Here is a 224941-nt window from a genome sequence, read left to right as displayed (position 1 = left end):
AAAATTTCATCTTGATAAATTGACATGAGATTTTTTTTTTTTTTTTTTCAAGAAATTACTTAATTATCTCTCACTGTAATCTTTGGACCAAGATTTGAGGTTGAGCAAAATTGCTGAGTTTTAGCTCAAAAGCAAAGCTAGTTAAAAATCTAACCACTTTGTCAGGAAAATTGGAAAGCACCTAAAGTCTAAGAAGCATCAAACCTCTAAAATCCATGTCAGAGAACATAGTGTGGCAAGCAACAGGCAAGATTCATTGACCATGCTGAGCCAATTAACACGCAAGGGCACATCCCGAATGAATTAAAAACACCCTAATCCGATCAGTGTGAAAAGCAAGGCCATTTCCTTCACAGGCCTGGACCAGATGGCACTCACACTCAGAAGCTGCATTGAAACAGGCCAGGCCCAGTCACATAGTGTGAAATTGGGTTAGCGCCTGACTCTGACATCGGCCCTGGGCAAGTGTGAGCTCCAAAAGCCATTCTCCCCTGGCCTAAAGGTACAGGGCTGCCTCGCCAGTTTTTGACCCCAAATTTAATTATTGTTTTCAATGCACCTCACTAAGTCAGTGATTTTAGACAAAGACAACTTCTTACAGTCATAAGTCTCTTTAAAACAATCTGCCTTTTACAGTTCACTCTGAAATACTAAGTTTTAACATGTTCTCTGTTTTGCAGACCCATAGTAAACTATGACGTAATTCTGATCCTAGAAAAAGACAGAGGAAATCCTGAACATAAAAAATTTGTGTTATCTCACTGAAAAAGGCCTCAAAAAGCTCAGGATCCCAGACCGTGCTAAAAGTATATGTTTCAACAGGACAACGTTTTATTTCAATTCTTCATTTGTATCACTTTTAAAAACTTTTTTCAAGCTGGGTGATGTTAGAAGGCCAAAGATTTTGCTTTTGTTGGAATGAGAGCATGTTGGGAACATGAACTTTAAATGTTTGCAGGAAATACATAGTACACATGTTGGGTGATTCATTTAAACAATTATTACAAAAACAATTGTGTTCTGTGTCAGCTTGAGCCTTGTCTTACATATAAAAATGAACATTTCCACTCTGACACCTCCACACAGCATCCAAATCCAAACTTCTGTGCAGAGCATCCTACCTCCAATATTAAAAAGTGACCTTTCACTAAAGCTAACTGAACATTGGTATCATTCACTATGAGGAAGAATTGGATAAGAGAGTGAAGAGGACGGGGACCACAAACCAAGTGTTGCCACTCATAGGTTACTCCTACACTAGCTCTTATTTTTATTTTTATTTTTTTGTTATTGCTTTCATATATTTATTTTCATTGTGGGTAAACTTCTCCAAACAGCACTGACGAATCAAACTGAAGGGTGTCAACAGCAAATACTGTGGGTATACTGAACATACTTGGGATTAAGCCTATAAAAGACCTAGCTAAGCTGAGATGCTTTGCACATGAGCAGCTTGCACTGCCACTGTCAAGGGTTAACCCCTGACAGACAGTCTGGAGAAATAACAAAGTTGACCGTGGAGAACAGGAATTTCACTGTCAAGCCTGAAAGCTACATAGCCTTCATACACCAACAGCTCTTTCCCATTTTCCACCCTCACATATACCTCTTTGCCATGCCACATTGTCTTCTTCCGCTATCAATGTCAAAGGAAAATTATGCTGCAGCCTTGAGGACAGGTCAAACTAATTCAATATAATCTGGCAGATAAAATGATGGTTGAGAGAAGATCAAAGACAAATTGAATGGGATAACAAAAACTTAAAAGTAGATCTGTTTAGTTTGAATTATGGCCTGAAGTTCCCAGATTCAAACACTGCTGATAGATCTTCACATCACATTGCATATTCAGGAAAAAAAAAGACAATGTGAAAATGATTGCACTGCAACTGTGATAGTTAAATCAGTCATCTAAAACTCCTCTTTCTGTGGGATTCATGCTGAGGAAGGTGTCTTGGCAAACTCTGGGCCTTACCAAAGCTTTCTCATCTCCTGAACATGAGATCAGGTGTCACCATTTTTACAGCACCTTCTGGTTCTGTTTAATAGGAAATGAAGTCCATCAGAAGAATTCTGACCAAAACTGGGCCAAAATGGGCCCTGACAGGCAGGAATATTAGCCTGTGACGGGCAGTCAGTAATTGAATGATCACCCCCCCCCCACCCTCCCTTACTTGTAATGAAGAGAATATGTGCTGGGAATGTGTTTGTCCTTCCCTATCCTTCAGCTGCCCTTTGCCTTTCCTCATCCACCCCCCTTCTTCTTTTTTACCCTTTAATAAATCATTTGTGGGGCAGAAATAAGATATTATTTTACTTCACTTCAAAGTACTCCTCGTAGTGTAATTTCTGTAACCTCAAAGTGATGATGCATTAAACAAAGGCTTTGGGTGAGCTCTGCCAATGTTATTTTGCCTTGAAACAAAGCTGAGCTGATAGTATCGTGAGAGTGAGCTAAAGTACATGAGAGATCAATTATCACACCTCATTTTGTTCTCATATGCAAAATGATAATGGTGGACCATGTCAGTCCTTAGCCATCAGGTAGTGTATCCTTCTCCATAAATGTGTTTCACAGATTGTCTGAAGGGGTCTGTAAAATCCCTTCAACAGTTAAAAAGCTGACGGGAAGGAATTTGGCTCCTCCTTGATCTGTCTTCAAATGGCCCTCTGTGGACAAGATTGAAGAGTAATAAACCAACAGGATAAATGTAACACTCAGCATGATATCACCACACACTTGTAAACACCATTTTCATATTGGAAGGTTTGTAAAATGAAAATAATGTTGTTGTCCTCATTTTTGATAGTAAACAGTAGAACAACTTTGTATTTATGCATGAGACACAAGAGTGTATGTGCCACAAAAGAGGTTTGTATTTAAGGCTGATGCTGCAGAGGAAGCATGGGGCACAGCTTTGAGATGTAGCTTCATATTTCGCATAGCTCTAGGGAGAATGTCAACTCTGAGAAGGATTCTTAATCAAGTAATTGCTTTGAGACTTGTTCTTATTAATATTTCTCTGACTTTGGTTTAGTATTTTTAAACCTTAACCAAAATCAGTTGGAGTGTATTGCTGCTGGAATGCCTTGACAGACTGGGCCCTGACCCTGGGCTGCTATAATGATGGGAAGATGAAAGAGCCAGGCCCATTCCCAGGCTGCCCTGTTAGGGGGTGCAAGCCTGTGAAATGGAGAGATAATGGGGACCAGGTGTGCTGTGGATGCCTGAGACGCTCTTCAGTCAGTCTGAGAGCTCCTCTCAGTGAGAGGGAGGGTACACTACCATTGCTGAAAACTCACTGGACCAAGGCCCAGCTCTTTATCCAGCAACATACACACAGATGAATAGATTGGACATTACATTTGAAAATTCACATCCATCTGAGAGGCTAACTGGAGATCAAACTTTTGCTTGAATTTTGTAGCATATATGTGTCTATGCATAAACATAATAGTTTGGCCACTCAGTGCAACTATTTTTTAGCTTTTACCCCTTGAATCTGTGGTTAATTGGAAGTATTGAGGTCTTTAAACAACATATCAGGCAGATTGGTCACAAAGTGTTTCTAATTGGACCAGACATGCTTGCAAAGCTCTGCTGTAATTACAAGCTAATTAGCAAGCAGCTTGCAGAAGCCAACATGCCATTTAACATCAACAGTTTAACCCTTCACAAGAACCCCTCAGAACCAAATTTAAAAGATTATAGCAGATCCTGTGGGAGAAGCAGTCTGCCCCACTTCTGTCCTCTACAGGAGGTCAGAAAATGTTAATTTGCGAGAGAGTTGAAAATGCTGAAGAGCAGCTTGAGTTAAGATGCGTCCTTATTAATGCCTTCAACATAAGAGCTAGTTAAATGTTATAAATGTGATAAATGTTGTACATTGATTACATACAAATCGGAACAACTCTCTTTATCATCAGTGTGTATTGTCTTCCTGAGATTAGCCTATAATTAAATCCAAAAGGGCCCTACAGAGACCTCTTTTCAAATTAGTGAATCAGGTTTTATTCACACATGAATAAGGGGCATTGACAGTCCCTATATGAGCAAGCATGCAAAGTCAATCTATAAGAATATGATATTGTAGAAAGGCAGATTTCTATTTGATACCCTCTTTGTCTATTAAAACGACTGTCACTCAGGATGGCTCATCTTGTCTTGTGGGCTAAGCTGTAGTTTCACATTTTTAGTTTAATTCTTCATGTTGTGTAAGATCAGCTGAAAAAGTCCAAATTGTGTCCAAATGTTTTGGAACTTCAAAGGAAGCCGATCCAAGCTGTGTTCTTGTGCTGTTTTACTGTATTTCACAGCTGATACATGGCTTTAAAGATTGCACATGAAATAATGAAATAATCCTTTGTTTAGATTGAAGAAATGTTGCTGGGCTTGGAATCACAGCTTTTAACTTTAGTCTTGAGGCCTCTATTGTAAACTTTCTGAAATTAGTATTTTTGTACGCATAAACACAGGTATTTTGATAACATCAGATTTTCTTTGTGTTCACCCCTGTGAGATACGTGCAAGTGCAGTTTTTGGGCACTGAAACTAAACGTTTTACAACACCTGTGAAGATTTTCATTGATGCTCAATGTAATGATGATGTATGGACTGGAAAAGCAGCAGTTTTGGCTTTGTGTGCTGCTATCTCCTTGTTAATGCCACATATGTTTGCCATTTTCCCTTTGTTCCCCCAGCAAAGGCAGACATAGCCAAGATAGTTCTAGTGGTGACCTTGTTAACAGTACCATGTATATGCTTTTACACAAATGTAAGCTAACTATATTGAGGAAGAGAGGTGTCAGAACCTATTATGAAGTACACTGCTCTATGAAACAGTCACCTAGAAACCAAGATGATGGTTTTAAGTCAGACACAACTGGACGCCCAGTTGGTAGGTTTTGCTTAGGATTTGCATCATCCCTGCTGCACTTGTCTGAGGTGCTTTTCCTGTACAAGAATGAAAAGGAAACTGTAATGAAATCACATCAGTCACTACAATATGTTCACGTGCATCAGACAAGATTTTGTGTACTTATATAATTTTTACAATATCATTTAAGACATCTTATTAAGTAAAAATGAATTACTTAAGTGGCAGCAAAATTTACTTGTTTCAAGTAAAACAATGGCATTTCTAAGAATATATAGGTTTATGGAAAAGGGTGTTTGTTTAGAGTACTACCCTTATTCTGTCTAATGTTGCTGAAAAGACAAAAAAAAAAAAAAAAAAGTTTAATGAGGAGCACATTCAGCATTGTTTTCTTTGTTTCCCCTCTTCCTTCTCTGTTTCAAACTGGTTATTTCACATAACACCACCTACACAGTAACAGGAGTCAGTTAAATATTGTCTGAGCAGTTTGTTGCACTTTAATACTTACAATTGTGAATCACAGCCAATTAATCTGCAGCATACTTTACTGCCTGAAGCCCATCCTTGCCCCCAACACAAACTCACTCACACTAATGCAAACACAGCCTATCATTTGGTTTGCCTCTTAGTTTATCCATCTAGCCATCTTCCTCAAAGAGACATGACACCCTCAACGTATCAAGCCAAGGTCACTGAACAGCCATTTCAAACTCCTGCCTACTGCTGCAGAGTGAAAGTAATGAAAGTAAGACTGCCATTTAAATGCTACAGTTAGAAAACTCATAACAAATGCTGGGCAATCTTCCCACAATGCACTCTTTCCTTCTCCCCTTCCCTTGATATATTAATTTTTGACCAAACGTTCCCGCTTGATGACTGTAATGAGGTATGATGTATTGAGCCTTAGCTGTTGCTATGGAGACAGCAGTCCCTTCTTACGTGTCATTAGAGCACAAACAAGCACTGGCATCTAATGTCATTCCAGTCAACATGAGGAAGAGCGATGAGAAAGGGAGAGACTGTTGGATCCCTTACTCCCTGTCCACAGTTTGAATATGTTTTGTGTGGATTATTTGGATTGTACTGGATGTTATAGGCCAATATACTCTGTGCAGGATCATTGTTAGGCCATACACCTGGGGAGAGGAACATTCACTGCTGTCTTTGTGTTTCTCAAATCCACATGCTTTGATGGTGACCAGCAAATGGAAATAGGTGTACGAATGTCACCCAGTAATTACCTGTGTAAAGTACTCCCCCTGCTTGCTCTGTCCTATAGCTAGGCTTGCATATAATTGGAATTTTTCTTTCTAAAGAAATGCCCCCTTTTATGAGATACTTATATCAAATATCCTTCTCAAAAGACGTCAGTTAGGATAGTGTTGATGAAAAAGATAACATCCTCGCTATCTCATTTTTTTGTACAGCCATGATGAAATTACAGGCTGATTGGGTTTGAAGCAAAGAAAGCAGACAAACACACAACATCTTCAATACACAGTAGAGAAAAAGGAAAAAACAAATGAGTTTCATCACAACTGGGCCATTGCTATGCTTTCTCTCTGTACAGATCATTGTAAGCTGTGCTAAGATAATGACATTGTAACTGAATAATAGTGCTGCAGCAGCTCTAGAATATTATAGTCCATTTTATTTCCATTTGAGATAAAGCTTGTTGTCTCAGCCTAAAAGTGTACTTCATTTATAGATGTTCCTTCTCCCCTCATTTCAGTTTTAATCAGTGGCTGCTTTCTAGTCCCGTTGTTCGAGGTGAAAGCGTAGCCGCATGCCTCCCTGTCTTTTCTCTGAACATAATCTCTTCCTCACACAGAACAATAATCCTACCTTATTTTCTCTCTCAGTGTTGGTCTTTTATTACTTCCAGGTGTTAAGGCCTGGCTTCCCTTGCAAGCAGATGTGCTGGAGGGGGGGGTTACAAAAAAAAAATCTTTGTTTGGAGTTGTGCTATTCTAAACTGAATATTCAGCTGGCAATGCTCTCTGACAGAAGACATAAAAAAAAGAACCAAAATAAAAACTAGGTGAATGAGTATTTGCTTTAAAGAAAAGCAGCGAGAGACTGGGGAGATTGAGAACAACAAATGGAATACAGCAAACCTGTATGGTACTGTGCACACAAAAATGTCACAAAAAAAAGCTGTAACTCAGAACAAAAACGACAGAAACTGGGGTGAAGAAAAATCCACAGCAAAACTATCTTTGTTCAAGTTGCACTAGATTCAGTGATTAATGGGAACTGCTGGCCTACACATCTGTTAGTGAGCTGTCTGTCGACTGTTCAGTTTACTGATATATGACTTTCATCTGGTATGATCACTGCCCTTTAGGAATTTTTTTCTCTTTTACCCTCATTTTAACAATGTAGGTTTTCATAAAGCCAATTCTGAGTAGACGATAATATTCTGCTTAATACCTATTTTTTCTTGATATATTCCTGCAGGAGTAATATTTGATTTTTTGTACAAGAAATGCAGGACCTTTTGCAGTTTTGTCACAGCCTCTAAAACATCTGTTTTGAACTTTCTCCATTTTCCTACAAGCAGCTTAACTGAGATCACAAGTACTTGCAATGAAAAGTGACAGGAAATTGACTAAAGCATTGGAAATCAATTGAAAGTAAATGCGCTCCCTAAGTACAAGTGAACAGCTGATCGCTGCTTTCTGTCTGCCTCTCCATGTGTGTTTCTCTTTATTTGCTTTTACTTTATACCTTCTTTCTCCTCTTTTATTCACAATCACATGCTCCTCATCTCTGTCTAACGTTTAAATATATGAATGAGCTAATCGTCTTTTCAAGGGCTTGTCTATCGAAATGAAAGAGTAGAAGAAAATACAGAAAACGTGGAATCAATTAAGAGACTGACACATAGTTTAATTTCTCCTCTTTTATTTTCTTAAACATCATGTTGTCACTGAAAATGTCATGGAAAAAAGTGTATAATACTGTAGACAATCCCATTAAAATTTGTGTCCTTGTTTCAATAGCGTTAAATGTGACTTTAATATTTATTCTGAGGGCTCTACTAAAATTATTGCACTGATAGAGTGGGATTTTAACTGTAAACATTATCACTGTAGTTATTTTATCATCATATTTGTGTGCCTTATATGATCCATATCTTATAATTATCATGTGGAATTCACCAAGTAAATCTGATAAATTTGTGTGTGATCCCTAAAGAAATCAACCATAAAGAAAAATACTAAATATATAACTCATTGAAGGTAAGTACAAAATGCTGACAGATGTTTGCGCCTGTATTTATTTATTAAAAAAAAAAAAAAAAAAAAAAATGGGAAAAGCCAAGTCTGCTCTGACTGGTCAGCTACAGAGGTCAACCAATCAGAGCAAAGTTATTGGACTTAAAATTTAGGACATGAATTTTTTTTGTTTTTTTTTAAGTATTTTATTGCATGCTAAATTAGTAGGTCATACAAAACTGATGCAGAATGATTCACTGGTTATAACTTTAAAAAAAAAATGATAAAATACCATTAAGACTCCTAAATATCATTGAGAACACTGACACAATGAATTTGATTGTATGAATGCTTTTATGTCAAATTGTTATTTTACATAGTGCCCACCTCATTTCAAGTTAAATATATAAAATAAGCCAAACTATGTGTCATGAGGTAGTCTTTTTAACTTCTTCAAACCTGATGCAACAAATGTGTGATTTTACCTTTCCTGCCTCAGGCAACATGAGGGGCTGCCGCATTATTTAAGAGACATGAACACTGTTTTTTTATATTGATAAAATTTAAAACAAAATCAATCATAAGCCAAAGGTTTAGCCTTGCAAATGTGTTTTATTTCACACTGAATATTTCTTTAGAGCAAGAGAAAGAGGTTTTTAGTTTTAGGTTTTTTGTTTTTGTTTTTTTTCCCCCAGGTTTTAAAATGTATTTTTACACAGCACCTTCTGTCTGATTATTCACTGGCCTTTCATATGGTCAGACCCTAAACAGGTTTATTGGACTCTAATCTTAAACTAGAGCTTTAGTTCAAATAACGGAAGTCTGTTTTTTATTTTCCAGTAAACTGCACTAGCTAACAATGTTCTTTTTAATACCATTAAATATATTCACAACATCAAGTGTTTAAAATAAAGCTACCAGTCAACACTTACATATTGAGCCAATAGGGAGTTTAAAAAAAATAAAACATTGCTCTAAGATATATCTACACATTTCACTGAGGGAAAAAAAACTCACAAAGAACACCACAGTCCATATGGAAATACTAGTTTTTATGCATGGGAGCATTTACTGTGGTGTATAAAATATGAATGAAGAGGAGTTACTTGTCTAAATATGTGGATTGCATAAAGGGAGCAAGGGGATTATGGGTAAAACAGCCCTGTGGAATTCTTTTTATAGTTTTGTTGGTGAGGTTCCTGGCTGATCTACATGCATGCCCTCAGAAGAATTTTTTTTCTTTTCTCTTTTTTAAGCAGAGAAAATCAAGGTTAAAATCAAACCAAATTCATTTAAAAAAAAAAAAAAAGTGAACGTAAAAACTCAACAACAACCATAATGGATTACCTGTCTCTTTCTTTCCACCAACAAACACTTCCCCACCTACTCTCTGGCTGCACAGACTGGTGTGAGTGTGACCAGAATGGGTTAAATCCATTGCACCATAAAAAGGAGCTGTTCATAAAATGGAGGAATAAGAAGCAGAAATAATATTTCAAGTATGATTAGTTCATCCGCAGGGCACCTTGTGCGATTGAGAAAGGGGGTGAGGGTGGGAGGGGGGTATTGTGCACGGCAAGCAGTAAATTATATCTAGCCTTTGAATGATTCCTGCAGATCCTATTACGACAGTGAGGGGAACCAGGGAGCGGTGGGTGGGGGGAATGGGGCAGTTGGGAGAGAGAAAAGCAGCAGAACAAATCGGATGAATTCTGTTTTCAGCTGTCTGAATGACGGGGCAGATGGGGGGTTGCAGGGGTGGGGATGTAAAAAAAAAAAAAGGACAGTAAGACAATTAATCATTTTACAGTTAAAACACTGCCATGTACACATGCAAACATACACACAATTTTTTTCACTTTTATTCAAACCATCCTTCTCAGCAAATTTTACACCAGGTACCTCTTCCCAATTGAGAAAAACACTGTCTCTCACCCCAAACCCCCCCCTCCTCACTTCACCAACCGCCCTGAATATTTGAGAGGCGCTTGTCTGCCATTTGTCACTTTGACTGCTGATATAGTAGCTGATAGTGGCATTAATGTGCTGCTGCTGAAGATAGTGCTCACAGGGAAACAGAGACACTGAATTTATTCACCCAGCACCTCTATTTTGCCAAATATCGTCAATCAGGTCTTTATCCATTTTTAGCACAGAGACCAAATCAGATCTGCTTGTCAAAAACCTTTTATTTTATTAATGTAGAATATTGTAAATTTATTTTTCAACATTTGCTTAAAGCTAGAATCTGTGTGCATTTATCTATGTTTCATTCAGTCTTGCTCAAAATTAAATCCCGGTTTGAATCTGTTATACAAATATAATGTCATTTGGAAGGTTTTCTAATGATTCTGAAACTTTAGATACTCCGCAGTTCTAAAGTTATTTAGTGTTACTCAATCAGGTTTGGTTTAAAAATATTTTAAAATACTTTTAATACATGTTTTACTAATAGTAGTTTGATTTCTCAGAGGTATTGAAAAGTGCTGCCAGTCATAACTAGATTATCAGATTGGCAGGTGAAGGTTTCACTGTGAAATTGCACTGATACATGTGTTGCCTTATGTCACCTAAAGCTCAAATTCCTTGGTTATGAGCAAGGACAACAGGTGAAGTGAAGAAATGTTATCACCAGCAGTCAACTGCTTGTTGAAATTACACTGCAGTGACTGTCCTTCACCAGTAAATTAAATCTTTTGAAAGGAAGTTCACTCAGAGCACAAGCCAAAAATTACAAGGTATAACTTGAAGATAAACACCACTTTTCAAGTTGTCAGTGGAGGAAAGTATGATGCAATAGTCTGTGAAATAAACATAAATCTGAATTCAGATAGACAGAAGATTGAATATGGTTTCAAGTCGTTGTCTTAGCTTGCTTATGTTTTTCATTTTTCACTTATTTTTCTCAATTATTTAATGAAATTTCCATATAGTTTGGCATCTTTAATCAGCAAAAACATGTTTGATTGACTGTATGTATGAGTTCATTAATTAAGCCTTATTTGGGCAAACTGTGTTATAGAGTGGGCCAGTGCCAAAGGAGAGAACAGAGATTGTGGACATGTGGAACATTAATAATAGCAGAGGAGGAGGCAACAGGGAATTAAATGAATGAATTCTGGACCCAACTACCCACTTTAATTGCAAATTTGAATATCCTGTAATGGATTCTGACATCGCAAGTCACCAAAATCCATCATTCTGAAGGGTATTATTCCTCAATTAACCCGTCACCCCCACCACCCTGTGTCTTTCTGCAGGGCTTCAAAAAGAAAGAATTCTAATTACTTGTAAGCATAATACAGATTGATAATCCACCCTTCACTTATGGATTCACTTTCCACAAACTGTAAGTTCTCACCAACTTTAAGCAGACACAGAAGTCTACATGAGTCACAATGCATTTATTTAGCACATGGAATTCAGACAAGTATGTGTGAATGACCTTTCAAGAAATTCAACAAAGGTCAAAAAGAATGCTGACACATATCCCAAGCTTCCAGCAAAATGCTGCTTACTCAGTGGCATTGTGATAGATGGTAACATAGCATCTATGTGTCAGGAGGCAGATTTTTATTTTTTAAAAAAAAAGAGATTTTTTTTACAGCATAAATTCATGACTGTATATATCTAGATAGATTAGACAGGATAGATAGTTAGATAGAATACCATTTGGTGGGTAGCAGGTTCGCAAATCTCCCCCTTTAAGACAACTGCACATAGCATCTAGACATCTGGGATGGAATTTTTAGAAAAAAATGTAATTAAAATTAGAAACAAAATTAGAAACAAAAAGACAGACAGACAGACAAACGATTATATATATATATATATATATATATATATATATATATATATATATATATAGCATTGCCTGGACTGATTACCAGAAATGACCCTATGATTTAATGCCACATACATGGATTCTGAAATACCTGAAGCTATACAAGCTAAACAACACTCTACGATTCTTCATTGCAAACTCAGTGAGGCTGTGGCAGACCACCCTTGAGACCAGCTTTGAGCCAATTGTGCAAGTCTCCATCAAATGTGGCATATACCAAGGAGATGCTCTGTTCCCACTGCTGTTATGCATAGGCCTAAACTCCTTCAACCAATTAATGACCAAAACTGGCTATGGATACCAACTCAGGAATGGGGCCACCATTAGTCACCTCCTTTACATGGATGACATCAAGCTGTATACTAAGACCAAGCTGTGCGCTATGAATTTCTTTTTAGTATATAAAGACCTTAGAAAACTGATCCAACCCACTTGAACCCTTGAGGATAATGCTCTAAGTTCTTGCCAATTCCTGTAAACAGAAAAAAAAGGTCAAATCAACATTTGGTGGGATCCGTCCTAAAGTCCTGTGTACAACATAAAGTTTACTTGTAATGTTAATTTGCTCTCTCTTTTCAGTTTTACACATACAAACCCATACAAAGTATGCTGTAAATCCCACCCCAAACACCCAGCTTAAATGGAACGACAGCTGCATCTACATTCACACTTGTGACAACTGTAGCCACATCTAAACTGCTACTCATGTTACTCTTCAGCTGTGACATGCCATTTCTAGTGCAGCCTGATCTTCCTTATGAGCAACAAGTAGCTTTCTTGTTATGGCTTTCTTCTCAGACAAAGCAGTGGTCGTCACAGCTGAGAACTTAAGCCGGAGCTTAAGTACCCTAAGAAACAGTTCCTCTACAGCCAGCTCTACTAGTTCTTAAAACAAACTTTAGTTTAAGTTCAAGTGCAAGTTTATTTATATAGCACATTTACTGCAGTTGCCCAATGTGCTGAACAATGAAACAGCTACAAAATGAAACACTACACAGTACAATGATAAACAATAAAAATCAATAAAAACAAATATGATCAAATTTGGACTTAAAAATAAACGCAAGCAAATCTCTAACTCAATTGTGTTCAAAAGCCAGTACAAAGAAGTGGGTCTTGAGCAAGGACTTAAAACCAGAGACAGACTGGGCAGCTCTGATGTGAAGTGGCAAGCTGTTCCACAGCTTTGGAGCAGCAACCAAAAAAGCTCCTGGATCTGAGTTTAGAAGACGGGACCTTAAGAAGGAGCTGTGAAAAGGACCTCAGAGCCCTGGCGGTAGCATGCTGGTGCAGCAACAGATACAGGGGAGCTAAACCATTTAAAGCTTTAAAAACAAGTAGTAAAATCTTGTACAGAGTCCTAAAACTAACGGGAAGACAATGCAAAGTAGCAAGCACAGGGGTAATGTGATCACGCCGCCTCCTCCCTGTAAGCAACCGAGCAGCAGCGTTTTGAGTGAGCTGCAATCTGTGCAAAGATGACTGATCAAGGCCAAAATACAGGGAGTTGCAGTAATCTAAGCGGGACATGATGAGCAGGTGAATGACTTTTTCTAGGTCATGCTTAGGCAGGTAGGGCTTTATCTTGCCAAGCAGCCTCAAATGAAAGAAAACGCTTTTTACTACAGAACTGACCTGCCGGTGGAAGTTAAAAGAGCTATCAATGATCACACCAAGAGTTTTTACATGTTCAACATTAAACGTCAGTGTCAAGGCTATCAGTATTATTTTTTCCTAAAGAGATTAGATTCCAGAAATTTTTAACTGACTCTTTCTGTCCTGTATATCTGTTAAATATCTGAGTGTCAATGCTCTATTCTAACAATTTGTAGAATTTAACAGATACTTTGGTGTGTTTTTGCTTGATACGCAGATGTTTGTGATGCTAATTAGTGGACACACCTTGGATTAACATGTCCCTTTGTTCATATTATTTTCAGTCTTTTCTAGGGGTACCATCATTTTTGTCCAGGCTTGTTTCATGAATTCATTTTTTTAAATAATTCTGTTGAAGCATGGTTGAAAAGCAATGTCTGACTTTCACTGGTTATATTTCATAGAATTTTTATTTATTATTACTTTTGTCAGATTCAAGTTATTTCTTTGACCATTGTGAGTTTTTCTTTCATTAACCGAAGGGTACCAACAATTTTGTCCACATCTGTAACACAGAGAAATCTATAAAATAAAAAAACTGGATGGCCTACACTACAGTGTATGTGGCAGTGCTACATGTGGGCTTCCATATCTTTAACCTCACAGAACAAGAGATGCAACCATACTCATCCTACAATTACTACAAACAAGGTAATAAGGTTGTTCTTGCCAGTAAACTGTGTTAAAATATGTTTAAAACATGCTGCAAAGAAATGTCCTTAAAACTCACAAGAAAAGTGAAGCATCGTTATGATGCAGAAACACTAATTATTATTAACTTAGATCATTACAATCTGCTGAACAATGAACGAAGTTTCTACACCCGTCAGGAATTCAAAAACTACCGGTCATTATATGTTCATGCAGCCATTTCACAAACGGATAGATTAAAACCTGGATGGATCTACAAACTGTGGGCTGCAACTACACCATCCTACAGAAAATGTATTTGTTAATTAAACATTTATTGTTCTTTTATTTTGATTCCAGAATCAAATATATTGTCTGTTCATTGTTGTGGATTGTGTGGGAGTCTAGCTTTAGATTTGAAAAATAAACAAGCAAGGGATAAAAATTTAATTATGGGAATAGCATAAAATGACATGAGAGAAATAATGCCAAAATGTTGCGTGTGATAGGATTTTGATGACTTGAGAGCACAAATTGTGAGCGTTGTCTTCAAGTGCTCGGACAGTCAGACTTTGTTGACTACAAAGATGGAAGATCTTTCGGCATTTGCCTTCATCATTGCGGATGCAATCAATGCAGAGGAGATACCTATTTTTCTTCAGGATGATGTGATTGTGCAGCAAGGGTATAATTCCTTCAATATTGTTTCAATGTCACCGCTTAACTTTGTTTAAGTAGGCTAGCCTTTGTAGTTACTGACCACTGGTGCTGTGTAGACTAGTCTGAATCTTGTTTTTGAAGTGGGCAATTCAAAACCATCCCAGTCCCTAACCTATTAACCTATTAAAGATGCAATGACCTGAAAAATTCATACACTAAACACCGAGCTAAAACAGTTCTGTCCAGAAGAATGGGCTAAAAGTTATGCAGATCTGATCAAGTGCCTACTGTAACAAGAAGTTTTTTCCTGGCCCTTGTTGCAACAACAATGTTGAGACAACAACATTGAGACAACATTGTTGTTGATGTTAATTACATGAACTTGTACTGTACAATTAGGAGCATTATATGTAAGTCCTGTCAGAAAATCAGAGTTTGCGGTAGCGAGAGGTTGAACCAATCAGGACCAAGTTCTGTATTTAACGGAGGCAGGTCCACAAGCTATGGTTCGTGAGCTCTAGCTGCACACTCCATTCGGTTGGCTCCCACAATGTTTTATGGTCATGTGGTATGGTCACATTTTCTGGTGCAGTCCATGCGAGGTCTGAAGTCAGACAAAATTTCTAACCGGCATGCAATACTCCAGGACCACAATCCTGTGCCTCCAGACTGGTTGGGTTGAATGAAGCTGAAGTTGAACGAGCCCAATGACTCCTTATCAGGCCTCTGAAGAGCTGAATGCCTAACGGCTGAGGGAATTCATCTATTTGATTCAGGTGCGTTGGAGAAGGCATGCATCTAAAAGTTGCAGGATAGTAATTCTCTAGAACACCCCTGAACTAAAGACAGCATGTTGGTGGTAGAAAAAAAACAGTCATGCAATCCTGGTTCTAATATATCCCAGGCTTCCACTTGCAGAGAAAATCAAATAAAGTCTGATTATTTTGGCCATCTGACTTGAAACCCCTTGAGCAAAATCTTTGAGTGTACTCCATTTTGACTACTCTTACAATACGTTCATTAACAAGATATTGCGTGACTACATTTTATATCACATACTCTATATTGTAGTGTAGTGTAAGGTTTGTTTAATTTCAGTTTCCCAGAAGCATAAAAACAATTTAAAAGTCACACTGACATTACTTACTTTTAGCATAACTTACTATCTAACCCACAATGCAGTTTCTGAACGTTTTAGCACAGAGACCAATTAAAAGAATGGTGACATTCCTGTCCTTATTAAGGGAGTTGAGATAAAAGTTGATTTCTTTTCTAATTAGACTTACAGTAAAGTTTTATGTGTTAATAAATCATCATAATTGCACACAATGAACACACTGAAAGCAGGCCTGGTTTTAATGTATGTCAGGAATGGTCCTGATTTATTAATCTGTACTGTTTGCCAAATCTTGTTTTTCAAAAGCCTTCTACCCTCATAAATGTCACCCAAAAGTATTTTGGGGGAACTGACTTATTAATCTATCCTAAAGACAGAGAAGACCAGAGGAACACGTAAACATAGATAGTAATAAATGTCAAATATGTAAAGACCAACAAGCATGCCAAGGAGCTGTGAGCATGTATAAAAAACATTTTAAAAACCATAATAAGTCATCTGCCCACAGGCATAATGCAGTTGTAGCTGGAAGTCATGTAGCTGTTGACTGTTCTGTACTTTTGTAATCATTCAAATTTAATTAAACGCTTGAGGAGAAAATGGCCTGAGCTGATGGTATAATGAGATGCCAAGGGACATCTTTTTAATAATCTTAGTTTGTAACAAAGATGTTGCCAAGTCATAGTTGCATTATGAGGCTTACATAGCCACTTTTACTGGCCAGATAATTCACACCAGCCCCAAGGAGAACATTTCTTTCTGCAAAATATTCTGACTAAACTGATGATTTCATTTTGCCCTTCATTATTAATTAACATCAACAAATATGATGATATGATCAAAATGTTATCATTGCTGTATTCCACACTACATCTTTTTTTCTAGAAGTAGATCTAGGTCTATTCTTAAAACTTCTACGGTAACTATCCTTAAATCATAGCTGGTCCTATTGCTGGAACATTATGATGTTGTGTCACGTCAGGTTTGTTAGACTGCTGGTCACATGTGTTTACTGTTTTGTTTTGTAAGTCCTAATTTTTCTCTCGTTTCATGTCCCTTTACTTCCTGCCATTGTGTCTCCTGTCAGTAATTGTCTGTCCCGCCCCGATTGATTCCACCTGTCACCCATTACCTTCTGTGTATATATTGTCTGCGTTTCCCATTGTCTCCTGCCAGATCGTCTTTTCCTGATTAATGTCCAGTTCATGAGCAAGAGTAAACCAGTAAGTGATAATAAAATCTGTTAAATCTTCACCTTCTGTTTGGAGTCCTGCATGTGGGTCCTCTGCCTAAGCACCGCTTAACATACGATCAGTATCTTTCATCAAGACAAGACACCAAGGAGGATTTGCTAACTAGCATCAGCACTTCCAGTCCAAAAACAGACATTTAAATTTGATTCTTTCAAATTTTATTTATAGCATGCAACACAAAGTGCTTTATGTAATAAAAACAAATTATGCATGTTAGAAACAAAATTTAAAAGCTTTCACACACTGGCGTATATAACAAAAATGAAAACACACCTCATAGTAGTCTCTTTCACACACACAAAAACTGACTGTTGATGAATGAATTCACTGATGATGTGCTTCATTTTTGTCTGTTGGTCCTTCCTTATTTACACTTTGATGTTGAAATTGAACTTAGGACAAATGCACCTTAACTTGCTTTTCTAAAACCTGATATGTTATAGTTGTCCGATCATTTATTGCATTATACTGCTAACTGCATGATGCCAGGCCAAAGGTCAAAATGAATTACTACCAAACAGACACAAGCAAAGCACCATCTGTTCCAAAAAGTGTCCTCTTACTCATGACTACAGTCCATCCAGACCTTAAACAGGCTGTCAGCTCAACCAAAATCCTCCCATTAACTTTCCCACCCTCTGCCACTAAAGCTGTCACTAATATCCCTGTACTCTGTAGCTACTGATTAGCTGTTAAACAGTATTACAAAACGAAAAACAACAAAAATATCTAATTGTAAATGTTAAAAGCTAACGTCAGCTTTATATCCAATTTTTTATTCTTAGCAAATACACTCAATCACAAATGGGGCAATGTGAAAGGCAGTTAATAGTCATGAAGGATCTTGATATGATCAGAACAGTACGCTCTCAGAATGCATAACCTTTAAGAAAACATCATGGATTTTTTTCCATCCAGGAACCAAAGAAGGAAAAAAACTGCATCACTTCAAAGGTCTAATTTCTCTTTTAAAAGTTAAATATTTCAACAGATGTTTTACCAAAATAAATATTTTATTAGGATTTGCTCAGTTTTGTTGAAGTAACAAACTATAGCATATGCCAAAAAAACAGTAGTAAACAGAGAGAGGCAGATGGATACAAATTGCACAATATGCTTAGTTTTTAGTACACATGAGCATGTTTGATGTTTTCAGGGGTTGTAGAGAGTTGGTAATACTGCTTGTTAATCTGGAAGGATTAAGGAGAAACAATTTGGTGGGAAAATGTCAAAGAATTTAAGTGGCCTAAAAAACAATAACCACAGCTGGAGCTTCAAGTTACTTCTTCGGTTTTTTTTGTTTTTTTTTAAAGTTTTTACAGCTACAAGTAACAGCTAATAAACGCTAATATAAACTGGATATGGCAGCTGAGAACTATTCTGATACCCATGAACTTGTAATTTAGTATCAGAGCTGTAAGAGAGGCCACAAGTTCAGGGGCAACTCTCTGCATCCTCAACACTCCTTCTAATCTCAGTCAGATACAGATACCTGCAGATGACCGATGGGAGCTGACCTGAAGCAGGTTGAATCTGTATGAACAACATTTAGTCACACACAGGACAGATTGTAGTGCAACTGTCTGTAAGTCAGTTAAAACATGTAAAAATTGATTTTATGTTAATGATTGATGCTAAGCTACATCTTTTATACAGGCCTTGCTGAGCTAAAATTCACACAATGGCAAAAAAAACTGAATATACATAGTTCTAAATCATAATGCAATTCTATCAACAGTCTTCTCTTTCTTTCCCTCTTTTCTCTGCTAAATGAACCATGTTTTCTGTTGAAAACCTACCACAAAGAGATGTGCCAGGACTCCTTTGGGCCCTTTTGGTTGTGAGGTGGGTTTTGTGTATTAGGCTTGATGCCATCAAATCTAATCAGATTTGAACATTTGAAGTTGAAAGACTGGTGAACACTTAACTGTTGAAGTCAAAGTATATGGAAATGCCAAGATGCAAGTTTTCCCTGCAAGACATTGTAACAAGATTATTGTAACTCATTTTACCTATCAGTGGTTTTAATGTTATGCCTAGTTGGTGTATGAACTTCATGATGGCCTTAGGTTTTAACCACATGACTGAACTTTGGCAGTCATGTGATTAGATTTTCACACTTTGGCACCCACTTATGAAGACTAATTTGGCATCCATCTAGCATTCTGTTCCTACTCTGAGCTCTTTCTAGCCAACAAAAACCTGACTCATGTTGAGTCTTGTTTTTTCTCTTGCTCTTTTCTGACTTCTTCCAATAATATCCACTTATGTTTCCCTTCTGAATTAGCCATGGTGTGTGTTCAAAATGGCCAATGTGTTGATATACAGTTGTTGGTGTGTAAAGCAAAACACAGCTGTCACTTGATGCCTTGGGATGAAAAAAAAAAAAAAAATTGTGGTTTGGCAGCTTTGGGTTGCGGCAGGGCACAGACGCTGCCAGTAAAGAGCATAATGAATGGAATTAAATGAAAAACATTTTATTCAACCCCAGGGGAATATTGTCATAATAGTAATAATAAAGATATAATAGAATAACTATTAATAATAAATGTGAGAGTGTCGTTGAAACCAGTCTGAGACACTGACTTTTAAGGTCAGTATTTGACGGAACTTCCTGTGACAGCAGCTATGCTCCATGTCGTCGCCCTTGGTCACGTGGCCAACAGGTATTTGCTGCATGGGTCAAGTTTAGCAACTACTTTCCCGCACGTGACCAAGATAGATACTCCAAACAAAATTTCTTTAAACTCATAGATGTTTTGTTTGTTTAAAGAAGGCTTAAGGTGGATACAAACAAACAGTGTTGTTACATAACATGTACAATCTGTGAACTGAAAGCACTGCTAATAGTTTGGTACTAGCACGCTAAGCTAGTTTCGCAAAGCTAAGGTACGAAGCAGAGAGCGAGAGGCTGCTACTCCCTCTAATCATTTCGCATGCCCAGGCACTGGAACATGCAACGAACAAATATCAACAACTAAAAAGGTATTTACACTTGCTTATTTTTTAAATAGTTGTTTTGGATGTGTTGAAAGTGTGACCATGTCGAGAAACAGTTTTCATGGTACTCTTAATGCATAGGAAACGTTATCCGTCAGACAGTATTTTACAACGTTGCACTGACCTATCAGAATATGAATAATAGTATAATTATGTGTCAGTTTCTATTTGAGAAAGTTTTTTTTGTAAGTCTTTCATATTATAAGTGGCTTTTAAATTAGACGTGGACTGTATTTGGCTAGTTTTCGTAAAAAAAAAAAGTTTATTTTTATTTTCACCTGTGTTTTTTTTCCCCCCAACACACGTCAGGCCATCAAATTGCATGAATGTGAATTATTTGTTTTACTTTGTCAAAGTTAAAGGCTTCCCTATAATGGTTTTAAACTTTTCAAGGTTAAGAGCTGATGTTTTTCTTGGTAACATCAATTCTGTCAGTCTTTGCTTCTCTCTGTGTCTCTCTCTCACACACACAGTTCGATCTAAGCCAATCCCAAATATATTACTGGGTCCTGACTGAGATAAGGCAAACTGGGGGATGTTGGTGTATCCATATGAATTAAATAGACAGGAGCTCTATCAAGATCATCCAGCAGGTCAAGGTAACTCTGCAAGGAGATATGATGAAGCCAAACTGATTTCTTATACAGCCTCACCCTTATACCGTATACCCCTCATACAGCTTTATACATATATATACATACAGCTCTTTGTTTGTTTTTATCTTATGTACAGTTGGAATTATCTAAACTTTACGCTCTTTAATCAAAGATTTTTTCAAACATTTGTCTATTGAGATTGAGCTCCCGGATCAATGCTAACGTGTTAGTTATGATACACAGATATTTAATTTTATTTAATGCACTTCTGTCTAGATTTGAAATTTAATTGTATATTCAAAAAAAGTTTTTTTTTTTTTTTTTTTTTTGTCCATCACAGTGACCAGCTTTGGCTAAGTCCAGGCAAACACTATCTTAATGTATGGAGACAGCCTGTCACCTGTATATCTAGAAATGCTAATAAGCAGACCTAAATCAAGTATATGAATAGGTTTATTAGTTTGGTGTATGGACATTTAAGAAAAGTTCTGTCATACCATTTGGAATACACTGCTCTTGGTAGTGCCCCACCACATAGTTACAAACAAAGACATGTGTTGAGTAAGAACTAATGAGGATTCAAACTTGTTATCAAAGCCATTTATTGCAGAGATTCGGCTTCTGTAGACATATAAGTGCTCCACAGAGACATGCATTAGCATTACATGTGTAAAGTCATTGTATTTTTGCTTTTGACATGAATAGGATGTTTTTATGATTTAATGATAAAATGATATAACTTTGCATTGACAGAACTGCGGTGATACCCTGATAACTGGTGACTGGAGGGTATGCTGAATATATTGAAAGACCACATAGATACATCAAAGGCAATCACACTGTACCATTTTGCACCTGATTGTTTGCAAAAATCAATACAAAAAAAGTATACTGCACAGTACACTTACACAGAATCTATGTTGTCAGAGTCTAGTGGGGAAAATGTATGCCTTTACAGTTAGTAAACAGCAAATAAAAGTTTTTGGTTAAAAAAAAAAGAAGAATAGGAGTTGATGTTATTATTGTTTCATGATTTTATTCATAAGGAAAATTTAACCGAATTTAGTTAACTGGACGCTGACAGATATTGGATTAATCCATGTGACATTATTCCATTTTTTTTCCATTTTTATTCCAAGTTTATTTGATCAAATAATTCATAGATGGATTTGTGGTTTTCAAAAAAACTGTATCAAGCATGTGTTAATACACTTTTACTCAAAGGTAGGCAAGGCTATGAAACAGTGGGAAATTCTCTTCTCAAGAGCCAAAATATATATTATCCTCAGTTACTGACACTAAGAGGACTTATTTTATTTAGTAGAATGAAGAAATTAGCTCTATTTTAGACTCCTGATGTGTTATGTCCACAGTATAGAGTCAATGCTTCAAGGGAATATATCTCTCTGTGTAGTAACTGATGTAGTGGATTGGACCTGACCCCAAACCAGATGCAAACTAACAGGTGTCCTTTGATTTTTTTAAGACAGGCTTGTCAGATGTCCACTTCAGTTTAATTAAATTTCTATGCCTCTAAAAGATACTCGTAGGTAAATAGTCCTGTTCCCTCTTGGATGACTTATTATTGTTTCCCAATTCACAACTACTTTAAAATTTTAACTCTTTTCAAAGTTTACTGAAAAAAAATAGCTTGAAATGTGTGTGTTGATACAGATGTTTGTAGTGTTTTAGCAAAAACATAATGAGGAAACATCATATTGTGTATTAGGGTATACTAACTATAGTACAGCATAAAACCATAATACTTTCATGAAAACATGAGAAAATGATAAAAAAAAAATATGGTTATAGCTTTTTTTTTTTTTTTTTTTTTTGTCAAAATGACCATTTTAGAGAATGGGAAGATACTGCCTGTGGCACCACTTGTCATGTAAATAATGTAAATCTAAAGGTGAAGTGATGAATAGAGAAGCAGCAAAAGAAGCTGTGAGAACCTTTATATTTTAATAGGGATGCAGTTGCCAAAGTTCCTTTGTAAGACAGCGTAGTACTGTTTCTGATGTTGATTTATTTATTTATTTATTTCCTTTCTTACTTGCTTTGTGGCTACATTAGCTATGAATTTGCCTCTGGGAATTTGTGACCTACACACAAAGTGACACGAGCATTGAATCTTTCAGAAGTGAAACTCTTTTAACCCAGCACATGGCTACTAAAAGGTAGTGTGTCCTAAAAGCCTGACAGGTTCATCAGTGTTGTTTTATGAATTAGCGCTGCTACATCAAAAAGCTTTTTGCCACTGAGGAAAATTCATTAAATATTTTCAACTGTGAGGAAAATGTCCATTTTATAAAATGCTTATTTGAGAAAACCAGAAATATGAAATATTAGTGCTCTTAGTCAATGCAAGTTTATTACTTATTCATTTTTCTCCCCTGCCTTTCGCAATATAATGTTTTATCATAATCATCTTCCATAGAGGATAATGAACATTACAAGGTTGAGCAGAACACTAGTCCTTCTACGTCTGCATATTGTGTCAGTGGCCTTGAGATTAGAGATTGCTTTCACTGTGACCTCAAGCACAGTTTTTATAATATTACAGTGAAAAGGGATTTTCAGTAAACTTGCCACACAGTTTCTCGATAAATATATTAATTCTTGTGCTGAATCTTTGGAGGAAAAACAAAGCGACAAAAGAAAAAGCTTGGCAGCATTCCTGATAGTCAGGTTAAATCTAAAAACACTTGTCATATCTGGATTTCTTGTTACTTATGTTGTTTTGCATAATAAAGATGTCTGATTAGTGCCACAAGGCGGGGTGGAGGGTGTAGGTAAATGTTATAGGAAAGTAAACTCAACAGTTGACGTTAGAAACATAGAAATACGGTGAAACAAATTGTACAGACTTAGCTGTTTTTCCTATTTTGAATTTGTTTAGGACATAGAATAAGAGCTCTGAAAGTTAATAGTTAAGCTCCACTAGTACTTTGAGCCAGTATAGTGAATGCTAATTTACACGTTCTCTTAAAATCCTATGTGCATCATATGACAATTTGATAGTTTTGCTTTTGAGTTTGAGTTGTATATCTAATATTTTTATAGCTGCATCAATTACTCAGTGGAAAAATATACATAAATATTGATTTGAGACCATATCGTATTTCTTGACGTTCTACATGGCAGTCTATACACTTACTCAAGCCAAAACATTGCTGAATTGTACATGAGTAAAATGTCACAACTTTGCTTCATCATATGAACATTTGTATTTTTTTTTTTATTTATAGAGTCACCTATGTGGCTGCCTTGCACTTTTTATTTTCTTGAAGACATAAATGCACATGAATGTGGATAACATGACTCATATTCCTAGTTTTGTACTGATCTGGTGGTGGCAATAATGTGCCATTTAAAACAATGATGCATTCACAAAAGACAGGGAGTAAGACGGCAGCCATCCAAATGTAAGTCATGAAATATTGTAGAATGTGTATTTCGTTTGTAAGAAGGAAAAGGCATTAAGGAGGTTTACTAGACCCCAAGGATTCATATAATTGATTGAATGAACCAAAAAAATATATATTTATGTTTATAAACACCAAGTAAACACTTAGTGGATTTTGTAGACCTATTATACAACATATTAAGCTATGCTAGTTTATTATAAAATGCTAAATAGCACTCCTTTCTTAAAAGATATTAAGTAAATTAACATTTGTATAAATCTAGCTTGAACCACTCTTTTCCTCAGATGTTTTAAATCTTAAAGCAGCATGTCAGAAATCCAAGTAATAAATAAGTGGCACTTAGATTTTGTCTGTGCATCTGGTTTGTGGGTATGTGTGTGTGTGTGTCTGTGTGTGAGTGAGAAGAGTCGGTTGGTGGAGATGGGATGGATGAGGCTAAGAGATGGCAAAGATGAGAAGCTGTCTGTTTGTGGTCAGGATCTGGCATACTGCTTGTGTTGTGTGATACTTGATCTGATGTTAATGTGCTGCTGTGTGTGTGGGAGGGAGTGAGTTGAAAGAGGCAGAGGGGAAGATGGGCAGATAATCCCGTCTGCCTGATGAGATTGAATGCTGGGATTGATTGATCGCCTAATCATAGGAGGAAATGGGCCTGAAAATGAATGGGACTCTGCCCCTGGCTTGCTGTGGGGCTGGGTAGTTGGGTTGGAGGGGATGTTAGCTGCAGAAAGACATGGCCTTAATGTGCATGAGACCTGATTTCATTTGTGTCTGATATACAGTTATATGATCCTGGCTAAATGATCAAATAAAAAAAGGAAGAGGAAGAACAGTGAAGGGGATGTAAATCAAGGTTTATTGCTGGAATATTACTTTTTCATCTCATCTGAAATGGATGCTGTGCGAAAAGAGCAAGGATAAAAATCCATCATCGTTGTAGATTTGATGGAACTGTGTGTAGGTACAGAAACCTTTTGTCCTGAATTTAGTTGACTGGCTTGAGTGGGCTGTACTATTACATGTGACATTATTTGGTTTGCTGTATATTGTTTGTCTTGGTTTGGAAAATGCATTTGGTTATATTGTTAACATGGTGGATTTGGGGTTTTAAACATTAACATATAACATGCTTCTGCTGTTACTTTGTCTCTTCATATGCAGTTCAACATACTACATACTCAAATAAAGAGGACCAAAAGAATTTGAACATTTAATCCTCAAGAGTCTTTAAAGGGATTTGGCAATACAAAGATTTCTTTATACAAATATGAAGAGGTTGGTCTTTTATTGGTATTTTCTACAATACAAACAGGGAAAACATAGCTCTTTCTTAATGAGGCTTCTTAAAAGCCTCTGTTACCTGTTTTTCATAAAAACTGAAGTTTTTACAAGAAACAAGTAAATATTGAGCAAATGGCTGTTTCTTTTTCATTAAACTATACATCATTTATAATCAGAAAACTTTAACATGAAAAGAAGTGACAGTGATGACTGACCTGGGTCAAGGTAATTATGAATTTTACTTGGGACCCTCCCTTTGTCTCCCTCTAGTGTGCATGTTGCAGCCAATGGTGACCAAATCGTAGGTTGTAATCGTTGTGATCCAGACCTTGAAGTCTAAGAATGGAATGACAGAAGGGAAAGAAGTGGAAGTACTGTGGGTCAAGTGATCAATGGCATTGATCAGCCACTCAATCCTGAAGTCTATATAATTCTCTGTTTACACTCTCCCACTGCTGCTGAGTTTAACTGAGCGTGCTCTGAGCATCCACCTTAGGGATGCTCTAAAAGCTGGCTTCACACCCATCATTGATTGACATGTCGACTATCTGGGGAGCTGTTGACAGCACAGTTGTAAGCCATCTCAAACATTAATGATGATGTGGAGCTGCTGTTGCTCCAAGATACACTCCATGTTAGGGAGAGGTATTTATCATTTTTAAGTTTAATATCATTGTTAATGAAAGACATTATTCAAAACTTTAAAACAAATTAAACTAGATGCCTCTCTCTGATGTACAGGTACTACTGCTTTATGATGTTCTTATCTAGAATTACAATAGAGTTTCATGATATATACAGGTATTTATGAATGAATTCTGCTAAATCTTTAGTTTGAAACTCATTACCACACATACAGTGTCAAAAGAACTTTAAATCCAGTTATTCTAAATAGACTGTATAGATTATGTAAAGACTGTAATCAAATTAAAACTCTTCCAGGACTTTCTTGGTACATTGGCATGAGCTTTTTGTCTTAAATTTAGCCTAATTATTTTTGTATTAGAATTGATAGAATGCCTTAATTTTTCACTCTCTAAGGACACATGAACACCAGGATAGTCCACGGGACTCAGTTTGATTGGGCAGAAAATGGCGAGAAATTTGGCACCTTCCTTTGGTTTGTTTTACACTGAACTGCACTAAAGCAGACTCAACCTCCTGGACAATGTCCCACAGTTATAGCAACTGCTTGCTAGGGGTAATATTCCTCGAAATGACCACTGACCAAGAAAAAAAGGCAGGAAGAAGACACCCTGGTTCATTTATTGGCCAGGACTGAAAACAGCTCATTCACTGTACATAAATAATGGAGCAACTGTTAGTGCGAATGCATCCCATTTCACATTTAGCTTTTGTGCTGCAACTCTTAAATTCACTGAATTTCAAACAAGGTGGGCGGGACATTTCCGGTTTGTTTTAAAAGTAAAATTTTTTGGTAGGGTAAAAGATTTAGAAAAGGTGTCAAAGGCTCCATTTCAACCAAAGACAAACCGGTGCTGGTTTGATGTTTGGTTTTCCACCAGATGAAGCCAAGTCAGTGCTATGTCATTACGTCATCTAACGTATTTCCGCAACCGGATACGCCTGCCTACAGATGAACAAAGGAGAGTCTCTTAGATTGTAAACATGGAGGAGTTTGTTGTTTCCCTGGAACTATTACTCTTGGCCTTCCATATTTGTCTCCATCTTCACTGATTGAGGAGTTATCTGTTAATGGCTGTCGCTCAACGGTTAATAAACAGAGAACAGCAACAACGTTTAAGGAGAAAGGTAATTATTTAAAGTCAGTTTATAATGTCCTAGCCATTGTTAGCTACAGCATGTAGCCTAAATTAGCATTGAATTTGCGTATATTAATTACATATGAGATATACAAACTTAATGACATTTGTGTCCCTTTTCCGAGATGTTATTAAGACAAACTGGGATTTGGAGGTCTCCTGTTATCTCGGCACATCCTCGGTCAAGATACTGGTGGGACTCCATTGTTCCGGATTTTACTGTGCAGCATTTTGTACAGAACTTCCGTGTGTTGCCGGAATTGTTCCAGTACATCTGTGATCAGACCAAACCCTTCATTTCTAAAGCAGACATGAACTATTGATTGTGTATCCCGGTCCAAAAGCAGGCAGCAATTGCCATCTGGAAGCTGTCTACTGGTGGTGAATACAGGACCATTAGCCATCTTTTTGGCGTTGGTCTGAGCACAGTGTTCAACTGTGTCCAGGATTTTTGCAATGCTGCCATTAAGGTGCTTCTTCCTGTGCATATCCAGACTCCTGATCTCTCAAAGGAATTGGAGATGGCCACGTATTTTAAAAATCGCTGGAGACCCCCACAGTGTGTGGGTGCTATAAATGTCAGCCATATTCATATTGCACCAGAAAAATATCCCGGAGACTACGACAGCCGCAAAGATGGTAAAGGACTATGTGATGTGTGTTGGCTTTCCAGCAAGTGTGCATGATGCTAGAATCCTGCGTCAGTCTGATTTGTGGGGACTTCTCAGCACTGGAAAGTTACTGGAGCAAAACAAGCTCACGGGTTCCGTGAAGTTGGGCATTCAGCTTACTCCATGCTACAGTGGCTGATGAAACCCTTCTCAGAAACAGGTAGACTCACCCGTGAACAGCGAACCTACAACTACCAGATAAGCCGTGCACATTCAGTTGTGGAAATGGCTTTTGGGAGGTTAAAAGGACGATGGAGGTCGCTTCCGAAAACTTGAGCTGTGCAAGAAAATGGCTATGACCTGCTGTATTCTCCACAATATTTGTGAGAAACATGGCGATAAGTTTGAGCTCCCAGACTTAGACGTTCACAAGTCAGCCTCCAGTACAAGCAATACCTTATCATGCCAATGTTGAAGGGTCTGACATAAGGTCAGCTTTAATTGAGTATTTTAGCCTTGAGGAGGAATAACAGTCTAGCATCTCATTATTGTTCACACATCATTGCATTCTATCAAAAGGTGTTAATTTCTCAATAAAGATAAAGCTATTTAACTTTTTACCTTGGCTTTGGTTTCCGTTTTTTATGAGTATGCCATTATTTAAAACAAATACATATGGACTGTTTGAGTTAAGAAAGTTTTTATTGAAAAACAAAGTTACACTAAAGAGAGGGCAAGATTATTTTTTGCAGAGTCACTTCATTATGGACACCATGTGCCCCATCAGTCCTATCATGGCGCTGCTTTTCTCCTCCATATTTTACATGCTGTGCAGCAAAGCAGAGGTAACCTGCTGATCTCTCTCTCTGTCCTCCTGCACTTTCTCCTTGGACCTCTCCAGATATTGAAGCAGCTCTCCATTGGAGTTCTGCTTCCGTTTACCTGTTCACCAAAAAAAAAAAAAAAAAAAAAAAAACCAAGTATCAATTACTAAACCCTTAGTCAGGCACTCATTGAAATTCTTGGAAATCTGAATAGTCAACCATATGATGGAGAATTACATCATTGCAGGATATTGCACCAATTTAAAACTCAGATGCTGCTTTCTAAAATAAGGAAAGTTATACAGTAAGTGGTCAGTACTATCAGTTTTTAAAATATTTATGGTGAAGTAGCTGGGTTACAGACAGATCTTTGATGGTGTGAAGAAATTAGTATAACAAGACGTTAAAGCTCTTTTTTAGTGGATTTGTCATGTTATCAACATTTCCTACCTGGTCTGCTCCTCTGCTGAGGAGAGGAGGAGGAGGAGTGGAATCCTGGGGAAGGCCTGAGTGTTTCCTCTCTTTCCTCGGTATCCAGTGACATCAACTCTGTTGTAAACAAACAAACAAATAAAAAAAGCCTCTTAGTTTGTTGTCACCCCAGAGTATATAACGTAAGAGGGACAGTTAGATTGGTGAAAGGCAGGGCATAGTACACTAGTTAGCGGAAAACACATGTCACGTGACATTGGTGTTTGGCTATTGTTAGCAACATTAGCGTGTTAGCATGAACCACACTAACTACAGTCTGTAACATTTCCTAAGTCACAGATGCAGGTAATTTCTGTTGGTACATAGTAGAAGTAGTAGTAACACTATAAAACCTCTACACTTACCGTGTTCGGTAAAGCGCTGAAATGTCCACCATGGGCAGGAGGATGGACTCAGCTGCGGTACAGTTTAAGGCCCTGGTTGTTTGGTTAGCTGGCCGTTAACCAAGAACAGAATTTAAAATATTGAAGTATGAATTGTTTTTGGGTTGCCCGTTGCGTCCCAGCTGCCTTTTCTGGTACCGGAAATCTTTTTAAGCTTTTTCATTTTATTAACTATCTGGTTGATGGTATGTTCGTACCCAGCAGCAGACATCTCCCTCTGAAGCTCCACAAAGACAGGCTTTATCCGATTGCCGCCATACAATTTATTTTGGATTTCTGCAGACAACCACAATACCAGGAAAAACTTTGTTCCTCCTTGGACCTGTTTTGTTTGTTCTTGTAATCCATTGCTTCGCCCGTTTGAAGATGTCGCTCACTTCACAAGCTCTTGTGCCTGCCAGGAAGCCCCGCCCTGACCGCTGACACAACCTATGTGAAGCGGATTTTAGATCTGGCCCAGCAAAGAGTTGGAGCCAGCTTCGAACCAGTTTTGAGAGCCAGGAGCTGGTGCCTGGGCAGTGGAAAGTCAAAGAACCAGTGCTTAGACAGGCTCTGGCTCCGAACTAGCCTTGGAACCAGCTCGGACGAAACCCCCCAAAGTCAAGCAATCCTCCCATAATCAGTTTCCCACCTAGCCCTGGTGTCTAGTTGACATTTCTGTGTGTGGTCTTCTCTGATAATCATCATTCCAAATGACATATAGTCTTGAGTTGGAAATAAATAGTTTAAATCAGCTTTTTACTTCTTGTTTTATCTTGTTGGTCTTAAACATGTTCATTTCTGTTAATTGCTCACTGCTCCACACCTACTTTGTGTTTAGTTACTGAAACGTGCTGTTCCCACTTTAACAACCTGTCTGTGTTTTCCCCCCAAAAAATTACACGTTAAAAAAAATTAACACATTTAATTACAGTTCGAGTTCCAAAGCAAGGCATGTTTATTTGTATAGCACAATTCAACGACAGGGTGTGCTTTACAGAAACATTGAAACATCAGAAAATAAGAAACATAATTTAAAATAAAATAAAGGAGAAAGGAAAAAGAACATTACATAAAAACAGTATTAGAAACATGATCAATGTTGAAAATGCAAGCTTAAAAGAAAGAAACTGCAGATTTGGACTTCTAAAAAGAAGCTATTAATGCAGCAGAGAAAAGTGGGTGTTTAACCTGGATATAAAAAAGTACACACACACACACACACACACACACACACATATATATATATATATATATATATATATGTTCATGTACTTGGATCTATTGTGGTTGAAAATTGTGCTGTCTCTTTACAAGATTGTTTTTAATCTTTCGCCTTCCATGTCACCTCGAAATGTGTGGAGACTGATATGATAATGATGTAGACCTGTCCAGGGTATTAGAGTTAAGCTGGCTGATTAGGCAGCACATCGATTACTCTATCATTCAGCTTTGGACATGCCAGGGTGGGAGGATGGTGAGTTGTTTGCTGGGGCAACTGAAGATGGACAGCCATACTGACTTCACCTTGAAAGGTTCACAAACTATTCTTAAGTAACCGCCAACAGTTTGCTATTTGGTTCTTAAGAACTACCTTGTGTAGTTTTACATTTGCCTTGTTTTATTGAAGCAGGAGTCAGCAGGTGAAGAATCTGACATAGTTGTTCTGAGCAGGTTTTCAGAAACCTGGGGCTGACACCGTCTGGACCTGCAGCCTTGTTCCAGTTCAGACTCTCCAGTTGTTCCTTCATCTGACTGCAAGAGATAGACAGGTTAGAGGTGGCGGCAGAGGAGGTCTCAGTATGTTCTGATGTGGAAGGAGATGAGGCTGAGTTAAGGTCCATGACTGAGCTACAGAGTAACAGAGTGGAGGTGTGACAGGAAAGCTGTGGGCTTGTGGAGGGTGTGTGGTCTGTTGTGCTAGAGGCAGGGGGTGAACTGAACCTACTGAAGCTTATTAGCTCTGTCCAGACGTCCATCAGTCTGATCCCCCACATACATCTCTCATGTTGTTCTGCTGGAGCTGACTTTCTTTTTCCTGCAGTGCTCCTTGCACTTAATCTTTGTTTTAAGTTGTGTTAGTGCTGTCTTCAATAATTCCTCGTCTCCATCCCTGAACGCTTTCTTTTTACTCTAATTAGCTGCTAAATCAATCCATGTGGGGTTTAGCAGCTTTTTTAGGTCACCAGTGACCTAAAATAAGGGTGGGGGGGTGGGGGGGGGGGGGGGGGGGGGGGGGGGGGGTGGGGGGGTTATATACAATGAACAATTGATGTGTTGATTCCATTCAATTTGAGATGTACTCATATTTTTAATAGCAAAGAAATATGTGTGCTGTAGACTTTCATTATGTATTATGTTCTCTTATAGTTAAAATATTAATAGATTTTCAAATCATTTTATTCTATTTTTAATTACATTTTACAAAGCATCAATGTTTGTGGAATTGGGGATTGTAGTTTTCCAGACTTACATAATTACAGACTGCACAGAAATTCCTCAGAAAGCTCCATTTTACTCTAATTAGCTGCTAAATCAATCTGTGTGGTGATTTAATGCAGGGATTGCATAAAGGCCAAAGGCTTAAACTTAACTTCCTTGTATAAAGAAATAGTTGATATTATCAAATTCTTGGTAATTTATGGGCTTACAAACATATTCCTCTGCTCAGCAGCTTTGCTTGAACGTAAAGCTAAAGAATCATACTAAGAATACCCATGGGGTCATTTAATTGATTTGTTTAGCTAGACTCACAGAGAAAGGGATGGATAAAATATCCCTTTAACTTCCGTAGTTCCTTAAAGCAGTAGTATATATTAATTTGCCCTACTTTTGTGAAATTTGCACATTGCAATTATCCAATACTTCTTCCATTCAGAAGGTGCTGTCACTGCACTTGATCATGGAGTACATTTTTCCATCTAAATTCAAAAATTTAACCATGCGCAGAGAGCTTGAAAACAGCTCAGCCTTAATAGCTCCAAAATCTTATTGTTGTAATTTTTCAACACATTTTAGTAGGTTAAAGAATTTTAGGACCAGCTGGATTCAGTTAATAAAAATCTAGTATTAAGAAATTACTCAACCTTGTACTACTCGGGCATAGTTAGTTAACTGCATAAGTTTCATTGGTTAGATAAAAAATCTGCAATCTACTGAAGAAATGTTCAGTGGAAGATCCTTCACTATTAGTTCAACTTACAGTTTTAAAAAGTTTCATGAGTGTTTCATGTGTATAGAATGTAATTTGGGGTTAATTTTTGTTTTGGGAGAACAAAAGTTAAATTTGTTTGGATTATATTGTGCTACTGGTGTGGTGGAGAGGAGACAAAGTGATATGGTTAAGACTTAAGAATACACTTTTATTGTTTGAGTAGAAGAAGAGTGTACCACGTTCTGTTGTGACCAGGTGCAAGCTAACAATTAAGCAGCGTCTTATATTTAGCTAGAAGTTGTCCCCCAATAATTTCTGGAATCCACAACCTGAGATCTGTTAATACTAATTAACACTGAGGACACTTCAAGTGTTTCGGTATGATTAGAGCTGTAGAGATGATCTCTGAGAAGTTTTACCATAGCTAGTAGGGCTGTCCATCTGCACTGGTCTCACGATTCAATTAGATTATGATGATCATGCCAAGGATTCGATTTTGTTCGATTTAGCGATGCATCATGATACATCACTATGTGTTGCGTCCTCAGTTTTTTTCATCGCTGCACATTGCTACTTTCTTCATCAATAAATACAAGCACACAGATAATTATCAACTACCTGTTTATTTTTAATTATTTCAGAAATCAGTCTGAATGTCCTGATATTGATAAACATCCTAAACATGTAAACAATGATGCTATACAAGAACAAATCAAGAAACATTACTATGATGCAGTGGTTCCCAACCTTTTTTGCAGAGCCCCCTTTTCATCAACAACGATAATGTCAAGGCCCCCCTGATCCCACTACCACATGCACCCTGATGCTTACAAAGAAACATATGAAGACATGTGCCACCAGATAGTCTTTAGTTTATTGGCTGCTTCTTTGTTAACTATAGTTAAAACCACGTCAGTGGCAGAAGGAATTATCAATTCCTCTGCTACAGTGTGAGGAGTTTTACACCAGGAAGTTCTGCAAACTACTTCAGGTTAGCTGAGCTTTCGAAGAGACAGATGCTGCTTTAGTAAAATCACTCACTCTGCTATATATGATGGTTGAGTAGTTTATTTCTAAAGTAATCAACAGGCTTGTCTTTGTGCTCAGGATTAGATGTTCCCAAGCAGAGTTGTAACTTGGTTGGCTTCCCACTGTTAGATACTGATATTTTTAGACATACAACACACTGTTTGTCCATGTTTTGTGCAAAAGCTATACATTTTATTTAGCCTTGCTATGCCCCCTCTGTCATAACTTTGGGAACCTATGCTATAATGTGACATTGTTATCAAAATTTCTTGCAGTAAAGCAGTGTGTTTTGTCCCTTCAGTCTTTCTGTCAGTTCATGTCTTTTAGTCCGTCTATACATGCTAACCGCTAACTTGACAATGGAATTTTCCATAGATGTTATCCTTAAGCTAACTTACTGGTTTTTGTACATTTTCATTTGTAATTTTACGTTATTACTCTGAGACAATTAATGTATTTCCAGTGAGGTACTGAGGTATTTTCTCTATATTTACTTAGTTTTACAGTTCTCTAAGTAAAGGTTTCAAAACAGATTCAGCCTTGGATCTGCAGAGCTGTTGCATCAGACTAGATAACGTCACACACGCAAGCAGCAGCAGAATATATACATTACATTATTATAATCGATTATGTTCTGTTGCTGCATCGACGTAGAATCGTACACGTCTGCATCACAAAGAATCATAGAAACTATTAAATTCAACACCCCTAATAGCCACACTTGTGGCATGGCATGCAAGCTTTTCTTTTTCTGTCGTTGTTGTACTGTTTGTTGTGGGATGTTAACATTTTAGTTTTAGTTTAGCTTGGTATCTCTCTGACATTTCATTGAATTTGTGCAGTTCAGCATAGTAGAAAAAAGAAAATTACAAAATAATTTACATGAGAACTATAGAGTGATATACTGTTTTATGTTTTTACTTAATGTCAGTATATTGCCGGTACCCATATTACTACATTAAGTCTGCATATCTAGGTGTCTTCCTTTCTGTCTTTCGTCATTTGCAATGCTGACTGATAGAGCTTTGTCTCACCCCTCTCCGTCCCACACTGCAGCTGTGATTTTCTACCTCTTTATTTATGTCTCTTTTTGCTTCCTTCTCCTTTTCTGCTCAGCTTGTATCGCTTTCTTTGTGTCTCTCTGTAGACTGTGAGCTGATATCATCCTTTGAAAAGGTAATGATCCCACTGTGTTGAGATTATGCATGTGCGCTGCACAGTGTAATAGCCTTGCTTTTTATTGCCTGCTGCATACTAATCTCGCAACTGAAGGAATGAGATGACACCTGCAGGGAGCTGTGTGTGAGTGGCAGCCTCACATGAAAGAGTGGCCATTAAAAATGATCAAAGAAATTACTGCACTTGGCTGCACAACGCTGCTCTCACGCCTGGCTAGGTGTACATCCCTCTGCTCCTAACATGCACAAGCATGCACACACATATATATATACCCCCATGCATACATAGACTCAGTCTAATTAGTATCTCTCTGTGATGGCTATTTTCCAAATGATCCTCTGTGGAAATGTCCTGCGCATAGTTGCCTGAGGCTCTCTGCAGTTGATGCACCCATGATTGCAGATAGGAAATGGAGAACATGCACAAGTTCAAAATGATGGTCTGTTCTCCATACCCCTATGACAAATTATTCATGGACACACTACCCCAATTGGACTGTTGGGGTAGATAAGATATTTTCATTGTAGTTTTTATTTACATAAAATAACTTTAGGCATGGAGTATTTAAATATGCAGTTAGTAATTTAGTCAATTTTAGTCAGTAAATTTCAATTTTTATTGGAATCCCTTTTTAGTCAGTTTTGTGTGAGTTTACTTTCTGATACATCCTTTTTTTTTACTTTCTGATACATCCTTTTTTTTACTTTCTGATACATCCTCTTTTTTTACTTTCTGATACATCCTTTTTTACACTGCAACACTGGAACTTTTTTGTGTTGCTATTGTGTCAGACTTTTGTCTAAAAAGTTGTCTTAGGTGTTTTTTTTGTGAGGGGGTGGGTGGGCATTGAATAGTTTGAGTTGGATCTAGCAGCAAAAGTAGCAAATACACCCACCATTATTCAATGAAATGTAAATAAATTACAAAATGTTTGACAACCGAATGCTGATATGGTTTACAATGTCACATCTAAAGTCTACACATCAGTGGAATTCATAAGGAGCAATGAACGCTTGACAAAACTCTAGAGAGTGAAGCACAAATCTGAGCAATCGTGAGATGTCATGGTCAGTCCCTGAATGCTCATACAGCTGTCACAAGAAAAAAAAAAATGAACACAAAATACTGAAGATTTTACCAACCATGGCTTGGGACAGAAGGGAAAAAAAACATTTATCACCTTCTTTATTCCTAAAGATTTATAATGTGGTTGAGAGCAGCAGCTTTTGTGACATGATGCATACATTAAAGTGGTCAAATGTCTATCTATCTATCTATCTATCTATCTATCTATCTGTCTATCTGTCTGTCTGTCTGTATATATATATATATATATATATATATATAATATATTTCTAATTTTAATTACATTTTTTTTCTAAAAATTCTATTTTTTTCATCCCAGATGTCTAGATGCCATGTGCAGTTGTCTTAAAGGGGGAGTGTTACGACCTATATCAGGGGTATGGAAGGGCGCAACATAAAAGCACGTTGAGGACAGGTGTAAAAGTCAACCAACACAGTTTATTGACCTGTCCACGCCGTGTTTCTTTGTTACGCCCGTCCCTACCCCTTAAGTCGGGTCGTAACAGGGAGATTTGCATACCTGCTACCCACCAAATGTATAATAATTAATTGAATATTTGGATTCTGTTCATTTATATCACAGGCAGAACAGCAATTAGTAAAAGATCCCTTGAAGACATTCAGAGAGAGCCCAGTTGATTATAAATTATTATTGTGGCATATTTAGTTTTTTTCCAGCATTAAACATGCAACATGCACAGTGCAGAGAGATAGTGGTTATCACAGGATACCACTTTACTAAGAGATTCCTTTCCTCAGTTCTCCCCATCTCTCCCTATTAGGCCTCCTTTTCTCTCCCTCAGCGGTCCATTTTAGAACCATGCGGCTGAATGGTTTGGTGGGTAATTTCACTGCCTTTTCATGTGTCTGAGGGCGAGGAATCCTCCATTAGGTAGTGCCATCTTGTGATGTATGATGTATGCACAGAAAGGCAATCCAATGTTTATTCATGACTTTCAAGGCAATGTCTCAGCAAAGCTCTCTGATTTCCTTTTAAAGAACAAAACTAAGTGAGATTGAGACTTCAGTTTAAAGGCACACAGACCATCCTGCAGCATTTTCTCGTCCCCCCCCCCCTCGCTCTCACTCTCCTTCCTTGACACACTCACATACTCTCTTTCTCTTATCGCTCACCCACATCTCCCTTTTTTATCTATTTCAATTTCTCCTGATATTTTTTTCAGTTAGATTTTATTTACTTGACCCCTAGAAGAAAGAGTTAACATGCAGCTATTTTCTTCTGATTTTACCAGACTGTAAACTAGACTAGACTAAAAACTTTTATAAAGAAATTAGTTTAGATCATTTTTAGATCTGGCTTGCATGTTAATAAAACTAAAAGGCTGTCTGATCACACATGGCACACATGCACAAACACACACCTTATGCCTAAATATATTGTTTATATGAACAGTAAAAACCATATTGGCTTTTGCCTGCATTTTATGGAGGACTGAAACTGCCAAAATAAAAAATAAATACAGAAATAAAAAAAATGATTTTATAAACAAACTGATATGCTAATAAATTATACCAAAAAAATTTAAAATAGTTTTTTGCCATTAAGAAACTTGCAAAAAAATTACATGTATTTATATTTCTTTTGTAATTTTCAACTTTTAATTAAACTTTGTGTTAATATTCCTATTTATTTACTTTTCCATGTCATTTCCAGTTCATTTATTTATTTATTTGGTGATTTATTATTATTATTATTATTATTATTATTATTATTATTATTATTGTTATCCTATTACATTTTATTAATCCCCCCAATTTTTTTTCTGTAATTTATTTTCATCTAATATTTTATTTATTTAAACTTTAATCTTTTTCACAGTCATATTTATGTCATTTTTTTCCAGTCTCTTTTCTCCGTTTACATTTCTGTATGCATTTCTGCTTTATTATGTAAATGAAGGGATGGCCTTTCAAGGCTTGTTCTTGGGGCAGATCCTCACCTATTGGTCAATCAACAATGAAGAGTTCACTGGCTGTTAGTATAGGGAGAACTGTGTAGCCAAGCTCTCCTGCCTGGCTCTGCCAAGTGTGGCTTTGGGAGGGAAATAAAGGTTTTAAGTCGGTAGAACCCCGGCAGAAATGGCAGACTTTCAACAGAAGGCTGTACAGGATCTTTGGCACTTGTACTTTTAGCTGAAAAATCACAATCACTGATGACTGTTTGGTGCGGAGGCAGTAACTGAGAGGCTGTTCCAGCTGCAGGTGTACACAACTAACAGCCTGAAGGTTTTGGTTAAGTTTGCTGTGATGCTCAGAAAACATTGCCTGGATCGTCCACTGAACTTCACAACTAAATTTCGAAGAACCTTCCCCGAACCACTGTTTCCCTTCCTCCTTTCCCAGTCCACTGCAGCCATTGCTCCCGGAGAAAAACACGCTCCCCTCAGATTGTAGAGCATATCCGAGCCTTCTTTTTTAATATTATATAGTCATTATACAACTTTTTCTCACTTGGGACAACTATACAGAAAAAATAAATAAATTCAACTACTTGGTGGTTATTTTATTTGAATAATCAATACAGCTCTCATTGTCAAGGACCAGTGGTCAGGACAGGGCTGACTGACCGAATGTAGTCCCACTTTCCCAGCTGCATCTCTTAGTTCTTCCCTGGTCAGTTTGGAGCATCGTCTTCTGCCCTGTCTATTTCAGCTGTACATCACTCATCAGCAGCGTTATTCATCCACTAGTTAGTTGTACTTATCTACTTTTAAAACTAAAATAGGAAATAAGAAAATATAGGATTCTATATTTAATTTGTGTGATCAATAAGCCAGAAATGAGAGTATTATTATTTCATATTTTAGGCATGTTTTATAAAGTCAGGGAATTCAAATTCTAAATGCAATACCTTTGCATCAAATCTACAAATGATTATTATTATTATTTTTTTATATATTATAAAACAACTGAATGAACATCCTCCATGAGTATTTATTCCGTCATTTTTGCCAAGGGTTGTGGCATGAATGAGGCAAATGACTACATTTTGCATTTAGCATTTGTTTTATTGCACTAATAACCATACACTCTTGCCTTGAGTAATGCATATTCTAACCTTATATGATAAATAATGCAAATGTAGCAACCTCTGCAAATGCCAGGGAAAATTAGGTAGAGAGGAGAAAGAGGGCAGGGGAGTGAAAGAGCACAGTGGAGAATGAGAGAGCAGGAGCTAGCATAACTAACTGATTGTTGTGCTGTCAAATTGATTTGCATGAAAAAGGCTGCCCTAATTGCAACACTTAGCTGCGACATACTGATAATACAGAGCAGCATTACAAAAGGACATGGAAAAAGCTTCTATTAAGAAGGATTTCCCGGGTACCTTTCAGAGATGCACCACCACCATCTTCTGTTTCTGTAGGGGGCCATTCAAAACAGCATGTCCTTAACCTTGTCCTGCCTGTCATGACACATCTGTTATGTAGATCCGTACACATTGCTGTCTCAGCAACTATTGCTAGGAGTATCATTTGTATGTTATTGATACATATATGGATACTGACCTTCCTTAACAATGCTAAAATCTAGAAATAGTCCTGATCATGGTGCCCTTAAAATTTCGTAAACATAAGACATGAGAAGTAGTGAAAATTAAGTTGTCCTTAATTATGCTCCCTTTGTCATTCTTTAAATAGTTAGCATTATATCTGCACCCAACCAGGATGAATAATACTACTGAAGCACATTTTATAGTGTATATACTTTCAAACATATTTGCATAAACTAAACAGCTGGATTCTGTGCTGCACAGACACACTGCTCTCAATCATACAAAGAAAAATAAGTGTTCAAGAGTTTGGTAACACCACTGGATGTAATGCTTGTGGTCTGAAGTACAACAAACATTTTAGATCAGGGGTGCCCAAGTCTGGACCTTGAAATCTACTATACTGCAACTTTTAGATGGACCCTTCTCCAACACACCTGAATGAAATTGCTGAATTCCCTCATTCACATGTCATTCACTTCTGCCGAGGCCTGGTAACAAGCCAATTATTTGATTACGACGTGTTGGAGAATGGATGCATCTCAAAGTTGCAGGATAGTAGATCTCAAGGAGACCTCATGACTAGTCTGTGGAGATGTAGTAATATAGTGATTTAGTAACTTGAAAAACCATCTTGCTTAGCAATAGCTTGAAGTAAATGTTTTCTATATCAAGTTATCAGTCAGAAAATTGGTGTCCTCTTTTGTACAATGTTCCAAAAGTTCTTTTTTTTATATGTTGTGGGTTGTTGTCTATGCACATCTCTAACAGTGCTGCAACAAGATTTGTAATTAGGTTGAACTCTAGACCTTGCAGTACCTTGATCCTTTTTATTTTCAGCCATTCTTTTGTAGATTAATGTTGTGTTTGGGATAATTTTCCTGTTGCATGATTCAGTTTTAGCCAGTCTTTAGCTGTCAGTCAGAAGGCTTCACATTTTACTCCAAAATACTTTGGTATACAAAAATTTCATGGTCGACTCAGTGACTGCAAGCTTCCCCAAGCCTAATGGCAGAAAGCTAGCCCAAATTATTACTCCTCCATCATTAGGCTTGATAGCTGATATGATGTGTTTGTGCTGATATGCTCAAGATAAAAAACAAATTAAGAAAAATGAAAAACTTCTTACTTATCTACAATGTTTGAAAATCTGTCATAAAAATAAATGTATGTGCAATTCCATTTAGCCAGAATGCGTGACCAATATTAAAAAAAATTAAACAAAACAAACCTCTAACACTAGAATAGGCCAGAGTTTTAGGCCTATGCGTTATTTACCGCCATGTCTGTGGCATGATATCAAAAAATTGATGAATTGTAATAATTAAAAAAAATTAAAAGTTATAGAAGGATTGATGACCTAACATTTTTTTAAACCATTTTTGCAACAATAATAGATGACTCATAGTAAGAATATTTGTAATCAGTCTTATTTAAATTTCCTCCCATTCAGTATGCAGCTTACTCAGACTAGATCTCACACCAGGAAAGGTCACTAAACTTGGTTCGATTGGGGAGAGGGCGACTGCGTTCATGCTGCACTACTCAAATGAATCGGACCTTTTAAATAACGTGTTCTGCTCTCCTCCAGATTCAGTGCTGCACCAGGAATAAATAAATAAATAAAGAAGACGAGGCACAACGAAGAAGAAAACCAGTTCATCTATTGGTTAATGCAGAACAGCTTTGGTTTCTAGGACATAGCAGATAAATGCACCTCTGCATCAGATTCTAGTGGTCCTGTGTTGATCATATTCCTATAAAAACTTTTCCCAAATTCTTCCATGTCTGACAGCGAGCCATTTCTCCCATCTAGAGCCGCCTAGCTCCCCACCTGTGAATATGTTTCGGTTGTTTACCCATGATGCTGTGCCCTGAACCCACAATGTACTTTGTTTTGTAGTCCACTTCCAATATTTGGTCTGCTTGACATGGACTGAGGTGGACCAAGTCCGCTTCTTTAAATTGGATTAGAATTTGTTTGTGCATTACTTTAAATGAAGCAGGCTTTCTGAGCAAACAGACTTGGATTTGAATAAAAAAGGTTGGTGTGACTGAGCCCTTAGACAGGTGTTATCAATGGAAACCAGTGTTGCTGTGTCAGCCTTAAGCAGGGATTTCTAATTCCAGTCCTTAAGTACCTCTCTCCTGCAGGTTTTAGGTCTCCTCCTGCTCTAACACAATTGATTAAAATGAAAATGATCTCCCCAAAAGCTTATTACCAAGTTGTGTACAAATCCATTAAAGACCCATTAATATAAGTAAATTGTGTTCAAACAGAGAAACATCTAAAACCTGCAGGACAGTGGCCCTTGAGGACAGGAACTTGTCCGCTGGCATTAAGAACACTACAATGTCCACCTCAATGACTGATGTACCAGGAAAGAAATCTTTCTCTTGCTTTTGGCCAGAAAACTAATAGATTAAACTTTGTGGAAGACCATGAGAAGAACCTTAGTGGATATAGGGAGTCCTTCCTTGGTCAGATAAGCAAAAAGCTTATTAGATGGGGACTAGCACACTTGGCATACACCTGGCAGAGATTATCACAGTGAAAGTATAGTTGTGACAGTGAAGCTCAGTGGTGTCAACATGGTGATGATGAGCTGAATGAATACAAAATAAATATTGTGGTCATGAAATTCATGATGTAATGAATGCCTGTGGACATACCAAAATACTGGCTAGCCAAATACACCTGCAGGTTGTCAGAGGGTGAATATTTCAGGAGGATAAAGGTCCAAATTATACCACCGATATCACACAGGAAAATGAGAAAAGTGGTCAAGTACATCAGGTGATTTAAACAGTACTTTATGGACAAGAAGGACAAACTTGTACCTAATTAATGGAAAGCTATTTAACTTCTGTTACACCTGTTTTTAACAGAATTTACAATTAGGTAAATCTGAACTGTTGTTATTTTGCATACAGAGATATACACGACCTAACAAATTGGAAGAGCAAATACTCTCAGATGTCACCCATTTAAATCATATATTTAAGTGATAAGTGGTGTACTCAGATCAGTGGGATTCTTTGCAATAACAGAACATTCCTCAGTTTTCTGACTCTTCCAGGTACAGCACAACAGTCAATCTCACAGTCATTAATCACTTAGTTAAAAACTATATGTAAATAAAAACTGCTTATCTTTGAACCTGTGACTCCACTGTGACCTATTTATATTGGTAATTTTATCAGTAAGTGAAATGCTACGACCATTACTAGACAGCTAGTAGTAGTAGTAGTAGATGCTCAATAATCCATTTTAGCTTATACGTAGCTTGGCGAGGTATTGTAATGGTGATAGTAGTCAAAGGCCTTGCAAAAAATTCTTTAATCATTGAATTATTTTCAATCACATCCTCGCCACTCTGCCCTTTATGTTTAGATTTTTAGATTGTGTTGTATATGTCTGCCTCTCCTGTACTTTTAATGTTTTATTATTTGTTTGTACAGCGTCCTTGGGTGCCCTGAAAGGCGCTTTAAATAAAATGTATTATTATTATTATTATTATTAAAGTTTGCACTTAGCAAGCGACTATGGAAAGACTAGACAGAGACGGCCGGGCTTCACTATTATATTTTTTTCAAATGTTATCTTGAGATAGCAAACTAATTTAGACCCCGTGCAGCTGGGGAGGGAAGTCATGGCCAATATGTGTATTTCTGTTAATGATTGATGGTAAAACTTAATTGTCAGGCACGTCGCAATTTTTTGCCTTTGTCAGACTTGATAGAAGTCAAATCCGATGCATTGATTAGTAATAGATATTCCTCAATTTTAGGTCACCTTGCATCTGTTGATGGCCTGCATTCCAAAGCTGTACTGGGAGAGTGGTGGTGTTAACTTTATGCTGGCGTAAAGAGAGTGAGCTGTCAGAGACATGCGTGTAATGGCTCCCTTGCCAGCTGCCCAGTTCAGGCCCTGTGGGACCAGCACAGACAAACCATTTTTTCCACACAGTCTCATCTTCTGCACTCACACTACTTCTCTCCTCCTTTCTTTCTGTTCATCTCCCTGCCACCATCTCTGTCTTGTCTTTCCTCTTTGCTCACTTCCTGTGTTAAACTCTGACCTGGACAGGGACCATGTCAAGTCTCTTGTATCTTTTGTGTCTTTGAAATGCACAGGCAGTAAATTGTACACTTGCCAGCAATCAAATAGACACACAGATGAACACATACAGAATCTCAGAGCATGCAGGACTCTTGAGGGCCATTTAGTGACTATATCTCATTGGATGGCCTGCTCTGCTCAGCATACAGTGGATTTCTCATGGGCAACCAAGTTTGCCCTCACTGAAACAGGTCCCTTCTCACCAAACCAAGCAGAATAGTCACACTCTGATGAAACATCTTTATCTCTCTGACAGCCATAGCATGCTTTAAGGACTTTTCTATCAGTGCAGCGAGTCAACTGTCAACTTCCAACTGGACATGTCCATCAAAAGCAAGTTTGTTTTACTTTGTAGTTTCACTGGAGAAAGAATGAATGGTAACTCTGACAATAAATTGTTGTATTTGTAAAGATGTAAAACAAAGTCACTAGATATTTAAAGCTAAGTATATAGCAATACATGTGCTGATGAAGTGCAGTCCCACCATCACATCTGTTGTCACAAATACACATTCTCTCTGGCTGAGCTTCCTCTTTTTTCTCTACATATAGTCAGGCTTTGATTATTCAACCTTGGAGGCTAGCAGTTATAACAGTTCTTTCATCAGCCATTACTGCTGATGTTAATGGCATCTTCGCTGTGACTTTAAAGACTGATTATCATATTGTGTAGGCTGATTGACAGTTGACCTTCACAACACTTTATGAAGAGCCAGCCAGATACTGGGGGTCACTGTGATTGCCTCCATGACAGCACGTTATTAATAATCTGGTAGACTTACCAGGAACCAATTAATGTGCAGGCCCCAGACAAGAAAATAGTTAAAAGAGAAAGTTCTACTTTTCAGCTTGGCTGAGACAGTCGACACATATGGGTACTTGGATTTTATTCTGTACATTCTGCAAGTGGTGAATTCTTAACAAACATGAAGCGTTGTGACATTATGAGGCGTTACTTTGACCCAGTGAATTTTACAGCAGATTTTGTAATGCAGCAATGAGATTTGGTAGAACAAACAGTCTGAGCACATATTATTACTTTGACCTGAATGTGCTGCATGATAAACCATCAAATATTTTGATTTTTTAAAATAATTTTTAAGTTGTTGAATCTGTTTTAGTACTTTTGTAATAATTCTGTAGTAATTCTGAGTAACTGACATGATAACTCACAAGAACAATTACCTTTTTTTTTTTTTTTAAATGACTAAGCGCAACAGCAATAATTGCCCTAATTTGAACTTTGATTAGTTGTAAGTATAACAGATAGAGCATGTGATATTGTCATAAAGTGCAAATATTTTCTCAAGTTTTCATCAATGTTAATGTTAAAAGTAGCCATAAAATTACATATTGTATGGACCATGTAATAATGCTGACATTTATATTTCTCATTTTTTCTCTGCTCATTAATGATGGCGCTTGTCACATGAGCTTCTGTCTTTCCATTTCATATTGACCTCTGGAAATGATTTGTAATTAAACATTTAGACAGGAGAATGAGGAAATGAAAGCGGTGTTTGTTCAGAGAGATAACATTCTCACAGAGTAACAAAGCATGGCAGAACAGCCCAGCAATATTACCTCACGCAGAGCTGCATAATAAAGTGGGCCTGCATGCATATTAATATCAACACTCTGCATAATGTCTCTGTCTTGTGACAGACTCCAAAATACACCTACACCTCACTGGTATCGCCTAACCTCTCCTTCTACATTATTTGCATCCACATTCTCTCAAACTGGGAGGGATCTCCCATAAGTATGGTCTCTCCCATGTCAACTCCTCTGGCCCTGTCTGCCAGCCTTTTTCCCACACTCCACCAGTTTTCACTCATTAGAAACGCATGGTGGAGGTATGTGATGCCAAGCGAGTTCCTCGTTACCCCCCTCCCACTCAGTTAACAAGCGCTTTTGGAAGAACTACAGCGACATCTGCATGTGCCATGATTACAAAGCGCCATGCTCTTACCCACCCCATTCATGGGGCTTCCCTTGCCAACCTGCTACCCATCTCTACAACTCCTCCCCCTCGCCCCTGCGGCACTCCTTTCTCAAATTACCAAACATGGCTAATTGTGTGAGGCATGAAGTGCAATTCATTTACATATGGCTTGGGGGAAGATTTCTCTTGCATAGTGGAAGAATTAAGCAACGGTGTCTGGAAAAGAAAAGATTCGCAATTACAACCACTGGTCTCTATGGAGTAAAATTATGCCAGTGGTTGTTTTTATAGTGTTAATGTTGTGTGTCACTGGGGTATTGTTTCAAAAGAGTTCTGATTTCACTCTGTGGAAAGCTGAAATAAATTTAGTTACATCCTTTATACATATATATATATATATATATATATATATATATATATATATATATAAAGAAAAAGTTACAATCATTAGCATTTCATTTTTAAAGCATTTTGAGTTTTGTGTGTGTGATTGGGGGGGGGGGGGGGGGGGGGGGGGGGGGGGGGTATTTTTGCATGTCCTGCATGCATGGGTGTTGGATCAGTTTGTAACAAATTAATCTACATCTAACTGGCCTGTTTCCAAAAGGAGAATTTAGTATGGGTTTAGGTATGGGGTATTTTTTGTGGGTAGCAGCTTTGAAAAAAAAAAGTTTGAAGCAATAAACTTTTGTGTTGTAATGATCATGGGAAAAACATGCAACAGTTAAGCCCTAGTTACTCCCTTTGAGTAAGAAGTTTTTTATTCTTTATTTATCACTCTCTTTATCTGTATTAAACTTGCACCATCCGTCACCTACAGTGCTTTAAAAGCATTTGTATAAGATATGAAATCTTTGCAGGTTCTCTCATGAAATGGATGGTAAATTGTTAATTTTTTTTCTCATTTAGCTGGTCAAAAGACAAATTGCCGTAATAATTTAATTTCTGTTGCATTTACAAATCTGTAAACATCCATTAGTTTTACATTTACATCTTTATATCCACAATAGCTTCTTGCACAGATTGTGTACCAATTGATGCTCAATTAATCCGGGATGGAAACGATGACGGCTCTAGTTATTTTTTTTTTTTGTTGTTGTTTTTTAAATTAATGTTGAAATAAACAAATTGGCAGGTTGCCTGAATCAGGCGCACAGCTTTGAAAGATTGTCATCGCATAATGAATCGCTTTTTTTTCCCCTTAACATTTTATGCTTTTCTGTTTCCACTCCCTCGCTCTCCGCTCCCATTTGCTCGTATGCCTTAGCGGTTTAATGATATGCAAATGAAATATGCATAAAAACCATTCTGCTGTAGGATGATTAAGCACAGGAGACATTAGCCAGTGCCAACCACAGTGTCTGTTGCCTCTTCTGCATCCCGTTTCGACCAGGCACTAACACCACTCTTTCACATTAATGCCGCTAATGCACAGATCATTAGAATACCACAAATGATATCCAATTAGGCAAATTAAATCCCAGGAAGGTGTCTTCTCACCGCAGTTTTGTAAGATCCAGAACCAGAAAAGGCAGATGTCTTCATATGTCAGAATGGTTGCTCTAGAGAACAAGCACAGAGCAAAGAGACCAGCTTTTCCAGGAGTACTTGAAAATTACTTGCATTGCAGGAGCTTTTCTCTCCTTGTTTGTGGGAACTGTGGCATTATTTGAATACTGGCATATAGTATTCATACGAAGGAAGAAAAATATCCCCGTTCTTGCCTTCTCTCTCTCTCTCTCCCTCTCTGACTCTCTCAAACACACGCACACATACACCACCCTCCATTCTATCCTGCTCTCTTGTGCAAGCCTTCTTTTTTGTAATCCATTTGTGTAATGAAGACACTCCACAATTGACATCCCCCGTGGAATCAAATAAAAGGGTGATTATCCAAAGTTGATTAGTTCCGAAAGATTAGAATATCCACGTGCTTCCCCTTGATGAATATTAAAGAAATGCGGCAATTACTAATTAGATTGTTAATCGTGTTTGTTGCGATTACGATTATTGTGTTTGAAATGCCCGAAAAGATGCCAGCTTTCAAACGCTTTTTCCTCAGTGCAGGAACCACCACAGTTCAGACATCTTGGTAGCACCAATGTAGTGTAGTAAGCTTAAAGATGTTATAATCCCTCCCTTTGGATGACTTCCTTAATTATTCATATTGTACAGCCATGCTTCTTGTCCAAAGAAATCCAGGGAAAAAAAAAAAAAAAATTGGTATAATCATTGGATGCCAGTGGATGTATATCCATGCGTTGCTAATTACTGTATTAATTCCGGATGTGCATATTAATAGCGAACTTAATGAAATCCTCCGTTGTGTCTTTGCAGCGATGCCCATCCTTGGCTCCGTGCCCGATGCCAGTAGACGTCGCTGGAACCACAGAAAGATTCCTCACGACCCAGAGAGTACCCCAAACTGTGATACAAACCAGCTGGTAAGTCTGTGTTGCATCTGTTTATGATAGTTTAGCGCAGGAGGGAAAAACCTCTAAGGGTGGAGTTTGTTCAGTTCTTTGGGTGGTTGGCAAGAAGGGGGCATAAAAAGTCGTGGAGATGTGGGATGTGGGTGTGGAGGACGTAATGAGTTCCCACGGCCTCACTACCCTCAGTGTGGTCGCAAGCAGGCCAGCACCTCCCCCTTGTTGACTCTTGAATTCAGGTTTTCTCCTCGTTCCTATGCCTTCTGTGCCCATTCTTCCAAGTTCCAGGAGTCTCTGTGCCAACTTTCTCACTGGCTGTAATGCTGCTGATACTATAAGCCCATGTTAAGCCAATAGGAAATGAGTTTGATAATGATTGCTTAGATGAATAACAGAAATGGCTGCATTCCTTTTTGCCATTGATTGTTTTGCCAAAGACAGAGAAATTCCTCATTTCTTCATGCACAAAAAAATTTCTTGTCTCTAAAGTTGACTTTGTCGTAAAAAAACACAATTCTTTAGAGGAAATCTGTATGCATAATTGGTTTTGATAAGCGCAGTTTTATAAGAAGGGGGGGGGGGGGGGGTGGGGGGGGGGGGGGGAGGTTTATTCCTTTCTGTCCACTGATTCTAATTAGTTTTGGCAGTTCATTAGTATGCATCCTCTTGTTTGCATTTTTGCCTCTCTGTTGTGTCTGAGACATTGTAAACAGCTGCTATTGAGCTTCAGGCACAGTCCCTCAGGTCCATTCCTCACCCCCTCCTCTTCTAGGCATGCACACAAGCAATTGGCAGATTGGCAGCGTCTGTTGCAATGGTAGACATTCAGTGTGTCTGCCAACCAGTGCAATATGGAATGGCCGTTTACACGGGGGAAAATGTTGAAAAAAGGGGGAAGGGAGTTGGCACACAAAAAAGCCACTCACTTAACACCCTTTACTAATAGTTGAACATATCTCCGCTTTTGTCTTGCTTCTCTTTTTTGTTGTTCTTCGATCCTCATTGTGGATTCTTTTGTTGATAATTCAAATTGTTCCTTTGTTTGAGTGACGCTGTCTAATTAACGAAGCAAGATTTGCTTAATTAGTCATATCTATTCTGCAAGGACTCTCTGTTTGTTCTCTTCTCTTTTGTTTTTAGCAGCCGACACGCGAAGGGTATCCGATCATGTCGATTTCGTTTAATCGTGGTATATCTCCCATGTCCTTAACCAGTTTTCATGCCAGATGCCATCACATTCCCGCTGGCATATCACTTGAGGCTCGCAATCGCCAAACTATTGTTCCTTGGCCATCCTCCAAACCAGTGATGTTTGCACAAGTCTATTAATGCCAACTTGTCAGATTGGTTTATCATTTTCCAAGGTTGCATCCTTTACTACTAACGAGTCGATTGGCATGGCGTCTCCTGCCCAGATGGCTGGCTGCCTGGCACAGAGCACTGTGCCACAGACGGGTGGTGAGAGAGTGAGAAGGAGTGAGTGGGAGGAGCTTTTACTTGTGCCGCCATCACATCACCACTTGTCCAGATGACAACAAAACAGCTTCAAGTTTCTGTTGTTTTTGTTCTTGAATTGCCATCTTCATCTTTAATCCTACAACACACTGCCTCTATTTCCCACTCTTGTGCACTTAGCATCCATCAACGAGGGTGCACTTGTGTCACATCTTCTGTAATTAACTGTGTAGCTGTACTCAAGAGTTTTGAATATCCACCCATTTACCAGTCTTATGGTGCCAAGCAGCAACAGCTAGTATCATCTAAATTCATGATCCCAAAATGTGTTCAGGCTGAGGTCATATCTTCACGTCTTCATTCTCAGATGTTGCTTGTCCTCCACTGAAGATCCATGTCTTTGTTTATAAGGTAGCACAAAACTCTAAAAAAAAATGTAAAAAGGTAAGAAAAGCAAAAAACAAACAAACAAAAAAAAAGAAAGCTTCGAAAAATAAAATAATAAGAAAACTTAAACCCCGTGAAGCGCCCAAAATGATGGCTGTAGCCTTCTGTCTCCCGGGCTACATCTAACTACCTACCCTAGAGACCGAACAGAAGTACGCCTTCATTTTACCACTGAATGGATGGCACTGTGCCAACTTCTCCCTGCCATCAACTGCATTCGCTCCTTGTTTCCCTTATTTGCCCATCCCCTTTCTATCTCAGTCCCTCTCTTACTCGCCCTCCTCCTCTCCCCTTGCTTTTCTTTTACATGCCAAGTACACCCACCTTCGCTCGCCCTCTTTTCTTCATGAGCTTGACATTAATTAACGTTACTGCTAATTGATTTTAAAAGGTGGTCGTTTTTTTTTTTATTTCAGTTTTGTATGTGGGTTTGTCGAGCTGGTCAGTGCCCAGCTGTGTATCCTTGATTACTGGCATCTACTTGTCTTTCCTCTGCATTGTTCCTCAACCCATAACCAGCTTCCCTAGTGTTGTGCAGTGAAACCAGGTTGAGCTGTCTATTTGTGCCAAAATACACTTGAATTACTCTCAAACTGTATCTCAAGCTATGTGACTACAGCTGCTATTAGATGGCTATTTCTGACTGATCCCACTGTACTGTATTATCCCAACATTCTATACTTAGTCCTTCATCTGCAGCTTTTTTTCTGTATTTTTACTGCTTTATTTTGCCAGTTTAGTCTCTTATCCTACATCTCTTATTGCGCTACATGCTCCTTTTCTATGCCTTTCATTGCCTGTTTTTCTAATACTCTCCACATTTCTCAATATTTTCACTATGTGCTTTGTCAGTACTTTCCAATTGTAAATGCATGTATGGTGGTATTTTTTTCACGAAACCCACATGCAGAAATCCTTTTTTTTATGTCAACGCATGTGTTTTTATCTGCACTGAATTTTTTATTTATATATTTTAATGAATATATTTGATTTCTCTTTGGTATTTTTTATTTCTCGTCATTTACAACCAAGCTGATGACGATGAAAGCAGGAGGCAGAAATGGTTAAATTATTTAAAATAATGACCTTTTCTCCTAAAAGGGTTTCCTACTGCTGTTAATTAGCGATGTAGTGGCTTGCTTTAAGAATGAGGATAGAACTGGCTAATTAAGTGAGATTTGTATGAACGCCTGTGATTACCATGCGACTAAATGCAGTTTCAGTTCTTGTTACCCCCCCACATCATAAATGTATCTGTATGCAGTTTATGTGTACTTAAAGATCTGAGCAAAGTAATGTTCAACCTTTCCAAAATGTAAGCGGCTAAGGGTTTCATGGGGTTCAAACATGCTTTTCTTTATTGTTTTACACTCTTTTTCTCTTTATTATTAAATAAAAAGCAGCAACTGGGCAATTGAGGCAACAAGAGGAATTCATTATGCAGATTAGCCACGATTTGCATAATGTCTTATGCCCAGAATATGCAAATGAACCGTATAATTTATGAGTGCTTGCGTCTGCCTCAGTGTTCCCATAACTTACAAAGAGTTTTTTTTTTTTTTTCCACCTTGTCTCCCCTCCTATCCAAGCTGGCACGACATGCACCACACTCACAGACCAGACCTTCACTAAACAAGCACACCCACAAAAGAGATTGCTGGCTGGGTACTTTGAGTGGGAAAACTTGTCTAGCAGACTGATGGGGGATAAGAAGGCAAGGGGAGGAGATGGGTGGTATGGGAGAAATGTGTAGGAGGGCACGTAAATCCCTCTATAAAGGCTCAGTAGCAGATGCTAATTCTCTAAAACAACTGCGAAACTAAGTAAAATGACAGACGCAAAACAAAGGCAGAAGATTTCGACTGGGCGGAGCGACAGATATTTCTGACTTCTCTTTTTTGTCCTAATGGTGATAACATTTGTGTGCCCTTGTCTTTTCTTTGATGCCTGCTTTTGAGTGATTTCTTTTTTTTCTTATTTTTTACTGCAATTGGACCTAGCAGCTTTTTCTTCTTGTGGAGGATTTCCTTTTGAGTCAGTTGGATGAGGGTGGCTAACTGTTGGCTGCGATTGAGAGAAGAGAGAAATACAGAAAGAGAGAGAGGCTTTATCTCAAGGCATGTGTGGGCTCCAGTCTGTCTCCACTAGTGCCCTGGGATGCCACCACTCAGCCCTGCCAAACCCAGCACAGTATCCAGACTGTATCCAGGGAGACTGCGACCAGACATCCTCATGTGTGATATTAATTGCACGTCAGTTGTTTGGGCTTCTCTTACCGAGCAGGATCCTATTTGCTGCAATTATTCCATTACGAGTCGTTTGCAATGATTGGCCTGCTTTGCATATTTAATATCAGGATAATGGCAAAGAGACCATTCTACTTTGCTCTGGAGAAAAAAACAACAAGGGACAGCGCTGGAAAAATGCTTTCACCATTGTACCAAGGACATAAATAGTAAAAACAAAAAAAAAAAATTTCCTCCAGGCCTTCAACAACAGAAATTTCCAGATTATGTTGTCATGTTTTTGCCTCTATTGTCTCTGTGCTGGAAGATCTTTTTTCTTTCCTTAATACTGGGACACTTCCATGATTCTGACTGTAGAAAAGTGTGTGTGGCAAGACCGCCTCATTGCACACAAACACAGTGAGTGTGCCCACTTCTCCGTGAGTATGAAGGGCCATCTGTTTCTTCCTTGCTGGACAGGGATTGTGTAGCAGCACACGTCTGTGTCTTAAGAAGTAAATGGTAAAAAGAGACAAAGGAAAGTGCATTATTTAAGTCGTACAAAGACACATGTATATACTTAAAAGGGGTAAAATGTTACCCTCTGTGTTGCTCTGTGATGATGCTGAATATGAAGAAGGTAAAACCATCTTATAATTTTTTGTAATTTGCTGTAAAATTTCACCTTTTTGCTTTCCTTATTGCTGTTCATCTTTCTTATTCCAGCTGGAACTTCTCTTAATTAAATGTACAGGTCATTGTCTCGTCTGTTTTGTTGTTGGGGTTCTTGTTTTGCATTTTTTTATTAAGTCATAGTTTTAAGGCAAGTTATGCCAAGAATATGTCAAGACTAATTTTATTATTGCACTGTATTTATGCGAGTAATTATGTTTTGAATTAGCATATGACTAGCAGGTTTTTGTGTCCCACTGGACTTTCTATGTCTCTAATTAAACAGTCATTTACATGTGTAATATTTTTATTTGAATGCTGTATCTGAATATGCATTGTTCTTATGATTATTTAAAAAAACTGCTGTTGTGCAGTGAATATGTACAAATGCAAACACAAGACAATGTCCTACTTATGATGATTGTAACTAGTTCTAACTAGTTGCAGGGTTAAACAAGGTGAAAGGAAGATGACATTTGCTAGAAATGATTACAAACTGCTGTCAAAGTCAAACTAGTGAAGTAAAATGTGGAACACCAAATGTAAAAGGAGAAAAATGCCATAACTTATTTTAACAGGGTTAAGAAGTGGTTAACATGTTCATTATTTTCTCTTTTTGGGACATTAGAGGTTAAATTTTACTTCATTTTTGGAAATTATAAGTTGGATTTAACTTGTGTGACTGTTGTTCTAAAAGTGTTTGATATATTCTTTTACTATGTTTGTCTAAATCTCTCTCCAAACCAAGGTCAAGTTAAGTAACCAAAAGCTTTTTTAAACATATGTTAGCATATGTACACATACACATGTTGGCTTTTCAAACAAATATTTGAACTTGACAGTAAGGGAAACAATATCTTTTATGTGTCGTGGTCAGTTATGGAGGGTTCATCATCTACAATGATTAATAGATTCAGAGATCAACGATCCAATAGCATTGATCCAAAGAGGAAACATTGATCAAACATCAATAGAATAAGCCTTTGTAAGATGAATTTAAGAATGAACATGTGGAATTGTATACATTTGCTTATTTTACACAGCTAAAATTTCTTATTGTAATTTGATAAGTAAAATGCTGATATGCAAAGGTGCATGGTATAATTTTAGAAAAGTCTGACTGTACTTCCCTCGTTATTATGACTAAGTTCTAAAAATACTTTGAGACTCCAGATACTCCAGAGGTTTTACACTATGTTGTGATTTATTGTGAACAAATAAAATTGTATTCTTTCAGTTTTCTTTTACACAATCTGAACACTTTACAGCTCAAAATACAGAATGTGGTAGAGTCTGTGCTTGTTAAAAGTTTATTGTTTATTTAACGTCTGATTGAGCTCTGGAGTCAAATTATATTTGATATTTTTGTTGCTTTTTGTGATTTGATATGTATGGCAGTAATTGTGCTAAAGCAGGAAGTGATATTGTCTAATATCAATCACTGGTTTCTGATTCGAATCAAATTGAAACTGTATCATGGCAGAATTTGTGATATTAGCAAACATCAAATAGTTATCCACTGAATCATTATATTATTATTGTGGTAGTATTGTGATCAAACTTGTGATTTACACCTCTAGTCAGTATGTGTACATATGTGTATGTTTGCTCTTTGATGACTTTTTTTTTTACCTTGATTAAAGTAGTAATGAAAAATATTTGGCAGTAAAAATTGCCTGTAACAGCAACTTCCCAAAGAAACTATAGACCTAAGCAATTGAAACAATTTTCCTGGTCAATATTATATTTAACAGTAATAACAGTAATTTTGCTAAAACATCAAACACATCAATAGTTTTAAGTAAGATCCAAGTTTCTCAGGACAAGATGAAACAGATTTCTTTGAACATGGTAAACAGTCGTACCTGTTTTTTGTGTCTGTAAACCAATAATTATGTCAGAAGTGGAAAAGAGTGGTTTCTCCCTACTATCCAAAGCATCACTTTGCTCTCAAATATATCTTCCTTCCACTTGTGTGCAAGATATAAAGATACACAGAGGGTGTTTGTTTTTTAAGGTGTGCATGGAAATTACATATCTTCATTACTTGTTATTATTATCTTGGTGAGATGGTTATTATACAGATTAAATGGTATCCAAACAAACAAGGATTGTTGTGGAGGGCTTACAACCCATTTTATTAAATGTTAATGATTTATTGTGATTCAAAGCTCACTGTATGTTTCATTAAGTCATACATCAATCTCACTGCACTGTGATGTTTACTGTGACTTTTATCCACATCAGCCTCTAAAGATATTTGTGGCCTGTTGGCTGAGCCAAAGAACAACATATATTGACTGTACCATACCTGTTAAGAAGACGTAGTTTGTGGGACCAGTGCCCTTTGCTGTCACCTGACCCCATAAAGTTGTTTCTAAAGCCTCTTTTCTTTATGGTAAAAACGTGTAGCTTAAAATGGGAACAACAGTAAGAAAAATGTTGATCTTGTATGAAATTGATGTTTTTTTTATATGATAGTCATTTGTTAAATAAAATATAAATGATTCATTTACTGAATATGTTTAATGCTGTTTTTTTCCCTCTTTTTAAAGTTTTCTTCAGGCAGTGAATTTACAACAAAGCTGTTACGAAAGTGAATTTTGTACTTTTAGTATCACGTCAAAGGATCGTGTGATTTTAACAATAACAAATAAGGACATGACCGGGCGTTTTGGACATTTTTAATGTATTTTCCATACTGATAACTTGCATGTTCAATATAATCACTGATGTGATTACATTATAAAAAATATATAGACTGTTTTTTTCAGTTGTACTAAAGTTTGACTAAAGCCCCTTTATAAGTGGGCAAATGAATTTTTGACATCTACAAATTTCAGCAGAACATTTTCCTTTTGAAGTGTCAGCTTTTGTTTTGCATTTTGTTTAACATCTAAAATCAGGCAGAAATTAATCACTCTTTATTTACAGTGGAGCACGCCAGTAAATACCAGTTTTATATATATGTATATATATATATATATATATATATATGAAGATATGATATGAAAGATATGAAAATCTGTATAGGCATATGTATAATGTATAAAGTTTTGAAATAGTACATTTCATGTGGAGACACAGTGTGAGGACAGAGCAGAATTTAGTATTATAGTAGTAATTCTTGGGGATGTTACAATTCCAATTTTTTTCTGTCCGATACAGATTCAGGTACCTGGGCTTTAGTTATCTGCCGATACCGAGTACTGATCAGATACCTGTGCTACTTTTATTAAGAAATCTATTAAATTTACAATTTATAATATATTTATCATAGACTTTGATGTCTATAATAGCTGGCATATAATATTGTTGTTGATATCATTCAATGGCCTAGCATAGGTTAAACTACAAAACAAATTAACACATAAAAACAATGATTTCCACAGAACTTTTTAAAATATTGAGCAGATAAAATCAAATCAAAGAATTTCTATTAAAAAATCTTGAAATTGGACTTATATTGAGTGTTTTCCGCAGTGGACAGTGGATGGTCATCCAGGACAATAAATTCTAAAACTTTCGACAGCATTTGGCAGCGTTCGTTGCTTTCTCTGAAAACTTCAGAGCAGCTATATATACTCAACTCAAATATCACTATATAATATGCAGTAATGATAATTACTTTAAGCATAATCATATATCTCTGAGATGGATATGTACTTGATTCCCAGCTACAGAAACAGACACTGTATACCATCAAAGAGAAAAACAAGAGATCAGAATAGGTCTGCCAGTTTGTCTGGCTGCCAAAGTGCTTTGGTGACAAGAGGTTGATAGACTGATAGAATGTGCAGTATAGTGACAGAGCCTTTTGTAACTGGTCCACATTTTTCCACAATCAGTTCTGCTTAAGTTCTCATGATTACAGAAACTCAAGCTGTGACACTGTACAATATATGTCTTGATTTCTATTTTTAAGTCAACAAGACTCAATACCATCCAGGTAAAGTAACTTCTAAACTTGTATTTAACACAAAACTAAAAGCAGGTTCAAAAAATCCAAAATTGGGTAAAAGTAGAAAACAAGACTGGTCTGACATGGAAGAGGAAACATAGCAGTGCAGGGAACAGGCTGTTTATCTGTCAGAATAAAAGGAAAAGTTTTGCCCTGACATCTTGTTAATCTGTTCATGTAAACAGCCACTAATGAGAACTTTTAAACAAGCCAGATGGTAAATTTAACCTTTAACTACAAGTTCAACACTCAAATTCCACCATGACCATATTGAAAGTTTCCAGCTATACATTTTATGCAGGAGATCTGAGGACACTATGCACATGCAACCAGATCCTTCTGTTGGAGGACTTAACTATCTGTCTAAAATAAACATATTACAGTTACAAAGAACAGAGGCCACAACTCTGAGCATGTTGCATTGTTTGCATCATGTAAAGGGTATGTTAGGCCACTTTTCCATGGGGCTTTTGAAGTAATATGAAGGTGTGCAAAACAAAGGAAGAAAGAAGCTCATGTTCTCTGTCTGCAACAGAGGGCATTGTCTATCACTGGCTGAGTCTTGTCAGGGAGTGCAGTAGAGACACATGGATTGCAGGTCAGATAAATATGTATCTTGTCAGTAGATCTGGATGCCAGAGGAATAGAAGAGGCAAGGATGAACACTAAGCCAGAATTCCTTTACTATCCACACCACCTAGTTCATGCAGAAGGTGACCTTGAGCTCTACTCCTCATCACAAGGCCAGAGCGTTGCATGCATTCTTAGGTTTTGAAAAATGATTTTACTCATCTGCTGCTATAGGACATATACACATTTACAGACCCAAAATTATGGCCATGAGGTGTTGAACAGTTAAGGATAGCTATCTGAAAATTTTGAGTCTTGTAGTTTTTTTGGTAAGCTGGTAATTTGCTAGATAAGATAACTGCCTGCCTGCAACTGAATCAGCAGCTCTGAAAGGCTGCTTTGTAAACATTGTGTTTATACTTTATGCACGTTGTCTCGTGCCTATCACTGCAGAGCGGATATGCTGTCCCTGCATCCTAATTACATTGTGACTCTTATTACACATGCAGGTATTTGCATATGCCTGTGCACATCTTTCCATGTAGTTGTGTGTTTATCTTCTGCCTCACCGCACTCTTCTCTTGCCAACAGATGCTTCCAAAGCCCCCTGCCCTCGTGGTCTATGAACCAGAGACAAGTGCCAGAGGGTAAACATGTCCACTACCACACTTCTCTTTCCTGAATGGCCACATTTAGCATGCCATGTCAGTGAAAGCATAGACATCTGTGTGTTCACACATGCATACATACCTCTGATGTGTCTAATCATGAAATACACACCAGTTCAAAAGGGCCCAAGGCTGTGTTTAGCAGATATGTAAACTACTACATGCTAAGTGTTCTAACATGGTAGTAAACAAAATCCTGCATTATTCAGACTGGATGTAGGGAGTAATTAAGACTCATGTAGTCACTTCATAATTCATCTGCATTAAAGCTCCAAGTAGTTTTGCTGGGATAAAATGAGCTGGCATAGGACAGGGTGTGAGATGAGACAACATGGCTATTGTGCACAGCATTGCATCTTTTCTTAATTAGTCTACAACTACCAGAGTTGGACAATGAACATCAGTTGCAAAGGATTTAGTTTTTGATTTAATGAAACAGCGTCTGTCTTCAAATTCAGTGTCAAAGTTGCTCACATTCACAAACGTATACAAAACATCTGTACTATTTACTCAGCGCCAGTACTTAACATATAATTAAAGACAAATACTAGGATGTAGTCGTTTGTACTACATAGATTTTTTGTGTCATAGTTATTTTTAAGTCTGTACTTTTTAATGATAATAGAATTCCACTGGTTTGACAGGGTTTTCTGTTTGTTCTTGACACTCTTAGAGAAATATTTTTATTATTTAGCTTTCAACTTGTACATTACAGTGGTGAGGTAATGTTTGGTGATTCAAGTATAACAAATGTGCAAATGGGTGGAAGTATTGGAATATCTTATGGTAAGTTTGTCTAATATCCTCTGATAATTCCAGTTCCATACTTGACTTAAAAATATGCTAAGCTGAAGTCATTCAGCTAGAAAAACATAATTTAAGTTCATAACTTTGACATGATAGCAATAGATTATTGCTTTGGAGTATTGATCATACTGGTTTAATCCATCCGTCCGTCCGTCTGTCTGTCCATCCATCCATCCACGCACCCACCTAATTATTATCTTGCCAATAAGAGACACATATTCTTAGGGACAGTTGTAGAGCAATGCTGCTAGTAAGAAAAGGATAGTATGCCCTTGTGAACACATTAGGTAATGTCATATTTAGAAGGCTTTATGATGCTTTATGTTTCCATTGTTCCCATGACCTTTAGCTTTTGACCACTGTATGCTGTATACAGCTAATCAATGGATTGTGTAACATGGCAGTTGTCTTTTTGGAGGACAAAAAAACATACAGTGGACAAAAACAATGAGGACATTTTCTAGTAAGTCTACCTTTGTAGAAATAATTGTATAGGTACTTATACAGGTGTGTAACCATATATTAAAAGTCCAACCATTTTCAGCCATATCTTAGTACTTCGTATGTCATTAGATATTAGAATGTTAGAATAATAAAAACAAAAAACAAACAAAAATAAAATCTACAAGAGAGAATGATAAGAAACAATCTTAAAGGTGTAGTTGGTTATTTAATAAACAGCAGCACATCATCCTTGAATATTAGGAACTATCTGACCTTTTCTAGCATAATTTTGCATACTTGGCTATAAGAAGATTTTTGTGTGATTGTATGTGCACGCATACGTCCTCCACAAGCTGCTGCGTTGACATATCATAGCTCTCTGAAACACAGGAAGAATGATCCCTGAGCTTTTTAAAAGGTCAGGAAAGCTCTTTTTTTTCTGCCATGACATTTGATTGGCAAAGGTAAAAATGTGTGTGTGTGTGTGTGTGTGTTGGGGGATGTGCATGTGTGTATATGTAGGTATGTATCTTTGGGATGAGTCTAAGCCTCTTTGCATGCTTGAAAAAAGTAGTCTGAATGTCCCAAGGCAGGCACCTACTTTAAACAGTGCTGTCTGCAGTTCATCATTTGACTGTCTTTTGTCCATTGTATGTCAGTCTGTTGGAATTCTTTTTTTGTTAATGTGATTGTATTTCACTTAGAATACAATAAGGTATCAATAAAATTTATTGTTATCTAAGATTAAATGTATATAAGTCGACTTCTGGTATAAGCTGCATTTGGATCTCACTGATGGCTCATGTTGGATTATCAGACCATGCATTCACATTTCTAGTCTCTCCTCCATTAGCCCTTAACCCACCTATTCTGCCTTCAGTCTTGTGTGCAGCGTGCTCTGGTGGCTAAAGGTGCTCGTTAAAGTCAATAACTTATCTCACATTTGAAGCTAATGGGAAGAATACTGGCTGCAGTGAAAAATAAATTAGCCCCCCGCCCCCATCTCTCTTTCTGCCCTCCTAACCTGTCCCATAATATAAAAGTGTTGAGTGTATGCATTACACATCTTAAGCATCAGAATTTATCTGTGCTTCATGACGCTGACTGACGCATTTGGGAATAATGTACTGGTGCTGGGCATTACAGGAATGCTGGCAACTAATGGACAGCTCTCGCCTGTGGCTGACGATGTATATCATCGAACTGGACAAGCTTATCAACTCCAACAGTTCTTTACAGTGTTTCTGTGACAGACCAGTGACTCAGACTTTTTATTAAAGACTCCTATATGAACTTAATGTATTTCTCTATCAATACATTTATTTTGCTATCAGATCATATTTAAGTAAATTTCAGCCTCTTTTAGATGGTTGTTTTGCATAATCCTGCATACTAGCGTAACATAATAACTTTAGGTAAACGAGAGAAAATGAGAGAATTCAAAATTGAGGTGAACTTGACAGTGTGGCAAAATTGAAGTGACAAAAGAAATCAGGAGCAAATGCCCTAACATCTACTAGTTAGACCTGAAATGATGGGAAAGATCTTCCCTACTGAACATACGCATAAGCTTAATTGAAGTCTCAAGTAAAAACTCAAACAAGTCTTCCTTCAAACCAAGCTGATACAAGCTGAGCACAAAGCAATTAGAGTCGAGGCTTTGAGGAGAAAGCCCATAAAGGGCTTTGATAGGCTTTCTCCCATCTTTCTTTCTCTTTCTTTAAAGGGCTCAAAAATCTGCTATGATGCTGATTTTTGGGTGTCTGCTACATGTACAAATATTCAGTCATGCTATTGAACTTTACATCAACCATTTAGACACAAACACCAGAGATTTTCTGGAGAATGTGTAAACATATTGCTCAGGACACAGCAGTTGCTGTTCAGACATCCGCCTCACAGTAGGAGATTCTGTACTGCTGGGAGATGTTCTCTCACAGCTGGATGGCTGGATGGGAAGCAGGACATGATGCAAAACATGAACTGTGGAAATCAATATGTTTTGTTTACTACTCGTTGGGAATGGTTATTGAGATTTTTGAGACAGTTTCTACAGCTCACTTCTTCCAGCTTGTCTCACACCGATGCAAGGTCAGGTGTCCTTCATAGGGTCATATATAGACATGAAGGGTATTTTCATGGTTGTCGATCTGTCAGGCGAAGCATCAGAGGTCTAGAGCAAATGAATGAGAAGAAAGGAAGTAAAAAGCAATGTTAAAAATTAAAAGAAGTAAGTCGAAAATAGCAGACCTGAAGCTGGTCTTAAAGTCAAGACCCATGTTTATGTAACAAGATGGTCTGTGTGAGTGGAATCCAGTACAAAAATGATTTTATTAGTTAGATAAATACTGGACCAGGGGACTCACACTGTACTATTGTGGAACAGCCCAGCCTCCACCAGCAGCAGCCTCTACAACTCATTCTAAAATCTCACTATATGGACTCTGCAAATATCCACAACCTACCTACTCAAAGAATTATATAAACACACATAATAAGCTGAGCCTAAAAAAAATCTCTAACAGTTAAAACCCAAGTACGAATAATCTCACCCCCATTTACCTATCTCACGGCCTCTCCCGGAACCTTTAAAGAGTGTTCAGGCCCTCGGGCAGCATTTGCCCGAACACGCTGGAGAGGAATTATAAACTACATCCTGCACGCACATTTACTGTCTTCCATCATGAAAAACTTTACTAAAGCCTTTCTCTTTTACAGGTATCCGGAAGACAGAATCAGATATATCATTATTACATTGTTCAATACATACCAATAAATAATCAAACATTTGTGTGCAGCTATGCATATTTAAAGTGTGAAATGTGAATTAAAGTGCAAATGTGCCTGAACAAACAACCTACACAGTTATAGAGTTATTTAAGTTACAGATTTCATGTAAGGAACTTCTGCTTCGTTACAGTTTGCATGTCCTGTAGTTATCCTCTGGCCTGCTTCCAACTTCCTTATCAGTGCACATGATACTTGTTAATATGGCACTGTAGATTGACAGTCTTTGTCTCTGTTTACTTTATTGCAGCCAGTTTGTCAGTATTGGACCATTCAAAGTCTTAACAAGGTACAGCTGTAGCACAGTTCCATATGCAATGAAATATGGAGGTAAAGGGGCACCCAGTTTTATTAAAACTGTCACAAAGGACTCCTAATCAACTGTCATTATGTTAGGAGTTTAGACTGAGAATATATACAATTATTTAATTTGTGTTTATATCAGTATTTAGATGTATTAAAAATACCACTGAGTAAGTGGGAAAGAATGTACAAAAACTGTGGGAAAAAAACTGGAAAACTGTGAGCTACATTCATGCATTGTTTCTCTTAGCAAGATTCTAGAAATATTTTTAGGGAGTTGACTGGAACATCCTCCAGAAGAAGTCCAGAGCATATGTTACATACATTTGAAAAAAATGTGAAAATAAGTACACAGGTAGTAGGTATACAGAGTATTGACATTCACGCTAAAACCTAATGTGTTCACATAAATCTTTTTTTTTTTTGTACATTTTACCCAGTCTCAAAGTTCTGACATCACTTTATGCTTATTTAGATGCTTTTTAGGGAAAGCCCTTAAACATTAGTCAAATAAATGTGTGTCTGTACGATTCATCCTTGAAAGTCAACCTGAAAAAATATCCGTTATAAGAGATATTTATGTAAACACAGTCGTTAAAAGCTATTTTTGAACCCTTTTGTCAGGATTATATTTTTTCAGCGTAATTAGTGGGTACTGCTGCTGTAGTAATTGGTCATGCTTATTATACTGTAAGTTAACACAAGTTAAAATTCCACATAAAGTTCCATAGTTTCAGTAATGCAGCCCCTTATATAGTTTGTGTCATGTATATGTCTTTCCATATATTTGTATTCAGTATTTATGTTATAAGGGGTTATGACTGCTCTATCTAAACTTATCTTTGAAAAATGTGTATTTCATTTTAAATAAGTTATATTGGATCGAAAGCTTAGTAGAAAGTCTTTTTTTCTGCTTTTCTCTGACTCTTCACACATGCCTCACTCCTGCACATTTTTATTTAATGGTGTTTATGTTTTAATAGCTGCACCAGACAGTCACTGCCTGTCTCCAAAGTAATGTAAAGAACAAGGGATAGGCCAGATTAATTCCATCCACATGGAGGTCAGAGATACAGAAAATGAATAGCAATGCGAATCCCCCAGCAGGCAGCAGGAGAGACAGACTAATAAGAGCATAACAGAAGAAGAGAAAGGGCCCCCTGGGAACGAGCATAAAGGTTTTCAGTACATTTTTAAAAGAAAGTGGTCTGAAAATATAATGATGTCTTGCTTTGAAATGCATCAGTAATCAGGGAAGGAATTTGTTCTAGGATATGAAATAGGATTGAAATTCCCTAGTTGTGTTGAAGAATGGGGTCTGAAGGTGGAAGGTTAGGTTAGTAAGGGTGAGAGGAGAGAAGATGGAATGAAAAAGTGGGAAAATTGGAGGATTCTTTTTTTTCTTGCTCCTTTTTTTTGCAGGTGCACAGTGCAAGGGATAAAGAAAAAAAGCTCTCATTATTTCGGTTTTATTAGTTCTTGCAGGTGTATATATATATATATATATATATATATATATATATATATATATATACCTTCAAACCAATTGAAAAGAACTCATATAAAAGTTCTGTAATGTCAAATGACATATTGTTCCCAGACTGACCAAACATGTGTTCTCAGGTTATTCTCTTGTTAAGCATAACATACCTGTCGGTGGACTTATAATAATAACAATAAACAATAATAGTATAAATAGTAATTATTTCAGCTAGACATCTCTGCAGAATGGATGCAGATCCTAACTGGTTTCAATCAAATCAGACCAGTACCTTGTATCACATGTAATGTTGCCCCCAGCTGTTAAGGACAACCCCCCCCCCCCTTTTGCATACAGTAATAAGGAAGAAGTTGATTAACATTAGGGCTGGGTATCATCACTGATTTCCTGAATCGATTCGATTCAATTCAATAGCCTATTTCGATTAAATTCGATTCATTAACAGCTCATTACGTAACACCACCTATTTTTCTTGACTATGAAAGACATTCTCAGATAATTTTTATTTTTTATTTTTTATAAAACAGTGCATTTACTTGACAAACAAAATCAGTTATCTGGGAGTAATCAGATTACTGTAATATTCTGATCTGACACATCTATATTAATTTCTGAAGTACCATAACAATACAGTGTTTCCCCAGATTCAGAGCCAGAAATGCTGTGATGGGGAAAAATAAATAAATAAAAAATCAACAAATACAAAAAACCCACAGGACAGAAAAAAGTTAAACTTTTTAAATGTCCTGATGAAACTGCTTCATTCAGTGGAGTCACTCTAAATATTCTTTAAGTTCTGATCTCAGAATACGTGTTGATGTTAATAAAACCTACAAAGAATATTGGATCCATTTAAACCCGTAATACGACTCAGAAATTCCTGACGTAGATTCGGCTTGTTGAGCTGTGCTCGCTGCCGTGACAACAGTGATGCTATCGGCTTAACACCGGAGCAGGAGAAATACTTGAGCTGCTCCTCAATGTAGCGTAATGCTTCCATCTTCAGCTCTCTGAGAGAATTTGAAAAACCCATATTTTTATCTGATTTTCAGCTGGTTGACGTGTTGCACTCTGTCCTCTGATGGAAACCTGTGTGTGTTTGTGTGTGTGCACGTGTCTGTGTGTGCTCGCTGTCGTGGACACAGAGCAGGTGCAGCTATGATATGCCATCATGTAAATCATATAAATAGCATCAGACTGTTTACTGTTTGATAAAAGGACGAAGTGTAAACCTGTTCTTGAGGAAATGTGACTTTAAATGACCATATCAGATTTATTTGAAACTACTGGTGGTGACATTACTAAGTGTTGTTGAACTTGATGGCGCCCATTAGCATTAGCTGCTAATATGAGTGCTGCCGTCTTAGCGTTTGTTGCTAATGTGAGCGGTAATATGCTGTAAAAGACTTTATAGATGATCCACACTGGTGAATGAAAACATCTGAACTTGACATCATCTCGGCAAGAGAAGCTGATTTTGGACAGAGAAAACACAGAGGAAACCAGTTTTGTGAATATCTGCTAAGATCTCACCGCCTCGGTAAGTCACGCGAGAGTAGAGTCACGTTACAAGAAATGAGGAAATTTTTAAAAATCGATCTCCAAGTTTTATGAATCAATATTGGATTTATTTCATTTGAATCAATTAAAATCAATTAATCAATTTTTTAAACCCAGCTCTAATTATCATACATGTAAATGTAGACAAATCACTGTAAAAGTTTTGTTTTACCTGAAGGAAATAATAGTTTTGTCAGATGGTGCTGTATTCATAAGTTATATCAGCATTTTATTAGCAGAGCTGAAGCTTTGCAAGACACTCACAGTGACTGTGGTTTAGCATTTTTTTTCTTTTATTTGTATTGTCTGGTATGAGAATTGGAAGAATATATGAATAAGAACAGCTTTTATTGCAATTTTGGCTGCATTAAAGTTTAAAGTGATTTTATCTACATTCCAATGGAAGTTGGAGGGTTGTCTGTTCTGCTTCTGTGTTGGGCAAAAACTGTTTGAAATTCTGTATGATAATGTATAAGTTTGCCTTAAGTACCACAAAAAAAATTACAGAATGCTTTCTCCATATTGTTTTGTAGTCTCTGTATTAGGAAAAACTTTTCTTCACAGTCTGTAAGTACTAACCTCTCTACAGCAAAGTTATTATGTACTAAAGGCCGGTTGTTCAAAAAAAATTTAATCCGGATAAAAGTTATCCGGATTTGGTAGTCCCTTTTTTTGGCATGGCGGATCACGTAATCCGGCTTTTTTTTTTTTTTTTTTTTACCCCAGTTGTTCAAAGCAAAATAGGACTGGATCACCCTGATCCCAAATCCCGTTTTTCAGGATCACAAAATCCGGATTTCCAGCATGCAGATCAGTGTGCGCTGCCGGCCAAGTGAAGAACAACAACAGGTAACAACACGAAATCCCTCTTACTATTTTATTGATTTTATTGTGATTCTTGCTATTTGTTGCTGCCTTTTACTACTCTTAACATCTGTAATGCTTTTGTTTTATGTGAAGCACTTTGAATTGTCCTGTACATGAAATATGTTATACATATAAACTGCCTTGCCTTAATGACGCACCTGAGCCCCGTGTGGAGGTAGCAGCGGGGACATGATGTCATTTTTTTTATTTATGCTTTTTTAATTAATTAATTTATTTATCTTTTAATCGTTTTATTTTACTGTGCTGACAGTCATAATAGGAGCATGTCCCTACCTCTTTATCACTGTAACGGTTAAACAAGTCAGGTGTAAAATACAAATATAAGCATATGCACCGAATAAAAAGTTTTATTATTTGATCAGCTGTTAGGTTTTACCGCAGTTTCTTTCTAAAGTCCGGCTTGTAATCCTGCCCTCTGTTGGGATCAGGATAATCCTGTTTTTTTGTATCAAAGTTATCGGGATTCTGCTCAAAAGTTTTGAACAACCCAAACTGAGGGTTTTATCTGGATAACAACCAGGAGTGGATTATGTGATCCAAGCGGATTTTGGAACCCATTTTCAAGATTTGATCCTATCCGAACAACCGAACCGAAGCCTTTTGATCAGATTTAAATTTTAATGAAGAATGCATGTTTATAGTGTGTTCAGTACCATCTTACAGTATATATGATGTGTCACTGTATTATTTAGAAATAATACAGAAATAAGAAATAATAAATAGTATGTTCGAAAATCAAGTCAGTGGTTCTGCTGCCAAGTTGAGTGAGCAACTCTAGGGATTATTCTGAAGATTTAGCATTATCACTTGTCAGTTTTCAAAAATATAATTTAATATATATATATATATATATATATATATATATATATATATATATATATATGCATATATATATATATGCATATATATGTATACACTCACACACGTACACATATGCATATACACATATGTAAACACAAACTGTACATACATATATTGTATAAACATATACCTATAATAGGGCTGGGCGATATATTGAGTACACTCGATGTATCCCAAGACGTTTTAAAAAGAAACATAAAATAGCCATATTGCAAACATTAAGTAAAAACTATCACAGCAGCATTTTAAGCAGTTTAATTGGGATTTCTTCGTAGTGGTCGGAGTGAAGTTCACCACACACAGCACGGCTTCTCTCACTCACAGCGCAGACAACTCACTCCCTCACCCATCCAGAAATTATAATGCGCACATGCGTGTTGTTGTTTCAGGAGAGACAGGAAAAAGCACAGAAACAAGGAGTATGCAGCTAGCTATCTAGCTAGTTTATGCGCATTAAGAGATAGAAGCTAAATGTGAGACGTCTATTTTAAGTAGTAATATGCCTCAGAAATGACTACAATGAGGAGGAGACTGATAGTTCAGCTGTGCATGTTTCCCGATAGACATGAAGTTCTTAGTACTTTGGAGCAGGAAACTCCTCCAGGGGCTTCTCCTACAGCTGCTCTTATTATTGAATAAGAGCAGACATTTTTAAAGAAGATAATTATGTTTATGAGTGTAGGTCCTTGATTTAAAAAGCTCAATACGTTGCCAGCGATTTGATACATTAATGATACAGCGAAGCCCCCAGCCGATAACAATGCAATACTTTTCACACCTGTTCATAATGTGATGTGATTCGATTCATTAATGATTTGAAAACGATTTGACTTAATACAGTGTGATTCAGTTCGATATGATTCATGGTGCAGTTCAACACAATGCAATGAATTTACAAGCCCACATCTGGTTTCTAAATAACATTACAGTTTTTCTGCGCTCTTCTTTCCCTGTAAAGGATGTATTTGATACTTGATTGTTTTCTATAAAGCAAACCAATAAATTTTACTTAAAAAGAAGATCCAATTAAATATGGTAGAGGTTTTTTTTTATTCCTGTTAAACAATAAATTATAAACAATGTTTTTAAATAACATTTGTTTTTAAATCTCATTCTCTACTTATACGTGTCTTTAGGCTATTTCTTTTTGGCCATTAAAAAAAACAAAAAACAAAAAAACACATGGACCATTCACACAGTCCTTTTTTCCAGGGCCTTGGTTTGTTGGCAACATAACTTAATGGATGGATTTTCAGAAATGAAATAAGGAACAAGTGATTAGATTTTTGGGGGTGATCCGGATCCCCTCCTGGATCCAGGAATCTTTTAAAGAATTCTTTACTATGGAGCTCTAATGGAAAATTATACCTAACTAAAAATAATGCCAGTAATCATTGGCAAAAAAAAAACAACAACAAAAAAAACAATTATAATGGATTGGCAGGGGTTTGCACTCTCTTAGTTCTTCTAGTTTTACAGTGTTTTACAAAACACATACAAAACGTACATACAGCTCCTCTTCACCTGATGTCTCGCTTCCCTCCATTTTTGCCATTTACTAACTGAAGCCTTCTCCAGTGTATAGAATATCTGTATCGTCTGCAAATAGAATATTATTTATGTATAAAATTAAGAGTTTTGGCCCCAACGCTGACCCCTGGGGGACACCACAAACAATGTCCAAATAATCTGACTTGTGTTCACCAATCATCACAGATTGTTGCCTGTTTGTTAAGTAGCTCTGAATCCATTTCAGGCCAACTCCTTTTAACCCATATCCCTCAAATTTATCAATCAATATGTCATGATCAATGATTTATAAAGCTTTTTTGAGGTCAATAAATACTCCTACTGCAAATAGTTTCTGATCTAATTAGAATATTCTTATTAATTTGTCATACACGCTACTAACATCTCCTTCTCCAAATATAGTTTCCCAGTTACCTGTTAGCAGCTCATTTTTAAATACATTATTTTGTCTTTTCTGTTCTAACTAGTTTGTACTTCAGTGTATTATCCCTCTTGTCCTTGTAATTATTATAAACAATAAAAACTGGCAAATCTTCAGATATCACTGATCAGTAACAAACTGATGGTTTTGTTATGCATTTCATTTGTGAATATATGATCAATTAACTTAACACTTTGTGATGTAATTCTGCTCGTCTTGTTATTTCGAGATAAAGACCCTTGCAATACTGCTTATGATGCTTATTTGGATTGAGCAAATCTATGTTAAAGTCATCACAGATAAACAACATTTTTGCATGAATATTTAAAGTTTTCATCTGTCTACTCTTTAAGAATCTCAGTATGGAACCTGGTGTTCTGCATATACAATAAATTTTTTCCTGTTCTGCAGGCAGATTTCTATTGTTATAACTTCCAATATATTATCATTAACTCTTTTAATTCTTACTACCAGCTTATAGACATATTTTTTGTCAACGTATAGGGCCACTCCCCCTCCTTGCCTGATTTTTGCTGTTTATAACTTAGGAAGATTTTGTCTCCTCAAATTTGGTCAAAGCTACATTTCTTGTTGAAATTTGTCTGGTACAGGCAACTTGACTTCCTGGTGTTTCTGGACTTGGTGATAACAGGTTGCTTTTGGGCAGCCATTCTGTACAGTGAGTGAACTCAAACTGGAGGCCAACAGACAGAGGGTTATTATCTAACCGCCTGCCATTAAAAGGTTGATTGTGTCTGTGCCAGAATAGAAATGCTGCCTAGCCAGCCCAATTTCACATAATTGACATTGTCTGATTGTTTACTGAAGTGCACATTTCCAGTGTACGTTCATCACAGCTCCACTAGATGTTTTATTTTATTATTTCCTTTATGCCATTTCACTGTGTGGCTATCATTTATAAACTACTTATCAGCACTGGCATTCCCTTAACTAGACTCATCAACCTAAAAATGTGGGGGGGTTTTTTGTTGTTTTTTTTTTTTTTCCTTTTTGGTAATGGTTACCTATAATACATTCCAATTTCAGAGCAATGGATTATCCCAATTGTATAATTTCTGTCTCCCTGTATTTATTTTTGCTGTACATGTTACAGTCCTGGGTCCCCAATGGTTGTCCTCACTAAGCCTCTGCTTTGATGTGAATTATCACTGAGCCCCATCATTGCCCCCAGTCACCATGTCAAGACCTTTTGATGTTTCCTGTGTGTATTTCCAGATAGAATTTCTAATAGGGAGTCATTATCACTTTGATTCCTTGCAGAATGAGAATAGTGACCTCTGGCAATCAGCCTGGAGAGTCAGTGTGGAAAGGGAATGACTGAAGGTTTGGCAATTTTGGTTGAAATTTGCCTGCCGGGTGAAAAGTGCAAAGTATACAATCTTGTAATGTAAGGTTGAATTAATCCACTATTAAGAGAAATGTGTAACCCACCCTTTCTGCTTTAAGTTATTCCAACCACCTCTAGCTGGTTTTTGCAATATTTTCCAGGGCATTAACAAAATGCATCTTTCTTGATTACTTTAACATAACTATTATTTCATGACCGATAACATCCATTTGTTTTTTATACAGTCTCAGCCACAAAGCATCATATGTTGAGTTTTTGTTAGAACCTCCTGGCATGACTTATAAGCACAGAAGGTGTTGCATCAGATTTGAACACATTAGGTAAGGGATTAGTTTACATCAAGTTTACATCTCTATCTTTATTTAACAGGGTAAAACATTTTTAGACAATATATTTTTAATCTGTTTTTCCCCCCATTTCTCAGAGTGTAATGTTGGTGCCCAAGCTAATGTGTTTGCATTCCCTAAACCAAACAAAGAAGTTCTGTAGCATAAATAGAAGCAATTTGTGAGACATTTTGTGAAGGTGAATAATTAAAAAAAAAAAAGTAAAAAATGCCTGTCCTATGAAGACCCTGATCTCAAATTTCAAGTGTGCCACCTGTATAACTTATTGTCACCATTTGTCATAACACTCTGTGTTCGCTGTTGGCATATTATGTTGCTGCAACAGATGTTGCAGTATCTTAAGCAAAACCCAGGGACATTAGGGGCATGCAGTAGTTGGTGCAATGAATGGTATTCCATTTGCTCTAAAATTGGGAATGAGAAGAAGATGGTAATGTCTGCTTTATCCTGTAAATCATAATGGAGTGGCTGCAGCCCTCCTTAGCTGACAATACACAAGTTGTAGTATATTTTTGAACACACCATCAGTCCATTGCAGAATGAGTTATGACTCATCTTCTTTTTTTTCTTCTAGATTTAACTGATCAACTTACATGTTTACATACATACATTTTTGCTGTTTATTTTCATTATGTTGCATTGATTTGATCTTAAAATAATGCTACATTCATTTGAAAGTTGATTTTAAAATGATACCTCTTGACTGGAATCACATGAAAAGGTCCTCTAAGGTCTTAAGTCTTGAATATATCTTGGATACAAAAAGGAAGGACAACTCAATGTCTGTAAATGGAGTGCTTGTTATTAGGTGCCTGTAATCAAATATTCACAAAACAAGCCTTTGGGCTTGGATCTGTTGTCTCAAGAGAACACCTGCAGTACCTCGGGATGCTTTTTGTGGGCTTTACTTGGATTATGTATTGTAATCTACTTCAAAAAGCTTTTTTGTAGTAATGTAGATGGCTTTCAGGACCTTGGGACGACAAAGAATCTTCTTTTGCTTCATCTTTGTTCTACGTCTTGAAAATCATCCGCCATTAGCCTGCTAATGATTACCACTGAAACCTATGAAGATCAAGACAATTGAAGTATTCTTGGTGCCCGAAGATACCAAATAACCTTTAACAAATGAAATGTTCTACTTCTATTAAGTAAACTAATTTGGAGAGCAATTTACTTAAAATACAGGCAGTAGGCTTTTCTTTAATGTTTCTGGAGTCACGCATCTGCCTCCAGCTCTTTGTAGTTAATTCAACTCAGGACCCTTTGTTCTGATCTTTTCTATGTGTGTGTGGTTTTTTGTTTGTGTGTGTGTGTGTGTGTGTGTTGTTAGAGGATCAGCATATTTTCTCCTGAGCCCTACTTGATGTTGTTGCCTGCTGCTTGAGTTCTGTGTGGTTCATTTAGGAGGCCTGGTGCTGCTGCATTGTCACAGTGGAGAGAGATCAAAGAGGCTACTTAATGCCTAGATTTAGGGGAAGCTAGAACAGTTCAAGCAGTGTGCTGGGCCTGCTGCTACTAGTATCAGGTCAGAGCTAATGAGCACTGTATAATAGCCCTTTAGAAACACAAAAGTCCCTAAATATGGATATTATGTAGTGGAAACACCTCTTTGCTAATTCATCCTCAGGGAAAGAAGATATTAAGAGAAGCACAGGTATACATGAGGACAGGTCATACAGCTGCATAAGTCAACATTGAACAAATAAAAAGTGTTGATGAGAAGCCTTGGCAGGGGGCAGGCCCAGATACTGAGTAGATAGAAGATATATATATATATATATATATAAAGATGAGATCGATATACTTTACTAAACAGTCATTGTAACAGTTTACAATGAATGGAGGGATATTTGTGCCCGTGTAAGTCAAAGTATATGATTGTAATTTTTAGAATTAGAAAATAATTTTCCTCTATTAGAAGACCATATGTTTAATCTTGTTACCTATTACATTTTACCTCTTTGCCATTTTTGCAAAAGCATAATTTGAACAGACAAATAAACATGCCAGACTCTAGTAGACTGTGACCCACTGTGAGGAAAAACTGGCCTTAGTAGTTATTAGAGGAGTCCCAGTATTCACAGACGATACCCAGCAGCGAGCACACCGGCTCATCTCTCTCCATGCAGTGCCCCAAGCCACAGGCTCCAGACAACTCCTGCCTTGTTACACCCCCCTCTTCTACCTCTCATTTGATCTCTGTTTGTATTTCTCTTTGTCCTTCTAAATTACCCCCCCCCCCCCCCCCCCCCCACACACACACACACACACACATATAAACACACATTTATAAAGCATGTTCTGACATGTTACATGGCTAAATACTGTAGATCTTCATAAAACACTAAAAGAGGCTGTAATACTCTCTGTGTGTGTAGACATGTTCAAATTGGACAGCAGTGCATAGTGGACAGTTCAATATTGTTGAGTAATGCCAGTAAAGAGCTATTTGTTAAGTTCTTCTAAACAGAAAGAAACGTAAAAGTGTCATGGCTTGGTTTGTAAACAATAACTATAGTTGTCATGTATGTAAGATGTTGTGGAGCCACTGAGGTTCTGAAATTCAAAAACACAGACAGACAACATATTCATTTTAGAAATAACTTGTGATATTGAAACAAGGTTAAACGTTGATGTGTATTGGAAACTGCTTCTGTAATATTAAAGATGTAAAGTTCACTTTTCTGCCATTTGACATGGGAAAGCATCTTGTTGCTGAATCCTGTTATCCAAAATCAAACTGCCAAGATGTTGCTTATGATGGTAAAATAGTTTTGAGGATATATTAACTGTTGCATCCTTCATAATGATTGCAGCCTACGAGCCAAGCAACTATGACCTTTCTTTATTTCATTTTTGTCTTTATGTTTATACATAAAGACAAAGAGTGTGGGCACTGATGCCCTTTGTGAACATTATGATGTACATATTATGAATTTTGATCGACAAAATATGTCTCACCTGCATTAATATAAACAGATGTTAAAATTTTTAACTCCTAACAACTTTGTGTTCATTCATTTTGTTTGTGAGAAGCACTGAAATTCTCTTGATTCTTATCTTAAAGGATAAGAATGTGTTTTTGTGTTTGATGTAGAATGTCCCTTTAATTGTCTTTTTTTTTCACGCTTGATAAATGGATGATATTTAAAGCAGTGCTCTCTTTTCTTACTATACAAATATTATTTGTAGTTGTTGCTTTGGTATCTTTGCCATGTGTGTTGACTGATAACCAATGCCCAAAGAAACACATGCAAACGCATGAACTGTATTTATTTAACTAACACTTAAACTTTAGTGCTTCATTGAACCAGGGTTGTTGTGCACAAGATCTTTAAGCTATGAATATGATTTCCATACTTTCATGTTGTTACTGGCCAGAGATGTAATTACTGTGGCTCAGTGCTGGGGCTCTTTTTAAAGGCTGTTTGTTAAATGTGTTTCTAATAGTGGTGCATTTTAGACTCATTGTGGGAACTAAGGCCAAACTGAATAGCAGTCTGTCTCTCTCTCAAAAGAAAAAAAAAAAAGAAAAGAAAAAAAAAAAACAACAGCCCTTAGGCTTCACAGAAGATCCACTATCTCTTGACATCACCACACATCTGGCAGCCAGCCCAAAGACCATGGCATTTAATTAGCTTTAATTAATCATAATATTTTAATTATTCTGTAATTCTGCATAATTAGTACAATTTTTTCATTGGTTCGAATGCAATTATGTGTATAACTAAGAGAAGGGTAAGTATTCAACCAGAGAGGTATGCAGATGTGTAAATATAGTTAATTCATTTTCTTCTATTCATTTCAATCTGGGAACTGTGCAAAAATGATGATACAATTTTTTTTTTTTATACTTTGCTTGTTACATTTGCAAGGTCACACACAATGAACAAGGCTTAATAGCTGCTGAGACAGTAGATTGCTCAATTAGATGAGGCCCTTTCAGTGATAAGCTGTTCTCTCTGGGTACTGAAGCACTGTGCCCTTGAAATCATTGTAAAGATTAGTTAGAGCTGCCCAGACTAAGAGAAAGGTTTCTGCTTCCTGGTAAGAAAATAGTTGAAATGGCGTCCTGTTTAGCAGTTGCACAAATATATTTTGATTACAGAAGCATCCCTTACTTTGGATTTGCAGTGATGTAATGTTAACTCTGTAGGGATTTTGTTTTTCTTCATGTAGACTTAATGTTTCTCTTACATTCTTCAGTTTGGCTGTCATCTTCCCATCTTCTTCCTCTCGATGGTGGTAATACATTGGAGAGGAGAACCAAAGTCACACTACATTAGTTTGGTGGTGGCTGTTGCTGCAGAGAGCCATTACTCTTCCTTGACAGTATCAAAGAGAGCAACAGAGCCAGGCTGTGGCTAACCCTCCACTCGCTCTCTCACCATGCGCCACTCGCAGGAAATTGCCTCATACTTCAGCAGGCAGGAGGTGAAACGGCAGCGACACCCATGCATGTGTCACTTTCTGAACTTAGGGCTTGGGTGGGAGTAGGTTTTGGTGTCACACAAAAATACTGCCTGGGGAGCAATAGAAAAGCTCTGCCCAGGGGAAAATAAGCCAGGCAGTACTGCAAAAACCAAAATCAGGTTGAATACGATGACAAAGATTCTGGAGCTGTAGAGGCTGTGTAGACTAAACTGAACATGTAGGAAACATGTCTTGTAGTATGTACATGGGTCAGCCAGTTTTTTTACTTTTCTAATAATGTGGATGTGGATTATTTAGTCTCTTATGCCAATCATTTTTACATAGTCTGCATAATCGAAATAATTTCAAATCCAAATTTCGTCCTGTTTAGTTTGATGATCACTTAAATTAATTAAAATTTTAAGTTATAGCGAAGACATTAATGAGATTTAGGATGCCAATATGAAAAATCCCCATTTAAATTTGGTATCAAAATCATTCAAGTATTCAAGATGAGTAAGAAGTGAGATCCAGTTGTTTTGGGCACGTCATAGTGGATTTTATGCAGCCTCTTTTTCATATTCATTAGCCGGTTTTAAGAGATGCTGGCAATACTTGAGCTGTGCTTGTTTAAAAATATTTTGTTCCTTTGTTCTAATCTTTGGAACCAAATTTCTGACCTTACCTGATTAACATTTTCAGCTTTGGGGAAGAGAATGTTATGAATTCAACAGTAGCATGGTCAGCACTTCAGCTTCTCTGAAACAAATGTAAATTAGATTTATTCTCATAAGACCCAAACAAATGTATGATTTAATGCATGGTGGAGTATTGGATTCTTTGTTGTTTGTTGCCACACTTTTAGATATAGGGAAACCTTTTTCAGGGTTTGGTGGGGGGTAAAATTTTGTTGATGCCCTTCCAGCTTCTTTCATATCTTACCACACTGCACCCATCATTCTGTGCAGATGTCTCGAGAGGACAAGTGTTTATTGCTATTATAAAGCAGCCTTTGTTGTGATCGTGTGCGCTCACTGTCCCCTTCTCCTTGTTTCTTCTCTCCCTTTCATTTTGTGCCGGGCTGCTGGTGGGGTTGGTGGGGGGGGGTGCAGCCAGCCGCCTCTGCGGCTGTGTGATTAGAATGGGAGGGAGGGAGAGTGCTTCTCAGCAGGACTCTCTGTTTTATATTCATCAAAAGAGCTGCCTTTGATTTGCTCCCTCTTTGACGTGTGACAGCATGGACTGCAGCACCATACTGCTGCTAAGGAAATCGTGCACTTACTACCCCCTCTTCCACACCACCGTCACAAAACCCCACCCTTTCTCCCTTCTCTTCTTTCTGTGACCCCCCCAACACACACACACCCACACATACACACACAGGCACACACATCTCGCCTGACTATTAAAGCTTGTCAATGCCCCCCCCACCACCACCTCTTTTAGTTTACCCCTTAGGCCAATGCACCAGCTTATTAATTTCTTCATTATTATTGATATTGCTGGTCTCTGCAAATCATCAGACTTGCCAAGGTCATCTTTGCTCAGAGTGTGCCCCTGCTTGTTTCTTGCTCCTCTTGAGAATCAGACAGGCTAAAAAAAATGGTAAGCTAACCGGCAATGTGTCAGCCTGTAAGAAAGTAACAAAGAGAATAAAGACAGATACAGTGCAGCCAAACTGAGGCAGTGAATATAGCAGAATGATGACGATGATATGATGTTGATAACAATGACAATGATGAGATTCATTAAATCACCTTGTCATTAGACCTGTAGTTGTTTAGATGCTTTCTTATAGATTGTCACTGATTGCACCATCTGAGTGCATATAATCAATGCTCCAACTATTTAGTGCTTGGGAGGACAGTTCAGGATGTGACCTTCAGCTCCTTCATTGTTGGAAGGAATCTGTGATTTCCCCCATGTTGACACAGGAGCCCACCCTATAACCACTGTGAACTATCGCATCAGTCAATTCTGCCTAGTCTGTGATAGCTCATACTGCAATCACATACAGATTCATTCGTACACCTTCACCTCACTGTTCAAACACTGTTCCATTTTCACTTTGCTGTGCAGACACAAGTGCACAGTTAGACACACATGCATAGCTATATTTGAACAGGACTGCTCTGTGCCATGGAGACTGAGCTGGTTATTAACAGCATAAATTATTTAAGAAATTTCCAACTTAGCAAACACTGGTAGGAAGAGACAAGGAGCAGTAGGGAGAAACAGTGAGAGGGAGTGTGTGCATGCGTGTGCAGTTGTGCATGTTTAATCTTTGATGTATAAACTGAGTCCATATCCTGTCTGATTCTTTATCCTTAAACTTGTGTTGTTAAACATACCCAATGTTAGCTTCTAGGCAAGAGATCATGCTTGTGCAGTATTTCATGTCATTCTTGTTTATTCCAGAGGTTACAAACAAGTAAATATAGTAAACTTGTTATTAAAATGATGTGCAGCACCATCTGTATTTTAGTTGTGTTTTAGTGGTGTAAAAAATGGAAAAGTGAAGCAAAGTTTTGTCACTTTTCTATGTTTGAATGATTCATGCAGTGCTCTTTAGTGATGTGACATATACATTCAATAATACACACCTTTCAATAATGTAATTCCTGAGGAAAGTATGTTATTTAATACCCAAAACTTTGAGATATACAACTGCAGCACTTGTGTACCATATATGTTTATTTAGTAAACTTTTAGACATGTACATGCATATTTTTTCTTAATATGGATTTCACTGTTTCACATTTGTAATATGTCGCTTAAAAGAAAAAAAGTTTCCCAAATGTATAAAAATCAGTGTTGCTCTGACTCCCCAGTTTGATGAGTATCTGAGCTGTGAAGGTATGATGTGCATTGCCTCATCTCAATATGCCACCTTTCTCACACTTTGCCTTCACCTTAAATGTCTTCTTTTGACAAGTAGTCTTCAGTTTATCAGTGTTACGGTGTCTCTTGAAAGCTTTTTGCTAAGCTGCTAAACACTGGATTGCCAACCAAAGTGAGCAAGCAGCACAGTAATAGACAGTCACTGTGCATGAATAATAACGGGTTGTGGGGGTCACAGCATCTTTTGACATGTGTGTACATCAGTTTGATCTTGCTGTCAGCTTTGATGGCGTTTGATTGGGGTTTGATGCTATGCTTTCACCGTGTAATAGCTCTCCTCTGCAGACGACACCAGACTGTTCAAGGTGAACATTCTCTAGCCCTGTCTGCATGCATGCATCTTATCACTGTCTTCCCAATGGTCCTTCACTTAGCTCTGAGGCATCTTCTCCAGCACTCAAGCCAGCGTCACCCTTTGTCACTTCAAATGTTCACTTGCCCCAATAAGCAGACACAGGCATTTGGCTCTTTCTCTTCTGTGCCACTTGACTGAAAGGGGCTGCAAAAGAGACAAGAGTAGATGAGAGGACAAGAAATGAAGAGAAAGAGTGGTGTTAAAGTATGCAGTACTGCACTTTGTGTCAGAAATAGCACATCTACCCTCCTGTAATCTCTGAAACCATGGCGTGGTGTGTCAGTGTTAAGTTGATACCAAGCTTTGGGGCTCTGTTGTGGACGTATCTGAAGCTCCACTGTTGCACCTAAACCCCATAATCCTTCTCAAAAGGACAGCTAAGTGTCTATGTGCTCAAAATTCACTGCTCTTTTTTTCTGAACAAAGTATTCTTGCTTCTTTTCTTGTTCCTCTCCTTCTCTTGTGTTGCCAGCCTGCTCTCTGCTCCCCCCTGACCCCTGAAGCCTCTGGGTGATTTCCAGCGTTTATCCTTTTCTTCATAGTGACTCTCTCAGAGAAGATATAGAGCTCATGCTCTTAGTTTGGCAGACTGCCTGTTTCAGACTACAAGTGGCATACTAAACACAAATTTAGAACTGTTCATTAAAAACATACTTTTAGTCAACCATTAAATGCCTGTTAGAGACTAAGTTTATGAATAGGCCGATTCTCTATACCATACCTTGAACGCTGTTGTTTGTGACAAAGATTCAACTGTTGAGACATTTCATGTGTTATCTTATGTCTCATTGATATGTAATCTATCTGCAGCAGTGCCAAATGTCTAACACCCTACATAAACCTCCTACAAGATGTCTGTGTTTTTGTAACTGTTGACTTGACTTTACTATCTGACAGATCCACTTATCATTATAACTACAGCAAAGCAAATCATGTCAAGAGGAAGAGGCAAAGGGTGCATCTATTTGCTTTCTTGTTTTAAAGGTGCTTTCTGGTTCATTTATGGTGTTTCTGCATTTTAAAGTCTTTTTTTTTTTTTTTTTTTTGCACTATCGTGTCATTGGTTTATCTTCAGTATGCCTCTCCATTGTCTGCTCTCCTGCAGCTGAAGTCAAGAGTATTTGATAGGGCTCTTGACACAGCTGAGCCTTGGCAACTCATCTCCTTTGTTCTCTCAGGAAAGGATGCCAAATTCAATGGAAGGTGGTAAATAGGAAAATGCTTCAAAGTCTACGCTTCTCACCCACTAGAGCAACAGACATATTTGTGCACTTTGCACAGTAGGATTCTTTTGCTCCCGGATAGGGTAAATAAATAAACATTCAGTATTTTTGTTAAAGCAGGAGCATTATTACAGTTTCTGCAAAACATGACAGATCTAATCTATTCAGTAGCTAGGAAATCTCTTAAGCAGAACCCATCAAATAACATAGAATAAAAAAAGGCCTTTTTTTTTCTTCTTATTTTACATTCAGACACCTGTTCTCATATTAGAGTGACTTTGGCAAAGCCAACTCCAAGCAATTACTTGCTAGTGGTCAGCATTTGGCCTATCTGTGTGGATTAACTGTGAGAATGCTGACTAGCAAAGTGGCCAACCGTGATGTTGTCACACCTGAGCGAGTGTACTCTGGGCTTGACTGTTGCAGCATATAGACTTGCCTTTAGGGACAGGGAATTAGGAGGGAAGGTTAAATTCAGTTGGAAAAGCATTTGGGCTGATCCCTGTTTGCAAGTACAGTACCTGCCTGTGTCTTCCATACCAATAACCCCCACCAGAGGTGAAGCTTTTGAAATGAACCATTGCATAATAGAGATAAACTCTAGTCACAGCGAGCAATGAGCACCTGTCTTTAACAGGGCAGTTTCATACATCATCTGTCCACCTTCAGGCAGTGGAGAGTATGAAATAACCCAAAGTGTGATTGCTTGACAGAATGTGTTTGCCCGTGTGTGACTGCAAGTTAATGCTTTTCTGTGAGTGTGTGCATGATCATGTGTACATTTGTTTAAAAGTGTTTGTGTATGAAAGAGAGAGGGAGTGTTTAGGCGTTGCTTGGGTATAAAAGTGAGTGGAGAAAATAAATGCCACAGATGCAAGCCTTACCCTGTGTGTCTGCTCTGGCACTGAATGTGATTGTGTTTTGATTAGGTCTTAGTGATGTGCCAAGTCCAGGCCTTGTTGAGATTCTTGCCACTCCCACATCGCCATTGCTTTCCCAATTTGACAGCTGATGGGATCTGAGATGGAATGGGTATGTGTGAATTGCCAGCAATATACATAACAGCCTAATTTTTCTTCTCCATCTCTCACTGCTTCTCCCTCTTTCTTGCTTTCATTCCACTCGTCCACCTCTTCTTTATTTATCTCCAGTCATTGCTCTGTCTCTTATTTTCTGCCTTTCCACACACCTCTCACACAATTCAAGGTTCGGGAGCAGTGCCAATTCCTGCCTTTTGACATGTAGTTATTCATCCTGGTGGTTCTACACTGTCTCTGTGCTAAGACCCAGGATTGTTTAAGGAAATTGTGCTGCAAGGCCATCAAAGTCCTGAAATGACTTTAACCTATGATTAGGAATTGCTTGCACAATTATTGGGCTGATTGTGTTTCTCAAGGTTAGTGTTGTTGTTGGGAAAAATACAGTGACCTTGGTCAATCCAAAATCTTATTGAATCCTGTTCCTGAATATTTATCAAAAGAAAACAAAAAGTCTTTCTCAGGAAGTTCATAAGTTTTTAGCCAATATTGATAAGCTGAATTATTAGACAAAATTACTAAACCGCAAAAATAATAGTTTCCCATTTCACTTTATTTTCAAATTTCGGTAGAAACAGAAAAAAAAAAACACTAAATGAAAATTTTGTGTTACAGTTTTGACCTTTCGAAAATGAAGTGGAAGTGGTGGTGCTTAGGGATACTGGGTTCCAGGTATATTTATATTCTTGATGTTTTAAGGTTTTTATTGTTTGTTTTTTGTCTTTGTAAGTAAAATTTTTGTCCCCTATTTTGGGGTTAATTCAACGTTGCACACCTTGTACTTAGACCTGCTGGTCAGTTCAGAAACTATTCCTGCAAAACTCAAAATGTAGTGGTTTTTAGTTCAAGCTGAATCTGCCCAGTTATGTTATGATGGGAAAAAACTGCTGAATGGAGAGATTATAGAGGAAAAAAGCCTGATATTTCTGCAGAATTGCTGGACTACTTTTCTCATTTCAGGCCATTAACAGTTAGATTATAGGATTAATTCTATTCTTATGCTGCAGAGTAACTTTCTATGAAAAGCAGCCTAACTTTTGGAAGTACCTTTACATTACTCAATATAAACACTCCAATGCATTTCTTTGTGCACTTTAGTCATCAAGTGAGCCAACATTTAAATGTATTGGCTCTACCTCATTACCAGCCACTAGTCCATTCAGTAATTTATAAATCGGTACTGTGCAGAATAATAAATGTAATGACAGATTCAATAATTCCCTTTACATTATTTTGTTAATTATTGATGCTACAAAAATGGTTTGGAGCATTTCTTTCACTACTAACACTCCTGACAGGCAACTCTAAGCTTGAATGTGAAGGCATGAAAATTAAAGGCCTCCATCAAATGCTACCAGCTCAGTTTACAGTGGCGGCTCGCCTGTTCCAGAAGGTCACCTGCTTGTCAGCAGGATCTGCCCTGCCTAACAATGCAAACTATTTTCAATTCAGTTTAATGGAGAAGACAGCTGTTCTGTCAGTCCATATTATTAATAACCCCCCTGTTGATAGCTTGACCAAGATGAAGAAAGACATGACCCCTTGATCTGATACTGTGCTTTGGAAAGAAGTTTGCATCAATACCAATTTGGGATGTGCGCGACTAATCGACTAGTTAAACTGGCATACAAAGACGACTGCTATTTTTTAACTGTTGGTTATTTTTGTTTGTTGGAGTTTTGTCTCATTTGACAGAGATGTGGAACTGTTTACAGAACTGTTAAAAGAACAGTGACTTCTTTAAAAATGAGCTACACAGAACGAGAGAGAGATGCTTAGCATGTCAGCTGGTCTTCCACTTTCCTCATGGGGATAAAGTATTATTGGTTTCATTACTGATGGCATCACAATGACATCATGTCTAATCGACTAATCGATTTTAATTGGCCTGACTAGTCAACATCAAAAATCATCTAAAAGGCCCTGCATCCCTTTACAGAATGGTGATCTAGGTATTTGGTTGTACCACACAGCACTCTTAGCCATGAGAAAGGAAGACTTCTTCAACACATCTGTAAACTTCCAGAGTTTCTTTGGTGTTGCTGTATTCACCATGCAAAACAGGTGAGAGGAGAAGAAAAGGGATGACAAATTATTAATGTTACACTGTTCCAGATGAGTACCACCACCACCCACCACAGTGCCAAAAGTGTGTGGCACACCTGTTTCCCAATTTCAGAATCTCAAGGTTGTCAAAGATGGTGGGAGTCACCAAGGTGGCACTCATCATCAAAGAAAAGAGAGACAATTTTAAGGCAACATGAATATAGCCAGAATGGCTTCTGGAAATAAGAATTCAGGATGCTGACACACCTCTGCATTGCTCCCTTTATCCAGGCAACTGTTTTGCATCAGTAAACCTCAAGTATGCTTGCTTTCATATCCCGATATACCCACCACATCGGAAATATTTCAGATTTGCATTTCAAAGGAGTATTATGAGGGTCTTGCCCTCCCTTTGGGCCTCTATGTGAGCCCAAGTGTTTGTGAAATACACCAAAGCAGTTGTAGAACTGCTCAGGAAACAGGATGTCTGAGTAACAGTATGTATAGATGACTGGTTGAAGTGTCCTTTCACCAGGAAGAAGCACATCACATGTTGTTATCACTTGGTGGACCCAATAAATGTAAAGAGTATTTTTCAAGATTTGTTCAAGTCAGACTTAAACTGTCAAGGAAAAGAGTGAATGCCCAAGTAGACTGCTAGACTTTGTTTCACTAAGGAATCTAGTCTTGCCCATAATCTGTTGAAGGTTGTTAATGCAGATGGCTTCAGCATTGGTGGGTAGTCCTGTTGAGTTACCTGGACATTGGTGGCCTCTTGGATTTAGAGGCTGTGCTGCTCAAGTGATCTCTCCTCATATATTCAACTCTTGTCAAGATCGGTTATGAGGAGTATCCATGGCAACAGAATAGTGTTTTACTAGTGATGAGCAAAATAACACTCTAAATCCTACACAAATTAAAGAGAAAATAAAAAAAAAAGGATGGAGGGCAGGAGCAAGGCAGAGAGAAAAGCAGATGGAATTCAAACCATTTCTTCCAGCTGTTCTAAAGGGAAATGTGAGTTTGGTAGATAACAAAATGTTCAAGCTTGAAGAGCTAACAAAGACACACAAGGGATTCAGAGAAAGCAGTATTATGCATTTCACTACGACATGGCTAGAGCACCATATCCTGGACTATGTTGTGTCTATACGCCCCTTTAAGACTTTATGAGCAAACTGAGACAAGACCGTGAGCTGAAAGTTAGAAAGGTGGAGTTATTTCAGTTCTCTTTAACAGCAGATTGTATTTAATCTTTGACATGCCATTTTAAACAGCACCTGCACACAGAACAACAAACATTTACCTGATTTTTCATCCATGTCGTCTATCCAGAGAGTAGACTAGTTTATGTACATGGTACCGCTACAGATGCAGCCATTGATGTCATCAGCTCAGTCACTGCAAATCTACAAACACAATATACAAAGACCTTCATAGTGATCTCTGGAAATTTCAACAGTTTATCACTCTCCACTACACTTCCAACAATTTGTCAGCTGCTCCACTAGAGAAAATATGTTGGACTTTTTTTATGCTAATGTAAATAACACATACAGCTCCTCTGTTCTGATTTCATTGGACGATCAAACCACCTGGTTCTTCATACCTCCACTCTGCACACCCGCTGTTTAGCAAAAAACAGTTATCAAACGGACTATTAAAACCTGATCTAATGATGCTATAGGTATTAATTATTAATCATTAAATTATTAAAGATATGAATCCGATTATTGAGTATGTGACAGATTACATCAACTTCTGTGTGGGCAGCATTAGCTCCACAAGACCATTTATGGCTCTCAGAGGGCCTGCCATGACTGCCCTTCACTGTCTGTTTGCACTGGTTTTGGCAAGATGTGCACTGGAACCTGGATATGTAGAGGAACCTTTTGTTCACCAATGAGGCCAGAATCTGCCTACAGCAGGGTCAAAGACACACAGAAGGCAGTAGGCAGTTGATAGTGGGGGGCAGCATTTACCGCACTGAAAAAACAAGACTTGTTATCATTGGAGACTATTTCATTGCGGAGAGATATCAAGATGAGATTTTTGCCACTAATGTCTTCACAGTCTGGAACCCAAACAGAGCAGGGTTTATCAAAGACTACTTCCAGAATTTGGGAATAGAGAGCATGGAATGACCTGCCTACAGTCTTGCCCTGAACCCCGTTGAACAATTGTTGAATCAACTTGGGCATGTTGTTTGTACCAGAGAGATCAACAAAATCGCATTAGTTGACTAGCAACAAATGCTGGTTGAAGAATGGGATGCCATCTCACAGCAGTGCGTGACTGAGCTGATGACCAGCATGAGAAGGAGGTGCCAGTTGCTGTGGCTGTGTATGGTTCTTCCACATGCTGCTGAAGCCACTGTTCATTTTCAATGCTTTATGTCTTGTTTCTTCAGACTTCTTTTATCCAATCCAACAAATGACACCAACTCGAGTCAATAGAATAATAAGTAATTTGGCATTAGCAGAGAAGATGTGGCAAGTTGTTGGTAGGCATAACCCATATATTCAACTCCACCACTATTTTATGTTTACTGACAGGCTTGATTAAAGCCATTTTTGCAGACAAGGTGCAATAGGATCTTAAGATGAGGTCAAAGTCATTCACTGATGCCACTCACAAAGCTAGGATTGCAAAAGTAAGTTGGAAGTTGCTATTTTGAAAACTGATTAAAAAACTCAGTAATGGTTCCAAAAGCCTTGTACAAGCACTGTCAGAGGCACGTTACTGGTGCTGATTATTATTGTGATTTTAACATAACCTGTATAAACTGTGGCTTAACAAATAGCACTTAACAAACTCTCATGATTGTGTTGGTGCACTTTTGGTCCAGAAATTTGCAGCTCATTTTCTTGCTTTAAATTGATAAATAAAAAATATTAATAGCATATCAAAAGAAGACTTTCATGAATATAGAACTGTTTAAAAGTTGGACAAAGTTAAGTAATTTATGTAAGTTTACTGAATGGAAAATTCCACATTATAACTTCAATTACTTGCATAATGTCCACGCAAAGTTGCCTGATTTAGATTCTGCGTATCATGTTTCCTATGTGATGGTCTTGTCTGTTTATGACTGTTGTCTCAGTTTTCTATGGAAATCTGAAATTGACCCTAATATGCTTGCACAAACTCTTGTTATGGCAGCCCTTTTGATGCAAATATAGATTGGTTTTGATTTATCTTGGGGCCATTATCTCTAGCTATTATTGGTTGGTTATCTGGTTGTTGTTGGCTCAGCATGTGTGTTAATTCTGTGTGCATCTTTCTAGGATTTTCTTCCTCCATCTACATTGATCACTGTCAGCAGAAAGAGGAATGCACTTCAGGGTTATTCTGCTGTTTTAAAGCATCTCTGCACCTCTTTATATTTGCTCTTGCTGTATGAACATATGTGTGAGACCCTGCAGACCCATTAACGTGAATAGCAGGTACCCTGCACTCTATAAAAATGATAAAACACTTTCCTTGATAAAAGCAATTTCCTTTCAGTGTTTTCTGATATACTGAAGAAAGGCATGAGGATTGTGCTTTTTATATAATATATATATATATATATATATATATATATATATATAAAACATATGATGATGTTGGTCTTTTCTGGTTCTTAAGCAACAGCAAAAAAGGAAGAAATGCAGAAAAAAATCATTTTTAATATCATTATCATAATTTCACTGATTTATCACATTGAATGGGCTTCTGATTCAGACCTTCTCACTCGACTGAATTAACATTATCAGTGGTTCCATTCATTTATTGACCATGAGACAGTGGGCCATTATCATCTATCCATATAATCCCCTCTGGTGGGGATCCAGTCCGCTGGCAGACCTCAAATCTTTAGCATTACGGTGCATTTTCAGTAAAAACATTCCTTGATCAGTATTTTCCTTCTCTACATGTATCTTGATGCATGTGGACCAGCTTGATTCTCTCTCATCAACATTCTTAGTTCTTATTCAAATCACATCTCCTCTCTAACTTTTTGTTTTAGTTTTGAAAGGGCAGAGCCACTCCCCCAAGGACGCCTCCTTGCAGCATGGCAGAGGATCAAACTCTTGATCTGCATCAGGAGTAATTTTACTGTTACAAACATTTATTCAATCTCTTGCTGAAGAGTATCAGATTTAAATATTGTGAATACATATAAGTTCTACATTGTTCAACCATTAAGTGATGCATATGCAAAACATTTATCAGTCATTCAAACAAGATTAAAAAAATAGCAACCACAAAAAAGTAATTATAAAAAACAAAACCCAATAATTATGAATTATGAAGTCCATCAGCAAACACACTTCAGCAAACACACTTCAGCAAACACACTTTAGCAAACACAGTTTAGGAAACAGACTTCCGTCAACAAACAGAGAGCGCTCGTCGACCAGCTGAAAATCAGATAAAAAATATCTGAGTTATTTCAAACTCTCCCACAGAGGTGACGAGAAACACTCAAGGTCCAGCAAGAAGCAGCCAGAGTATTTCTCCTGCTCCGGTGTTACACTGAGAACATCATTCCATCACGGGAACACACACAGCTTAACAAACAGAATAAACCGTCATTGTAGGAATTTCTGAGTCGTATTACGGCTTATAAATTGATCCCATATTCTTTGTTGGTTTTATTGACATCAACACATTATCTATATTCTAGAGCTGTGTAGCTTTCGATTTCATCAATTTTTTAGCCACAGCCAAACGTCTGGGAGCGACTTCAGCTGGGTCAGTATAGGTGACAACACACAGACAGGAGCTGAAGCATTCAGAATTTAAAAAGTAAAACTGTTTAAAGTTTAAAAAGTAGGCTGGGTTTTTGGCTCATGTCAACCAAATCCTATTTATTTCTACAGTTTTTTTATTTTTGACAATTATGTAAACACAGTAAGACTTATGTACAGCAAAAGTCACACAGTACAGCATACTAGTTCCAATCGAGGTGCATGCTTTGATATATTTGTGGGGGTTCAGTTGAAGCTGTGGGTGGCGTTAGAAGCTGAAATTCCTAAAACAGCAATAGTAATATGTGTGCCTAATGCTTTTAGATTTGCCACCCATAATTACTTGTGCACAAGCAAATACTGAAAATGTTTTGTGTCCAATTTAAAAACTAATTGTTTCTGTAAATAGTTTTTACATTCCAATTTTACTACAATAAAAACTTTGTCATTTAATTTTTTTCACATTATTTTTTCAGAGTTATTGAAACGATAGCTTATGTATGTCTGTATATTTGATCATCTGTGATCTATCCCTGACTCTGACTCATAGACTATGTGCTGACCCTAAATCCAAGCCAGGCATTTCTTGCCTTATTTAAAGCTTATATGAAAATCCTAGATTGTGATTAACCATTTTGGAATATACTTCCCATAAAATTTCATTTAGAATATTTATTGTTGAGCATTCAGAAACAAAGTTACGCTACTACTGGTGCTATTTGAATATTTGAGTTTGAGCTATTCTCTGGAAGAAATTTTCCTCACATCGGTGAACAGAAGCCAGCAAAAAACACTTTGTCCTTCTTATTTATGAAGATTCTGATAGTGATCGTATTTAATTTGTTTACTTTTTGTGCTAGTAAATTGTTTTATCTCTACTTTTTTTGTTTTCAGTACACATGCTGGCAGTATAGTAAAAAAAACTGTAGTAAAAATCAAGATCGAATAATATGAAAAAAATTGTGATCTTTTTTTATTTATTTATTTTTTGCCATATCGCCCAGCCCTAGTCTCAGTCATTGAGAGCATTTGGGGTAAGCTGTGCTAATGTGAACCAGTGTTCTCTGTGGTCATTTCCACTTCAAGCCTTTGCGTTTATTTTGAGGTTTTAGGTCTAAAAAAAGTAAATAAAAAGGATATTTCCCAATCTACGTGCTGAGATTCTAGTCCTGCTTTAGGAAACACCTGATGGCAGGAAATTCACCATCAGATATTGTTCCCTCGCTATTTAGAAGGAAGACAGGTTCACACAACTTTGAAATTCACACTGCTGACTAAGGCTGGGTTTAAAAAAATTGATTTATCAATTTGAATTGATTCAAATGAAATAAATCCAATATCGATTCATAAAACTTGGAGAATGATTTTTTATATGTCCTCATATAAAACACAAACACAGATTAACCTTTTTTCTGTCCTGAGTGAGTTTTTTGTGTTTGGTAGTTAGTTTGTTTTTTTCTTTTTCTTTTTCATCACAGAATTTCTGGCTGTGAATCTGGGGAAACACTGTGTTATGGTATTTCAGAAGTGCATGTAGATGTGTCACATCATATTGTTAAAATAATCTGATTACGCCCTGATTTTGATTATGCAGTAAATGCACTCAGTGTTTTACAAATATAGTTATCTGAAAATATCTTTAATATTCAAGAAAAATAGGTGGTGTTACACAATTAGCTGCAAATAAATCAATATCAAATCAAATCGGATTTAATCAAAATCGAATCGAAATAGGCTGTTGTGAATCGAATCGATTCAGGCAATTGGTGACGATACCCTGACCTACTGCTGGCTTGTGACCACCTAACAAATAAATGTTAAAATAATCATCCTTCATTGTTATTAATATTTTATTTCAATACATTAATATTTAATTTGAGATTGACAAGAAATATTTTAACTGCTTCTGTGTAAAGAAAATTGATGTTAAAAAACAAACAAAAACATCTTATTTGTTTAAAGTGTTTGTAAACCAAAAGTATATAGTAGCTTAGGGAGACCTGGGATTGAACCTGGGCTGGCTATGCTAGGTGAACTAAACACCACGCCCACAGGAGCATTCAGCAACAATAAAACAATATTTGTTACTGTAACAGGTAACCTATCAATTCTCGGATTACAGTGGGAATTTTAACACATCGGATAATGACAAAATAGCCTTATGTAAACATCATGTGACATTTAAACTCAATAACAAGTGCATTTAAAACAAACTTTAAAAGAAATAAAAGAAATTAAATAAAAACAGAAAGAGAAAGGCTAAAATAAAACAGATAAAATGCAAGAAATAAGGTTTCAGTCTGAGGAATCAACAGTTGTTTTGATAAAAGACAGCAACAAGAAAAGTTTTCAACCCTGATTTAAAGCTGCTAAGAGTTTCAGCATTACCTGGTAACATATTTTGTTGTTTTTCATAATTTTAACGAGTAGCAGCATGTAGATGTTGAACAGCAGGGGCCCAGGATGGAGCCTTGGGGAACTCCATGGGTTATTTTTGTTTGCTCAGATTTATAGTTACCCATAGACACAAACTAGTCCCTATCTTTTAAATAGGACTCAAACCAATTAATTGCAGTGCCAGACAGTTTTTTCTATATTACTAAGAAAGGGGGTTTTGATACCAGCTTGTAGCTGCTCATGAGTAATGACTCTAAGTTTTTCTTTTTCAGTAGTGGCTTGATGACAGCTGTTTTTAGGGTCTGTGGGAAGACACCTGAAAGAGGCGTGTTTACAATCTGTATGATATCTAAGGCCATGCCTCCTGAAACATTCTTAAAAAGCCCAGTTGCCAGGGTATCAAGACAGCAAGTGGTGGTTTTCAGATAGCCAATGATTACATCTAGGTTTTTAGGACTGATTGGAGAAAAGTGTGTCATGGTGTTATGTCTCTGAGTGGACACAGAGACACATTTCCTGCCCCTGGCATGGAATCACTGACTGACTACCAGATTTTCAGAATTTTCAAGCCGTAATACTATTCAGAAATTCCTACATTCCTACCATGATTGTAGATTAAGCTCATTCAGCTGTGCGTGTTTCCGTGACGAACTTGAACTTCCCATGATGGACACAGCGTTCTCTGCATAACACAGGAGCAAGAGAAATACTCTTCCTCCTCGCTGTAGAGTGAGTGTTTCCATCCTTACATGTCTAGGAGAGTTTTTAAAATAAAAACAGCAAAAATTTTGCCTGATTCTTAGCTGGTTTTCCGTTGTGTTCTCTTTCTGCTGACAGAAGTGTGCTCACCTGTGTGTGCACACTCGTTTGCATGAGTGAGGCATCAGGCCGGAAGTCACAGAGCAACACAGAGAGCAGCTATGACATGCCTTCATGTAAATCAGATTAAAAAACATCAGACTGTTTGAACGGTGTATTTGTTGATGGTCATTTAAACATGATGATTCTGCTGGACAGGGTTGTAGTAATGAGCCTTGGCAGCAGCTTTCTCCAGTATTAAATGTGTATCACCCTGCCTTAGAAGGCAATAAAGCATGTTGGGATGCAGTGAAATGTTTACGGCTCTGTGGTTGGCTCATGCAGCATTCATGGCCACTGAAGAACATTATTGCAGTTTGCAGGTCTGATCGCTCATTCTCTGCAATCACTCAAGACCCTGCCCACTCTCTTTCTCACACCCTCACAACATACAAAGTCTGCATTTCAACAACACTTTAAATTGTCTCCAAGAGGCTTATTGTCATCAACCCCAGTTAAATAGCTTGTTCATTATTCTTTTTGTCCATTAGATGGGGTTGCATGAACTCACTGGTTCTGGCATTCTGTGGCTGTTTGTAACCTCAAGGTTGCAAAAAGTAACTTTAGAGAGACAAAGATGCATTATGTAACTTTCCAAACTTAAAACTCTGTGTTTCGGAGTTGTTTGATGGTACATCTGTTATGTGCATTTCTGGAGTTTTCACTTCTGCGTGATGTTGCAGATGAGTTTCGCTTTACTCACTGTGTCACATGCTCGCAAGCAGATATCATACCAGCTGTTCTGAATGCGTACCAAGGCTGGCTAAGAAATGCAAAAAGACATTATCGGAGGAAGAGAGGAAAAGAAAGAGAGAAAAAAACAGAGCAAGAGATGAAACAAGATTCAATATTTTACTGGCTGGAGAAAGCTCAAAGTACAGGTAGGATGCAAAATGGATCCCATCAGTAGGAGAGCGTTTACTCTTGCCTTTTTTAGAGCCAAGCCATTGGTGTGATGTAAAGCAGTACATGTTATCTAAAAGAAGAGAACTGCTAAGAGACATTGCTGCCTGAAATGAAAAATCCCCCCCCCCCCTTCTGTTCTGGATTAGGAAACAAAAAACAGGGGATGTAGAAAAAAATTGCCTGAAAGAACATGATAAAAGCCAAATTATATTTCTGAATGACAGTTTTTCTCTTTTCTTTTTATATATTTTTACTTTTAACATTAGAGTCGATTGTGCAGAATGATATGAATATTAGAAGGGAAAGAAAGGCTGTGGTGAAACATGGAGCTCAGTATTGTCATATATTTCTCAAACTAATACTAAGTTGTCCAATGCGCTTATAGTGTGTTTATTAGATGTACACACTGACATGAAGTTACTGTGGACAGCAGTTATTTAAAAGTTTAGAATCACATGCAGGGAGGAACAACTGTCATACACACACATTGTATTGATCAAAGGCTGTTATTTTGTGATAACAACAACAACAAAAGAACTAATCTGATTGAAAATTTAATTAGTCACTTATTCATTTTCTGCTTCTGGTTTCACTCATAATATGTTTTATACCATATAGTACATGATGAGAAATTAGAAGAAAGAATACCTGGCTCAATCAGCACCAGCTATGCTTTAGTTAATGATGAAAACATGTCCGGCTTTGTTTATTAGGAAGAGAAAAGTTGGCAGCTTTGCTTTTGGCTGACTAATTAGAAGAATACTAATTAGAATCCCTGTGGAGTGAGGACTTTTCTAGCTATTGTTAAACTTTGCTGTGCTTTAGAAATGCTTTTCTATTTTTAGGCAATCCAATTTGTGTCATCTGTGGCAAATTGCGTGTGTGTGTGCATGTGTGTGTATGTTTGTGTGAGGCGGTGTAAGCGTCTGCAGAAAAGTGCACTAGCTGCGTGCAGATGGTTTTTAGCAAAACATTGTGATTTAGCACATGTGAGTGCATGGAGGAATGGTGGTATTACACATCCATCTATACTGCATATTAGTAGAAGTTGTATATTATGATAAATCTGTTATTTGCCTAACGTGTAATGGAGTGAAAAGACCATGTCTCCTATGAGCAGAAAGGGAGTGTCCTTGGTTTTGCTTTTCTTGCTTTTGTTCTTGGTTGTTCAAGCACAGACTTAATAATATACTGTGCATATTATATATATATATATATATATATATAATATGCTGGCATCATTATATTATATTATATTATATTATATTATATTATATTATATTATATTATATTATAATAAGCTTACTAAATTTTGTAATTAGATAACACATTCCAACTAGGCTACTATGTGTTTAGCATTCTGTTATGCGTTGACTTTGCTGGAAATCCTACGCCAAGCGTCGCAGCAGGCGCTGGCGGACGCAACTTTATTCCTTTTTTGGTAATTTTCATCATGATTTCTGAGCTCAGTGGGTGACTCCTTTCATAGATTTGCTACGGACGTGCACACACTGGCTTAACCAACACAGGATGTGTTAGTTACTTAACAGCCGGTGTTTTGGAACTGACAACGCATGTTTAGACGTCAGAGGATTTAGCAACCTTGAACACAGACTTTATCACAGGATTTGTTAAATCTCCTTTATGGAATACTGTATCTCCCAGATGGCAAAATCTGTTTTCCTTAATTTATCACATTATTCATTTAAAAGTAAAACCTGTTTTGAATAATTCCTTAGTCATTCATAGTTTGTTATTTTAAAGGAAATATTGCCCAGCTCTACTCCCAAACACTGAGAGAGAGAGTAAGTGATCCACTCCAATACCATCATGGTTTGAAATAACATTGTACAATTTTTATTATTATTATTGGAAGGATAGCAAGTACAGAGGCATGATCTGACATGAAATATACTAGTACATCTCAAGCTAAATGTTGTATACTATTCTTTTTCACTTAAATTTTTACTGTATGTGTAACTGTTTCATTGACATATGCTTTACATTGTAATTTTCTGTTCTTTTGCAACAGATTTTTGGCTGATTGCTTTTAAGATATGACAAGCAAATGAGCACCTGACTTCACTAGCTTTTTGTTCTCTTTTAGCCCAAGACAAATTGCCATTTCAGTAAACAATGCAGAAGGTAAAACCATTTTTTTACACAAGTCCGAAAAACAGAAGAACAACACAAACACAACAGCCCTGAAAATGCACCAGTTTTTATTATGTCTTAGCAAGTCTAAAGATTTGCTCTGTTCTCCATGCAAGGTCCAAAATTTTTCTTTATTATGTTATTTATCTTCCACTCTGTCTTACAGTTAATTTCAATGCATTTCTAGTGTGGTCTATAAGAAAGACCTACTTATATTGTGCAGCTTGACATAGTTTTTAAAAAATATATAAATATGTATAAGTATGTTTTAAAAATTCAAATTTTCCGTAATATTGTCCAAAATTGAAAGATCGTCTATCCCATTTTTCTACTATGTATGTCCGGGAAAAAACACAGTTTTTCTTTACAGCTTATACAGTTTTTGTCTTACACTAATAATTCTTTAGTGTATTCACAGAAATAATAATAAATCGGTCGCATGCTGGGCAAATTGATTTACATTGTTGTCTACTGCATACTCATCAGCAGTAGTAAGTTGTATTCTACACTGAGTAATTTGCATATCAGTGTTAAAGATGTGACTCATAAAATATTCGGATTTATTTAACTGGATGTTGGTACTTTTTATAATCTAGTAACATTATACTGTCCTCTTTCTATAGGCAAGCCCTTGTTTTAAGTTACACAGAGATGGCCACCACAGGTCATAATGTGTTAGTCAAGACTTTCACACTATTAGCAGGATATATATGATAAAGCCTCATTAGGTATGCTACTCTGTTGGTGTTGAATGTGTGAATCTGGTCTCACAGTGTTGCTAATAATAAATTTGGTAGAGGTAGCTCATGTGTGGAACTTAAGGAACACACTGCATTGGGCACTTATCGGTTGATTGTGCCAATTTGCCACCCTCAAACTAAAGGCTTACATGTAGTTCAACTTTAATTACCAGGAAGAACTTGGCAGTAAATGCAGTGGCAGAAAAGGAGATGAGAAAAGGAGGAGGGAGAAGGTTGAAATGATGAGGTGGAGGGAGAACTGAGTGGAGCAGAGTGGTGCAGGAGTAAAGGATGTATTAAACATTTAAAGTTGGGTAGCAGCAAAATGAAGTGATGCAGTGATTTTTTCCTGTATTTGTCATTGCTATTGCATATGATTACACAGGAGCAGGAGAGAGAGGAGCTAACAGCAACAGTGCACTGTATATCAGGAAGCTGCTTTGACAGCTTTTCATGCATCACAGCCAACTGAATGCACACAAATACTGCCAATACAAAACCCATCCCACATTCAGTTCTATATTATGACAAGATAATTAGATATATCCCCCAGGTAATTAAGTCTAATACCATCCACAATGATCAAATTTTCTCTCAAAGCCAGGACTGAAAAAGCCACTGACATGCATCTACATATTCACACAATCTCCACACATATGCTTAGATAATTATGTATGCATCAATATTTCATGAACAACAAAAATGTTTGCACCCTGCAGTATTTTAAGCTCGAGCCATGGGATTATGTTAACAAAGCCTCATCTATGATTAATTTATTGCAAGAACCCAAGCCACAGCTGTTTTGCTCCTCGGAGCTTTGTCGAGTCTGCCTGTGGGAGATAGCCAGTCTGAAGACTTGTGTGAAGAGGTTCAGGTACAGAATGGCAGGATGGACAGGCTAATATGACAAGAAAAGATGGTAAGACGACTGACAAATGTAACCTTTTGTGGATGTTCAGTTTGAAGCTGCAGTTCTCTCCCCCCTCTTCTGTTTTTCCTCCTTTCAGTACTTCCCACCCTCCCTTTACTGCAGGTCTTTCCAGCTCCCATTAATGCTAATTTATGCAGCCTGGCTGGCACAAAACTAGCAGGGAGGGTCTTCTCCCTTGATTACCAGCAGAAAGAGCAAGGAGAGAGGGGAGGGGGGTGTTGGGAGCTGGGAAAAGGGTGACCTGGACAGACACCTTATTTAATTTAATACATTGGAGCATGCAGCAGCGGGGGAGTTGAGGCGAGGGAGGGAGATAATCAAGAGGCTGGGCCCTTATAAATGTGCTCTGAGATGACATGGAAGAGATTGGATTTGGAAACGAAGAGCAAAGAAGAGCAAAGCCAAGCGGAACACAATTGATTGATTCCATTCAAGTGATCGCACCCACTGATGAGCTTTTTTTTCTCTTTTTTTTCTGATGAAGGGGGATATGATGAGCTTTTTTTTCAAATTTAAACATGAGAATTTTCATTGCTTATTCCTTATTCAGCAAATTCTTCCCTCTACAGTCCAACTGCAGAAATAAATAGTCACCATAAATCCCTTTGATGCAGCGGAGTACTTTGCTAACACTATGCTCTCTAGAGTCAGAAATGTCCACCCACAACTGGAGGATGTGCTACTCAGTTTCAGCATTTTGAATAATGAGCATGACTTGCTGCACTGAACAAATGAATTTACGTGAAATCTATTATTTCTGCCCCTACCACAAAAATAACGATCCACTCAAAACAAAATCATCAGAACCACTGGACAGCACACTGTAAACTCAAAGAGACAAAATGTTTTCACCTTGTTCAACATGCCTTTAAAACATAGTTTTAAAAAAAAGGCTGAAAATGTCTTTTCCAGGCATGTTCTAGTTCTGTTTTCTTTTGCAAATGTTATTTCTCTTTTTAGGATTTTGCCATCAGCTAATGATGGAGAACTGACATGACAGAATATAACATTATACAGATGTCCCCTGCTTTCCAGCTCTGCCTGAAACTCTAGCACACTGTAGCATCATGACTTCTTAGTTAATAGCTATTTTAGCCGGTGGCCCAAGTTTTTAACTCATTAAGATAAAGTGATACCTGAACCCCCCTGTTCTCAAGATGAGCAGTCCCATCCTGAGGCTAGTGCAAGTCTCAAGCTGTCAGCTGAACACTGAAACACCATCCATCCATTGCTCTATCCATACTGTGACGAATGGCAAGAAATCAGATGGTAGCCATGACAGGCAGATTATGAAATCCCTGTGTCTACATGACTTAGCCCTTTCTCTGCTTCTTAATCGTTAAATGTGATTAAAGCAAACAAACTAAACATTATTAGATTAGTTAGAAGGACATGGAGTCTTTGTTGCTGATTATCTTTTCCTTTTTAATGAAATGCTGCTTGAAATTAACATGGCTTTCACTAATTTGATTTAGCATTGCCCAGAGAAATACCAGACAGCTCTTGTTCGCCTGCAGACAGTTTGAGATCCTTGTCAGGGACTTGAGATCAAATGTTGAAGCAAGGCAAACATTTCTGCTCTTCTGCAAAGTTTACAGAATTTGACTGAGTTCCTGGTGCTTTGCTATTTGTGCATTATAGATGACTATAAGTGAGACCTTGCGGAGAGTTGTGCAGTAGTACAGTATTTGGATTAGTCAGTAAAGAAGTATGTCCACAGAAAACGGAAACATGAGAGTCAAAGTAAAAATATTATAGGGGTCACTTTAATGGACACTTGGCTGCTCTAGAGCTGAGTATGCATGTTCATTAGAAAGCTGTTGTATGCTAGGATTAAAGAGGGTTAGTGTTTGCATAAATACCATGTATGTGTGTCTGTAACTGGCAGCGGGTGCTGCATTGTTGTTGAAAATAATCCTGTCAGCATAATCCTTCTCTGTGAGGTTCATTAATTGCATTTAAGATAGGATGCAATCTAGCTGATTCAGGCCCTGCGTTTAAGCCCTTCTCAGCTTCTCAGCACAAAGACTCTGTCGCTTCAAAGGCGAAAAGGCTGGGGAAAGAGTGCATTCAGGTTTTCATTTCAATGTACACTGCTTTTTCATTGCTTTAACTCATAGTGTGACTGCTTTGTATGTTCTGTGGCTAAACTAATTTAACAGCTTGCCATCTTCAGAGGACAGCTGCTGTGTGTGTTGATGAGCAGGGTTAAGTTTAAATTAATTTCGGTATAATGTGACATTACACCTATTACTTATTTATGAAGATTTCTAATTACATATGAAGAAATTATACATCAGAATACATAGAATGTTTCTTGGTTTAGATGTATAACTATTATATAAAATTTTGAGTTTATATGCTAAGAATGTTATTCAAAGTGTAAAAAAAAATTTTTTTTGTAAAAAAAAATAAATTAATAAGTGGTGTAAGTCCAGGGATTCCTCCAGGATTTTTTTTTTTTTTTTTTTTGCAACTGTGGGAAAAAAATATCACAAGCTAAAACTTTAAAATACATTAGTTATTTAAGGCAAACATGTAATGTAGCCTTATCAAATTACACAGTTTGCCAGAGCACTTTTTTTTTTTTTTTGTCTTTTGTTTTTTTCAAACACCATGCAGTCGTTTTTTATGTGGTTTCCCATGTCTCGTTTTATATATATATATATATATATATATATATATATATATATATATATATATATTCCCCCCCCCCCCCATCTCGTCCTTTCTTCCATCTCGGTATCTGTTAAGTGTGTCCTATATATAGTATTTTTGGCATCTTACGGTTTAATTTGATTCTTTTTTTAATTTCTTCTCTGTCATTTTATAATGCTGCTGTAACACTGAAATTCCCCAGTCCGGGATTAATAACGTACGTCTGATTCTGATTTTAAAGAGTTCTGGCTCTTTACATAATGTTAGCCGCCGCTGCTGCTGTCCTGCCACATTCTCCTGCTCTCAGTAATTCCAGCCTCTTTGCGGACAAAGCTTCTCGTAGAGTATAAACTGACTGGACCAAAACAAACTTCTTCTTGGTCTTGCAGCCTCGATAAGTTCTCATGGAGTATTCTATTCTACAGTCATTTAGCAGACGCTAAAGACGAGTATGTGACAATTATTACACTCTATCAGCTGCCACTTTCAACTGAGCCACAGTATACCCAGACAGGAAGTTTAGACTTGTTCGTTTTTCAAAATTAAGTTATTCACAGGGCAGTGTCACATTTCCTGAGTACAATTTCACTCTTATTATGGTCTGTAATTGTCTGTAAAATTTAGACTTTATGTTCAGTTGAATCCATTTAAACAATATAATTTCAAGTGGTAACATTAATAAAACATTATTCTAAAGACATGGCGGCTTTTATCTTGCTGTGGCGGTGTGCCACGATCATTTATGTAGCGGAAACCTGTAGTCATAAAGATACCATTTAGATACCAACTCCATATTATAAGTCATTAAAACTCTTGCAATATACAGTATTTAGCTAAGGTTTGTTTTTGGCCCATTATCATCAGTCATGGTCTCTTAAATGACAGAGTACAACTTTGGAAGGACGCATGCAGCCTTGTAAGCAAATGATGTGCTTTTTCTCACACAGCTTTACCAATGAATTATACTCGGTTTTTATTTTCCAGTATGAAACTTTAGGAAATCCATTTAAGATGGCCTCTGCAGCTTTGGCTGCCAGAGATATGGGCTCTTAAAGCCAGAGGTCACCTCCACACTTGTTTAATAGCTCTGCAGAGCACCTTGAGCGTGTTTTTGCCCTGACTGGCTGTAATTCTTATGAACATGGCTGGGCTTATCTTCACATTGTTTAAAATGAATAGTTTTTGTTTTTAGAGAAATAGAATCAAATGTTTATCTTCCTATGGTTTGTGACTGTGCTGTGACAGACTGTAAGATGACGTGTGTTTTACAGAAAGTTCATTCACAGTAATGTATGAAACCCTCCAGTATAAACCTCAGTTCTTCGGCCTACATCGAACAACATATCTTACACGATCATATTTTGCAAAAGATTTTCTTTTTCTCACCTCAGTTACACAGAACCAGTCCATTTTCCACAGCCTGAGGACCAACAAAGAGCCGTGTCATGCTGTTACTTAAAATGTCTCTTCAAATACATGTTCAAACCACTTTCTAGTATATTCTGAATTTCTGTAGAGGGCCACATTGCAAAGAGATCATTTTTGCAGATTATAGTTCCACCACCTTTTCTCCCCAAGGGGACACAATAATATTTTAGTTTATGCATTTTGTTTTAAACAATTGTTGTTAGTCAGCTCTCTGAAACACTGCTGCTTCCAAAGCTTGCATGAATTTATGGGTGGCAGTACAAATAGAATTTTACACTGTGTTTCATATGACCCATAAATAGCGGTTTCTCATATTTGAAAACGGCTAAATGAGTTCTACTGACTGTGAGGGTTTTCCTGAGGTGCAAGAAACTGAACCTTCCAGCCAGATCACAGTGCAGAGTGACCAGAGGATGCATGAGTCCACAGGACTGACTGATGATAGGTGATTTCCCACAACTACAAAAATCTAAACAACAAAATCCTGACTGAAGATCTGGATAGGCAAAGGTTGACAAGATCAACGACATAAGCTTCTTTTGGATGTTGAAAGGTAACAGATTTCTGGAAAGCAGATAAACTGACACTGGCTGAATAACAGATCCAGGGTTTTAGAGGAGGCAGCAATCAGACGTCCCAGGTGAGCTGCATGAGCCATCAGATCAGCAACTGGAAGCCACACCCAAGGAAGGCAGGAGCAGAACACAAAACAAAACCCAAAATATTCTTCCACAGATAACGCAAGAATAACAACATAACACCTTAGTTTGTTTCAGTTTCCTTAGCTGTTTTTTTTATCATAATAATAATAATTTTTATCATACAGTTATCTGTTATATTTGTCCTATTTATTTATTTATTTACTGTATGCAGCACTTAATTGCCCTCATGTTTCAACAACCTTTATCAAATACTCTATTATACTAGCTCATATGTCTAGATGATGTAAGCCAAAAAAATGCAGTACAGCAGGAAAACCTTAAAAACATTTGCTAGAGCTGCATATCTCTGCAAATACCTCTTGTAAAAGCCTCTTTGACTGCATTACAAAGGCACTGGTAGATTTATATTTTATGGTTTGTAGCATGATTTGTATTTCCCACTCAGTTATGTTATCGCTGATAAAAATGCATCTTAGTTCTTTTTCATTTACTTATTTATTTTCATCGCGCCGCCTTGTTTTAACCTTTTAAGCATATGTCTTCTTCCTGATTATTTTCCCTTCCCTTTTTTTTCTCTGGCTGGTGGCAGGAAAGAACTTGCCATGCATTTCACGTTGGACTCTGTTGCTATGGTGGTTGCTAGGGATTTAGCCTAGAGTGACGTGGAAAGTCCAAATATTAAAGGTGTCCTTCTGATGCAGAGGCAGTGGAAGCTGCGAGGAATGAGCAATGGCCTCAGAGAGACTTTTTTATGTGCCCTTTCATTAACATGCCTCTCCCTTTTGAAATAGCAGAGTTGATTTTCAAAACACAAGAAAGGTCTGCTTATAAAGGCAAAAGCTGCAGCAAAAGTGAATACACTGCCTGTGCATAACACTGGCTTATGTGTTTATTTTTATTTTAGCATTTATGTACAAATCATTCCTAGCCTCCTCTTAATGATAAGCTGAAATTGACGAGATAAATGATAACAAAGCGACGTTTAATGTGAACAATGTGTTGTGTATCAGAAACTCTATTGTGTAATTTCCTTTTGATTGGTTCTTTTTTATAATACATTTTTGAATGCTTTTTATGTAAAATGTTGTCCTTGGCAGTGGAAGATGTAGAGATCCGAAGGAGGAAAATAGAGAACACTGAACAATACATTAAACACCTGAAAGAAGATGGGCCAGCATTTTTTAGCTCTTTTCTGTTATAGAAATCCTTTATCTCATCTCTAAAGAAAGTTAGATGGGAATTTTTATCTTAAAATAGTTAAATAAGACTTTATTATTTTCATTTGATATACTACAAATATTTTATTTATTTATTTTGTGCTGGATGCAGTAGCTTATAATCAGATTAATACATGGCCCACATCTCAGGGTTACTGTTAAAACAAATGTGGTCCTGTTGCACAATAAACTCAGTAAATAAATAAAGTGGGTTAACAACCTAAAAACAAGGTTTACTGTAGGTTCATTTTAATATAGCAAATAAAATGCATGGCAGAAATATGTTTATTTCTTGTTTGTTTTAAGGAATTTTTCTTTTTTTTTTTTGTATATTTGCTAAGTCCTGTCACTTCAAATGTTTGTTTTGTTTGTTTTCGTTTGTTTTTTTTTGTTTTTTTTTTTCACTTTTTCTGTAAAAGGCTTTTTGTTTAATGGGATTCTTACCAGTCTAGGTAGAGATAGATAGATGAATAAATACTTAATTAGTCTGAAGGAAGTTTGGGAATTTTGGGAATAGTCTATTTTGCACCGCTATTTTTAGGTTTCCCAACAGATTTCAATGATGTTTGGGTTTCTCAATTGTGAGATTCATGCTAAAACCTTCAGCTTCCAGTTAAGTTGAAGATCGCTGTCTTGTTGTTGAAACCATCCTCTTCTTGTCTTTAACAATATTTCACACAGTGTGATGTCATCTTCCAGGATTTGTAAATACTAAATTAAATTGTTTCCCTATTATCCCCAGTAAGCATGACAGTCCCCATGCATAACTTTTGCAGAGTTCTTGAATTTGTACTCTTTTTTTCCCCTAAACACATTTTTGCTCATTGTTCATGTCATCTGAACTACATTATGAAGTGAGAAAATGGCAGCTTAAAAACAAGCTGTTTATTATATAATTTTCCTGCTTTGTAAGTCATTATCAGCCATTATCATTTCTGGGTGTTAAAATGGTGTTTAAGAGCCAATGCCTGTGGACTACTGGGTGAAGGTTTGATGAGTAAAATCCTCAAACTAACTAAATAACTGAAACTGTGTTTGACTTAGCTTTGATTGTGGATTATTGGGAACTAGATATAGTTGTAACAAGCTAACAACGTCTTAACTGAGAACTAAAATATCTGGAATGAGGATTATTTCTTTTTATTCTTTCTAATATTGAAAAAAGCAAAAATAATGAACTAATATTGTGTTAGATATTAAAGAATGTGTATCTGTATATATGTCTTTTTGTGGATCAGATCAAATTCAAACAGGTTATGGTTATGAAAACTGTAAAATATCCTACTGGGATCATAACTTGCCTGTAGCTGGCTAACCAGCTTTTTGGCAGAACTCAAGCCAGACTTTGAAAAAAAAAATCCCTTCATCTATCTGCCAGATGGGAATAATTAAACATATTATCTTGACTTTTTCCTCTAAGCTTAACCTAGTATAAGTCTTTGATGGTGTAATACTGTACAAGTAAGTATATAATCCTTCCTGAAACTCCACAACTGTAATTTGCCTTCTAGTCTAGTTTGATCATGCATATTCTACCACTATGCATTAGTGCTTAGTATTAATAGCCTCTTGATTGTAAGTAAAACTTCTGAGGTGCTGTTCATTGTCACGAGGCTTGCCAGTTGTTTCAGGTATGTCTCCAGTGAGGGTGAATACTTTCACTTTTGAATTTATTTTTCAAATTTATTTTACTATTTGAGGCTAAATTTATAGGCAGCAGTTTTTCAAGGTGATCAAGATCAAGATTAACTTTACTTTCCCACTAGGAGAAATTCATCTCAGGCTTTTACCCTAGTTGCAGCCATAAAGTGATGACACTTTAGATATTGGATAACTTCAAATTTTCTATGTGTTTACTGACATGAATCTCTCTCATTATCATAGAGATTGAAAACAAAACACTCATGGTCTTGGCAAAGTATCAATGACAGTGGTTGTTTACTGTCCATAATATCTTTTGATTGGATGTTTGAATTCTTCTAAGTGCCTCTCTGTCTGTGTGTGACTGCTCAATGTGAAGCTTTATTAAGCTTGTGGCAATCAATAGCTGCTTAAATGATGATGTCCATTGCCTAACTCAAGGGCTCAAGGCCTGGGGAGAGAAAGACCTGCCCTTCCCTTCCTCCCACTTTCTCTTGTAAACCTTTTCCACAGTCCACAGCTGTAGCAGCCATCACACAACCTCAGGCAGGCTAGTTAGCCCAGAGAAAAGAGCCTGAACCCCCCGATCAATAATTTTAGTCTTGTCTGCCTAATTGCTCATTGGTCAACATTGGCGCCAGACTATATGTAAGTGATGTTCCCCCGAGTGATCGACTTCAGCTCCATTTCCACCACTTCCCGTCTAGTGTTGGGCTCACAATCCTTCCCTGCCTATTCTCTCGCCTCTGTTCACCCATGTTCGCAATGGAGAAATCCCAACCTGATCAGCTTCCCCTCAGTCATCTCAGCGGGATGAAACCGTCAGGAGACAAGAAGAAGTGCCGCTCTCACATCAGGCCCATGACTTCAAGGCTGCTCAGGTAAATATCCAGGCTTAATGACGAACAGGAAGATTAGCCAGCCACTCCAGCCAACAATCTTAGCGAGCGCTAGGAAATTAGTCGGTCTCGATTTGGGTTTTTTTAACAGCTTATTGCCTGAGCTAATGTAGACACACCTTATGAGCATATTGCAGAGTATGGAGAGGGCAGTATTGATTCTGCTCATTGTGAATTATGTGAATAGATAAAAGTGTGAGTGTGCATATATATTAGGCAATTATGCGCTGAGGTGCTAATGTAAAAATTCTGCTGAATAAATATGAAATATGCTTCTATCAGCATCCAGCTCGTGTCCCGCAACACTCTTCATTTAGGATGATAATTGGGATAGTGTGTTTGCCTTTTCTGATGAGACAAGAAATTGTGATAGCGCTCTCGATTTAAATGCGTATTGATCAGTGAGAGGCTCAAGAGCAGCCCTGTACACTTTCATATACTCTTTATTTTTAATATTATATTTTTGAGACTTCTAAAAATCCTCAGACAAAAATCATCTGTTACTTTGTCACTTAGCTCATTTGTACTTGTTCTCACTCTTTTTGCTTTTTTCTAGTAGTAGTGTGCTAATGTCTTGATTTAAATGAAGTATTGATCAGTTTAGGAGGGGAGAATAGAGAGAGAGGGAGCGATTGTGAGGGAAAGAAAGCAAGACCAGGGTTATCGGCGTGGATTGCACACAGAAAGAGAGTGCTAACGGATGAGACACGTTTTGAGCGATTCCGTGAAATGGATTTCTGCATAATTTGTGTTTTTAATTCAGGAGTAACAGCCAGGCTCTTTTGTTTGATCATTCTGAGCATCAAAACTGGACTCTGAGATGACAGCAGTCTTTTCTGCTCTGCTTTGAGCTGAGCAGAAATAGAAAGAAATGTCTTTTTTCTTCTTGTTTTTATTGGTTTCATGGAGTATTTGCCAGCCTATTTGCAAATGGTTACAGTGTTTTTGTCCTGGTTTCTTGTCTGGGGCTCCATCTTGTCTGGCTATGATTCCTTCTACATCTACGACACTGCAGCAGCTTCAGGCACTCTGGACTAAAGCCTATGTCCAACTGAACCAGGAGCTAGGTCTGTTTGTCTTCTGCTTGCTGTCCTCCCTTCTTTTTGCCCAACCTCCCTCCTCCTTTCTCTCTCTCTCTCTCTGTCTTTTGATTGCTCTTACCCTCTACATCCCTTCCTCTCTTGTGATTTACCTCAGGAGGTTTGTATTAATTAGTGGCCTGTTTAATATTGTTGGCAGACTTACTGAGCAGTCCTGTTTTACAAGGACAGCTTATCCCATAATTTGCGAGATGTCGTAGCTGTTTAGATGTGTATTCTCTTGCAGCATTTCTTCAGGATTCTCCAAAGTTCTGATTATCACACAGAGAAAGGATAACCATTAAGTTTCTGTCTCCAGTATATCATAATTGTAGTTTTTATGTTTATACTTTAACTATGTTCTGATGGTAAATATTAGATTTTATATGTTTTTCTATACATTTTGGTTAATATGAACATTAATGTTAAATTGTGCTTTCAGTTGATTCTTTTTCAAATACTCTGTTTAGCATAAAAAAGCAGGAAAAATACCCACCTAGCATCATATGATTATTTTTCTGCATAAATGTGAAAAACATATTTGGATATAGTGTTAGATGTGTTTTGGATAAAGAAAAATATCTTTATTCTCTGCTATCATAATGCCATAATATAAGCAGAATGAAATTAGGCCTGTCTGTGAAGGACAAGACTGCTTGGCTTTATTTCTGAGTATCTGTTTTATAGGATTGGGATCCATTATGCATTTTAGCCTCAGCTACAGAGTGAGCAGGTTTGCAGCACAGAGGTTAGTCTGTATACTGGATTGATTTTTCTCCTTTTCGGTGCCCTGCCTCCTTTGTGGTTCAGTGTCTGGACATCCTGAAGCAAAGATCTCTCAGTCGCTGTCTGGCCTGCAGAAGAGCTGATTGGATCTCATGAGGACCAGGTGTAAGCAGCAAAATCCAAAGCAGCTTCAGAGCCCAACTCTACAGGCCCAGGAGCTCCGCAGTCAGGTATACCATTTACTACTAAACCTGTCTTTTTTGTTTGTTTGTTTTTTTTTTTATTTCAGCAGTCTTTAGAATAGGTCTCATCTTGTGTCATGCACATATCACTATTAGTGTATTTTGAGGAGCATATCTAAAAAATGTTTTTTATGTTGTGTGAATGCATTTTATTTTTGTTGTCTAGCTTGAATGAAAAGTAAGCGTAGGTTTGTAAGTTAAAGATCAACATATTCAAATGATGTGCCTATGATAGTTTTTGCTTTGAAATTGTAATGAATTTAAGTTCACAAATGTTACATAGTTGGGAAAGACAGTACCACAGGCAGCAAGACCAGGATGTACATCAGGTACACCACACAAGCGGTGAAATCAGACCAGACTAATGTGTTCTACGAAGCAGAACCTCAGTTAATTGATGGACAAAATGCATTTGGTATTCTGAGTAGAGAAACAATAGTAGCTTTACTTTGAGGAAAAATAAAGAAAATTCTTTCTCACAAATGTTCTTTGCAAATCAAAGATATACTATGTTCTTTTATTGTCACTGGGCCACAGTGTTTTGATTGTTTTTCCCTTATTTCACAACTTCTGTTTGATAGAAATCTACATGCAAAGGACATACATTAAAATGAGGTGATAAACCTGTTTGAATAGCACAAGTTTGGTCTAAAAATAACTGTGGTGTCTGTGCATGTGCAGGTAATTGTGTGCACCTGTGAAGATCACAGTTTGGTTTGTGTTATATTACGTGCAAACTGATCTGCAGTTTGATGTTTCAAGAAATCACACAGCCATTGATTATGTACACTTAAATGTCTCATGTAAATAACTTGGTTATGCAGGCAGCAGTGGAGGTGTACAATCAGACCATTAAGTTATTTTCTTGCACTGAGCATGAATCTAAAAATTTTGCTTCAAGGTCAGGCCAATATAAAGCCTACAGGGTAGGTCTGTACTCCCTGCCATGTGACTACATATCATGGCAATATGTACCGTAACATGTGTACCATTCTCTTGGTATATGCTTACATCATAGTGCTTTTTTTTTTTTAGATATAATGCCCCTGTGGTAGTATGTTTTGTTGAATTGGACGTGCTTATTATGCTAACAGATTATGTTGTATTTGATCAGGAGCTAATTCCTAATTTTAAATATTCTAAATATCTGTGTTAACTTGTCCTCTTTTTGTATGTGGTTGTATGTTTTCTGTTATTTTTATGAATGTTACTTTAACAGCCATTAGCTCCCAAAATAGTCATAGAATTAGATTAATTTAGTAACTTTTTTTAAATTGTCATTTTTGTTTGTCACATGCCAAATCATTGGTTTCTTAGAACCACATACGAAGTCCTGAACAGAAGTAATCCAGACAAGGGTAGGCAATTTTGAGTTATTTGAGGTTATAGTTATATAGGCCAGATAGGTTATTGGAGAAACATCTATCAAATTCATATATATAAAAAAAAGAATAAATATATATAATAGCAGTTAAAAGTTTATACTTCAAACCAGCCCTTGGAATAGGTTGTATAGGCAAATGCAAAGGCCACCGTGATCCAGGGGGGGCACAAGTAAGAAGACAATAATAAAAATAAATAAAAATAAATAAATAAATAATTAATAATAATAACAACAACAATAATAATAATAATAATAACAATAATAATAATAATAATAATGTAATACAATATATTAATTCATGGGGTGTGAGTTGAGAGGTGAGTTGTCTGAATCTAACTGTGCGTGATCCCAGCACCTGGAGATTGATGGATACTCAGCAGGAAAAATGTCTAAGTGTAAAACAGTCCAGACGCCTGGAAAGAATAAAAGGAAAGAGGAAGAAAAGGATAGAGGTACAGTAACGAGATAAATCGTTTGTGAATCTCATTTACTGAGCAGAGGTCTTGCTAGCTTACTTCAGACTAGTAGCATTGTTTATTATCAATAAATCACTAAAGTTGACTTAAGTTAATGTTGCTCTCACTTTAAATTCATCAGGGGTATTTGGACATTTAACACTGGGCCTGTTGAAGTATTGTTTAAACCTGTTGGCTGTGTTTTCCTTGCTAGCATGTCAGTTAAAATGCAAATAGTTTTCTATCCCCTTTATAAGTAATGAGTTTGTTGTAAGTCTTTTGTTAATTTTGTCACAGTTTATGTTAAAAGTTTAAATCTGTTAAAGCGCAGTTAAAGTGTATTATTGTTAATCATTCATACATTATCACATATCACTCTTAAGTTATATATACACTATCAGTCAAACTTTCGCACTTTTACTTTCACATACCCTCACTCTTCAGCTACACTTTAGGAATATTTCCAGTACCCACAGCATCATTTGTTCCTCTACCTCAGCACAGCATCAGGACTAAAGGTTTCACCAACAGATACTGAAAGAAGTCCCATCTTATTTAAACCTACCAGACATCTTTGATGGTACAACAATATCTCAGTGGGCTTTCTATCATAAGCAGCAACCGTATTGTCACAAAACAGCTGTTATATTATGACAATAAAAACGATGTTGCATCAAGAAAATCTAAACGAGTAAGACTGTAAAGTGAGTTGGTTGAGGTGTTGTTGAGGCCTTGATTACAATCAAGATGTAGACAGCTTTTCTCTCGCAATAAATAGATGAAATCAAGAGTAAGTCATGAGGTCTTTAATTTCTCTTTATAATACTCTGTGCAATAGTTAGTGTGTCTTGTGTCTGTGCTGGTTCAGTTCATGTGATCTCACTTGTTTTTATGTTCAGTAATTTGAACTTTCTTCTATGCAATAACTTTTATTTTATGTTGACTTGTTTCTTCAGTTTTTTTGATGTGTTATTTTCTACTTGAAATCTTGGAATACATATGCAGCTTCTGTGTAAAAGCAGATTTATGCTCGTGTGACGTCTGCTTAACCCCCGTAAGCGCTGCGTAGCTCCGAAGAGGCTCGATGCACACCTCTTCCAGACCTGATGTGCACCCCTGCTACGCAGACGGTTACACAGAGATACTCCCTTGTGATTGGTCAGTTTGGGATCACTTGTTGCCTGTTATGTGGATCATCTCGCTGAATTTGTGTGGTAACCACCTTTTTTAAAAACAATACCCAATGGATCAAGTTGATGAGGGGCTGATCAAATTATTTCTTCGTTTTCTTCCACAAGCTAATAAAGACACTGAACCATACTGGACACCATTTTTATTTTAAAACAGAAAATACCTACCGAACTGAAGTGAACCATTAAAAAAAACTCCAACCTGGTGAGTTTACCGCCCGACACCACCCCTGCTGCCACCTTCAGATTAGGAGAAACTGCAACACAACAGCAAAACTACGTGTGCCCCCTACGCTCGAGTGCGAAAGCAAACTCACCAGCGTCAGCTATGCCGTTAACGGCTGCACTCCAACGTCGCGCGACCTTAAATCCGGCTTTACGCCGTAGCCGACCGCACACATATTGATGGTGAAATTCCCTGCAATACAAAGGGGCGTCAGCTAAATCTTGCTTAGGGCACCAAATTGGTCACATACTCATTTAAATTCAGTGGGTCGGTCTGTCCAAACTTTTGACTGGTACTTTATGGTAGTCAGGTATTTGTGTCATTACTTCAGTTTTACTGTGCTGTGGTACAGTATTATCTCTCTCTCTCTCTCTCTCTCTCTCTCTCTCTCTGCTGTCTCCTACAGGCTCAGGTAGTAGATGTGTGGTAGAGACAGAAGCAATGATAGAAGCACTTAGGAATTCAAGCAGCCGTGGAAAGCTCAGGTCAGTTTATCTTGAAAAATTCAATACAAACATTCTGACCATCACACTTTTTCACACATGCACATCATGCTACATTCACATGCAAATGAGAGAATGTGACTAAACCAAGATAACACATCCATAAGTCACACAACCCTTTACACTACCCTTTAAAAGTTTGGGGTCACTTCCCTATTGAATCCCATGGCAAAGTGACCCCAAACTTTTGAACGGTAATGTACATTTCGTAAATCTATAGTTGTCAGCAATTGTACTAAATCGTCAAAGTATATTTTTAAGATACAATTTCTTCATGGCACAGCTGTATTAATGTAGTTTGCCATGTCTGCATTACTAATATAATGGCTATCAGTTCCACCAAAACAAAGGTACACAGAAGTACTCCTCACCTTGTCTTTAGTGCAATTTCTGTTGGATGCTTGAAAAACCATAATCTTTTGTACATGTTGCTGTTTCAGTAGTATTTTCAGGATCTTCAAAGACTGAATCAATATTCATTTAGAATGCTGAATGATAAAATTATCAAATGTCAAAAAAGTTGCCATTTCAGTTAAATGATAGTTAAAAAAAATTCTGATGTTAAGAAAAGTGTATTAATTACTAGATAACTCATCTCTGCCCCGTTCCAACCTAAGCAACAAATGCACCGCAGCATTGTTTGTCAATCACCACATAAATCAAGAAGAACAAATTGATCCTGCATAAGCTAATCTAATTTTCACTTTATTACATCCTGGCAATATGCAAGCCAATCACATATCAAACACCTGCAGTGCTATTTCTGGTGATATGCTACAGACAGTGTTGAATAGTTCCCTGTGAGGAAAAACCTTATTAAAATTAACAGTACTATTCCAGTTACCTGATATTGTTAAGTTCAATATTACTGGATTTCCATAAACTTTCCACAGTGGAATTTCTTTACTGTATCCACATTAGAAATGCATAAAAAACTCATAACAAGAAACAAAAAATAAAATCCTCATTCATACTAATCATGAAACACAGACATGCTGCCTCACTACTTATAACAGTCATTAATCATTGGAAAAAGTGAAGCTTTACAGTCTGACAGAAGAGTAAGCATTTCCAGCTTCCAGCTGTGTTGCAGCTCGTTATAGACTTCCCCAGTTCAGCTGCTATAAAGAACTTTTAAAACTGATCAAATCTGTGATCTGACAATGTGATAAAGTGAATATGTTGAAACTCTATTCAACTCAAGACTTTTTTTTCTTTTTCAACACCTGCCACAAAATTAGCTAGAAATGAAATAAGCTGTTGATTTTTAACTTCTTCTAACTGTCCATCAAAAGCACTAAAATCACTTCCAGTTGTTTATGAAATCTGTTCTCCTCTTGCCTAATGTATGTCACTGCCTATTATGAACTCATCAGAATGTGTGGGTCACATATACCTGGACGTTAATCTAAACAACAGACTGATGTGGAAAATTAACAGTTGTGAACAGAGCAAATTGCTTAGTGTAATGAATTTATGTACGCTTCATTTACCAAGCATGTTATGTAACATGTGTTTTGGCCATTTAAGTTGAATTTTGCGACATCACTACAGTTTCCTACACTCACTATTATCAAAGACAAAAGTTCTTTGTTGTTATTATTGTCTTGCTGATCCCCTAGTTTTCTCCTGGTTTTTCTATACAGAGATCAGCAGCTTCTATCCAGATTTTGAGATGGTGGTCCATACTTTTTGTGATTCACTACACTTCAGATGTGAGATCTTACACACTGATAGACAAATTTTGCTAAAAGTACTAAGAAGACAATGATTTTTCAGCATCAGCCAAGAACATTTTTATTTATTTATTTATTTATTTTGTTCAAAACTGTAAGAAAAAACTAGAATTGCCACCAAAAAATATAAAGTATAAAACTTGAGAGCCAAAGAAAAATCACGAGATCACCATAAGCAAAAACACCAGTTTTAACAACAAACACTTAGTCCATGAAAACTATGAAAGACTGTTTCTAGATCAGCCATTTAAATCCTTGGCCAAACCTTTTCATAAGGACCTGGCAACAGTGTTTGCAATCAAGGCGACAATTTCCTCAAGATGTGCAACAAGAGTCAGAGCAGACAAATCCGAAGTTCATTGTTTTGTGGCTGGATTGCTAATAACAAAGTTTTATGAGACTGTGGTGTGTGTGTGTGTGTGTGTGTGTGTGTGTGTATTAGGGCCGCAATGATTAGTCGACGTAAATAGTCGACAATGAATTTACCCGTCACCTATTGTCGGCAAAAAAAAAAAAAAAAAAAACTACAGAGTGAGACATCGTCTTCTTCTCTGTCTCTGCTGAGAGTTGCACATGCGCAATAAAGTCTGCCAGGGGAAAAATATGGTGGCGGACCAGGAAGCAAAACGGCGGCAGAGGACGTCAAAAGTCTGGGATAACTTCACGTTTAACTAACATTAAATTAAATGCATGTGAGATTTGTAAAGCGGACCTTGTGTACCACGGAAGTACGTCTTCAATGCTCAAACATTTATAGAGGAGGAACGTCGGACTTACATAACAACCTTATGCAAGATTTCAAAGCTGAAATGGAAATAAGCCATTTATAATAATCATGAGATACATAATCCGAATGGTCGACTAGTCATTTTAATAGTTGGTGACTAATCGACCATCAGAATAGTCATTAGTTGCAGCACTAGCCCTACAGCAGAAAAGCTCCGTTGCAACAGTTTTCACTTGTTGTTACTCTTCACAGAAGTCATACCAACAGGTGACTGTGTGCTTCTTTCAGACTTATTTTCTGAGAGCTTTCCCTGGTGTTTCATAATTTATTTCTGCTGATTTGTCAATGGGAGTGGGGGTAGTTGTACTCCTTCTAGTCAGACAATACCAGTAATATAATAATACCAGTTTCTCATCATGATTTAATCACCAGAACTGGAAGAATTCTAGCGCAAAAAATATCTCTCAGATAATAATTATTTAGAATCAATACATCGCCTTGATAAATCAGCTGAAATACATGTTATTAAACACAGTAATGTTACAGCACGGGATCTTCCTCTTGCAGCACCGACAAGTCCACTCACTTTGACTCTTCCTCTCCCTTCATCAGATGATCTTTGAGTCTGCAAGTCACGACAAACGATTTCACACGATAACATTGGCTATTAGCAATAGCTTGGTACCAAATACATGGAGGACATGCTTGTAACTTATCGGCATTAAAAAAAAAAAAAAAAACTGACAGGACACTCAAACATCTGAGAGATGTTGACATTTTCACATTTATTTATTTATTTATTTATTTATTTATTTATTTATTTATTTATTTATTTTTTTAAACCTGTCTTGTCCAGCATCGTTGCAAACAGAATGATTGTCTGGCTGCTGTCTGGTGCTGGGCAATTTTACTCTATCAAGCAGGGATTTATACTACATGTATAAAGTCCCTCTTGATGAAAAACTTTATTAAATCAGACTCTTAATGCTGGACTCGACCGGAGGGGACAGAGAGAGAGAGAGAGAAAAGAAAGTAGAGAGAAGAGGGAGGGGAGAGAGAGGGACAGAAAGGGTGTGGGGAGTGCGGGTGGGGACTTGAAACATCATACAGAAGACCATGTAATCCATACTACTTACAACATATATAGCTAAGATCATCCTAGCCAGTAGGTCATTACACAACTAGTTGATAATATTAACAATAATAATAATAAGAGTAAGAGTAATAATAATAATAAGAACAGAAATAATTAAAAAAAGAAACAAAATATGATAATAGATATAAGTGAAACTGCTGTATTCAAGAACACGCGCAGAGAAACCTGTGTGGATGTGTTGGAGAACTCGGCCACACGGCGACGCAAAGAGTGTGTGGAGACGTTCAGGAAGGAGTGACCATGCAGAGTGATCATGCAGATGCCACCTCACTTGAACAGAGGCCAGAGTCAGGCCAGCGGTCCCGAGACCCAGGCCACCAGCCCCCCCGCAGGCAACAGATCCCGACCGGTCCACAGAGACGACCACTCGCCCGCCCAGGAAGGCAGCAGCAGGAGACCCCAGCAGGAGCCGCCCCGCGGACACAGGGCACCGGCCCCGGCGGGCCGAGGCCAGCAGTCCCCGACCCCCCCCGGGCACATTTTCACATTTATGACTCTCAGTAGTTGTAATAACACTTTTAAATGGTGGGGTTCCAGTAGAGCAATACTCGGTTGCTTGCATTACATTAGCGCATCACTAGATGGGAGTAATTCTTACACACTGGGGCTTTAAACTATGAATCCACATAAATTCTGCACAGAGCCTCTCTTGGTTTCAGTAACCAGTCAAAAGGAAAAAAAAAAAAGGTAACGTGAGTCTTTGCTGTTAACTGAATGATAAGAAGAGGGAAGCTGAATGGGATAAAATCTGTGAACAAAGCACAAATTCCCAAAGACCCACATTTATGTTTTCCACACATCTCTCCTTCTTTGAGTCAATTTTAGTGACCAATGATGCTAAAGGTTTCGGTGCTAATGGGGCTGGCGGGTAAAAACAAAGACTGAAACCAACAACAAAACATCAACAAGATGCTGGACCGCACTTCAGGCTTGTAGCGAAAAACACAGAGAGAAACGTCAGAGACACTGGATGTCCTGCTGTCAGCCTCTGAACCATAAACACGACCCTGAACCAACAAACATACCCTGAACCATCAGACCAACCCTGGACACGGAGGAACCTGACAAACCATTGCTTCATTTAGTCCTGCAATCTGGAAGTTTCCAATTTTTCTTTAACTACGAGCGATGCTGCAGCTCAAACAGATGACATTCCATCAGATGCAGCAGTACAGCGGCAGCAGATGTCAGTTACCCAATAAATATGGATCGTATTTATAACTACCGATCATATTTACGCAGTTAAGCAGCTAGGAAAATGAAAGGAAAACCAATATTGTTGTTTTGCCTCAAAGTTTTCATGTGCCGTTATGTACATGAAAACGCGGTTAAACATACTCAAATTGTGTGATTTTACCATGTTCATTTTACATTATTATATAATGTGTAAGGCACTACTGTAATCTGTATAAAAAACATTTGCTCCTGAAGCTTACCATGAACTGCTGCTGACAGAAAGTAAATATCTTTGTAGCAAACATCTCAGTGTGTATTATACGCCTGCAGCTTCTAAACAGATATTTCTGTTGATTCTGTCATCTTTATTCATCTGGCCATCCTCATCTCTAAGTGTGTTTTCAGTGATTTCTTCATCATTGTATTTCTTGTCAGTGAGCTTGGTTTCACATTGAAAAAACTGAACAGAAAACATTGAGCCAGTTTACTGGTATAGAGCTCTGAGACCCCTACAACCCTTATACGTCATTACCCAGAACATACAGAACATAAACAACAATGGCACTGTACAAGTGAAATTAATTGTTTTAAAAATATATAGAATATATAATAAAAAACTGTAGAGAGTGGAGTATTCATAATATTTTTTTACAGCTAAAGCAAATGTTTATCAAACAAGATTTATTGTTGCTACTAGCAAAAGTTCCCTTTAAAAACTTTTTACAAAGCTCATCAAATCAAATCAATCTTTATTTATAAAGCGCATTTACATACCAAGTGGTACCCAAAGTGCTGCACAGATAAAATAATGATAAAATAAAACATCAAACAATAATAATAAATAAATAAAAAGAAAGGATATTGAAAAGTCTGGCCAAATGATTGTACACTCTGGAGTTAAAAGCCAATGTAAAATGTAGGTTTTTAAGAGATTTAAATTCATTCACGGTTGTGGCAGACCTCACAGAAAGAGGGAGACCATTCCAAAGTTTAGGGCCTCCTGAGGAAAACTGTCTCCCCCAGTCACGTGTCCAGTCCTGGGACTACTAACTGCATTTGTTCTTCAGATATCAGAGCGCTACAAGGACGGTGATGGTGCAGAAGTGCAGAAAGATAGGGAGGTGCCAGACCATTTAAACATTTAAAAGTCAAAAGTAAAATAAAAAAAAAAATAAAGAGACAGGCAGCCAGTGACGGAAGCGCAGTACTTGAGTAATGTGCTCCCACCATCTTGTCCCTTGTTAATAGGCAGGCAGCTGAATTTTGGATCAGCTGTAGACGGCGGAGGAGAGTCAATCCCAGAATAAAGGGACCCTTTCTAGGGCATCACAAGGAAGATTAGGCTTGACTTTGCTAATAAGCCTCAAATGAAAAAAACGACTGGACTACTGCCCTAAGCTGCCTGTCAAATTTGAGGTTCAAATCAAAACCAACTCCAAGATTTTTAATGAAAGAGCAGGTAAATGAGTCCAGATAAACAACAGCACTGTTGCATCCTTCCAGCAGGTAAGTATTCCCAATTGTAATGAATTTAGTTTTATTTTCATCTATGCATAGGAATTTCATCTCCATCCATGTTTTAGCGTTGTGCAAGCATTTCTCTAGGTTCTGTATGCATTGATCTCCAGCAGATTGTAAAGGCAAATAAATCTGGATGTCGTCTGCATAACAATAAAATGACATTCATGAAAATGTTCCTTCTTGGATTTGCTCTTAGCTACGACAAATCCTACGAACACCCAGGAATATTCTCCTTTCAACTTACCAAAGGTTAGCATTCACCAATGTAAGAGACCGGTTACAAACCATGGTCTACAAACACAATCTTGAATCTGACAGAGGGTTTTTGTAAAGTACAACTTAAGAACAAAAAGAAGATGCATAAGAAGATATTGGTTAATGGGGCCCAATATTGTTCCAATACACTGAATTGCTTGCATCTGCTTAATGATTAGTGTGTGCTGGATGTATATTTTAGATTTTTATAAACTAGCCTTAGTCTAATGGTAAGGTTTAGAAGTCATCAGAAATGTGTGCTTTGAAGAACAGGCACAGCTGGACTTCCTTTGACCAGAAGGAACATGTATAAGGATCAGTTGCAGCAAATATATACCAGGCTTGCCAGTATACAAGTAATGATTTTCTCTTAAATTATCATTTTGAAAGTAATATCAGGATGTGTTAGTTCAACATCGAAAAGATTGGCATATCTGTGTTTTCTTCATTAACTTTTACAGTTGCTGTAAAGTATAACTACTACAGTATATCTGGACACAGATCATATACTCTATTAAATTTTACCCTGAAATTGTATTCTAAAATATTTATGCACATTTACTATAAATTGTATTGCTTATGCTTAATGTACTTGCTAAAGAAAATTATGCTCTTAGAGGATTCAAAATGTTTTTGAAGAGGATACCTGAATTTTTAACAAAGGAAGCAAGTTTTTTGAAGGACATAGGGTACACACTTAGTTGGCTAAAAATTATTTGTTTGTTTCTTCTCACTTTTTATATTTGAAGCCAAATGAAAAATATTTTTGACCTTCCAAAAATATTCATTAGCCATAGAGCGTCCCTTCTTTTCAATAACTGTTTCTTTATCTTTCCATCATCAGCTTACTCTGAAGTAATGTAGCTTTTGAGACGCTGTTCAGACAGGTGAATTATCTTCCCTCAGTTTACATCTCACATTTGAGAAAAGTGCTTAGGTTGTTAACAGGATGTAAGTCTTTGAAGCCTAAGCTGGCTAGTTGGTATATTTGTACATAGTTGGTGAAGTGTGTTTTGCATAGTTTTAATGGCTTGCCTGCTGCAGACTTCGTACTTCTGTGAAGATCCAAGATACTAGGAAAAGTTTTGGGAGTTCATTTTCAGTCCATCTTCAATGTAAAAGAAGACCAAGTAGCTCCTTCTTAATACAAGCAGCCCCTACCAATACCTGTTCTCCACCCTGCACGGACTCTTCAAGTGATGTCCCATCTCCATGAGTTTCATCAAGTGTACATCTCTTTTCATCTGTTAAACCTTTGAAATGCATCCTTTTCAACTTGTGAAGAATAATCATGGTTGTGATCATGTTTGTTTTTGTAATCTTTGTCAATAGCTGTGTTTCCATTACAGTATTTTACAAAATAAAAGCGATTTTTCTAACATTTCATTTCAGTGCAATAGCGATTTGCAGGTGTTTCCATTGAATGGTGTTTTGCGCATTAGCCGTTATTCTCGTAAAATCTCGTTCCGCGAGACTTCACTTTGAGGAGGATAGAAATTTCTACATCTTTGTAAAACTCTTGTATTTCGCCGTTGTTTGCTATCAAGGATGACGATTATATTTTTTTAATTATTTGTAAAAAGATTTCCGTCTCCTCCTGCATCTACTCAGACTGCACCATCTCTATTTGAAATGAACTGCCCTCTACGTCACGTCCAGTGAAGCGTAAATGCGAGAAAAGTGTTTCCATTACACTTTAGCAATATACTTCTATATCGACACGTCTGAAAAACCACCTCATGAGAACGTAAAAACTTTTTAGCGATATTTGGGAGTTTTTTTTTCTCGAAATGTAGGTGTTTACCTTTTTTTTTATTGCGATATTTAGTTTTTGCGCAATTCTAGGGGTAATGGAAACGCACCTAATGTCACATTCCTGATCACTTTACAATATATATTCCTGGACACACCAGTAGGAAGCATTTTAGGAATATGTTGACACTGGAGAATGATAGGTTTCTGGTTGTGTCATGCTACATTTCTCTCAGGTCGTTTATATTTAATTTTCTTTTTTCTCCCTTTCTTATTTTGCAACTCTGCTAATTATCCACAATAAATCATTTGTGCATTGTTGACTTCATGAATAGCTGTTTGAAGTTCTTTTTCTTTTCATTTTCTCTTTTTTGTGTGCCAGCTATGAAGATGATAATTATCCACAATAATATATGGAATGTCAAACCTAAGCAACACTGTCTTATTACAGAAATTCACTTAACCTCAACAAGAATAAATTTAGGTAGCACTCAAGTTTATGTGGTTGCCTCTGAAAATGTGCCAAAAAAAATTACAAAAGGAAGGTGAGAATACTAGTTTACCTGCTTATAGTGCATGTAGTTTATAGGAAAATATATTATATAGCCATTTTTAGACTGCTAAAGTAAAACTATGATATTGTGGTAGATTTAAGAAAAATAATAAACATGCTACACAAGGACAAAGATATAAATCTGGAGCTTTGTAAACAAATAATAGCACCTACTTGACATCACAAAGTATTCAGAATCATTGCTGTCGTTATCTGTCTACAGTGTGTATACTTTTCTCTGCATTAGTGCCTTTGGTTTAATGCATCTCGCCTCTCTGAGACATCCATTATAGCAGCACCACATTATTCTTATTCACTGGAGGTTTAGGAAATTGTATGTGAGAGAAAAGAGGATTTTATTTGTGTGCAATGACGGAGGCAGACATGTGTACCGTGCAAGCATACAGTAGAGGTTTTGTTTTTATTTTAGTCATGCACATGTGCATTTATATGTGTGTGCTTGTGTGTGTGGGCACATGTGGGTTTCTTATATTTGTCTCTGTGTCACCTTTGTTGACTTTGTCTCGCCTCCTGCAACACTGTGTCCTCTGCTTTAATGACGCATATATCCTATCTTCAGTCACTGCCTAATCCCAGCAGCGCTAGCTCAGGAACAGATTACTGCTTCCAGACACCAGAGGAGAGAGCAGCAGAGAAGGGTGGGGGTTGCAGGGAAGAAACAGATGCCTTAGTGATACAATATACAGAGAAATCGAGGAGCTGTACATAGAATGCATGCACACAACGTGCACTTATGTATGTTTACATTTTTATAGTATTAACATGAAGATTTTTTAAGATATAAGTACAAACATCTGTTGTTTTTACCTAGTTAATCAAAATAGTTAATATTTATTCACCATTCGAATAAAAACTAATATTTTATTTTGACTGATTCTTCACATAAATATTATGCCAATTAAGAGTGAAATAAAAGTGAAAAAATACTAAAATATAAAAGGTGTTGTAAAAAGACAATAGTGGAAATTGTATTAATTGATCCACTTTCTTTTCTTCACCTTCATTATGTTGATCGTGGTTCAAAATATACTGTATACACTGTATGAAAGTGTGAAAAGGACAGAGTCAGAAGGTGTAGATAACCCTTCTAAACATGGTTAATCAGAGCTGCTTCTTCTCGTGCAGGTGTAAATAATTGGGAGTGGTTTGTGCTGAAGTGGTGTTGTCTGTCCACCAGCTGCTGTCATCATGCCAGCTGCCTCTCAAGAACATGACTTTTAGAACCAAATGATTGCCAATAAAACATTTGATTGAGAGGCAAAGAGAGTGAGAACCATAAACAGGCAGGATTCTGCCCTTTAATTTCACCATCTCAAGAGAATTGGTTTTGCTATGCTGTGGAGCAGGTCCCACACACAAGCAGTTTAGTTGTCCGCCCAAGGACTAAAATTTAATTTAACCTGTGTGTAGCCAGGCTGGCTGTGTGTGTATCTCCTTGAATGTGTATACATGTGCACATGTCTGTCTTTGTGCTTGCTACGAGTTGGGAGTTTAGAGTGCTTCTGTGTTCATAAGAGAAATAAATGATAGGTTTGCATGAAACTCCACATGTAAATGTGTGTGTTTTTGTATTTTATTCTTGCTTATTCTCTTCCGTCTAAATCACTTTACACTGTAAGGTTGCTGCATTGTTTTACAGTGTGTGGTTGTACTACACTATTTATTTTCTCTTTCCTCTGTTGTTTTAGAATTTGAACTTATTCTTCTGTTTTGTTCAGTTGATGTGTTCTCAGCGTTTTAACCTGTAAAAATGAAAATAATGCCCTCAGTATTGGCACAGATGTTTGTTGCAGAAAACTTATTTTCTGCATTAATTTTCTACTGGGTGAATACTGAATGCATGTTTAGAAAATACAGCATCTGAAATGCTCAGCAGTGGTTGCGTTGGCTGTTCACCAGGGCTAGTTCGTAACACTTCTTTGTGTATGTGCGTGTCTGTTTATGTGTTTAGGTGCAGGTTTCTGATGAAAGCCTAGAGCAGAAGCATATATCAGAGCTCCAGCACTAATAAAAGGCTAGCAAGCTGTGCTCCTCTCCTTCTGGGAACAGCACTGGTTTTTTTACTGCCTCTTTGACAGCAAGATAAAGTGCCCTTCCAATTAGAAAAATATTTGGCCACATACCTACCAACAGCGATCTTAAGTTTTTATTTTTCATGCCATTTGATCAGGAATCTTTGCTATTTTTACAGTGTGCTTTTTTATCATCATGCCTTGGGTATGCACATGTTAATGTGCAACCCTCCAATGGCACCATTATTCTGTATATTGAAATAATGTTGGTTTTATTTTGGTTTCTGTCTTTGTTTGGTCTTTTTTTTCTCCATGAGGTTGAGACAGGGTACAGCTATGTTTTGGTATGGCTTTCGGACTCAGACTGTCTGTGTTTTAGCATATTGCATGAGAGGCTTCATGCTGCTGCTGTGTTTGGGTTGATGTCATTCTTGTTGCTCCTGTCATCCGTCTCTGCCTCATACAGAAATGTGTGCATATACACTTAGCTGCTGACGCTAGTCCCCATCCCATACTGAAGATGTTTTGTTTTTTTTTTTCCCCTTTTCTTTCCAGAGAGTGCATTAAAATTAAATTCTCTCTTGTTGTTGTGAAAAGAGGCACACGTAAAAAATAATTGGCTGTAGGAGAGAACAAAGGGCTGACTCCCCTCTCCTCCCTGCACACCACAACCCGGCATTAATACCAAGCCTGCTGCATTGTTCTGCTGTCTGCAGCCATCCCCCTAGCCAGACACTCAGCTCTGGAGAAGTCACTTTTAATGTCTGATAATCAAGGTGAATTTTCAAAAAGCTGCCATTTTCAAATGATGGTGTATATATTATGTGTAGATGGGAGTTCAGGACTGGAGGATCCCCACTCAGTTAGAGAGAGAGGGCTTCAGCAATGCGAAGTGAAAGAGAGACACCTAACGGCCAAAGACGGAACTGTTGGCAGATTTCTAGGTCTAATCAGAAGTCAGTGGAAGGTAGAGGGAAACTGGAATATGAGTGTCACAACTGAAATTGTCCCAGTAATTTGTTAATGATAAAAAGTAGCTGTTTTTTACTTTTCCCTTTTTAGGGGGGAGGGGGACTCTTACGCTTTTACTATTAAGTGTGTAATCTAGTATTGCATCTGTATATCCTGTGAGGCTGTGACATGTCGGGGTAATGTATTTCTAGAGTACAGATGCTGCATGATGTTGCCCCTTGCTGAAGGGAGGTCTTGTGCTCTGTTATTGGGGAATCAGGCATCCAGCAGCAGAGCGCTGGAGCTCCATTTCCCTGCTACAGGGCACAGGCTCGTCTTCCTCTTGCTTCTCCCATCCCCCTTTTCCCCCCACCACTAGGTATGATTATTTCTCCTCCGCTCCACCGCACCATTATATTCCAGGTCTGCAGTTACCCCTCCCTGCTGTCATTTTTCATGGCATGTTTTTGCCCATGTGCAGCACTGCACATTTGCACTGTGCCTGTGCAATATGTTAAGAAGGTGAATGTATGCAGTGTGCAGAATGTAATAAGTATATATTTATTTTCTTTGCTGGTGATTTACTGTTTTTTTTTTTGTTTTTTTTTTTTTCTGGGTGAGAAGAAAGGCCAGCACTAGCCATGTATCTTAACATGACTGCTGTGTGTGCACTTGCCTCCAAGGCTTTTTACTCACCGGGGAAACCAAATTATACATCTGAGGCAGACTGGTTGTTTTTCGTGCTATGACTGATAAAATCCATCTTAGTATGTCAGGGTGTAAGCTTTGCTACAACTACCTTGCTAAAGTTTCGATCTTTCCTGACTTATGCATTGTTTGTTGGTAAAATATCCATGAAATTACTCACACCAACTCAGCTAATCACCGAAAGCAATTTAATCATTGTTTTGTATCCTATTCACATTGCCCCTAGTTTAACAAAAAGAAAAGACAGCAGTGTCTAAAATCAAAATACATATACACAACACAGAAGCACACACATGGCTGAAATTGACATTATGCTCAGAGGGGGAAGTAGATCTAACCCTGTGAAACAGTTGGATTTAAATGGAGTCTGTGTTGGGAGCAGCACGGCGCACAAGTCTCCCTCTGCGAGGCTGTCACAGTGGGACACTCGCAAAGCAGACAAAAAAAAAAAATTAACTCTTAAAGACACACTACCTAATTTTATTACTGTGGCCACTACTTTCTCATAAATCCCAGAATTTACCCTCAACTCACTGGTGATGAGTTTAAAAACATCAGCAGTGAGCAGGAGGAAGGATACAGAGATGGGAAATTTGGAGGCAATATGGGAAACCACAATAACTATAACAAAATCATAGTCTGTTGCAGATATGACATAAAAGTATAATCCAGTGTGTGTGTGAGTGTAATTGATTATTTGAAGTGTCTCTAGAAAAATACAGTCATTCAATATGTTGTGGAAAAAAACAGAACTTTGTGGAAGTGCTCTTTTTTTAGATGACCAAGTGTTTGCCTCTGTTTTTCTAGCCAATAGTCTACAGAATCAGTTTCACATCCTTATTTAAAAATAATGTCACAGGTGGGTTTATTTATACTAAGTGTCATAGTGCATCTTTTATTTAGTGTTTATTCCTGGGATTTTGACTCCAGTGTCCATGATATCAACACCTTCTGTCAGGAATTGAGCATTAAGCTGTCAGTTCAGTATTATATTATACAGTAATATCAATGGCTGCACAGACAAACCAAACAAAGAGGCTGAAATTTATTTTTTTGTAGACTCAAAAGTTTACTAAACTGAACCCATTTAGAGCTTACAATGCTGCTTCTTAGTTCTCCACTATGCACCTGATATTGGTCCAGAACATTGATGTGACATTGTTTTGCGGTAACTTGGTTTTGCCCTGAATGTGATTACATAATAGCCAGATATTCAAATTTATGAGCACTTCATTTGTTCCATGGCAGTATTACTTGGCAGTATTTTTATTTTTTTCTCTCTGGCTGGTTGGAGGGCTTACTTTCAAAGTGTTGATCTCAGCTGTGGTGCAGAATAAAGACAGAAGAGAGGGCCGCAGGCATTCTGATGAAAGGATGTGTGGGGAATTTGGAGTGTGGAGAGGGAGGGAGTGTTTTGCCAGCCCAGGCTGGCAAAGCAGGTCTGGCTTTGTGCCAGTCTGGGCACTGTGCCCACGAGGAGGCAGTGTGTGGCTAACAGTGACTGTATCACACAGAAAGCAAGAGCGAAGCTGAGATGCACAAGTGTGTCTGTGGGGGGTGTCTGAGGCTGACTAGAAGAGGTTTAGTCTGCATTTGCATGTGAAGTGACCAGGTTGTGATACAGCAGGAGAGGAAAGTGAGAAACAGCTGGGAAGAATGAGAATAGATTTCCTGGGCAGTGTTATGTCACCAGCCTTATTACAATCACAGTCTGTTTAGCTCTGGTTAAACTTACAGCTGGATTTAAATCCCCTTCTTAAGCATGAGGTGCTGATGGGGCAGTTCATTCAGTCATGCATATGTTGCATTTAAACATGATTGTTATTCTTAATTGCATTGCTAGCTGTTTCTTTATGCAGTGCTTGAATAAATACTCTGTCTATGGGACATAAATGTTATCTCTGCTTTGTATGCATTTACATATTGTTTGCCTTTTGACGTATTATCTCTCTCTCTCTCCCTTCTCCTCTGTTCTCCTCTTTGTATCCTTAAAATATTCTGCACACCCCTCAGCAGTTACGCATGGCAGAAATCCCTAATATAATCTGTGCGTCTGAATTTTAATTTATACCGTCAGGATAAAATAAATAGTCTGCAGTTAATTATGGGAAGCCAGCTCCTGGCTTTGCCCGGGTGATTTATGAAGTGCACGTAGGCATTCTGCAACGCATTTTTCTTAATTTATTTTTAATCTGTCTTTCAATTAATTTCACTGCAAATGTCTTAATGATGGCAGAGGGGCTGTGTTAATGAGGCCTGTGAGGTGAAATGAAGAGACATTTACCCCTGTGGGTTGGAAGTCAGAGGCTTTGGGATTGGGTCATGCAAAGAGTCTCATGCAACCATTGAAGTTCAGTCTGTCCTGCAATCAAGCCCGTACAAAGATTGTTCCTTAGTCTTTTGAATTTCTAACATAAAAAGACACTTCTTTGTACCCATTTATTTCATTATGTGCAGCCATGTCTTTTTTTTGGGCTTTTTTTTTGTTACATCTTCCAGTGAATATAATACAGTATCTGTTGTTCTCAGTGATTGGCATCTTTACAGCTGTGATCACAGGTGTTTAAGCTGCTTCATTCAGCTGTTGTAAAGGAAGTGCCACTCTATTCTTGAACTGCGCCCATTTTCTAACTATTTTGACAATGTGTGATTGTCCAATTCGCACATTTTGCAGACTTTTAAAAAAATTCAGCCCATGAAAAAATAGAAGTATTCACAGTGGAATTGTGTTGCTTATTTGTGACTAACAACTTTACTCTTAGGCAGTGATGTAGTGCAGCGTTCATAGTCTGACTGCTGCCCGACCAGTGTTGAGTAAGTGGATTTCAGGTATAGCTGTGTGGTTTTCCTTGCAGGCTTGTTTATGCATAGAATTTGTCTTTGTATGTGTTGACTGTTAACTCTTCATTGAAGTAGGATAAAGGTGCAGCATTTGCCTCAAAGACAAAAGAAAAATTCCCCTACGATTAGGAGCATTTCATCCATCCCCCCCCCCCCGTCCTTTAAATCAGGCCAATGTCTCCTTTGTACTTTGTATGCACCATCGTTTTGCGCCAATTAGCATGGAGCGTGGTTGTCTTTGCGCTGGGAGGGCCTGGTGTGTGGTAGGCAGGAAGGCGGGGAGCCTGTGGTGGTCAGCTTACCAGACAGCTCACATCAGCCTACCCCATTAGGGACATTCACACTCAGCTCTGCATCAGGATGCTCTCATTTACTGCCTCCATATCCAGCCATTTATCTCTCTTTCCTCCGCTCTCCATCACACCCTCTTCCCTCTCTCTTTTTAATTTTCCTCTCAAAAACAGATCCCACATTAAGCAGTCAAGCATGGCTCAGTGCAGTGCTTCTCCTGAAAGAGCAAAGGAATTATTTAATTTCTCCTTCTTTCCGTCTCTGTGGCCTCTCCCTGCTCATGCACAGATCATTACACACAAAGGCCTCATTTTCATCTCTCTGTGAGGGCACATGCATGGCTTTAACAAGTCAGGCACACCATGGCCATTGCTGACAATCAATACCTGTGGTCAAGACTGAGTACGCAGCGCACCCTAAATGGGCCCTGCAAGTCCAACCATAAAACACCTTGGAGGCCATATATGCCACCTCATAAATCCCTTTTTTTCTTCATTCCTGTGGAGGAGTGAAGCGAGCCAAGTCTACATTGGACAGAATACTCACCGAACTGGGATAACGATGATCAGAGGGTCATGACACTATTCAGAAAAACTGCTGTACTAGATCTTCAGGATCAGAACTGACTTCAAATAAGATTGGGATAAGTTTAGGTTTAGGTTCAGGGCTGTGTTTCTCCGATGTAGTTGGCACGCAGTGTTTTGAAACTCCTTTGGGAAACGGCATTTTCTTTTAAGTGAAATTAGTAAAAGCAGCCCCTGCAGAAAACAAAAACAAGCCATTTTTCAAATGTCAGTGCGTGGTTTTTACAAACATAAATAAACAAGCTCAAAAGTTTGTAAAAGCTCAGGACTTGACTTGAACATCACAGAAGATCTGTAGGGAGAGTCTCAGAATTTGAAATGATCTGTAAAAAAAAACTGGGTGACATTCATCAGACTTCATTTAGATATGCAAAACTGACTCCTTATTTAAGATGCAAAAAAAAGCCTTTGTAAACTATTACACTGATCAAAGCAACCTCAGCTACCACAGTGAAACAGTGGCATCTTTTAAAAACATTTCTTAGTTAATGCAAACTCTTGACGATCTAAAAATGGAAAGATTCATAAACTATAATTTGTCATCTAAGTCAGTTATTTATTTTATATAAGTGATAGTCCAGCAGTGATAGTCTTCCAGTCAGAGACTCACACCCATTCTTTGTCCAATTCTGGGAAGGGTTTCAAATCTTCAAGCCCAAATATCCGTGCAGACAAGTATGTTTTTGCTCAGAAGCTGAGACACAACAGGAGTTTCAGAGGACTCAGATGGTGGCGGACAGTGATGTTTTAGTACATATCACAAGTACTGATGAAGAATTTTAGTTTGTGTTGCTATAAGGTTGCTTTTATTTGTATTTTACATTTATAAAACGAAAGACTAAGTGCTTACATAGGTAATTTTAGAAGACTGTAAGATAAAATAGTCTTTTCTTTTTAATCACCTTTAACTTCCATCTGTTTTTCTTAACTGTAAAACAAAGAAAATGGAGCATTTTTATGCAACTACAGCATTCAAAGTAGGTACCGTGTAATCTCTTAAAACCTCTCAACCTGCGGAGTTGGTTTAATTTAAACAGTAAGCTTTGCACAACTGAGATCTGCTAATGAGATTTTACTCGGTTGGAAACTAAATGAAATGAGATAAGCTCAGGGGAATAGTCAGCTCATGTTTTTCTTTATGGATAGTTCCTTGTTTAGTTTGTGAATTGCAGGACTGGAATAGGTGATATATGGACCAGATGAGAGCAGCCTGGGGGCTGGTAGGCTGAGCAAAAAAATAGACATGTTCCTCATCTTTCTTTTGCCTCCAAGGCTCTCAACTGGCTTGATCCTTACATTAACCAAACAGATAGCCAACAACTTTAATTACCTTTGTATCCAGTCGCTCTCCCCATCCACTACTCCCCACTTCCCTGGCACAAATCAAAGAAAGAGAGGGATAGAAGGAAGAAAAACCATAATTACTTATTTTACTGGAGTGCTACAGAATGCCTTTTGCCAAATGACTCTAATTCCAAATGGTTAACAAGATTTTTCTTTTTAATAGAGCCAAATCCATGTGACAGCACATTGCTTTCCTGTTTGGTGCCTTAATGGCTTTCATAGTTTGCACTTCCAATAAGCAGTAAACTCGGAAATTAATATTGCACACCGTGTTATGATGCAAATGAGAGCGAGACAGGAGAGCAGTACCTTCATCCAGAAACCTCTGATTTGATCTATAATTGCTCAGATTTTTTTCTTTTTTTTTTTGAGCTTCATTTATTTGTATAATTTAGACAGCATGCTTCTCTCCAGCATCATTATCACTGGCACTTCTATGTTGCTGTATGTTGCGTTTTGCTTTTGATAGACTTTTAAATCACTTGGAGTTGACGAGAAATGTATTCACAAATACTAAATAATAGCTTTTTTAAGTCTGGCTAAAAAGTTAAAGATTTTTGTGAAAATGAAAATTTGTGAGATTTTTTTGTATTTAGTGATCATTTTGAAAACAAACAAACTTTTTAGGTATATACTGTACCTAAGTGGACCCAATGGTTGTTTCCGACAAATACAAAGACAGAAAGACCACCCTGGTAAGAGCAGATTTCAATTAGTTCACTGTTGATAGACTCAGTTGGACCAGTCTGAGCCCCTTTTACTGCTTTGTGAGCAGATACAATCTGAAAAGATGTATTTATACAAGGTGTTTCTCAATTAACTTTTAATCTAAGTCTTTTCATTTCCAATTCCATTTCACAAGTTCTCAAATATTAATCTGCCGGCATATTAAGTATTGTATTCTTAATAAGGGGATCAGAGTGGAGCATGGTTCTTGTAACATATACGTGCTGGGGGTCAGTTACCAGCACAGAGATCAGAACAAGCCCTGAGCTGAGCCTTTATGTGTAACACCGGACCGCCATCATTATGACAGTACTTCTGCTGCTTTGCTGATTAAGCTTTTACCTGCACTTGTTTTGCAGAAAAATCTTTGTGGGTGCCATTTACAGACGTTTTTATTTTACTTTTTATTTATATAGTTTTTTATACTGGATTGTTTTAAAAGAAGTTCCCCCACTTTGTGTTCCCCCTTTCTATATGTTATTACATTGTTGAATGGTTTTCTGAGCTTACAATGACCTCCCATATCTCTGTGCTCTGTCCTCAAAGGCCTTCATTAGGATGAGAAGGTTTGAGGTTGTCTAGTGTTTGGCTGCAGTTGCACCACCAAACACCCAGCTAGCCTGACCTGCAGACAGAAACAGCCAGTAAAATTGGCTTGATCGGCCCATGATCGCCACAAGCTATTGAGGTTAAGTGGTCTTTGGTGTACAGGACTTGAGCATTTCAGCCAGATATGGCTCACATGACCAGGCGTATACTGTACAGTCTGATTCTTTGTCATATCGCCATGGCAACACTTCATTTCTCCTCAGCATGCTCCCATTTCACCTGTCATTCTGGTAATTGGCTCTGATACTTTTTTTCCCTGCATATCTTGAATGAAAGTCATGATGATAATAATAAGACAATATTTATGAAGGGAGCACTTGCAGGCAAGTGCAGGAAAAAGGGGGGAAAATAAGCTTTCATTAGGCTAGAATATTAATGTAGCAACAGGACTTTTTAAAGACTAATAAAGCTTGTTCTCATTGTTTTCACAGGTTCCCCACACTCTGTGCATGAGCCACATCGTAGAGTGAATGTGAGTTTCGATTTTGGTTTAATTGGGTCACCCTCTCCTTCCTTTCTTGCTTTTTTGTGCTACCTTTTCTGTTGAACTCAGCTTAATTAGATCTACAAGACTGTGACACTACCAGAAACATATAATATCTGCTCTGCCTCTATTTCCACTGATGTTCTGTTTTTAGATGTATTGATGATACAAGCCTTGTAATGACATTTACTATAGTGCGGTAGTCATTAATGGCCCTGGGCTGACTTTAGACTGTGTAACAGCACAGACAGAAATGGATAAAAGGTTTTATGGAAATAAAAGAAAGTTACTGAAGGCAAAGAAAGTGAGGCCTAATGACTGTTCTACTAGCTGCTCCTCATTACCAAGGTCGCTGGCATCAGGACCAGCTGAGATCTGCTAAGTGGTCTATTGCATTTAAAATGGCCATGAGGCCTTTCCATCAGTATTGCATTCACTGACACCAGAAACACTCTGAAATGCAGGGCAAACTGATATTTTCTTTAATTATCTTTATTTTAGTTGGTTTCCTACAGGGGCACTGTCAGAAAATGTGTGCACTCATGCTGTCTTTACATGACAGCTGCATGTTTATATTACAGTTTGCCATAGAATGCATTTTCAAGCTTGGTCATGGTTGCCTGAGTGGTAATTATAGTGAGAGACATGTCAAACCTCTCCTATTAATATTATGAAAAATATTTCTTTTCTTATGCAGCAGCAGTGAGCCATACACAGCATTATTTTTCTAATTTATGTGCTCCCTCCAGACCTCATTAGATTGTCAAACATCAAAATCTAAGTTGTGTTACAGTGCTCTGTAACAACAACCAAGCTTCCCTACACAGAATAGTTTTGCCTCAAAGATGAAAACTAAACTATTCAGTCCAGCTTTATAGAGAGAAAAAAAAGAAAACACACAAAAACCAAGTATAATGTTTATATCTCCTATGAGGGAGGGGGGACACCAGCACAATTAACTCATTTGCTCGTATTTATCAGAAGAGAGTAGGCACCTAATCCCAGCTTGCATTATTAAAGATGATAGCATAGTGGTTTCTGCAAGACCACCACACTGAATCAAAGTCTGACATGGGCTGATGATGTATGGGTATATTATTCAGAGCATAACATAGGCCTAAAAACATTGCTGCTCTTTTATCTGCACCCCACCCCCTAGCTCACTGCATCCTTATGAACAGACACATGCACACAACAACCACTCATCAACCCCTGGAGGGCACCTGTGTTTTCAAAGTAAAGACCACTTAGAGAATAGCCCCAGGCGTCTGAACACTGAAATGCCCTGCGTTACACATTAGAAGCCGCTGTACACACCAGAAACATAAACACTCTCAATAGCCCTTGTCTCCTCCCAAGAATACCCCAAATACCTCAAAACAGGAGGAAAATCGCTTACACAGGCCAGAATATGGAACAGATAGTCTGCTGGGACATTACCACATTAAAGACCACTCACTTACAGTCAGACGGTAACCTGGCCAAGTATAAGCAGAAAGCTCTCTCTCCAGTTTTTAAATATTTGCAATTAACAATGGAACCCTTTTTATACATAACAGGCAGCTTAAACTGGGATTTTATTGTAAGTTATTGCCTTTCTCTCTGTGCACATCTGCATTAAGAAATAAAATCATCATCAATCATCATGTCTTGAAAATGGCATATGAAACGCTGCACGCAGCCGGACGTGGAAAAGCACACAATCATCACATACCGTGTGAAAGGGTCATATGCACTTATTTTGCATTTGGACCTAATGGGTCATAAATTTTTATTTTTTATGGGTTCAGCTGACTTTATTGATATACACAACATGCAACACAGCGGCTTAAATGGAGGTGCAAAGCAATATAAAATGTGTAGGAGGCAAACATCCACCCCTCCTCCTGTGGCAGACACAGGGGTTAATGATCAGACATTTCATTCAGTCCCCCAGTCGACTAAATGAGGTTTGATCAGATGCCAGGAACAGAAGAACAAGCAGCCTTCAGTCAGCCTCTCTTTCTGTCATAATGAACAGTATAATATTAAAACAATCACACCAACAAGCAGATAAAAACAAGAGTTTTCTGGAAAGCAAAGAAGGTGTTACTCTAAATTTTTAATGTCTACTCCAGCATGATGACTTTGCCTATATTTTTTTCTGTTTGGAAAGCGAAGCATGTCAGGGCTGTCACAGTTAATTCAGGCTACCCTTCTGTGCTACAGCAGTGTGTAAATAGCTCAGGGAGACATTTGAATGTCTTAATAGATGTTGTAACTGCTCTGTCTCTTAACATGTTGAAATAGAGGCGTGAGGAATGGCATCATTAAGGTAATGTGTTCAGGAAGCCAATAAGCTGTGTTCTAACCTCTGCTGCTCAGCTTGAGATTTGGCAAGTGCACAACCGTAGGTCACCTCTTAATCAGAGAGAGGAAGCGCTTGCAAACACACACACACATATGCAGATAACACTTAAATCACATTGTGAAGTTGCACTCAAATGAGTTATATAACGTGTCCAGCTGTTTATGTATTTTTGTGCAGATTGTGGGAAAGCTAATGTGTAGTGTATCTGTGATTTGATTGTTGAGTTGTTTCAGTGGTCTAAAACCATCTAACTGTTTTACTGTTATTAATCTATAGAGAACACAGTGTTACATCTTCCTCAGATGAGGGTGGATCATGCTGCATGTTTAAGCAGGCTAAAGGCATGCCCCTTTAAATGTTACTCTACCCTATAGTAACAAGAACTGGGAGGAAAGGGATTAGAGCCACATGCTCAGGACAATGTTTCCAAGCACAGCACAGAAAGCCTTAGATTTCCCTCTCACTCTTTTACTTTTCCTTGTCAACCCTGGAGCGACAGTCGGCAGCTGTCTCTTTTTTCACACACGAATGCCCTATTAAGTGTCTTCTCCCTGAGTTTGGAGGCAATCAGTACTGTAATGACCAGGCGTTCTGATCTCGTTTTGTTCTCCAGTGTTTGTTTTGTTTGAGCTAAAGAGTTTTCTGTGATAAATTTCACCTATCACTCTCTCCAGTGCGGTTGACCAATGAGTTCTGTGACTGCATGGCCTGTGGTGTTTTTCTTTAATAAGTCCAGAGGTGAGGCAAAGCAGGCAGGCCATCAGTCATCCTATCAGGATCTTACCCTCTGATTGCCATCACAACCAGAGTTATCCTTCATGCTATGACTTACATTACACCACTGAAATCTTGTTTTACTTGAGATTCTTGTGAACAAGAATTAATGTTTGTTGGATGATAGTTTCAGTCTTGTATTTTTAAACTAAACTTTTATTAAAAAGTGTTTTAGAAGGTTGTTTGCTTTGAAAGCACTGAATGACCTGTTTTTTTTTTTTGTTTTTTTTTTATTAAACAGATTTATTAAACACTAAGAAATAAATTTAGACTCTGAATATATATTCATTCATTTGTATTTAAGAGAAAATAAAATAGATTAATAGGATTGAAAATCTGGTTCTTGGCTGATCTTTGCTATATTAGAACAAAACAAGCATTGGACCATCTGCTTAAATAAAGGACAGAAAGCATGTCGCTCACCAATCTTAATTCTTTTTAATGGAATTAAAAGTCAAAAATAAAAATAAATATAGATATTTTTTACTTTTATAGCCCCATTTAGATTATTTTTTGCAACCCTTGTTCCATTTTTACTCTCTCCTTGTGGTAACGGTAACAGTCCAACCACTTTCAGGAGTATTTTTTTCTTTTTATTTATTTACATTTCTATGTATTGATGAAAGGAATTTTAAGCTAACCTGGTGAAGTTGCAGAGTTACACTAGTGCTGCAGAATGTCAGCCCTCTCCTGCCCTCTGTTCTCCATCACTCCTTACCTTCTGATCAGGACACTTGTGTGGTCCAATACAACCCATGAAAGTCCAACCTTAACAGTGGCACTTCTGCCTTTACACACCTCAGAATGGATCTTTATTTACAGCACACATCTCGGAAACAGCTGGTCAATCCATTTAGCCTAAGGCCACTGATTTGTTCGTATTTACTACAACAACCAGAGAAAAGCCAGGCTATTTTTTTCTCTCTCCTTCCTATTGATCCGCCGCTTAGAAAATCTGCCCCGCTGTCTAAACACTATTGATCCCTCCTTCTCAACGACAGGCTCTCGCACCAGTGTATAAAGGGACTGGATGAATTGAAATTTCATTTCCGACAACTTGTTCCTGTTATTTTTACCCCTTTTTTCAATAGTCGGGAACATGCGCTGGCGGGCCGCTACTCAGAGAGTCGATAAGTGTTTGGCTCAAAGGGGAGACGAGGGATAAAGGTGATGCTGTTTAGATTACCCTAGGCAGATCTTAAGACCAATATGCCATCGACAGGTTTTAGTCTATTAGTCGGATCCCAGCGTGTTTGTGGACCTTGTGACTTTTGTAGTTCAGGGCTTATAACAGGAAGTCATGTTTGGGTTATCTTTCTCTCAGCGACATAAAAGGTCACCTTGTCTGAATTCAGGTAGCAAGCAGTCTTTTCAATGAACACATCGAACATATAAGTGGTATTTTATCTTGATATACAATACATATTGATGGAATAAGTTTGTTATTAATTTTGATTACTTATGATGATTACGTAATGTATCACGTAATCATACATGGTGAAAATGTTACAGCCCTGTCTATACTCTTGTATTTTATTAATTCATTTGTTTGTGTGTTTATTGTACATCATTACTAATCAAAACAACAACCAACTAGAAGTCAGTGTTTAAACCATGAAAAATCACCATCAAACTTTCTTTTTCTTTACTTTAAAAAGTGACTGTGCTCCAACTTATCTAAACCTTATGTATGAATAAAGAGAATCTATTGGCAACGGACAAGACTTTGGTAATCGTAGCTTTCTGGTTTCCTTTGAAGATGGTGACCAGTCATGCTCAAATTAGTTTTTGTTGTATGCAGATAAACCGTCTTTGTGAAAGTGTAGAAGAAAGATATATATTCCAGTAAATTCTTTATCTGGATTGTGAAAATCTTGGTCCAGATATCATTTATCATCATCAGGTAATAGCTGACAGTTGCTGAGCAGCTTGTGGATATAACGGTCAGCTAACTATCGAATGTGCCAACAAGGAACTTTTTCATATCAATTCCTGCTTACAGTAGCTTCAGAACATAATAATTTAAAGCCATTGATCTGACATATATTGCAGTAATGTTTACTGTAAAAGACAGCTCATCTCAAACAAGTGGATGCCAGTTGATTGTTTCAACCACAATTGCATTAACTGGACCCCATGGTTGCCTGAACCAACTATTGGAAATAAGTCTAATAGAGATTATGTGGTTTTAAAAAATCTGACAAAAATAAGGAATGATTTAACACAGTGGTCCCCAACCCTGGTCCTCACAGCCCACTATCCTGCAGCTCTTAGATGTCTCCCTGCTGCGACACACCTGATTCAAATTAAAGGGCTCTCTGAAAAGCTCTGCACAAGTCTGCTAATGAGTCATTAATTTGAGTCAGGTGTGTTAAAGCAGGGAAACATCGAATGTCTGCAGGACAGTGGGCCTTGAGGACCGAAGTTGGGGATACCTGATGTAAGATGTAACTTGAGGTAAAAATAATAATCACAGAGACTTGCAATTTGAAGTTAATGTGATGAAATATTGAAAATGATCTCTTTTGAGTTACCAACTCCAAAATTATTATGTATAGATTGTGGTTGGACAAACCTTGATGACTGACAAAGTATAGGACAGTCTCCGCTACAGTGTAGGACTTAAGTGATTTATTAACAGGCTCAGTACGCAGGTAAGCAGTCCAACAAGGCAGAGGTATCCAAATCTCAAGGCTAAGGGCAATATCCAAACACACTTGAACTAGGGCTGGGCAATATATCGAGATTTTCAAATATATCAAGACTTTATCAGACGCAATACAGAAGGAGGGAATATCATTTATATCGAGATAGCTTGTTTGAGTTAAAAGCATCTTTTATTTTGCATTTTGCACAGCTGTATTTTTATTATGGTCATTGAAAAGTATTTTTAATTTATTTTGTTTTAGGAGCATTTAATTTAATATAAAGGTACTTTAATTTCAGTCAGCTGTTTTAATGCACATGTGCTGCTAATCCTTAATAAAAGTATATTTAGCACTGAAGGCTGTAAATTAGAACAGTTTCTGTGGTTACTTGACAAAAAAATATAAATATCGACATATATATCGTATATCGTGATTCAGGTAAAAAATATCAAGATATAAGATTTGGTTCATATCGCCCAGCCCTAACTTGAACTAAGAAAACGCCAGGAACCTTCCAGGAGAGACTTCTGGAATTCTTGCTACAAAGAACCGAGAGAACCTTGCACAGGAGGAAGGTACAGTAGCATACAGAAGATGTACACACAGAGGAGGGAGAAAAACACAGGTTAAAATGATCTGCTCAAGCCAAAGGAAACGGAAGAGGGATGGAGAAGCTATCAGAAACCACACCAACACAAAATGAACAGGGGTAACTTGTTATAGTTTCCAATCCATCACAGGACAAGCTACGAAACATAGAAAATTTTGCATGCACGCATTCATTCCTGTAGTTGATTTGGATCACCAATTACCATGCAGGTTTTTGGACTGTGAGAGAAAACCATCACATGGAGACCATATACAGTAATCTCCAAACAAGAACATCACACTTGTGGTTCAAGCAAGGATTCTTGTTGCAGTGAGGGGACAGTGCTTAGCACTCATCAAGCTGCACTTTGCAGCCAGATTCTGCTTCTGCTACCACCTGCTGTAGTGAGCATCTGGATTAGCAGATGTTTAGCTATATTTTTTCCAAAGATATTGTTTGGAAACTGACTTTGAGTTTTAAAAGGCTGTTGCAGAAGACCCCCAGCACATCCAGGAAATCTTCTAATGTGCTCCTGTAGGGCAAAGCAAGCAATAATGACTTTTGCTCCATCTGGTCCAGCACCCTGTGCAACTCATACCATTACAATAAGATCGAGTGTTACATAAAAAGAAAGGTTCTGTTTTAATTAACATCAATATTCATGTAATGGTCTTAAAGCCAGCCCATGTTCCATTTCAACCTCTTAATGTTAATGCATATTTTAATACATTATCATTGCTACCATCATAATTCTTATTATAATAGTAATTATTAGATTTATGACAGAATTATGGTTTTGTTCCCTGAAGGCACATATTTTGCAGCTAACTCAATTTTTCCTGGTGTAAAATGCTCCCAGTGTTTCTCCTCCAAAATACTGAGCAGACAGTGATAAAGATAAACACACAAACACCCTTGTGTGTCTGCTGCTTCGCCTGTAAAACACTCAATCTGAATTGCATATCCGCCTTTGCCACCGAGCTTGTCATAAGCTGTATTAAGAAAAATAGTCACACGGTTTGACATAAATTGGAAAATGACATTTGGAAAATGGGCGCTGCTGTGGAAATTAGAGATATTAAAATTATAAATCAGTGTCTGCAAGTGCAGAGGGGTGTGGTAGCTTGCCTTTCTCTTTTTCAGTGTGCTTTCCTCTGTTTTTGCCATCATCTCTCGCTCTATTTCTCTCGTCATCTCTTTGTCACACACTTTGTCTTTTTTGCTCTCATGAGGCAGTGTCAGGTCAGAGTCTAGAAGCCAGTCCAGTAAAAGTGGTTTTAAATGCAGCCATACATGAAGCTGCCCCGTAGGGACAATCCCACTCATCCCCTCTAGCTCAAAAAGTGAAGGATATTGCATATATGTGTATTTGTGTGTGATGCACATTTGCCTGTGAGTGTCTTTCAGAGCTGCATCTCTTCAGCTTATTTTGCTTAGTTCTCTTGCTGTAACCTGTTAATGGATCATCTCTGAGGTGTGATATGCATTATGCAAAAGCGAGGTGTGCTGACACCTTTAAAAACAGATAGCTTCAATCCTCTGTATGCCTCACCTCTGCTCTGTATTTCCTGTCTGTGTTGAGCAGGAAGAGTCAAAGAGGCAGAACAAAGCACAGATTCCAGAGCTACAGGTGGAGGTAGACAAGAGGCAAGAGCTGCAGTGAAGGTTACTGGCCGTCCTTTTGACCAAAGACACACACGTGAATACACATACAAGCATGACTTTTTCTTACAAGGGTGATGACTTTGCCCTGACAAGTAAATACACATATGTACCTTTGATGTTAGTTCATCGTGTCTTTTGACTGAGCTCAAAAAGTAAAGGCAGAAAAGGCTGAGAGCGCTGTAGGCCTTTATGCCATGACCTGCTGACCTCCACTTTTTGTGAGGAAAAAAAATCTCTGCCTTGAGAAGAGCTGCATCTGTGCCCAATACGCTCCCCATAAGACATGGGTCAGAAGCTCTTTTCATTGCTCATATGAGAAGAAAACATTCAATCTCTGTGCCCTTGAAGGATGAATGTTGCATTCACACATACATTCTTAGTGTTTTGACAGCAGTCCAAAGTAATGGTCTTTTCTAGGATGTGAAAGACAGGAGGTCACCCATTTAAGAGCAATCACTGCTTCAGACAAGTAATTATCTGCCTCCACAACACATCTGCACGTGTGCATCATTTTTTCCCAGTTTGTATTATGATTTTACTTGAAATCCCAGCTCAGTATTGCTGGTGTTTACAACAAAAGCTCACTAGTGTGTGCATGTCAGTGCAACTTCATTTCCTTTTCACAGTGAGCTCTTGAATGTTAAAAAAGGCTCTTGTTCAAACTATAGAAGCTTCAGCTCTACACTCCTTCCTGTGCTCAAACTTGACTCCACCCCACCACTTCCCATTCATATGCCACCCTTACCTTCAATATTTTAGCACTCTATTTACCTCCACTTGAAACTTCTTTCTGCACTCTGTGATATTATTGAAATATTAAAGAGGGTACTTTAGAGGGGTCAAATAAGAAGATGCACTTTCTATTGTTGAAGTTCGAGGTGCCTTTTACTGTTGAGGAAGTAACTTCTAGGAAGAGATGATATATCTACCTATGACGTCCAGACATTAATGAAAGCAAGAAAACTTTGGAATGCAGTGTCAACATATGAAATGCTAAAAAGTCAGAAAGTGCACTAATGTTCTTCAAACTCAGTGATAATAAAAATAATAATGGGAAGTTTGCATGTGTGTTAAGCTCAGCTTTTCACGGTGCACAAAGAAATTAAGTGATTTAAGGAATACCAGCTGAAGAGCAAGGTCTGACCCTCAGACTGTACCCACAAGCAAGCCTCAACACAAAGAAGCACACAAGTCAGTTAAAAAGAATTCTGCTTAACATGGCATGACCCTAGTTGAATAGGTTGGATGGATGGCTTAACACAATACATTCTTTAGGAAAATCTTGTATTCACCTCAGTGGCTTTTAACATTTGTACAGTGAGTTTTTAGCAGTTCAAACTTTCTATCTTAACCTTCTGTAAGTTTTCCCTTCCATCTAGATGAAGGTGAATTGTCGAGGGAGCTATGGATTAAGGATGTAAGCTAATTCCTAATGTTACAACGATGTAATGCCAAAAAGGAGATGCTTTGTTTGAGAGGACTTGTAAAGAAGTTTATGCAACTTTTAAACATCCACTTCAGCCTTCAAATTTTCCACTTCCCACTTTTTACTAAACCTAACAGAGTACAGATTGAAATATATCTGAGTAAAACATGTTTGAAAAGGCAAGTCCAGACCTAATTAACCCAAATATTCCTGATTTCAGCTGTGAAAAAAAAAATCATTCTGATTGCCAAACTTTGTCCAGGAATGGGTAAGGAGGCTTCCAGCCCATACAAGGTTGCTGTGTGTGAGGTGTGTAACCAAAGGCAAATGTTGAGCACTGAGATGATGTGTTTTTACAGCGCAGTCTCGCTGTGCTTTGGGATGGCAATAAACCACGGCCTTCAAAGCACAGCCAAGCGCCACTTACTGCTGAGTGCTTCTCTGGTGGTTGGACGAGATTACTCTCAAAACAAAGTGTGGACAGGTTGATTAATAGAAGGGTCTGCAGAGGTGCGTGCTGCAGTATATTTTCACACCCAGCAAACACTCGTTCATTTCTTTCGCATGGACTTTTATGGGCTGATCCTGTCACTATGTGAGTTTGTCACTTCATAAAAGCACCCCCACCCCACCCCTCTTTTGAGAGTCTTTCAGTGAAAACTTATCAGAGCACCTACAGACTAGTTTTAACATCAGAGAAGTACGCTATGTCTCAAGGCAAGCACAGTTCACACACTGTATTAGTATATAGCATTTTGGTGGAAGATCTTTGTAAAAAGTTGCACTACATACTCTGAAATATTTTATTTATTTGTCTGTATTTTTCAATCAGAAGTGGGATACATAAATAATACCCCTGTCAGTCAAATTTACACATTGACTGACCCTTATTATGCAACATGTTTATCCTGCACTCTAACCCTTCTTATCCTAGTTTTCTACATGCCTTCAGGTGTCTCAGGCAGCTCAACAGCAAGGCTGAGATGTACATTCATGACCTAAAGATGGATGTGGCATATGTATAGAGACCTGCAGGAGTGTGAACAGAATAGGAATAGATAAAATAGAATAATGTGCTTGCAGGAGCCCTGAGCCTAGTGGCTCAAATCTGCAGGGCACCTTAAGAGACAGAGATGAGGCAAGAAGGAGACAGCACCAAGGTGCAACCTTCAGTCTGGATAAGATGGTAATACGGTAATGATGAGCAGACTCGAGGTGATTGCAGTCGTGGAGAGAAGAGAAGAGAGCTAGCGGCAGTGTGCAGTTCGGTCACCCCCTCATCACATCAGATCACAGCCTTCTAATTAACTTTAGCACCGCTTCAGACTCCAATCAGCAGAACCACAGAGAAAATTAGATTTTTTTTTTATGGCATTGAAAAGCATGGCGTTAAAATGCATATTAGCCTTGTGTTTTTAATTAACAGTTTGTGCTTAGGAAGCATGTTAACAGTAGCTTTTAATGAGCTTTGTAGAAAAAAGCCTCACTGAGGACAAAGGGCAACTTACCACCATGTTTGCTGATGTGCTATTCTTTATTCTAATACAATGAGATCAGTAATCATTGTTTAACTCCTGGTTCAATATTGCTTACACATAATCTCCTCCTCTACTGCTGTTTCTGTTGAGTTGGACATTAACTGTGACAGAATGAGCCATGAGTTTGGTTGTTTCTTTGTTTTGTTGAAGTTGTTTTTTAACACACACTCATTTCCTGTTTTTTGGTTTTTCATTCTAGACAAAATGCCATAATTGCTACTGATACAGATTTCATGGAAAAGGTTTGAATGGAGCCAAGCTTATACTAAATGGTGACATGGAAACACTGGACACAACTGACTGGACAGAGAGAATCATTCCCTGTGAGCACACTTCAAAAGCGTCTCTGCAGCAGATGACATAATAGCACTTACCTGTTCTATAAAGTTGCTCGAACATCCAGCAAATAATTCACAGCATAAATCACAGATGTCTCTTATGTGCATGGACTGCATATTGTATAATTGAACAACGAATACATTAGTCTGGACATACAAATAGTTTATTTTTTATCTCTTTCTGGAGTTGAGTACTCAGCCGTTATGATCACTCCCACAAGACATTCAGACCTTTTAAATACTAAAAGCGTGTTGCAAACTCATTCAGTTCAGTAATCACTCTATACTCCTCACTTATAAGTCAATTTGGATAAAAGCATCTGCTAAATCAATTTAATGCCATAAACACACACAGGGTTGCAGGCTTGTTTTCATGTTGCTTTAGCTTCATGAGCGAGGATGATGAACTGACCCCACAAACATCCAGCTGATGCAGTCTTTGGTGAAAAATTAAGCATGGAAGAGCCGTGTCAAGTTGAACCGTACTGTACTGTATCAGGTTGTGGAAAAATGCCATCCAGTTACTACTTAAGCTAAGCTAAACAATATCTAGACCAAGGAATGAAAAGAATTTCCTATAGAAGTTCTGTTACACTGAGATATTTCTGTCAAGCTACTATATCACTACTAAACCCGAAACTCATGTCATATACTACTCTTATGTTTAATTCCATGTTAAAACTCTGTTTTTTATTCAAGAAAATTCTCTTCATATTAGTCTGTGTTACATCCTACTTTGCACTGACGCTATCTGTTTTATTTGTTTACCTCCTATGACTCTTGCTTCTGTCTTATATAAATACTGTTACTTTGGCATCCCTTGGTTATGTGCTTTCCATACCTCAACTCTACACCACACAGAGTTATTTTTAGCTCACGGTGGTTCATGTGAATCTGTTTGGATTCAATAATCTATACAGTAATAAGTCAATAATCAATACACGATACAGCAGAGCCATTCATGCTTGAAATCTTTATCCCTTTGTCTCTGAGATAAATAAACATGACCACGCTCATGTAAATTGTCAGCATCTTTGTTGATATTAATTTTGAGCCCATCTAAACTATCTTAATTGAAATCTGTTTTTGTAATGGACCTCTACAGCTATTTTAACAAATGTTCAAGGTAACAAATCAAGTAGTCACCAGGCCTCCCACAGAACTCAAAAACATTGTTTATCTCTTACTAGTTGAAGGTGTTTTTTTTTTTTATTTGTTTGTTTTCTTCTTATAATGACTTGCTGAAGTTTTAAAGATCCTGTCAGTGTCTTCCAGCTTCTTGCTATTTTATTTATTCCCCTTAGCATCTGACTGGTCAGTTGTTTGTTTTCTGCACTGTCCTTGTGTGTTATAAATGGGACAAGCCTGTCACTTCAGTGCTTGGAGGATGTTGTGAGTTCCTTGAGATTTTTATTTATTTCATTTTGGTTAAAGCCGGGTGGTGAATAATGCATCTCAACCTGCTACATGTACTGTTTTTATCATTAGCATGCAGCCCAAGTTATCTGCAGAAAACTTATGAGTACTGGTGAAATGTTTGTGATGTTATTTATTTATGTTGCTCCTTTCAATTATTCATTTGTTTATTTATTCATGGAAGAACTAACTGAAATTGGAAAATTCATTTTTGCTGAAGGGCACTTGGCCTCAGTCTATCCCCACCCTACACAAAAGGAAGGAGGGGGTTGCACATCAGCCTTGTTAGTAATTGCTCTGTATGGTGTTCCCTTGGACTCACCAGAGGAAGTCATTTTTACTCAAGCAGTTGGGTCGGTAGACAGAAAGGAAGAAAGACAAGAGAGTGAAAGCTGAAAGTTGATAAAAACTTCAGAAGAACAACCGTATGAGACTTGGCTGAGCTAAGGTAGTGTTCGGTGATAGGTGACCAAATCAAATGAGTAAAAATCCAGACACGACTCAACAGGTTGATCTGGTGGCAGAGCTTTAGGTAGAGAGGGAACAATGTGGGTTGTGGTATCCTTCCGTTGTGTCCATACCTTCATGCTTTTCTGGTTTGTTCATATTATTCTGTGCTTGCGCTGTTTTCTTTGATTAAATGGACTGGGATTTTGTTCAATTTCACACTTGCACAAACATTTAAATAAGTGATAACAAATCACTGAACTCTAAATAAGTGTGTTTCTGTGTTTGAGCAGATGAACATACAAGTTTGTGTTTCTGTGGCACAGACTTGAGGCTCGTGGACAATGAATTCCAATTAGTATTCATTGTAAAAAGATCGAGTTGCCTTTCTCTGTGGAGTTTGCAAGTTCTCCCCGTGTATGCGTGGATTCTCTCAGGGTCCTTCAGCTTTCTCCCACCCTCCAGAGACATACATGTTAGGTTAATTGGTCACTAAATTCTTCTTGGGAGTGAGTGTGAATGTAATTGATTGTTTGTCTGTTGGCCCTGCAATGGACTGGTGACATGTCCAGGGTGTACCCTGCCTCTCGCCTGCTAATTGCTGGGATAGGCTCCAGACCTCCACGACCCTGAGTTGGACTAAGCGGTATAGAGAATGAATGAATGAATGAATGAATGAATGAATGAAAGAAAGAAAAAAGAACAGCAGATGTGTGCTCTTACTCACTGATTTGACCTTCATATTGACAGCATTTTGACAACATTCTGTTTGTTTCTGTCTCCCTTTTCCACATTCAGATGGAGGAGAGGTCTCCTAACAGGTCAGAGACCGATCTGAGAACAAGTTTATATCTCAGCAGAAACAGTACAGTAAACATATACAGGTTTCATACATGCATATGTCAATATGGACACGTGGTGGATTTCTTTCTTCTTCCCAGAGACTTAGACTTTGTCACGTTAGTTGTTTTATTTGTGTGATAATAATAGGCTTATTTTACAATCACTGCATTAAGTACACGTGTAAGTAAACTTTACAGTTGGAAATAAATGTTCCATACAATAAATATGATTTAGCAAAAACTACCAATGTTCAGAGGAAGAATGGAAAGTGTACCCCCATGGCCCTACTTTTCCAGTTTTACTTGGTCATTTGGTTGATAAAAATTATATCAGTGGAGAAGCTGAAGGTTAGTCTACAGGGATTTTTGATTTCAGCAAGAGACTGTTTCTAAGGTGGAGTCCTACCAGCCACCATTTGGAATTTCCATGTATACAGAGTTAACTTTGGTCTGTTTTTCCTTTAAAAAAAAAAAAAATGAAAGAAACATAGTGTGTATCCTTGAACGCTAACATTTTGAAGTCATCTGCTTGCAGAGTTTAGTATATCTGAAGCATTTTGAACCCTGTGTGTACATCCATATTTAAAAATACACAAGATTTATTATGTTTTGAATCAATAGTGAACCTGTTGCCAAATTCATGCCTTTTTAGACACTGAGCAACAGTACTTATTGGAGACGTGCAATTTAGCCATCTGGTGAATTTTAACCCAATCTTCGTTCTCTGTTTTCACCACTTTCTGCAGAAACTATCAGCCTCTTTAGCTGCTATAATTCTCCCCTGTGTTCGTTAGCTAATTCTCAACTTAGTATGCCTGCAGTTTTGTATTTACCTGGTGAGTGTATTGTGTAATGAAATTTCATTGAGTGTGTTGAAACTAAATGGTACATGGTCTGCACTTAAATTACATAGCACACTATGTAATTAAGTGCAGAATGATTAGCAATGGGTTTCTTATTAAGCCATTCACACTAACACTCACACAGTGCTTCTTATTTTATACTTTAACATACCAAATTTGGGAGGAATAAACTGTCCATTCACACCCACTGTATCCAAGTATCTTTTTTTTTTCTTTTTTTTGTATTTTATGCTTTTGTCCCAATGCAAACCAAGTCCATGTTTTTGTTTTTTTTATTTGTTTTATTTTTTTTTAAAGAGTGTTTAAGATGGGAACATTCAGCAACTTAGTTTGTGGAAAAAGGGTGGCGAGGGAGAGACTTTTAGAAATGATGACAGAGAGAGCCACATTTGTTGTCTGAGTCTTTTCAGTCACAAAAGGTCCATCCCTTATTTGTCACACAGAAGCAGCAACCAGCATGGCTGAAAAATGAAAAAAATATGGAAGCTGAAGTTACTTGAACAGACACTTAAGTCTCACTCCAAAATGTAAGTCAATTTCACATACAGACCCATTTTAGGATTAAATATTTCAGCAGAAATATGTTTTCAAAGTGTAATTGCCTTGTTTAAATTGCATCTAGACTAAGATTGTGCATTATGAAAGGCAGGGCAACTTTCATAGGAGTCAGAGATGAGTTGTGTTGTATATACCAAAAGGCCTGAGAGGTCTCAGGCTGTCAGATCCATCGTTTTCATTTTTTATCCTGATTTCAGAAACCCAAGTTGACACCTTCCAAATATCTATATGAATAATTTTACAAAACAATGGGATGGCTACATCAATTTTTATTTACAGTCTAGAGTCACACCCCTTTCACTTGTCTGTCAACACCACAACCAACCTGGAAACTAGAACCTGCTTTCACTTCAGCATGGGTGTCTAGTGTAAATTGATTTTGTGTAATGTGCATCTTCAGGCATTCTACCATAGGTTAGGGTTATCATTAGAATGCCAAAATGATTGTTGTCTGGACAAGAATAGTTCTTAATTATAGTGCTGTTTTAAAGAGATACCTGTGTATGTGGACTAGTCGTAATGAATTGTGCTAAAGATCCAGTAGAAGTAGGTCTCATGAGGCTGGTCAGGCGTGTCATGCTCTTTTCTTCAAGGTGTCAGCAAACAGAACACAGCCATAGAATGACAATTTGTATCATTTAATTAGAGCATGCTTCTATTTGCACAGTTCATTAATTTTAATCTTGTTTATGTTCCCTGATTGTTTCACAATATATTTTCTAATTAGCTCAGATTGATTAAATTGTATTGATTCTGTATCCTTATTAAATAACCCACTTACTACTCTCCTTCCTTATTTTTCATAATTAATGCTACTGTATGGGGTTGGGGCAGGGACACTATTGATAGTGCTGCATATTTGCAATCAATAATTAATAAATGTGTATTCAAACATGCACATCGACAAGCACTTCATGCGATTGTGAAAGTGACTGTGTTTTGTTTTGGGACAGAAAAGCAAAGGCACAACAATGACATGAAGCAGCGGCAGATGACAGATTGAGCTCAGCACATTTCTTTTTTTGTCCCAGAGTTCAGGTCAAGACCTGGACCCATCCACCCCTCAGCACTGACCTTGGTTGTTTAGCCCACTGCTTGCTGACATGTATGCAGACCTATATACCAGAATCTAATTTCAAACACAGCACCCTCTTTAATTTTGATTAATGACTCAGTTTATCTTTGGAATAACAGTCCTTTACTCCGCACTACCTCAGCAGTAGGCTCGATCTGTCCTCATTGTAGATCTTGATCCTTTTCTCCATCATGCCAGCAATATGAAAATCATATTAAAAACAAAATGACATCTGAAATTTTGTGTTCGACAAGAAGCTTGATGAAAGGGATTTATAGGTGGGCTTAATCCATGGAAATTTTATGCTAATAGTACTGCTGGCCAAGCAGTCTAGTTGAAAATTAATCAGGGGGCTGGATGGAGGAGAAGGGAGGAGAGGAGAAAAGAGGGGAGGGAAGGGGAGAAGAGGAGGTTACTCCATAAACACCCTTCCCCCTCCTCACCTCCATCCCCTCTCCTCAGCTCTGAATCTCATCAGAAATAGCCATGGGGTGTTGTCTTTGTGATGGGGTAGGGAGAGAAATAGGGAGTCAGAAATTACACTGCAGCTTAGCACTGATTGACGCAGTAATGTTTGCAGTAACGTATGCAGCCATGCAGCGAGCTGCCGTATGAAGGATTAGACCTCTTCCCTTCTCCACCAGTCCCCTCCCGTATGACAGATAGCACACACACTTTTACCAACAGATTCACACACACATCTCTTTAGGCATGTCTGTTTTGCTCATATTATTCTATTTATCCTGTTCAGTGCTTGGTGATGCATCATTTTTGTGTGCACTTAGCTTTGTATCTAAATGGTGATACAGCCTCAGTGCATTTACTCTTTCCTCCATCTCATCACACTTTCTCCGTTTTGCTCTCTCTCTCATGCACACTTGTGCCTCTCTGTATTTATTCCTCCATCTCTCTAAACCCTGGGAGTCATCATTGCAGTGAGTCACTAATGAAGTCATTATCAGATTTTGCCCGATTTAAAACAACACAATTAGTACCAATGCCTTAATGATGTTTGCAAGTTAAATGCAAACTAATTGTTTTTTTCCCCATTTCTCTGTCTCATTTCCTCCTCTCCCAGCTTGCTGCTCAGCAGGAATGAAAGGAGTAAATGAATCACTGAAGTGTTTTATGGATGTGGGTGTGTTTGTGGGAGCATTTTTCCCAACCATGTTGCAAGTCTCTGTGATTTATTATTTTTACCCCAAGAGACATCTGTTACACCATTCCTTATTTTTGTAATGCATCATCAGCCAGAGGAAAAACGATATTATCCAGTCTGGGATATTGTACTCTGGAGTCTAATAATCTAATGTACACTAGAGCTGGTGTCATTAAAGTGCCAGTGGAGCTGTAGGAAGATGGTAGGTACATATCTGTCTCTCTCTGAATCCCCACCGGTGTTTGTATTCCATCCGTGCACCTGCACACATGCAGGTACACACATGCTAGTGTATACCACATTTTACTGACGCAGCCTCATTGCTAGTTTTGTTACTGTTGTGATGGTCTGAGCAAAAAGTAAAAGCCGTTGAGCTCCGACTACATAAATATCCTGCAATATTAAAAAAGTTCTTGATAGCTTCTCTGTTTTGATGAGGGAAGGCACTGTGAGACTGCAATGACTGACGACTAGATGATCCAAATATTGATCCATTTTCCATTCATCCATCTTCTATACTCGCTTATACCAATCCAGGGTCACAGGAGGCTTGGAGCCTATCCTAACTGCTATCAGGTGAAAGGCAGGTTACACGCTGGACAAGTTGCCAGTACATGACAGGGTCAACACAGAGAAAAATAACCACTCATGCTCACACTCACTCCTAGGCAGGAAAAATTCAACAATATTGAAAACAAAACATTTATATTTCCCCCTGCTTCATGGAAATGTGCTGCTTCTGCATTAATTATATGAACTTGCCCATGAAATTTCTGCCTAAAATAAATAAAGCTGACTTAACTGTTGAGGAGAGACAGAAGTGGTGGTCTTTGCAGTGTCAGGAGACAGACACTATTGCATCTGCCTCTTTTATTAGAACGATGAATTCTGGGTGTTTCTGTTGATTTTTAATTGATTGCTGTCATAGCTGCCTTACAGTGGAGAGTACTGTGAGTAAATGTTAGACAGTGAAAAGAGCATAGGCCATCATGCCTGGCAACAGAGGAACAGAAGATGGTAAGTAGATTCAGAAGGGAATGTTGTGATGAAGAAAGACCTTGGACTTTCTGGTTCAGTCTGTGAAAAAGATGAATTGATGTTTTAAAGAGTGGCTAACTGAAATGATGTATAGACTTTTGTATAAATGTGCATAAGCTCGACTAGCTGCATGTATGCTTGAGTGTGCGCCTAAAGTGTTTCTGTTCATACATATGCATGCATCACTTTACTCACCTACTGTGTGAGTGTGCACGTACGCAGGCCTGTAGCGAGACAAAGAGGGGGGATCATCTCAGAGCACCAATGGACTTAAGTGAAAAGTCATGCTGAGCGAGGTGTGTGTGATAGATAATGGGTGTTTGCACCCAGTGGAGTCCAGTATTAGAGGAGTGGAGGTGGTTACAGGTCTGAAGGGGAGCTCACCTCTATCAGTGATTGAAGTACACACTCATTTATTTCTTCTTTTTTTCTTTCTTTCTTTTTTTTTTAGAATAAGAACTTCTTTTTTTAGGTCATAAACCCAGAAACAATTAATTCAAGTCCTGCTCTTCCAATCCCAATTCTGTGGGCTCACTATAAAGCCATAAAGATTTTTTAAGTTGTTAATGAATTTTTGTCAAAATAATTTCAGAGTTTGTATTTGTAAATCATGTTTGTCACCCTGGAGGAGGGTGAGGCCAGTAAACGGCAATAGTGGCCTGCCGAAGGCGACAGAGGCGGTTTGCAGAGAGTCTGCAGCACCTGCTGCTGGAGACTTGGACTGAGTAAGCTATGTTCATACTGCAGCTCAATTCCAATTTTTGTTTGCCCATATGTGATTTATATCAGAACTTTTAATGACAGTCTGTACGGCGCAAATCCAATTATTTTTTAAATTCGACAGACAACTTTCATGTGTGGTCCTAATTTGGATACATATTTGATATGTGCCGATGCAGCCTCAGTCTGAACATTCATGTCGCATTTTATCTGACTTTTGCATCATTGAAGTGAAACCAGCGTCTCAGGAAGCGGGACACGGTAAGATTCAAATGTAAACAACAGACGGAACAATGTTAGATCATATTTTCTTTCAGTTCTGACTGCACAGCAACTCTGAAACTGATTCACACACCACAGAGTGCAGCATCCATATTTTCCTCTGTTAAGACAGTATGTCATGTGTGATGTCGTGTTTTCCTCTGCACCTGCGTGTTACTTCAGGTCCACGTACCATTCACACTTAAGTGTGATGAAGGCTGCATTGAAATGATAACGTGAACGACCACGCAAAAAAAAAAAAAGGACAGATTTTGGTAATAAATGGGATTAGAGCATTAAGACCTGCAGTGGAAACATCACCTAAAATCACAGTCCCTTAGACACACAAGTAGTTGCACCATTACTGTCTTTAGAATGTATCTACTCCCCTTTCAGAGCCTGCAGCGGCGTGGAAGGACAGGACGCTATCTGCTCTCTGATTAGACAGTTTAATTTGTCACAATCCAATCAAAAGTCAATGAAGAGGCCAAAAATCTGCATCTGCAACTTCAGAGTATTGTGTGCAAGTTTTCACTTTGTATCTATAAACAGATGTTTGCAGAAGCACTTGCACAGACTGTACAATGATGATACTTTGAAGATGCATAGGCGTTAACTGTGAAGAGCATACTGATTCCAACTGTAACATAAATTTAAAGTATGTTTAATGAGCTGGCAAAGAAAAGAATTATTGCGCTGTTACAATGGTTAATATATTTGTTAGTTTGATAGTTTAATCAGTATCTGCAATTCATTCCATGTTATGGGTTTTTGGGTACAGTTATGATCTGAGATGGAAGAAACACATAGAAATACAAGTTAAATTTATTCCATTTGGGTTCCATCTGCATCATAGAGGTTTGTATTGTTTTTTTCACTATAATGTTTTTTTATAATCTGAAAGGTGATGTAGCTTTCCTATAACATGGGACAGCTAAAAATTGCACATTCTTATTTAATCGTATTTGTAATCACTTTGTTAAATGTACTATAAAAAAAAATAAGAAAAAAGGCCAAGCCATGACAAATATGCTCTTTGTCATCAGTCAATAAGACGGCATAATATTTGCCACTAAAGATCTTTCTAGAAGCAGGACTAGATGTACAAGGCTGCGTGGAGTTTTTCTGATATCTTTCAATTTTACCAGAACACACAGAAGACATTATTGAACCAGTCAAGCTACTGAAGGTTTTTACGTCCTCATGAAACCCGTGAAGGGTAATCATTTTTAAATCAACATTTTGAGATCAGCATAAACATCTATCAAATTTGCAAACAAAACTTATAATGGACATGAATGTCATGGTAATTTCGGGCTTTAAATTATATTTTTGATTATTTCTATTTCAGGGCAAAACTATTGTATAATATCTTTAAATTTAAAAATTTTGCCACACAGAAGGTAAACTGATCGATGCAAACTACAATATAACCATTACTCAATATGATAAGTAAACCAGTGATTTCAAAAGACATTTTACTTTGACAGGGCCACTTCCTGTTGCCAATCATGATTGACTACAACTAGAAGCCTCTGTAAGCCAAAACAAGTTAGTATTACCCACTGGACAACACATAGTGACATGAGAACGTATAAGTAACGGTGAAGTTCTAAGAAAAAAAGGTCATTTTAGGAGTAGGACTCGATTTAAAAAAAATGTCTAATTAATTAATCTTGATTAATCACATAATAACATTTGCCCCTAAAAGCAACATTTTTTTTATTTAAATGGATTTTAGTGGAGAACTGAATCAAATAAGACACAGACATTAATATTGTAAACTCAAGCTCTAGTAATGCCTGGAAAAATGCATTTAATTGCATTTCAGTTCCAAAAAAGAAAATATCCCTGGGCTAAAATGAACAGACCTAAATTTGAAGTGCCATTTTCGCTGTTCTCTAATTAAGAGTCTACAACATGTTACAGTACTTTTAACTTTTTAAATGTGTTCGTCCACCCTCTCCATTAATAAACATTATTATCTGACAATAAGCCTGAGTGGGATCAGCCAGCAGCAGCGTTGCCCGTTTAATTTTCAGTCTGGTCATGGAGCAGACGTGAACATCTCTTGCTCTGACTGCAGCTGTAAGCGTTTTTGGATAGGGGAAGGCTAGAAGCGCTGCTCATTGAGAAGAAGTAAATGTGTTTTCACATCAGTTTCCAAAAGTCTCCAATTTCTCCAGAAAAGTTTGCTAAATTTGTGTCTAGTCACCAACACACCTGACTCAAATTAAATGGATCCAACAGCCTATAAGGATCTGCAAAATGACTCATAGTTTAAGTCAGGTGTGTCGGTGCAGGGATGCATGTAAAACCTGCAGGATTGTGGCTCTCGAGCACCGATGTTGGCCACCCCTGTTCTAGGGCTTAGGTCGCTGAGGGGGTTAAAAAGCTTCTCGGTTGCAGGGCCCCAGGAGTGGATGAGGTCCACCCAGAGTTCCTTAAGGCTATGGATGCTAGGGGGTGTCTTGGTTGACATGCCTCTGCAGCATCGCATGGACATCGGGGTCAAGCGATGCTCTTCAAAAAGTGGGACCGGAGAGTGTGCGTCAACTACAGGGGGGTCACACTCCCCAGCCTCCCTGGTAAGGTGTATTCAGGGGTCCTGGAGAGGAGGGTCCGACGGATAGTTGAAGCTCTGATTGAGGGGGAGCAGTGTGGTTTTCGTCCCAGTCGTGGAACAGTGGACCAGCTCTACACCCTCTTCGGGGTCTTGGAGGAGGCATGGGAGCTTGCTCAACCAGTCTACATGTGTTTTGTGGACTTGGAGAAGGCGTTTGACCGTTTCCCCTAGGGACTGCTGTTGGGGGTTCTCCGGGAGTATGTAGTGCTGGACCCCTTGTACAAGCTGTCCGGTCCCTGTACAACCGGTGCCAGAGCTTGGTCCGCATTGCTGGAAGTAAATCAGATTTGTTTCCAGACTCTGCCAAAGCTGCCCTTTGTCATCAATTCTGTTCATAACTTTTATGAACAGAATTTTTAGGTGCATCCAAGGTGTTGAGGGGATCAAGTTTGGTGACCTCAGGATTGGGTCTCTGCTTTTTGCAGATGATATGATTCTGTTGGCTTTATTGGGCTGTGATCTTCAGCTCTGAAAGGACTACATTTTCAGCAGGCCTGGGAGCACCTCGGAATCCCCCCGGACGAGCAGATGAATGTGGCCATGGAGAGGGAAGTCCAGGCTTCCCTGCTTAGGCAGCAGCCCCTGCAACCCAACCCCGGATAAGCAGATGGACATACGGACAGACGGACGGATGTTTCAAACATTGTCATACACCGCCATCCTCATACTTCCATACATCTTTTGCAGTGCCATGATTGTTAAGTCAATAGCTCCAGTAGTGGGCAGTGCTGAGTTCAGAGTTTACTCCCGTGAGCCAATTTCAGTTTCAGAAACCGTTTGGCAGTGGTAATGCTTTGCTATAAAGTTTTTTTTCAACTGCCCAACACACCCTAAACACTGGCATAAATTCTGTTTTCAAAAGCTCACGCAATTTCTATAGTTGTTGTGCTCGTCTCCATTTTTCTTCTGGTTTTTTTTTCCTTTCTGATCCATTTCTTCTCTGGTTTGTTTCTTTCGCTAGTTGCATTATTCTGCTCAGCACTGCCCCCACGATTTCCGGTGGTCTTCTGCGTCAAGCTACAGATAGCTAATCTCTGTGAAAAATGGCCAAATTACACATGTAATCAGTGCAGGAGACATACATAGCTGTACGTCCGTTTGTGTATCTGTCTTTTGTGTTGAGCATAAGTGGTCCTTAAGATTTTATAGTCAAAATTCACTGACAATATGGACAAAGTTAGATTAGACCCTCTCAGAATGAGGGGTTAAATGAAAAACCTGCAAGTCAAAAGATGGGTCTAAAATTTTGCTCACAAGATACAAATTTTCATTTTTATTTTTATATAGCTAAATACAGTATGGATGTTCTAAGGAACTCACAGTAATCATTTTCTAGAAAAAGAACAGTTCAAAGAAACAGAAAACTTCACATAAATTCAATTTCGATGTGGCAACCATGTCGGCAAATTAACTTTCCAGAACTGTTAAACCAGAACACACTAGCTGAAGCATAAATGGTAAAAATATTTTCTGTTTCATTATTATAAACTTCTTACATCTGACTTAAATTATATTAATTTATTAATTTATCAGTAGGATATTTGACAATAATGAAATGTTTATACCGATTTGGCCTTAATACCACTTTATAATTCACTTTTACTTGACACTGTTGACAAAGAAACTTATGAAGTGTTGTTTCTGCTAACAATTCCAGAAAAAAATATTTATATTTAGCTGTAAAATTATTAATCACAATGCTGAGTCAAATCTCTGTGCAAACAGGTAAACACCAACCAACTAGTGTTTCGTGATGAGCAGAATTAGCTAAACAGTAAATGTCAAAACTCTATTTTGGCCTTTTAAAACAAAAGTGGTGACTTGGTACTCTTCAGTACCCAGAAAAGGGTGCCCATCACTGGGCAAGGCCCTCTGCATGTAAAGTCTATACCCACAGCAGTGACTAATTGTTTGTTATGTCAGCACTCGTCGTGCCCGTTTGCCTTTAATGGAGTGTAGTGTGGTGATCCATTAGGCTGTCGAGCAAGCCCCGTGTCAGCTGAAGTGGCTGTGTGTCAGTGGGGCGAGCATGCCGCAGAGATGTGATTTAGTGCCCTGCTTGTTGCTGTGCCTTGTGCCTTTCCTCTTGGCTTCACGATGCAGCCCAATCCTCTCCTCTTCCTCCCTGTCTTCCCTCCTCACCCTAGATTGATTACCTGAGCAACTGGCTCATGACACTCGCCATCTTCTGGCAACCTTTTAGTGCCGTTTTATAGATGGTTAGTGCACCTCATTTGGCTATTTATACATCTGCAAGTGGCCATGAAATATAGATTTGTCTTGATGGGTGTCAACATTGGAGCTATGGAAGCCGTGCACAGTGACACCTCATTATTTTAATGGTGTGAGATGAAGAGTCTCCATGGCAGGAGTAATTTTCAAACATTGTTAAATGATACTGTTTTTATTCTCATTTAATGTTTCTACTCATATTTTACTCAAAGCAATAGGGCTTTGTTCTTGTTGAATTTGGTTGGCACTGAGTGGGAGATTGAGGTTAAAGCAGAGGTGCAGCTGAGGATGGAAGGGAACATTATACATCTCCTTAACTCTCTCACAAACACAGTCACAAAACCACACTTTCTATGTGAATGTCAAGGTGGTTCAGAGTGAGAAGAACCCTTAACGGTAACATTATGTGTGACCTGTCATCCACACACACATCCAGATTATTCACTCCATTCACAGCCAAGGTCTCATAGGTAATTAGATGCTGGCACCCACTCAGTACGATGTGCTGGTTAATTGAATAGTTAACACATCTGAGGCAGGCCTGTGCAGATTGGAGGTGGCACCTGTCAGGAAGCCAATCCCTCCCGACCCAGGACATTTCTTGCTCCACCTGATACATATGTCATCTTTGTGGAAATACCAAATTAGGGCCATGCCACAGAGTGAGCGCAGTGCAGCAGGTGTGCAGATAGCTTGGGGGTGGAAGAAGGCAGGCTCTTCTGTGCTCTGTCCTTCAAGAGAATGTGTAAAGCTCAGGGCACCTACCCTTACTTCACCTCAGGGCATTTCCATGGTTATGTGACAGGAAAGGGACATGGTTTTGTGTGTGTCTGTGTGCGCATACCTTACCTACCATACATCCATACTTCAACAGACTTTCCCCTAGCAGTAAGCTTGAGACATCCAGGAGTGAAATCTGCATCATGCAGAGGTTTCTAGATTTAAACGTCCCAAAGATGGCCATATATTAGAAAAGCTATTGTTTGCTTAAAAAAAAAAGAAGAAGAAGAAAGTATGCAGCCAAATATGTTTCCTTACTGTGTGTTCAACCTTTAGGAGGCACAGGTCTTGTTTGGGGCCAGTCTCTCGACTACTAAATTAGTTTAGCAGTTAGCTCACATATACAGTATATAATCTGACTAGTTTAAGTCCACAGCAGTGTGGTGGATGGACTGCTGCATCAACCAGAGGTGGTTCTGTTAAAACACAGGAGTAGTGAGGCAATGTGAGGGCAAAGCAGGTAGCAGCATACAGCCTTTTGGCATCATCCATACATGTAATTGCCCAGCATGGTCCAGTCTAGCCCAGCTGACTATTTTACATATGGTCTTTCTGCTTGATTGAGAAGATCTTGTTATACACTTCAGTCATTTGTGAGAAAATTGCAATACGTCAAAATAGTGTCTCTGTGAATCCAGGTTCAATGTGACCTTTTACATTTACTGTCAGTCTTAATTGTCTGAACAGAAATGTACAAACTCTTTGTTCTTTGTTAGATGTTTTTTTTTTCTTCATTGTGTCTAAATTGGTTTAGAGGCTATTAAATTACACAGTATAAGAATGAAAAATACAAAAAGAAAATGATATTGTATTACTTAGCAGGAGTGAAATAAAGAGTGTGATGTGGCAGCTGCTTCAACGTTTCACCTGTAGAAAAAAATCCCCTTTTCTCTTTGTCAAATGCATATGTCTACCAACAGAAAATTCTGAATTTTAAAGACCACAATTCTAATAAGTAATGCTCAGTTGGTAACTGCATATCAATATCACTCTATTTCTAATTTTATTCAAGGTGCCCTTCTGCAATTCCCATTTCAGGGAAAAGGTTTTTTGTGTCCAGGCTTACTTTTTGCAAGTGTTTTGAAAGCTGTCACCTGCAGCACACACAGCCTGCTTCAGAAGCACTGGGCACATTACTTTTAAAAAATTAATTAATTATAGTTACAAACTATTTCCAAAAGTAAAGGTGTTAGTACCGGAGTTACAGCATTATGAAAGTAATTCATTACTCACAAAAGTAACTACTTTGTTACTCTCTGTTTATGGGCTCAATATAAAGATTTTGCAGTTGTAAGTAAATTTTTGCAAATAATTTCAGAGTTTTTATTTGAATATCAAGTTTTTCACCCTGCAAAAAAAAAAAAAAAATCTGCCCAAAAGATTCAAGGTTGTGAATGTACAGAAAAGGATTTGTATGGTTGTAAAAGAGATTTGTATTTGTGGATAACAATAGAAGTTCTTTTGCATCATCCTGTCCACAGAATTTAGTCCCTGTCGTTTTATGTCTATCTGATTGGATGGTGACTAATCAAACTGTCTAATCAGAAAGCTGGCAGCTTCCCGTCCTTTCGCATTGCTGCGGGCTCTTAAAGGGGAGTAAATACATTTTAAGGACGGATGGTAGTGCGATTATGTCTCAAAGTGAGTGTGATAAACCAATATTTCTCAGTCCGAGACTTGAGCAGCAGGTGCTGCAGACTTTCTCTTTCTCTGCAAACCATGACTTTCACCTCCACCGGCCATTATGTTGGTTGGCTTAGCTTGTTTTCCTCCAGCTGGCCTCCATGCACCGTGGTTACAATTTCAACAGTGCTTTGATTCCGGGGCGGCTGCTGCGTCAGCTGGCCACGTCCAGCTCTGCCCCAAACAGCAGCTCCTCAAGCAGGAGGTTGAAGATTTTACAGTGAAATGTAATTCACGTAGCTGGTTACGTCTGCAGGATCCTGGATCAGATGCCAGCTTCTCTCAGCTCCCCCATGTACATGGACTGATAGCAGGACAAACCAAAAATACACAAATCAGTCTACACTCTGCTACAAAAAAAAAAAAAAAAAAGTAATGAAAAACAAATTCCATGGTAATTTGCTTGGTCCCCTTATTGCTGTGTTGAATAAGAATTGTAAAGCCTAATAGAAAAACTCCATTTGGAGTAAAAGCAGATTTCATTTCAATCTGTATGGTATATTAAAAGAGTGAGGGGTGACTGTCCAAAAACGGTATTATCTACTGGGCTACCCGGGGGGCCGCCAGCCACGTACTATCGGGGCTTGTTTTTGTAGAAGCTAGGGAGAACCATGGTTATCATCCTGATGCAACGGCGGCTCCCCTGGAATTCAAGCACCGTTGAACTAGTTAATGCGGTGCATGGAGGCCAGCTGGAGGAGCGAACCATGTGGAGGAGAAAGTGGTGGTTTGCAGAGAGAGAGAGAGTCCGAAGCACCTGCTGTTACAGTGTCGGACTGAATAATATTGGTTTATGTTAAAGTGCAATGTTGGTCACTAATAGACAGTCTTTGCACTCATGTGCCTTGTTGTGTTGTTTGAGTGTCCCGGTTAGAGTTAAATAAAAAGGACGACCTCTCCTCTGCAGGAGCAGCAGAGTGGGTGCAGCACACAAGTTCTGAGCAACATGTCTCCTGTGTGTGATCTTTTAGTTACCAGGCACCAGCAAAAGCCGGATCTTCTTCCAGAGAGGGGCGTGGACAGGCACCACTTATGAACATTTAAAGGTTCAGACACAGAAACCCGTTCTCAGTAGAGCTCACTAGAGCCACATTTGGGATAATACAGTTTGAAAACAATGTTGTTGGATCTCTGACACCCATATGAAATTGTTGGAAAAAATGTATAATATGGGACCTTTAACACAGTTACTCCCATCACTGTTGAGAAGTATAGTCACCCTTTATTAGTGTCAATGCTGACTTTATACCTGACAGTGCAACATGTCATTTACATGTAAGAGTAGAAGCAATAAAAATAAATAAATAAATAAAATTTAAAGAGAGTGGTGTGGATATACTTCAGGAACTGAAAAGCAGCCGACAGAAGCCATCAGAGTTGAGTAGCTCTAAAGCATCAGTTGCAAAACTACAGGTAAATTTAGCTTCATTTTACAATGTAAACATTTGAAATTCAGTCCTCTTTCAGTTGGTATCTTATAAATTATCATGAGATTATAATTTATTTACAGTGTATGGTTAATTTATTTTACTTTATACATGTAAACATTGGCCTGTTTTGCCTCTCAAAGACACAACAGATGGCAGACATTGGTTTTAGCACTGCAATACTGTGTCCTGTATTTCTTGTCCATTCTCACTCCTCCCATCCCACAGCAGTGCTGGAGGTGTGTGGGCTAGTTGCTCAATAGGTGGATCATTTCAGGTTGGAGCCCTCTTGTGCAATCAGATGTTTAACTAGCTAGTTGAAGTGGGACAGGAGCATCTTAACCAGCACCTTGCCAAAGGTCTCATGTTCACTCAGCCACTGGGACTGCTGTGAGTACGCCCGCCACCTGCCAATAGGCATTAGGGAGGATTTAGTAATTAAGTGATAGGCTGAGGACTAAATTGGGTGTTTGTGGGCTGGCAAGCCACCCCAAGGTCCTTACAACCATGCAGATAGAGGATTCTAATTGCCAGGAATATTGATCAGACTGGCGAGGGGGGTGCGCAGGGAATTCACTAGCCATCGATTAGCTGTTACTGCACCTCACTTGTCAATGGAGGAAGGAGGTGAGCATTGGAAAAGCTCTGGGCTTTTCCCACAGTATCCTCCATCACTAGCAGCTCCTGAGACATGCATACACAGTCAGAATCAGTGACACAGCATGTTGTGATGGAATTGTTCTTTTAACTATTACAGATCTGTGAGCCGGCTTTGCTATGTCAGAGGTAATCCAGGAGTCAAGCTGGAAACAGAAAAGTGTGTTTGTGAAGAGTTTGCTATGTTTTTAGGTCTTAAAAAGTGGCTCCATCTACAGAAACCATTTGTTTGGAGTTTGGTTTCTTTGTTTGTTTTTTCTCCCAAACCACTGCTTTTTTTTTTTTTTGTTTTGTTTTGTTTCTTAATGTTTCTCCCTTCTTGAGTTTGTGGGTGCTATGACATACGGATCCGGTTCCTATTTGTGTTGAATGAAGAGACGGCACTAAGTTTGCATGTCCACATCACTTGGAAGTTCATTGGCTCTGGTCAGAGTTCTTACACTTCCTAGATTCTAGCTTAATTAGGTTGCATGACACATCACAAAAAAGTAATGTGCACTGTAGAAAACAACACTGCTGACAGAATTAATAAACAACCTCTTATTCAGTGGTTTAAGCTTCCCTGATAGATTGAATCTTGGTCTAATGCACACATTGGGCTGTATTGATTTAGTTCCACACATGATATATGTACAGCACTTTAATTTCCTATGACTTGGCTGAATGGAGGACAAATCAATCATGTGATGTGTGCACTAAGTTTTTTTTTTTTGTTTTTGTTTTTTTTTTTTGTTTTGTTTTTTTGTGGTTTGAAGGTGGGCCGTGAGTGTGATGTTACTATTGAGAAATTTTGGAAGCGGAATGTTTTTATGGTTTTTTTTACAGTAAAGAAAGAACCTTTAGGCCAAAAGGATGCAATTAAGTTTGTCATTCAATCCAGAAAAGCATTACGTTAACCTTAAAATCATTCCTTTTCCTTGTTGTAAAATCAAGGGTAGTGTCATATCACTCATGAGAATAAACCCTCATAATATTAGTTAGGAGAACAGTGTTTAACAAGGCCACTAGTTGACACATAATAGATTTTTAAGCAGTCTAGGACAGTGTTTTATACTTTGCTAAAATGAGCTGCAGAAGCAGCTGCAGTGAGGTTTGCTGCCCCGGCAGTCTCTAGCCGTAGTCATTTAGAGCCTATTACAAAACATCAATATATCGATTGATGTAAGTGTCTCAGTGTGCTGCTCTGTAAACACACCATTTGTTTGGTTGTGCATGTTTTATCTGCTTGAATCTTATCAGGATTTAAATCTTATCATCAGAAATTCCATTAGTCATTGCATTGTTGGCTTTGGATCCTGAGATTTGAATCACTCCACCTTTGATCTGTGTGGTCGATATTTAACAACTCGATGTTATTATTATACTTTTGGTTTTTGTTTCAATTCACTAAACTTAAACTAAATCATCCCAGTACAGCTACTCTGTTGAAATATCCACATTGATCACTGCTGGGAGCCATTCTCTTTTACAGATGCAGCTACTATTGTTGATCTAAAGCTTACAATGTGCACCCGAAATATGCCAGGCCACTGGAGCAACAGGTCATGACTATAAAACAAGACCAAGAAAAAAAGGATCAGGAACTTCACACAAGTCTTGGCTGAGCTTACAGTTGGGTCAAAAGGTGACACAAAGTACTTTCATTTATTTCACTTCTTTAGCGAGCCCCAGAAGTGTGTTATTTGTACTGGAACTGTCAAACTCATGTACATTATCTGTTGCGTTCTAAGATGCACGGACACAGAATGAGTAAGAAAGTAAAATTAGTTTAGTTACATTTATTTATTTATTTGTTTTATTTTACTTATTTATGTTCTTTCAAAATGTAAATAAAAACAGAATGCAGAGGTTTGGAAATCTTCAAATAATTATTACCAATATTTCATTCACAACAGAATGTTTAAAGCATATCAGATGTTGTACTTGAGAAATTTAATCACTTCATGAAACATACCTGTACTACCTCATCTTGAATTTGATGGCTGCCAATTTTCTCAGAAAATGTGAGACAGGTGCAACAAAACACTGGGAAAGTAAGTGTTAGACAAAACAGCTGGAGGAAGCTTTTGCAACTAACTGGATAAATTGGCTACCAAGTCAGTAGCATGATTTGTATGAAAAGAGCACCTTAGAGAGGAAGAGTATCACAACAGTAAATATGGAGAGAGGTTTGCAAACCTTCAATAAACTGTCTACAAATTATGGAGAAATTCAGAATAATGCTTCGCAATGCACATTACTTCATCTCAAAACATTGAGATAATCTAGAGACAAATCTGTGAGCAAGGGGCGCAGCTTGACATCAATATTAGATGCTCAGTATTGTTTGTCATTGCATTAAAAAAAAGAAAAAAAAAAAAAGCATGATTATACCATGACAGTCACTGTATAGCCCACAAGCACTTCCAGAAATCATTGGCCGGGTAACATAGCTTGCTACCGCTATTCATGAACCTATGCTTGTTAATATACCCCCAACTATTATTGATCAAGACTGTGCAAAAACCAAAATATGAATAAAGAAATTTTTAACTACAGGAACAAGTTCTTACATTTTATTATAACTATTGAACTACTTACGAAAGACAGAATTACAACACCAAAACACAGACAATCCTAAAGCGTACAAGTTAAACACATTTTTGTGACAACAAAACAAGCATCAGGTTTTTTTTTTACCCAACAATATGGTGAGCCACTTGGTCTGCACTCATTGGAGTGTTTGAACTGTGTGATATCCAAAGTCTTTTTGTCATATCTGAAGGGGGATTGTCCCTCCATGCTTGTTTTCTGACTGAAGCTAAGCTGCAACCATCTATACACCACTCAGAGTCACCCTCCAGTCATGCTTACAAATTGAATTAGTTTCAGTCTGAATTTATGTTTCCAAACTAGTAATTATTTTTTAACCCCAGAGGAAGCCAAGAGAAATGAGTCAAATCTTCACAAGTCATGGAATTTGATGATATATGATTTAACACCAACTAAAGCATTGCAAGCCTGAAGCACTACAATTTACCAACCATTCATCTGTTGGAAAATTGAATCACAGCACATTTGACATCTTTTAGGAAGTAAGATTAAACTGATGAAAAAGTTATTTCTCTCAATTACCATCTGAAATTAATCTTCTTAATGCCAATTTGATCTCTTTCATGCATAAAAGTGGTATCTTTCATCTGCCCACCTGTGTTTAAATCCGCCACAGAGTTATGATAAACGTGACTGTGAAACTTGGTCCTACATGGTGCTCCAACACCCGTGCAGCTCCACGAGATGAGAGAGCTGATTACCAAAAAATAAGAACAGAGATGTTTGTTCTGTAGCTGGGGGACTCTGAGAAGTCTCCAGGAGTGTATGATAGAGCTGGTGTGGTTCTGCTACAGAAGTGCAAGGTAAATTGATACAGCAGTCACAAATACCATTAATGTTTTGTTTGTTTTTTTTTCCATTTTCTTTTCTATGATGTTACCATTTGAAAAACCTAATAAATGACTAAATATCCTCCCTTAGGTACAGCTGTGATTATGTGGAGTCCAGCATTTTGTTCATAATAAAAGAGTTCAAACCCTTTTTGCATGTACTGTTACACGTCAGGTTGAAATTACAAAATTTTTGTTTTACATGCTTCAACTATGCATATGTGTAGTTTGCTAATACTTTTTGTCTGATACGTTGGTACATGGTGTGTAACAGTACACAATGTCTTGCTTGTTTCAGTTAGTTTAAAATCAGCTCACAGATAGGACCCACAAAAGTGAGCTTGGTCTTGATTATGGAGAAAAGGTGCAAAGTTAGACCTCAGTTGCAACCAGTGTTTCATGTGAAAAAATAATGGAACAGAACTTGCTGGTGTGCCTACAATGACTTTAAAATAGTTTTGTTTGACAGTTAGACTGATGGATCATCCTGATAGAGTCATGATATGAATGAAGGGAGTGAATGGGATAGGAACCTTTGTATTGTGGATAAGAAAACCTGTAGTTTTCACTTCAAATGAGACTCATCTTGAAGAGGTGGTGATGGGGAACAGGAGAATTAGGTTGAAGAGAATGACTAAATGTAGATGAGATTAAAAAAGCAGAATTGGTTGATTGACTCAAATAAATGCAAGCAGAATGAAAAATAACAGGGATAGAATATGGATCAGAATTATGAATGGGTTGAGTTTGACTGTGTGGGAGAACGAAACTGACAAAGTTGCAGGATAAAGGCTGATACGCCCTGGAATAAACGCAGGTGATATGGGACACTGAACTTTGCCTAACAGTATTTTGTTAGACACACTGTTTCAGTGAAACTACCATTTAAGGCTATAAGTTAGCTTGTACAAACAGCTGTAAGAAGAGCATGTTTGCTTTTTACTAGCTCTTTTTAAATCTTGCTCCAGATATCTATGGACCTATTTTTCAGATATCTGCTGGATGGAAATATTGTTTTCCTCAGACATAATCATTAAACTATAGCTGATGCATTCTCACAATGTGTCTGCTGCAGTCATCGGATATTAGCCCTAGATTCTGATTTCAAATAAAGGGACCATCTTTACAAAAACTGATGGAATAAAACAGGAGTTCAGGCAGTAACCAGGTAGACAGGTCTGTTTAAACTGTGAAACTCAACTAAAACCATAGATTAAAAACAAAATCACCCATATATCTAAGGATAAATTAATAGATGTGTGCATTTAGCTCTTTTATTAAGCTTGTTTGATCATCTCGGTCTGTGAAAAGGAATCATAGGGTGGCAACTCTTATCTTTGTTATGCCTCCAGCTGGCAGAGGAGGCCAGCAGGAAAAGACTGAGCTTGAAACTTAGGCGACGATCGAGCTACACACCACCAAGCAAACACTAACTTGGTGATTTTGCGCATTTAAACTCAGGCAGAGTTGTTCCCAGCAGCCAGGACCACAGCTTATACTGATCAGGGTTAGTTACATACCAGCTCTGCCCTCTTTAAGCAGCACTTTGAAAAGCAAGAGCACTACAAGGCTTAAGCACAGTGTTGATGAAAACCTTATAATAGCAAAGTAAAGAAGACTCATCTCGTTTCCCAGTAGTGGTTTTAGTTTGGATGGTTTGAGCCAGAGTGGACAGGGGGCCACAATGCTAGCTGATTCACAAAGCATATTGGTCATTAGTGTAGGTAACACAGCCCATCTCAAGTATGGTGGTAACCTGGAGAGGGCACTCTGTTCACTAATTGCACTACAAGCAGGATCAGATTGTGTTGTCAAGAAAAGGGGAGACTTGTAGCTTTGCCCTTTCTGTGTATTCCTAAAGCTGATTAGATAATGGGGTCTTTTTCCACAGACCTAAGTGAGCTATTTAATGCAGGCCACTGGCAGACCTCAGTGCTCCCAAAATCCTTCCTTATATATTTAATCAAGTGTGGAGCTCTCATTGTAAACATTGTTACTGTCTGTATGCTTTTCACTGCTTCTCCTTTTATTAATGTGTGTGGCAGCACACATAGGACTGTACACGCATGTCTCTTACAGTAGCATGTGATGTGTGTTGACTCCAGAGTTGAGAGCACATGTCTGTCTGAAGTGCAAGGCCCTGGCATCAACGTCCTGAAGAGCTGTCCGTGTCATATGGTAACAGCAGCACTGCAGCCTCTTAATTGGTTTAGGGAAAGCATCCTTGTCATCTTGCGGTCAGTAAACTCCACTAGAGAAAAGTCCAGCTTCTGTTACCCCCCCACCCCCCCATCCCCACCGTTAACAAAAGATAATGATTATGTGCCGTGTATATTTGCGCGCTTTCTGTTTTCACTTTTTGCTTTTAGAAATAATTGCTGTTGGTTGTGCAGCAGCATCAGAAGAAGGACATTAATGATTCTCACTGGCCGCAAGGAAACTGTGCTCTGCAGAGGGCGAGAGAGAGAGCAACTCATTTACTCCTGTAGAACTAAACATGTGTGTGAGAAATTATGTGTGTATGTGTGCCAAATATGTTTGTGTTTGGTAATATATTTTTAACAGTTTCCTCACTTTATGTAAAGCATATTGTGCTCCTTCTATAATAATTACTTTCACAGCATATGCGTACATCTGATGACTTAAACGTGTGTGTGTGTGTGTGTTTATATGTGCATGGCTGTCTTTTTTTTTTTTTTTTTTTTTTTTTGGATTAGCTGGTGAATGCTGCAAGAGGATGATCAGACTGGGAGCACACCAGGGTTGCTCTGCGATCACATAGGGATTATGGGGGATATGGAGCTGTACTGCATTCCAGGACTGCCTCCAGTTAGACTCATCTCCGCCACGCTTCCCTCACACACACCACTTTAATTGCCTTTGCTTCTTTCATTACTTTTATTGCCTCTCCTCTGCATTGCGTGCTCCCCGGGCTTGTGGAAAGGTCATTCTGATGGCGGTGGTGCTCTCACTGCCACCATTTCTTTGACTAGCAAGAAATGGTTGTGGGGCTGATTCTCTGGGGAAAGAGTGAGCCCTAGCTGTGCTGCACATATAATTTCATCACAAAGTATGATTTTTCTAAAACAACTGTGTGAAGGGAATTATTTTCTGAATATCACGTAATGTGTATAATAAGCAAAAATAAGGTGGATTTGATTTGGTGACAATATTAGTAATAGAAATATACAAACGATCACTATTCTGATGGCACATATGTAAATCATTCTTTGAATAGATTTTATGAAGAAGGCAAATGGCATAATCATTATTAAAGATGGCTGGCTTTATCACCTAAGAAAAGGTGGAGCTGTGCATGAATAGTAATGGCACTGGCAATATCTTGGTGCAGAGGTACTGAAGAGGTCACAGCTGTAAAATGGTAGACATGTTGGCATTTTATTGCATCTCGTTTGCACAAAACTAAGGAAAACCAAGGTGTTAATTATGGTCAAATTCAAGTTATTCACTGTTTAAACTGAAATTCTGTCTTCCCCAGTTGACTGAAATCACTGCAAAAAATAAATAAAAATAATAATAATAAAAAGAAATTTGCACTTCTGTTATGCTTTGCTATATATACTATACAATGGAGTTCTATTTTTAATTGTATTTATAGTATCATTTAGCTTGGACAATGTGAGAATTACAAAAGTTGAGTGGTTTTTATTGTCAAAAGCTGAACATTTTTTTTCCCTTTTGTCATATTCTTTGCCATATTATTTGTAATTCTCTTTACTCTGCAGACTGGTTGGAGTGTTCAGCGGAACAATGAGCCCAAGATAAGTTGAGGAATTGCTGGCAGTTTGGGAGGTGTGTGTCATTTTAATAAAAGCAATGATAGTATCTCTCATGGACAGCTTTGCCTTTAAGGTCACTCTTATCACATACACTGACCTCCACAGTCTACATCATAGCCTGTCCTCTGCATGTGTCCTTGCCTCTTAGTGCCAAGTTCCGAGTTTGGGTGTGAGCCTCTTTCCGCTGGCTGTCTCCATCTCACCACAAGGTGGAGATTCTGTGTCATGCAGCTGGTCCTAGACTGTAAGTAAAACTCCAACCTGCACTGCATTACAACTGTGATCCTTCTACACTTGCATAATGATTGTTTTTTTCCCCACAGTAGCTAATGCATGTCTTATCATATCCCAGCGTAGCTGTAAGCAAACAAAAAAAAAAAAACACTAGTATCCAAAAAGAAACCGAAAGCACAAAGATCATCTATCTCTGCCAAGAAAGAGAAATCAGACAGTTTTTTTTGTTTGTTTGTTTTATATATATATATATATATATATGTGTGTTCTCAGATGTATTGTAGTGCAGTTTTGGTGTGCATTTGTCTTTTTATTTACAGACAAACATGGATCAAACTAGAGAAACGTGAAAGCTCTGCAAAGCTAAGCTTGATGAGAAGAATTAAGAGAAGATCCAGGTATGCACCAAGAAAATATACAATACTGTGGGACTGATCAGACTGTCAGTTTGCAGTTTCACTGATGTTGGATAAGCTTTCACACACACAGAAACCTGAATAGATTGTACCTAAAGGCAGCTGAACTCACACTGACCTGAAGGATTAATCTAATCACTTTTATTTCATATATTTCAGAGAATTTTAGTATCCACTCCTCAGCTTTACTCGTGCAGGTTTATGTTTTTCCTTCAGTTTTTGTGGATGAAGCATAAATGCAGAGCTTCGCCAAACTTGATTTAACTACATTTTAAATACATTTTGTTTTGACAGAGAAATAATCTAGAGTAAATTTAGTCCTTTAAAAAGATAGCAACATAACAAGAATGGATTATATAAAACTTGCAGAAAGAGAATAACAATTTGTAGAAAATGGTAGCAAATATGCACATTATAAATAAAATTAGATTTCTTTTACACAATATCAGTGTTGGGCTCATATTCTTAATTCCAGTTTATTCAGGCATGATGTTCATCTTGCAGAGCACATTAAAGCATATTACACTGCCCCGTTTCTAAAATCATTCTCATTATCTCTTTCCCTTTTAGGAACTAATAATTTCTGATGCAACACTTTACATTTAATCACCTTCCACCACCACAGAATCACCAAAGAGCTTCTGCAGAGTTAAGAACATTGGGCCTCATTCACCAACCCTTACAAACAAATTTGTTCTTAAATCCTACTTACAAACATTTTCCAAAAATTGTGCCATTCACCAAATTTTTGGATTTGTTCTTAGCAAAGAACAAATTCTATGAACACTCAGAAGTTTTCTTACGAACATCTGAGTACCGACACGATAAACAAAATCAGCATTTTGTTGTTTTCTGTTGTTCTGATCATTAAAATGCAATAATTAAACTACAGTAATGTTTTGTCAGATTTTTAAATAACTTTTGGTGAAGTACAAAGTATTTTGTTATTTAAACTAAACACTAATATTGCAGATGGAAACATTGTAATTTCCCTCCAAGGGAAAATTAAACTATTTGCCATTTCATTCATTCAACAACAAGTTGCAATCAAGACGGATCTAATTCTTCTTGACACCACCAAGACTGCACACAGATCCCTTCCCTCAACCACAAGAATATCACTCAATAAATGTCCAAGAAGTCACCTGTGACCTCCAGATCCACCTGCTGAATGTGGTCTTAAATAAATTAAAATGTACTATAACAGTGTCTAATTATGTTATAATTATTATATAATGATAATATATATTATATTATTATTAGAAATTTGATTTATTAAGAAATCAAGGTTATTTCCTGGTTAATAACAAATAAACTTGACTCAAATTAATGTGTCATTGTGCAGAACTTCATAGGATCCATTTAATTTCAGTCAAGTGTGTTGGAGCAGGAATACACTGAAAACCTGCAGGACTGAATGGAGTAGCCCTGTATTTAATTACATACAATGTAAACTTTTGAATGAACCTAAATAAACAGCAATCTAACTGCAGTGGTTGCAGTTAAAGCCCTGCTGAAGTCTTGTAGAAGTTTTCATCACTTTTCAAATGTAACTTCAGTGAGTGCTGCAACAGAATAGACTTTGAAGTAGAGGAGTAGCTAAAATTTGTCTTGGTGGCTACATTTAAAGGTGAATTGGTCACTGTATAAAATATGCATAGCAGTGAGTGGATTATGGTGTGAGTATAGCAGCGTGACATACACTGTCACATGCTTTACTTCTATAATATTTGAAACATTTTACTCTCATCAAATAATCACATTTTCCCTTTTCATGACAACAGTTGCTAACTTAGATATAGTATGTTGTTGGGACAGCCCCTTTATCAGTAACTACTCACTACTTGGTACAAATGATTGCATAAACTCAATCTTGTCATCCATTATACTGTATATATAACAGTTTTATATAATCCAGATCCTCTTCCCTGCATCCTCTGATGAAGTTGACAGCTGAGGGATGGTGAATGATCTGTTTTAGTCCATGATTTGGTGACCATTATAGTCCTGGCAAAGACCTCACTTTTCTCCCAAAAGAGGGGCAACAAATCTATACAAGCCTCTTTCTGTGACTACATGTTCTCTGCTTTTGCCTGGCGTGACTCCAGAGACAGTGTCAGTGACAAAGAAGTGAGCTTTCAGACAGGGCATGGGTGTTTCTTGAGTGGCTCATCTTAAACACAGGTCAATAGAAACACTCAGCAGCACATCACAGACACCAAAAAACAAAGATAACTCTGAGGATTTTATTGGCTGCCATGTTTGGCTTTTCTCTCTCTCTCTTCTTGTTTTGGGATTAGCATAGGCCTCAGTGTGTTTGTATGACTCATGCTTTGTGTTTTCCGGCTGTGAAATCAGCAGCCTGAGAACAGCCTGCATACCCCTCCCTTCCTGGGCGATGCTTCTAGGTCTTGCTGTTAATGCAACCCTTGCACAAAGCCCTCCCCATCTCAGAGCATGGTCTGAACTTTTCATACTACCATGTTTAGCACGTCTTTCCTTTTTCACCCAAAATAACCCCCTGTGTAGTCTGCTCAGCTGCAGTCAGCTGTGTGTCATCCTCACCTGTGTGGCCCGGCTTCGACTGATGGCTAAAGCTTGTTAATGGTGAAGACACATTTTTGCAGTTAGCTGGTGAATGTTGTGGGTGGCAAAGGGAGTTAATGATCAAAGGACATGGAATGGCGGCAGACGTTGAGGTTTCTCCTCCCCGGCGCAGTCTGAACCTTCTAGACTTGGCAAAAGTTTTACCCAGATGATCCAAGGACGTCCTCCCCTAGGCCATGTCACTCATCCATCGCCATGAGAACTTGAACATGTTCTAAATAAAATATGAATCCCGTGTGTTGCCTGAAAACGTGTTATTTAGTGCTGAAATTGTATTCCGTGTCTGAAGCCATCTCATTTTTCTCAGCCAACATCCCCCTGTCTCACAGTAAGCTTGGTTTGTGTTACCTGGCATTTGCTTGTAACACATTCTTATCCAACATCCTCCTCCATCTTCAATTTGAAAGCAGGGAAATTGGAACTGATTGAAGGGATAAGTTCTTGGTGATGGAAGGACAGAAGAGGTGCAAGAGCAAGAGAAGAAAGATGTGAACCCAATCTGCCATGTGTTGACTGTACTGATTAGGGGCTTGTGCGAAGAAGAGCTTCTCTATCCCCTCATTCCCTCTGTTTACTTTGAATCTCAGCCACCTTTATCAATGCATGCATCCTTCTCATTCCACTTCAGCTGTATCGCCTGCATCACAGGAAGCGCAGGCAGTGCTTTGCATACCATTCATTGCAATTAAGAAGGTAGCTAAATTAAAGTTTAAAAGGTATTTGATTTATTTTATGAATGAATTAGGAAAAGTGTATCTAGTAATGTGAGGGTATCTTTGAGATGTTAGAATACTTTTATATTTAGCTACTTTCATTGTAAGTGAATGTCTAATGTCTGTGGACAACAGTTAAGGACAGATCAAAACTTGGCCCATTTAGGGCTGCAGGGTTACAGGAGTAAAGTCCAGCTAATGTTTTGGGGCTTTCAGAAAGTCTGCAGGGAACCATGATTACAAAACAAGCCTTAAAAGCAAACCAGAAAAACGGGGAATAATAATCTGCAGATAAATAAAGGATGCAATTGCAAAGAAGAAGCTAGGAAAATAGCACATCTGCTCTCACACAGCATGTTTGTTTATTTATGGCATCTAAAGGCCTGGTCTGGATGCAGAGTAGGGGTGGGGGCAGAAATACATGTGCAGGCTTTCCCTTTCAGAGTCCAGCTCCCTAGCTTTCATTAAGTGTCATTACCAGTACTTTCACAAAGCTGGCCAGGCTGAGACCTGACATCCCCTCTACAGATAGCTGTCCATGCATATGGATGTATTTCTGATCCCTTTTATCCACCACTGAGGAGGGGGAATTAGGCCAGCGAGGAGAGGACGAGGCTTAAAGGCTGCATCCATATCTGACTTAAATGGCAAAGATGGAGCTATGAATTCATCTTGAAGACAGTTTCCATGGTTGGTTTGTTGGTTTCTGGATGTCACTCACAATATCAACATAACCAGAATATCACTGTAGATTTCTTGTCTTTTCATTTCTTTTCTTTTTTTTTTTTTTTTTTTTTGTGCCTGTATGGGTCATGCTCACCCGTTTCTGTATGATCAAATGCATTTCATGCTGTTGTGAAGAATTGTATATTCATTTCAGCCAGTACAATATACTCACAGTGCTAGTTTAAAATGTGCATTTCTAGCAGCATGGTATTCATTAGCAATTTGCTATTCCAGTTCACTTACTTTGAGCATGTCCCCTGATTGATGGCAGAGCTTGTTGTGTTTATTTGTATATCAGGGAATGAAAAATTCATATTGTACGCTTTTTCGAGCAGAAGTTATCAAGATTCAGTGTAAATGGTACTTGGGATTAGATTTTCACAGCAGATTGCTGTTATTAAGGAGAAAAAGCCAACTCCTTTGAGCAGTCATCTTCCTGGGAGGCAATCTATTTCTCTTTCACGCAGCCCAAGTGCTGGACCAGGCTCTTAATGCACTGAAGCAAAAGTGCTTCGGTCCGCAACCTTTCACGCCTTCAGCTCTCCTTTATGTGATTGAATAGTTAATAACTATGAGTCGCCTTTGAAAGCTTTGTGCCTTGGTCCTTCTGAGGCACTGCTCTTCTTTTTCTGTGTTTGGTTGCTGTACCTGCCCGGTGCTCTGTCTGTCTGCATGTCTACTTGCCCCAGATGCCAAGTCGACTGATAGCCCACCTCTTCTGCACCAGCCCCTCGTGCTTTTATGTTTGTTTCTCGCCTGACTTGTCACTTCTGTGTCTGGTTGTCTGGCTGTCTTAGTCTGTACATCAGAATTTTGAGGGCTGCAGATCAGCTTTTTCATCTCATACTTCCTCCTTCTCTTCCTGTACACATGTGTACAAACAGACACACACACATATTCCCTCACACAGCTCATTAGCTCATCCCACGCTCACAAGTCTCGGCAGAATGTGACCCTGCCTAATTGTGTACCATGCTCATTTGTTCTCCCTGCATGATGTGACGATTGCTTATTTATTCTCCTCAGGGCTCCCATCTCACATTAAAATGATTGACTCATTTCATTCACTGCACATTTTTAAGCTTTATTTGATAAGCTCATTTCCCTTGACATTCAAATCCCTCCTTTTCCCATGCTTAAAAGTTATAATGTTACCCGGGCCCATTGCTATTCATAGTCGGGATTGTTTCTTCAGCTAATTATCTGTGTTACAGAATAATTTTGCACATGTGATATTATTTATTCCGGTGGAATTGAGCTGGACAAAAGGGCAGACGCTAACGATGCAGTTGGAATAGCTGAGGAGCCAATTGTGTACACAAAGCTGGCAGACGCGGTCAACAAGAAGCTTAAGAGGGATTGGGATGCTGTCGAAGCTTGGCCAGAATAAGCAGAGCAAATTTGCATCTTGTTAAAATTTACATCTAGTTAGAGGCCTGTTTTACAAATGAAAAAGCCATCAACCAATCATGTAATAAGGGAGTGTTTTGACACAGAAAAGAGGTGTAACAAGCCACTACAGACTGGGGATTTTGGCAGCATTGTTAGGATTTTAGCTTTTGTGATTTCACCAGCCGGCAGTCAGTATTTTTTTCTCTCAAGTTAGGCAAGGAAAGGCAAATTTATTTGTATAGCACATTTCATGTACAAGACAATTCTTGTGCTTTACATAAAACATAAAAACATTACAGCAAGGTGCAGGGAAAGAAAAAAAAGAAAGAAAAACAAAGATTAAAAAAGATAAAATTGATTACATAAAATCAGATAACGAAATAAAGTTAAGATTTCAGCGTAAAAGAACCAAATGCATATCTGGATTTCTAAATAAAAACTAGTGAAATGCAGCAGAGGACAAGTCCTCAGTAGCACAATACCTGTTGGAGACCTGCTCCATGGACCAGTTGGGTCAGTTCAGAGTAAGATTTGTGACAGCATAAAAGGTAAATGGCAGACATTAGAAAAGCATTATTAGAAATGGATGTAAGGTACTTAATTACTTTTGTACAAATCAAAAACTAAGATGTACCACATCTTTGTGTACAATTGTTATTTTTCACTTAAAGCTTTAATAATTCTTGAATCAAGGTTGTCTGAAATGTAGTGTTTTTTGTAATGAAAATGTAATCATAGGTCTTGTCATGTTGCAGCTTCACTGTGCTGAACCAGCAGGACCAAATGTGACCAATGAGTAGGTTTCACCAAAAATCATATACATTGTTTATTATAAAGTCAGGACACTGTAATATGCAGATAAGAATAAATGGCAATAATTTGCTAATTTGCCAAAGTATATTTAAGTGGAAATATCAGAATTGCAACTGCAACTTTATTTATAAAACAACAAAGTTGACCCCAGTGCAACAACCTGCAACATAACATTAAAATAAAAACAATTTAAATAAATAGCATATAAAGCATGTTAAAAATGATGAAAACAGTTAAATAAGATAAAATGATTAGAAAAAAATCAGATCAAAAGAAAGGCAACATATCAAAGATAAAAAATTATAAACTGTATACCAACATTTTATGTTATCAGCACACTTAAAAAAGAGAGGAAAAGAAACAAAGGGCTGTAAAATGACCTTCAATATAAAAGAAAACACACACACACGCCTAGAGAAACATCTTACTACTAAGAAACATCTTACTACTTAAACATCTTACTACTACTAAGGAAATATTTCAAGCATTATCAAAAGAAAAATGTCCAGATAGATAGATAGATAGATAGATAGATAGATAGATAGATAGATAGATAGATAGATAGATAGTATTTCATGAAAATGTTAGTGACATTACATTGAAAATGAGTTGTTTTTGTTTTTTGCTTTTGTGGTTATATTTCATTGTTATTATTTTACAATTTCAAACCAAAAGCAAAGTTTAAATTATTTGTAATTCAATGTGGTAAATTATTGTTTATATTTTTCACAGTATCCAAACTTTTTTAACTTTATATGGTTAGTTGACTTTACTAAATGTATCAGCAATAGTCAAAACTTCGACTTGTTTTTAAAATCTGTCATCTTTAAAGGAAGCAAACAAAGTAAATACTTCAAATATTTACTGTAAGGTATCAGAAAAGCTTTACCTTGAATACAAGAATGAAAACTTGAAATATTAAAAACTAATGTTGGCAATTATAACATAAAGTTGCCCCAGCCTAGGCATCATAATCCCTGAAGATAGTCCATTGTTGCATCCTTTGTTTCTAACAGCCTTTGTGGTCTTTGATCATCTAGTTATCGGATTGATGTCTGTTGTTCTTTTGCAGTGATTTGACTACAAGAGAAGAGGATTGCTGATTAACAGAGCAGAGAGCCTACAGAGGAATCAAACTCTCGCAGCCTTTGTGTTCCATGCAGCAGCCCTGATGATTTTAAAGTTCAGAGACGTTCTGCTGAAGATGTCACCGTTGATGAGACCTTGTCCTTGTATAAACACCTCTCAGATTTGGACATTACTTCCCACCTTTTCAACTCGAGGAACCTTTTATTAAGGCTAAACACTTGATCACATGGCTCTGTTGTCTTTTAGTGCCCTGCAGAGCAGCATTGTTAGGTGTAAAGATGTTTTGTTTTTAGTTTTAGTTTTCAGTTTCATTTGTGTATTTAACTTACATGGCCAGATGGAGATTTAAGTGATTTCAGGATGTATAAAACTAAATAAAATGAGTATTGCTCTATTGCTAATTTAAAGAGCAAAGCGATGAGATGGATTAATAAACAACCACATGCCTTGTCTATGTTGGGCTTTAAATTTATACACCACTACTTGTAGGTTTTCTGTCAAAATGCTCTGAAGCACATGTGTTTTAATCTCAGCTTTGAATTTATGAACTGGAAGAAACCTGAATCCCGTATTTTATCATTTACGTTTTGTACATTGGTTTCTATAAAAGAAAAGTTGAGCACGTGTGTTTTGAGTCACACTAGTTACTCCTTAAGCAATAAACCCACAAGCCAATGTAGCCAAAATCTTAATGAATGTGTCCAGATAGACAAGAAATTGCAGCCAAATAAAAGAATAATAAAGGCATCTAAACCTTAACAAGTCTGCCTTTGTTCTTCCAATCCACCCACCACAAGCAGGCATTGCTGCAGCTTTGAGGGCAGCTCTGAGAGTTCCATGCCCATCGGCCTTCGATCACATGGGATGTCTGAATTTGACAGTATAAAGTCTTTCTTCTAGAACAAAATAATACCCCTAAGCAATAGTGGATGAGCTGTTAGTAACCGTGGAGTCCATCGGGAGGTAGACCAAGCTTGGTAGTACAATATACACAAAGTGCTGGTTAGGGATAAGACAATGGACAAGTGAATAGATGACTGGATGCCACAACACACCAGCATTTCTTGACATTTGCTTCTTTCTACAAATGTGTCAGCGCCATTCAAATTTTATTTTACACACAACAAAAACAAAGCACTCAGTTTAATTTTTGCATTAAAAAGTATTGAACTTAGTTGCATCTGTTGTCTTTTCTGTTGCATCCTGTGATTTTGTATCCTTGTTTTTGAGATTGTCCTAAAATCGTTCTCATTGACTTTGAATGGGATGACGTCTTACATTGCTCAGTTGAGTTTTGGGTTCAATGCTTCACTTTGTTAGCAAAGCTTATGATTTAAAGTTTAAAATAGTTCAGCAGAGGCACCAGCCAATCAAATTGCTTGACTGTTGCCACAATTTTAAATATCTGCCTCTTCCACTGTTGAGCCTTAATTTGTAATTTCCATATGATTTAGTTTAACCATACTGCTAGGATGACCATAAGAATGCTATTACATGTTATTTTCACCCTAACCCATCCTTTATGGAAGTATGAAAACTTACTTCTCTGTCAGTTTGGACAAAGCTGTTTCTTTCTTTACTTACACTCAAATATGAAAAATTATTTAAAAACCAACCATAAGTGGCACATTTGCAAACTTTTATGTATGCTAGATTATCCATTCCCTGACAGTTCTGATACCAACAGCTATATGTGAAGACATTTGTTTTCCAGTTTCAGGTGACCTGACATTTGGAATAAAGACTATTTAGCTCAAAATGGTAATCGTAAGATACAAGACGATCATTATGTTCAATTAAAAATGTAAAGCTAGACCAGTCTTTGTACAGCAACAGAAATTGCCCCCTGCTGGTCACTAGAAAAAATACCAGCTGCTTTGTGTCCTACAACAGTGTCAGTTTTTCTATGAAAATGTAAAAAGTAATTATTTTTTTTTTATGAAAAACAACATCCCCTTCCCTCACATGGATCATTTTTCTTTTATAAATCTCATCTTGTCATTGTTTATTCAGTCAAAAAACCCCACACTTCAGTGATTTTAATCTTTTTTCCTCCCATGATCTTGCTGTATGTTGCAGGAATGCAGCACACAAACAGGTGCTCCAACTGGCGCTGCCTATTACACACTATTGAAAGTCACTCTATCACAGAGAGCAGTTATAAAGTGAAGGACAGCTAACAACAAGCATACATTGCCTCCTGTTTCCATCATAAACCACATGTGGGTTCAGAATCATTGAAGGTAAAGGACTACAGAAAACAGGGTGGGTGAAGTGTGGGGTGTGTAACATTCAAAATTCAATCAAGTGAAGGCCATCTCCAGCAGGGTAACAGCATGTGGAGGCAGGGGAGGGATGAGGGAAAACTCAGCTGAAGTTTCCACTGGGCCTGCTGTGCTCCTAATGCAGCCTTGGATGTAATTGGGTCCCAGAAGGCTGTTCATTATTGCTGGTGAGCGAGGCAACAAAACAGAAAGGAGTAGAGGGAGAAAGAAAATGTCTCATTCTTTGCTCGGTGCCTTTGTCCTGGTACCATTACGGGACACAAGTTAATTAAAAGAGCAGTTGATGCCTCTGTTTTTCTCATCAATCTCACTTCTGCTCTTATTAAGTTTGTAATGACAGCAGAGCTTGTGCCTGTCAGCCACCAGACAACTCAAATGGGAGGAGAGGGGGTGGAGGCTGGGAACAAGGGAAGAGAGGGACATTTAATGTGGGGGACAGCTCATTTCAACAAATCTCACAGTGGTCAACATCTAACATCAGCATAATCCCTCCATTAAATCTAAGGTTGGCAATATGTAGTCTGCAGAGGATAGTTGTCCTGTTATGAAAAGGCAGTTTCTTCATTTGGGGTGTGGCGGCACAGCCTGTTTAAGAGGCGGGGCTTTGCACCTTAATCCTGTAGCTCCTATCTACTCTGCCTTGGAAGCTATTTTAATTCCCTCTATCATTACAGGGCCCTTCCCCAGAAAGCTCAGTAAAGGTGACTGCTGACACTGTCATTCACAAGGACTATTTCAAAATGTCAGCCCATAGCTGAGATTTGTCTCATTAAAGTTGGTGGAGTCCACTGTATCCATCCCCTCCTCCACCTGCCACACTCAATCAAGACAACTTGGAGAACTGAGGGGGTCGAGGGTGCACTCATAATGTGCTTATTTGCATGAGGGTTAGAGCAAGATGATCGCTGACCAACAAGAAAGAAGTGCAGCAGTGGGATCCAGCTTAGTGAAAAACATAAGATGATGAGCTCTTTTTGTCTTTCCCTTCAAAATGATGCCAGCTGGTAAAAGGTCTCAGCTGAGACATGCCAGTGCAACCATGATGAAGACACTTGAGTACCATCCAGGCTTTTGTGACCTGATGATTTACATCAGCTTCCGTAAAGCCAGACAGAAAATGCGGCCTGGATCTTCATCTCTAAACCATGCTCGCATCTTTACACTGGAGGGGTTTCTAAACACATGGATCCCTCGTGTAGATAAGTGACATTATGTGAGAAGGAAGGACAGACAGTCATCAGATTGTCTCATCTCAGCTTACAATTGTAAGAACAACCACAGTGGGAATCTCGTTATGACCATTTATGTTATTTAACTGCAAACATAAGACTTTCATGACAAACTGAGCAACAAAACTTCTAAAGTTTGTGGAATTAATGCTACATAAATGTACCAGAAACTATTTCAGTAGTCACTTTACTGCTGTTGGCAAATGTTTAATAGGTCAGACTGTCTCTTTTTCAGCTTTTTACATGTAAACATCTTCTGTTTATTTTGTCAACTGACTTCACAGAAGGAAAAAGTAGTTTTGGGGGCATTCTTGCAAACACCTCACGAATGATACAGCCTAAATGAAAAGGAGAAATTTAGCATTTTCATAGTTCATGTATTGTTATGGTAAAAGCAGTTATTTCAGATCCAAGCAAGTTGCTGATTATTGTTTATTGACAATAATTTGCTGCAGTGCTGTTACCTTTCCACTGCCTAATTAAGCCTCTGGCTGAAGAATATTATTCAGTTGTTGGCATACTTGTATGGTGCTCAGCTGAGAACTTTAAATTAATCATTGTTTACTCTCACTTGTGTCTCTACAAAAAGAAGTCAGTGAAGCTGCACGTAGACAATTTATGGCCCAAATCACTTTTGCTTTGTGCCGCCACCAAACTCATTTATATGTGTGCATAAATCAAAAAATATATGTTGTAAAATATATTTGTGAGTAAAATATTCAACAGAATTTTCTCTGATATTCTTTTTTAAAAAAACAAAGACAATATTTATTTTTTATTTACATCAAATGTTGAAAGAAACAAATGTCCATGATGCAAAGACAAAACAGAACACCTTCACTAAACAGTTCATCAATATTGCATCTTGTGATCAGCAGATCGGGGAAAGGAGGGTGTGCATCAACAAAAAGTCATTTGCAAACATCTGTTTTAGTTAAAAAAAAGAAAGAAAACTCAGCTGTTTTGAACACAAGACCCATGAAACTTAACAGTTGATATGTTTAATCCAGCGTGGTGAAGTTGCACAGCAATGCTGTGAATTACCTTGATGGAACAAGGTTCACACCAAGTAGAAAAAGGTCAATTGGCTAAGCCTGCATGAGTGTGTTGTATTACAATCCAACTCTAGAGTCAGTACACTTGGGCCATAAGTACAGTTTAAGTAGTGCTTCAGTCTGTAGAGGAGCACTTCAAGGCGGTGCACGCTGTTCAAGCCACTACACTACAAGAACTAGTATACGCATGGACACAAAGACAAGTAGCAATGAAATTAGATCAATATTTTTCAGTTGCCCTCTGACAAAACAGTCAGAAAAATAAAAAAATAAGCTTAAAAATCAACTTCCAGGCATTTGTAAAATCTTAATGTTTGAGCACATATAAATACTGAACATACACAGAAAACAACAGTCCTATATTTCTTTCATGTATTGTAGAAACAGCTATCGGCTGATGAAGGTGGAGGGAGGCATGTTGATCAGCATGGTCCTGTGCCTTATACAAGTTCTCACTCTAGTGGTTCGTACATGAACTGCAGCTGATGCTGAGGGACGACAGGCAGCTCAAGTTGGACAGCTTTTACTCGTGCTGGTGTGGTCCTGGTTGATGTGATTTTTACAGTCCAAAGCGAGCTGGGGTGCGTCTAGGTGTCATGGGAGCTTCCTCTTTTCTTCCTGGGGTGCAAATTTTCACAGCCCTGAATCGAGAGCAGAAGGAAAAAAAAAATCAGATTTAGGCCAGTTTTATTGGCAAGACAATAACTCATTTACCCCCTTGAGTCCTGCATGTAGTTACATACTAAGCTTTTCTTAAACTGCAGCTTCTTGCTGGAAAATGAATGAGGAGCATTTTGGCCTGTGTGGCTGAACGTGAACATGAAAGCAGCGGGACTGGATGAGACGGAAAAGGCACACTGGTGTCTCTGTGAAGAGTGTTGGGACGTGGAGCTTGATGCCTCTGACAGCACAATCTATCATCTTTAATTACATGACACTGACACTGCCCACACTTCTCATCTCTCCCTCTTGCTCACACACAAATACACACACACCTGCAGCAATTACACCATCGGGCCATAACCCCCCTCCTGTCACTGTGCACCCCCCAGCACTTTGAATTGTTGTACATCCTACAATACACAGGCTGCTGGTAGTTTTACAGCAACAATGAGGACAAATGTAGAACAATGAACACAATCAAACACCTACATTTCAACAAGGGCTCATTTCTTAAAGGGCTATACACCTCATTTTGCATGTTTTTGTCTATCTGCAAAAAAACTACATCCATTTTAAATTTAGTAAGCAATAAAGCTGTATTCCTGAAAAACTTAATGATTATTTGATTTTTGAACACAGACAATTGACTAGAAATATATGACCTAACTATATTCATAGTCCTTAAACTTGTTATACTGTCCTTGAAGCAATGCAACACCTAATCACATTGTTATACCAGAGATATGACTCTAAAAAATGCTCCGACTGGGCCATTTACTAATTGGCAGCACTGCTGTGTGCTACTGAGCAGGGAGACAGTGATAAGCAGCTGCCACATGAAGGCAAACCCCACTAAATATTTCAGTCTGGTCACATTGAAGTCAGAGAGGAGATACTTGTGAGGCCTGCCTGAGGACAAAGGCAGCCACAAGCCCAGGAGAGCCTTCAACTTCATTACCACACAGCCAACTTCTGCTGCTTAAATCTAATTCTTAATCCTATACCTCTAGTGTGATTATTTTCAACATAGCTGTCACATGAAATTCAAGACAGATAAACCAGCTGATTAATTAACAATAAAAGTTCTTTTTAAATCAGTCTTTACAACCTTATTTCTCTCTGTAAAGCTCACAGATGGGTGTGAAATTAATTTTTTGGTCTAATTCGAAAATGAACGTTCCCCTCCTTTCTCTGTTCTGCTGTGGCACAATTTAAATTGCTGCAGTAATGGGGGTCAGCCAGGAGTCAATATTATTTCTTTTTGTCTCGTCTGGAGGGACCAGAGGTGAGAAAAGCTCATCATGAAGAGTGAGAAAGGTGGAGTGGAGAGAGTGGGAGAAGAGCACAGGAAGGGGTGGGGCGGCGATATGGTTAGGCGGTGAGGTAGGTAAATTAAACGTTTCTAATCTCGACTGTATAGAAAATGAGGGTCAGTAGGGACTATTGTCGGATGAGGCCTGTATGGTGAACAAAAGGAGGAAAACGTGTTGCTGATTTACCTCACACTCCCAGTGTTGTTCTTCTTCTCCTGCTCTTCTCGACGTGCTCGCAGCTGCTCCTCAGCCAGAGCCATCTCCTCCTCCATGTTGGTGACCTCTTCCTTGGCCCTCCGACGGTTCTCCTGGAAGAGGCACGCAAAACATGAAGGTAAAAATATTTCCGTCAGGACTTAAGATATAAAATCACCAGGAATTAATAATGAAAGTATGATTAAAAGTGGGAAGATAATTCGATAAGATTTTGATTGCAGGTTTTTTTTTTTTTTTACCCTCCATTCAGCCACAGCGCTGGTGTTGATTAGCCTCTAAAATTGCCCACTAAGGCCTGGCCACCAGTCAGTTTATGTTTGCACCAATACTGTGGGAAAATCAAGTTCTTCAACATCTAGATTATTGTCTTTCTAAATCTGCTCTTCTACATTAAGTGGCAATGCCAAGTAGAAAAAAGAAAGCATTTTTCCCAAACAGTGGTCATAATATTCTTAACACAATGAAAGTCAGGAGCTAAAATTGCCTCAAAGGCTCACAAAATGATGAGGCAACACAATGTGGATAAAAACAGCAACACAAATACAGTTCACTGCCAGAACAATAGCAATATTGTTACTTATTGTCCAAAGATTTACTGGACAATTGCATTTTTTTATGTTCCTAAAAGTTATTAAAACAAATCCAGAAACAAACTTATGTCTGACTGATCTTATTGGGGGGTGAGCAGACAGTGTTCTGATGGTTGTTGCTGCTTCATGCTTTTTGTTTTGTCCTATTACCTGTATATTGTTCTCAATTATTCTTGAGATTGTAGACATGTTCAAACGTTGACATCAACACAAACAAAAAGTTAGTGTTCCAGATAATTCAATATGGATAACTGTCTGCCTTCCACAATTTTTTGGCTTTTTTTTTTTTTTAAACAAAAAGAAATGTCTGCAGCTGGACATGATTCCTTTTTTAATCATGCTTCATGCAGATTATTTAGTCCTGTCTCAAACAGGTTTGTAAAGACAAACGTGAATGTGTGAAAACAGCTTTACATATGCAGGCATTGTTGTTTGCATAATTTGTGAAAACGTTGCCACATAACTCAGCTGCCTTTTCCTGACTTACCTGTCTGCTTTTTCCTGCATGTTTAATGCTATAAAACATGGGTCCAAGCTCTGCCAGCCACTCTCCATCTACTGCAGTCACACACTGCATGTACTCCTACAACAGAAAGCACAAATTAAACATCAAGTTCAGGTATATTATTAAGCGGTTTTGCTTGATTCAGGTTGGTAGCCATTGGTGTTTCTTACCTTTGTGGTCATGACGAGCTCGTGGTAGATGATGTAGTCAGGTGTGTAGCCCATACCAAACAGGGAGCTGGTAGGATGAAGGTGACATGGCATGCCGGTTCTCACGTTCACATATTCACCAATGCCCTAAGAGCAAACACATGCATAAATAACTAATTAAATGTGCTACTCTAAATTACAGGAATCCAGGTTCTGAGTATTGTCATGTTCTGAGGTTATTGTGTGTTTGAGCATATTTCTATCGGTGCACTTTAAAATCAAAGCTAAACAGGTCATCTAGGCTAATTTGCTTCTTAACCTGTCTTGGGCAGCAGGAAAATAAATCTAAAGTATGCCCAACATTACTATGATTGCTTGGGTTAGCTGGCTACTCATAAGTCAAACTGAGAACCATTATTATATAGTCATGATTTCAAATTCCCTTTCAGATTTTAGCGCTGTATTAATGTGAGGCCAGAGGGGATATTTCACCACTCTGTAATTATGCTGCTATAAATCTGCCACAACCAGTCGCCACTGGGCCTAAAGTATTAACCGAGGAAAGCCCAGAGTGCAGAGTACCTTGAGCTTGGCCGCCTGGTGGAAGTAAGCAGCACAGATGCACTTTCTAATAATGTCCCAGTCGGAGCCGCAGGAGACAAGGTTCATTTTCTGCTGCACCATGATGTCCTTTAACTGGGAGCGTACCTCACGCACCTGCACATAAACATTTGTTAGAAGCAGAACCACTACAAACCCTGCTGGCTCACAAAATATTATTTTAGAAAATTTGTTTCACTATCTTAATGTAAAAGCAGGTAAAGATATTTTAAAGTATCACAGAACATTTCAAGGGTCCATACTTGTAGACTTTTTACAGTTAATTTTATAGTAACTCAACTCAAACTTAATGTTTGCAAAAATGATTATTTACAGTTTTCATGTAAAAAAAAACAAAACATTTGCATGAAGGACTCCAAAAAGTGTCAAATTAATGACGTTTTCAAGAAATCTTAGAGCCTATTCACAGAGAGAACAGCTGAAGCAGTTCAGATGTGACCTTGCGCATGGCCTTGGTGTGGATGAAGTGGTCATTGCACCAGATGCTGGAGTAATTGTTGTTCTTCCACTGCATATAGACATTAAGATAGGTGAGGTGGTCGCTTTCTGGAACTGAGAACTTCTCCCTCACTTGGTCACTCTCCTCCTCACGACCCTGTAAAAACACACGGATGGACGTTTTTAATTAGAAATGCTCATCTTTTAGAAAGCTAAACTTTTAATCATAAACAGAAACGAACCGTCAGGCAATATCTACAGAGTTTGATGACCTATGAAGATGATGCATCTAATTAATAATCAGACACTAGCAACAGTCACTGAATCAGACACAGAGCTGCACCATTGTTGGCACTGGAAAATGTTCCCATGTAATGGCCATGCTCTGAAGCTCTGTTTTTGTTCTTCACTACATCCTTAGAGAATTATCTGGCTCACTGTGTGCCTGTTAGATTACAACAGAATTTAAAAGCTTTCTGTGAAAAAGTTGCTGCCAAAAATAATGTTATGAGGGTCCTAAAGTAAAGTAAACCAGAAAAGTACATTTCTGAGTAAGATAATCAAAATGGTGCACTTAAAACAGCTACGTGGCTTCACAAATGAACATAGCAATGTGACAAAAGGTTGGCATAATTTGGTTTATCTTATACTGACAGTAAAGGCCACACAGTGATGATTATTTGACTCAATTACATTAATAACAGAAAGGTTCACCAAGTTACTGAATGTTTAGGGCATATGAATGCTGAGTGTAAACTTTCCTTGCAGCCAATTCTTTCAGGTGACTAGTCCTTTGCTCCACATCATTCCAACATTTCCTGCCCACATCTACAGAGACTATCAAATGCTGACAGTGAAGAGAGAGAAAAAACAAACAAACAAACAAAAAAAACTGTACCTTAGGTCTGTAGAAGATGGCTGGCACAGACAACATGGACACAATAATGAGGATGTCTGCACTGCAGCCCATGTCACAGGACACAATGAGCATCTTGGAGAGGGCTGGATCAAGAGGAAACTCCACCATCAGACGCCCTGTTGGTGTCAAAGCACCTAAAAGGACAAAGGAGGCGCAATTTACAAAGTTACAAGTGTAATATATAAAAGCACATGAGAGGTGAAGAATACAGGAGGGAGAAGCATTAAGATGAGTTATAAGCTTCTTTTCTATCAAAAGCCTGCTGGTGGGGAGACAGCAGCATTATCTGACACTTATTTATCTATCACCGTGAGAGAGGAGGATGAAATGCTGACAGCTGAGAATACTTGTAGAAAAAAAAGAAAGTCAGATCAAAAACTTTGCAGTTTCTGATTTAAATGATTAGACCAAAGAGTCTAAGAAGCTTATGATGAGGAAAAGCAGAGTAGCAGAGCAGCCAGTTTGGAACAGGTAAGCCTTAATCAGAGATAATCTGCTGTTAACACACCATACAGGGAATCATCAAAAGTCCCCCCTTATCCCCAAATCCCTAAATCCCCTGGAATCTGGCTGAGGATGAGACAGAAATGAGACCCAACCAGTCAAATCAAACACAGGAGCAGTTACCAGGCAATTACTGCACTGGCTGAACCTCGCAACTACCTCCTCCAGGTCTGTTTGCAGAGTCTGCATCATCCATGTGGCATCCATTTCAGCAGCAAGTGTCCAGTATGTTTTTGTAATCTCACTATCACTCTGTAGCAGCTCAATGCAGTGCTTACTAGGAAATAAAACCTACATCCAACATCCCTTGTCATTACTTCAGGAGGACCTTGTACATCTGTTGGTTTTACAGCACACAAGTTTCATCACTTCCAGTAATAAAAAGAAACAAAGCCTCATTTTGCATTTAACATTTTTGAACAACATGGGTAAAAAATATATTAAATGGAGACTTTAAGGGTCCCTTCCTTAACCCACTCCAATTCAGCAGGTGCAGGTGTTAAATAAAGTTCAGGCTGAAATATATTTTACCCTTGAAAATTTGCCCTGGTTCAGGAAGCAGCACTTCTGAAGTTACCTGGTAACCCTAAAGCAGGAGCGTTTGCACCTTTCTGTCTCATCCATCTCACACTGCACCTACAAATCCTAAACAATATGATAACTTTAATACTTTTGCAATAGATTTTACTGTTTACACAGACAAGAATCAAACACAGTCATTAATTCCTGCTTCAATCAGCTGGAAAGAGGTAAGTTTGAAAATGAATAGAGAGAGGAAGCAACTCTCATAACACAGTGAATGCAGCTGAACTGTACTTGCCCCTTTCATTGTTCTGTGTCTGTGTAAGCTACTGTGGTCAATGCTGCAGCACCAGTGAAGATCCAGCAAAGAGATATAACATTTTTCACACTTAAACTTAATTTGCCTTAATCTTTCCTGTACGTTTGACCTAAGTGGAAATAAAAAAAAGAACCGGGGCTAAAATACTTCTTTTGTTTCCCCAAGAGCTGAAAAAGCCCGAGTGCAATCAAGTACCCAGTGATTTTGGTCAAAATTAGGGATGCTGAATATAAGGAAAACAAGTGATTTGCAATGTTATGGCTATACACTGCAATATAATAATATGACAAATGTTTTACTATATTGTGTTAGGCTCAGGCCTGATGTCAACTTCTGTACCTATATATGGTGGTTAATGTAAAAGATAAAAAACAAAACATAATCTACATGGAATGCAGCCCACATTAATAAACCTCTGCTTGTCCTGTTATTTCAAGTCTAAATATCAGACATGAAAATGGTCTGTGGTTAACTATTGCAGTGCAAGCAGTCTTTTGATGTAGTATACTGATATTGTACATCCATATATTGTGCAGACTGAGTCTAAATTCACCATAAGTTTGGTCTCACAAAAGGCCAAAGACTGTATTAAAAAGGAAAGATGGACATAGCCAACAGCTCTAAAATATAAATCCCTAATACTGCACTTAAATGGGTAAAACATCACTGACAGCATCTAGGGACTGGCTTCCTGGCTCCAGCTCCAACTGGCTATATTCACTTCTTATATACCATACGTGTACTGGACAACACAAGGAAAGGCATCAAATCCTGACACAGCAACTGAAATCTCGGCATATTTTACTTGGAACCGTAATACATAAATAAATACACAGCTCTGCTTATTTGTCAAATAGCTATTAACCTGCAACTTAATCAAAAACCCAACAAGTTCATTGCACACTGCCCCTCTGTTCATATAGAATATAACTGGTCACTCTAAATTCTCCCTGAAAGTGAATGGTTGTTTGTCCCTATCTGTGTTGGCCCTGCGATGGACTGCTGACCTGTCCAGGGTGTACCCTGCCTCTCACCTGTTAAATGCTGGGATAGGCTCCAGCTTACCCGCGACCCATAATGGACTAAGCAGTAGATAATGAATGAATGAATGTTCATACAGATCTCCACCTTGCCTTGCCCTTATTTAACTTTATAGTAGAGAGCAGGATTGATAAGTGAAAATGTTACAGAGGAGTGCCTCTGAATCACTTTCAAAAACAACAAGGATGGCTGCCAATGATATAAAATGTTGTCTGAAAGTTTGTCATATCAATTACAATGGAACTATATGATCAGTTTTCATATTACACTGTTTAAACAGGGTTCCCATCCTTTTCTGTGATTTTTAAAAAAACAAGAATTAATTTTCAGTTATGCATCTACTCACTTGAAATATGCCAAACAACAGGCACTGTCATTATATTCCAGATTTACATTTAAGTACTTGGGAAAGTAACCAGATTTGCTATTACACAGTTGTAATTGTATTATCATCTGCTTTCCTGTAGGTTTAATAGCTCAAACATACCATTTACTGCATTAATCTCCAGCGAAAACACTGAGCTCCACTAAGCAGCTGCAGACAGGCTGTGTATGAAAGCCTTAATGGTGCTACATTTAAGCAAATAAGTGATATGCTTTAAAGACTGAGCAAATCTAAAGTTTTTGGTGACCATGGAAACCTTCAATGGGCATTTATATTTTTTTATGTCGCATGCTTTGTTTCTCTAGCTGATTCTGTCTTGATCTATTCTGGTCTGGGACCCTTAATAACACGTTTGGAAATCAAAACTGAATGATTCGACTATTTGTACCTTTTTCCAGTGATGCCAAACTGACCCACCTGTGTTGTCCAGAGCTCCCAAGATCCAGAGCTGGTACATGGAATTAAGCATGTTATCTTCAGGTGGTGGATCCATGAAATGGAAGAGAAGCAAATCCTGAACACCCAGAGACTTCAGTAGCAGAACTACATTGGCCAGGTTGGTCCTCTGGATTTCAGGTATGGTAGTGGTCAGCATCTCGTTCTTAAAGGCACTCTGAGTGTATAGCCTGGGACAGGAAGGGGGAATAGAAATGGACACAAACATAAAACATATCAAATGTATGAGAAATTCAAGCCACAATGTTTTTATAATAAACTCACATTACCTCAAAAGAAATCAAATATATCATATATGTAAATCAGCAGCATAGTGTTTCAGCATATCATAGTTAGCATCATGCTACAGCATCCACCGACCACACAGACTGTGTGCTGTGGTGATTTTGAACTTAAGTTTCCTTCTGTAGTTGTCTTTTTTTAAGAATTAAATATTTTATATTTTGATCAGTAATATCATGTCTTGATAGCCCCTACACACTTGGAAGGGTACCAAAGCCTGGACTTATAAATATTTCTACATCAACACCTTCCTACCAAACCTCTCGTGCAGGTACCAGTGTATGTCAGCAGGTGGCACTGTTGTACCATCTAGTACACAGGTGTCAATCTCCGGTCCTCGAGGGCCGGTATCCTGCAGGTTTTCATTGTTTCCCTGATCTAACACACCTGACTGAAATTATTAGGTTATTGTGAAGAAGCTGACAAGAAGCTGTTGGGTCCATTTGATTTTATTCAGGTGTGTTAGATCAGGGAAACAATGAAAACCTGCAGGATACCGGCCCTCGAGGACCGGAGTTTGACACCCTGTGGGATTTAATCTGAACTTCAAATACAAGGCACATAATTACATACTTACAACATACAAGTAAAATGGTTATAACATTGAAAGGTTCTCTGCCACATTCAGACATAATTTATAACATCTGTGTTGACACCGCCTACTTAAACTTGAATTTTAACTCAAGAATGCTTTACCAGGCAACATGTTTCCATTATAATGATGATGAACTGCAAAACTACCACAGAATATGAGCTGCTAAAGGGGACGGGGTGTCCTTTTATGGAATAGGTAGAAGAAAAAAAATAAATAAAAAGTAAAATTCTTTTTTTAATCGGGAGCACAAATGGTTGAAAACACAATAGATTTTAGACGTGTTGAAGTTCTAACGTAAAATCATGCAGGCCACCGTTGTGATGCAAGTTCTTACGCTCCAGTTTATTGCATCAACTGACGAGAGGAAGTATTATTGAAAAAAATTGGAAGCTTTGATTAACGCCCAGATTTTTCTTTTTCAACAAGTAAGAGTTGTCTGATGTAGGTGCAGGTGCCTGCCCACACAGATAAAGGGTATGTGAGTGTGGAACTCATTGAGAGGAAACCAGTGTGACTCACTGTACACTCACACACACATGAACAGCTTCTCAAACACATCCAAGTTTACTCAGTGTAAAACTACTGCAAAAGCAATTCTTGTGGACTTCTGCAGGAGCAGGTGGGCAGGATCTATCCTGAAAGATGTGGGCTTTCATAAGCATTACAGCTCATTAGGAATGCAAAATATAATGAAATGTGTGTCACTTAGTCTCTGCTTAAGTTGATGTGGCAAAAAAAAAGAGAGAGGAGAGGGAGGGGTGTTCAGGTAAAACCTGTGACACATTTCCCTGATATAACAGGTAAACGTAATCAAATCCACAGAAGATTAAAGTCTTTGCCCCGTATCTATGTTGTTGTTTTTGTAAATGTGAATTCAAGTTTGACCAATAGCTTCAACTGCTTCTATTAGTTCTTTGTGAGGGACTCAGGATCACTGTCAATATTAACAACTAAAAAAGAAACTAACTGCAACTCAACAGATATAGCACGACTCATACTGCAAAGTACATGCAAGGGCTTTAGCATTACCTGTAACACTGTCCTGGTCCTGTACGTCCTGCTCGGCCAGAACGTTGGTTGGCATTAGCCTGACTGATGGGATAAACCTGGAGAGCATCCATACCAATCCGAGGATTGAAAACCTGGTGCCATTGTAATGAAAAGAAAGAGAGAACGAGAAAAAAAGCACAGGTGAGAGAAATATACAAACAGTGAGTTAGCCTTAAAGATTGTGCTGAAAATAAATTAATTAAATTAAAATGTAATAAATAAAACACATGCAAGCTTGGAGAACCTTAAGTTTGCAATATCCTGCATCCACAACAAACATGATTCCATCCACTGTGAGGGACGTCTCAGCGATGTTTGTAGCAACAATACACTTCCTCACACCATCCGGAGCCTTGCAGAGGAGGAAACAAAGTCAGCATTTAGAAATGTAAAAATACATTTAAATACAATTACAATACGCAATGACTGATATAAACCTTCTGGAAGATCTTGGCCTGAAGGTCAGATGGCAGCTGTGAGTAAATAGGCAGCACAGCGAGAGGTGGAGCATTCTCCAAGTTCTCCAAACGCTCCACAATCTGATCTGATGTCACCTGCAAGGACAAGGTCAAACATTCTCAAGATACACCATCGGCAAGCTGTTTCAACATGATGTAGCAAATATGGACTTTATACTTTGTAAAAAGTATGACGAGGGTTGAAGAAATATTTTATGATTTTAAAGAAAAGCTCTTGGAACAACTCTTAACTATGCAACATTTTTAAAAATAAATCTTTTTAACCAAAATTATCAGAAAACATTTATTTGAGTTACAATAAATGGTCTTGTCCCTCACCTCAATATCCTCCTGTCCAGGCATAAAGATAAGGATGTCTCCCACCATCCCACTAAGGTGGATCTGGAGAGATTGCTTCACTGCAGCCTCCACATAATCCTCCTGAGGTGTCTGCACAGCATGACACAAATCAGTCAAATTCAAAGCAAAAATGCTGATATCATCTAATCAAAAGCAGATCATTGGAATTCAGACACTAGAGCCATACAAACATTATTTCAAAACTCAAGGTAGACATATTGTTTAATATTGTTAATATTAAACTACCATAAATTACTGTAATGTTGTCAGGCAGACAGACACAAATAAAGTAAATGAACATAATTTTTTACCATTGTTTCTTGTTTATTTGGTGGTCCTGACTTTTTTTTTTGCCTTGTAAGTGTAGCATAATATGCAAGTGTAGTATTTAAGATTACTGAATGCTGACCAGAAATCAGTGACTCTTCAGGTCATTTTCATTACATACCTGGTTCTCATGTAATGAAGTTACTATAGTTCACTTCTATGAATAAATATGAGCTACACGTACCTTGCTAAATAAGATGTCTACTGGAAATGTCCTTCCAGGAATGTGGAATATGGGCACATTGCCAAAAAATGCTGCAAATTTGTCTGAGTCCATAGTAGCAGAAGTAACTATGAGCTTCAAGTCAGTGCGTCGAGATACAACCTAGTAAGAAACAGAAAACATGGGTGGAGTGGTCACTTTACATCATGAGAATATTTACACTGGCGTCAGAATAAAACAAGTCAGGAGATGTGAAGCAAACAAGTTGTGTGTTTGTTTTGACACAAACATAAATAAATAAATAAATATCTTGCAACAGACTTAGTGGATGCTATTCATGTACTGACCTCACGTAGCAGTCCAAACAGCACATCAGTGTTTAGGGAGCGTTCGTGAGCTTCATCCATTATGACAGCACTGTAGTGGTCCAAGTCCGACTCCCGCAGAGACTCTCTGAGCAGAATTCCATCTGTCATATACTTTATCAGCGTTTTCTCAGACGTGCAATCTTCGAAACGGATTGCATATCCAACCTGTGAGAAAGAAGCAATCAAGTAAAATAAACAGCATAACAAGCAGGTAAATATCATCAAATACTACTGTATTACAGCCTTATACATTGTAAATAAAGCACAGAGAATCTAGAAACTGCATGCACTTTAATCACACTGCTTTTTTATTGACAAAACCAGATTTCTAACACCAATATATTTTTTCTCCCACTAGATGGCAGTATTATACAGCCTTAGGCAGGAGATACTAACACAGACTGAGCAATTAGCACTGACAGCGCCATTTTAACTGAACAAACTCAGTCCACAGATTCACATTTGTTTTTACAGTGTAAAGAAAGACAGATATTCAGGTATTAGAGTGCTTTTGTTTAGTGAGTGTCTTACCTACAAGACAGAGGTCCGAGCGCTCCCTGTTTTTTTAGAGTCAGATAGGAATTCTGACAAATGAGCTGAGCTAACAACCTGAGCAAAGTTTCACCAACTTACACAATCTAATTTTCTAACCTTTATACCCATTCAAAGCATTCAAAGTAAAGCTATATACAGTGAATCACCAAACTGACACTGACTGCCTGATTGATATGTACAGAAATCAAATTCATTTTAGGTGTTGCTTAGTGTCCCAAAGTGGTAGATAAAACTGTCCGGTGAGGAAGAAGGCAGGTTGGTTACAACTGTCTCACCTCCTCTCCAAGGTTGGTGCCGATCTCCTCGCTGACTCTCTTTGCAACACTCATGGCTGCCACTCTTCGGGGCTGAGTACAACCCACCATCCCATAGCGGGTGTAACCGTCTTCATGCAGGTACTGTGTCAGCTGAGTGGTCTTACCACTGCCCGTCTCCCCAACAACAATCACAATGCTGTTGTCCCTACAGATTGCAGTGAACACAATACAACAGTTAAAATATAATTAATAGATGAAAGGGATTTGAGAGGAGCAATAACCAAAGTCTTACCTTATAATGTTGAGAAGCTGTTGCCTGACAGCAAAGATAGGAAGGTACTGTCTCTGCTCCAGAATACTCTTCTTCTTTGCAAACTCACTACTGGCCTCAGTCTTCTCTTTCATGTGGTCTGCAAATTTTTGGTCTGCTCTGTGAGACATTCAAAGAACATTAATGCTGACAGTTAAAACAAACTGGCAGTACAGTTTTATGAGTAAAACTTGCAGACTTTGAAAAAGAAGCTGTGCATTCTGGTCACCTGTAGTCCACTTTGCCGTCCTCGCCAACCACTTTGTTTCCAGACTCTTCATCCTCTGTCTTTTTGATACCCATGATATCACCCAACTTGGTGCCTGCCAATTCCCAGTGTTTGTGTTGTGCCTGCAAACATAGTTACTCTAATTAATTAACTGATTAATAAAATTAAAGTTGCAGCCTGCAAACAAAGGTGAGACTTTAATATGATGGATGCTTATACAGAGAAGTTCATACAGCATTCAACATCACATTTGTTAAGCTCTTTTATCCAGCTGATGGAGGTTTACTGAGAAATGGCAACAAAGAAATGGGTTTTGTGATTGTGTATATATCATGTGTGGCGTAAAAGCTCTGGCAAACTGACAGAAGTGCAATGACAAAGCCTAATAACACTAAAGAAGATCTTATTCAAGTAGTCCTAAACTGATTGTGTTGTAATAATTCCAAAGATTATCAGGCTTTTTGGGATTTCTGCTCAAAAATTAAATATCCAAAAATATTCTTTCTCAAAACATTATTTCACTAGAATCCCTGTAAACCTTCTTGGTATCAAAGTAAAGCTAACACTTGTGGGATTTCATCAGACGTGGAAGCATCGCCACAGATACCACTATGTTAATGTAAAAGATGATGGAACATAGGAAAAAAATGAAGACCTTTCTCATTCTCTAGGTTTTTCCATATTAAAATAAATAAAGGCAAAGAGCCAATACACTATAAATTTACTTTGGTGTTTTTGTTGTGGTTTTCCATTACTTAATTGGTGACTGATAAAAATAAACTATCTACAAAAATAATATTATGAACATCCTCACTTTAGCATTAGTCTAAACACTGGGCTATGTATTATCCCAAAATATTTTTTGTAGCAGAATTAAAAAGCCTTTTACTGAAAATCAGTTTAGTTGAAGTAGCAGGCCAAACCTACCTTCTTGCGTTCTTTCTGCTCACGATGTTTGCGGACAAGCTGGCTGCCCTTTCGAGAGATGATTGCCATGTCAGAGGTAGCATCTTTCACAGGGATGACAGGCTCTGGCTGTAAGAGAAGCACAACACAACAAATATAAACAGCGTTTATAAAACATTAAACTTTTTAAGTAAAAACGTGACGATCACATTTTCTAATTTAACAGATATTTATATCCAGACCCTGTTACAACTGAGAAACAACATTCAAGCTTCATTACTGTAAGACAGAGTGAAACAACAAGAAAGTGCGAGTTAGGGGGGTCAGGCTGTTATACTTGTAAACAGAGCAGGTGTTCTTAGATTCTAGATGATATACATAATAAAAATAAAATAAAATGTGACTAAAGGCTTTCAATAAGCTAAGTGTAATTTACCTGCTTTGTAAAGACAATTCTTCCATCGAGGAAGGGAGGGACCAGGTTATGGACCAATAGATGAACCTTAGTAGCATTGTCTTCCTCAAAGTCTTCATCTACCTCCAGTCTTTGTACCACACCACTAGTCAGCATGCGATTGGTCTCCCATCGCTCATTATCCTGAGAGAAAAAAAAAACAAACACGGCTTGTTTCTAAGGATATACCAAAACTAAATTACAACAACAAGGCAAACGCAAAAAGAACAAGCATACAGACTACGAGCCTGTCCATACAGACATGGATTTTTGATTAGCTTGATATAAAGCACTGTGACAGTACCTCATTAATCTGTCGCTTCTGAGCAGATATTCTTTTCTGAGTTTGTTTCTGGAGGATCTGCTCCCTTTTCTTTACATACTCGTCAGAGGTGGAAGTGAAGGGGTTATGGAACTCATCATAACCTTCATCCATCATGTACCAATCTCGGTCAGCTTGCTGCAATTCAAGGAAACAATGAGAGACTGGACCTACCCATATCATTCACAAAAATTCTTCAAAGTATAAAGGCAGGATAAAGGTTGATACCTTCTGGTCCTCCTCCCACTGCTCTTTCTCATCTTCATTATCAAACATAAACCCTCCTTCACCCTCTTCTCTCCTACCTGCAGGAAGAAAAGTAATAAAATATCAGTATTTGTTCTGTTTAACTTAGCATGTGAGTAAAAATGATCTTGTTTTTGAATAGTACCTTTTCCTTGTGATAAACGAGGCGTGGAGCCCAAATGCTTTCTGTCATTGGCCCACTCGTTATACTTGTAGGATGGGGTAGGCAGCGGTGTGTCGTCAGGGTAACGGCCTCTGACGGATCTAAAAATCACAGCAGATAAATTTAGCATTATATTCTAAGCCATTATTTTAAGTCAAATACAAAGAATAAAACTCACAAAAGAGATGATACATGAGTGATCATTTATAATAAGCAACTGGAAAACAAAACATTCTGTTAATATTAAAAAAAACTAATTCAGTCAGGTTGAAAAATGCAAATAAATTAAAACTAGAAATTATTCTAAATGCTCTGAATAATCACAATATTATGAATAGCAGCTTATTTCTGCTCAATTCTTAACTTCATGCACAAATAGAAGTCAAAGTCATGTCAGGCTCAATGGCGCATGGTGAAAATGCAGCTCAGACTAAATGGTAGCTTCTTACCTGTCCCTCCTCTCACTCTCTCGGCCAGAGCGATGGCTTCTTTCTGAGCGATCTGACTCTCTGTGAGACGGGGAGGGGGATGGAGACTCCCAGTGAGAGTGCCTTGAACTGGCATAACCACTATCATCCTCATCCCAGTTGGAGCGGGAAGGTGTGAAAGAATCTACAGGAAAACATGATCGTTTAAGGCAACCAATTAAGCTTGGAAATTATACATAATACATACAAAAGAATATTTAAATAAAAAGTTTAACCTCTGGGACGCTGTTGTGGTGTCGCAGGTTCATCTCTCTTACTGCCCCGGCTGATACGATCAGACCATCCATCTCTCTGAGAGCGCTCAGTCCTCTCACTGCGTTCCCAACGCTCCGACCGGCTGCTGCTGCTACCACGACTATGGCTATTCTCTCGTTCATCTAACACAGACAAAAGAAAGGTGCTCTTAACATCTTCAACCAGTCTAACTTTTGCTTCAGCTGTCAAGCACTTTTTTAAAATAGTATCACAATTATTTTACAAGGAATTATGTACATTTTACAGGCTGTAACCACCAAACTTTTCATCTTTTTTGATGTGATGCATCGAATTACAACCAAAGGCCTACCGTTACTGAAACACTATTACCACGATTAGACGAAAGCCTGAGTAATCATATTAATCACCTCTTTCACCCCGTCGCTCTCTGCCTTTGTCTCTGCTTCTTTCTCGGTCTCTGTTCTTGTCCTCCTTGGAGGAAGCGTAGACTCCATGCTCACGCCGTTCTTTCTCCCTCTGCTGGTGTCGGCGACGGAACTCTTCACTGACCCCTCCTGGGTTTGATGGCGTCTCAGAGCCAGTTACCCGATACTTCCTGCAAACAAGACAAAAAATTACTTAGCGATTACTATTTTTTTATTAGTATTTTATTCAAATTCTTCTTTTAATTTCCACAAATAAAAACAGCTTGTAAATATTTTAAGAAAAGACCGGTTATAATGTTCCGTGGAACGAGTTTAACTGCATTTGTATAATTTAAGTAAAACAAAATAAAATGTGCTCAGGGATACAAACACTTATTTATATATTATACATATTTTATTTTAATGACAAAACAGCTTACCTCTCTTTCTTAGCACTCCTATCCTTATCATCGTCTTCTTCATCAGAATCAGAGTCACTTTTTCCTTCCTCCCAGTCCTTGTATGAAGAAATTTTTGATTTCTTTTTATTGCTTTCATCACCATTAGAATCTTCTTGTTCCTTAGTTTCACGCTCCTTCCTTTTTTGGGCAGCCAGCAGATCGAGGCCAAGTAAAGATGTGCGTGGTGCGGGTGCCCGAAAAACATGGGGCTCTGCAGCCGCGCTCTTCTTCTTCACAATTAGACCCCCAATTTGAGCAGCTGGATTAGTACCTTCTAGCCTGTGCATGGACACATCATCATCATCCATTATCTGAGGGGAAATAACAGACAGAAGAGGTGAAAACCTATAGTGCAAAAACTGAGATAACAATAACTCATTGTTACTACAGCAAGGCAACAATTAAATCAAGTAATCTTTTTTTATGGTAACTGTGATTAGGTTTAACTGCTTGAAGTGTCTTTCCTCACTTATTTGAAAATGGATGGGTAAAACTGACTTAATCATCTTATATGAGTATGTTTATTTGTGTGTATGTGTGTGATGGACTAATAAACATATTCATATTTAATTAAAATTTTGATTAAATATTTGGTGCCACACTATGTAAAAGGTAATACAGGCACTGGGGGATGAACAGTAGATGACCAGTAATCTAACTAAACGTAGTTTTGATTAGAATTATTCATTGAGAGTTACACAGTATTTGAGCTCTTGCTGAATACTTTTGAAGTTTCCATTTCTGCTAATCTGTAGGGGGGCAAATTTATAACTCATCCACTTGATACTACCATTAACTTCCCTAGCATTTATAAACAACAGTTTGTTTCTTAAAGATGACACACTGAAAAATATATATTGTATATTATATATAAAACTGCATATAAAGTATAATTTTAAAAAAAGGCCCAAACTGGCCCAGGTGATCTGGGCCAAAGGTTGCCTGACTGACTGGCCTGCTGTCAAAAGGAAAATAAATAAATAAATAAAATGATGAAAGCGTGCGGAGGTGGAACAGCATGATGCAGAGGAAGGTGGTGGAATTATACTACACACACATGCAAAATGGACTCAAAATAAAAATGAATAAATGAGGGAGCAGAGAGTGAACTGTGAAAAAAAACTAAAGCAGTAGGAGGCGGGCAAGTCTTGGAATATTTTAAAATCAGCAGCAGTCAGCAGCAGCAATCACGTGAGTTTACAGTTCAATAAATGAATGATACAGACAGCTGGTGTGTTACAAGCTGTAAACTTTTATCTGAACATGATCATGACGATCACTAGCAGAGATTCTCCACAGCCCTATGTAGAAGCGATAGTGACCCTGGTACTTTCTGCTGTCAAAACTTAATTCTATTGTAAATGTTGCTGTGGTTTGTTGCAACAGGCCTGCAGTTCTCCCACCAGCCTAAACATAAAAGCTACTGGATATACAGGAGGTCCTATATGGTATTTCCTGGTATCATAGCTCCGATTATTTAAAATTATGTGATGCGTTGAACTGACAGGTGGATATTTTAATACTTGGTTATACTACTCTGTACACAGATACTGTCCACATCTGTCCTTATCAAACTCAGAAACAGCTGTAAATTGTGCCAATAAGGAACACCGTGCGTTTATCTGGTGGTAAATTATGTGATTGCTGCTTTTTATGTTGGTTGGTTAAATGTTGATGTCTTGTTTCTGTTTCTGTTTATCTGGCAATTACATGGTCTATTTTACTGCTTTATTGGGTCCTGCTGAGCCACACATACCTCCACTGGTGGGCTGCTGCATGGAAAAGTTTGGGAACCCCTCTTAAGTTTGAACCGTTTTTTTCTATCCACTTCTTGTTTTATTGTTATAGTGAATATTGATGTTAACATATTGAATTTATGGTATCTAAATTATTTGCTCACAAAATTACACAATCATGTTGTTTAGATTAACATAATACCACAATATGAATATAGGAGTCCTGTGACTGCTGTATTAAGTCTTTTGATAAAAGTAGGAGAGAGAAAAGAACCGGACTGGTGACAGGTAGTTGTGTGTGTGAATGTCGGTCTATATACATAGAATAATGAGCTTTGGCGATTACTTAGCTTGTTTGTGTGCGTACGTGTGAGTACTTGCGTGTGAGCACATGTACGTAGTATGAGTTGAGATGGCCTAGCCTTCCCCCGGTCCAGCCCTGATTTAACAAGTCGGATGCATTTTTAATAGTAATTAAATGCGTCACTAAGGCTAACTTCTAGTTTAGTTTTATTTCCCGTTGTACCTCGCGTTAATGTGTTAGACAATGTCGTAATGTTCGGGCACTTACTCGTTACTCATAAAATAAAAACAAAAAAACAATTTCGATTGAGCTTATGTGCTCCCTTTGTGAAATAACTGGTGAATTGATTTTACATACCTTGGTCTGAGCGGCTAACGCTAGCTTGCCCGGGATTTGATCCTGTAATGAACGGCAAACTCCGAAAAACACCGCGAGTTTTTTCCTGACTGAAACCCAGAAACTTTCACATGAGTGTCCTGGTTTGAAGACACACAAAACACTATGAATCAATCTAGAAAACTATCAGTTTGGCGTATCTGACAATAGTTATACTGTAGATTTCGTAAATACAACGCATATGTTTACACACTGGGAAGCAGCCATTACAATCCCACAATTCTCGCTCTCTTCTTCTTCCCCATCGCCTACAGGATGTAGAGGAGGCGTGTTGCTGCCTCCAACAGGTCATTTGAAAATTTTCATTGATGGAGTTCTTGTTTTTATGTGAAGTACACTCAAGACGGAGAAAACTAACTATAGGTTTTTCTCACAATGTTTTGTGATGAGTGATGATTTCAATTGATTATATTTAATTATTGTTACTTCAGGATGACAAGATACGTGGCAAAGTCAGTTAACATCACATGTGAAGAGGACAAAGATCTTGAGCATTACAAGCACTTGCCTGTTCATTTGAAAGACAGGCTAAACTGGAAGGCCAATACAGATGTTGTTTACAAAGAACGAATGAGCAGAATATGTTTAATGACGAAGCTCAAATCCAATGTTTGTAGTAAGAATATAGATAACCTTAGTCTGTAGTGGTAATGGTCATCTACTGTGCTGTTCTTTGGTTTGGGAACAACATCAGTGCCAAAGATGTCAATAGGCTCAATACAACTTGCTCAAATTGGTTTGAATATAGTGACTTACAGTAGCTCATTTACCAAACTGCTCTACATCACAGACAATACATCCCACAACCTCCTTGATTAACTACATAGACATTAGAGCTTATTCTTTAACATTCTGATTTAGCTTAAAGTTAATTAATATACTTTACACAACAAATCTTTGATTTATATGGACATACAATTGGTATACTAACAACGGTGGACCACTTTGGGCTCCATCTCTAGATTTACTACCCTTAGTAAGATGGGTAAATGGAGATAATAATATTAATAATAATAATAATAATAATAATAATAATATTTTTTGCTATTTTTTTATTATTTTTATTATATATATATATATATATATATATATATATATATATATATATATATATATATATATATTATCTTAGTCATAACTTTACTGGTCTAAAAAGCCATCTCGTACTTAGATACTAAATTCTAAACTCAGCAGATTCAAAATTATTTCTCTAGCTCATTTCCAGGCTCCAACATCATCAGTCTTGTAGAACCATCCCTCATTTTAAGGGATTATGATAAAATGTTGAAAACACTATTGCTTTAGATGAAAGAGGAGGGGTTTGCGTTAGAACACTATCTATAGTATTCAAAGTCGAGTACTTATCGGTAACATATGTTTTACGAGTCCCTATCAGCATATAAAGAGGCTCATAAGCTTCTACTCAGCACAGCTGAAAGAAAGTGAACAGGTTTTATTTCCCCTATGTAAAATTGCTTTAATTAACTTCGAATTTTAATGCTTACTTGTGTAAACAACTGAAGGGGGTACATTATTGACATGTTTAAAGAAATGCATTATAAGCTTAAGCTTGTTACCCATATGCGCACCACCAGCGCAAGTTTGACACTTCGCGACAACGTTCTAGTCTCGCGATCAGAAAACGGTCGATCTGATTGGCTACAATTATAATACTCACACTCTTATTGGTGGATACCCGTTGTTGCGCTCTCTTGTGTAATAACATTGCAAGTTATTGGTCTGTTACACATGTCTGCTGATGTAGTCTGCTGATGCAGTCTACCGGTTTTGGCGTTAAATGATTTCGTAACACACAGTTAAAAGTTTGGTTTATTTTTTGTCTCTTTTCTGACAGTAGGGACTTTGCGCAATCCTTTAATGTCTCTTATTCGTTTATAATAGTGTAGAAAACTAATCTAGACTCAGATAGCGTTACACCCAATCCTGACCAACAGAAGCTAACATTAGCTAGCTCCAACCAAGTCGATATAGATTTTTAACACTGTCGTCAAAATGGGTGAGGAAATTATCGAGAACCTAAATACGGGCAGCAAACCTGCTAACAACTACACCAATGAGAAAAATGGCGAAACAGCGGATAGCTGTGTAAAATACTACACGTTAGAGGACATAAGAGTACATAACTTGAGCAGTGACACATGGCTCATCATCCACGATAAAGTATATGACGTTACAAGCTTCCTCGAAGAGGTAAGAATCAATTTATATAGACTAGTGGCATCTAGTCTGGCATTGACATTATCTTAACTTATGTGTTTACTTTAAGTATTCGGTTATGTCACTTTAGCATAGCATACTTCCCGGAATTACGAAAGGTTTCAGTGTCATGCGTTGACGTGTTACGTTTGCTAAAGGTCTCCAGTAAAGGCTCAGAACAGAGGTCGTGCCCCCAATAAAGACACAATATAAAAATCACGTTTACTGAGGGGTTTAAGGAGATTGTTTCAATCTTTACATAAACAAATCTTCTGGAAAACATAATGCAATTTTACCTGACTCTAAAGATGCCCTACCATTAGCTTTGTTTTCATATAACAGTTGCACATATCTGTATAATATTGTCGGCAACATTACTGTCAGGCCAACTTGTGAGCTTGCTTTCAACGTATCTTGACATTAGAGGGAGCTGATACTGCTGCATCAAGTTCACTGTACAGTGTATTAAACTTTAGTAGGTACAGTAGTAGTGGTATTCAGATCTTTGGTTCATTTTCATTTTCAATTTGATTATTGGTTCTTCAGCTTTCTAAATTTGTTGAACGATTTATTTAGTAATGTTTTATTTATTTGTGTTTTTTATTTGTCCATTGCAACAAAAAGGTTTCATTATAGTGAGTGATAAAGTTCCTGTAAGCCTCTGTTTGTAGTCAGCTATGCCGAAACATGCGGTGAAGTAAGTTGCTTTAAGTAGAGGCGAATAAAAACTTAAAAACAAAAACAAAAAAACATTGCTGTCAGGCACTTGTAAGTTAAGTTGTTGGTTGTGGGGAGTAAAATTATATTTCACTTTAAAATGTAGAGAAGATGAGTGTAGAAGCACAAAACCCCCAATATTATAAACAAGTATAATCAAATCCTAAAATATTAGTAGCTGAATGAATGCACTTACTTCCTGTCCATGTTTATGATTCCATGATTCAGCATCCAGGCGGTGAAGAGGTTTTATTGGAGCAGGGAGGTGCGGATGCCACAGAGAGTTTTGAGGATGTGGGTCATTCCACAGATGCCAGGGAGATGCTCCAGCAGTACTACATTGGGGAGCTCCATGTGGTAAGAAGATAATTTCCTGCCTAAATATATTTAATATCTGAATGTCATTGTTCATATCCTTCTGTCAAATACTGGAGATAAACTTAGACGAGTATCAGGGCATAAACCAAACCAATTTAAGCAGAACAAATTATTAGCATCACAGTTTTATTGAGGAGAATGTAGCCATTTTTGCATATAAAGTAGCTTGGAGTCACAAGATGGTGCAGTGTGAAGCTTATTTTCTCTTTTTTTTTTTTTTTTACCTAAACTAACAAACACAATTTTCTTTTTAAATAGTTTCCCAATTTCATACTCAGTCTGCTGTAACTTTTTTTTGTTTAATCTCTCAAATAGAATAGAAATGTGAAAGATTGCTCAACAAGTTGAAATGAGCAAAAACCGCATTCCAGTTTGAGATCATTAAATTATCAGACACTGTATCACATTATATAATAGGATTCAGTTAAAATTCATTACTCTTCTATGTTTATTTAGTTCAGTTGTTTTTTATAGGACATGTTTACAATATTTCAAGGTTATCTTTATACAACAGCCACATGCTTGTAGGACAGTTGTGGAAGAAACTTTGCTTACTCTAATCATTATTCCTTTAAGGCTCCTTTAAGACTTAAATGAATAATGATTAGAGTACACAAGTACTGCTTTTTGAACAAATCCTGTACTAATGCGCTTGTATTTTAAGCAGGGGCACAGAGTTTATGCTTTGTGAAAAATTTGTTTCTGAAGCAAACATAAGACTTCAGTAGACTGATGTCGGTAAATCATGAGGTCATTTTTCAAGGTTAGATTTTAGTAATTATAAAAATCCTCCATACTTTAATGTGTGTTATGATCCCTCCACTGCATCTCTGCAAGAATAAATTTTTAACTAAAGAAGAAAAAAAAGGGACTTTGGAAGTCTTCCACCATAATGGAATAATTCAGACTGCTGAAGATTGAAATCTCCATCATTTATCTATATTTAGCAGTACTAGGGAGAGATAAGGCAATAAAGAGATGTTCTGCTTTCAAAGAATATTCCCCTGCTATTTCCTGTGTTGCTGATTCTTTGTGGCATTGCTCAAACAAGTTGTTTTTATTTGACTTTAATAAACCTGCAGCACACAACGATTGACAATCTGGTGAACTAAACTTACCACAAACCAGTATGTTTAAAGCATGATGAGATTTTTGTTTCTTTTCCTATTTGTTTGCATCCTCAAATCTTCATTAATGAATTCATTTGGAAATGTCACTCCTGTAAGAGGGATGACAGTATTCTGATGGCTCTCTAATGTATGTTAATTACCTCATATTTAGATGTTTTCTTCTAGATTCATCAATAGTAACTTGTACCATGCATCATGTTTGTTGTTTTTACAGGATGACAGAAAAAAGGAGAAAACAAAGGTAAGTTAATCTGAATTACAGTCCACCTAGAAATGGTTCATAGTTTATTACTTTCCAGTATCAAATTTATATTTGTATCCTCTCATTTCTGCTATAGGGGGAACAAATCACAAATTCAGGAGAGTCCAGGTAAGTCAGCATGATGGTGTTAGTGGGGAAAAAAGGGATAAGGTGCCTCAGACTTGCTGTATGTGTAAAAATCTGTTTAAATATGTTTAAGAATTGCATTTTTTGTGTAGTTACCAACAGTCAGTTATGTAATATTTGGGATTACTCTGTTTTCCAGCAGCTCCTGGACCATGTGGTTGATACCTGCTGCAGCTGCAGCTGTTGTTGGGATCATATATCGTTTCTTTGTGTTTGAACACAAGTCCTCTTGAGCCCTTGCATCCTGTTTTCGTCCCATTCTTTTCATCAGGCGGCCTTGAATTGTTTGACCAAAACATCCTCATTGCTGAATGCACACAGTTGGGACAGTTGGCATCCTCAGCAACAAAAAAAAGAGAAGAAGCAGTGTGATGAAATGTTGTCTTTGTCCGTCTACTTGGAGAGCATCTAAGAGAGCTGGGGTGGAGACTTTATTAAATTGTCTGCCTTTACTTTCTTTTTATGTCATTGTCACTATGCCCATAGTCATGATGTTTAATGTTGTCTTTCAGCTTAACTTTTATGTGCATTTAACACAACTGGATGTTCATAACTCATTTGACCATTTAGAAAAATCCAGTTGCACTTATATAATTACACCGACTATAGGTACATTGCAGGATATGTTAGATGACGACATCCTGTTTGTGGTAAGCAGTCCCCATTCTAGATTTTAACCTTCATGACCTCCACAACATTTTCGGGGGATTAATGTCATTCCTTCCTTAATGCACAGTTTTGCTTTTTTATTGCATTTGACACCTGCAAACAATCTGTCCAGCTATGTAAAAATGAAGTGTCAAATATTTGTGTCTGATCCTTTTTGAAAATCATTTTTAATTTTATCTGCGATTATTTAAGATAGAATGGGATCTGACTTGTAAATGTATTGAGTATGAATAATATACTTTATACTTTTAGCATCCAGATATAATAGATTATGATAAATAACAGTGTACTTGAATATTAATTCAGCTTCTTTGTTATTTTTCTGTGTGTTATTTAACTGATTCTTTTTCAGTAATTTCTTGAATTGTAATGCATCTGCATTTTTTTACACTTGGGTAGGAGGTACTATCATTGTGGGTTTTGAGCTGGTTTCCATTAGGTCATGTGCATATATTTGTGCTCTTTGGGGACTAGCCAGAAATAATAGCCATAGATGCATGGTTTGTAGTCTACAGTTCGTTACTGTGCATTTATTCACCTATTTACCAAATATTTTTAATTTGATTCAGATAAGCACCACACAGCATTTGAGCACCAAGTTTAGGAGATGAACTGGAATTCTTGGTTCACCTCATAATTCATTTGTCTAGTTACCAACAGTCACTTATGTTTCTGCAAAAAAATTTTTTATTTGATCAAAATATTACTTCCAGATGTCAAAGTGTCATCTGATTTTCAAACGTTTGTAATCTTTTTGCATTTCAACTGCTATTTGTTATTGAAATACTCTATAAATCAAATAAAAATCTAAGTGTGAAGAAATAACACGTAGAAATGGTGTCTTATTTGGATTCAGTGCAGTAGGTGATGATTTAATAAAACAAGTTGACTTTCAAAAATTGAATTGGATTTTTTTTTTTTTTTATAGAAAAGTTGTCAAAAAGGTTTTTTTTTAGTCATAGTGCACACTTAAAACAATTCACACTGTAGGATGTACACTGTAAGAACTGAAATTGACTAAATGAAGGGCAATCATGCCACCACAGCAGGTAAAGATCAGCTAAGTACTGGGATGAAAACTGCAGGTGATGAGCAACTTGAACATGTGCTTCTACTCAAAAGAACAAAATGACTATAAAACACTTAATGAATCTGTAATGACACTGTCCTGTGTATTTACTGCTGCTGCACATAATGCTTTCTACTTGTGGTATAGGACAGATGCGAACTATAAACATTCATGAGCATAAGTATAAATTCATAACCAGTTTTATTTGAAAGGAGTGCAGATGGGAAGAAAATGCCTGCTGGTTGTAGATTCAACCTGTGATCAGTAGTAAGGTTTTTTCATATATTCTAGCTCAATCTCAAACTCACTAAAAATATATTTTTGAAAACACTAGGGTGGTATACACTACCGTTCAAAAGTTTGGGGTCACTTCCCTATTGAATCCCATGGCAAAGTGACCCCAAACTTTTGAACGATAGTGTATACACTGCTTAACATAATAAAGGAAACACACAATCATTGCCATGTAACTCAAAGTTATTCACACTTCTAGGATATCAGTCTGTCCAGTTAGGAAGTAGCACTGATTTTGAGTCATCTGCTGTTGTTCTAATAGAACAGACACCAGGTGGAAGTGAGAGGCAATTAGCAAGACAACTGCTATGAAGGAATGGTCCTGCAGGGGGTGGCCACAGATCATTTCACCATCTTCACCCTTTCTGGCAGAATTTTGGTCATGTGCATTTTCTCAGTGCCCTCACCACTAGAGGTAACATGAGGAGGTGTCTGGAAACCACAGAAGTTACTCAGGAAGTGCAGCTCGTCCAGGATGGCACATCAATGCATGCTGTGGTAAGAAGGTTTGTTGTGTTTCCCAGCACAATATGTTATTGTAAAGAAGTTGACAAGAAGCTGTTGGATCCATTTGAAACAATGAAAACCTGCAGGATACTGGCCCTCGAGGACGGGAGTTTGACACCCCTGTTTGAATGCATGACAATGCTGACAGTCCACGTGTTGACTGATGCCCTGATCCAGGTCTGGGAGGAGATCCTTCAGGAGAACATCCAATGTCTCATCAGAAGCAGGCTCAGACATTGTAGGGAATGTATACAGGCACATGGAGGCCATACACACTGCTGCACAGCAAGGCTAAAAAAAACAATGATGAATCAACAACAGAGATTTTAATTACCAAAGAGAAGAAAATATGATTTGGCATATCTTGCCCTAGGATTGACCAGGTAATGGTCAGGTAATGTAATGGTCAACGGTGGGTAATGAAGAGAGACTGTTGTATGTTGCAAAATATTAACATCTGACAGTATAAAGCAAAACAAGTTATAATGCTACTTGGGGACGTCTCACCCTGAATACAAAGACAAGCCTGTTGATTACTTTAGACATAAACTACTCAACTGTTGTATATAGCAGAGTTGTTTTATTAAAGCAGCATCTGTTTCATTGAAAGCTCAGCTCACAGGAAGTAGTTTGTAGAGTTTCCTGGTTTAAAACGCTTCACACTACAGCAGAGGAATTGATGATTCCTTCTGCCTTATTGTGCAGTCAAAAAAACTAAAGACTATTTCGTGGCACATTGCTTTTTACATTTCTTTGTAAGCATTGGGGTGCACGTGGAAGCAGGATTAGGGATGAGGGGGCCTTGACATTATGGTTGATGTAAAGGGGGCCTTGCAGAAAAACTTTGGGAACCACTGCACTGTAATGACTGGAATATTTTATCCATAAAGATCTAAGATGTTTTGTTCAAGTGTTCCCTTTTATTGTTTTGAGCAGCAGTATTTATACATAGTTATACAAAATAGACATTTTCATTCAGGGAGGGGCGTACATTGCTACAAATGTCTTTCTGGAATATTATCATTTTGATTTAAAAAAACAAAACACTTACTCTTTCATTTTGTCATATGAAACCTATTAATAGTGCAAGCTCAGTACAGCAAGTAATTATTGAGTGTTGCATACTGTATGCCTGCTCACCAGAGCTATTTTTCCTGGAAATAACAGAGATGTAAGTGGAGAGGAGCAGGAAGGGATGATTACTGAAATGAAAGCCTTTCCATCTGCAGCCTCCACAAGAGCCCTCACAGGTTAGAGTACTCGACCCCAACAAAGCATGGACAGCTCAAATCAACATGTGGTGATTCATCTTTTTCTATCAGCTTAAAGCTGGTGGGACATATGAATCAGACACTTTGGTTGCAGTATAATTAATAAAGTCAACATGGCCCTGAAGATGACTCAGTGCTTAATACAGAAATTTTGAATAGAAACAATCTCGTATAAAATGACAGAAGCCTTGCAGTTTATCACATTTTTAACATCCATCTATCCATCCATTGTCTATACCTGCTTAATTCAATGCAGGGTCATGGAAAATCCTTAAAATTTCCAATCTAACTTGAATTCGGTGTAAGAGAAGCGCTGTTTTCCCCACCCCATGTTATACTTCATATAAACAGATGATGGCACTACAAACTCAAGATGCTGATGTACCAGCTCCTTGGTGTTCGAAAGACAGTGAAAAAATATCTGAATATAAATGGTTAGTTTGATTTCTGCACCCACTCTGTGTTCATCTCAAGGTTTTCATAGGCACTGAACAGAGGAACACAATAAATTCATCACTGTCACATTGGTGTAAAAGACATCTTGCAGGGATGGGAAAAGAAGAAAAAAAGAAGAAGAAAAAAAAAACGCCTACAAAATTGCAACTGTGACAGCATGATACAGATAAAGACCACAGTTTGGAAGTTTAGTAAATTTAACTTTTTTTTTATTTTAATTGTTTAGCAAAACATAAATGCATAATATCGGAATCTTGCTGAATTTGGATTTTATACATTTTGCCACTTCACGGCCATGACAGCCCTGATGTGACAGAAATTTTGACAAGAAAAAAAGATGACGAGTTCCAGTAAGACAGCATGTTGGATCTGTAAGAACACGTGAAACCCTGAAATCCTTATTCCCCATGACTGAATAGCCTGTCATTTCTATTAACAGCAATCCTCAAGGAGAGGTGAGGGTGCTAATGCACACCACTTCATTGTCCTGAGAGACCCATTTGAAGGAAAAAAAAAAAAAACAGCAGGAAAGATACTTCAGCAACAATAACGATGGTCTACAAAAAGATTAGAAAAAGCAAAAAGGTCATTTTTTCAGAAAATACATTTTGTTTTGTTTTAAACACATGAAATAATGTTACAGAACATATTTTTATTAGTAGTACACATATTTCATGATTGTGTCTGCAGTAGCAATCATGGGGATTTTACATTTTTAAGAACCACCTGAAAAGGTTCACTTGACAAAAAGAAGATTGACAGAAAAGATTTTTCTTTCTGAAGGACAAAGCCAATAAAACACCTTTTTTCTCTTCTTGTTAGGTTATGTTTCTGAGTATTTCTGCACCTTTTCTAGCAATACGATTTAAGAAATTCTTAAATATGTCAGCTTTTTAACCAATATTTGTGAAGTTATAATCTTTAAAATGTTTGCACTTGAGCAAAGAACATGATTTGGCTTACTTTATCATACAGTTTTACAAACAGCTGTTTTACAGGACATAACTAAATCAGACACGATGGTCATAAAAGACAGCACATACCTGTTGTTGAAAAATGAGTATATCACAAAGTAATGGCTGTCATTGTTACTATATTTAAGTAAGCAATAATGGAAGTTGATTTTATTGTTATGCAAGATTGCAATGCCATTATGATAAGGGTTAAAGAGCCTTGTGGGTAAAAAAAAATGGTTCTGATGCTTTTGTCTAGGAAGAGTATTTAAATGTCCAAATTATTTCAACCTATTCCACAAGAAAGGCCCATTAATGATGTTGATTGTAAATTACTTCCATTTTGTAAAAGACTGACTTCCCCAGTAAACTCAGCCCAAGAATAAGATTTTACTTTGTAGAAATAAAAATTGTCAAAAACCATAATACTTTATTACAGGAGACTCAAGCATCTCTGCAGCTGTCAAAAGTATCGGAGTACATAGTATGTCCACTACCATAGAAAGATTACACATTTTTTTCTGTATTCAAGGTATGAAATGAATGAAATGAATGAAATGAAATGAAATGAAATGAAAAATACTTTATTAATCCCAAAGGGAAATTCAATATTGTAGTAGTAGTAATTTTTTTTTTTTTTTTTTTTTTTTTAACAATCACATTAATTAATTAATTAAGGGCTTTGTTCTTCAGCCTGATAGCTGCTGGAAGGAAGGATCTTCTGTATCTCTCTGTCTTGCATCGGACTTGAACAAGCCTCCCACTGAACACACTCTGTTGTTTCGTCACGGCGTTGTGTAGAGGGTGTGAAGGATCTTCCATTATCTTCGTCAGCTTGTACAGAATTCTTTTCTTGATGATCAACTCCAGCGGCTCCAGAGTTACTCCAAGCACAGAACCAGCTTTCTTGATCAGTTTGTTAATTCTTTTCAAGTCTCTGGTTCTGATGCCGCTGCCCCAGCAGATTGCTGCAAAGCTGATTGCACTTTCAACAACAGACCTGTAGAACATTTGCAACATTTTGGTGCAGACGTTAAAAGATCTCAGCTTCCTTAAGAAGTAGAGTCTGCTCTGACCTTTCTTGTAAATGTACTCAGTGTTGCTTTTCCACTCAAGTCTGTTGTCCAGCTGAACTCCAAGGTACTTGTATTCCTCCACCACCTCCACCTCCTCTCCCATGATGGAAACACTTCTATGTGTGTTCTTGTTCCTCCTGAAGTCAACAATCATCTCCTTTGTTTTCTTGGTATTCAAGATGAGATGATTGTCACCGCACCATTTCACAAACTGACCGACCAGTTCTCTGTACTCTGCTTCTTGTCCATCACTGATACACCCAACAACTGCTGAGTCATCAGAGTATTTCTGCAGATGACAGAACTCAGAGTTGTACTGGAAGTCTGAGGTGTACAGCGTGAATAGAAATGGTGAAAGTACAGTCCCTTGTGGTGTTCCAGTGCAGCTGACCACCATCTCAGACACACAACCTTTCAGTCTCACAAACTGTGGTCTGTTTGTGAGGTAGTCGTAAATCCAGGTGGTTGTGGAGGGATCCACCTGGAATTTCTGCAGCTTCTCACACAGCAGAGCAGGCTGAATCGTATTAAAAGCACTTGAGAAATCAAAGAACATGACCCTCAAAGTGCTGCCTGACTGGTCCAGATGAGAGTGGGCTCTCTGAAGCAGGTATATGATGGCATCTTCAACCCCAAGCCCATTACGGTATGCAAACTGTAATGGGTCCTGAAAGGTGTTCACCTGCTTGCTGAGGTGAGCCAGTAAGAGTCTCTCCAGGACTTTCATGACGTGAGATGTCAGGGCGACTGGTCTGTAGTCTTTTGGTTCAGCTGGTTGTGGTTTTTTAGGCACTGGAACAAGGCAGGATGTTTTCCACATGTATGCCAGGTAACAGGCTTTGCTGTTTATAAAGAAAATTTGGTCAATATTATATTTTGCACATTATCATTCCAGCAAATACCAGGCTTCTGGGAACCTGGTGGTCTGGACAGATGAACAAAAAACATGTTTTCAAAATAGGCTTGTTCCACTTGTGAAGCATGGTGATGGAAATTTTATGGTATGGGATGGCTTTACTGCCCAAGGGGAATAACCAGCTTGCAGACGTTGATTCTTCTATTAATTCTGCATCATGAATGGACCTTTCCACAGAATAATAATCCTAATGTAGAGAATTAAAAGGACAGGATATGTAATGATCTTGAATATCTTGCAAATTGGAAGAATTTCACAAAAAGAGTGGCTAAAAATAAAGCTTGGGCATGGGAAATTATAGTTTTCCCCAAATAAATAAAATAAACTCTCATTTAGATCATTTCTTTTTCTCATATCTGTATATGTAATCTTGTCAAATTATGTGCTAAACTATGGTACACACCCACACACACGCACACCCACATAAGGCTTCTATTTAGTTTAGTAGGTTATCTAATTTGTCTTATAATGTAGTGTTTTATAACAAGTTTGTGTTAAAATAGACTAAGAAATCAATTATATGTAAATTATTCTCTAAACCACCCAAACACACAGTTAATTATAAACCAAAAACAAAACATGTACATTATGTGACAAGCTAAAATCACATTTCTGTATTAGAAGAAATTAGGTTTTCAAGAAATACTATATGCATGACATGCTGGTGCCTGTTGTCAAAGTTCCAGCAAGGAGAATAAAACAGTTCAGTAAGTAAAATAAACACCTGGAACCAGCTCTGTTGCAGTTCTTACTAACCTCAAGTTTCTAAGATATTCACTCACAACAAACAAAAACTGGCAGCTTATTACGGGTTTGTTTTAAAGGCAGATACTGAAAAATGTTGCGGCTTGGGCTCTGTGAGTAAATTACACAATCACCACACAATTAATATAGACTCACTAGTAAAAAAAATCTCACCTTCACATCATTACAGTTCTCCACCTTACCAATTTTACATCTGTAAATACTGAAATCAGATTAAAAGTCTACCAAACAATTCAAAGGCATCATACTTTATTTCACAGATCTACAAATCAACACATTATTCTTTAAAGTTAGAAACACAATATGTACATACAAAATGTCATGAGGTCATTTGTCTCACATAACTTGGTGATTTTCTTTCTGAGACTCGCCGATAGCAACACCAAGCAGCAACCCTAGGTCTAAAATGAACTGCATAAAATGTTTCTTTGCAATGTTTTTCAAAAATTACACTGAACTTTCTTCTAAATCAACCTTAGTCATGACACTAAACTTTATTCAGAGTTGGAAATGTTCATTGCCAAGTTGAATACAAGCGGAAGACAATGAGGAGTAACTCCAGAGGCTGTTTATTTAGAGATATTAAGCTCCGGATCTTCCCAGCACAAGTTATCTCTTCCTAGCACAAAATGTGGTGACCTTTCTGCAGTGTAGGTGCTAAATTACTTTTCTTCTTGCATGCACAGAAGGACTGCAGCTTAAATGTTAACTTCTCTCAGCTCTTATATGCCAAAATCTTTGATGCACAGTTTACAATAAAGATTAGGCTGATGGCCTTAGTTCTTCAAAGTGCTTTAATCAGACTCACTCACACATATCTCATATGAAAAGAAGCCTAAAGGTTGGTTATTTTGATGAGGTAATTGACTAACTTCAAATGTCTGAGATGTGTTTACCTAAGCAACGGGTCTTAAAAGGCAGACACTACTAAAAACTGTACAGAGAACATTTGTAGGCATTTCTGGAGCACAGACAAGGTTGATGGCCAGCTATAAAACAACTAAAAAGGTGGTTTAAGACCAGAAATCAAATCCTGGCAACATTGTGTTAATGAGTAAAAAAAAAAAAAAAAAAATCCAAATCACTCACAAAACAGATCTTATGTTCCAGTTAACTGAACATCGGTTTCAGACTGAAATTGGATAAAAAATTAAATACAATAATTAGTATATCATATATACATATACATATATGATGTACAATGTACAGCAGTTATTTCAAACACTTGCAAACATAGCCTGAGTATTAAACCATCTGCATTGCAACTTGTGTGGCTCATTACTTCACTCCTTAACCTTGATGTCATTCATGGAGACGTATCAACAACATGGCCTTGGTTGCCCTTCCAGACAGTGCATCACAGTAAAGGTTCACTGACCATATCACCTACCATGCTGGTGGTACTCTTCAGGTCCAGAGGTCCTAAGCCAAAGTCACCAGAGTACAGGTGGAGGACACACTAGAAGAGCGCTCATGTACACTGATGGTATTGTCCAAATATCCTGATGAGTTGCTGAAGTTGAGGGTTTTGGCCAGTTCAGGGCAGAAGGCCAGAACCAGCCTCTGGAGAACAAGGTGAAATTTTCTGCGGAAGTTTCGATTTATCCAGAAATAGAAGATGCAATTGAGGAAACCATTAGAGGTTGGCAACCACACCACCACAAACTCAACCCACTCTGGTATGCTGCTACCGGAGACTGCTGTGGGACAGAAAATATTAAGGTAAGGCAGATATTCATACTCTGAAGACAACAGAGTTAAGATAGCAGAACCCAAATAAAAATGAGTGGTGAGGCTTGCTCTGGTTGGTCTGTGATTGGTTATATTTAAACCCAAAATTATTAAGACAAGATCTTAAACCTTGTCTTATTGTTTAATTTGGCATGGGTATGAATTATTTGGGAACTGCAATAAACTGATTTTGATGAGCATGCCTGATAGAACATTAAAAAATCCCTTTTAGAGTCTTTTCACCAGAGAGTGATGGTGTGAAGCCATCAACCTAACATTAAAAGTCCAGATTTAAAAAAAAAGTACAAAATTAGCTGGGATTTGGTGGACTGAAAGAAAGTACTTTAGTGTTGGAATCATCATCACCATTTAGACTAGCACACACATAGCAATTTATGTTAAGACTGTCAGCTTCATTTTGCAGGGATTTTCATATCTGATAGATAAGAGCCCCATTTGGAAAAGGTCTTCACTTCTAAAAATATTGAGCTGTGACTCCACTTTCAGACGTGATTACTCCAAGACAGCACATGTTCGGGGTAAATGAGAAAAGTCAAAAAAAGTCTGAGTCATAACTGGGCTTGAATCAGTATATTCATGCCCACAATTACAAAAATAACTGACAGCTATTCCTCCAACAGTCCTGATAATTAAAGATTTGATAGAGGGAAACGGATATTAAATTATGGTTGTGAAATACAAATAAATCTTATAAATGCCTACTTTGAGCAATCATTCCTTTGAATTCAGAACAAGTAAAGAAGGAAAAACAAAACAAAACAAACAAAAATAACATAATCAGACATAAAATCTCTGGCTTGACTTGCCCTCTTGGTTAATTTAATGTCATACTGTATAGCCCACTGCAAGCACATCTAACCATCATACAGAGGATGTACAGTGAATGTTAAATTTCCAGATATTTTGCAGTTAATGCCAGCTTGCTCAGATTTAGACATCAGCAGGATGCATTAGCTACTACATGCTTTAGATTCCTTCATCCTTCATTGTGATATGCAGCAATAACACTCAAATCTCTCAGCTGATTATACTGGTGCAAAAGAAATAACCCACATACTTCCACTTTACAGTATGCATTTGTCTTTTAGGTTGCAGGATTGGAACGATTTGCACTCTTTTGAAAGCTCAGCACCCTCATCTTAGTGACTTAGTTCAATGAATATGCATAGAGAAGCCAAAATTGGTGAATGTAAAAACTGAAGCCAAGAAAGATAGTTTCGTGAACTATAGATTTTTTTTTTTTAACTGTTTGTGTGAAACAGATTTATAATGAGTTATTTCTTAACCCACATCTCCACTAAAGGCTCATTCTCAGAGATGCTTTTGCTTACCATTGTAGATCATAACCGCCATGCAGGGTGTCCAACAAGTGTAGTACGCGGCCATCACAGGCACAAGCACCCTTGATGCCACAGTGTGCCTGCTGCCACGCGCAAAGCCGTACTTGCGCAGTTTTAGTGTCTGTCTCTTGGCTGCGCACCACACCCTCAGGTTTGCATATGTCATGACGATGGAGCAAGGGAAAAATATTAAACATGTCAAGCTCAAGGAGTAGGCTACGTTTGTAGAATAGGATGGATTGCAGACCAGCGAAGCGGTGGAAAAATGAACCTCGATGATGCCGTCTGGAACTGAGATTGGCCAGAGTAAGAAGGGGGGGAAACACCAGGCGAAGGCAATCAAAAGCAGCGTCCTTTTTCTGGTCATCAGAGTTGAGTACTGGAGAGGGTAAAACACCGCGATGTACCTCTCAAGACTTATCGAGGCCAGTGTGTACATGCAGGTGGAGTAGACGGTGGCATTGCAAAAAGCCACGACATGACAAAGAGCGTCTGGGCCCTCGGTGTAATCCTTTAACAGACTCACCCAGAGATTCAAGGGCATAACCAGCAGTCCAAACGAAGAGTCTGCAGCAGTGAGAGAGAGGAGAAAGTACCGAGAGTTTCTTGACCAACCAGCCACCGAGGAGGTAATAACCAGGAGAACTGCAATGTTTCCCAAAGTAATCATCACGCCCAAAACGATTATTATGCTTACTTTGATGGAGCGGTGGGTCAGCTCCTGCAGTCTCTGAGGGTCAATGTCTGTAAGGTTGAAGTGGTCGGAGGTTGAGAGGTTAAGTGTTGTGCACATTGTTGTTCACTGTGGTATTACTGCGAGTGAATCAGTCACTTGAGAAAGACAAAAAATATTTAAATAAATGAAAAGTATGGAGTTACATATGAGAACAGCGGCAGCAGGTTGTCTCTCCCTGCTGCTTCACAATCAGCACACCTGCTGCAATTAATGGTGGGAGGAACATCCACTGCAGCAGCCCTCAGAAATCTCTCAGCTATCCCTCAGCTACTGCTGCAGGAGGCTGCTTCTGTGGTAACATGCTATATTATATTATTATTTCTTAACTTTTTTATTTTATTTTATTTTTTTTACAAATACTAGTTAGATACTCTAGGTTAGGCCTAATCTATATATTTCATGTGAGCCTTCCACTGAAGTCATTGTAGACCAAATACCGTTAAAATAGTCACCTTTTCTGAAACTGATTCTGTGATTGATGTTAAAGCCCCAGGCATTTTGTGAAAATCCTTGCCCTTGGATAGCTGATATGCAACCAAAATGGTTGAAAAATGCACAGCAGAAAATAATTAAACCCTGGCGTGTTCCTGCCAAAGTTCACAGATTGGGTCAAATAGTTAAAAAAAAAGAGCTTGAGGAAAGATGATGGGTCATTCTTAAGAACTTAAGAAAGGAGAACCTTGCTGCAATGAGACTCCAAATGTAAACTGTGATGTGGGTGTACAGAAGTCAGGTTACAGCTGATAGAAAATGTTGCACATATAAAGCTTCATCTTATGCTTTCTGGATAGTCTGGATAAACTGGCACATTTAATTTGATTTCCTAATCTCAGTTTAAGGTTGTTTTAATTAGTCTGAGACTATGGAGTCCTGGATTAAGCTAAGTAAACCTGGTGATAAACAATCAAAAATACCATGTACTTGTTTGAATCTGAAAATGAAACAATGGGAGATGTAAAATAAATAAATAAATAAAAAATCATAAGACGTTATTTAAACTAATTGTGCCAAACCATATAATATATATAATATAATGTATAAAAACCATAAAACTAAAATGAGCTACAATAAAGAAAAAGCCACTGGACAAAAATTTGCCTTAAATACAGTGCGAATGAAAATATTTATACTATTCATATTTGACTATTGAGTTATTTATATGCCTATCAATGCTCATTTCTTTTCCTAGAGGGAAGGAATCTCAACAGGGACCAAGATGCAGATGAACTCTATTCGTGCAACAAGGGAAGATCGGGGGCCTGTTCCAGAAAGTGGGTTATGCTGACACTCCGAGTATGTTAACCTTTGGTGGAGGGAAACTCCACCAGGGAAACTTAACCCAAGTCTGTTACCATGGTAACTGACTCCATGAAGCCAACTTTCTTGCTGGCAGGTTCAGTATAAAGAAACCCTGAGTTTCTACCAGTCTCCTCCCAGCTGGAGCACAATTTCAGACATGGGTTCATGTAATAACACAAATCCAGAGATTTAGAAGCTGAATTAATACACAGTGATTTATGTAGGGATTTTCAGAACTCAAACATTTGGAATATATATTCCTGTGTTTTGACATTGTTTTGTTTAAAATAAGCAAAGCTTTCCCTAATAAAATGCTATTTGGATGGTAGGATATGTCTACCCCTGTCATTCAGCATTAAGTTCACAGCCATGTCATGTGCACTAATACATCCCTGTCACAGATGCTGGCTCGTAAACTGTGTTGACAACAATCTGGGCCCCCTGCTTTTTACCTGAAGAACGAGTCCATGATTTCCACAATCATGTGCCTGACCTGCTGTTAAATAACATAATTATGTGACTGAAGGGGTTGAACATATGACATGTCAATTCTGAAGTCCCCAGAAAAAAAAAGATCCAGGCACTGTTGGATGTTATGTATATCTGTGATACTCTCTGGATGTGGATATCTATGGGGTTCAGAATATTATTTTCCAAATCTACACTGAGGTTTTATCCATAAGCTAATTCTGCTCAGCTGTCGAGCTTCACCACTGTATTTAATTAAAAAGATGCAGAAAGTAACTTTTTTTTTGTAGCTTTTATAATAAATATATCAGCAAGATACTTTCCAACCTGCTTTAATTGCACCCAGGAGTCGATAAAGGTGTCTTGAATGGAAAGTGTGTTTTCTGCATAATTAATAACCAAAACATTTACAAAACATCTTGGAAACATTTTCGTATAAAATCTTTTTTATTATAAAAGTCTTTGCACGTTTGCTTTAACATGACCGGTGTAAAAAGTTTCTGTTTGTGCAAAGATAGGTTAAACCAAATATAAATTTCACTTCTGTGTTTACAAGCTGTTCAAGCCACATTGAATTCAAAAGCTTCCTTACCAGAAATAACAATGAGTCAGTCAGTCGACAATTTATCATCCAAAAATGTCTCGCAGAAAGTGTACACTCTGACAGCCTGTTGTCTGACAACCAATCAGGGTCCAATTTCAACAATCATGCACCATCAATGCCTAGCTTTCCTTCACCTCTTCTTTCCAGCCTGAGTGTTTGTGTCTGCACTGAGAAATAGGTGCAAACATCCCTCCCTCACCAAGACTTCATAACACGAGGGCAAGAGAAGAGCAAGAAATATTACCTGACCTTTCCCACTCAGGTAGCCATCGGTTCTGATGTGTTTTCTCATGCAACAGAAAATCAGAAAGTTGTACAGAAAGCATTTTCACCTGCATTTCTGCATCCTCAGGGGCATTTATCCAAATTATGATGAATAAATGATCTCACACACTTTACTGTATGCCATGTAATCATTTGAATTACTGGTAATTTGTAAATGAGAGACTGTTTTTGTGTAAATGAGTGGTACATGTACATAACATCAGCAGGAATATGATTATATTCTGTAGAAAATCTTTGAATAATTGAAAATGTGCAATGTTTTTTTTTTTGTAGGATTATAATAGAATTACATTTTTGACTCCATTAAGACCTTTCTAAGCAGAGTCTTAAGCTAGCGTCAAGCTTCTACTGTATTCCTTCATAAAAAAGGAAAGTTTAAAGCCAAACAAGGAGCTGGTTTCACAAGAGAGGCTCCTGTTCTGCTTCCTATAGGCAAGACTGACTGTAAATGTACAGGTATAGATAGCACACAGACCTAAGACAAGGAGCTTTTCTGTTCTGTTCCCATGCTCAGACCCCAGAGGAAAACTGCCATCTGTGTTTGATGTATTTCTTACCGTCCTAATGAGCGTATTATGCTGTTGATGTGTGACACGAGGCCTGGAGGAGATGGACTAAGCCGCTTGGCTTAATATTCTCACTCCCCTTCTACCAGTTTCACTCCTTCATGGTCAAATGCTTGCCTCCTGTCTGATTCTATGTCATTTTGAAAGGATGTAGAAGCACAGGCCCCAGCAAGATGCTAAATATAATACAACAGAGTAAAATTGTTTATCTCGTCAAAGCATGCTGAGAACAAACTCAGATCTTTTGAACTTGGAAATCAACATGGTAAAAACATTTTGCCACAGGTCAAATGAATTAATTGTAACTTTTAATACAATGCAAGAGTATATGTTTATTTTTACAGGGAGAATCAGGCTAATTGAACCACATATCTTACATAACCCCAAAACAGTAACAATATCAAGCAAAGAACCCAGTCTCACGGTGAAATGTTTTGTATTTGTGTCTGTCTACTACCATCTCCTCCTGGCTCCAGAGGTATGTTTTTTCATGGCAACAGTATCAAGCGGAAATCTTGTGCTTTTTTTTAATGGTCCTCACTGATATACTTAATACTATGGGGGTCACATTCTGTCAGAGATTGGAATTCAGCATCATAACAACAAATTATGTATCTGGTGGACCAGATAAACCATCCATATTCGTGAGTTTAGGCTGTAGACACAAGTTTTGCTTGAAAAGTAAAAGAGATGAAGCATGAAAGGGAATGGAGTTGTACCACAACATTGTAGTCCAATAAATGTAGTATATGAGCTGATGTGAGTTTCCACAAGTGCTTACACCAGATTTTATTAACTCTCTTGTGCTCTCCTCATCATGCTACAAAAGTAGTCTGACAAACAACCATTAAAGGATTTGTATTAGTACAGTCACTTGTCAATGAACAATCTGGTGCGAAAAGAAGGAAGTGCACTCTGAGGCATTTTCACATCACAATTCATTCATAAATCAGCCACATCCTTATAGAGCACTTCCATGCGGCTCTAATCTTGAGGTGTTTTTATGTGACAGAGAGAGGGTATTTCTTTGTGTGTTTCTATGTTGGGTCTACATGTGTGGGTGTGCGCACACAAGCGATACTTGCCCAAAGGTCCATGTATAAATGTGGTTGATCCCATGTGAACATGAGTGAGATGGAGAGGATGAATTTGCACATGCTTGCAATTGAATATCCTGTGAGTGGGTGGACTCCTCCGTTGGCCACCTACTGTTCAGCACTTCCTGATGTGGAGGAAGGTAGCCTTCGATTTGATCTGTCTGTGCATGTGTGCTTGTGTGAAAGAGGCTTCATGTGGGCAGTAACTCTATTTAATTCCACCAGCGAGGGATGATGCATGGTGTTTAGCAGGGATAGTAAAGATTTGATGGGGGATTGTGTGAAACTTGATGTCCGTCTTGACAGTGTGTCCAATGATAGCAGGGCTCTAACAGCAGAGACAAAGCCCAACCTGGCAGGTTTAAAGTTATTAAAGAGGTGTCTAAAATATCCTCTGTTGAGCTTCCACACCAAAGTGTGGGCTTAGGCCACATCATGCTGTGTGTAGAGATGTATGCACAAAGAGAATGGTACTGTCAGTACGTTATCCTGCACTGCATGTCAAAACCAGGAGTCCAGATTAAACATATTCAGGTTTGACTTTACAATTTTATACAAATTATGTTTATCTGGCTCTGCTTGTGGATAATCCTCACATTCTTGGACCAAATCCTTTCATCTAAAAAGTGATTTCAGTGCAATATTTGACGTTTCCATGAATTAGTACTGCATGCATGAGACGTCCTTTATGTATAAGGGACATTTAAGGAAGATATAATGGGGCAGAGACTAAAACAACATTAACACAGCAGTGAAAGCTCAATGATGAATCAAAACAGGCTCCCCACATGGATTTAAGAAACATATTTATATCGTCCTTGTAGTGTTAAAACAGCCTCAGTTTTTAGCTCCAGACTCCCTGCACAGACACTGTTATACTGAGACTTGTCATTAAAACAGTTATTTGAGAAATGTAGCAAACAAATCCAAATGTTGTAGCCACTGTAATGCTGGTAAAAAAAAAAACAGACGAAAAAACAGGAGAATTTAACTAGAATGTTCCCCCCTCATGACTACAGGCTGTGGCGATCTAGCTTCATTAAACATTAAAATGTTTAGATAAAATATTACTTTTAATAATTAATATAAAATATTAATATTAATAATAGACAAACCTTGGGCACCACCACACTAATGCTAATTTAATGGCAGTCTGCATACCATTAGAGTACTAGATTAATTAACTGAATAAATTAATTCAAGTAAATCAAATCATATCAATCAGTCTCAAGATGCTAATGACGTGAGTTCCAATTCAAAGTGTCCCATAACATGATTCAAAGGGAAAAACCAGAACCAGTTAAGATAAATGTAAATATTTATTAACTAGTCTAAGCATGCATAACATAAGGAGAAATCTTTACAGAGGTTAAATGGGTAGAAAATAAATCAAACAACATTGGGAAATGCGAATATGATGTTGAAACCAGAATCTTATTGTAAGGTAATGTAAGAAAAAAAAAAACTGGAAACAGAAGTCAATTAACCTGTGGTGTTAATTAAACTAATGTTTAAAGAAATGTGAAAAGGATTTCTGAATCCTAAGAGCTAAAAGAAGTCTCATCCGTTTAAGCTGGAAGCTTAACTGGAAAACAAATTCTTTCATGAAAACCCAACTCTGTCAGACATCCAACCATTTCTTAGCAGTCAAGCAGAGAATGATCCGGGGAGGACTCACATGGTTCCGTTCGGACCCGAGTCACTTACGAACGTTGTGGTGACCCTTCAGTGCATAGGATAGGAAGTCTGGATGGGTGGTTTGGATCCCGGCGGACTTCCAGGAAAGGCCTGAAGATTCATCACATGTGATGGCCCGCAGGTTTGGATCATAAAGGTTCTGTCTGCATGAATCATTTCTAAATCTTACTCATCTTTTTGAGTATTCTCTGCTCCACTTGACATATTACATGTATTGCTTATCTGAACTGACATATGGCACAAAGGTAACAAATTCAAACCAATAAAAGTAAATTAAAGCAGTTGCTGATTTAATTCTATGTATTCTATACAATATCTACCAATGAAATAAAGAAAAATAAATCTCCTAGTATTACAGTGGGCTCAAAGACAATAGATAACATATGAAAAAAGATCTAGTACATTAAGAGACTAATTTTCTTTTTCATGATAAATGACTGTAGATAATTGTAATTAGAATGGGAACTGCTATAGAACAATGGTGCACTGTGAAGTGAAATAAAGATGAGTTATTCACGTGAATTGAATATAAACTGATACAGATGAAGATAAACAATTAACTTCACTGTGGGTGAATCCCAGTATTACTCTTTAATGTTCACTGTGGGAAGCAAAGATCATTAATGCACACTATTACCCAGACATATGAAAATAGTGGAAGGAGCTTATAATAGGATGTGTTTTATAATAAATGTTGATATATCATAATATCCAGAGCTGTCACAGTTGTGACTTAAAGTTTAATGTAGACATTCAATGACACTTTTATTTCTCTGTATTTATATAAAGAAACTGTCATAAACCAGGGCTGATCTGGACACAAACATGGGGCACTGAAATGCAGATTAAAAGACGATCTCTATTGCTCTTAAACAAGGCACACCCCACAGAAGATAGGGGTGAAGTAAAGTTTAATGCCTCACTCCATGTTCTAAAACTAGCTGACTTAATCAGAGGTTTTAAAACAGGGTTGAGAAGAGAACTTTTGAATTGTAATCCTGTGGTATTATGAAGTTTTAATGAAATGTCACAGACATTTCATTAAAACCTTCGGAAACTGTGCCAACTTGTGAATCAAGGCTTTGACTCCTTTTGGCTTTCTTTCTTTTGTTTTCTGTTATGTCATGCACTATATGTCACCCAGATTTCAACCAGTATGTAACATTTTAGCCCACAGGTCAGGCAGGAGCAGAGAGAGAGAGAAAAAAAAGAAAAACATTGTTTGACATTATTAAATGAAGCATTCTCCAAACAGGAAATGATAAAATGGAGGAACTGAACATGCTTGTCTTTAATCCTGCTGGATAACTAGTTTACAGCTCAGCTCACAAACCACTGCAGCCAACTTTAATCAGTCTCTTTTGTGCCCTGTCTACTGGAATAACTATGTCTTTTATCAGCTGGTTCCTGTGGATGTGCAGAGAAATGTTTGTTGTGTGACATCATTTATGTGTGCGTCAAACCTTTGATGCCAAATAGCCTGCAGTGAATATCAATGCATCTACTGAGTGCAGAATGTGCCTGAAAAGCTGGAGAATTAGTCATGTCGGTAGTTTTCTCTTCTTACAGCAGATGTCCTTACTGCAGAAAATGCTAAGCTTATGACCAAATTAACATTATGACTTAAATCACCCAGTACCTGTTTAACAGTTTTTGTTATTAGCTTTTTTTTTTTTTTTTTTTTTTTTTTTTTGTGTGTGTGTGTGTGTGTGTGTGTGTGTGGTGGTGGTGGTGGGGGTGGGGGGGGGGGGGGGTGGATGTGGGGGGGGATGTTTCTAAGTGTGTTTCTAATTTAATTTTTACTGTATATGATATATATGTACATGTATGCATTGTTGTGTATTTAAACCTAACATTAACAAAGACTTATCATCAATAATAATAAAGCAATAATCATCCTCATGTATTGTGAGTAACTAACTTGGAATTCACATGGTGGTTAATTCATTTACAAGAAAACAGGAAGAGAGTTGTTTCATATTCTAATTACATGAATCCAATAGTATTGTAAGTAGAAATACTAATTCTAAACAGATATTAATGCTGATTTAATTTAACAAATCCATACAGTAGACAAATGCAAACCTTGTATTTTCATTTAAGATTAAAAACAAGTAGACTTGTTTTCTTGTGTTGCTCTGTGTTTCCGTCACATCACAAACGTATGCATGGAGGAGTTCACAGGCTCTTCTGCCCATTAACGGTGCAGACACAAAATGATTTATCTCAGTGTTTTGAAGATTGCGTGAAAAGATCAAAAGCAAAATTAATGTGATGCACATCCTGTCAACTTTTTGTCACAGGCCTCAGGTCTGCTGTCAAGCTTAATAATGACCACTTATCAAATTTGTCTGTTAGAGAAAATCTCTTTACTTGCCATGCAAATAGAAAATCTGATTGTAGCTGCCACAGATGCAATCTTGCAGAGGAAAACAGGAACACATTTTAAAGACCACTGAATCAACAGAAGAATGTTCATCTGCCATGAGTTGTCAGCACCAGACTGAGATAAGAGCCATCCTCAGGCCTCATCTGTAGCCTCAGATGGAGAAATGTTATTTGCTTTATTACCTGATGGGATGGGCCTGGGAGCTGAAAGGACTCGAGGATGGTTTTAATGCACATAAAATAGCAGTTTTGAGATTTTTCCAGCTGCTGCCATCAAAGCTAATATTCCATTATTAGTAATTCAATTATGGAAAATGCACTTTGTTTTCACATCTGTGCAATTAATTTTCACTGAATTACATTATAAGATTTTTTTAAATTATATTAAAGTGGTTCTTATTTGCAATTCAAGTATTATTCTTAAAAGTTCCAAAACTTTTTTTTTTTTTTTTAAAATATCCAAACATTGATGTGGAGATCTTTCACAGACTTCAATAAATAAGGCAACAAACAACTGACATTGTAGAAAGGACAACACTGCACTGGGAGATTATACAGTACATCCATCCCTCCCCCTCAGTCTGCATCTCCTCCTGTTCTGGATTCACTTAAGCAGCATTTGCTTGCATTAGAAACCTCATCCTCGGATGAAACGTGTTTACCATCTACATATTGCTGCCCTGCTCATTCTCACTGTGTAACCAAAAACATGAAAGAGCAAAAGATGGATTTCTTTTATCCAAATATTACAAAAGCTACTAATGTTAAAATCAGATCAAACGAAAGACTGGCACAACACATGGACACTACAAACAACTCACCACTGTAATGTCACAGCCTCATCTAACTTTGCTCTTTAACAGGCCCATACAGAGACCTCTAAAGGGGCAGGTGCTCACAGTCACAAAATGGGTATTAAAAACTTGGTTTTAAAAGACTGTGTGTGAGGCAGGAATCTGGTAATGACACAGCTGTTACAGTTGCATGTATGTAAAGTAATGTACTATTATATACTGCAACACAGATAGATTTTATTTTGACATCACAATTACAAACCAGATTCAAATTGAAGAGGGGCAAAGGGGTTGTTCATGGCAGGGAAGAGTGAACATAAAATCCTCTTTAAAAAATCTATACAGACACCAATATTTAACTTTTTTTTGTACTTTAATAAAGCCCCTACCAACAAATAAAGCAGCCTGGATACTCTGGTTTGCTTGACTCAGAGCAGACTGGAGAAGTGAAGATACTCCGGGCCCATCCAGATCACTAATGTAGCAGCACATTTAACATGAAACTACAGACATTTAAAGGAAAAGGGGAGATGTATTACCTTAGCGTTCATGCAGCCAAAATGAAGAAACTGTTTCTGGTCATAATCAACATTTCTTGTTTTATATCTCTGTCAGGGAAAAGTGATGTCAGTGACTACAGTTTAAAATTCTTTCTTTGTTTTTTCTAGGGTCACCGTAGCTGCTTGCATCTCTTTTTCATTTGTGTGTGGCTGTGTGTGTGTGTTCAGCTGCACACACTGACTTTAACTCCATGTTTAGCCATAACATTTTACTCTTTATCCATCAACCACCATCACTTAGGCAATGTGGTTATTTCTCTCTGTAAAAGCCCCAGTCAGATGACAGTTTCAGTGTGCTGAATTATAATAAAGTCGTTACTCAGTAATGGTAACAGTGTTGTAACGATGGAAAGAGTTATTAGATTGCACGTTACATGCACAAGTCAGAAATGCAAAAAAAAAAAAAAAAATCTTATGTAATCATACCTTTGTCTTGCAAAAAAATGAAAAATGTACACTTAATTTATTTTACCCACTTACCAATTCTTTGATTTTGCTAACTTATTTGGCTATTCTGAAATATAGACTGACTACAATCGCTCTGATCTGCAATGCTGCAGCTCACCAGCTTGCCATGTGCTTCTTCTTCTTCT

General features: G+C 37.8%; 3 protein-coding genes and 2 long non-coding RNA genes across 12 annotated transcripts; 2 read left to right on the top strand and 3 right to left on the bottom strand.

The window, feature by feature from the left end:
* Positions 1 to 19913: 19913 nt before the first annotated feature.
* Positions 19914 to 174317, top strand: LOC121643215. Of its 7 annotated transcripts, none has more exons than XR_006011061.1 (12): positions 19914 to 20243; positions 48007 to 48113; positions 58020 to 58075; positions 103992 to 104101; positions 106009 to 106154; positions 109828 to 109906; positions 129319 to 129359; positions 143361 to 143432; positions 165652 to 165718; positions 165854 to 165949; positions 166260 to 166337; positions 173679 to 174317. It is a non-coding gene; the product is annotated as an uncharacterized LOC121643215 (long non-coding RNA). The 7 variants fall into 7 exon arrangements; XR_006011071.1 differs by lacking the exon at positions 173679 to 174317 and adding an exon at positions 166926 to 167023; XR_006011066.1 differs by lacking the exon at positions 19914 to 20243 and adding an exon at positions 31129 to 31411.
* LOC121643234 lies at positions 136118 to 156839 on the bottom strand. The gene is made up of 3 exons (XR_006011073.1): positions 156754 to 156839; positions 153401 to 153404; positions 136118 to 136128 (listed from the first exon to the last, which is right to left on the bottom strand). It is a non-coding gene; the product is annotated as an uncharacterized LOC121643234 (long non-coding RNA).
* Positions 174318 to 177971: 3654 nt separating the features above from the next.
* Positions 177972 to 198173, bottom strand: dhx38 (DEAH (Asp-Glu-Ala-His) box polypeptide 38). The gene is made up of 27 exons (XM_041985383.1): positions 197917 to 198173; positions 195499 to 195830; positions 195062 to 195249; positions 194654 to 194815; positions 194400 to 194562; positions 193933 to 194051; positions 193770 to 193846; positions 193524 to 193679; positions 193202 to 193363; positions 192787 to 192894; positions 191860 to 191981; positions 191613 to 191750; positions 191339 to 191525; positions 190488 to 190673; positions 190162 to 190302; positions 189630 to 189740; positions 189270 to 189386; positions 189077 to 189184; positions 188812 to 188924; positions 186867 to 187075; positions 183658 to 183812; positions 182761 to 182916; positions 182283 to 182417; positions 181722 to 181847; positions 181534 to 181629; positions 180427 to 180548; positions 177972 to 178905 (listed from the first exon to the last, which is right to left on the bottom strand). Exons 2-27 carry the CDS (start codon positions 195825 to 195827, stop codon positions 178824 to 178826), a joined length of 3768 nt encoding a protein of 1255 aa, XP_041841317.1. The 5' UTR covers positions 195828 to 195830; positions 197917 to 198173; the 3' UTR covers positions 177972 to 178823.
* Positions 198174 to 199705: 1532 nt separating this feature from the next.
* On the top strand, positions 199706 to 204275 carry LOC121643048 (cytochrome b5). Of its 2 annotated transcripts, none has more exons than XM_041990238.1 (5): positions 199706 to 200166; positions 201118 to 201246; positions 202612 to 202638; positions 202736 to 202767; positions 202925 to 204275. In XM_041990238.1, exons 1-5 carry the CDS (start codon positions 199969 to 199971, stop codon positions 203016 to 203018), a joined length of 480 nt encoding a protein of 159 aa, XP_041846172.1. In that variant the 5' UTR covers positions 199706 to 199968; the 3' UTR covers positions 203019 to 204275. The 2 variants fall into 2 exon arrangements, with proteins under 2 accessions (XP_041846172.1, XP_041846182.1); XM_041990248.1 differs by having other exon boundaries at positions 199709 to 200166; positions 202928 to 204275.
* A 6727-nt stretch (positions 204276 to 211002) lies between these two features.
* On the bottom strand, positions 211003 to 214812 carry zgc:162592 (uncharacterized protein LOC561993 homolog). Its single transcript, XM_041997489.1, has 2 exons — positions 213845 to 214812; positions 211003 to 212461 (listed from the first exon to the last, which is right to left on the bottom strand). Exons 1-2 carry the CDS (start codon positions 214644 to 214646, stop codon positions 212184 to 212186), a joined length of 1080 nt encoding a protein of 359 aa, XP_041853423.1. The 5' UTR covers positions 214647 to 214812; the 3' UTR covers positions 211003 to 212183.
* Between the last annotated feature and the right edge of the window lie 10129 nt (positions 214813 to 224941).

The sequence above is a fragment of the Melanotaenia boesemani genome, chromosome 1 (genome assembly GCF_017639745.1).
Source record: "Melanotaenia boesemani isolate fMelBoe1 chromosome 1, fMelBoe1.pri, whole genome shotgun sequence".
Taxonomy (NCBI): domain Eukaryota; kingdom Metazoa; phylum Chordata; class Actinopteri; order Atheriniformes; family Melanotaeniidae; genus Melanotaenia; species Melanotaenia boesemani.
The sequence above is the reverse complement of the archived record's forward strand: the minus strand, read 5'-3'. Positions and strand labels throughout refer to the sequence as shown.

Coding starts and splice junctions, on each gene's coding strand:
- dhx38 (XM_041985383.1), bottom strand. CDS start 195,827: ATGGATGATGATGATGTGTCCATGCACAGGCTAGAAGGTACTAATCCA. Junction 194,052..194,399: donor GAGAGTGAGAGGAGGGACAG/GTAAGAAGCTAC, acceptor TGTGATTTTTAG/ATCCGTCAGAGGCCGTTACC. Junction 189,185..189,269: donor AGGCCAAGATCTTCCAGAAG/GTTTATATCAGT, acceptor CTCCTCTGCAAG/GCTCCGGATGGTGTGAGGAA.
- LOC121643048 (XM_041990238.1), top strand. CDS start 199,969: ATGGGTGAGGAAATTATCGAGAACCTAAATACGGGCAGCAAACCTGCT. Junction 202,639..202,735: donor GAAAAAAGGAGAAAACAAAG/GTAAGTTAATCT, acceptor TTTCTGCTATAG/GGGGAACAAATCACAAATTC. Junction 202,768..202,924: donor ACAAATTCAGGAGAGTCCAG/GTAAGTCAGCAT, acceptor TCTGTTTTCCAG/CAGCTCCTGGACCATGTGGT.
- zgc:162592 (XM_041997489.1), bottom strand. CDS start 214,646: ATGTGCACAACACTTAACCTCTCAACCTCCGACCACTTCAACCTTACA. Junction 212,462..213,844: donor GGCGGTTATGATCTACAATG/GTAAGCAAAAGC, acceptor TCTGTCCCACAG/CAGTCTCCGGTAGCAGCATA.